Below are 235,887 nucleotides of genomic sequence, written 5' to 3'. Positions count from 1 at the left end.
TATATTACACAGTGAAAATAACATTTACTTGAAACTCCAGAATCGTCTAAACATCTTACATAAATTTTGGCTTTGATAAGATTTCCTCAAGATATGAGCAAAAATTAACCTGGCGTCTTCCTTGATTCCTGTTCTTTTTGACAAAAAAGCACTTGAACACGACAAACTCGTAATTACGACTTCAGAAGTGCAATTTCCCTTGAAACATGAAATGATCTGTGAATGAGTTGGTTTTTAGATGCAACTTTGTGCCTGTCTCCACTATTCCAGTAAACACCTATTGTGTTTACTGAAGATTTGACTAATGGTGCGAATAGAAGGTGAATATAAACAATGATAGCCAAACAACAGTTAAATAAATAAAAAAGAATATGCCTCTTATTGTTATATACTAGTATTATTTTTGAGGCAATGCAAAACATATTTAAAAATGTATGAGGCTTTGATGTGACTTGGCTTTAATAAATGATACTGCGTGCTTGTTGACAATATCAAGTGTAAGGTAAATGATTTTAAAAGCATCAAATTAAATATGTATTTACATTGGATTAAAAACTCAGACGAGAAGTCTGTCACATGCTGCTGCTTTAAAACTGTACAAAAACAATAACTTACTTTCTATTTATCCTTCATTTAAATGATATTTCCCTGGTTTGACCTCTAGATTAAAAACTATCCCTGACATTAAAGACTTTGAAATGTCCTACACAGCAGGTTAACAGCGTATGAACTTTCTGAGGCCTTCTGTAAGCAACTTTCCAAGGCTTTTTCAAGGCTTTATTGCCAGTTAAGGCCCAGATCCTGGTCCCCTGACCTTTTGCAATTTTTGGGAGGCCCTGTCAAGTGAATTAATTGCCCGGTGACACACATTGCAGCTGGATCAGTCCCACGCCAGCCTAGCCCAGCAAGCTCCATTAATTACATTAGTCCTCTCCGAACTGTAGGTCTGTCTGCCGCTTGCCCACGCTTCAACCTCCTTCTTCCAAACAGAATGTGTGACAGTTTTTCTTTTCTGCAATAGTGTGTGTGAATGAGAGAGATAAACTGTAGAAGAAAGAAAACTCTCAGTTAAGCCATTCCCATGTGTACGTGAAGGATTCACTCTTTTAACACACCATCAGTCCGAGCAGCTCAACATCAAGCTAATGCAGAAACCAAATGCAGCCTTGGGACCCAAATTAAGGTAACTAGAAATATTATCATCAAAACGCATCAGGAGTTTGGCTGCAATTAGCAGCGTGTTGGATGTGTGAGTTGTTTCCTGTCCTTCAGTTCTTCCTCTGCTGTTTAAAATCCCTTTGAAGAGGACCTTTCCCTGTTGACCCATTCACTAGACTAATGAGGGTAATTTTGTAGGCTTGACGTCCCCAAACCCACCCCTTCCATCATCCTCTACTCCTACACATGCCCACCTCCTACTGTTTGCTTGGCTAAGATCTGCCTGCAACAGCTTTCATGTTATCTGCACTTAGCTTGTATCTATTGTTTCTCTACCAAGTCTGATGTTTAAAACATTATACAATGCTGCGAAGTATTTGTAATTCTACGCTGCAAATACTTACAATGCACATACGATCAGGATGTTAAAATAAACAAAAAACTCACCTTTTAGTTCACTATTTTTAAACGTTGGTCTGTGTATATGCAGACGGACGTCTTTGCAGTTGCATCATGTCTAGCTTGTATTTTACTGACAAATAATTAGTTAACCAAACACAGGTACAACTCTACTATTGATTACGTTTTTGTTCGATTCAACTCCAGCCCTCAATGCAGCATGAGAAGGTAAGAACAGTCGAGAAGAGATGACGTTTTGGACAATCTCCAGACCTGAGATGAGCATACATTGCATCATGGATTAATGGCAGAATTTATGGCAATGCCATGAAAGCTCAGCCTTCAGGGACCCAGATGTATAAAGGGACAAAAAAAAAAAACAAAAAAAAAACGAACAGCTGAATCTGCCATGATTTGGCGCTCGTCACAGTCCTGCCTAAAAATAGAACCCAAATCTGAATTTCAAATGAATCTCAGTGTTTGAAGATCAGTTATGTCCACAGGATACATTCTCCTGTTAATTCTCTCACTCTCTCATCCACTTTCTCATTTAAATCAGGCAAGTGACAAATGATTGCAGTATTTTTTGTCCCTGATATGTAGTGCCTCTTTCAATTTAGAAAAATATGCAGCTCCAAATAACCTGCACGATAAACACTGAAGACAAACTTCTCTTGGGGAGGAGAAATACTACAAGTGGGTCATGCAAAAGTTTTAGCCTCAGTTGTCTGAAGCAAAATTTCCTCTTGAAAGTTATACATACAAAAATTATGTTTAAATATATGGTTTATTAATAATTATTCCATATTTTATTAAACATTATGAATGCACATCTTTGGTATTTAGTATTGTGAATACTGTTTGGCACATTACAAGTGACATGTTGGATAGGAACCTGTGTACAATTTCACTTATAGTGGCATTGAAGCTAATGGTTAGCGGTTACTGGGAGATCTCCAGCTTTAGAATGCCGGACTGTCAGGAAATGTCACAGGGGCCCAAGAAAGGATGATGCACAAAAGTGCTGACACCAACCGTTTAAATATTTAGAAGCAAAATGAATGTGATGTGCAGGATATTGGGATGATGATGGACAGGTTGCTTCACATTATCCTTGTGTTTATGGTAAACATAAAGGTTCCATTTAAAAGAGCACATGGTTCTGCTTTACCGTCAGGTAAATGTATATACTGTTTTTAAGAATATGCAAGTTACTGTTCCTGATGATAATAATAAGAAAGGTTTCATTAGCACCAAATCAACATATTAGAATGAGTTCTGATTTCTGATGACTCTGAAGAAAGGAGTAGCCTAATGACTGCTGAAAATTCAGCTTAAATAAATTACATTTCAAAATATAGAATCAAGACGGTGAAGGAGTTCAGCAAGAACTATAAAGTTTGTAGAAGTTTGAAGAAATGAGCAGATGAGCAGTAGGGGGAATTCAGACTGCAACTGACATTAAAATGTTCCTTGCAGACAAGCAGATAAAGCAGCCTTCTTTAACACTTTTGGGAACGCAGGAAAATCATCAGTCCAGAAGGAATGGAAGAACAGAATGAGAGAAGATATAGAAGAAATGAGGAGGAAGCCACTACACTCACTGAGGATTCCAGACCACATGAATTATGCATCCCTCCATGAGAAGGTGAAATAATCCTCAGTCTCACTTTTTAAAGGTCTTACTATGATAATCCCTTCTTTTACTTCAGAAAGCCTGTCTTGCTCTCTTTTTTTCCCCTGCTATCTCTTTTCTGCTACTACCTTTGCCCTGTAATCATCATTGAATTTGTGGGGTTAAAAACAAATCCCTGAAACTAGATTAGGAGTTTCTGGATGTACCTCGAATGAGTGTGGTTGGACAGTTTCACAGTTGCCAAACTTTCTTGCTTTGTTCTGTTTTTGTCATCAAAGCGCAAGTTAAGACCCCACAAAATCAAAATGAGTATTTTGTGGCCTTTGAACCCATCTACATATGCTAGTTTACAAAAAATCACTTTTAGCAGATACACATTTAACATTTAAAGTCTTTCTCTTCCTGGACAATTGATTCATCCTGCACTACGCAGATTTGTGTCAGAATATTGAATGAAAATGTCCGTCTTCCAAATATCACTTGCAACTGACTGGTGAGTAACAAATAATCAAGTCCCCTCAAATATTACCCATTCCTAAAGCAGTACATTCGTATATGTATTTATATGCAAGGAATAATAGATTAACATTTATAAATAAACTAATATGCATTTAAAAAAAGAAAACATTTTGTGATCATTATTTTAGCTGAATTTTAGTCAGCACAATCCCCGGACAAAGGCCTCAATGTAAGTACTGTAATGCTTATTGGCTATTTTTTACATCCCACCCAAACTTCCTGTTTCAATAGGGAAATGTAAATACAGGAAAGAAAACTAGAAAATTACACATCACACTAATTTCATTTCATGGGACATGGTTTGATGTACTTCTGGCAGGTTTGGGCATCATTTGACAGGCACCCCAGGCCTTCAAAGTACAAAGTTTATTTTCCACATGCTCATTTGTTATGACAGTGCAATGCTTGTTGCCAGTAGCTAAAATGCATGTGTTATTGGAATAGTTCACCCAAAAATGAAAATTCTGTCATCATTTACTCACCCACAAATTGTTCCAAACCTGTATGAATTTCGTTCTTTTGCTAAACACAGAGGAAGATATTTTGAAGAAAATGGGTAACCAAACATTTAATGGGCCCCATTGACTTCCACAGTAAGGAAAAAAGTACTATGGAAGTCAATGGGACCTATCAACTGTTTGGTTACCGTGCATTCTTCAAAATATCTTCTTTTGTGTTCAACAGAAGAAAGCAATTCATACAGGTTTGAAACAACTTGAGGGTGAGTAAATGATGACCATTTTCATTTTTGGGTGAACTATCCCTTTAATAGTACAAATACAAGACAAATGCAGATAAAGACTAAATGCACAATAATACAAAAAAGAGGAAAAGTTTAGTTTAAGTCAAAGTTCCCTTAAAAACATCAACAGTGTGTGCAGAAATATCCATAATCCATTGCACTAATATGTTTCCAGATATTAGCGAATGATGACATTTAAATATTGCATTTTGATAAATGAAACATAAAAAAAAACATTTGTGGTATTTATCAAAATCCAGAAACATGTAATATTGGGTGGCTTAGCTGAAAACCGGAGAATGTTGCAAAATTAACAGCGGAAAAGATTAGGAGTTGATACTTTTAACAGACGCATCTGACACATTTGCAAATCCTCATTCTTGCTTTCTATTGTTATCGTGAGCAGTAGAGCTGAGCTCAGTGCAGATTGCAGTCATACATCTCTCTGATGCTGCCCTTTTTGATCCAACAGGAAGTTATTACAAAGCTTCCCTAGCAAAGAATGACTGACACAATGACAGCTTAAACCAAAACAGAAAGGGCTTCGGATTCACTTCAAGGTTTGGAAAGTGCGAGGATGTTTTTGACTAACACATTTCCCTTCAGTCGGTCTGGGGTGCGTTTCCCAAAAGCATCGTTAGCCAACTATGGTCGCAAGTTCCGTCGTTATCAGCAGTTCAACGAGTTTCCCGAAACCATCGTTCTAACGAACATTCGCAAACAGCGTTGTGTGATTGGAACGACAGCTTTTGACCCGTGATTAGAAGCATAGTTTGACTTTGGACTTAATAAATCCTTGTCTTGAGCAAAATAAGCAAGCTGACATTCATTACAATCTGTATCTTTTATTTAGAATACATACAAATGTCATTACGTCTTTAGTTTGTCAAGAGATTTAAAGCACCGTTTTTGAAGAGCGCGCATGTGCGAACGTGCTCTACCACGTAAGAAGGAGACTATGATTGAATCTGGAAATAAAGCAAAATAACTGAGAAATAGTCCTCAGATGCCATGTTCTTAATTTATAGCAAAACATCTAGCATTAATTCGATCTCAAACAGATTCATTAAACCACCTGCGTGACATTAACCAGCGTGGTTGAACGACCAATTTGAGACAATACGGTTTCGGGAAACAGTCGTGACTGGCTAGTTGATTTCTTCAACGATGATGCATCGTACTAGTGAACCAGCGAGTTACGTCGTTGTATGGGAAATGCACCCCTGGCTGTGTGAAGACTTCCTAGCAAGCTATTTTGCATTTAAAAAGATGTCTAATAGCCGTCCAAACACAGCCATGACATCTAGGCTAAAACAAGGAAAAATTTGGGCTGTCAGTGAAAATTTAATAGACGTCTAACAATAGCCCAAGAACAGACGCACAGGCTACGCATAGAACAAAATGACATGAAACCAAATTCAGGGTTATTTTGGCTTGAAGTGGGTTACTCATAGCTGGACTAAATCGGGTGACGGGTCTATAGTTAACCTAGACGTGAAATTACGGCTATTGCTTGCTGGGTTCCCTCACTATTCACACTCTGTTTGCTAAAGAAAATAATGTAAATATGTGTTGACACTTGAAGCTCAACTAGAATTGGTGAGGGTGGCTTCACAAATCGTCATATTTGGATGATACTATATCTGGACAGAGAATATTTTTGCATGGATAAACCTTTTCACCAGTTAGAAACCACAAGGAAACTGCCTGACTAGCAAGCAACGGTGAGCAGTTTGGAAAAGATAAGAACAAATTTTCTTAGCCACAAATTGCAGCGGAAGACCTATTTTTTTGAAAAACTTTGCCGACCCCCAACAGAGGTGTGCATCAATATAAGAGTTTTCTTCGTCAATCTCACTTCCTTTTCCTCCTCAAGTTATTTGTTATGAACCAGCAGTCATTAACTGCAGCAATATCGAGCCAAGAACATCTCATGTTTCAAATATTTCAAATATGTGATGAATCATACAGGCTTACCTCCCCAGACAATCTTTGCTAACGCTTTCCATGTTTAAAAAGCTCGTCTTTGTTTGTTTTCATCTTTTTAGAAGTCATCTCTCAGATGCAAAATGTTTCTACTCCTTCTATTGTAACAGGATCTGGCAAACCTGAGAGAACTCCTTTTATTTTTTTTTGTGTTGGTGTGAATTATGAGGAGTCCCAGTGTACATCACTGCCTAATTAAGATGCTTTGAGGACACTGTCAGCACATACATGTACTTTGATCTCCGATACGTACAAATGACATGCCCACGTCTGGAACCAAACGGCATTCCGAACGCCAACCCTTGACTACTAGTGCCAACCTCATTAGAGAGATCTACCTCTCCTGCACCACACAAATTGTAAACTTCAAGGAATTAGAGGAGAATTAAGCCCACGAATCATCTCTAGAGGTTTAATCTAATCCTTCCTTTTTTTTCCACTGTTACTTGCCTGGAGTCAGACTGTCTTACACTTTTCCATTTCAAATAATCCAAAAGCTGGCAGCAAAACTCCAACTGACCCCTGTGTGCCTTTAAACGCACATTTCTAAACTCATGGACTGCTTTTAAATTTTGTTCTCTGTAATATTCCCTATTGTTCAGACTAATTATTTAATTTGACCATTAAGAGAACTAATTAGCCTCTTGGAAAAGTTTCTTATTTTGCTGCTTAACATTAATTAATTTCAAATCAAGCCAGAACTTTAACAGCTCTTTTGGTTTTAATTGGGGTTATACAGACACTCAAGGTGAAGTTAAAATACCCTTGTGATTTAGAAGGACATACTGAGGAACAGTCTTGAAAATTTCATCACAATGCATCGTTCTAACATTTAATGATTGCATTACTGTTATATGTGACTTATTTTCCTAGTTTTTGCCAATTGAAATTCAGCATGTGGCTGTTTTCACAAACGGCTCATCCAAGAGCAAGGCTGTTGAAGATTTCTGGGATTTTTCTTTTTCCTCAGGCGATCTGAATCACCAGACAGGTCTTGGAAGCATAAATTACACATGTGTATGTATAATTCTGTCACTAATTAATTGTGCCTAACTCTAGGCGAAAGCTTGCTTTTTGCTTCTAGCAGCTGCTATAGTCGGCATGACAAACTTGCTTAACTACAGCATTGGCTTGACAAAAAAAAAAAAAAGAAAAAAAAGAAAACCAGCTCAGTTTTAGAAATCCTATTTTTATGTCGTTGACAGTTTATGGAGGAATGTTTCTCAGCAAAGCTCCTCAAGAAAACTGCTGTCATTTACCCACTTGTCATCTTCACAAAAGACATGAATTAAGCTCTGCCTGATTTTGAGACATCAGATATTTCAGATCATCTCATTTTGCATGAATCAAACCAATTAGTGGACAGCTGCTCTTTCTCTCTCCTGTGCATATCTATCATTGTGTGTAGTGTTTAGGGAAGAGCAGATTCAAGAACTAGAGATAGCACACTCAATATTCTCTGGGACAAAGATGGGCCTTTCATCAGATGGAACATGTCCTGCAGGACTCCAACCTGTGGCTCAAGGGAAAAGAGGCTGCCATGCACTTGCTCTAACAAAGCTGTTGTCAGTACAGTGTGGCTGGCTGCCGCTTCCATTTTGATGATTTCATTCTTCGCCTCTTTGACACAGGTCATTCCCTCGGCTTTCATAGCTTTTGATTTCCAGATGAGCACAGCGGAGCACAGCAGAGAAATCGGCCTACATAGCATGACTATCTTTGCCACCAGTTTAGCTCTTTAAGAACAGGAGAAAGAAAATTTACATGTATTAGGACTCCCATTATGGACAAGAATGGAATACTAATGTAATATCAAGGTCTGGATCAGAATGGAAAAAAGAAAATGGAGTATAGGAAATTATTTGTGTTTCCGGATTGATGCCCCTCTTCTGTTTTCTAAAATATGAAATTGAGAATTTCTAAAAATAAATGTATTATACAAGCAGAGTGTTTTTCACAGACATTTGGAGCAGGCAGCCAGGGCAGCCAAAAGTATGAATTTCTTTCTTCTGTTGAACACAAAAGAAGATATTTTGAAGAATGTTGGTAACCAGACAATTGTTGGGCCCCATTGACTTCCATAGTAGGAAAAAAAAATACTATGGAAGTATAGTATCAAGTACATCAACTTGGGGTGCGTTTCCCAAAAGCATCGTTGGCCAACTATGTTCGCAAGTTCCATCGTTATCAGTAGTTCAACGAGTCCGTGTTTCCCGAAACCATCGTTCCAACGAACATTCGCAAACAGCATCGCAAAATTGTGTGGTTGGAATGACAGCTCTCCACATAGTTTGCATGACATGTGGACTTAATAAATCCTTATCTTGAGCCAAATAAGCAAGCTGACATTCAGTACAACCTGTGTCTTTAATTTAGAATACATACAAATGTAATTTACGACTTTTAGTTTGTCAAGAGATTTAAAGCACCGTTATTGAAGACTGCGCATGTGTGAACGTGCTCGACTATGTAAGAACGAGCCTATGATTGAATCTGGAAATAAAGCAAAATAACTCATTAAGTAGCGAGTTACGTCGTTGTTCTGGAAACACACCCCTGTCCGGTTACCGACATTCTTCACGATATCTTCTTTTGTGTTCAGCAGAAGAAAGGAATTCATACAGGTTTGAAACAACTTGAGGGTGAGTAAATTATGACATAATTAAATGTATGTGAACTATTCTTTTAAAGTGTATTTAAAGTGTGTAAAGTTTCTTTACAATATATCATTCTGAAATACTGCCATTTTGAATTTCATGTGTATTTTATCACTCACATGTGTGTGATAAAATTGACATGAAATTCAGAATGTCTTAGTATTTCAACATGATTTGAGAGCATCTGTGCCTAGAAATAGTGGAGAATAGTAAAAATTCCTTTTGTGTCATAATATTTTTTTCCCTAAATACTAAAACTTTTTTTATTTCAAGGTTTCAAATCAACATTATGAATCCCAGACACGGCCTCAGATTTTTGGACGCCACCATATGTAACAACGGTTCAGTTATATTTTTTCATTAAAATTATTTAGAGCGTCCATGCTTTTAAAGAGTCTATTAAAATCTGTAAAGCCTCAGTGCTGAAGATTTGTGTCAGGCTTTGTCACGGCAGTCTTATTGAGAAAGAGGACCCAGATGCAGAATGACTAAGGGATTGAATTTTATTGACAAGACAAGGCACAATAGGGATTGTTAGGAGTGAGGAAGATCCAAACAGTAGGACAGGGCAGTCAACAGGAGAGAGGGAAGACAGATGAGATCCGACCTGGGCAAAGCTAGGCAGGGGAACCGAGGAGATGGAGTAGCACCAGATAATGACAACACTGGAAATCAGGCAGTAGTTTGAGGAACCAGAGGCTGGAAACTTTAAGCTGCAACTGAAGCTGTATCTGTCTTACTGCCATGGTCTAGGGAGTAGCAGCCAGGGTGGATCAGGATGGAGGACAGGTATGAACACAACAATAGAGAAAAACAAAACAAAACAAAAAACAGGAATAAAGTGACTCAACACAGCACCTAGAGAAAAGAAATAAGCTAATTTAACTGCAGATAGAAAAAAAAGAAGTAAAATTTAGAACTGGCAGGGAACACTGTCTAAAAAGATCAGTAGACAAATCTCACACACTACATACACACACAAAGAATCAGCAAAGACATGAGGGAAAGGAGCACAATATAAAGGGATCAGAGCACATAAGGATCAGGTGAGCACAATTAGTGAAACAAGGACCAGACAAGGGCCGTTTCTCAATACCAAGTACGCAGACTTCGGACTTGCATCCTTGGTCGGACTTGCCAAGTTCGACTCAAGAGAACGAACTCCCGAGGATGGAAGGACTCAAGTCCGGTAATTCTGCAAACGTGGGGTTCCTCCTCTGCTATTGACGCTTGCTGGTTGGTGTGAGATGCATTCTGGGATACCTGGCTGTCTCAAGTCCGCACAAGTCACCTCTCGATGCATCCTCGATAAAAGGGCCGGATCAAGAACACATCCGGGAATTTGAACTGGACTTGGCTAGATGTGAACTTTGAATTGGAACAGTACTTGGGCAGCGACTGATGACGTTTCACGAGTCCACAAGAACACAAGTACAGACAAGAATGCATATTGAGAAACGGCCAAGGACTAAACAAGGGGGTGTGGTAAAGGGAAACAAGGAGGCGGTACAAGAGGAGCAAATGGCCAACACAAACAAAGACAAAGCCATGTGCTTATAGGCACAAGACAAACAAAGACACATTGAACAGAGACAAGACTGTCAGGGCAGAACCCTGAAAATGTGAGTGTTTCCAAGCTGTTTTGCCCTGATGTGTTACCTGTACAGACATGGCAGGTGAAGAAGTACAGTGACTTCCCCCCGAGCTCCTCTTCTATTGGCATCCCCAGAGGCTCTGAATTATTCACACATAGTCTCCAAGAGTGCAGTACCAAATCTCAACCATTTGAGCGGTTCATGTCTGCAACCACTGCAAACATTTCTCTGTCACTTTACCTTGAATGACAGTAGTATACCCGAACCTTCTCCACATGGAGGCTGCAGCATTCACTTTGTTCCCAGATATTCTCACTTTCTGTGGTTCGCCTTTTTGAAGTCAAGCTATGACAACCCCTGGGATCTCCACTATGTGCTGTATGTTTATGCTCTCAGCCATTCGTATGCCATTGTTGACAGTCTTTTGAACTATGAATTGCACAAACTTTCTTTCTCCTGTTTGTCTCACATTCAGAAGTCAAGCAGTGAGCTGGAAATTAACTGGAGCGCAATTTGAATACAGCCAAAAAATCACAGGGAAAAATTTGCCTCTACCTCTTGACAGATTGGAAAATGTCACATGATGCTGAGTAAATATTTACATCATCTTTATAATCAAATAAATAATGATGTTGTCTCTTCCCTGGAGTTTTTCTTTTGTGATTACACATTTCTTTATTTTGACTGCAAAAAAAATTTTCTGACTCAAATGTAAATCAGTCCATTTTTCACTCTCATGTCTTTAATGGACCATTTAATGATACTGTAAGATTTAATCTCTCTTGTATCATGGTCTTTGGTCAGATCATTTTCATGTTTTGTGTTGTTTAAATGCATAATTGCTAAATAAATCAGTAATATTGACAAAAGCAAGATAAATGTCATTTGCTGTGGGGGGGCTGGAACTAATTCAACCTGTATGACTTTCTTTATTTTCTGAAAAATGTTTGAACTGTTAGTGTCCATATAATGAAAGTCAATTGGGTCCAAAACAAACCTGTTTTATATATAGTAAATTATGTCCGAATTTAAGTGTGGTAATCCTGGTAGTTTCAGTTAATATATAATTCAGTTAATGATTTTCATAAGGAAGTAAAACACCAGAAAGGCATACAGAAATATTTTAACCTCAGTTTGAGCCGTGTATCACTTGTAATGATGTATAAATTCCTAATATGAGTTTAGGTAAAAGTAAAGGGGTGCATTTTATTCCCAGGATGGAGCATATAGCACAGGTACAGGGGAGATACGAGGCTATTTATTTAATGCTATGAAGCTGCAAGCCTTCCATTCCCCTCATGTTTTTACGTCGTCTTCTTTTTTTCTTTTTTCTTTTTTGTAACTACAGGGAAAGCACATCAAGTGTGTCAAGAAGGAAAACAGAAGGGGAGAGAAACAGCACCAGAGGAGATAGCTTCAGTGGCATGACAAGAAAGCATATTGATTTCTCTTTAGGGTCACTGAACTCGGTGGGACATTGCAGAGCAGGAGAAAGAGGGTAAGACAGAGAGAATGGGGAATGCAATACATTAGCAAAGGCAGCGGAGACGCTGTCTACTCAGAGTGATTTTACCCCCAGTCTCTCTCAATGCATGAGTTAACAGAGGGAAAAAAAGTGCTGGGCGTTATTTGATGTGTCTTGAAATGACAGGTTGCTTTTATGTGGCCTGTGACCTAATAAACAACAAAGAGGAAATGGATTTGCCGCCATTTCTAAGCTATATATGCAGAGTTATTCAGTTTCCTTGATTATTCTGTACGGCAGCTCCATGACTCCTACACAGCCTCAAGCTTTTGAATAAGAAAAGTGACTTTGAGTTTTTAAACGACGAGCCCGGCCCTCTGAGATTCTTTGTGGTCCTATTTCACAGGTCCCTCTCTGTTTCGCAGCGGATTGCCATGGTGACGATGCACAGGCTGTGCTTGGCCTTGGTTTGTATGGTGTGCCCTCATTTCCATCTGAAAGGTTTATTCGCTTTCACTATCTCGCCGCTGAATCCACTTCAGCCAGCGATACATATCTCGCACGGCTCTTTCTCTCGCTGCTTTCACCCTCTATTTTTATTTTATGCTCCCTTTGATGAACCATGGGGAGGTACTGATTCCAATTTTGGAGGTGTCTGACCCCTATTGAAAGGTCTACGGGGCCAGTCATTCAATTTGCCCTGTAGGAAATACAGGACTAAAAAGAGAGAGGGAGAGAGAGAGTGAGAGAGAGAGAGAGAGAGAGAGAGAGAGAGAGAGAGAGAGAGAGAGAGAGAGAGAGAGAGAGAGTCAATTAGCTTAAAAAGGAATACAACTAAAATCCAGCCTCTGTTTACCTCGGTCTTCTGTGTCACTGAGCATGTTTAAAAGCATGTTGACATTTGGTCAAGTAATTTTTTTCTATTGTCTGCTATTTTCAACTATTTTCATCCCTGACATGAAAGAGATCTGAAATAGTCATGTCTATGGCTCTTTAGAAGGAGGTGTTTTATGTTTTTATTTCTCTTGATCTTAAGCGTTGCAGTGGTCGTGTTCCTTCCATCCCGCCCTAATCATGTAGCGGTCTGTTAAGACCTCTTTGTGAATTGTGTACTTTTCTCATTCTTTGATCGTAGTTCATGTTCCCTTAATTGCAGTGAATGGCTTTCTCTAAACTCCAACATTTGCACTAATATCAACAAACTAGTGGTGACTGGTGCTTTTGAAGAGTGGTGAAGCACAGATGTCACTTATCAGTGGCATAATGTTTAATTCAAATCTATTTCTTTCCTTTTTTCATGTCTGCAGGGTTGCTCCTAATCGTTACTTCTCAGTATTATAGTATTACTAAACATTAATTGAAAATAATTGACAGAGCACAGAATTGTATTTTTGCAATATTTATATTAGCCAAAAATAAATGTTTTTGGAAGAAGTCTCTATGCTCACCATGGTCACATTTATTTGAGCAAAAATACAGTAAAACAGTAATATAGTAAAATATTATAACAATTTAAAGTATAACTGATTTCTGATATATTTAAAAATGTAATTCAGTGCTGCGATGGGTACTGAAACTCCATTTGCCATTATTCCAGTGTTCATGATCCTTCAGAAATCATTCTAATATTCTATTTCTATATACAGTATATATATATACATATATATTTAATGAAGTTCAAAAAAACAGCATTTGAAATAGAAATATTCTGTAACAAAGTTTAATCTGTCACTTATAATCAGTTCAATGCATCCTTGCTGAACAAAGGTATTAATTTATTTTAAAACAATTGGCTCTAAAGGCTAAATGTGGACAATTAGACATTAAGGTATTACCAACAGTAACATCACACATTTATGTGAAGCTGCTTTAAAAAGAATTGTATTGTGAAAAGCACTATTCAAATAAAATTGACTGACTTGACTATACTGAACCAAAACATTATGACCAGTCACAGGTGAAGTGAATATCGTACCCACATGTTAAGGTTTGGGTAGATTAGATGGTAAGCAAATAATCAGTTCTTGTAATCAGCATGTTGGTTGCAGGAGAAATTGGCAGGAATAAAGATCTGAGTGACTTTATTCATATTGTGTCATGTTGTTATGTCAGGGCAAATGGGTCAAAGTATCTCTGTGCGTTGCTCCCGGTCAGTAGTGGTGAGAAATTACCAACAGTGGTCAGAGGAGGTACAAACCACAAACTAATGAACGAAAGTTGTCTGGTCCAATGAGTCCCATTTTCTTTTACATCACGTGTACGGCCGAGTACGTGTGCACTGTTTACCTGGGGAAATGATGGTACTGTACCATCGGTGGAGGGAATGTGATGCTCTGGGCAATGTTCTGCTGGGAAATCCTGGATCTGGCCATTCATCTGGACATAAATTTGACAAGTGCCACCTACCTAAACATTGTTGCACACCAGGTACACCCCTTTGTTACAAAGATGTTCTCTGGTGGAAGTGGCATCTTTCAACAGGATAATGCACCCTGCCAGACTGCACACATTGTTCAGGAATGGTTTGAGGAACATGATGAAGAGTCCAAGCTGTTGCCCTGGCCTCCAAATTCCCCAGATCTCAATCCAACTGAGCATCTGTGGGATGTTCTGGACCAACAAGTTCTATCCACGGCATCTCCCCTCACAAACTACATGGGACACCTTCAGGGGTCTTGTAGAGTTCATGTCTCTTCGGGTCTTGGCAGCACTCGGAGGACCAACAGCATAGGTGGTCATTATGTTTTGGCTCATCTGTGTATATATGTCAGCATAAATACAAAGCAAAGGAATTTATATCCTGACCTAAATTGACAGTGTTTTGTTTGTTTATATTGTGAAAATGATGGTGATGTACTCTGTATGATGGTCATCTTCCTTTGTATTTTGTATGTTGGTCATCTTTCTATGTTATGTTTTATGACAATAGTGTCTTTTAAGCCTATTTGGGCTGGGCACATAAGTGCAAGACACTTTAATAAAAAAAAAAAAAAAACAAAAAAAAAAAACAACTTGTTTAGTGATTACTGAAAAAAAAAAATTCTTAAAAATATACTAGACCCTTTGATAAACCTCTCTAAACACCTGTGTAATTGGTCAGTTGTGTACTAACCTTTTATTGGCAATCAATCTGTTCTCTAAAGCTATAAAGATGTGCTGATCCAATAATATAAAAAAAAGATTAAGATTTAATCCAATAATCAGGCACCACAACTGTCAAAGGAGCATGTCTGATGGTGTTTATTTGTCCATCAGTATGTAATAATAATATATAAAACATTTTTTTATTTATGGTTCTTATTTAGTACTTGCTAGTTACTTAAATGCATTTACACCAAAAAGAGGATTTATGCTAACATTGTCGAAAACCTGAATGGGTGGATGAATAGATATAGTCTTAAAGCAGTCGTCAAACATCTAAACCAGGTCATCTGCTGTTCGCCCTTGGTCCAACTGTAGATCTGAGGACGTATGAACCACCTGGCTCCTGCTCAGGCATATACCATGAACTCTTTCCTTTTGAATGTCTGTTGTTCCTGAGGCAACAAGGGCCAGTATACTGACTTCTGTTGCACATTCTGTGTCTCTAATGACTTTCTCCTTCATTAGCCTGATTCATTCAGGATGGCAGTGCCCCCGCCCCCACCAACACCGATCCTGGAGGCTAGAAAGCACTGAGGCCGAGAACTAGCATGTCGGCGAGGATCTGAGAGGACATGTCGCCATGGCAACACTAGGGGAGCATTCCTTTTTCAAATGAGAGAATGAGTTATCTCCATTTCCCCTTCGTTTCCCTTCGGCTGTGCCTCTTCTTTCTCTCCCCCCTGTCTCTCACTCTCTGCAGACGTTAAGCACTTTGTGTTCTAGACACTGCTAATTGCATTTTGTCCCTTCACTGGAAGTTCTTGAAATAGATTTCTGCTCTTCGTAATTGCAGATTTCTTTATTGTGGCTGTAAAGAATGTTTAAGTCATCAATTCGAGTCATAAATCAACAAGTGTCCGGTTTCTACTCCCAAAGATTTAATGGCCCTTTTAATAATGCTGTAAGATTCACTCTCTCATATCATTGTCTTTGATCAGTTCAGTTTCATAGTACGTTTGCATCTAATATTCAACATCTCTGGGCCATGTACTCTGGCAAGTTGTCATGGTTTTGCTCTATGGTTTTAATTGAATACCTGATCATATTTCAAAGAAAACCCCTTCCAGGGTATTGCAGAGAAAATTGGATCTTTATCTTTGTTTTTGTGAAGTGAGAGGAATTCATTTATAAGGCCTGCAGTAGCCTCGTTGAGTTGACAGGGTCAAAACATTTGTCGTGACCTGAGCGGAGAAAAGGAGTGGGGATTGAAGACACAGGCTTCACAGTCCTATAGTGTCATTGTACTGAAACTTGTCATTTGGTCTCCCTGCAGTTGACTTACCTGGGGGTTTTCACTGACCGAAAGTGCTTTCTTGGACCTCTCTCACAAAAAGTCACTTTGCCGCTACAATTTGACACATAATGGATAATTTACTTCCAAACTGACAGTCGGTCCAGTGAGAATCTACACAGGATCATATCTTACAGCTATAGTGTCACTTTCGGCAGAGCATCCCATCACCTTTCCAGCCTCACAGGTTCTCTCGTATACAAAGGCGAACTCTCGAGCTTTGAGGAATTAGGACTAGTCATCATTCAATAGCTGTCAAAGAAGTTAGATTTGAGGGGAAAGTGATGAGACACCTTTGAAGAAAGCTACCTATCTAACTTTTTGACTGAAATAGTGAGGAGAGAGTAGAAAAGAAGGCAGGCGACAGGAGATGCTGGCAGACTGCACCACGGGAAGCCTGAATGGGGAAAGATCTAAGGCTCTCTCTTTTCAGGTAATATGATACCACTATACTTCATTCCCATTATCCCATAGGCTCAGAGCACTTTCACTCCAAAGGAAGTGGGGAGGGGGTGAAGGGATCTAAACATCCTCGGTGGACCATTACTGGAAGCTTTTACTCAACAACAGTATGTAAAAACGGTAACAATATGACTGAAATACGTTTCATCTTTGCGCCGTGTCACGTGGGAATGCCTGCTGCTGCTATAGACTCCCAAATGCATTTATTGGAGATGAAGGAGCTTTGTTCATCCTAAACCAGTCGTGATGTTTTCTAGTTTACAAGCTGGCCTACCTTGTATAGAGCAAGCGAGCAGTTCTCTAAGACGTGACTTTGGTTCCATTTACCAGTGCTGCTGGTATTGTTGTCCACAGTCAGGTAAACAGAGCGACAGCTTAATCCGTTTCTGATATGATTTCAGGCAGATGAAGGCTAACACTCTCAGTCAGCCAAAGATGAGACTATGTTTTTGGAAAAGCAACTAGATGTTTCTGCCAACCTTGTTTTACAACAGGGAAGAGATTCCTCATGAATTATTTGTTTTCTTGACAGAGATGACAAGCAGACAACACATGTAGCTGCATTTATAAGCTAGAAAGTATCCTTTTAGAAACATACTTCAAAGCTATTGCGCCTTTTATTTTTTTTATTATTATTACTCATTGATGATAACTTTTTTTTTTAAACTAATTTTTTTTTATCTTTTAGCTTGTGTATTAATCTAGCTTATACTTGGCATTGTGCATTGATGGCTCCTTTGACAAATTGCTTGTGATGTTCCTCCTTTGTAAGTCGCTTTGGATAAAAGCATCTACTAAATAAATGTAAATGTACTTTATAATTATTATTATTAGTGGTGTTTGCTAAGGCAGAATACATTAGGGGTTTGAACAAACATCTTACCCTGATTTATCACATTTGAGTGTGTAATTGCAATGTGCTATAATGGATATGAATGATACCTCAAAACATGCAGGCTGACAAAACATATACCCAGCAGACAAAAAAACATCGGAAAATTGCTTTGACTAGAAGGAGGGACCCAAGCCACATTTAGGTATTTTGATTTTGGCCAGTAAACAACCAACTAGAACACCCCTAGCAATCATTCACTATACCCAAGCATTATGGCGACAGATTTTGCGTGGACAAATGCCACTTATGTTTTCTTCTACAATTCGGTTATTTTCATGTTTTCTTGCCTTTACCATAAAAACTGACGTTCAGAACTCAAGCTGGAAAGGAAATACAAGAAAAGTAGCAAGGAAAATTTTTCCGTAAAAAGGACGAAAAAGATACAATGTCTCTGTAATGCCTCGTTTAAGCTCGGAAAGTCTCCAAACACAACCAACAATATTGCAATCAAACACTGTGGGCTACAAAAGCATCTGAGACAGGGTCCAGTGCTGTGTAATTCCTTGCTGGAAGAAAATAAAAAGAAATAGCCAACAAAACTGCTCATCGGGGAATGTTAGCAGACTGATAGATGAGTGTACCATTGCTTAATTGTGTTCCTGTTAGGAGAAGCCCAGATGTGCATTTGAGATGTAGTCAAAGGTTTGATGAGAGTGGCTAGGTGCCAGAGGAGTTGATTTCCAACACAGCAGAGAGAACCAATCCAATTAGGGTGAAATTAGAGAGAAGATATGTTGAGTTTCAATTCTCCCCTGTGTCTTTCTCCACAGTGAAAGTGCAAGAAAGAGCAGCCTCCTCAGTTGCTACACCCAGGATTTAACTAATCTAACTAATCTTTTCTCATTTAAAATCTAGATACAGCAGATACTTTTGCCTTTGTTTGGGAGAAGTTTACACAGAGGACAAAAAATAACCAAGACTTTTAACCTATCTGTGAACCCTGTCAATCATGTGGAAGTGCACTGAACCCTCACCTGGGGCAGCAACAGAGTGCTGTGTTTCTGACCTTGACGCTGTAAGTGGCAGTCAAATCTGTCAGCAGCTGTCACTGCAGGGGGCTTCATTCCCAAACTGTGAGGTAATAGAGAGGACAGAGATGCATCTGGTTGGCCAGCATAGGTTGGGGACAGAAGAGGACTTTTGGCTGAGAAGTTGGTGTTAAACCTTCAGGGTTCCATTCGAAATCGTTAAAGCTTGAATTTGGATTAAGCTGACTCTATATCTGTCCGACAGGGGGATGCCAGAGAAGAAAAACAACAGACCTCTATACCATTTGCCCATCTGTGCTTTAGTGACCTCCATGTGGTCAAGCTGGTGCTGCCAGCTAATGGGAAAATGGCCAGGATGTAGGATCCACACACCTGTTTGGTGTGCACTGCTGATTGTGCCAAATACAGGGAATTCAGCTCAGCGGCTACAAATTTAAAGGGACAGTGAACTCAAAAAAGGCATCATTTACTCATTGAGATGTTAAAAATCAGTTTGTTTTTTTCTTTCGTAGGGCACAAAAGATATTTAGCAGAGTATCCAGGCTGCTTGTTTCCATAAAACAAATGTGGCTGTCACAATTAAAAAATAAATAATACATGATACATGATGAGAAAATGTTCATATTTGGCTGAACTCTCACTTTAACTGTAATTAAAAAGTGTACAATGTTTAGCAGAGTGCTATACATTATATCCCTTTTTCCACAGCCTAAAAGAAGCACCTACAAATGACTGTAGCTTACAGATTACTGTTTTTTTATTTTATTTCCTCATTCAGGTTTCTTAAACAAGACTGTTGTTCTTCATTTCATGCCAAATATTAGCAAATGTGTTATTTACAATTCAGAAGAAATGACCCCGGGTTATTGTTCTGTATTTATAAACATCAAAATCAGCTGTCCTTTCCCTAATAGCATTGTTTTTTTGTGTATTAATTTTTAAGCACATATCGGGCATAAAATTGTGTTTTTCTTTATTATAATGACAAGGTCAATATATTACGTTATTAATGAGATCTGATTAGAAATTGTAATTGTGCCACTGTGACTAATTGCTGGTACATATAAAATTGTCTGATTGTTCACTGCAGCTTATTCACACTTTTAAAGGAAAAGTTCACACCAAAATGAGAATTCTGTCATCATTTACTTACCCTCATTCCAAACCTGTGTGACTTACTTTCTTCAGTGGAACACAAAAGAAAGATTTTGAAGAATTGCACTGGTGGTCGCTCTTTTAATCAACCCAGGCTCTTTGGAAAAACATGAGGACATTTCTGCAAAATGATATTATGTTGCTTCTTGCATGTTTCACAACAATTTCAAAGTGAAATGTCCAGTGTGTGGCATCCAAAACAGATTACCGTAATGTGAATCTGACAACATTTTATTCATTTTTTTTGTTGTATCGTGGCAGTTTGGAAATGAAATGTCAGGACAGGTTAAAGAATTAGTTCACCCAAAAATGTAAATTATCCCATAATTTACTCACCATCAAGCCCTCAGGTGTATATTACTTTATTCGCCAAACACAATCAGAGTTATATTAAAAAATATCCTGACTCTTCCAAGCTTTATAATGGGAGTGAATAGTAACTTTGAGATTTTGAAGCCCAGAAAAGAGCATCCATCCATCATAAAAGTAATCCATACGACTCCAGGGGGTTAAAAACGGCCTTCTGAAGCGATGCGTTTTGTTAGAAAAATATTCATAATTATAACTTTATAAACTGTAATGACTGGCTTCCTGCTTTACTGCCATTTCAGCTGAAAACTGCGACTTATATGTATACAGTTGCTATATTTTTAGAGTTTTGCAAAAATGTAGGTCTAGGCATGTTTTTCCATTGAGCTAATGTTGCTTTTATTGCAATTACAATGAATTAACACAAAACTGATTAAATAATGACAGAATTTTATTTTTTGGTAATGGAAGCTGAGCAGAACTTAAATGCACAGAGATGATACCATACAATGCATGTCTTTTGTATTATTTAACAAATTAGTATATATATTATCTGTGTTTCTGTCTCAAAGGACCTGCCTTCCAGGATTTCAGCTGCCATGAACAGTAAGTGTATACTTTCACTGCCATGAACAGTAAGTGTATTCACTTATGGTTTCTCACAGCTTCTAGTGTTTCTTGTGTATGATCACTTATAGGCTGTTATGCTTGTTGTAAGTGTAATTTTGGAAAGGAACAGACTAATGGATCAGGATTATACAGGTTCCATACTCACACTGCAGTATTGCTATAGTTTGTGTGGGTGTGTGGAGCTTCATTATACACATGCTGAATGTCAGTATTTTTACACAGAATGCCCACATGATTTCACAGAATATCCCCATTTCACACACACGCACTGTTCGTTTTTCATGTCATAGAAGAGAGAGCAAGGGTTTACAGTGCAAAGGGAAAGAAAATGAGTGAGAATCCGCTGCCATGGTGACTGGCCCAGCAGTATCTAATAGCAACGAGTTGCTAGGGAGCCGCTGCAGTTTCGTGAGGCTGAGAAGAATAGAGCATAATGCATGTGCTCATGTAAAATGACACAGGCGAGTAAGTAGAGGTATTGACATTTGACCACAGAGTCACTCACTCACAAACTGATGCATCATTTCCTTTCATTTGATTGGCATGTTCGATCGCAATGCATTTGAACATTGTGTTCATGTGGGGAAGGTTGGACAAACTTACAAATTGGGAGGTTTGTTAAGGACAGAAGCCTTGGTCAGTGCTGATGGTGAAGTGCAGCCCACACACACACACAAAATAGCCTATTGTTTGTGCACCAAATGCTAACACCTTTTTGCCAGCGATCGCATGTGTTATAAAGCTTGAATTTTCAATTCTCAAACGAGAGAAAGGGCAAAGAATCAGTTGCATTAGCTCATGTTATCATTACACATTTAATCTCATTTGGATAATTTGCAAGGTAAAATTAAACTACTGTTTGTAAGTGTAACAAGCAATGAGCTGTAATTAGATCCAAAGAGCAGAGAAACTAAAGAACCGTTTTGTACCTGGTGTCTGTCAACCAAGCTCACTTTGCTTTCTGTGACACCATAGTTGATTCATTTGACAGCTCATGAATGTGGGGAATGGGAATGCCTAATTAATGCGGACAAATTGATTAGTAACAGGTGAGAGAGAGGGTGTACGAGGCAATTCTTCTTACCTGAATGGAACAGACATGTTGTCTGCCTGTCTGCACAGTATGGCATGCTTCCTTTGACATGCCAAGTTGAAGGGAAGGTCATCTGCACACTGTGTAATGTACTGTATATTTAATTTTGTTTATTGCGTGTCTCTCTCATACTACGCTGCCAAGATGGTGACGGCCGGCTCCTCCCACTTTGTGCTTCAAAAATGCTCTTCAGAAACCTACAGGTGACGTTGTTTTATACAGTCTATGGTTTTAACTGCAAAAACACGTTCTGTGTGAGTGGTCACTTACACTGTGTCTTCACCGGACATGAGTGGCACAGCGCAGTGATTCGGTCTAAACTAAATGTGGTGGAACGAGTCGCCCGTACTAAACTAATGTCCCGTTCTATTTGTGATGTACTCCAGTCGGTTTCACTAGTTCTGACAACCAATTAATTTGTAACATTCACTAGGAGCGGTTTACACACAAGGGTTTTTTTTTTTTTTTTTTTTTTTCTAGTGCACACGTTTTCATAGTTTTTCTATGTAAACATGGTGTTTTTGACGATTGCTCGTGTCTTTTGCAGCGTGTCGCGTTATAAAAAACGAAATATGAATATATTATAAAAAATGCAGCGCTCAAGTTAGAAGAAGTTCAACTTTTAAAAATGTGTCCTTGCATCAAAAACACGTTCTGTGTGAATGGCCCCTCAAGCTGTCGCAACGAAATGCGACAACTGTTTCACTAGGCGACATCTAGCATCTCAGTTTCATCTCGGCAATTGCTGTGAAATTCTCTCACACTCTAGCCCAAGACTGGTTGCCCACTGAAGCTAAGCAGGATTGAGCCTGCTCAGGATCTGGATGGGAGACCTCCTGGGAAAACCAGGTTGCTGCTGGGAGATGTGTTAGTGGGTGCTCCGCACCCTGTGGTCTGTGTGAGTCCTAACGCCCCAGTATAGTGATGGGGACACTATACTGAAACAAGCACCATCTTTCGGATGAGACGTTAAACTGAGGTCCTGACTCTCTGTGGTCATTAAAAATCCCAGGATGTCCTTCGTAAAAAGAGTTGGGGTTTAACCCCGGCATCCTGGCCAAATTAGCCCATTGGCCTCTATCATTGCCTCCTAATCATCCCTATATATACTCATTGGCTTCATCACTCTGTCTCCTCTCCACCAATAAGCTGGTGTGTGGTGGGCGTTCAGGCGCAATATGGCTGCCGTCGAATCATCCAGGTGGATGATGCACATTGGTTGTGGTTGAGGAGATTCCCCCTTCCATATGTGAAGCGCTTTGAGAACCCAGAAATGCTCTATATAAATGTAACAAATTATTATTATATAATTATTGATCGCGCTCTGGTCTGCAGTGTCGTTTATTTTGGGTGTATTTTGCGATAGTGACCGTAACTGTTCTATAATCCCTTGTGCTACGTTAATTATTTAGTGGAAACTGTATTGTAGGTCACAATTTGTGGTCATATCATAACACTTTTGTCATACTTTGTCATACTGGTTGGTATACGGACTTGTTCGGTGAACGTGCATTTCACCAAGAAGAACATGTTTCTGTATCAACATCTTGGAACAACATTCCAATGAACCAGTCAGATTTGAGGGAAAAGTTTATGTTAAGTTTAGGCATACAACCCGGGTTAGGTGCTTCTACATCAGTGTTATTCACATATCATTTCCCCCTGATTTTAGGGATAAGTTATGTGGGTAGGGTTAGGTTCAGGGGTAAGAATAGGGTTGGGACAAAACTTTCAGACAGGGACGTTTTTCCAGGATCAACAAAATATGTTGATGACGGAACATGTCTTAATTGACAAAATCATGGTGTCAAAATCATGACCGTACATGTTCACTGAAAAATAAGTGTTGAGAAATGTTTTATTTACCATCATGTTTTGTATAGAGCTGTGTTATTTTCATGCCTTTAGACTTGCCATGAATTCTGGTTAGCGACATTGTAAATGGAAAGCTTACGTATAGCTATATCTTGTTGTTAGGACAGAAATCTTTTATGACAAGCCAAAGAAAGCCAGATAATTCATTTTTTAGGAAACTGTTTTAATAATTTGTGGGGCTATTTTTACATTATACTAGGACGGGATGTGCCTACGGGTGAGCTGACTAAGCTAAATTTTAACTTTAAATAACTAGCTCTTCTGTAACAAAAAATTACTTTTTCTATGAATCGTGCCCAATTTCTTCTTCAGTTGGCTGTTGTAAATTAGATTTTGCATATAATTTAATGGAGTTTCCTCTGGTTGATGAGTGAAAGTTGGCATAGCCAGACACAATACATCAAGGAAAGAGGTGCAACATATATATTCATGCATGGATGTCTCTGATGTTACATTATTCATCAGCACTCCGTGTCTGGCAGGCATGTTTCCGCATGTTGCAGAAGACATGCCTGCGATTGACGTGTTTGAGCAAATTGCACATATTAAAAATGTCTGTGTGCCAGAAATATACTTCCCATGTCTATCGAGCCTTCATTCAGTATCCATCATGCTTCTTCTCTGTAATTGTTGACATGCTCTTTGGGTGATTAACACCCAGGAATAAGTGCTGGTAAACGGCCATGTAATTAAGAGCAGGCATTATGGGCATATTGTGCTAATGACTGGACCGATGTTCTGGTCTACTTGCAACCAACTTTACCAATTTTTGTCCTTGTGGTTTGTTATCATTACAATATTCCCACCGCCTATATATTGTTTATTTCAGTCCATACCTTAACAAGAGGATCTGTTGCTTGCTGAATTTATTAGTGCCTGATCGTGATTTAAGCATCATATTAGTGATGTCTGTACAATTTGTTCTAAAACCCTGCCCTTGAGAACCTCATTTTCATTTGTAAGCATGAGTAGATGTTTAAGGTGTGGTCAGATTAGTGTGCAGAGTTCCTGCTTTATTACCATTGTGCCCCTGAACAAGCCACACAAGATGTTTACATGGTTGCTCCCACAGGTCTGTCCCTGTTATAACTCAGTCATCTCAGCACTTCTATTAAACTTGATTATGGTTTTGCTTTGAAAACACACTACCAGTCACCAGTAGACTACCAATTTTGAATAAAACAGAATCATGATCTTACAAACTAAAGGCTAATGCTTAAATTCATTGTAGGTTTGTAGACAAATATATATTATGCTTATAAATATATGTACAAAATTTAATTTTAATCAGATTATTTTATTACAGGATGCACTTTGTGAAACTTTGAAGAAGCTAAAATATATGCTGTATTTTTCAGTACATTATTCTCTATATAGTGTTATTTATTTTATTTTTTATGATTTTTACTATTCTAAAACATTGCATATAATAGTGCTGTCAAACTGATTAAACGCATCTAACATAAACGTTTTTGTTTACATATGTGTGTATATGTACTATATATATATTTATATAGATAGATAGATATATAGATAGATATACACACACACATATATTATGTAAACAAAAACTTTTATGTTAGATGCGATTAATCGAAGTTAATTTATTTAACAGCACTATTAATAATAAAAACGAAAAGGTTTGTCTGATCTTTTGACTGACATTTTTGCAAAATAGCTCAGAAATGTAACATAACATGCAGTAAAGTTTTCATACATGTGTTGATGAGATGCTTCTGAAGAATTTACCTTTCGCCTCAGATTTTAAAGGGAATTTTAATGGCGTTTAGAAATAACCTTTGAAAGATATAGTCCACCAATATTTGAATTGGTGGGGAGAGTAATGCTGCTAAAGTAAAAAAAAAAAGGTAGAGTAAAACATTTATTTGCCTAAATAATTAACTGTATCCATATCTAATCCTGTCAAAGAACTTGAAGCTTGAAGAAATAAGAAGACTGGCAGTGTTTTATAAAAGTAACAGAGAAACTCTTCAACAGAAGAGAAGAGAAACTTCTGTGCTGAAATTTGCTTTGACTTGAACTGAAACAAATTCTTATTTACCTTAGAAGATGAGCTTAGATCTAACCTCCTTTACCTTTTAGACAGGACAAGGACAGTTGGGTTCTTTTAAAGACATATATGCCCACAGGCTCCATGATCTGGGTTCAATTACAATTTCTATTTGGGTTATGATGGGAAGCCAACAGGGATTTAGTAGACAGACACAAAGCAGCTTTATTGGTGACGGCTTATGTAACATCAATTAATGAAATATAGCTGCACTAAAAGAGAAATTCACCTTAGAATACCTAAAAAAAAAAAAAAAAGACACCTACTGTGGTAATACTGCTTTATACTGCAGGATTAAGAACAGAGAATGATCATTGATTTGATTCTTATACAGACAAAATGGATTAAGAAATTAGTAAGGTCCATTCTATGATTTACTAAACTTAATAGCATAATGTTTACTACAAGTGCAGTTATATAAAGCACTCAAATACTATACAGTAGTTCTATCCTTCTACATACGGTAGATTAATAAAGACAGATGGTAACTCTTCTGACTTATAGTTGTCAAGTTTTGACCGTAAAAGTCATGACTCTTGCATTTTCTATACTGAGTGATGAAACACCATTGACCTTGTTTCCATGCATGTTTAAGGTGTGTGAATCTGAAAAGTGCAAATTTGGTTGATTGTGAGTGGATCAGACATGGGGTCACTGACCTTACAGGCTTGATTGATTGTTTCTCTTTGCATTGAGCTGGATATGGTTATACTGTGGAGTGGTGGACGACTGGTCAATCATGCCTTTCATTTTTTTCTTCTTAAAGTGAACTGACAGAGAATCAGAAGAGAAATGAAACTTTTTGAGGGAACAGTAGCAACACAAGTAGTAAAACCACTTCATATTGTTGAGTTTAAGAGGGGCATGAGGTTACCGCCTGAAGATAGGAAAGATTTCAAGGTACTGATGCACACAAGAGACATTGTCAGGGACAATGGCTATGATTGACGGATTGCTGAAAGAATACCAAGACGCTGAGATTACATTTTGAAAGTAGAGGTTGCTCTGACATTCCTGAACTTGGTGAGATGAGGTATCTGACATGTTCTGGTCTCTCCGACGGAGACGGCTGTTTGAGAGATGTCACAGATCTTTTGTTTTTGTAGATTCTTCTGGGAATGCGTGTGGCACAACTTGCTTTGGACAACAAATATTGTACTTAACCTGTATAAATTTATAAAACACGAAACATGACATATAAAAAATATGACAAAATGACCTGACATTTATGGAATACCTTTGTCCTGAGAACACAGTTTAGACTTTCTGTCAAAATCTGCCTTAATATACAGTAGTTCACCCTTCACAACAACAACAAAAAATGAATAAAAGCTTAGTTTAGTTTAAAAAAAAAAATCAAGTTTGTTCTGTCCTCTGTTCGATTATAAATTCATTTGTTTGTGAAAGCCAAGCCACCACTGAAGACAATTAAATTTGCTAACAAAAAGAATATCTGCCAAATGTCTATTACTTGCCAAAAAGAAGGGTTGTCTGTTTTGTTGTGTTGTATTTACGTGTTTTTGAGCAAAATTAGTTGTTCGTGTATTTTTACTGTGTCTGTTTTGTCAGAGTTTTTGGGTTATGATTGTGGCAAAGAGTGGAACTTGTGCTTAGGTTACTAAACATGCAGATTATGCTATATGTTGGTTGAATTATAGTGTACTTTTTGTTCCACCTTATGTACATCACTTTCAGCTCATGCAACCAGTGCAACATGTTCAGTCTTGAGTGGTCTGTTATCGATAATAGCCGCTGTCTCCTGACCGTGATGCTGCACATTACCTGAGGGACACAGACTGTAAAGCTCTTGTGAAACCCCTACAATTATGGCTTCAACTGGGTTTCATTGGTTAATGCTTTTTTTGATTGCAGAAGAATGAGGGCAAAGGGAGAGAGAGCCTCCCTATAGGTTTCTTTAATGAGGGCACGTACAGTGATTAGTTATTTTAAGGATTATATAGAAATTAAAATCTCTTACTTTTATATTTTGTATTGCAATTAATTGCACCTAATAGTAAAACTGATCATTTAATATTAATATATTTAATACAAGTTGTAATGAATACATTTGTGTTAAAGTGTGTTTTTTCTTAGACATTGGCCTGAATAATATTTGAATTATTTAACACAGTTAAATATATAATATAAATTAATTTAGTATAAATTATAAATAATAAATATATATTGATAGTTACATTTAACACACAATTTGTAATGTATATTGTGTACAATTTTATTATACAATAGCGTATATCAGCAAACATTTACACTGATTTCACTTAGTGACCTGAAAATAGTGTAGAATCTTAAATATTTTATATTCTTAAAAAAAACTTTCCGCTTGGACCTTTAAATCAAATGTGTTCATGTGCATATATATGCCTATCTTTTTGTCTGATTTAATGCTGTAAAGCCCACTTCAGCATGTTGAATCTAGATGCAAATTTGTCCTTATTTGCACATCAGCTGTCACCGGTGCCACATTTTCCATTCACGCTGGTACTCCATTATGCCAGAGTCAGTGTGTCACCTTTCTCCAGGCTGTGTGCAAACAGAGCCCTAGCTCTGTTAGGTGGCCTTCCCTCCTTCACGCTTTAGCGTGTTTAACCCAGCGCCTCCTGCGCAGGTAGTGTTCTCCTCGCTGCCTGTGCTGCAGTAGAGACGCCTCTGCCAGCACACTGCTCTCCTGGTGCCAGCGGCCCACAGTTGCCAGGATACGCCATCATAAACAGACTTTCACAGAATACAAATGTGCCTTCCAGAGGAATAACTATACATTGCGGGGGATGTGAAAGCCGAACTGACGAACATAGATGAGTGCAACCCGGAGAAGAAAGTGTTAAACCATCCCTCATAGTTTAATACTAATTCATCTAAGCCTTTAGTTTGACCTTCCTTCAGGAAAAAATCCTCTCTTTTATGGGCCTAGCACTAATAAGTTTAAACTCAAGTTTGAATCGGTTACTAGGTGCTCTCCAGTACTACAGTATGTACTTAGAGACATAGAAGAATGCATCTTAGCAATTTAAAACAGGCATATAAAAAATGATTAAAGTGGAAATGAAAGCTCCAGGCAACCGTACACATGATGATCCATGGGTGCCTGATGCTAATTTCTTTCTGCCTGCCAAATCTAAAGGGAACCTGCATGTTACCACTGTGCTGGTCTGCGTTTGGACTGCAGGTTGCAACTTTGGCAGCGTGGCTCCAAAGGCCATCCAGAGAAGCTAATGATCTTGTTTCCAGTTTTTGTAGCCATATCTCTGGAATAGTGAATTATCTCACACTGTTTTCTGATTAATTCACTCAATCCTACACCAGAGCGTCCCTCTTTCTCGATTACATAATGACAGTATTTAGTTTCACTAAATCAATGCACTTAGAACATAAATACATTTTTTAAGAGCATGCAACATCAAGCTTCAGGCAAGCATTCAAATATAGAGTTTTCCCCCCATCATCCCATCAGTATATGCAACAAAATATTTGGGTTAATGCTTTGTTTACTCAACAATGTGCAGTAAGTAAACACTATTTCAGCCCTGCGTAAGTAATAATGGATGCTAACAAATGTGTTAAAGGAGAACTCGGCAACTCTTGCGAACTCTAGTCACTTCTTCGCTGATTTTTCCTTTTGTTGTCGCATGTTTTCCCCACGAGCTCCCCCTACAGCTGTGGGGGGGCGTATATTTCACAACACGGTCGTAAAAAACTCACTTGCGGCGGCCTCCTCCCCCCCTCTACCGCTGCTCATGTGCGTTTGTTTTGATCGGAGCAAGCCAACTGTATCGTGTGGAGCTATGTCTACCGAGGTGGGTAATCTGGTAATACATCATACATGCGTGTGTGTTTATGTCGAATTGCCGTAAAGCAATTCGTGTTTCGCGCTCGTTCTCGTTCTCGCTTCTCACGAGACTTCCAATTTTTATCTTGCCGGGACGGTAGTCCCCAAGTTGCAAGGTTGGTTTTCCGCCTGGGAACGCTGGGGGGAGCGGGGAAAGTCACCAATATCACCAGAACAGGTTGTTTAACCATCCAAATGAATTCTAGACAGTTTTATTAAGTTAAAAAAGTTGCCAAGTTCTCCTTTAATGTGTGTTATCACAGAATAAATACAGTGCATACTAACTTGTAGTGCATTCTTGTGTACTGCATACTAGAATTTTTGTGCATACAAGATTGTTGTAAAAAGTGAAAAGTAGTAGTAGGAAGTAATATAACTAGTAAATAATTTATATATTGTTCAGCATATTATGCAATATAAGAATAAAGATGCAGCATACATTGTAAAAACATGTTTTTACATTGCTTTAACTCATCAAAATAAGTTAAACAATTTTAAACTTTTTTAGAAGTTCTGCCAGATTCAACTCATCTTTTTAAGTCAGTGTAATGTTAATTAAGTTGAAATGACTTAAACATCCAAGTTGATTGTACTTAAAATTTTAAAGCAGCAATCCTTTTTCTTTTTTTTTTAGTGTACCAGCTCAGCCTGAATATTCAAAAGTAGAATAAGCACTAGAAGTTATGCACTAAAGTTTAAAGTCAGCATAAAATGGGAGTTTCAATAGTATTTTCCTCCCTATTGTGATGTTTATCCGAGTGAAACTGCTTCTCGAACAAGAACAAATGTAGGCGGGATTTTGTCCATTATGGAATTGATGGGATGGTAGTTTGCGGTGAAATCAGGTATGAGAATGTGTTGTTTATTTTGTTTAAAGATTACGAGGGCACATTAATTAAAAAAAGATGATTTGTTTATAATAAAAACCATAATATTCCATAAATAGATTTCATGATTTCAATTTAATAGCAGTGGTTAAAATCCCTAACACTAAATATGAACAATGGGCATAATGCTTTTCCACAGTGCAAATGTCTAATTTTGTTATCCAGTGATAAAGTCCTTGCATAACACGTCTAACACATTTATTTTTTATTTAGCTAGCTGTGTACAGTGGAGGCACAGATTACCACTTTCTTTGACCGCTAATAGCTTTCAAATCACCACCATCTGTCACATCTGAACGTGTTTTATTATTAAACATGTAAAAGACATATGTGAACATATGGTCACACAAGCTACATATTGCATGTGCATATTAAATCAAGCACCAATACAGTAAAGTCGCAAATGAATAGAACCACAGCTTAAGACACTGTTTAATTCATCATGACTTCCTCTGGGAACAAAACAAACTGTATCACATAATAATACTGGCATACATGATTATAACTGTAATAATCATTGTAATTTTACTGGTGTTGTAAGGAAAGTATATTTTATGTTAGTACACCTGCATAGCTGTGTACAGTTCAGCACAGACAGTTTGCATTGCGGATGATTTATTGCTTTATGATCTCGTGCTGTAGTGCTACGTTAATAATTTTCATGCATCTTTTTCTCATGTTGAGATTTATATATATTGTATAAGCAAACACATTCTGGGTCAAGAAAAAGGCTTGTTATTCATGCCTCAGGCAAGAGAATAGATTTTGCATATCTTGTTCTGATTTACCACAGAGCCCACGCAAAGCGTTTAGAGTGTCCTTCTTATATTTCATAGAATTGTGGGTAATTTTCATTGCCATTATGTTAACCACAAACCAACGCTTACATTGTGATTTAATGCATGAGTTGTAATGTGACCATCATGTGAACCACTTCATTTATAATCTGAATATTTTCCTCTCAGAATACAGAAGTGAGAATTTACGAGTACAATGAGTTGATTAAGGCTATATTCCGGATGCATTGGGCAAAATTTATAAAGATGTATCTGCTGACTTCGGGAACCATGTTATGTATTCATATTTATAACCATTATAGATTAGAAGATATCAAAACAGCTGCACAGTGATAGTGTAAAAATTGCAATGTGATCTTATTAGTAATCATAGGTGTTTGTATGTGAAATAAGCACACATTAACTGTTATAGACGCTTAAGTACTTAACATTTGACAGCATTTAAAATGTAGACATGTAGACAACAATGAATAAAAACAATTACAGTTAGGATAATTTTATTGTACTTAATTAATCAGATTAAATTATAATACAAATATTTGAAAAATGCTTTATAAATGGTTTGATATTTATCATAATATAAGATGTATTCTTTTTAAAATTTCAATATTCATTATTAATTTATGTCTGCTTAATTACAGCACATTTTCATGGTTAAATTGAATTGTTATTGTTAGTCAAACAGGATTTCTTTATGTAAGTTTAAAATGTATTTGTTTCTTCTTTTTTTTTTTTCAAAAGTATTGTTGTTTGTTTCCTTCAACATGCATTGGAAATCTGTGAGCCTCTAAACCATCTTGTTAATTTACGATTCAATTTCCAATTGTGTCTGCTAAGATTACTGTGGTAGATGTCTCATTCTCAAATAACACATTCCCACTCTCAGGACAATTTACGTTTTTGATGGAATTCGCTATGGCTTTAGTTGGGTGATTTCAGACCTTGTTAAAAGTTCAATCACCAGCTCCTCAGCGCATAATGGATTAATAGATGACTGAACAACATCCAGGGTCACAGATGCTATCAGGATAGGAAATGTTTACACAGATCCATATATGTGGGTTTGTTCAATAAAATAATGTTAGGTTAGTAGAATGAACATGTTTATTTGGCAATGCTGAATCACAGTTTATTTTATAACATCTAGTTAAGTGTGTTGAGTACAGACAAAAGTGTCAAGATTAATATTACAAGTGCATCATTAATATAAAGGTACACCTTGATATTGAGCCTCTTATTGGATGATGATCAAATGTTAGGCCTATACTATATATTAGCAATTATTCAGTAATATTAAAGTAAATTTAATATTATACCGGACCGGTACATTTAAAATGTATGCTTATACCGGTAATCCTTGTTCACACATACACTGAACTCGAATACTTCCATACTAACTTATAAAGTATGTGAAAAACTACACCAACAGGATAGTATGTCCGAATACATGGAATACATACAGTCGGCGAAAAGTACATGACCTACATAACTCTGCCGAGATTCTGAAGTGCGCATTCGACACTTACTATCCCATGAGGCCACGGGAAAAGATTTGTGAATGGTGTTGAAGCGACGCAACTGACGCAGTAGGTCACATGACAGTGACAACATGGCGGATGTAGTACAGTACGTCCAAATTTCATTCATACTACAAACATTCATACTATATAGAATGTACTATTTTAATGGTTGTGAAGTAAGTTTCAAACCAAAAGTAGTACCTACTATATGGTCTGCTATTTCATATGCAGCGATAGCATCATACCGGTAAGTTACTGGTAATGTTACAACCTCTCATCCCGGAAAATTGCTTTTTGATTTATGGTATTTTTGAAAATGTCCTGTTCACACATGATCTTTTAACGGTAATTTACCAGTAAATACTGTGTGTGTGAAAGGGTCTATAGACTATGTTCACAGTGTCAGTCCAAATCTGATTATTTGTGTATCCAATTAGAATCTGATCTAAATGATTAACACTGTGTATCGCAACTGTTCAGATTCGATTTGTGTTTGCTCTTACGTTTTCTGGAATATCTGAGTTGGTTTCTATGGTTTCTCTGGCAATGATGTTGCATTGGTAGGCCTACGTCCAAAACAACTAGGATGGGTTTGCAATGTTGTCTTGCAAAAAGCGCTGTGCGCTAGGCTACTACGTCTAATGAAGGCTGCTTAATTAGGCGTGGTAGCCCAGTAGCACAGCGCTTGTCAGAGACATAGGAGGCTGGAATGCACGACTTTATTTCGTGCTGCCGTCTCCGCCGCACAGTGAAAGAATTGAAGATACCTCATCACTGGGCAATGGATATGTCTCCATTATATTATCATTTTCTGCGTGACCTGCACATCGACAACAACACAACCTTGTTTCAGCAACAACAATTTGTCAGTCACACTTGCTAAATATGATCAGATTTGAATCGGATATGCACAACATTTTTATTTGGACTGATAGTCTGAACAAGGCTATTGTTCGAAAATAAAGTCACAGGACTGAATCAATTTGACCTTCAGTAAGTATTTAAAAAAAGTTTTAGTTTCCAACATCGGCGTGAACTTTGGTCTGTGCGTGTGTGTGTGTGGTTGTATCTCCCTAAATGTTTTGTCCTCACAAGGATAGTTCCCCCTGGAAACCCAGCATTTGTGTGTGTGTGTGTGTGTGTGTGTGTGTGTGTGTGTGTGTGTGTGTGTGTCTCCTGTCTGAATCTCACTCCACACTACCCAGACATAATTACACAGTACCTACTGACAGTGAAATAAAGCTTTGCATCTCAGATCAAAGGCTCCCCTGGAGAGATGACTCTATATCGACAGATTAAATGGAAATGTATTCTACTTTTTGTTCTGCTATTCCTCTCTTTTTTTTTCTCTCTACTAAATTGCATTGGGGCGGCATTCCTATAAGAGCAACATGTATCAACTTCAAATGGTCCCTTTCTACCTCATCTCTTTAATGCAGACAGACATGAATCTGCTTGGTTTGGAAGGGGTGATGTGAGGGGGAGAGAGAAAAAGATTTAGGGTAGTTGAGACACTTGGCTCTTGCTGATGGGATCCAACCATCATCTATCTTTATAGTCTTGGTTAGACTCATACACTCGGAGTTTAGGATTTTGGAAAATGTTAAACAATGTAACGTTATGATGTAATTGTAATGTGTCTGTTTTTGGCTTTGTTTTCACTGCTCCTAATCATCGTTAGTTTCCTTGGTTGTTAATTAATTTTCACACCTGTTCTGTTCTCTGTTGATTACTCTCCTTGTGTTAAGCCCTTAGTCCTTTCAGTTCATTGTTCAGTGTCATCTATGTTTTATTTGATTGCCAGTTATTTCAGAGTTATCTCCTATGTGTTCTCTTGTGGATTCTGCTCATTAAAGAAGGTTTTAGTTACCTCTTGTATCTGTGTGACTCTCTGCAACCAAGTGTGACAGTAATACTAATAAGATACTAATAAGATTCTGCACCATTTTTTTGTTCACTAATCAAATACACAAATTATGACTGATTTTATAGACCATGTTATTTTAATATTATGTGAAGATATATATGCAGTTTAATTGTATGACATTGATGCAGTTTTTTTTTAAAAGTAGGCAAATAGTAAACTGTATATTTTCTGTATTTACAATATTGTTGGATGCATACACTTTTTTGGGATGCCCAGTAATTCTGCTGTGTAATTTAGTTGATATGATAAAGTGTCTGAAGCTACAGCTGCTCACAGCATTATGGAGTTTGCTACACTACAAAGCTCTTGATCATGGAGGTCACTGAAACAAGGGCATGAAAGTGAATTGAATCGATCCATATACCTGATCAAGCCTCCATTTTATAGATGGTATTCCACACAAACTGGCACAGTAATCTGTTTTTCAGGATAAAATGAAAAAAAAAAAACGGCACTACAAAATCTTGGGGTTGGGCTGGGTTGGGTTGAGTTGGGGGGTATTTTATTTATTTTAAAATATTTTAATAAATAACCGGTAGTTTTTAAATTCAATGATTAATTATCATATATTTATGAATTTACCTGAACTCAGTTTTAAATAAAGATTGGGCTAAATGTCATTACTATTATTCTTTTAGGTTTCCAGTTATTTAAAAAAATCATCTGTCATTTTGTTATAAGCACAATTCAACAGATGGGCTGTTAGGAAATTGAGAGAATAGAAAAAGAGTGTGAAAGTAGTAACTTTTTTTTGGAACCAGGAAATGACACCAACTGGATATGAACTATGGTTCCCCCAACTAATTATGGTTAAAGTTGTATTACTTTTTTTCATATAAAAACTGAGAAAAACGTTTTGATTTGATATATTCAGACACATAATTAAATCTACATAGTCATGTGGATCTCTCAAGTTCAGTCTGACAAATAAGACCCCATTTTTCTTTAGAGAAGAAACGCATTAAGAATTGTGCTTCTGCACATACTTGTGCTTCTGTTTTTAGGGAAGGTGACTGACCTAAAATATTCAGATAATTGATTGAATCAAGTATTTATTTTTCATAAACATGATAGTCACGGAGAGGTCAATTTGTATTCTCATGAAACCATCTGCAGTTTGTTAATTTAATTTAAACAGCTACTTCACATTTGCTGGAAAATGAAAGTGGTGCAGAAAACAGAAAGCTTGGATTACAACAAATAGATATGTTGACCCGTATCACATTATGAGATGGTTCCTATGAACAACATCAAACTACTATTTGGAATATCAAAAGAAAATTTATGCCATTTATTTAATAGTGTATATTTACTCTATTACTCTGTGGTAATTTTGGTCAATTTAGCCTTGATGATTAGACTTAATTTATATAGACATCATCAATCAGACCTTTCATCACTGACCTGCTTGTACCTGTGCCCAAAAACACTTACTCGTAATATCAAGCCAAGCCAGAACACTTCATTGAGCTCTGAAATTGGCCCCTAAGTACATATTAGCTTTTCAAAAACTGAATGAAGACAATACATGAGATAATGTGGGTGAAAAAAATCCTGTGAGCACATAAATCCTTTAAGTACTTATTGTCTTGGGCAAGTATTCTGAAAAAAAAAAAAAATGTCTGTAAATTGTTTAGCTTTTCACAGATGAGGCCAAAAGTAAAGGACACAAATTCCCTATACTGTCAGAAAAAACAGATTGTCACTAGAGTAGTATAAGTGACCATTTATTTTATCTTATCTGAGAAATATACCTCGTAAAACCTGACATATTATATAATAGTCTGAAAAATCAATTTAAAAAAAAAGGAAGTTTATCGAACCTTTAGACAAAATCTAAAATGTCTGCATATGTATATATTTTTTGTTGAGTATCATATTTGGTACACCAGGCTTTTATGGCTTTACAGTAGTATGATATGTATGGAGCTTACTTAGTTTTAATACTAAATACCTTAGTTTTATTCAGATTCAAAAATATGCAATCTGGTGCAGTTGCTGATATTTACATAACCAAAAAGTAAGATGAAATTCTGATTGCTTGTAATGTAAATCAATGATTTTTTTAACCGTATAGAAGACTTGCATAAAATGCATATAAATATCACTTGTCAATCTATATATCCTAATAAAATGTAATAAAATACAGTACACAAAGACATGTGTGTGTATACCACATTCTTTGAATTATCCTTTTTACTTGCTTTTTACTTGCTAAAAAGTATGAACTATCAATCAGACAACAGTAGCCATGTGGTACATTGTGTGCAACAGCTTTTTATTCAGCAGATGATAATTTAGTGACCTTAGAAACTTGCATATAAAGTATGATATCATAGGCTTTATAAAGTTAAGGTACTACTACTATCTGAGCTTTTGAGGTTAAATAAGGTATACAAAGATGTCCCTTTGAGAGAACTGCCCCAGTGACAAGCTGCTGTACATTTTTTGCAATTTTTCTTAGAGTGTAGATAAGTTATGGATGGGATAACTATCCACATATATTGAGTTGCTTCAAAATCAATTGATGTAAATGTCACCTTGACTGGGTACAAAGTACAAAGCCCCTAAAGGGACATGGTGAAGCAGCCTAGTCTCATTGTTAATACGTAGGTATTCATACGTAATTTTTAAAGATAGAAAACGTACTTTTTTGTACGTTTGGATAGATGCTGAAACGTATGGACGTATCTGCAACGTTTAAACGTAACATTATTACGTTTTTACAGCTAAAAAACGTAAACTATTTACGAATATTTCATATCATAAAGATATCTGTATAATTTCCCTTTTATAGATTATAAATTTAAGATTCCTTAACCCTACTCCCACACCTAAACATACCCGTTTTATAGACAATATTAAAAGGATAAAAAGTAATGGACAGATATGTGTAGGGAAATGGCCGTTTTATTAACAATATAGCATTAAAATATAGTTTGAGCCACTAATCCTACCCCTACCCCTAAACCTAACAATTTCTTAAAACTACGTAACGTTAGGCTAAAGTTACAATTATAAAGAAAAACAACAGACAGACACGTATAATCATAATCATTTATTTATTGAGAAAATGTCAAAACCAAAAGTCGTTCACATGACGATGTGTCGCAGTCCTCTCTGGCAGTATATAATAGTTTTGTATAGGTAACGTTACAGAGCAGAATTTAAATTATTAATCCATGAAAATGTTAATCCGGTTTCGGTTCGTTGTTCGCTCTGTGAAGGCGCGCGCGCTTCTCCATTTCAAATCTAGTACACCAACTTAAACACGGCATGTCGCAATCGGTGAGCGTAAAACATATCATTGCCGTAAAACATGTCGTAACGCTTCGGGCGCAATTTTTGAATTTGAATTCACCACGAGCGCGGGATTCACGCAAAGAGTACCAAGAGGCTAAACTCCGTTGCAGTTTTGACAACAGCCACTAGGTGGCGCTTCGGTAGCGCGGCCGCCATTTTGGACTGAACCAACGGCTTTACCGTTAGCACAACTACCGATTATGTCTGGAAATAATTGGAAACAAAGAAAACAGTGTTCTGCCATGAACTGCAACAACTACCAGTGTACCAATCAACTAGCATTTCATAGATTCCCCAAAGATCCAGAGAGGTAAAGTAGAAAAGGTTTTTATTAACTTTAAAGTGAGCTAACGTCAACGATAACAGGTGCTGTAACGTTAATGTAAGCTATCCCATAACCGCAGTAACAGTTTGCTAACGTTATTTGGTCGAAATTGTCAAGACTCGAAATGGGCTTTTTAAATCGCATACTTTCAAAGATATATGACCACCTAACCTGGCAAATGACCGCTTTATTAATTCATTGTTATCACTAAATTAACCCTTTAACTGTCACCTTTTTTTTCGTAGGCTATAAACATGAAAATCACTATCCAAACTTAAATGGTTGTAATTCAAGAATGCTTTGGAATATAGACATATTTGGTCTTGTTTTAAAGAAGACATTTGTCAGATTATTGTTGAAGTGAAATAAATTATGAAAGTGAAGCAGAAAAAAATTATATAAGTTTGAGTTTATTAAAATGTACAAATTTAAAAATCTAATTTATATTTTATATAAAATTACAAAATTACAAAATATATTTTACTCTATAACTGCAAGAAAATGAAAGCAAAAAAATCTGAACAAGTTGTGTTCCACATTTTAGGTTTATATGTTGATATCTCGCTCCCTCACCCTTTCTGCCGTGTGCTCTACACGGTTTGGAGCTGCGCGCTCTTGCTCGCTCGCTCTAGATTCCGGGAGATTTTAGCTAATTTGCGGGCATCAGGGAGCCGCTATCAATATGCGGGAGACTCCCGGAACTTCCGGGAGACATGGGATGTCTGCTATAGAGATATTAAAAACTAGAAACTACTATTTAGTTCCCTTAACCGCTTTTGAATTGGAACCGGTATCGTTCAATTCTATGACAGCTGTGTTGCGTTCAGTCCAAGATGGCGGAGCTGCAGCTCTGCGCATGGGTGCGTTTGTTGCAATGGAACGTTCTATTGAGTTTCGCCTGTTGGTACTTCTATACTCTTTGATTGACGTTTACGGTCTCTGCTGAGAAGTGGAGATGAAGATCACTGGATAAAGGGTTGAATTTGGATCTGTTTCTTGCAAACAACGTATGGATTCCAAAGATTTGGATTACATCAAGCTAATAAAATTGATGTATTTTGTGAATTTATGTTGTGTTTTAGTGTATTATGGGTCTATAGGAGAAAACGCCTTTTGTGTCTCACGGTAAATAAACCAAATATTACAAAATGGTTAAATGATTAAATAAGGTATTTGTAAGGTTTTAAAGTGTATTCTTGTTTAACACCATGTAGGCTATCCTCCAAAACGAGTTTGCAGCAGAAGGCACGAACAGAGCGAAATGTTATTATTTATGAGTAACGTTAAACTGTATTAATAAATGCGACTTAAAATTGAATTGATAAGACAATTGAATGCAAAAGAGTCAAAACATTAATCCCACGATTTTAATATGCATAAGTTAAATAGGAATAACGTTACGTACAAATGTGTATGTCGGTAAAGTTGTTTATACGTAAATAAATTACGTTTTTGTGCTGTCAATACGTAAATATTATACGTTTTAGTGCTGTAAATACGTCAGTATTATACGTTTCTGTGTGTATAAAACGTAAATAAATGTACGTATGGTAGAACTACGCTTCATGTAAAAATACACACGTTTTCTCATGAGATCACGTTGGGTGAAGGGAAAAAAATATTAGGAGGAAAAAATATATTTCAATGCTTTCGTGTTTCCTTTCGTGTTCTTCGTGAGTGAACGTTAAGTTTCTCGGGGGAACGCAAACATTTTTCGAACGGAAGCCAAGTTTATCGGGGGAACGCAAATGTTCTGCGAGCAAATGCAAAGTTTACTTTAGTATGTCCCCCTAAAGGGACATGGTGGTGAAAACAAATATGAGATGGGAGGAAAAATAATAAATCAATGCTTTTGCGTTCTCTCGCAAATGTTTTTCGTTCCCCCGAGAAACTATGTGTTCCCTCGCAAAAAGTTTTAAGTTCCGCCGAGAAACTTTGCGGTCCCTCGCAAAACCTTATGAGCTCTTTGCGAGCGAACGCAAAGTTTCCCAGCGGAACGCAAAAGTTTTTGCAAGAGAACACAAAGGTTCTTAGGGAAACGCAAAACATTTGCGAGAGAATGTAAAAGCATTGACGATTTTTTTTCCTTCACCATGTCCCTTTACGGGCTCCGTACCGTATGATACAGTACGAGACACATGAAAGTAGCGCATGTTCCAGTATTTTGCAATGGATGACGGAGAACATTAGGAAATATCAGACTGAATGCAGAGATTGACCAATCAAATTCAAGTATTCCAGATTGCCACAGAGTACATAATAACCAGGTAAAGTAATAACAAATTCCACAGAGGAGCATTTACAATATGATAAAATAAAAGCTGATGTTGGAGGAGGATTGGGCTAGTTCTGTCTTAAGGATTAAATGAATGTTTCACATTATTAGGGAGATGAGGCGGTGAAACCCTGAACTATATTTTCTCGGGAAGTAGCTGTATGCCACAAGCATAGAAATATGTTCGCGTAATGATAAAAACATTTGGGAATAATTTTGCCTGCTTCCAATTTCAAGCAAGATAATGTAGTACTCTTATTCCCTGTGAAGAGCGTTTAGGCTATTGGATTTACCAGCATGATCGGTACCACCAGCATCGGAGCTGACCTGTTCGTTTGCTTATCGTGTTAAAGCAAGGCCCACCCCCTCACATATCCTAATATGTGTAAACTTAGTTTGGCATAGCAGCTGCCTGGAGCTTTTGCCAATGCGAGTTTGTTGTTGCCGTTTCTACCGTTATGTGGATGTAGATGTAGGAGGCAGAGAAAATGGCAACAGGTTTCTGCTGGTTTCTTTTCAGACAGTTTCCATGGCAATTGCAGAGAATCTTTCTCAGGTGGAGGGGCTTGCGTGCCTGCTGCAATCCAGTAGCACGATGAGTTTTTCTAAATGGCCATAGGGGTGAGTATAAGGAAGGACAATTGCAATAAACAATGTTTTTCAGTCAATCTGTTTTTGCAGGTCTATTGCATAGTGACATTTTCTCAGGGAATTGAGGAAGAAATCATGTTGCTGTGTGCACAAGACACTTGTGCAAACAGGTGACAGTGAGAGAACACTGGAAGGTAAAAGTAATGCTTTAACTGGGTTATAATTGTTTTGTTCTCACTGGAAGAACATTCCTATCAAAGATTTCCAAACCTTACCTTGAACTGCTCATTAAATAAGAGATTATGTTGCTGAACCCCTTAACTCAGATACTTTTCCTGATTTATTACTAAAATACGATTTGTTAGGAATGTAGTTCGAAGATCAACGAGGATGTCTGATGAACATGTCCTACTCTGCAATATCGCAGTCACACTTGTTTATCCATAGTGCTTTGCTCTGATGTAACCATGAAATAAGGCATGTCACAAACTCATGTTGCAGCATAGCATTGGCTAGAGTGATTTAATCACTTTGTACTTTGAATGACAGCTCCCCCTGGGCATTTTATTTGGTACTGCAACCTGTGCAAGGTAAGTAAATGTCAATTGTATAACGTTTTTTTCTGTTCTTGTCTGATGTCTGAAGCTCTGTTCAGTGTCCATGGAATTCCATTTGTTACATCTCCAGAAATGACTTGGCGCTTGGGCTTTGCTGGAAACGGATATCTGAATATCTTTTTTTTAATGGGTCAATATATTTCATGTGGCCTACCATCTTAGGTATTTTAAAAATCTATTTTGTCTGTTCTTGTGTCATACAATAACAGCAAGAAAAAGAACATTCTGTCATCATTTACTCACCTTCATGTCGTACCAAACCTCAGTGACTTTTTTTTTTCTGTGGAACTTACAAGATTAGAAGACTATGCTAGTCTTTAATATCCAAGCAAGGCTGAAATTCATTGTAACTGGGGGGAACGGGGGCATTAGAAAGTGGGTACTAATTGTGCTCAGTCACATGATTATCAATGCTAAAAAAAAAAAAAACAGCTTAATATTTTTGTGGAAACCGTGATCCATTTTTTCAGAATTCTTTAAATAATAGAAAGTTCAAAAGCATTTAATTAAAAAAAAAAGAAGGGAAAAAGTAATGCATCCTTGCTGAATAAATGTATTAATTTCTTAAAAAAAAAAAAAAAAAAAAAAAAAAAAAAATTTTTAGTGACCCCAAACTTTTGACCGATAATGTAAATATAAGCAATATGTAATTATTTTGATGATTGTGGTATTATTTCAATTGTACTGACTTTTATTTACATGTATTATGTATCACATGCAATGTAAAGTGTGATTATAACGTTCACTTCGACTGGCCTTCATAAGAGACATATTTCCAGATACCAGTACCTGTCATTTGCTGGATAAATACGATTTTAGCTCATAAATCCGCCTAGATGCCACCATTCCCATGGGTCACATAATCGGAGTCTTGTGTTTTGGTATATGAATGTGGCATCAGTGTAAATTCCTTTCAGTGATGTTGGGTTTTTTCCGTTAGCATAAAATCAGGCAGATACACACAGGCAGATGAATTATTCAGTATGTCAAATAAATTCAATTTCCACCAACTTTGAAGTTAGGGGTATGTCTTTTTGCCCACTAAATAAAGCATTATTTGGGTTTTCTCTTTATTTTATTTTTTACATCAAAACATGTCAAAATGTTTCCTGTTTATTCCTAAGTAGAATGAGGAAATAGTGGATTTACCATAAGCTGTAACCAGGGTTATTATAGTTCAAACTAAAACTATTAAAACATTTATGTTAATTGAAATAAATTAAAATAAGTCACAAAAGCCACACAAAGAACGACGACTCAGAATCTAGAAAACAGAATCATTCTCAGCAACCTGTTTTTCCATAATGCAGTAAAGCAGGCAAACCGCTCATGATCAGCCAGAGTTTAGAGGTCAGCCCGTCCCAACAGAAGCACTGCACCCCTCGCCCTCGACCTCAGGCCTCCGCCAGCACACTAGCCTAGCAACTATCCATGGCTAGAGACACGTGCAACTGTCTCCCACTTGCCAGCATGGGAGTGAAAGCACAGATGCTCTTATGTGTGAGGGACAAACTAAATGAGTGCTGCTGTTTGGGCAAAAAGTACAAAGAGAGTCAGACTCTGAACACAGATGGCTATAACCAGCCCCATTGCTTTTACTCAACATCCGGGACCTGTAATCCATCTCCACTTCTTTCACTGTTGGTCTGTTGCTGGTAGTGTTTTAACTGGTTTTATAGCAGCATTCAACTGGGGTGCGTTTCCCAAAAGCATTGTTAGCCAACTATGGTCGCAAGTTTCTTTGAACTCTGTTGGCAACGACGGAACTTGCGACCATAGTTGGTTTTGGGAAACACGCCCCTGATCAGAAGCTGGTACAACCTGGTAGACAAAATGCAACCAACAATCAAACCAGCTTGTGGTCGTTTTTAGACTAGCTAGTCACTATATATTATATTTACATTGGATAATACAATATAATAAAAGAAGTATTATATTATGTTAAAATTTTATAGTAAGGTTTCATTCGTTAACGTTAGTTAAATACATTATTCAACATGAACCAGTTGTATTTTGATAAGGGGTTAGTTCAGAGTCAGAGGTCACTCTTCTGCCGCAATTTGACTTGTGTAAGGCTGTTACCGGAAGTCAGTAATTCTAGTTATAAATATGGATATTTTTCTTACAAAAATGCATCGCTTCGCTTCAGAAGGCCCCCTGGAGCCATATGGATTACTTTTATGAAGGATGAATGCAATTTTCTGCATGGGCTTAAAAAATCTCAGTTACTATTCACTCCCATTATGAAGCTTGGAAGAGCCAGGATATTATTTAATATTTAATATATATTTAATATTTAAATATAATGTGTTTGACTGAAAGAAGAAAGTCATATACACCTAGGATGGCTTCAGGGTGGGATCATTTTCATTTTTTTTGTGACATAAACCTTTATCATAATAAATAAATAAATACTGCAACAAATGTATTTCTCATTGTTAGTTAATGCATTAAATGTTAAACTAATGGGACATAATTGTAAAGTTTCACCTGTATTATATTATAAAAAAAAAAATGTAATGGAATCTGAATATTCAACATTATAGATATACTGTATGCAAAAGTTTGGGGTCAATAAGGTTTTTTTTTTTTTTTTTAAAGAAATGAATACCTAATTTGCAAGGATACATTAAACTGATCAAGAGTGACAGTAAATACATTTTTGATGTATTTTCAAAAAGATATATTTTAAATAAATACTGTTCTTTTGCACTTTCTATTAATCAAGGAATCATGAAAAAACGCTTTCCACAAAAATATTAAGCAGCACAACTCTTAATCATTTATAATAAGAAATGTTTCTTGAGCAGCAAATCAGCATATTAGAATGATTTCTGAAGGATCATGTGAAGACTGGAGTAATGATGCTGAAAATTCAGCTTTCCCATCACAGGAATAAAATACATTTAAAATATATATATATATATATAATCAGTAAATTATTTTAAATTAGCGTATTTACTGTATTCTGAATAAATGCAGTCTTGGTGAGCATAAAGAAGAGACTAATAAAAATCTTACTGATCTGACACCAAGCTTATGAATGTTAATGTTGAATGTTAAAGGTATATTTATGACACACAGACATCTTTTGAATTTTGAATAGTTTTAAAAAAAAAAAAAAAAATCTGGAAGAGCAGATGTTGACAATTACAAGTGCCAGGCTTCCGATCTATTTGTGATAGAAAGTAACAGTGTGTTTGGGTTGCAGCCAACATTCGGCTGGTTTCCAACCTGCACTCTCAGTTTTGCAAACATCTCTGCACAGCTGTAGATTTTAAATGTATTTATGTTTTGTTATTTTTATTAACCAACGATTACAATAAATGGCTTCCAAGTTAAAAGACAAGCTAAGCGAAACAAAAGACTTTGAAAGACTTTGTCTTTCTTCTGTAAGAAAATGAAAGGCTTTCATGCTACAAAACGGACACAAAAGCACCATAAAAGTGGGCTTGCGCACTTTTTTATTAACTTTATAATGTTATTATTTAGATGTAGCATCTGGGTTTTGAATAACATGGTAAAAGATGACAGAATTTGAATTTGCATACGTACCTACATTATATACTCACTCACTCATCTATTTGATCAATTAAAATGGCAAAAACAGTAATATTGTGACATAATATTGTGACATGTTTTATGTAATATATTTCTATGATGGCAAAGCTGAATTTTCAGCATCATTACTCTATTTTTCTTTGATCCTTTCAGAAATCATTCTAATTTGCTGATTTGTTGCTCAAAAAACACTTATTATTATTATCAGTATTGACAACAGTTGTGCTTCCTTATATTTTTTATGAAACCGTGATACATTTTTTCTTTAGAATCTTAATTAATAGAAATTCGAAAGGAACAGCATTTATTTGCCATGGATTTGTTGTACAACTGTCACTTTTGAATAATTTAATGCATCCTTGCTGAATAAAGGTATTAAAAAAATCGTACTACCCCCAAACATTGGAAAAGTAACATATACAGTGCTTTTCTTCCACAGCTACTGTCACTTTTCATTGTATGTTCACATGACAGTACTAAATGAAGTGGATTTTTCTTTCAGTGTTGATCCAGTGTCAGTCTAGCAACAGCGGTGAAGCACAACATGAGTCCTTTGAGATACGGGCTCACTCCTAAGCCTGCTAGGCTTTTGTGTACAGCAGTTCAACTCTTAATTGCAAGAAAAAATAAGCGCAGTCCTCCACTTACCAAAGAGGCGGATGTTGCCATAGAAACGGTAAAGTACTTCAAGGCTTTGGTGAGCGAGAGGCCTTGGGTTTGATTGGCCTGGAGGTCTGACCGCAGGGGAAAGAGACCAGACACAACTCGTGTATTACAGAAAACCCAAGGATAGATGAGAACCACAAGACCATGTAATAAATACTGCAGTGCTTGATATTGACCACATGCAGCTGTAGAGCTTCCAATACTGCATTTTATCATATAGCTAATAAATCACATAACTAACTTCAACATAGCCCATGTAATACTTGACCACGGCTATGCATATCTTTTAGCACATCAGTGGTGTTTTAGTAGGTGTTTCTCAAGAGGGGAAAAAACGAACATATAGAATTCAGAAAGCTACTTTATGAGGACTTTAATGTGTTTTTCCCTTCGACTGTGCCTTAGGCGATCCACAGCCAAGAGTCTATCGAAAATACCAATGAGCTATACAGGCCAAGAGTTTACTGCGGTATTTGTGTTCTTTATATTTTCAAAATTATGCACATAGTTGGAAAGTGTCAAAATGTCAGAACACTTCTAAAAAAAATAGGCATTTAGCTATAAATAAATTAATAAAAAACACACCAATGACCTTACACTTGGGCAGAAGTCCTAGACTGAAAACAAAATGAGTAGCAAACAAAAGGAACCAATGTGCCTTTCATACCGACACGACAAAACAAATTGTGTTATTATCTGAGCTTGTTATTTTTAAACTAATGAGCTTAGCCGAATATTCTTCCATTCTTCATGAGAAAAAAAACAACTAATATGGTCAGACCAGTGTGAAGCTATCTGTATCCCTACAGCAGTGTTTGTTGTTTGTTTAATAGAATCATTTAAATACATTTTTATCAGGCATTAAACAAGGGCATCTTTCCTCACATCGTTTTGTATGACCCTCACAATAATGAAACTGTTAGGATGGGTAATTGCACAAGCTTTTGAAAAATATATATAAAAAAATTGTATCTGTATAGCCTTTGTGTTTCTTTGTTCTCTCACGAAGGTCAAAATTGACTTGCCAGAAAGAAATACCACAAAGCTGAGTAAATAACACTGTAATGCTTGCAGAGTCATAAGATTTTCATTCAGGGAGTTTAAAAAGTTCAAGAAGCTGCAGGTGAACTGCGCTTCAGTGGCTTACTAATACAGTGTATTCATTACTCTGTAAACACAGTCTGTATGACTCTTCCGGCATCATTCACAGGCCGGGAGGAATGTGGGTTAGCAAGGCTAATCGTAATGTAGATTTCTATTGACTTGCCTATTGACGTTAGAGCTGCGTGAATGCAAATGTGTGCTGTGTGGATTGTTTGTAGTGTTAGCTCTTACAGTCAAAGCTTTTCATTTTAAAAGGTCTCAGTGTTGTGGTGGTGACAACAATTGACTTCTAATAAATTGAATTAGCAACTGTATAAACAAGTGGATGGAAAATAGGCTGCCTGTATGGCTTGTAAAAAAAAAAAAAGCTTTTTGAGATTGTTCTTTTTTTATAATTAACAGATAGTGGCATTAAAAAGCTGCTTTTGATAATAAAAAGGACAGTGGATCACTTCTGCCACCTAGAGTCTCAGATCTAGAGTCTCAGTCAAAGCAGTTATCAAAAGGGCAGCAACCCAGGCCATTTCACCAGTCTTTTTAATGTTAAAATACTTCCAAGTCAGCTACTGTTTTATAAAACAAAAATAGATTGCAAATTGACTAATTATATTCTGAAAAATCACAACCGTTTAATTTTTTCTTTTGGATTACATTGTATATGACAAGTCATCAGAGCTGTAATTTATTGAGTGACAAATTCATAATCCTCACGTGTTAATTCAACATTTAAAGGTAGCCTACGCTGTAACTCTTGGCCCTCTAGCGGTTAAAAAATGAGATTGCGTGCATTTTGCGGAAGAACATTATTTTGTTTGTGCTTCGACTCTGCGTGAATGAGCGGATGAATATTGTTATCCTACTGCTCATAAAACATTCACTACTAGGCTTAAGAGATATATAACCAGTTTAGATGGAAAGGATCTAAAGCTGACAAGCTAAAGATACTGTAGCTTTACGCATTAATAGCCAAGGTACTTCCTTGAAAATAAATTCCAGCACAGCGCTGCAACCATAATGAAATGACCCTTCACTAACACAATAGATAATGCTTTACAATGCACTCTGTTAAAGAGCTACACATGGCAATTTATTTGTTCAATAAAATACCTTACTCACCTGTCGAGTAATACAAATCTTCTCGTAGTTTCTGCGTTTTTTAAACGGTTGATTCCCTGGAGGTTCGAGATTTAGCGTGCTCTCACTTGCGACAAGAAAACTAATCTCTGATATGACGAGACAGGCACTGTGAGTGATGTATACGTAATTTCCCGCGAAAAAATGGTCTAAATATAAAACCGTAGGCTATAATAGGCTCACCATAGTGAGCTGATATTTAAATTTTGTTCATTTTGAACAAAAAAGTTTCATATTGTATCTTTAATTACAATTACTACACTAGCATGTCATTTTTCTTTTTTTCTGGTTTATATATATATATTTTTTTTTCAGTTGTAAACACTACCGTTCATGCCAAGAGAAATCCTCAGAAATAAACAAATTAGAATAAAAGACAGCATAATCTTTAATTTATAAGACTTTACAGACAATATTCACCTTTAAAAAAAAACAGTAAAAATGAATGACTATAAACTGCAGTAATGTTTATACATTTTATACTAAAAGTGAAAAAGGAGACCAAAGAAATGTATTAAAATGAAATAAAATATTGTTTGATTAGAAAACTAATAAATAAAGTAGCAAAATTCCTCATAAATATGCTAGCTAATAAACATTTAATTTAATGTAGAAGCAACAAACAAGATAAAATCTTGGGGCATGAACAGCTTTTTCGAAAAAAAGAATCATTGCTCATTAAATGAACACTGCATTACATGGTTAAAATGTGAGCCATACATGTCAAGAAACACTATTAGTCCAGCTGTGGAAAATGTACCATTGCAAGTGCTTTAAAGAGTTCAAGTGGAATTTCTCTGGAAAAAACAGGTCAAATCTTTTTAAAGACAGGAGGAGCTGTTCTCCACACTATGACACATAACTCATTTAATGGTTCATTTTTATAATGACACTGGATTGGACATAATCAATTGATACACAACCATTAAAAAATCCAGCCTTAAAATGATTTACCTTGACATTTCCATTTCAGCAAAAAACGGGAAAGACCTTCAACAGGTGCTCCTTATGATTTCATTGTCCCTGCAGAGAGATAAGAACACATTTTTTGAAGTGTCTGTTTCTTGCACTCGAGTCAATAAATGTCTTCCCGCAGTTCTGACAGATGTGAGGTCTCTCTCCAGTGTGGATCCTGACGTGTGTGTTCAGGTGGCTGGATTGTCTAAAGTTTTTCCCACAAAAGTTGCAGTGGTAGGGTTTCTCTCCAGAGTGAACTCTCAGATGAATTTTCAGCAGTCCTGGTGAGCTGAATCTTCTGCGACACACGACACACAAATACTCTCCTGTACCGTGTGGATTTCCGTGAATGTCGTGATGCGGCGGGTAACTTTCAGACAGCTCCTCTTCATGCTGAACGTCTTCCAAACAAATGTCAGCCAGGTTTGTCTTGGATTCTAAAGAAGAGGTAAAATTACAGTTTTACGTTTATCCTGTGCATCTAAAAGAAAAGAAAAACGGCATATCTGACCAATACTTCTTCAAAATGTCATTATTACATTGATTTTTCATTAGTATAGTTAAAATGTCCTTACGCATTTGTTGTTGTTGTTGTTCTTTATCAAGTGCCACTTCTTCAATGTGCCGGATCTTCTTTATTCTGTGCATTTCCTCATTTTCACTCTTATTCCTCTTGTTTCTTTCCCGCTGTGATTGCAATTTACTTGTGGGAAAAAGAAATACACATTACTTCGATTAAAGCAGCATTTATTGATGAGATTTATCGGGATTGGGTTATTCTCACAATAATGTAATGTCCAAATAATATAAATATTTATACTTTGCACATAGCTAAACCTCTGTACTTAAAATACAATTAATATTTCTAGTTATCAACAAAAAATGTAAGCATTTTTGTATTTTCCTAAAGTTGTTGTATGTTGACATCCACCATATTTTATTTATAATTTCTAGAGTATTTTCCCCTCACTTATCAAAGCAATGGCAAATACATTTTTGCGAATAAATTTAACTTCACTCACACAGCAAAAAGAGCAAGCAAACTGCATGGAACTGCTTAATTCACTTTTTTTATTTCAAAATTCAAAGAGCATAAAAATTCATGATTCAAAATACTTGGTCCATTTTCTGAAATCTAAAGTACATTAAGAAAAATGATTACATGACATGGAATGAATGTGTATTTGATAGCATTTTTGTCAGAAACTGCATGCACAGTTTACTTTTTTATGGAATATTTGCATTTTTGCAGATGCTTTAAAGCACATTAAACACAGATTTTATCATCAAGTGCATTTTCTGGGAATAGTACCAATGACTTTGGCATTGGCTAGTGACATGCTCACCAGTTTAGTTACAGGAATACAAGTATATTTTGCACATATTTCTAAAAAGCACTAATGTTGAGCAGAGGAGGTGGTCGGCACTGGCTCTGGGGTGATTTGATTAATGTCTTCTTTAATGTTGTCTAAAACCTCCTGAAATGCTTTCTTTTTCCTGTACGCAGCAGAACTGTTCCTCCACTTTTTCTGTTGCCTTCTCAATTCTAATGGGCTCAGATCTTTAGCGAATTTCACTTTCCCCTGAGATTTTCGTCTTTGATATCTACAAAAATGAGAAATATCAACGAGTCAGTGTCTAAAAAGCTCAATCTAAAGCTGATTTTCACATAAAGACCCCATTTCTAAATACACTGCAACATGTCACATGCAACCTGTAAAGCAGTGGTTCTCAAAATGTGGAGGCAAGATGATATTATAAGGGAGACAGCTCTATCTGACAATATATATATATATATATTACATAATTAAACACAGTGACATAAAGCTAAGAGAACATGCATTTATTTGAGATAGTAATCTATTTTGTAACATTTGAAATGTCTTTACTGTCATTTTTGATCAATTTAATGCCTCACTGCTGAATAAAAGATTAAAAGTATTAATTTCTTAAAAAATAAAAATCTCACTGACCCCTAACTTTTAAACTGTAGTGTATTTATTAAGAATACATGTTCAGTTGTTACTACACCAATGCATACTTGCATTGGTAATAAAGCATCTAACCTACAGTCACTCCTGAACAGTATAGTTCCTCATGTAAGCTGCAGTATACCTCTCTCTCTCCTTTTTCCTGTATGCATCACGAAGCTCAGGATTCCCGTACACTTTCTGCCTGTGCTTTAGGGTTCTAGCGCTTGCTGCAGCCTTCTTTCGCTCTTCATCTGCCAATCTAAACAACAAGAAAGATTTGACCTTAAAAAAGGAACTATCAGATGTATTTGCTTGTATGTATGTCATATATACATACAAGCAATGTATGTCACACCTGCAGACTATTTCAGCTAAGAGATCTCACCCTTTTCTGTTGGAGCTTTTCTGTCACATGCACAGGCTAAGAAAAGCAGAGGCTAAATCACTGTCTCTGACTTTGCCCTGAATGAGTGTGATTTTGTTTATCCATCCAGGTCTTGCCATAGATGGCGTGTAGGAAAACCTCTGAAAACCATGTGAAAAAAGTTTCCAGATCCAAATAGGACTTGTTTCAATGGTAATTTCCTAGGCCACAATGTCCAACTGAGCAATAAAAACAGACATGTTGGATATTGTCGGAGACCAAGCAGGGCCATTCACACCCACCTGCTACCTGAGAGATAAAAATACAGCTACAAAAACCTACCTGGAAATCTGCTGAACAACTGGCTAGTGGGATGCCAACCTCTGCGTTCACATGCGTATGACTGAAGGAGAATGGAGTTTGTAGTCTAGCGTGACTGTGCAACTTATTGCTTAAATGTACACTACAGGTCAAACTTTTGGGGTCGATACGACTTTTTTTGAGAAAAAAAAAATATTATTTAGGAAGGATGCATCAAACGTGTCAGTAAATATATTTATAATGTTACAAAAATATATGCATTTTAAAGGAGCTGTATGTAAGAAATGTATTTCAATTAATCATAAAATGGCCCTGATATGTCACTAGACATTAAGAAATCATGTTCATTTCAAATACTTATATCACTGACAACAGTAGTACGGCCAGGATATTGTCATTTAAAAAGTGAAGTTGCAGCCCTCAACTGATGTTGATGTTGTCATCTTGTGTTTTGGCCTGATGCTCCACCCTCCACCTATCTACCAATCACGAAGTCAGTAGTGTTTCGGCATCCGGGTTGCCAGCTCTGCTCTAGTTACCACAGTTGCAGCTCCTTGTAGCAGCCTACGTTCCTGCTGGATCCTGCAACATATCTGGCAACCTCGAGTCAGAGGGGAGGGGGAGGGGATACAGTGATTGCAGTACCAGTTTTGGCCACAATCTTACATACAGCTCCTTTAAATAAATGCTGATCTTTCTATTAGTCAAAGAATTCTGAAAATGAAAATGTTTTCCACAAAAATATTAAAGGGATAGTTTACTCAAAAATAAAAATGTTGTCATTACTTACTCACTCACCCTCAAGTTGTTCCAAACACAAAATAAGATATTCAGTTGACGTTAGCCATTGACTTCCATAGTATTTGGAAGTCAATGGCTACAGTCAACTGTCTGGTTGCCAACATTCCTTAAAATATATTATTTTGTGTTAAACAGAAGAAAAAAACTCATACAAGTTTGGAACAACTTTAGGGTGAGTAAATGATGACAGAATTTTCGTTTTTGGGTGAACTATCCCTTTAAGCAGCACAACTTTTTTCAACATTGATCATACGAAATGTTTCTAGATCACCAAATCAGCATATCAGAATGATTTCTGAAGGATGATGCTGAAAATTCAGCTTTGCCATCACAGGAATAAATTACATTTTAAACTATTAAAATATAACAATTATTTTAAAACTGTAATAATATTTCAGTTATTACTTTTTTCACTGTTTTCTTTTATTAAATAAATGCAGCCTTGGTGATCATAAGAGATTTCTTTAAAACCCCAAACTTTTGAATGGTAGTGTATTAATTCAATAATGTTTTGATAAAAGTATTGAAATCAATTATGCTTTAACATGAAGTTCTCTGACATAATCTAGCGTTCACATTACTAATTACAACTGTCTAATGCGTTTATGCGGTTTTGAGAAATATGTGCAAAAGTAAAGAAAGTCATCCGATTTAAATAAGCAACTAACCGTAGTTACAGTACAGCAATATTTATGTAACAGTAAATATGATTATGGTGTGGTTGACCAGGATATGTTCTGATGCGTATGTGAGAATCACCCAGAGCATAAATCAAAGCATCTGAAAATAAAATATATTTCATTTTTGGAGACACTGTGTTTAGTATAACACTGACTGTAGGCAGCCTGAAAGAAGAAAGTCATATTTAATAAATCTGTATAAACTTAGTTTAGAGCTCAGCTGACAAGAGAGTGTCACAGCATTATTAGTAAATTACATGTATGACAGGCAAAGGATTTGTGCACACTTCATATAACTAGAAAAAATCAAGTCAGCACAGATGAAACACTAAAGAATCAATTCAAGTACCTCTCTCTTATCTGAGCCAGCTCCATCCTATGCTGCGTCAACATCTCTTGATTTCTGAGGGGCAGCTGTAAAAACAACGACATCCATCAGCTCACATTTATAGCTAAGTGTCTTACAATTCAATAAAAATAGTAGTCCTCCACTTTTCAATAGAAGCTTGTTTAAGCCACGGATGTGAGTTTTTTTTTCCCTCGCAACTGCTAGTTATATCTCTTTTTTTCTCCAAATTTTGAGATATAAACAGTTAAAAAGAAATAAAAAGTTGCAATTTAACCGAGTTTATTTCACAATTCTGACTTTGTCGCAATTTCCAGTTTATATCTCACAATTCTTAGAAAAAGCGAGTTTATACCTTGCAATTCTGACTTTTTTCTCTGAATTTTAAGATATACTCGCAATTGCTCGCATATACTGATATACTCGCAACTTGCAATTCTGAAAAAAGTAACATTGAGAGATGTAAACTCAGAAATGCAATATATATATATTAGTTTTATTTATTTACTTATTTATTTTCTTAAATCAGTGGCGGAAACAATCTTCCATAGTTAGTTTTGCATATACACAGACTTACTTTAAATGCTTGTGTCTTATGTTTGGGGGAGCTAACTTTGATTTTGCTGACATCACTGGATGCATCACTGGCCCCTGAATCATCAAAGCTGTGTCTTGTGATGTGCTGTTGTGTCTGAAAGGTGGTACTTGTTTCAGTATTAGTCTCAGGTTCATTCTTAATTTGAGGTGCTTGATTAATAAATGGAAAAGTGTTCTCGCTGTCCATCATTTGGGTTTCAGTGTCTTTGCTGGGCATCTGATCATGGTAAATGTCCATACATGGCGATAAAGATGCTGATTCGTGGCACACAGGTATTTGCACTTCATTCTCCTCTTGCTGTGTATAAACTTCTAGCTTCATATGCATTTCTGTATCCTTCAAGTCATGTTCAGATCTCCATTCCTCTGAAAATGCCTGGGTGTATTTCTGAGCGTGAGTCTCAGAGGAGCAGGGCTGCAATTCTATAATGAATAAACAAAATAAACATACTTTAGTTCTTAAAGATCAAAAACGGGGAGATTATGTCAAGTGTACAATGTGCCAAGCGTACATTAGTAAAAATAATACATGAATAACAAAGAACAATGCATTATAAAAATGCCAAATTAGTGACAACCTAAACATCTCAATAAGCTAATGTTATTAATGTATACTATTTAAAGGATCATGGTTGACTTAAATGGCTATGGTAAAGGAATTAAACTATCGAGATTTCGTGTTCATAAAAACCATAACATAAAAGAAATAAGTATGAGAGTCAGATTTAAGGTGAATTGACTAACCAGAGTCCATCTGAACTCCTGCCTGCTGCAGTCTCCTCTTGAGCAGCTCAATCTCCTGTCTGGAGCGACACATCTCCTCATTATACTCTGAAAATATGTCTTCCACAGCCTTGAATATCTCCTGCGCAGCTAAAGTTAATCGCTCTGTCAGAAAAATGCTTAAAATCTGCAGTTTGGACATTGTGCGTTGATAAATGTCACTGAAGTCTCTATCAAGCTCTTATTTTCACATTCATAACAGATATTTCTCGTCTATTGTTTTGTTTGCGGTCATCCTGCTGAGCTCGATGATAATCAGCGCCACCTTTCGGTCTGGATGAACGCTGCGTCCGACATTGAACAAACTCGGTCCTGGTCACTGCTTAGGCCACTGTCCTGCAGAGTTTAACTCCTCCAAACCTAATCAAACACACTTGAACCAGCTAATCAATGTCTTCAGGATCACTAGAAGGCTACAGGCAGGTGGGTTTTATCTGCTAAACTCTACAGAGTACAGTGGGTCTCCAGGACTGAGTTTGCCCATCCCTGGCTTAGGCAGCTGACTTAGCAAATGACTTTGCAGGCAGTGTTTGCACATGAAGATAGCCTACCTCAGCGATTCCCAAACTGTGGTCCGCGGACCACTAGTGGTCCGTGAGGGTACTGCAGGTGGTCCGTGGAAAGGCAAAATTAAATATAAAATAATATTTTTTTTTACCTTCATTTTACCAGGAAATTCACATAAAAAAAAAAAGTAAAAAGAATATGTAGGCCTATATTGATGTAACATTTTAATTAAATTGTCAAGTTATTGTGTGATTACTAAAAAAGCCTAGTGGTGTTCGGCCGTGACATTCAAGTTCAGTGCCGTTAGAACCACAACATTGGTTCGGTGGATAGCAACAGGTTCTCTGAAGAGAAAAGGGCAGAGGCAAATCTCATTATCACATCACACGCATAACCTTTAATGGTGCGTTCACAACGGACGAAATTTCGCTTCAAACTTTTGTTTTGACGCGGGAATTGATACAAAGTGGTCAAGCGTATCACTAGACGCGGCAGGCGCGATTTTGACATGATCCCTTTTTGAATTTGACGCGCTCGCGTCCGGTAGGCATAGGCAGAAACGAAATGTTTATAAATGGAATGAATAAGGCCTGTTATTATTTTAATTTCCAGTTAGTTTCTTGATCTCGCGTTTCTGAAATGTTTTGCGGATGTGCTGTTAAGTGGACAAACTCAAGCCTAGGTACTTTTTGAGGACTTGTAAAACTCTGAAGATTAATAATCCCCTAAAATGGCCAAAGGTTTTGAAATGTTGACTATATTCCAGTGTTCTTATTACTGTATAGATTTCATACTCCATTGCTATGGAAATAAGCCTGTTGTTCAAATGAACCTGATTATGCCCTCGGGCGCTTGAGTAAATAAATAAATGAAATATGTGGCAGCCGTTGTGTGCAGTAAACTTTCTTTTAACAAGCCTGTTGTACTGATGTGATGACCAATGATAGTTTTAGAGCTAGTAAGCCTATTTAGAGGTGCAGATTAATTCAGGTAGGACTCTGTGTAGACATATTTTATTATGTGTATTATGAGGTGGTCCGCGAAAATTCTTGATTACAAATAGTGGTCCACACACACAAAAAGTTTGAAAACCCCTGGCCTACCTCACGAAACTGATTTCGGACAGACTTCTGAGGCAGCAAAACGGTTTCATTACCTACAACAAAATAGAGAGTTTTGGTGATAATTAAGCGAATTGTTACTATAGTAATAATTTCTTCCAAAAAAAGTCAGTCAAAAATGTACATTTACATACAAACTGACCACCAACCGCAACTTTTAGACGCCATCTTTCTTTTTCAAGCTCAACTATCACAGAATGGAAGCACAGGATTGTGGGATATCAAAGGCAGGAAAGGATACATCTATGCGGCCATGAGGATAATTTTATGTTTGCCATGGATACATGAATGTAACTCTTAGAAGAAAAGGCCCTGAACCTTAAAGGGTTCTGTCATACACTTCATAGTAGCCTACCTTAATGGGTTCCCATATTGAACCAATTTTCCCTGAAAATATGAGTTAGAATAGTTTGCAAGAGAGTGATTCTAAACTTAGATGAGTTTACCTGTTCAGTGTTATGACATTTAACGTCCCCAACAATGTCTGTAGTCCCATATAGCAACTTTTAAAAGCTTTTAAAAAAAATCACGAGATGGGTATAGTGGTGTATTTTGTGTTACAGAATAAAATCTTGAGTTTTTCATCACATACCTTATTTCAGGATTTTAACCAAAGTCTCATTAAAAAACAAAACAAAAAAAAACCATTGACTTCAGGATGAGTGGACTCGTTTCTGGGTTTTGGCCAACAAAAATATATACTTCATCCCTAATGGCTGCTGAAAATCCAACTTAGTCATCACAGGAATAAATTACTTTATAAAATATGTTTAACTAGAAAAAAATATTTTAACACTGTATTTTTAATTTAACAAATGCAGCCTTGGCTTTCCAAAAACTGTTTTGGTAGAAGTATTGATATGAATTATGCTTTAACATGCTTTAACATGAAGTTCACATTACAAATTAAAACTGTCTAACTATGTGGTTCTGAGAAATATGTGCAACAAAAAGAGTCATCAACTGAAATTAGCAACTAATGGTTTACAGTAGTTACAGTACAGCCTTATTTAAGTAATAGTTAACATGACTTCGGTGTGGTTGACCAGAATATGTTCTGATGTGTATGTGAGAATCACCCAAGATGAGAACTGATCAAAAAGTTTTATTTGAAAATAAAATATATTTAATTTTTTTTAGAGATTGATTTTAGTATAACACTGACTGTAGACAGCCTATAAAAGAAAGTCATATTTAATTTGTTTGTATTTACATATAAACTTAGTTTAGAGCTGACAAGGGAGTGTCACATTTGAGCATTATTAGCATCTTACATGTATGACAGGCAAAGGATTTGTGCACACTTCATTTAACTAGAATAAGTCAAATCAAATCAGCACAGATGAAACACTAAAGAATTAATTCAAGTAAGCACCTCTCTCAAAAAAATCAAACAAAGGGTAATAAAATGTAACATTAAACTCAACACGAACTATTGAGACAGTCACACTCCATATTACAATTATGCTTGATATCAACAAAAATGCATTCTTTTTTTATTGTCTGTTTTTAAACTCCTCTTCATCAACAGAGAATGGATGGTGTCCAATCAAGTTTACAGGTCCATGAAATATGTGGACTCTGGACTGTATCCACTAATTGAACATCAGGAGTCTTGAGTCAGGAAAACAAACTGCTGACTCCACGCTGCTCCTTCTTCATCCGGACTCCTTTGTCAGTTGGTGGTTCAAGAACTCTGCCCAAGCACCACTTGGGTGGACAGGTGGACATATTCCCTAAGAAATTCCATCTGCAAATCCTGAAATAACACAATAATAAATAATACTGCTTTACTAAGTGCCTTTTTTTTTTTTTTTTTTTACCTGGGCACCATTCCAATTAAATTCTTAAGTTCCCAGCCCATTGTCTTCCATACATTAAACAGTGCAATTAATAGTGATCCCGGGCTCTGCATTCATAAAGTATGCTTCATGGTATTGAAAATCATCATCCTTGTAAGGTGTGACTGTAAGGTTATACATTTGTGTATATTCCTTTTGTATAATATGACTTTCAATGTATCAAACTGTGGATCCTTCCTACACACCATTAGCATCTTGTAAGAGCTTTTTGTCAATAAAAACAAATCTAAAAAAAAAAAAAAAAAGTATGCTTCATGGTAAACCGTCTAATGCCAGGGACACACTTAACCACTAGCTGAAACATTCTAAGACTGAAATGAACATACTTATTGTTTCCAATGGCTGGAGCAGATTTTAAATTCCAACTGAACGCAACAGTCTCTGACTTGGCACGTTTGGGCATGATCAGTCGTATGTATCAAATTACATTCATAATTGGCCTTACAGTCATTAAAGGTAGGGTAGGTAGGAATTTTATAAAAAACTTTTTTCCAAATTTGTTTAAACTTTCTATATATATCAATACATAATTAAAATGTAAGTACTCTGAAAAAAAGAGTATAAAAATTGAGTGACTCTAGACCGTTTAATCTGCATTAAACACAGCTCATTATTTCCATTCGGGACGAAACAAAGGATTGGCTTAGGCGACTGTCACTCTCTCTCGCAACCATGGCAACCACCCTTTAGCTAAAGGATCTGCCCACTTGCGCGCAACCGGCCGTTTGATTTGAGGAATTCAAGAGGCACGGAACCTAGGAATAGGAGATGCAAAACTCGACGCAGGTCCTCATGTCCAAGAAGTGCTCCTTGCCCTGCACTTCGACCACCCCGTCCTCGGCCTCTACTTCCTCGGACCCTAGTTGCACGGCCGCTTGCACGACCTCCTCTGCTTCGCCCTCGACCCCGGACCTATCCTCAAGCTTACGATGCGGTACTTGTCTCTGGAGTGTAGTCCTCATCAGAGTCAACAATGCTTTCATCATGGAAACTCTTACATGCAGAACACCATATATGTTAAGAATCTTACACGAAATTCATCTTCATCACAGTGTAACTGATGGTAATGGAAAAACGTGTGCAACCTGCAACAATGCAACCTGTTTTTAGCTTTGCCTTATAGATATAACTAGCTCGTTAGCGAATCAAAAAAATATATATTTTAAACTTTACCAATATCGATATGCTAGCTTGATAGTGAGTACTAAAATACATCTTATTTGTTTATATTCATAATGATAAAGTTAGATTTTTTTATTACATGTGATTCTGACATGATGTCACTACATGCACTGCGCTCCTTCCTCTCCGCTCGTCTCAGGTAAATAATGCGTCCAGCTCAGCGGTCGGAGTCGGAGTCGCGCGTTCATGTGTTTTGGGGGCGTGGCTTTGGAAGGAGCCCAGAATGGAGGGGATGGAGTGAATGGAAATAATGAGCTGTCTTTAAAACAGTCGTGAGAGGTCTACAGACACTCGATTTTTATACTTTCTTTTTCAGAGTACTTACATTTTAATTATGTATTGATATATAAATAAAGTTTAAACAAATTTGGAAAAGAAGTTTTTTAGACAATTCCTACCTACCCTACCTTTAAGTGTGTCCCCGGCTTAAGATGCTAATGGTGACAACAGTACATCTATGGCCTCAACTTTTTCTACTCAACTATAAGTCAGCTTTATGAAACCTGGACTCTGGTACATGGATATAGGACTAATGATTGAATAATAAAGTAAAAAACAATAAAGGATTTTTTTTTTTTTTTACCCACCTGCACTTCAATAGGCCTTTCATTGTTTGTTTAATTACTTGTTTCTTGTCCCTTATCTTCTTGAAACAAATGCATTACCAAGTCATCAGTTGGAAGTTCTGAAAGGAGATTAATAGTGATATTGAGAGTAAAGTGACCCGTTTTTCAAAAGTCTGGCTTTAAGTTAAAATTGCTACTGCAGCTATGTCTAAGTCTTAAATCAGTATAGCATTTCAATACTTAGATATAGCAGCAATAGTGACTTCAACCTGGAGTCAGATCTTTTACAACTACAATGAAATAAATAGCTTCTAGCAGCAATTCCTGGGCCAAGCCCCTAATGGCCATTTTTGGCATGTTTGGACATTGGATTTTATTAGGAATCTTTTGAACATTGCACAGATCACATGGTTAAACACTTGCCACACACTGAATTTGATCAAACAATCATCAAAGCTATAGCCTGTTGCTTTAATCAGCATGCCACTCATACAACGGTTTGTTTAATTTTACAGAGACTTGAGTTTTTGAAGGCAAAACCGCAGCTATTGGCTCTAAATGACAGAACATTACACACAATTTTATGTTTAAGTTGGAGCTATAATCAAATGGAGCCCTTACCTGGGTTAGTAAGTTTCATCCAGAGATCTTCTATTTGTTCACCAGGATGTTGGTCATATTCACTTGTACTTGTAGCAGAATTAGCAGGTACGGTGTTCTCATCTTCAGTCACAGGCTGGTATAAATCAACTATTTCAGCATCTATGTTCAAGGTACGTCGTTGCCAGGGAAAGACATAATTTGAGTTGGAACACTGGCTTCCATCATCAACATTCATACAGCCATCACAAAAGCATGAATACACACGAGTATCCAGGACCCCAGTAGAAACACAACGTACAGAATGGAGAACACGAGTTCCAGCAAGGGCAGACTTCACTTGTGTTATAGGACGGTCACGCTGAATTTCACCTCGTTTAACCAGGTAAAATGTACGGAGTTGCCTATCACAGCCATCTTTAGTCAAATTTAGATTGCAAAAATGATACATCTCCTCTGCATTTTTGATAGTGATCCTATGTGACTGGACAGCACGTTGAACAGATGATTTTACAAACCCAGAGACACCATCACTGGGCCCCTTGCTGTGGTGGGAACCAAAGTAACATCTTTCAACAGACAAACCATGTGAAGCCTTGGAGTTGCTAATGTCAGCAAATGCCACCATTGACTTGTATTGTGCGCCACAACCATTTGTGAATTCAACTACATGCTCTAACTTCAGTCCTCGCTTTTCTTTTAGGTGCTTTATAGCCAGAGTTTCAAAGTGGTGAATGGCATTGGTATCATGGTTGAGGTCATCAGAGACAAAAACCAAGGCTTCCTGGATGGTGTATTCATGACCCTCTGTGGGACACTTGTAGTAACAAATAATCGGGTGAACGGTTATCTGCTGTGTGGACCAATGTGCCGGCTGTATTTCGTCTTGGGATATGCACGAGAAATTTTCGGCAAAATCCATGATGAACAAAGACCAAGTGTTGGGCAACTTTTCCCGGATAAGGGAAAACTGTTCGTGCTGCCAGTTGGCTATAAACAGATGTTTAGCCAAAAAGTCTGTTTCGCGCAATAACTCGTCAAACATTGTCTTGAATGTGCCACACTTAGTTGATTGAAACTTCTTGGTCTTTTGTTTACCATCGTGGTTGAAAGCCTTACTCTCCCAATTTTGCCAGGACACTTCTTGTTTGCCATACAAATCCACTATCATTTTTAACTTTTCCTTGAGTAGCGATACACCACAGTCGGAGCAGGTTCTGTTAATGCACTTTAGATCATGGTACTTGCTGTTGCCACTTTTAGGACATAGAGAAAAACTGATAAGTTCATATTTGTTTTTGATCTTGAGTTTTATACACTCGGCATTGTTAGTAGCAGTGAGAATTCTGTTGAGGCTCTGAAGCTTCAGTAAAACTCCAGTACAATATTCACAGAGACACTGGTTTCTGTCTGTCCGACGCTGAAGAAGAACACATGAGGGTCGAAGCCATGAGAAAACCGGAAAGGACACAACATTCTTTTCTGGATTTTCCAGCTTCCAAAGTTCATAGGCTTCCTGTAGAGAGATCTCCATGAGGAATCTTTGTTCTTGTTTCTTTACAGTCCTCATGTAAGGAAGTTCCCGTGCTACCTTGGGATTACGATAGAAAGCAGTTATATTGTTCACAACATCCATGCAAGTGGCATCAGACTTGCGTTTTTTATCTAAGCCTTCATTGGATGAGGAATTTGGTAAATTGGTGAGATATGCTGGACGGAGGTTAAAGCGCCTTGCTAAAATATGTTGCATTCTGTACTTTTTGGCAACCATCAAACTAGTGACAATCAGGCGCCTCTTCTCCAAGGATGCTGCATCCTTCTTCTTCTTTAGAGCTTCAATCGTGGATCGAAGTTTTTCTTGAGATGGCTCATCAAAATCTATTCGTCGACAAGCTGTTTTCAGACCTCTGGCTTTTAAAGCTGCTTGTTTACGAGGAGTACAGTGATGGATGAAGTCCATTACAATGTCCGCAAACTTTTCTGCATCAGCCGGAATTTTTTTGCACATCCGTGACACTGCCATTTGTTTTGCCGATTTAGTTCTAAAGCCTGTAGTTCCAGCTGTACTACTTGGAGAGCCAACATTTGTTTGTGGAGTGTCAGTTCGCTTTTTTGTCTTGTTTCTTTTTTCCCTCTTTCGGGACGCATCTCTTTCACGAATTAGTCTTTTCTTCAGTTCTCCCATCCTCTCCCTCTCCTCTCTTTTCTTTATCCTATCATACTCTCGTTTCTTCATCCTCTCATTTCTTGTTAAGACTTTTCTTTTCTTAGGTGGCGGAGGCTCTTCATCAGCTTTACACAGCTTTTCATCAGTTCTTCTACACTGTAACTTCTTTTTGGCTCTGAATCTTCTCTGTCGCTCACGATTATTTTCCTTATCAATTTCTATAGAAGCAGCAGCCCTCTTTCTTCTATACTCCTTTGCTCTTGCAGCTTCCAAAGCTTTGAACTCAGCAAATTTTACAGGATCTTTTTTCAAACGATCCCTCCAGGCCTGACTGTATCTCGCATTTTTGGCTTTCCACTTGTCATATTTTGACACTTCATCCTGACAGACAAACGGTTGACTTTTCTTACTTTCACGCCCAGAGTTACGGAGCTGGATTGTCAAAGACATTCTGAAATGAAAATATTTACACCATTTAGTTGATTTATTCAAATATGTACATCAGTGGAGGGAGTTTTAAAAAGGTAACATTTAGGGAATATACATAATATAATATAAGAGAATAATATATTTTACTCTATTCTATTCTATATATATATACACTCACCTAATGGATTATTAGGAACACCTGTTCAATTTCTCATTAATGCAATTATCTAATCAACCAATCACATGGCAGTTGCTTCAATGCATTTAGGGGTGTGGTCCTGGTCAAGACAATCTCCTGAACTCCAAACTGAATGTCAGAATGAGAAAGAAAGGTGATTTAAGCAATTTTGAGCGTGGCATGGTTGTTGGTGCCAGACGGGCCGGTCTGAGTATTTCACAATCTGCTCAGTTACTGAGATTTTCACGCACAACCATTTCTAGGGTTTACAAAGAATGGTGTGAAAAGGGAAAAACATCCAGTATGCGGCAGTCCTGTGGGCGAAAATGCCTTGTTGATGCTAGAGGTCAGAGGAGAATGGGCCGACTGATTCAAGCTGATAGAAGAGCAACTTTGACTGAAATAATCACTCGTTACAACCGAGGTATGCAGCAAAGCATTTGTGAAGCCACAACACGCACAACCTTGAGGCGGATGGGCTACAACAGCAGAAGACCCCACCGGGTACCACTCATCTCCACTACAAATAGGAAAAAGAGGCTACAATTTGCACGAGCTCACCAAAATTGGACAGTTGAAGACTGGAAAAATGTTGCCTGGTCTGATGAGTCTCGATTTCTGTTGAGACATTCAGATGGTAGAGTCAGAATTTGGCGTAAACAGAATGAGAACATGGATCCATCATGCCTTGTTACCAATGTGCAGGCTGGTGGTGGTGGTGTAATGGTGTGGGGGATGTTTTCTTGGCACACTTTAGGCCCCTTAGTGCCAATTGGGCATCGTTTAAATGCCACGGCCTACCTGAGCATTGTTTCTGACCATGTCCATCCCTTTATGACCACCATGTACCCATCCTCTGATGGCTACTTCCAGCAGGATAATGCACCATGTCACAAAGCTCGAATCATTTCAAATTGGTTTCTTGAACATGACAATGAGTTCACTGTACTAAAATGGCCCCCACAGTCACCAGATCTCAACCCAATAGAGCATCTTTGGGATGTGGTGGAACGGGAGCTTCATGCCCTGGATGTGTATCCCACAAATCTCCATCAACTGCAAGACGCTATCCTATCAATATGGGCCAACATTTCTAAAGAATGCTTTCAGCACCTTGTTGAATCAATGCCACGTAGAATTAAGGCAGTTCTGAAGGCGAAAGGGGGTCAAACACAGTATTAGTATGGTGTTCCTAATAATCCTTTAGGTGAGTGTATATCACAATATCGATGTCTGTCAAAAAAATAACGTACACAATACACAGTAGTATTTATGAGAAGCAGAGGTCCAGGTATATATATATATATATACACACAGCATATATCAGCATCTGAGTCAAATTGAATGACTACAGGGACTCATCTCAAGATTACTGAATTATGAAAAAAGGGTTGGTCAGAATCAGAATGAGTAGTTTGTGCATAATAAATGTCCATCAAAATATAACGTTTCAACTTCCTGTTTACGTCAGAAACCAACATGTTGAATGATGTTTACTAATCTTTTGAAGTTTTTAAATTGGATTGGCATTTATTATCTTTAGCATGCAGTGCTTAGTATTTCACTCAGTTCCCTGATCATTCGGATTAAATTTCAGTGAATAAAAAACAAATTGATACTCATGTGCGTTATGTATTAGGTACATTATCGTCTCTTACAGACAGCGTGTTGAAGCCGCTCAGGCTGGCATTTTCTCCCTCTTCTCAGAAAGCAAGGGTTTTCCAGAAAATGTGTCTGCTACCTGGACCTCTGCTTCTCATAAATACTACCGTGTACGTTGTGCACGTTATTTTTTTTATAAACATCAATGTTATTTAAATTTTACATTTTTGAATTTGAAAACAGATGGATCATAAGGTAATAATTTATTCTTTAGCCTTTAAATATTCAGTAAATTGACTGATGGCCATGAGTGTGTTATGTCGATGTTTTTAATTCTAATATTCCAACTGACAGCCAGCCTAAGTTTTTGACGGATGTGAAAACGTATGTGAGGGGTGAACTATGTTTGATTTTTGGGTAATTATAAAACATTATAAGATGTTAGAAATGTTTTTTGCATGGCTCATTATACTTATTTTACAGAATGAAGTTTATTTCGTGGCTTAAAAAAATAACATTACTCAGAGACTGACATATTTGGCTCATTTTTCAAGTTTAGTGTTTTTGATGCACAAAGATGTTTTTATTGTCTCTCAAAACAACAAAAAAACATGAAAATGCAGATCCTGTTGTAAATAATAGTTAAAAGACTAACTGTTGTACTATTTTTTTTTAGATTTGGACTCATGTGCAACAGTACAGTCACCGATTGAAATTAGCAACTAACAGTAGTTACAGTACAGCAACATTTAAGCAACAGTAAACATGAATGTGGTGTGGTGTGGTTGATCAGGATGTTTCATTTTTGGAGACACTGTTTTACTGTTGTTGTTTTTTTTTTGTAAAACAAAAGTAGAGCTGACAAGGGAGTGTCACATTTGAGCATTTTTAGCAAATTACATGTATGACAGGCAAAGGATTTGTGCACACTTCATATAACTAGAATAAATCAAGTCAGCACAGATGAAACACTAAAGAATCAATTCAAGTACCTCTCTCTTATCTGAGCCAGCTCCATCCTATGCTGCGTCAACATCTCTTGATTTCTGAGGGGCAGCTGCAAAAACAACGACATCCATCAGCTCACATTTATAGCTAAGTGTCTTACAATTCAATAAAAATAATAAGGCCTAGTCCTCCACTTTTCTATACAAGCTTGTTTAAGCCACAGATTTAAAAATAAATAAGGTAATAATTTAATTGCGAGTTTATATCTCATAATTCTGAGAAAAAAAAAATATATAAACCCACAAGAAAAAAGTTAGAATTCCAATAGTTTATATCTCGCAATTCTGGCTTTTTTCTCTGAAGTTTGAATTGCTAGATTTGGTAACATGCGAAAAAAGTCAGAATTGGGAGATAAAAAGTCACAATTACCTCTTTTATACATATTTTAAAACAGTGGCAGAAACAATCTTCCATAGTTTTGCATAAACACAGACTTACATTAAATGCTTGTGTCTTATGTTTGGGGGAGCTAACTTTGATTTTGCTGACATCACTGGATGCATCACTGGCCCCTGAATCATCAAAGCTGTGTCTTGTGATGTGCTGTTGTGTCTGAAAGGTGGTACTTGTTTCAGTATTAGTCTCAGGTTCATTCTTAATTTGAGGTGCTTGATTAATAAATGGAAAAGTGTTCTCGCTGTCCATCATTTGGGTTTCAGTGTCTTTGCTGGGCATCTGATCATGGTAAATGTCCATACATGGCGATAAAGATGCTGATTCGTGGCACACAGGTATTTGCACTTCATTCTCCTCTTGCTGTGTATAAACTTCTAGCTTCATATGCATTTCTGTATCCTTCAAGTCATGTTCAGATCTCCATTCCTCTGAAAATGCCTGGGTGTATTTCTGAGCGTGAGTCTCAGAGGAGCAGGGCTGCAATTCTATAATGAATAAACAAAATAAACATACTTTAGTTCTTAAAGATCATAAACGGGGAGATCATGTCATGTGTACAGTATGCCAGTACATTAGTACAAATAATACGTGAATAACAAAGAACAATTCATTATAAAAATGCCAAATTAGTGACACAATCTAAACATCTCTAAAAGCTAATGTCAGAAATATATACTATTTGGATCATGGTTGACTTAAATGGCTATGGTAAAGGAATTAAAGACTAACTGTCGAGATTTCGTGTTCATAAAACCATAACATAAAAGAAATAAGTATGAGAGTCAGATTTAAGGTGAATTGACTAACCAGAGTCCATCTGAACTCCTGCCTGCTGCAGTCTCCTCTTGAGCAGCTCAATCTCCTGTCTGGAGCGACACATCTCCTCATTATACTCTGAAAATATGTCTTCCACAGCCTTGAATATCTCCTGCGCAGCTAAAGTTAATCGCTCTGTCAGAACAATCCTTAAAATTTGCAGTTTGGACATTGTGTCTTCATAAAATACCACTGAACTCTCTATCAAGCTCTTATTTCCACATTCATATATTTCTCGTCTATTGTTTTGTATGCGTTAATCCTGCTGAGCTCGATGATAATCAGCGCCACCTGCCGGTCTGGATGAGCGTATATAAAAAACAGATTTTTCTTATCCTTACAAAAAATGTAATTTTATAATTACAAATTAATTAATTATTTGACAGTTGCTAAAGGCAAATTGCAACTGTTTAAGTTTAGCATTTTATTACAGCTTTGTAATGCAATATGATCAGCCTATAAAAGTTAAAATATCTGACTGGAATGTTAAATAATCCAGAGATTTTTTAAACAAGTTTAAACAACAGTGTTTTACCTCAAATGACTGTTCATTTGTGTAAAAAAAAAAAAAAAAAAAAAAAAAAAATTATATATATATATATATATATATATATATATATATATATATATATATATATATATATATATATATATATATATATATATATTATTACAAACTATACATCAAATCCTTAGATAACAGAGCACATTTCCCTAAGTTTGATTCAAGAGTTCAAGATTTGAGGAACTAATATATGCTGCATAATCTCTCCCCTCAACAAATTCAATTCAATTCAATTCACATCCTTTCACCTTCAAAATAACACTCACATCCTTCTTTCTCCCTAAAATAAGGATCACTTTCTGTTACCATGGAAACAGCAATGTAACTCTTAGAAGAAAAGGTTCTAACGTCCCCAACAACGTCTGTATTTAGCATCACCGCCTTTTTAAATTCAGCTTTATAAAATCTCGAGTGGGGTATACGGGTGTATTTTGTGTCGAAGAATAAAATCTTGAGTTAGTGTTCATCACAGACCTTTAGGCTTTTAACCAACATCCCATTCAAAAAACCCATTGACTTCAGGACGATGGGTTTTGGCCAAGAAAATTATGTCATCCTTTCAGCACTACGGTTCTATAATGCCATTTAACCTTTTTTCTAAGTGTGTTTAATAATGGTATTTGTTATGAAAAAAGGACCCAAAACACATTAAGAAACTATAATGCTGCAATAATAAAAAAAGATTTTATTCCCTCAAATAGCTTTCAAAAGTTTTTAGAAACAGCTTTGCAAAACATCAAAATCAAATATTGGAAACCAACCTCAAATACTCAGAAATATTGATACTGAACTTAAAAAAAGTATATCAATAAGTTATGATAACATGTTTTTACATTGCTTTAACTCGTCAAAATAAGTTAAGCAATTTTCAACTTTTTTATAGAGGTTATACAAGATTCAACTCATTTTTTATAGTCAGTGTAATGTAATGAAGAAAGTAAGTTGAAATGACTTAAACATCTAAGTTGACTGTACTTCAAAATTTAAGCAACTTATTTTTTCAGAGTAATATCAGAGGAGAATAATTACACATATGGCCAAACGCACATGGCCCTTGGAGTGTGTGTGCGGTTAAGAGCAGATTTACAGTGCTGTGAAGAATAAGTCATTGTTTGACAGGGCCAGCTGTCAGCTCCACTCTTCCTCACGACAGGCCTTGCCTGGCCACCTGCCTACTATTCTCCATCTATGGTCACAAACTCTCTCCTCAGACCACCTCAGATTAGTGCCAAAACACATTACTTTATTGCTAATTGCCATTTTGTATTGTTCAGTATAAAAAAGTAACCAGTTGCTCTTCTCAAGGAATCAAATATAATGCCCATTTGGAGCCGTTTAGATAAAACACCTTATATGTAGCAAATCAATCATTTATTTTACATGACTTACAGAATATTCTATCGTTCAAAGAGTTTGGGGTTAATACGAAATTAATACTTTTATTCAGCAAGGATGCAGTGCAACAAAAAATTCTATTTTTAATAAATCCTGTTTTTTGTAAAATCAAACAATGCTGAAGTGTCACGGTTATGTATCATAGTTTCCACAAAAATATTAAACCGCACAACCGTTTCAATATTGACAATAATAAAAATGTTTCTTGAGCAGCAAAGAAGCATATTCGTGATTTGTGAAGGATCATGTGACACTGAACACTGGAGTAATGATGCCCCCGAAAATTCAGCTTTGGCATTACAGTTTTAAATATATTTAGATAAAAAAAAGTTATTTTTAATTGTAATATTACATTTTTTACTGTATTTTTGATCAAATAAATGCAGCCTTGGTGACCATACACTGAAATAAACAATAAGTAAAATTTACTTAATTTTTCTTTGGCAAGTTTTTGCACGAATATTTTTAAAGTAAATTTCACAAATGGAATTAAGTAAACTTTACTTAACTAAAGTTAATTGAAAGTAACAAAGAAAATAAGTAATTTTAACTTGGCTAGTAAAAGGTTGAGTAATATTTATTTAGTTGAAGTTTCCTTTGCAATACATTTCACTTAATCAATATAATATTGAATTAAGCCACAATTTTAAAGTATATGCTTTACTTAAAAATACCTAAGTAACTAATACAATAGATATTGTATAAGACAGCATATCTACATATCAATGTGAACGCAGAGACCTCAATACTTGGTAGACAATACACAATGACGGTAACATTTGATGGATCGTTTTTGTGTTTGAATGTGTCATTTTGAGTGGAAAATGTACTCCAAATGTCACAAAATGGCACATTACTAATCCTAACAACAAAAGCAATGATGAAACAGTGTAAATACAGCTGGAAAACAGTGAAAAATCAACCTCATTAATTATTCAAGGCCCAGTGCATGATGGGAACACCAGTATCAGAAAAGTTGAGTAATTTTACTTAATTTTATAACGTTGATATTTACGTTTTCATTTCTACACGCTTGAATTGAGTACTAATATAGAATTTACTTAAAAATTTTTAACTCTTGCCTGAACTAACTTTTTCATGTAAATTACATTTCTGTAGTATTTACTTTACCACAAAATCATTTTTATCAGTGTGAGAGAAAAAAAGTCTTACCAACTTTTGAATAGTATACAAATTAAACCTGAAGAAATGGAAGAAATAACAATATGTATGCACTGGAAAATGCAAAAGTAAAAAGAAAAATAATATTTAATCTATATGAGGCATTTATTTATATAGCAAATTTCATAATGGATAAATAAATGAATATTTTAAAATCATAACACAATATACAAATTTACTAAAACTGCTAAGAATGTATCTTAAATGAATGTATCTTAAAAATGATCACTGGATAATTGTAAAGTTGTTTTTGATCATGTGTTGCATCAGCATTGCAAATCAGTCAGAACTCGGTTTTTAAAACACAGTGATCCAAACAAGATTGAAAAAAAACAATGACACATCAGATGCCACCGTGCTGGCATGAACATGCCACAGACATGTCAGCACAACTACAACATAACTGTCATTCCGTGTCATCCCAACGCCCCACAAAAACACTCTGCGACATGCCACTCTAACCGGCGACTCCTAAAACACAGTTCTGTCGTAAACAAGCCTTTATCCTTTCAAACACGGAGAGTAGGAAGGTTGTGTTATGTTTATGTAGGAAGCCGCCTTGACTGGAACCTGTCTTTGTTTATCAAGTCATTGAAGTCAGGGATATGCCTGGTATCTGTGCCACTTTCCTAGATTTGCATTCCAGTGACTGGGATGTTTACACTATTCCGTTTATGTCTCTTCAAGTAAGAGTAACCGTATCTGCATCATGGGCATTCTCACCCCGTCTTCAATGTTGTCTAACTATTTGGTCGCTCCAGAAACCGAAGCGCTAAATTTGTGCTCCTGATGACATGGGAGAAGGTCACCGGAGCCCAGAGTCAGATATAAACAGTGAGGAGAAGCTTGTAGGCCATATTTTTACTCGCAGATAAAGCCTGGGACGGGGCTCAACTTTCCTTAACGTCCCAACTGGAATCCAGACATGGAAGACAAACAAAATTAGGACCATTACCGACATAGTTTCCGCAGAGAACATTTGAACGCGGTCCCATCCCTGCCCCACCTTTTCGAATGGATGTCATATACAAGTAATGATCACAAATGTTTGAATTGAAAAGCATTGCGATTTCCATGCATTCATCTATGGAATGATCGCCGTTAACTGCTGAGAATGAAAAATATGCACGTCTTTGAAATCTATATTTCGAATTCCAAAGACTAATATTAGGTCCACAAACTGCAGAGAAAAGGTATTTAAAGGATGCTATTCTGAGAAGCATTCCTGGATGTTAGTGGCATTGAGGCATCAGTGTAGGTCTGTGGGTGACAACCAAATGGAATTCAACAGGAACACACACCCTGTTATGTGAAGAAGAAGAAAAAACTATCCAATCTTGATCTCGACTGACGCAATTCACAGGGAGGTCATAGGTGATCCTTTTTTAGCAGTTATAGGCCTACACGACATGAAAGTGCTTTTTTCCATGATGCCTCTTGAAGGGCAATGCAGCATATTATGAGGTTTAATGGGTTTGTCAGCTGTTCTATGATGCTCTTGTCGAGAGGTGTTTCCACCAGCTTCCCACATGGACACCCGCCATGATGGTGCACTTAGAAAGTGATGTATCGTTAACGGCTTGTCTGGTCTATTTAAATGACCCATGAGAGGCCGCAGTCGCACTGCCACAGTTTAAGAAGATGATTGATAGTTTTCCTTTTGAGGTTGACACTGTTGTGGAATACATGCTAATTGGGCACATATGAGTTATGGAAACAATCTATCCCTGAATGAGCTGAAAGCAAGGTTAAAGGGTAAGTTCACCCAAAAATTCAATTTCTCCCTCGTGTCGTTTTCTAAACCGTTAAGACATTCGTTCATCTTCGGAACGCAAATGAATATTTTTTGATGAAATCAGAGAGCTTTCTGAACCATCCATAGACTGCAATGCAACAACCACTTTCAAGGCCCAGAAAGGTAGTAAAGACATCATTAAAATAGTGACTACAGTGATTCAACCTTAATGTTATGAAGCGACGATAAAACGTTTTGTGCGGAATCCAAAAAGTGGAGAAGGTTTCCTGCTTGGCACTGCACTGTTACTTTTCTGGAGTTTCATTTAGAAATGAGAAAATATGTAGATCGCAAAAAGAATCACTTCTTCCATTCTGAGGCCTTGAGAATTGAGAGTCAAATTTGAAGGGGAGTTGACTCCATTAAAAGGCCAAAGAAAAAAGAGCCAACAGCTAGTATTGGAAATTTTGATTCATCTCAGCGTATCGTTTGATTCTGTTTACCAAAAACACGTTCAACATTTAGATATGCAAATCAAATAAAACGGCAACAATAAAAAGAACTAGCTGATCAACTTAAAACATATGGCAAATGCTTCCTTACAGAGACTTTTTCAGCTGACATGGACTTCAAAGTTCTCTATAAAGAGTGGATCTATATTCCATTTTTTATAGAAACTGTCAAAATATCTTTGACAATATCAATCATAATAGTATAGATTATATTGCAGTATTTACTGTAAGATCTCAATACCTTCCGTTTTTTAAAGAATCAGAATATGAGTCTGGAATTGACTCAAAGAGTTCTCTTTTTTAACAAGTGTGTTGTTTGGCGTTTGAAAAACATATTATAATCAAACAATGTGTTTTACTTTTACTTTGGGTCAGGTGGACCCAAAGTTGATGCTTTTTCAATAATATCTGTATACAGAGGTTTTGTTAGATCAGAGGACACATTTAAAAAAGTTGGGCAAAATTTCCACACCAAAAAAAAGGCTAATTTCAAAATGTCTTATTTTTACACATACATTCTTCTCAGGGACGCCAAACAGTACAACGGTCAATCACAACAGATTATGAAGGTTAAACTGGTCAGCCTCTCAGGTAGACTGAATCCACCAAATCGTTTTAATGTGGTATTCTTTTTTCCGCTCATACAGTGAGGCAGATTTGTTTGTGGTCTCTTGGAGAGAGGCATTTACTAACAGTGAGTAGCGTGCCATGGAGGGGTGAGGCAGTCATGGTGCTCCGAGAGCCAGGATCATTCCTGTGACTAAACATGACACCACTTGCACTAAGACATCGACAGCTGCACACGCACATGCTTTCCATTCTGTTTGTTGTAGAGGATTATAACCTGATAAAAGAGACCAGTGACTATCGTATTGTAAGGCCCTGTCCACTACTGTTTCTTTCTGACCGAGAGCCCTAAAGACACAGTAAAAACACAGGTACCGGTCAGTGTTATTTTAGTATTATTTCTATAGTGTTTATTCATATTTTGAATTAGCTTTTTTAAATATTTTTGTTATGTGCTATATTCATTTGATGTGCTTTTGTCACTTTTATATTTCTATTTAACTTTACTTTTATTTCCATTTAAGTTGAAGTAATTTTAGTACTTCAACGTATACTTATTTTATTTCAGTTTTTCACCAAGTCAACATTTTTTTAAAAATTTCAAATGATTTTTAAAGGTTTTTATCTAATATTTATATCTTACTTTGGCTTTATTTGAATTAAACATAGAATTAGTTTTAGCTAACAATAACTGGTACCATGTTTACTGAAAACTCAATTAAAGACTCAATTTAATCTAGCTGAACTGTAGTAACTGGTTGTCCATCATCAAAAATTAACGTGTAAGCTGTTTGATATTCTTGTTTTACACATAAACTTCATTTTTGCATGACCAAAACATGAAAAGTACAAGTTTCATAACAAATATAATCTTATATATATCTTATTTTAGATGGGGGGATGTAAGGATGTTTTTTTTTTTTTTTGGGGGGGGGGGGGGGGGGGGTAACACTCAAATCATTTTTTTGAAGTGTAAACAAACTGATAAAAAGGTTTACAGATTTACAAATGTTTTGACTATGTTTTGGGGCAGACAAAGTGTACTCTTAAAAATTCAATTTTTCAGAAAACATTTTTTTTCTTGTGAAGAACATTTTTATAATCTAAAGAACCTTTTTTCCACTATAAAGAACCTTTTGTGAATGGAAAGGTCCCATGGATGTTGAAGGTTCTTCTTAGAACCATAAATGCCAATAAAGAGTGTGACCCCAGAAGTATTTTGACACAATAATTTTCAATCATGTAAAAATGTTATTGCATAACAAAGTGTTGCAACATCAATATAGCATCTGCAAACGTGATTCTACACTTTTTTTTACACTTCACTTGTATGTCCTTCTGTATATCTAATGCAATATCTAATGTATATCTAATGCAATGCAATCATACATTTATAAGTGCGTCGTAAACACTTTCTGGGGTCGTATTTGATAAGGCATGCTTAGAAGTCCAACAGAGGTGCTTGAAAAGAGAGAGTCCCTGACAAACAGCCCTGATGAGACTTGAACCTGTTGCTAGGCCAGCTCAGCGCTGCATGCGGTCCAGAGGATCCAAGCATCTGTTCCAGTCGCTACTCCCTCTCCTAACAGCAATAACAGAGCTCATAATATCTTTCTAGGGTTTGAGAGCCAAATATGAGCGAAGAGTGAGCATTCCATGGCTAATGCAGCCACGTTCTGGGCATTTCTTCACAAGAAGCCAATTCCCCCTCTCTCCTCCTCCCTTTCTGCCAGCTGTCCTGCAATGTGCTGCTGCTTGTCAGTGAAGAGAAGTAGCGCACTGTTTTCAGTGACAGGGCAGCACACCATGTCGCCTTACACCTAAGACCCACTCAAACAGACTGATATCATCTGTCTGGTTGAGGATCTACTCAATCCCCCGTGATAAACCTTTGTTTCTAGCGTGCTTACCGGTAGTCAGGGACACTTGAACTTGAAACGGATCATAGTGACTTCAAGTAGTTGAAGTCATATTATGAAAAAGCTTGATTGCATGGTGATTGGTACCTTGTATAAGAGTTTTAAAACTTAGAAATGGTGAATAAAATGGCAATCAAGCAGCCAATTCACAAAGAGACACAAAAGCAGCACAAAAGGTTAAAAGGTTATTACTTTTCATTTCTTAAACAATCATGTAGGAAGACACACCATTGCCTTATTCCAGGATGACAAAGCCAAGATTCATCAGGCTCAAATTGCTAAAAAAATCAGGCTAAAAAAATGGTTGGGAGGGAGCATGAAGAATCATTTTCACACATGAATTGGCACCTCTGAGTCCAGACCTTTTGGTCAAGATCTTGTATTGACAATGCAAGAGTCAAGCACTCTGTAAAGTCTCCTCCAGCACATCCCAAAGACTTTCAATGAATTCAAGGTCTTGACTCAGAGGTAACAACTCGTGTGTGAAAATGTAATTCTTCATGCTCACTCTCAACCATTCTTTCACAATTTGAGCCTGATGAATCCTGACATTGTCATCCTGGAATATGGCCATGATGTGTCTTCATACATGGTTGTTTAAGAAATGAAAAGCTACACACTCCATTAACAGGGGTGCAAACACATGTATGGTCAAAAAAGAGAGAGGTAATCGAAGCCCTCGTCCCGCGGCAAATATCCAGATACTACATTGCCACCATCCCCAACCCACCCCTATAGGCACATAGAGTCAAATGAAAAGAATGAATAATTCTAGGATGATTAGGGTAATTGTGTAGGGTAGGCCTAGTGCATCTGCATAAAAACTAATAAACAAAATACAAAAAAAGGCTACAATAAAACACAAATACACGAGAAATAAAGCAGTGCTTTATGTTTTTCAGGTAAATTAACTGTATTAAGTATTAATACAGTTTATCTTTTGACAAAACGTGAGTTTTCTCTTTCTCTTTTGTTGTTTGATTAACTTTGGTGACACAAACAGCTACAGGTATATTGGGTGCTGTCCCTTTAAGACGAATGCACGTATCTAATACCGGTAATTAATTTTATTTTGACTGCGTTTACGGGGAAACTCGTTGAGACGGACACTGGCTTATTTTTTCGTGCACGTCTGTTCAAACACAAATAGATCAGAAATAAAAGGGAATTCGGTGTTCACGAACTTCACGTGCTGTCTGCGACTGTGTGGCTCTGTGCGCCGACAGACCATCTACATTTGGATGTTAAACATAATATATATAGCCTGATACAGCAAAGACAACGTCGGCAGTATTGACGGCAAAATAGGCAACAGAATATTTCGTTCTGTAGGCCTATTGACAGGGGCAATATTTGTAAATCGATAATTAGGCCTATTTTTTAAATTACAATTATATATGCATTTGTCAAAACCGAGAAACTTTCAAGCATCAAAATGTAATTTATTAATATGTATTTGCGCCTTCTATTTTGTCTGAAAACTTCCAACACTCTTGCGTGTCGCGTGAAAAATAGGCGTCGGTTGCGGTTCTATTTCTAGCACACGGTTTCGGCGCGGCTCGAGAAGTGTGTGTGTCACGCAGGCATTGTGCTCTAACACAAGCTCTAACCAGTTAACATGAGAGCCGACATAAAAACGGACACTCCACGCCACGCAGAGAGAAATGTGATGCAGCGGCAGATCCAGAGTGAGACAGAAACACTAGTGGTTCACGCTTGCGCACATACTGCTGGTTTGGCGCGCAGTGTTCTGATTCGCTTATTTCCTATTTACTTGTTGGTGGACGCAATCCAGAATTACTGTTGGTTAAATTCTAATCAGATATAATATATATAGATATAAATTATAATCAGACCCTCTCAAACCATCAGACCCCCCCCCCCCCCTAAAAAAAAACTCTTCGGATCTGCACGATTCACACAAGTCACCCAAACTGACGTGAAAAAAGCGGGAGGCGCCGAAAAGCGCGCTGTTTGCACCCCTGCATTAATTATGGATAATATTAAACATATAACATGCTAGAAACATAATAATCGCTGCAATAATGATCCAATCATGGACTCTTAAGCATTTGCCTATTTAAATCCAAAAAGTGACTTTTATTGTTTTGGGTGGGCAGTGTAGTTACAATACTGTTTATAAAGTGTTTAAAATTTTTGGTAAATACAGTTTACTTGCGTAGTTTTAAATATGGATATTTTTCTTACACGAACGCATTGTTCCGCTTCAGAAGGCCTTTATTAAGCTGCGTGGAACACTTTTATCATGGATGGGTGCACTTTGATGGACTTCAAAACATGAACGGCCATTCACTGCCATTATAAAGCTTGGAAGAGCCAGGACATTTTTTTTTATAAAACTCAGATTGTATTTGTCTGAAAGAAGAATGTCATGTACACCTAGGATGGCTTGAGGGTGAGTAAATCATGGGGTAATTTTCCTTTTTGGGTGAACAATCCCTTTAAGCTAGATTTTGACATTTTCTGCAAAATATGCAAGGTTCTTGCCCATGCTCTTTCACAATGCTAAGACACTGCATGTGGCTGCCAAATATTGTCCACAAGCTGGCAAAGTTTACTTTTAATGACAAAGAAATGTTAGTTTGTGAAATGTCATGTGGTGTGACTAACCAAAAATGTAATGACATTTATGAAGTGTTAGTTATGGTTATTGATCCAAAAATAAATTCTTAAAAGACATTAATTTTATTTATTTTTTTAAATAATGATTAAGATCATATTCAAGGTGTATATATAAAAAAATGATATTAATTAAATGATATTAATACTGGATGGTGCACACATATTTAAAGTCATCACATTGAAACTTTCTTGTTAATTAATTGATAATTGTGCTGTTTTTCAAAACCATATGATGCCAGTGTGAACACAAATAATAATTTTATAAGAAATATATATATATATATATATATATATATATATATATATTAAGATTTTTGTCATGGACACCCCTCTTTGTGATACACCTTTCGAACAAGACAACTGTGTTATAACATTGGTAACCTGACCTTTACTAAAAATGCTGAGAAAGTGCTTTCCTCTTCAGGAAGAGTTCCTGGGTGGTGTGTGTGTCTTGTGTGTGCTCATGGTAAACCCTGAGTTGTGGGGACAAAATTAAAACAAATTGGCACCCATGAGGAAACCAGCTTCTAAATCATACTAAATGTTTTTGGAAAATGTAAAAATGCTGAAAGTGTTCTGTGAGGGTTGTGTTTAGGGGTAGGTCTAGGGTTAGGGGACAACATATAAAGTTTGTACAGTGTAAAACTCATTATCTCCCCATAAAACATGAAAAGCCAAAGTGTGTGTGCGTTTGTGTGTGTGTGTGTGGTTGGTTGCATGGACCTGTCACCCTGCCATCCTCCATTTCTGCTGACAGTAGGCTGAGAGAAGGTCCGGGGTGAATGACTCCCCTGCAGCCAGGACAGCCACAGAGGCCCCATTGTGCTCCTCAACCATCAGTGATCATCCATCACATTTTAACCTGACAGCCAACTGCACAGCCTCCTAATCCTGCCAAGGATGGAGGCTTGGGTTACCATGACGAGAGCACCACGGGGCTTCCAGCTTCGGACCTGTGTTGGACAAGGGCAGAAAGTACCTTTAAGTTCTGAAACAGGTCTCCACTCCTACATTCACAATTTAAAGATCTGTAAGGACACGGTCAAGTATTTGGGGGATTCTTTCATCAGTGACATTGTAGAAGTGTTCAGCATACTGTCACTCAAGGAAAATATCATAGTGAAAAACCCCCTTCACCATGTAACTACATGAACCTCGAATAGCTGTGGTGTGTCAGTAACCATAAATAAGCCTGTGGATTCATTAGGGAACATAGCGGAAGCTCTTCCGAATTAGCATGTGAGCTATGAGCCCAGACAAGCACATCAGGGATTTCCAGCATCCGGAGAGCCTACCTCACTTTTTGGGGTCAGGGACAAGGAAGGTCTACCTTACCGAACCAATGCTAGACATTACAGGACAGGTAAATGTATAGACACACAGAAGATACCACAAAGATTTTAAGAAAAACATGCAGCAAAAAACAAAACAATTAATTTGTTAATAGGATTGCGAATATGATCAGTTTAAATATTAAATATATTAATGTATTTATTTATTATATTTTATTCTATATTAAAATAATATTTATTATTAACACCACCAAATTACAAGTTAATTGAACAAAGATTAAGAAGATAATTTTACATTTTTTTTATATTTATTATTTCTATATTATTTTTAGAATATTAAAATGCAGTATTTATTATTAACAGCAAACATAATAAAATTGAGAAGATTATACATTTATTTATTAATTTATTTTATTTATTTATTTGAATATTAAAATGCATTTATTATTATTATTATCAAAAATGATTGCTGATTGGACAAAGATTGAGAAAATGGTCAGCATGTAAACTGGAAATTCATCAGTTTTAGTTTATATATAAACAGATAATTTAGTTATATATACAGTTATATATATACAGTTATATAGCTATATATATATAACTAATGTAATATTGTTGTATGTTTTTTATTTGTATATATTATTCTAAATTATTTTACAATATTATTTATTATATTTTGATTATATTTACAGTTATATTAATTGCATTTATAGTCTCTGAAACAACAGAGAGTATAAAAGTAGAGGATTTTTTTTTTTAAAGTTTCCCAATAATCTTTTAGCCATTTAGCTTCTTTTTCCAAACAGACACCCTCAATAATGAATCGCTCCAGCCGAGCTATAGAAACAATGAACTGCTAATAATACATTCTTCTGCTTTAGAAGAGAAGGTGATATTGTCTGACAAGAATTTAGATCAGTTAATTAAGGAGCCATAGTGGATCTTTCATATCTGCTGCAGTCTGTTTGATTTCCACAGCACCCAGATCATGTTCCTGCACTTTCAACAGCGGCCTGACGCCGTTCTTGAAGCAAACCGGTCCCAAATCCCCAGAAGATTGGGGAATGAAAAGAGATGTAAAGTTTAGATGTGTGGCAACAGCTAAACGCAGGGTCAGGTTTCTCAGAGCCCTGGCTATATTTAACCTACTGATCTAACACCAGGCAGAGAGTTTAAATGCCACCACTGCAGTTGGTGTGGAGCAGTTGTCGTCCACAGATCTTCTTCAGCACGAGCTCAGCTCCGAGGGTTACACCCACACACGCTCGCAAGGACCGTAAAGGACCTATAACGCTTTCAGAGAAGACACAGCAGAGCCGGTGGACTCTAATTCCAGCGAGACATGGAGCTTTTCGAGACCAACCCCTACTTCTTCGCAGACCAGCGTTTTTACGAAGGCGGCGATAACTTCTTCCAATCCAGGCTGACCGGAGGCTTCGACCAAGCAGGATATCAGGATAGAAGCTCCATGATGGGCTTGTGTGGAGATGGAAGGATGCTGTCCAACGGAGTGGGACTGGAGGACAAACCGTCTCCATCATCTAGCCTCGGTTTGTCCATGTCTCCTCATCAGGAGCAGCAGCACTGTCCGGGTCAGTGTCTGCCTTGGGCCTGCAAGGTGTGCAAGCGCAAGTCGGTGACTATGGATCGACGGAAAGCCGCCACTTTGAGGGAGAAGAGGAGGTTGAAGAAAGTCAACGAGGCCTTTGAGGCTCTTAAAAGAAGCACGCTTATGAATCCCAACCAGAGGCTGCCTAAGGTGGAAATCCTGCGCAGCGCCATCCAGTACATCGAGAGACTGCAAGCGTTGGTCAGCTCCCTCAACCAGCAGGAACACGAGCAGGGAAACCTGCATTATAGAGCCGCAGCTCCTCAAGGGGTGAGTGAAGCTTGGGGGGACAGGGGCAGGTGTACGCTGGGATTTATCAATGACTTAGATGTTATCAAACAGGACTGTACTTCCAAAACCTGCACTTTCCTTTTTTTTCTCAAAGCAAAAGTTATTGAAAAGCACTTCACATTGATTAAGTGGGCACTCTTTTGACATTGCACAGTTTTGTGGGTATTTGATTACCTATTTCTATTACAATACCTATTTGATTTCTATTCGTTCATTAATTGTAAATATTTGAAGATGACGATAAAGCTGCCTGCAATGCAAAAAAGTTACATTTTTTATTTAAATTGTATTTTAAAATGAAGGCTAAATGCAGCCTTAAATGCAGCATGCATTGCAAAAAAGAAATATGAATTTTTTTATTTAAATAAAGATAAATGAATACAATTTTAAATTGGAGACTAAATGAAGCCTAGAATGCAGCATGCATTCCAAAAAAAAAAAAAAAAAAAAAAAACCACCACCGAGCAATTAAAATAAAAGCTAAAATTTAAATTTTGTTTAAATTTAATTACATTTTTTTAAATGAATTTTATGTCAATTAAATAGTATAGAAATCAAGTCAGTAGTTTGCATGTTTCAACTTTTAAAAGCACGAAAACGCCTATAAAAAATGTTTAATCAAATGTGTAAAAGACGATAATAGGTTGCCGAGAGCAGTGACGGTCGTGAGGGTGTTGGGGGGTCCAGTGGTCGGGTGGGGTAGCAGGCGATGTGACTGACAGTAGTGTGTGTGTGTTTGTGTGTAACAGGTGTCGTCCTCCAGCGAGCAGGGCTCTGGCAGCACCTGCTCTAGCAGTCCAGAGTGGAGCAGCGCATCGGAGCACTGCGTCCCCGTCTACAGCTCCACCCATGAGGGTAAGACCACCACACCTACTGTATGTGTACAATATGAAGGATCAAAATAATACATCAAGAAAACCTTATTTTTGAATTTTACATTAAAATGTGAGGTTTGAACGACTTGCCTGGCAAACATGTGACAGTGACATTTTCCTCAGATCTCCTGAATGACGACTCCCCAGAGCAGACCAACCTGAGGTCTCTGACCTCTATTGTGGACAGCATTACAGGAACAGAGGTGACTCCCGTGCCCTATTCAGTGGACATAAGCAAATAAATGAGGGGGGTGACCCTACAGTTACGTTCAGACCACCTTTCAACGACCATAACAGCACTATCTATGACACCCAAGGTCAATGAAGAACCTTTTAAAAAGCCTTGGGGGCTTAATTTCCAGACAAATCTTGAGGTACATATGATTATATTTCCAAATGTTTCTTATCTCTGTGGGAATAAGAACGAATTTCAGATCAGCCTAATTCCTGCTGAAACTTAAGACAGTCAGGCTGGGCAAATCATATTTTCATAATTTGTCCTTTTTTTTCTCCTCTTGATTCCTTTATTTTTTCACTCTGTTTGTGTGTGCTTTATGCTTACCAACAAAAAAGAAACATTTGTGGGTCCAATGTTTTACATCTGGTTTTGACCAATTTCTGCTTAATTTAAACTAGTTCCGAATGCCAGTTATGTAAATATGTTCCTATTTTCTACAGAGTGGTTTTGTTATTTTATTTTGTATTTTTTCCTGTGTGTTTGGAATAACTTATTTGGACTTTTATAATAAAGATTGTTGTGTATTTGTATATATTCATTTCTAATCGTCCTCTAAAAAAAAACTATTTCCTTCTTTCTTTTGCTGATTTGGTTATCAAATTTATAAAACAAAATTAAGTACTTTCCCAGCATTCCCATTCATCGCTAAAACATTAGTTTAGGCTTGTGTGCAAAAAACAAAACCAACCCAAAAATCCAAGAAATGATTTATAATACATAAGGTAAATATTTATTTTATATATTCATATATAATAATTTATTTGTGACAGATTTTTACATTTAAGGTGAAAAAAAGAAAAACTCAAACAGTATCTGACACGTACTAAACAAACAAACATCACATTAAAAGAAAAATTCTCACTTGTTCAACCACATGCTTTATGTGGAATCTGCATCTATTCTATACAGAATTATATACATAAATCATCTATTTACACACACATTAAACCTTACATGCACACAAAAGAGAAAGAGTTTGTGAGAGAGCGAGAGAGAGAGAGAGAGAGAGAGAGAGAGACCTGCACCTGTTTTACAGTTCACATTACTGTCAAGAGCTACAGAAACAAATTAGCGTAAAAATGACCATCACAGGAGAACACGCTGCAAAGCAAGAGGCTTCAGTTACTCCACCACTGTCGCATCAGGGAAACGTCTCGGCATTGTACTAACGCTTGGTCCTCGTCAAGGCATTTTTTTTTAGCAAGCCACTAAAGGATCAAATCGATATTCAGCGAGCGTGCTGAACATTAAAGAGGCATTATAAATGAAACAGAAACAACTAAAACTGGCTGTGAGAGGCTAGGCACAATTGGCAGACCGAGGCTTAAAAAAAGAGCAGCACACCACAGGATTTCAAGTTCAAGTGTTTGCGTGGTGATATATTCCTTTAGATCTGTGGTAATGACGATTGAGAGTGAGAAAGAGAGGCAATAGATGCTACAGTGATTGTCAAGTTTAGTGGCATGCATGCTCCACCGGACGCCCCGATGCCAACAGTGACCCACACAGCACAAACAAGATCATTCATTCATTTCAAAGGATATTAAGATTATGATGTTGTTTTTTTGCGTATAAAATGAAAAAACAGTCACTTATATTAATACTTTTTTTTTTAATAGAGAGCACTTCTTAAAGTAAGAACATGATTTGTCAGCATTGTGTAACACTTAAAATACACATACACACGTTTTCACACACAGTACAGTAGCTGCCACAATAGCACGATACATCCTGTGAATTATACAGAAAATATGGTCTTAAAAAAAAGAAGAAAAGCCCAACGCGCTCATAGCTTGTTTGGTAGGTATGTTGCTCAAGAATCATTTGCTCCCATAGTGTTTAAATTTCAAGTGGCGGCATCAAAAGAGATCATATGTTCATTTGCAGGTCCTACGTGCTGGAAATCTTTTTTTTTTCTTTTTTTTTTTTTTTTCCTCCTGATGCTAAGTGAACTGAAGTCAATTGCTTTCCCTGATGCTTGACAATATTTAGCATCATGGCTTCATACGATCTCGGTGTCCTGGAAGTGTGTGGACCGAAACTCTACGTGGATAAGCACTGCTGATGTGAACACAAACGCACGTTTCTTCAGTCAACACCGACTACAAGTGTAACACCCTTTCTAGCAGACGGAGCTGTCTAACCGACAGGAAACAGTCACAACTGAGACTTTAAAACTCATATAATAATGATATATTCATCTCGATATACAAGTCTGATATATATTTCCATAAAAAACATAATCGCATAATTTTCTGTTTTTCATATATACATAGACATTGATTAATAATTTGCATAACCAAAGGGAAGAAAGCCTTATACAGTAAAATGCCAATGGCACACCCAAAGGAGCAGACTAGCACTGACAGACTACAGGGCCAAGTACACCAGTTAAGTACGACCACCACAAAGACTATATAACCGGGATTACTGGGAAACGACTGATATGACGAGATTTCTCCTTTGCGGCTGCAATGCGTTCCACGCGCTGAAGAGTTCAAAATTCGTCTTTCTGTCCCCCTCTATTGCACGGTGTCCAAGAAAGCTCTGGTGTGGTTCAGGACAGGGGAGGGGCGGAGGTTAACCCTTCCCTCATCTTTTCAAGGTGTCCCCAGATTTTGGCATATTTCATTGTCGAAAGGCCGCAAGCATGTGTCCGTACAGGTAGTGGGAATGCACTGGCAGGGAAATGAGAGGATAGAAATCACAAGAAATCATCAAAATCATATTTACGAGGTCTTAAAAACAATTTGTTCCGGGTTCGGGCATGTCAGGGCATAAAAAAGCAGTCAGTATACCTACAAATGATCATATCAATGGCAAGTAAATAGAAGTTATTTTATGGAAGAATTCACGCAAAAATAATCAACTTTGCATTTAGCTTTTGTGTGTTCCATTGTAAGGGGTTATACACACAGAACGCATGCATTTATAAGTGTGAGATGGAGGGCATTGGAATAAAAAATGAAAAAAAAAAAAAAAGCGTTTTTAAAATTTGGCCTTTTAACTTGAGCGCCACATTTTCAGAATGCTGTGTCATATATGGAAGACACAACAAACAATACAAGACCTAAGTGCAACGTGTGACCGTTGCACTTAGGTCTTGTACTGTTTGTTGTGTCTTCTACTTTTGACTTAAGTTAACAACTTAACTTGAGAGACAGATTTTTATGTGCAATGCAGCAGATGCTACAAAAGATGCAAGTGCAACAGTCAAATTGTCAATGTGTGTATGTTTACATAGAAACACAATGGTTAAGTAGTGCAGTGGAATGCAAAAATGTGTTTTTTAGTGTCGGACTAAAAATGCAAGATGCCAGGCAATGGAATGAAAAAAAAGCAAGGTCTGCTCTTTTAAAAGTTGAAACTCTTTTAACTTGAGTGCTGCATTTTAGAACGGCTTGCTATGAGCGAGACAGTGCTAAAGATGTGAGACGAGAGCGCAACAGTCAAACACGTCTATCTAGAGCAGGTTAACATTGAAAAACAGTGGAAATGCAAAAAAGTGTTCTGTGTGAACGGCCCCTTACTCTAACTGCAACATCTGCTTTGAAATAGTTTTCCAACATTACGCTACAAGTTCTGACAATTGAGCTTAAAGGGATAGTTCACCCAAAAATGAAAATTCTGTCAGTAATTACTCCCCCTCATGTTGTTCCAACCCCGTAAGACATTCAATCTTAAGTTTATAAAGCGACGAGAATACTTTTTGTGCGCAAAAACAAACAAAAATAACGACTTTATTCCACTTTTCATTTCCTTCTCTCTGGGCCTCGGGTCTTTTCGCGTAGTGTTTAAGCGTAGCGCGTCTGTGTTGCACGTCACCACCTAGGCTCACTATTGGCCGACGCTGGTCATGTGTGATACGTGGTGACGTGCAACACAGACGCGCTACGCTTAAACACTACGCGAAAAGACCCGAGGCCCAGAGAGAAGGAAATGAAAAGTGGAATAAAGTCGTTATTTTTGTTTGTTTTTGCGCACAAAAAGTATTCTCGTCGCTTTATAAACTTAAGATTGAGCCACTGGAGTCACTTGGACTATATTAACGATGTCTTTAATACATTTTCTGGGCCAGCAAGTTTCGGTCCCTTAGAAGCCTATGGAGGAGTTAGACAAAGTTCAGATTTAATCAAAAATATCTTCATTTGTGTTCCAAAGATGAACGAATGTCTTACGGGGTTGGAACAACATGAGGGTGAGTAATTACTGTCAGAATTTTCATTTTTGGGTGAACTATCCCTTTAACTTGTATCAAACCCAGAACAACACTTTACCAATATTAGTGCAATAATAAAAAAATGTGACACATTTCAATACATCATAAATACTTGATTAAATCATGTAAAGACAGGAAATGTAATTAGTTCAGATGTTCATATAATCCATGAGACTGAATAAATATAAATGAAAGGACATTAAAAATTGAAGAAAAAAAATGACAGAGCGCAATAATCCATTGCAATCAGAACTTCATATATGGATGTCAGTGTGTTGCTATGTAGTTGCTAATGTGTTCTGATTGGTTGCTAGGTGGTTGCTAGGTGGATTATATGAACTTTCATTCAATTCCGTTTTATAGAAGTTTACGCTACTTTGAATTCAAGCACTTGAAAAGAAACTCAACTGACCATTCATGTACAAAAAGCAGAAGAAAAAAAGCCGAGCAACAAATCTGAGCATCATTACCTAACCAGATGCGACGCGATGCTGCGGCATGCGATAAAAGGTTTCTTTTCCATGTTAATCAGGGTTTTTATCCTATCCAGCTGCAACGGCGATACTCGCAATTCTATTTTAGAAACGGTTTCTATTTTTCTGAGACGTTGCAGCTAGAACAACAACATACAAAGTATGAGAATGATAATCTCAGCTACTCAGCTAAGAATTTAATATGAGTTTGTGAATATCATTTTGCATGACCTTTATAGCCACACTGAAAGTGACAAAGGATAATTCACCACAGATCTTGTTTTGTTTTTGTTTTTTTACAGGAAACAAGAACGTTCAAACTTTGAACTCAATGCAAACAAACAAGTGTATTCTATGACAAAGATAGTATCAGTCACTCAGTATGTGTTTTTTAACAATGTTAAAATGGTGTAATATTTATGAATTTGATAATGAACTTATTCATTTTGTCGTGAGTGCAGTTCAGTCTTCTGATTGGCTGTGATTTTTGACTGATTTCTCGTTGTCGTATCACATCTGGTGTGGACAGACTGCTTGACGCTGGAATCGTATCGCGTCTGGTTAGGAGATGGTGTTAAACATCTCTTACTGAGCCATCAGAGCTTATAGACGAGAGGCTGAAGTGAACAGCTTACCTGTTAGTGTAAGTGCAGTGATTAGTAAAAGCAAGTTAGCAGGAGTAAGTCCTGACAGCTGAGGGGTCTAGTCTCTGCGGGGCCGGGGGACCGGCTGCTGAACCACAGAGACACAGAGGGGAGAAAACATGCAATGACATAAACTGTGACCCCGACCTGTGCCATTCATATTAGTTACTTTTAACACATGCTTTCACAGTCAATATGCATTCATGTTTTGCAATTAGTGTCGTAAGATATACTGTAAAAGAGTTAGAGAAGGCACTAATTGTTAGTACAGTACTGCAACCATTAAAGAGCAACGTGCTAATGGCAATGCTGAACTCCTTTCCCCCTTGTAAAACACCCTGCCCCCCCTTTCTACCTTCTGGTTGCAGCTGTCTCTTGGGCACAGCAGCCATAGAAGCGGGAATGGTCATGGTGTTGAGGCGGAAGCTAGCGGGAAGAGTCTCTATGGACCCCGGCATCATACCAAGACCCTGGCCGTCCCTCGGCCTGAAGCGCTTGCGCCACGACGGAGACCTTCGGAATGACTTGTCATCACTCTGATGAGAAGGATGACATCACAACAACTGGGTTCAGATCTTGTTCAAAAGTGTGACTGCACACACATCCGTATTATTTCAAATATGGCAACAGAGAATGAATATGACAGCACAATGATATAAAAGCTTCAGCTAATTTTCACATTCTATGGTGAACAAATGTCAACATCAATGAGCAGAGCAATCCTGGGTCTCACTGCAGACATGCACTCCCAGATCACAAATGTAAAAGCTACTATATGACATTTTAAAATCACATTTCATACTATTTCGCATTTTTTAATAATAAAATATGCATTTATTTATAGAAAAAGTTGTTATACAATAAAATAAAAAAATCTAGTTTGTTTCATTTTGAAAAGCTGTTACACAGAAGAAGAAAAAAATATGTCTTTTATATATATTTAGAAATATATTTTCTGTTTCTGTTTGTTAATGTTTCACTTAAAAAAGCTGTTACACAGATAAAATAAATGTATTTTTATTTTATCTTTGTTTTATTTTGAAAAAGCTATTACACAGATAAAATTATATATATATAAATATATACTGTATATAGACAATTATTTAAACATTAAATAAAATGATTGATACCTGACATATAAATAGAAATATATACACCCCATCATTTCTATAAAATGACTAAATAAGATGCCTTATCATGTAATCAAAAATGATTATGATTTCTCCATCCTGACCAGCGCTGACTAAGCAACAGATAAATCATGACAGTGTCATTCTTAGCTCTACATTTTGCACCTGCAATCATTATTTCCCCATTCAAAAGAATACAGTTAAAACAAAAGAAAAACCATAATGAATTACCATGACAATCTTTTGTTACATGCTTTTGGCTTCATAAGAAAACAAACCCTAGTGGACTACAGTGCATTTCCAGCTCCACTGCAGAAGGGTCACTTCTGGTGACCTGGAAAATTCCATGAGTTTTGGCTGAAATCCAACCAGAATCCAAATCATCACCTACCTCTTCCAGGCGCCGGTCAGTTCCCAATGCTAAGAGGTTATTGAACTCCCTCTCCAGAATCTGCCTGGCCTGGAAGACACATCAGAGATACAGGATTTTGGAAAGACCCTCAGTATGCTGAACCACCATATCAAATAATTGAGTTTTATATGTTAGAACATTACAGAAGTCCTTTAACATCTGCGCGATCCTCACCTGGGTGTTCTGCATGGGGATCTGTAGAATGAGGGCCAAGCTGCAGAAGTCAAATGTCTCATCTAGGGCAATGAGAGCTCCATGCACGCCACATTCCAGCAGGTTATTAGAGTATTCCTTCAGACCGATGTTCTGAATCCACTGCATCACGTGATCATTGGTCCACACCAGGGTATCTGGAACAGACAGTGGTACATGCATTTGCTATTACTTTTTCTAGACACAAAATGCTTCATTGGTTTCACATTAAACAGACTCATATTACTTGCATTATAAAGCCATATTATAAAACATGTAAAACTGTTGAATTTACAACAACAACAAGTATATACAGTTATCGTGATATAAAACGATTTTGGTCAGACCACCTCTAACCCATGCAGCAAATCTTCGAAGGGGGCTGTGTTTACAACTCTACTGGAAATATCTGTGTTTAGGTAATAGTATATGTGGAGTGTGATCATTTTGCACAGCTGGCTTGATTGTTCAATCCTGTGCGTAATTGTGCTTAAGTGTGTGTGTGTGTGTCTTAAGCAGTTGGTGCGTGTGTCTTTAGCTATGAAGATGAAAGATTTAAAAAAGCTGTGACAGCTGTGTCAAGTTCATGTGTTATGCTGAAGTTCAGCCGGGCGCCGTCCCTTTAAATGGATTTGACACTAAAAAGCTCAGCTGTTGACCTCACACATTCCTGCCACCGAAATGCAAGTAACAGGTATGGCCACTAGACAGTGCTCTTCCCTTCATAAGTTAAAAGTAATGAATCCAGAGCGAGCAATGATAATTTACTCGTACCTTTGATGTCATGTTGGAAATCCTCTCTTCTTCGCTCCAACTCCTTCCTGTCATAGTTCAGCCTTTTTAAGCACATGATGCCATAGTGCAAACTAGCCCTGTAAGAATATAATGAACGTACCATTGTATGTAAAGTCTAGTTCACACTGCAGTTGTTAAAAATGAGCAATCACTGCTATAGTTTACCGGTGGAAGCTGTCCACCATCTTGAGATGTGTCCGCAGGTCTTTCTTAGTAAGGTGGTCCAGCATACGAGCGTCCACCAAGCACTCCATGAAGTAGCTGCGGTACTGAGGCAGTCCGAGACTTGGCAGCCACTCGTTCCCAATCCACTCATGGTTCATGTCACCATATGCTAACGTCTGAGAAAGAAAAGATAAATTATTCTACTGTGCCTCTGACAACTGGATCTTAAATGGGTTTAGTTAGTTTAAACAGTCATTTTAATTAGATTTTACATAGAGTAAAAAATATACTTTTATTAAATTAATATAAAATATACATTTATATATAGTAAGTAACTATATAATAAAATCGATTATATATAAAATATGTATTTATAATATATAGTACAGTATTTATAATATACAGCAGTATTTATATTTTATTTTATAGTTAATATTTTCATTTTATAAATATAAAACTATTTAGTTATAACATTAAATACATTTACAATTGTCCATAATATATATTAAATTGTAATGATAATTAAAGATTAATTATCTAAAAAATATGTATTTTTCCCACTAAAAATTTATATAATCTATCATTTCATCATTACCAAATATGAAAAATGTTACCTTCCACATACAGTATAACTGCATTCATTTCAAACCGTGACAAATTTTCAATAAATTCTTATTTTAATCACATTCCATTTGAAGATAATGCATTCTTTCTAAGACTTTGAAAATGAATGGTTAATGGAAAGGCAAGTGAAAACCACATATAAGAGTCAGTGGAAGGCTTTTGTTGGTCAAAGACAGCCATCTCTCTCACCTGAGCCCAGCTTCCTTCCTCATTCTCCTGTCAGTCAAATGTCAGAGTGACAGCGTGTTAGAGCACAGAGGAGACAGTGTTAGCAATACTCTCTGCTAGCTAAATAGCTCACTTAGCTCAGTTCAGTCGGGAAATGATGTGCACACCAAGCAACAGCATCAGTGCTTGTTACTAGGTAACAATTATTGCAAATGCAGTTAAATATGGATTCATTTAGCAAAGCAACAGGACATGAATCACACAGAAACATGCGAAAAGGTTTAATAAGCGCACTCTTTGGGTAGATTGCAGGGTAGAGGGGGATGGGGGTAGAGTCAGGGGCAGCAGGCTGGGGGTTGTGAGGGCTGCGGAAGCGTGGCATATGCATGGCACCGCGGGCACAAGGGAGTCACCCAGATGGACTAACCATTTTGGTGGAGGTTGCCATGTTTTCCATCTCCTCGTGAGTCACCCACACATTTCCGGAAGACTGCACGGAGAGAAAGAGGCACACACACACAGATAAATGATCACACATTGCATATTCCTCATAAACACCTTTATGAGTGAGTGTTTACAGCAAAGTAACTTTGGCAGCCATGTTACTACCGCCCCCGGGAAACTATTTCTATGTATGTAATATAGGCGAACAGGTGTTATTTTAAGCTGTTTAAATGGGGAAAGACCAACATATCCAAAAGTGTTTGTTAATTGCATTTTTTACACACAAATTGTTGTTCAATTATTTTTATATGGTATATTATATATTTGTATGTAGTTTTAAAGTTACATAGTTTTTTTATATAATTATTTTTATATAAATGATTAAAACAATAAGAAAATTTAAAAGAAATGCTAAAAATCATGATTAAAAATCACATTAAATAAAATATATTTTTTAATACAACCATTTAATAAAATATATTTAAAATATGTTTCAATCAATTGTTACATAAATTGTTGATAAAAATAATGATCAAAAATTACATTAAAATAAACATAATTTATCTTTAATTTAAAACTATGGAGGAAAATTTTGAGCAAAGTGAAAGTTGAGAAATAATTTGGGAATGGGATTGGGACATGATTAACGCTACATTGCAACCGGCAACTCCCATATAAGCACAGCATCTGTCTAAAGGTCACATATTACTAATAAGCCAATAATGTAATAAGTATGTTTATGTAATATTGTTACAAAGACAAAGGAAAGGATCTGACTAATTTTTGATTCATATTTGTTTTCAGTTTGAGACTGTATGTGAAAATGAGCAGTTTAGGAGCAGGCATCTTACTGTGCGTGAGGTGAGAGGAGCTGATGGACTCGTCAGTGACACCATTTCTTGGATGGCCAGTCTCAGCTTCAACCGATGCAGTGGGTTACTGATGCCGATCTCTCGCTGAATCTCCGTGTCCGACAGAGCCGACATGATGGCGCCGCTCTTCACATTGGCGCGACACGCTGCCACGTACCAAGCTGGCATGCCCACCCACAGCTGGAGGATGTCAGAGAGAAGATCGTCAAGATGCATCTTCGTTATCTCCGTTATCATCAGAGCGAGTAAGTAATTATCCTAATTATTGTCATCCGAATCCCCCCCCCGTGATTTGTGTGATTATAATCATGGAGATCATGAGTGCTGTGCTCATTACTGCACGGTGGGGGGGATGGTGGCTGATGTCTTTGTACCTCGAGCCAGGAGACCACAGTGGGGCCATCCCACTGAGCAAAAGGAAGCCCTTTCCTCCTGGCATCCTCCAGTAGCTCATGCCTAATAGAAGACAAAGAAAGGTCAGAGCTGAGAGGAAATACAACCCCAGAGACATCACATCAGCATAGAGTGTAGTAGTTAAAACATATGGGCTTTTCACCATCCAATGTTCTGTACAATCTCTTGAGAGAAGGTTGGCTGATATCAACCAATATATACATATTTTTGAAAGAAGTCTCTTATGCTCACCATGGCTGTCAAACCTGTATGAATTTCTTTCTTCTGCTGAACACAAAAGAAGATATTTTGAAGAATAAGTGTAACCAAACAGTTGCTGGGCCCCATTGACTTCCACAGTATGGAAAGAAGAATACTATGGAAGTCAATGGAGTCCATCAAGTGTTTGGTTTCTGACATTCTTCTAAATATCTTCTTTTGTGTTCAGTAGAAGAAATTAATTAATAGAGGTTTGGAACAATTTGAGGGTGAGTAAATGTTAACAAAAAGTTCATTTTTGGGTGAACCATCCCTTTAATTTCTCATACATGGCCTCTCTGCAAATCAATTGATGGAAATCCATCATGGCAACGGATAATTTTTTTCAGGATTCTTTGATGAATAGAACGTTTGAATTAGAAATCTTTTGTAAAATTACAAATTACTTTACTGTCACTTTTGATCACTTTAATGCACCCTTACTGACACCTACTGTAGCATTTTTTTAATGGATCTATATTTAATAATTTAAATAATTGTAATAACAATATATAAAATATATTTTTATACAAAATTGTTATGAGGATTTATTATTTTTTGGTGTATTATTGTATAATTATTTTATAAAAATAATAGTTATAAATTGTATTATTTATGAACTATTATAAAAAAGTAATAAACATAACAAATAAGGTTTAATGAAAGCATATGAGAAGTACATCTGTTTTCAATGTTTTATGAATTTTGAGGTCAATTTTGTGTTTAAGTTCAATTTCAACAACTACACAGGCTATTCTCTTGACATTATTTTTTTTATTAGACTGCAAAGGCTATTCAATTTCTTTTCCTCATCTTACACCCAAACAAGAAGTACATTTTGTTCTTAGCACAGTGCCAAAGAATGGACACACACACACACACACACACACACACACACACACACACACACACACACACACACACACACACACACACACACACACACACACACACACACACATCCACATGGCAGGTGTTAATTAGGAAACCTATCTTTTTCTGTCACACTAATGGTCAGGGGACAGAGATAAGATGTGGAGATGAGGACAGACTCGACAGAATGGTAAAGTACACTTAAATGAGGCCCTGGTATTATCCTACAATTAAATGTTATTTGTAACTTGTTTATCTGCAGGAAATGGCACTTTGCCATTAAATTGATTGGTCATTTGCTTTAATTGAGCCATGTAATTAGGTAATAAGGATTAGGTCAGATTATTGAATGTCTCAGGGTGATTTGGTGTGCGTCAGTGTGAAGGAGCTGTATGAGTGAGAATCACAGAGAAGGGACGACCTACTTTTTCTTCATCCTGCGGTCTCGCTCTGCCTGTGTGCCCAGTTTGCTCAACGTCATGGTATCTCCAATACCCATCTCAAATTCTGTGACACAACATATTAAAATAGTTAGTTAAGGAGTATATGATCTTCATTTATCTAAAATCTAATAAAAATGAGATTTCCTGTGTGTAATGTGTGTGTTTGTTTGTTTCATGGTACCTGGAATGACAGGTGGTGTCACCTGGCCGTCCCTGCTCAGAGGCTGATCAAAGCGCGCTTTCTCCTTCTTGCCAAAAAGACGGCCGATGGAGGACTTTATGCCCTTCTTTTTGTTGCCCCTAAGCAGAGAGAAAAAGAGAAAGTGAGAAAAAAAATGACATTTTGTGACTTTTAGCATCGTAATGGGTGTTCACACTGACAGAGATTTGTGGTGACAAAGCAACCGGAAGTCACAATTTCTGGTGGAATAAGCAACTATTAGCAATAGCAAATTAACTTCATTTTATGCAAATGAGAAGTAAAGCAATGAGGGAATTGCAAATGGGTTTAGTATGCACATAAACTGTAAAAATTCTCATTAAAAACATATGCGCTCAATTTACGGATAATTTTTTTCTCTGATAAACTATGAGGGAAACACATTCACTTAATAAATCTCTCAATGCGCAACAAAAAAAAAAACCTGTTGATGCGCAAAAAAAAAACAAAAAAATCTTATTCCTGAGCCAAAATCTGTCATCAAAATGATTTGGTATAATTACCTTCCAGAACTGGCTTCCGGCTCCCAACGCAAGATAACATGACAGCATTTATTGTGTTTTGCCTGCGCGGTCTGGGCCGCAAGTAATTTATTCTGTAGGAAAACAGCGCTACAGTGGTTTTCCCAATTGCAGCAACTTTCATTTTAATTACAGATGTTTTGCACCAATTTCTAAGAAAGTGACCATTTTGTTCTCTTGAACACATTGGATGAAAACAGTGTTTAATTCGCAAATTTGGATGGAAATTAGTGCGAATGCATCACAGTGTCATAAAATGAAAAACAACAACAACAACAAAAAAATGCAAGATTGGACGCAGTGGTTAAAAACATTCATCTGAATGTTTATGTGTATAAACAAACATTTAAAAAAAAAGTGCAGATAAAATGCTAAAAGCCCGCCCTGTGTGAACATCACCTTATATTCTATAACATGCACGATCATTTCTGTTTGTAACCTTTTTATCTGCCTGCCCTGCAGAGAAATGCTTTGTTATTCCTGCACTCTCATTTGGATCTATTGAAGCCAATTCAATCATAATGAAATCACTCCTCCCCTGACATCACCATAAATTTGTGTGAAGCATTACGTTCTGATAGAGTCTGGCTGCTCTGAGATGCCGTTTAACTCCCTAACAATGATGTGGAAGTAGAAAGGACAGAGGGAGACTGAAAAAGAGCACATCAGGTTTGGTTTCTTGCTTTGATTCAAATCAATGTGTATTAGTCTGAGAGTGCAGGTCTTATTTAAATTAAATTAGCCAGACTACAGAAGTGTGATTTTTATTTGACAATGCTCATGGTAGTTCATCATTAAAAACATCACACACAGCTAAAACCTCACAGAGCTCAAATAGAAGAAGATTCTCTAGAGAGAACATCTGGAGGAACATCATTAAAAACTCAGCATCACTGAAGGCTAAATATGGTGCTGCCCACCAGGAAATCTTTTTTGTTCTTTGTATAAGTGTAAGATTGGAAAGTATGTATAGACATCAGGGCTGATTTATCAATCTAACGTAGAAAAGAGCGCAGAAATCATCTTACGACAAGGTTCACGTGTGATTCATGAAACATGTATACTGCCAATCCCATCGTACAAATAATCGGACGTTGATAAATGTTTGAATATATATATATATATATATATATATATATATATATATATATATATATATATATATATATATATATATATATATATATATATTGAATGATGGAAAACAGCATCTTTGACGTTGTCTTTCATGGGAAAAACATAATACAAGTTTAGATCGACATTAGGGCGTGTAGATGATAATTACAATGTTCCTGTCATGATTCTGCCTTCGTGTACCAGTTCTTCTCTTGTCTTGAGGCAGGATCATGACAGACCCATGTTTTATGTGTAAGCACATGGCCATTTGTTTGGGCTGTGTGCTTGCGTTGTCACGTTACCCCGCCCACTTGTTACCCTCGTTTAGTCATCATTGCTTTACCCTTGTCACCTGTTTCCCTCATTAGTTTGCTCCCCATTTAATCCCCTCATGTTTTCTGTCCTGTGTCGGTACATTGTCTAACATTGCGTGTTATTCATTGTGAAACCTTGTGAGTATCCTGTCAAGAGTATTGTCTAGAGAAAGTTCTGTTTTTGCTGTTTGTTTATAGTCTAGTTAATTGTCAGAGTCATAGTCTAGTTTAGTCACTCGTAGTCCTGTCTTGTCTTGTCTTGTTTTGCCCCCTCGTGGGCTTTGTTTTTCCTGTTATTTGTACAATAAACTGTTGCTGTGACTACTGTCTGCAATTGGGTTCATCTCCACACACCCCCATAACAGTTCCATTTTAAAGCAAATGACCTGCACAAGGTATAACTTTATTAAAGAGCTGAAATTTAGACATGTAACTGTGTTTTAGACACAAGTTATGATTAAAGTTTTTTGGCTCAAAAATCTGTGTGTGTGCGGGAAGGGGGGTGCATGACACACCTGGATGTGTATAACAGGACAAATGTGGCTTGCATGTGACTTGAACAAAGGCAAACTGACAGTAATTAACTACTTTATAGATCCATAGTCTCAAGAGCAGTTGAGTGTGTGTGGGAGAGTCTGTGCCAGTAACAAACTCTCATCTGTCCTCAAGTATGCCTGCTGGGTCAATTATGTCTCATCTAGTTCAATCAGAGAGGAATCTATTAGCACCTGAGATGTGATCGTCTGTGGATTTGTGTGTGCGTTTACCCTCGGCCATCCTCAAGGCTTCCTGTTAGCTGAGCGAAGTTCATTTGGTCTAGTCTGAGACTTCGGGGGGAGGGAGGGGGCGACGTCTCACACTTGATGGTGGCTTTGTCCTCTCGGGCCTCCACAGGGGACTGGGACAAGCAAGCAAACACACACACACACACACACACACACACACACACACACACACACACACACACACACACACAAACAAACAAACAGACAACATGGTCACAATATACCCTAACATTGGCAAAAAGCTAATGACACCAAATCTTTCCCACTCCTCTGAACAGAAACTCATTTATATTGTACTTTGTCACCTGCAAATAAACACACAGAGTCATATTCATTTCCTTCACATTCTTTATCCACAGAAGCTACACACGCACTGAATTAGAACAAGCAAGCTGGTGTTCAGTCATTTAGAGATGAAGACACACTTACAGCCACTCTCCTGCGGTGTTTCCTTAAATCACTAGGCTGAAAGTGTTAGCAGGAAGAAAGAGACAGAGGAAAAATACAGGGAGACATATGATTAAGTGTTGTCAGTGTTAGAAAAGGGAGATTTAACAGGGTTAGCACAAAATAAAAGCGTTGCAATGTGAAGCAAGGATCACCAGGGTCATGATGCCCAACTCGTGGGCCGCTGAACCGGATGTCAGTTTTGGTGTGGACCGGCCACTGACGGGAGGCGATGAACTGGCCAGAGAAAGGGCTGTGACGGAGGTGGGGATGGAGGAGCGCGGGCGCAGGGTCACATTGAGGCCGTCCATACTGCCGCTGTTCACTCGACTCTCAATCTCATCAGCCCGGAGCTCTGCTGATTCCCTTTCCACCTGGATCATTCTAGAACAGAAGAAGAGAGAGATACAGAGAGAGCACTCAGCACATGGACAGCAAGAATTCAAACTTCCTACATAAAACACACACATCCCTAGATGGCACATATTCTCTGCAGAATACACTTCAAATCAAAGCCAAACTCAAGTGTGTCTGAAGAGAAGTAAGCACATCTGCCACAAGTTGTTGTTGCTCATTTTTTCATCCAGGAGAATTTTTGTCATCCTTATTTCTGTGCCACCAGCCCATAACCAAATGGAACTGCAAAAACAATTTAGACTATATTATTAATAAATAAATAAATAAATATTTATATTTTAAAATAATATTGTTTGTTTAGGGTTAGTTTAATAATTAATTTTGCATAATTTACTGCATTTACTATAGTAAGTACTTGTAAAGTACTTATAAAGTGATACAATATTCAATGTCGACAATCCATTTTTTGATATTTAAAGTTATAAATAAAGTTATACACATAAATTATGTAAATAATGCATTATCATCCAATTTCATGTCTTATGTTACATCTTAAAATGAATTATAAGTGCATGATGTGGAAAAATAAATGGCTGTATATTATAATATATTACAGCGGTGGCTAGAATTCATTGTTAAACCATAAAATGCACTACTAATAGCCTTATGGGGCATTATGTATTCAACTTTCAAATGCCATCCGGACTCCGCTTACTATTGATATCTATTAGTATTCATGCGGTGGAAGTGGAACTTGTTTGTTGAACCCTCATGAGTTTCACCCACAGCTCAGGTCATGAGTCATCACTATCTGCACATTTCAGGTGATAGCTCTGCTATTGTCTGGCATTTATATTCATCCACAACTCAGAATCAATTTGTGAGATGGGCAGATTCAGCTTATAGACTGTTCAGCTTATTGCCATATATGACAGATGTTCTACCGCCAGCGCTTTGTGCAGCTGAAAGGAATCCAGACAGCTCGGTATCAGGACAAGCTTCAGAGGACTGTTTGGATTTAGACTGAAGTTTTCGGCCTGCCTGACAGTTTCTGTTACCGTTCTAGTTATATCTGCGGTCTGCCAGAGCACAGAGAAGCAGAGGAGCTCCTTTACTCAAGTCATTCTTCAATCGCAAAAGGTCAGTGAGTTTGAGAAGAAAGTTGACTCGGGCTTTAACTGGCCACCAGTCTGAATACTGTGTTCAACAGAGCATGCATTTAAAGCACAAGCTTGTATCAATAAGACAAATGAACATGACATTTGAAGGCTCTAAGCTGATATACTCGAGGCAGATAACTAGGTCTCATGCAAGTCATCCAGTTTGTGAGATATGAAGTATTCATATACTAAAGCAAATATTGTAAAGTGCAGTCCTTAACTGTAAAAGAGTTTTTATGAAAAGCTGTTCAAACTGATGAGAAATACATCAGTGAGATGAGGTACAATATGTAAGATTTTTGTAATAAAATATTCAAAAACCACTTTCACAGTGATATATTTCATACAGTTTTGTACTTTCATTATCCCAAAAGTTCCTAAGGATTTGTAAATCCAGAAAAAATGGCTCGTCCCTTGTCATTGTCGCCTATCAATGATGCAATATCCGCCCTATCCTCGGTTTCTGTATATATATACAGTACAGGCCAAAAGTTTGGACACATTACTATTTTTAATGTTTTTGAAAGAAGTTTCTTCTGCTCATCAAGCCTGCATTTATTTGATCAAAAATACAGAAAAAAATGTAATATTGTGATATATTATTACAATTTAAAATAATTGGTTTTCAATTTATTATACTTTAAATGATCATTTATTTCGGTGATGCAAAGCTGAATTTTCAGGATCATTACTCCAGTCTTCAGTGTCACATGTGACATCCAGTCAATCACATGATCCTTTAGAAATCATTCTAATGTTCTGATTTATTATGAGTGTTGGAAACAGTTCTGCTGCCTAATATATTTGATGAATAAAAGGTTAAAAAGAACTGCATTTATTCAAAATAAAAAAAAATATTTTTTAATATAAATCTTCTTTATTATCATTTTTTATCAATTTAACACATCCTTGCTGAATAAAATTATTGATTTATTTAAAAAAAAAAATAAAGAAAAAAATGACTAACCCCAAATTACTGACCAGTAGTGTATATTGTTGTTATAAAATATTTCTATCTTGAAAATATTTGCTTCTTTCTTTTTTCTTTTTCTTTTTTTTTATTCATCAAAGTATCCTAAAAAAGTATCACAGGTTATGAAAAAATATTAAGCAGCAGAACTGTTTCCAACTTTGATAATGAATCATCATATTAGAATGATTTCTAAAGGATCATTTGATAGACTGGAGTAATGATCCTGAAAATTCAGCTTTGCATCACAGAAATAAACGATAATTTAAAGTATAATAATTTGAAATCCAATTATTTTAAATTGTAATAATATATCACAATATATATATTTTTTTCTGTATTTTTGATCAAATAAATGTAGGCTTGATGAGCAGAAGAAACTTCTTTCAAAAACATTAAAAATAGTAATGTGTCCAAACTTTTGGCCTGTACTGTATACACACACACACACACATATATATATATATATATATATATATATATATATATATATATATATATATATATATATATATATATATATGCCTCATTAGTGTCCGTTTCAATGGGCCGCTATACGTAAGACACCAATGAGGATCTATATATCTATGATATAGTATCTCGCACACCGCTGTTGTGTCGTTCAGTCATCATGGTTCACGATAATTGAATGCGAGTACAGAAACCCTCCATTTATTTCACGTTCCTTGCAGCTAATTAATTACGATTACATAAAATAGTGTGATCAAACATATAGGTAATACAAAAACTAATTTATTACTTTATCCGTGAACATGATTCAAAAAGTTACATCTCTGCATGGTGAAAATGACATCTCCCATCGTTCCACTCTCCTTCATAGCGTCATCAAGCTTCGCCTTTGTTATTGTTTTGAAAATGCGACTTCTGGTGGCGAAAAATTATATATTGTAGCTTTAAGCACCTTTAATTGATACTTTTCTAGCATGTAATTTCCTTTTAATGTTAGTCAAGGTTTCTTGAACTAAAAATAAATTAAATAGCCTGTTTTAGCTACTGTACCTTTATATGCAAATGCATTCTGTTGATTGGATAACGTTTTTACAAGTTAAATGAGTAACAACGCCCCCATCATAACAATGAACACTGAATAGGTTTTGATATATAAATGTGGGTGGTCACATGATAATGTGTTGATCGTTCTGACATCATAATTATGACACACTCCTTTTGATGACCCTTTTTTGCGGCTAACTTAACTGTTAGTCAGTTCAACAGTTAACAGTAAAACTGCTTTCTGAAAAAAGTGGTGCTAATTCATGCAAACCTCACTGCCACAATGCAAGGGTGTTGTGACTGGTTGTCAGGCTGTTGGTAAGGTGTAATGAATGATTCCAGGGCGTTGCTAGGTGGTTGATAAGGTGTTGTTCTGAGTGGTTCTAGGTGGCACTGCCCTGCCCACTGCCCATGCCCTGGCACTGCTCAGAACACCTTATGCAAGGTGGTTGCATACTGAACCCCAGTTGTCCATGTTATGTCTTCCTTTAATAGTCTATATTTCCAACCTGATTTCCTCATTGATGGCATCCAGCTGTTCTTGAAGCATGAGGGCAAGCGTCTGGGCGTCTGAGTGCCCGCTGGGGGACAGCATATCGGCTGAGCTGAATATAGTATCGCGGTCTTCATCATCCAAGTCAGACAGCTCAGTGTCGCTTCCCATCAGGTGAGTCCGGCTGGCCCGCAAGCTGGAAGGTTGAGAGCGATCCCAATCCTGCTCCACCATTGGCAGGATCTGTGAATAAAGACATGGATCAGTGCACAAACCGATATTTTGAGGATTTTTTCGAATCAGGCTTCCAGATTTTATTGTTTCAAGTAAGGTCTAATGTGCTATAAACATGTTTTGTTGTGGATTTGAGAACCCGGAACTTACAATGAACACATCCAACGGGGCAAAAGAAAAGAACAGAGAGAAAGAGAGAGATATGACTAAAACAATAAACACGTTCATGTCTATTAGATTAGAACAAGGATTGTCAGTCACTTGCACCAGTTATACAATTGCTCATACTTATTACACGCTAGTACAGAGAAGAGAACAGGAAGAGAAGTTTTGGTTAAGACAGTGACAGATGGAGATGTGAGATGTGTGACATTGACACCTTCATTGGTTCATCCCTGAGTGCCACCAGTCGACCTTTCTGAGCCCGTCGTATGACTCCTGTGGAGGAGTAATGATCCCCCTGACCTTCCACCACTGAGAACCGCAGGTCTGTGGCACTGCCAACATGAGACCTAAAACAGCAGATAGAGAGACAGAAAAAGAGGCTCAAATACTTTACTTGGCATGTTTATAGATATATCATTTTTAATGAGCAAATAAAAACAGGGCTCATATTTTAGTATAATTATTAAAAAAAAATACAATCATCATTTTAAATCTGGATGTCACCTAGGATGTGTTCCGTCTCCATATGCCCCGCTCCTGCGCTTCAGATGATCGAGTTCGGCCCGTAACTTCTCAATCTCCCCAATGAGCCTCTCCTACACAGCCAGAAAACACTTGATTAGTCTTGAATCTTGAATCAATGTAATTCTTTTAGAATTACAAGGAAAATTGCTTTTATGTACTCGAATTTAGACTAATATTTAAAAAAAAAACATTTAAATTAGATATTTTTCAAACTACCTTGTAAAAATACATTACTGTTCAAAAGTTCGGGATCAGTACGATTTTTTTTTTAAAGAAATTAATCATTTTATTCATCAAGGATGCATTCAATTTATCAAAAGTGACAGTAAAGATATTTATATTGTTACAAAAAAATCCCATTTTAAATTTCAAATAATCCTGCAAAATATTAACACAAAACATATTAAGCAGCACAACTGTTTTTAGCATTAATAATATTTATCAATATTTAATGCTGATTGAGCACCAAATCAGCATAATATACTGATTTCTGAAGGATCATGTGACACTGAAGACTCGAGTAATGATGCTGAAAATTCAGCTTTGTCATCACAGGAATAAATTACATTTTAAAGTGTATTCAAATAGAAAACTTATTACTGTCTTTACTGTACTTTTGATCAAATAAATCCAGCCTTGGTGAGCATAAGTCTTCTTCCAAAAACATTAAAAATCTTACCAACCCCAAACGTCTAAATGGTAGTGTATGTATATATTTTTACAAACAATATTTAAATAAATATTTGTACCTTTAAAAAAATATCACAACGCAGGACAATGAAGCCAAAAAGGTGTTTAAAAATATTGAAAAAACAAATGAAATAGTGACAGTTCACAGGATACAGACATATACACTTCTTTATATATTGATATAAATATCTTAATTTAAAGTCTTGATGTTAATAAGACACTTTATGCTACTCAGATATTTCTTGCAATTGCAACATCTCTGACTGTTGCTGTTGCTTTGCAGATCTGTGTGATATTAATGAGCAGTGGTACCTTATTGTGATGGAACTCCTCCAGTTGTTTTTGGGAATTCTCCAGATCATGGATGAGTGAATTCTTTATGGGAGAAACGACAGAAGAAACAAAGTTGAGAATAAGCTAAAAGCAGCAGGTTGTGCATGCAATAACCTGCACATTCTCTCTCTCTCTACATGTGGTGCTTCAGCCTGTCCCTTCACATTTGGCCATTCAGTCTGTTCTGTCCTCTCGGCTTACAGCTTAAAAGAGAAACGAACTGGGTTCTATTAATTCAAGCTAAATAGGGAACCTTTACATCTGTTTTTCACAAGCTATTCCTTGTGCCATTTCAGTATATGCCTAGAATGGACATATGGACATTCTACTACACTCATTTCTTTTTAAACAATTATTTTAAATCATTTCTTATTTTCAATCATTTCTAATGCATTTGGGTCCGTTTTTGACTAGGAAGAGGTACATAAATATTACACATTTCTAAAAAAATCCAGTTTTTAGTATGAAAAAGAAACTTTGGATATGTGTTAAGACTGTTAAAATATGCATAATTTATCTATATATTTTTTCAGATTAAAAAATAATAATAATAACCATAGAGATTTTACACATTTTCCGTTCGGGTCCATTTTGACCCGGAAGTGGCTTTACACATGAAATTATGCTGTTTAGTACATCTGTTAGTTAAATTTCTCTCGAATGACTTCTGTAAAAAACATTTAGCCTCTTTCCTACATCCGCACGCACATTTTTCCTTCCAACTGGTACTGCATTTTGTTTCTAAACATGACGCACACACTAAAATTAAAATAAAATGACAAATTAAATTAATGTCTGTTTGTAGATCAAAAGTTCAAAGTCCAAATAGTCTAAATTTGAAAATGGAAAGAGGGTTTGAAAAAGGAGAAGTCCACATTTCACTCTGTTGCCATCTGTCGATGAACCGTTGCAGCCTAAAAAGGAGAATTTTCTTGTTTTTTTCTGTAGTTCTCATAACATTTTAAATTTCAAATAATTTATAAAAATGGGGTGAACGTAGTAATAACATAAAAATATGGTAACATTAATGAGAAGTTACTGATCAGATACATTAAGGTTTTAGTTATGTATAATATTAAAAACATATTAAGTTATGACTGTTTTATAAGCTTATGTTCCATCTTGTCCAAAAAGACCCAGGACCCAGTTTTTTTAATGCACTGCAAGGGTTAAATAATAATTAAAATAATCAAGTACATGCACATTAAGTACATGTATATTATTTATTTATTTATTTTAAATTGCATTTATTTTTAAGTAAATTTATGAAGAAAAGAAAAAGAAACAATAAAAAACTATTTGCCAAAAGAAATGAAATTTTTTTTCTGAAGATTGCTCTTAATATCTTATGCAATTTTCCTTTCTTTTTTTGTTGTAGTCCTAAGGATGAAAATTGAATGCCTGTTTGTGGCTGTGTGCTGCTTGAATGCATTAAGCACCAGATGATAATAGTGTTTAAGGTTATAATAAGTGTGTGTGTACAGTATATGTGCAGGCAGACATGGTAAAATCCATACCTTGTCCTCCAGCGCAGCCATGCGCTCCTTCAGGTGCAGCTGAAGACGTTCATTGGACTCGGTGAGGAGACGGTCCACAGTGTCAGACAGACGTTTGTTATGCTCCTCATTCATCTTCTCCCTCTGTCGAGCCTGAGAAAGAGTGAGGGAGTGAATAGAGAAGAGAAAGAAAAAATGGAAGTATGAAACAGCATTATTTATTTTAACAGTAAAACTAGATGTTTAGAAGAAAATGTGACATTTTTTTCTGATGATATACCGTATGCACAGTATAACCAATAGAGGGCAGTATTACACCCTAAAGCTCTGTGAACATATTCTAGGAGTTTTACGTCAGATTTTTAAGTCTGGTTCATGATATTAAAACACAGCTGACTCTGACGGTTCACATTTTGATTCAGAAAGTAATACTAACTTCTCACATATTTCTAAAGGTGTGTATTCTGTGACCATCCATCTTGAAAATGAATAATGACAGTCCTTGTAGTTGAATGCAGGGGTGATGACTTTTAAACACAGTTGTGGTGGGATATGCTATACTCAGTTGCCTGGCAACAAAATCTTAATTTTCTTTTGGTGGCAAACAGCCTTTAAAATGTAATCAACACAGAGCTTCGTGACTGTCAGGGGAAGAATTCAAACTAAAGCTCAGTCTGAGGTGGATGTATCAAGGTTTAATTAAGGCAAGACTCTCTTTGACTGCTTTAAGTCATTACAACCATCAGCTCACATGCAAGAGAAAATTAACCATGCATGAATTATTCAAAATCCAAATATAGCAGCCAATTACAGCTCTGCTCTCACTGGGGGTGGGGAAATTCATCTGCAAGATGAGCTAAAAAATGGCCCATATTCACAGAGCAGCGGCATATGCGTGTGTGAGTGTGTTTGTACAGGAGTGCTAGCATATCGATCTTTGTATGCCTCAGTTTGTGTGTTAGAAACACAAGAACTGGCAAAGCAGCACAAGGCTAATCGGAGTCCCTACTGTGAGGTCAAACACACCGCCTGAAGGCCTGGTCAAGACCGATTGTGCAACAGGTCTTCACATCTTCTTAAACACACACACACGTTTGCTATCTAATTAGGACCATATACTTAAAAAATGTATATGTTATTATGATATATTATATTTCTGTAAAGCTGCTTTGAAACGATATTTATTGTGAAAATCGCTATACAAATAAATGTGAATTGAACTGAATACATTGAAAATTACTACAGACTAACCTTGACCCAAACTACAAGAAAGGTTTTTTTTTTTTTACATTTTGAATGCATTTAGCATAAAATAATGCAAACTGCTAGGGACTAATTTGTCACCAAACAATGGCTATTTAAACATTTCCACTGATTTCCACTTTGTTGACTTCTGACACTGAGCTAATAATGAAATAAATAAAAAAGAAATAAATATTCATAAATAAATCATATATTAAATCATAAGCCTCTAAGTACCATCTGAAATTTTTTTCTAGAATGATCATTTTTATGAAGCTCGTATATTTAAGGTCAGTAATTTCACTTAAATGGCAATGAAAATTACCTATTAATGGTCATTTAAGTGAAATTACTGAACTTAAATATACGAGCTTGATAAAAATTATCATTCTAGAAGAAAATTTCAGATGGCACTTAGAGGCTTTTGCATCTGAAATCATCATATATATATATTGTCTTCCCCCATCTATGTAAAGCGCTTTGAGGTCTCAGAAAAAGCGCTATATAAATGTAACGAATTATAATTATTATTATTATTGTATAAAATACTACAAACAATATGGCTTAACAAACATTTCCAATGACTTTTTTAATACTGAGCTAATATCCCTTATTCCAACCCTTGGTTAAATCCATAAACACAACTCATAATCTTTTTGCTATTTTACATTTTCATTTTTATATTTTGTTAATTTAGTAAATCTATTAAGCCTTTTCCTTAATAGGAACCATTTGAAATAGGTATTTCAAATTTTTGAGGAGACATTGTGGCCACACATTCACACAAAAAAACACTGGTGCCTCTTTATAGTGTTCATTCTTATGTGCACTTAAACAAATCAAAACCACACATAATGAACCAAAGCCACTCACACTTCCTCATTTTCTCCCTCCAATCATCCTTCAAGCAATCTCAACATTTCTCTATCAAACATTCACTCTCTCAATGACACACTCTACATCCCATTCCCTTTTGGTGTCCTGACCCCCAACCCAGTCCTCACCCTGCCCAGCTCTTGGTTCTTCTCCTCCAGCTGAGCCTCTAGTTGGCGCAAACGCTCTTCGATGTTCCCATGACGCTCCTCCGCCTGTAGGAAACACTGACATTAGTATAAAGAGAGCAGGGCAAAGACCTTCAAGAATCAGACACTTCACCTTCAAGAAGAAAGAGGTTTAGAAATTGCTTATATTTTATCGGTTGGAGAAATTTTTTGTCATATATTTGAATAAACCATATTTAAATTGTCATGAATTTACAGTTTTTTTCACTGCGTATTATTGTAAAGTTCAGCTTCCCTGACTAAGGTCTATAGACCAATGATGGCATGTGCTGTGTATAATAAATGGGATCTAAGGAAGGATGTTGGATATGTATCATTAGGAGCATGAGGTGTGTGACAGGATGCCACTGACTGAGAATAACAAAATGTTGCCATTTTTAATTAGCTGCATTAGCGAGACAATAAACAAAACCCCACTGCCTCTCTGCCACACTGACAAGACATTTGGCTGCCTTGGAAAAACACTGTCATCTACAATTCCAGCTGATGTTCGGAAGGAACATGACTGCGACCGAGTGAGGATTATCTAAACTGGCAAGAAAAGGAGACGGAAGCCTGTAAAAGAGAAATATCTGCTCTACCTGTGCATGTTTGATGGAGCGCTTTATCATGAACAGTACAGCTGTGTTTTTTGGAACTTATTGCAGAAATGAGGAATTGGAACGAGATAAAGAAATACTGCCAGACTCCAAAACTCATTGCCTGACTGCTAGGCCACAGGTCTGACCAAAACAAATGGTTTGAATCAGTGATCCTCAAATGGTTTTGCTTCAGGATCCAGATTTTACATTGGACATCAAGTGGAGATCCACCACAGTAAAGACAAAGCAAAATTGCTTAAAGAAAACCTTTGTATATCAGAACTGCACAGGCTCAAAAATATTAAAAATTTATAACATAACAGGAAGATATTCAAATAATGAGTTTTATAAATGCATAAACAATAGTAGATGTGTGATTGACCTGTTGAGTCAGTGTTGTTAACTATTAAACTATCAAAAACATTAACTGAAATAAAACTGAAATTGAAAATAAAATCTAAAAATGTAAAAAAATTTTTTTACAAATTTTAACTAAATTAAAATTAAAACTGCTGCTAACTGAAATAAAATAAGTTTAAAGGTGTGTTGTGTTCAGCAGGTTTGGTACGATTAAAACTCTGGTGCGATTGCTCTGTTATTTTGGTTCATTTGAATAAGTGTGAACGCTGCCATCTGAACCCCGATGTCCAGCTCGACTGAAATATGAACCAAAAACAGGACATGATGTCACAATATGCGGCCCTAAAAAGAACAAAATGCTCAAAAAAAAAAAAAAAATTCTCATCACAGGAGCTACGTTGCCCATTACAGTTCGATACAGGTTTCAGAAATGCTGACTTACAGTACTTGCAGCAGTTTGTGTGCAACAGAGGAATTCCTGCTTGCTGTTTTGACTCTTTTACACATTTTATAAGCTCTTCTTAACTGAAAAATACTATCATACAACGAGCGCATTTAGCCTAGCACAGAGCATTGTTCTGGATGTTCGAAAAGTTCCATCGCAAAATATATGTCATTAAAGCCAGTTATTTTTTTGTATCCTTAGGTACTTAAAAAATGACAGTGTGAACCAGGATTAAATGTAAATGTACTAAAATTACTAAAACTAATTCTGAAATAAACAAATTAAAACTAAATAGAAAAATAAAAAAAACTTGCCTGCTTAATATGTTAGCTGTTTAACTTATATGTATCTGCTTAATATGCAATCAGTTGCATTTGCAACCGTAATTTGGGTCTTGACGCATCACAGAACTTGTGTTTCTCTAATCACGTCTCAGCAGGCTAAAATGTCTTTTGAACAGCCTATGTTGTTTATCTCTTATCTAATCCTGCAGTGTAATCTAATCTTTTCATGTCAGTTTCCGCCCTTCTTTACCTTATCATTTTGTTTCATCACCATCTCAGAGGATGTTTTCCTGACAGAAAAGAATCTTATGAGCTGACTCTGTCATTGTTTCCTGTCGCTGTTGTCTGGAGGAGTGATTGAGTACTCGCCTTGGTGAGGGCGGCCACTCTCTGGGCCAGTTCAGCCTCCACTTCGGGCAAAGTCTCTGCCTTCCTCATAGTCTGCTGCAGACGCTGTTCTGCCAACTCCAGCAATTCCTGGAGGTGTCGTACCTTCTCCTCACTCTGATAAAAAAAAAGACACGCGCACACAAACCGCACGAAAATAAGACAAACAGAGTGTGTACACTCATTTAGACACCATAAACACACCCATTTTAGAGATAGTACACACCCAACATATGTATTCCCACAGACAAAGATAAAGTCCACACAAGGTTACAAGGTACTCACAACATACACACGAACGGAAAAACATACCATACATATGAAAAGGAAGCACACATACAATACGAAATAAATAAGTGCACATAAAAACAAACCACCAGTGTACGTATATACACAACACACACAAAATATAAAGACATGATAAAAGTATCCAAATCAAAATTTGGATTATACACCACCATTCAAAAGTAAGGGGAAAGATTTAAAAAGGTTTTTGAAAGAAGTCTTTTATGCTCACCAAGGCTGCATTTATTTGATCAAAAATACAGTAAAAACAGTAATATCGTTAAACATTGTTACATTATAAAATAATTGTTTTCTATTTTAATATATTTTAAAATGTAATTTATTCACGTGATGGCAAAGCTGAATTTTCAGCATCATTACTCCAGTCTTCAGTGTCACATTATTCTTCAGAAATCGTTCTAATATGCTGATTTGCTGCTCAAGAAACATTTCTAATTTTATCAATGTTGAAAACAGTTGTGTTGCTTAATATTACCATAATTCTTTGATAAATAGAAAGTTCCAAAGAACAGCATTTATTTAAAATAGAAACCTTCTGCAGCTTTATGGATGTATTTACTGTAGCTTTTGATCCATTTAATGCATCCTTGATTAATAAAAGTATTAAAATCTTACTGACCCCAAACTTTAGAATGGTATTGTACATTAATGTAATGTAATGCAGTATTAAACAGGGCTAGTTTTCAACATTTTATTGGGTCTGCCCACTCTCCCCTGGGCCCAACATTTAACGTCGCTGGATGTCCCCACTGACGATAGCCCTGCCTGGAGTGCAAAATCACAAACTTATGCTGTCTAAACAAGAGCAGATGTCTTGATTTATCTATCTCTTTTGAGATATTTATACCCACTGCATGCAAAACAAACACTCTGTCCAAACTGGCACCAACATCAATGCAGTTGGGAATCCTCTTTCTTTCTCCAGATGATGGATCTGGATATTAAAACAGTCAGGTGGTACCTGCTTCCTCCCAGCATGCCTCTTCTCAGCATGCTGTAGGATTCTGAAGGATTCTAACATGAGTCTGCTGCTTTAGGTCTAATTAAACCCCCTCTGACTAACACACACCCTTCATACGCACACGCACAGATGGAACATGACTCTCATAACATCTCAACTGAATTATGGGACATCAACCAGCATTGACTTGCGGCGTTCATTTGAAATTAACTTCAAATCAGCCCAGGTCTGATTCAAGGTTGACGTACCTGTCGGTAAAGCGAGTCCTTGGTGGCCAATTCGTTCTCTAGCTTGTCATTCAGGTCATGGATTGAGGTGGTTTCTCTCTGGGCGGCCAGATAACGCTTTTCTAATGTTGTGATTCGCTCCTCCATGTCCTCCTTCTGTGCCATCGCCTGTCGAACAGGCACATAGTAAGAGAAAACAAAAACCCTTGGGAAGTTTGAAAACCTTTAATAGACTACTACAACATTTGGGAAAGATTTTTTTAAAACCATGAAAAGGTGCTTAAAGTCAGCATGAAATAGACATGTATTTAGTCAGCTTGAACCACGCCCCCAAATCTGCTTCCATTCAATCAACTACCAACAGATAGAACCAAGTCCCCACCTTACATTTTTTCTTTTTTTCGACAATCTGTTTCGCTTGGATGTGTCACAATTTGTGTCGACAGTTCTGATACAGTGTGACTTTACTATAAATATTTACAATCATTATAAAAAGGTATAGTTCACCCAAAAATCTGTCATCATTTACTCACCCTTATTTCATTCCAAACCAATATGACTTTCTTTTTTGGTGGTAAACAGAATCTTCAAGCTACTCTTACGCTACCAGAATCTTGAAGCTACTCTTCTATACAATGAAAGTGAACGGTAATAATATCAAGCTCCAAATATGACAAAAACACCATCAAAGAATCATAAAAGTAGTCTATGTGCACTATATTCCATGTCATAGTTTTACGTGAAGAACAGAGGAAAATTTAAGCCATTATTTACTGAATAGCATCACTTCCGCTGTGGCTTTGAAATCTCATTCAGGTTCCTGTCACATTTGGTTACAAGACACAAGAACCTATATTATTTAGTTTGTTTGTTGCTGATGTCAAACCTGGAGCAACATGAAGTGAATATGCTTTAAATGTATGGAAAAGAACAACATGTTCCACCAAAAAAAGTGATACTGGTTTGCAAAGTAAATGTTTGTTTTTGGGGAGAGCTGTTTTTAAAAAACCCAACTTTAGACCTTGTCAAGGAATGAGTCACAATTGCATTTTTTGTAACCTTCTGTCTCTCAGTGAAAATAAAGCAGAGCTGAGTAAATGTCCTTGCTGCCTGACGCTGTATCTTCCCTGAGACAAGCTCTCGTCGGTCTGTCCCCATTCTGTCCCTTTCCTCTCCCCCCAATCATTCTAACCTCGCGTATGTCCCTCTGGTGTTTAGTGCTCAGCTCTTCGCTCTTCAGTAAGTCTTTGCGGGCGGTAGCCAGTTCCGTCTCAAGCTCGGACATGTGATTGGTCAGGCTGCTGATCCGGTCTCTGTTTTGGGCCAGCTCCTTATTGGCCTTATCCAGCAGTTCCTGCAGCTCCAGACACCTGCTGTTGTCGTCGTGCACATCGATGGAGCCATTGGGAAGCCTCTGTCACAAACACAAAGAAATGTTAGAGATACAATGGAGAGCTAGTTGAGAACTTGTTTAGCGGTCCCCTGATTTCCACTCAGGGTCCTAAATAAGCTTCTAAATAAGCTTCAGAGAGGCGAAATATGCTGAGTCAGAGTCTGAAGAACACGGTCAGCAAGTTAAGCAGCTTCATTGCAATTATGGCCTCAGGAGTTCAGAGGTTCTCTCGCATGCATCACATTGTGACCGTGCATTTCATCCATCTACTTTAAACAGCTGAGCAAATTAAACCCTCCAGATTTGTCATTTTGCAAGCCCTGAAACTCAGGGATCCGCAGAAGCACATTATTGGGAACAAAAATACGACCTGGGTGAGATGCATATCTTTGCCCCCTAAATGACCAGCTTTCTCAAAACAGAAACGTCCAATTCGGGGCTGACAGAATAATTCCAATGAGGCATATTTAATGAGGACACTTTTACATGGCTGTCAAAGGTGAGTGGAGTTTGCTTCACTGATATGCTTGGCTCTATATCACTAAAGGAAAGCTGAGACAGGGACTTTCAAGCCCTGCCTGAAGTGTTTTTGCACATATGTGTTTGTGGATGTCAGTAATGCTGATTGGCAGATGATTTTATGTGCTTCTTGGCCTTAAACTGAATTACATGCTGTTAATTAAATAATTCTTCAGAGAGAGCTCCAGATTCAGAAGGGCAGCAGGCAGTCCGGCAGCCAACTAATTTACAGTTTCTTGTCTGTTGCATCTCTATGACATTTAACCTTTATATTTACATTTGCAATAGCTCAATATACTAATTTAATACACTGCCACAAAAACCCCTTCTTTTTTCATTTAAATCATTTAATAGGCCTACTTTCTGAACAGAACAGGCACTTGAACTACAGGCACTTTCGTGTCTTACGTGTTTCAATGTATTACCTTTAGCTATAAAACAAAAGATTTTATTTTTGGCATCAACATATTTGTGCTCCTTTTTAAACAGCTTTATGTATTGATTTCATATGCATTGTTTTAACCTGGTCACAAACATAAAATATGAAAATGTCATCAAAATCTATTTTTTATAACTACGGTATAATGATCCAAACAAAAAGTGAATATATATAGTATTTGTACCATGACCAACAATTTTATCTATAATAAAGTTTTCTCAGAATAATAATAAGGAAAAAAAAGTATGTTTTTGAAATTATTATATTTATTTGGGACATAAATTGCTATGAAATTAGCCCTTTGTGAATACCGGAGTTTTATTTGGAAAAAACAACAACAATGAAAATGTCATTCTCACCACTGATATATCTATTAAAGAATGCTATTAAACACAATACATAATTAGAAATGTGGTGGAAATGACTGATTTATGATGTGGCTCAATGTGACAAAAAAAAACTATGGCTTTATTTGAAATTTTGTGGAAACCCTCTCCGTCACTCTACTGGGAGTCCGCTGAGAAACCCACGTCGGCCTCTAACAGTATTTGATGAACCATGAACCCCAGGGACTATCAGCCATATTCCTGCCCTCCAGGGAGGCTTCAGCCAGCTCTCCAGAGAGACACAGTCTGGACCACGTCTGCCGTGTCTGGGAATCCACTTCTGTCTGCTTTCATCCTCTCCATCCAGCTCTATATGATTCATTCTTTCTAATCGCAAATGCAGATTCAAATGTACAATTCACAGAAAGTCCGATTTTTTGCTAAAATTCAAGGAAGGTATGTTTGGTATGTTCATTATCTTCCCCTGAAGGTGTAATATTATAAAGCGCAACCTTTCAGGTGCGAACTACTCCCAGAGGACACCTGCCAGAACATGTTTTGCTTTGTTCTATTAAAATAAAATTATATAAATTATAACCATAACATCAGAGTGATTAGAGCACTTGTATTTTGGAAAAAAATATATAAAAAATGATGGCTTCCTCAGTCCACATTTTCTTAGTCTCTGACTACTTAAATACCTGACAGTGATGATCTAAAAAAAAAGCACAGAGGAGCCAGACCGTGACACCTGGAGGAGCTCCACTGATAAATGGCAAAAGTAGAGAACTTAAAGAGCTTCAGAGACTGGTGATGAGACAGTGAATCACACACTGTGAGGTATCAAACAGTCAGCATGGCAATATTCTTCCTCATTAGGAGTGGTAACATTTCAGTTACCTTTTCAGAGTCAGAAACCTTTCAGAAAAATGCTGACACAGAACATTGGCAATCAACAAAATTGGAGAAAATGATGTTAAACTAGCTCCTTAAAAAACCTATGGGCCAGATTCACTAACAGCTTGCACCAGCGCAAACCCTCTTTTGGTGTTAAAAAAACTACTGTCAGTATTTACTAAAGACACGCAGTGAAAAATTAGCGCTGAAAAGGTGTGGACGCAGTTATTGCATATGCATTTGTAGGATTTTCCCTGTCAGACAGCAAAACCTATTGGAGGAGAGTATTTTAAATGAATCATGCAAGGTGATTTACTAAGGTTTGTACTAGTCAATTTACTGGTATTTGCACCATTGTTTACCGCCAAAAATCAATTCAATCAATTCGCGATAGACAAAATAAAGTCCTGTCCTACTTTTTTTTTGTTCGAGAAGCTGTTTCACTTGGATATACTGTACGCAATAATGAAGAAAAGACTATCGCAATTTATGTTTCATGCCGACTTCAACTATAAAGTTCATCTATATGCTATTGCACTCCTAAAAGCAAACAAAAATAGTTTATATTTTAGTAAATATACACTTAAGAATGTATTAACTTCTTTAAATGTAATATTTTTATATCTTAAAAATGCCCTGCCATAATATCCTGTTTTAATAGGAAATGCATCAACATGGACAGAAATCTGTGTTTGTGAAGTCTGTCAGTGTAGGTTGCAATGAAACTAAAGTTGCATCAGCTCTTCCGTATTGTGATTTAAATGCGAGTGTAGGTGATTATCGAAAAATACATTTTCCGATGTGGACGTTGCACCTAAAAAGGGAGGCAGATTGAATGATTGAAGAAGTCCTGCATTTGTCACCAGAGAAAAGTCTGAAAAAATTACGAGGTCAATTATTTTTCTTACGAAACATACATGGGTGAATAATTCACAATAAGATCTATAACATGCATTTAGCAAATAGGGTGGATTTTCATTTCATGCCGACTTTAAAGACAGACCTTTATAATGAAACCACAAGCTAATATCTGCTCCCAAACTAATTTCACGTACTAATGGACAAATCGATACTGCTGCATTGAAAAAAATCTCTTACTACAGAAAATCAATCAATAGCATTTCAAATACATAAATAAAAGATAAGGTGATATTTAAACAATGAACCACGGGATCAAAGTTGAAGAGCAATTTACAATTCCCCTATTGACCAGACTCCAGTTGGCTGGCTGCTACAAGTGAGTCACACTCAGAGACAGGAGACACTTTAGCAGCCTTTGCTGAAGGGTTGAAGGGCAAAAGCACTTGGCGCATAATCAATGCAGTTTGTTTCTCAGTAGCGAAGAAAATGCCATCTGTGAGAGAGGTATTACTTATAGATATACTTTTGGACCAATGCCTCAGATATAAACAGTTACAAAGTTTAATTAATGATAAAACCTATGGGGTCATACCCTATCGTTCAAAAGTCTGGGGTTGGAAAGATGTTTTAATATTTTTGAAAGTCTCTAATGCTCACCAAGTCTACATTTATTTGATAAAGAATACAGTAAAAACAGTAAATTGTGAAATAGTTTTGCAATTTAAAATAACTGTTTTGATTAATATATTTTAAAAAGTAATTTATTCCTGTGATGGCAAAGCTGAATTTGTAGCATAATTTCTCTAGTCTTCAGTGTCACATGATCCTTTAGAAATCATTCTAATATACATATTTGGTGCTCAAGAAACATTTCTTATTATTATAAATATTGAAACAGTTGTGCTGACCCCAAACTTTTGAAAGTTAGTGTATTTTGGCATGACATTTGCATTGTTTTCTTAGGGATTCAAGGAGGTCAGAATTTACAGAATGAGGTAAAGCATGTTCACAGCAAGTTTCACTAATGTAGCTTCATTTTTTTTTAAATGTTTCCCCGTGATTTGATCCCCTTAAATAAAATCTAAATTCGAAATGATTATTAAAAGTTTGTAGAAACGTACTTTAGAATGCTTTAGCACAAGTGACTATTTTAAGCACTGACTAAATAAAAATATTTAAATTTATGCTAATCCAACTTTAAGCAAACACACACATACCTTCCAAGTAGGTTTCGAGCTGTCCATCCTGTCCACAGCATCCCCATCTGCTCGTCCGTCCTTTCTCTGTCTCAACATGATCACCTAAACAAAAACACAGCAAAAAAGTCACTCTTTCAAAGTGTTAAACAAATAACATTCATGTTAAATACATTAAATGTGGCACACCACATAATTACAGTTCACAAAGCACAGCACAGGCAATGATGCACTTTTTCCCAATTGCACATTATGAAGATGTACATTTTCAGTGATAGTGGGATTTAATAGTGTTCCTTTTAATAGCATTTGAGCGCTGTTCCTGTCTTCTTAAGGCAGGCTAGGAGTCTTGCGGGAGATAAGATTATACGAACTACCCATTTTGAGGAATTAACTTATCATTGTGCTTAAAAGCAGCATGTTATTAAGGTATTAATGAAATACTGGTAGGCCATTTGCATTTGAATCCTGCCATATCAGGACCAGTGAATGTGAAAATTGGAGGAAGACAATTAAAATATGTACACATTCATTTGCATGCCAGTATTTGGATGAAGGGATCTGATTTACATATTCGCAAAGCTCTCTTTATTACAGCTCGTTTGTATTAGAGTATTAGAGCAGGCTGGCGAGACAAAGTGAGCGATACCGCTTCGTTATAATACCTCAAAACCAACTACTTTCAACACAGTTACAAAATAGACTAAAGAAAAGGCAGAATTACAGACTCTCTTTCTCAAGCATTAGGACAATAAAATCAGGTTTGGGAGAGTGAAATGAAAGAAATTTTGTGTTCTTAGAGTTTTATGACACAGTGATCATTAATGGTGAGTAACTAAGTAATGGTAGCACTAGCAATATCTCGTGATGTTGTTCAGTGGTTTTCATAGTGTAGCTTTTTTCAAAGAGTAACATGACCAAATGCTTCATCGCTGTTTTAATATCTGAGCTGAGGGAAAAATCAAACATGCAGCAAAAGTGCAATAAAAGGTAAAACTATCTTGCAGTACAAACCAGCGTGTTTATGATTATGATTCTAAATAAAAATATCAGTTTGCAATATCAAGCAGCATAACAAACAGTTTTTGTACATATAAAATAAACCAAAGCAGAAGCCTTAAATGCTCAAATTAAAAATGCTCTTATGTAAAAATAAGGTGGGTAGCTTGACTGTAGTTTAACTACTTCAAATTATGATTAGCTTGTAGTTTGGGAATTTCAGAGTAGATACCCCAACACTAGTGATGACCACTTCCCTTGTTCCCTTTGCAGCATTAGGTCCTGTTTGTCAGCATAAAATCTTCCCGTTGGTCTAAATGCAGCATCATGACACCCAGAGGCCACTTCTCATGCCGCCTCTGCAGTGCGGGTTGCAGCCAAAGACTCCTCTTACTCAGCGGATGATGAAAAAATAGATTTTTTGTCAGTGTGTTCGCACATGCTGACCTGTACTAGACAGTTATGAATGATGTGAAGATGTATTCAATGGGGCAGTGTAAAAACTAGGATATTAAGGCAAAGGACATGTATTTAAACATGTAGGCCTATTTAAACAAAGGACATTTATTTGACATTTCTTATGTATTTTTCTAGGGATACCCCTAATAGTCAACTAAACTTTAGTCGGTTGGTTTCAGAAAAAAAACAAAAACTTGTGGCACACTCCGTGAGGGACAGATCGTTAACGATGGTTCTTTGTGGTAATTACAGTATGTATGTCAGGAAATCCAAATGTTCGCCTATCATCCATTGACCTCAAATATGGCTTATCATTTGAAACATGCAAGTAGCAACTTTACATGGCCGCTCACTCTAACGTTAACCTAGATATATATGAGCTATTATTAGGAACATTTCAAAGTGTTTATGTAGAGTGTGGAAGCTAAAGTATTTGCACGCTTACTGCATGACACGGAGGCGCCGGCGCGATCAGAAACAACTTAAAATACTCCATAAAATAACAAGAAAACTTTGTGTCTTTGTAAAATAAAGGCACAAAAACGCGCCATAATGAGCGTTTAATATATACTGTATATAAATCCACCCTACTTAAGCTCTTAAATTAAACAATAATGAGATAGTTCACGCAAAATGTTCCAAACCCACAAGCCTTTAGTTCATTGAACATAAATTAAGATATTACTAATATTCTCTCATCATTTTTGTCCATCTACTGAAAGTCTATGTAATCAACATTTTTGAAAGTGAACACTAGAAAGTGTTGTTGATGTTTGCATAGTTTGCACAAAGTCTCTAAAGCAGCTGCAGTGAATTGCTGAAGGCAGTTACTGCAAATAGCATCTAAAATATATTCTCAGTGTATATGAAGAGAAACTACTGCTGAAAAATAGATGATAGTTTAGTAGAAAAAAAAAGTAGTTACTGAAATATTAAAATGTAAGTTACAAATAAGAGTATAATTGGTTTGTAAAAAAGTATATTTTGTTTTATTCGCAAATTCACAAATCATCAATTAATGAACAACATGCATTAACAAAGATAAAAAAAAAAGTGTGATGTTCCAAAGAAACCAATTAGGCCCCATGAATTATGGTAAGCAAAAACCACATTCAATTATTCGTATATGCTACAAAAACAGAATTCATTGAAAATGAAGTGCAGAGAGTAATTGTGTTGTCAAAGCTTTTTCTTCTCAGTGTAAATTTATGCTATGCCAAGTGCATTCACCATGCTTGAACTCTCAGTGGCATATGAGTTATGGAAACAACAGCGTGCATTTCCTGCATGGGTTGACAGCAGGGGGCAGGTGCTCATTGGACAGAAGTTAATGAGATGAGATCAGCAAATCTATACAAGTGTTCATGCATATGGGTATACCTAAACACACACATGCACAAAACAACCGTACCTCCTGACTGGCGGCTGCCAGCTGTCCTTCTAATGTAGTTACCCTTTCAAGAGCCACCCGTAACCTTTCACGCACCTGTGCAAATGAAAAACAAAAGAGACAAATTTACACGAGCCAACAAAGCCCTGTCAGCATCTACTGTATTCCACTTGAACTACCACTAATATTACATGCTCATACAGACGTACTGTAATTGAAAAGCATTAAGGGGGACCTTTTATGCCCTTTTTCAAAGTCTTGATTTTGTTTTCGGGGTCTACTAGAATAGGTTTTTATGCTTGAATGTTCAAAAAAAAATTCCCCCACATATTTTACATTGTTGCTACACCTCTCTTCCCAGACTGTCAGTAACGCTCTATTTAGTTCCCGTCTCTAAGGCCTCGTTCAGACTGTCAGTCCAAATCCGATTTTTATGCAAATCCGATTGGAATCTGATCAAGAAAGTTGAAAATGTAATGTTATAAGACAATATGAATTTAAAAAGTCTCACTTTTTCGTCCAGGGCCTTATGATGCTCGAAGAGGGATTTCAAAGCCTTGAGCACCTCCACCTCACTGGACACCCCGGACGGCGGAGGAGCCTGCCTCTTCACCACAGTCATCCTCAGCGAACGCTCGTGACGAGACACCAGACACTCCAGGTGCTCCAAAAGAAGCTATACAACAACATAAAGATCCATCGCTAGCACATCCATCGACATGTCCTGTATCACATAACTTCAGCTGAGCTTGTTCTTTACATGGTTACACTTACAGGAAGACAATTTCTCTTCACACACTGCTACTCATTATCTTTGTATAGTAATATGTAACAGCACAATACATTATTAAAATCACACAAGAGTGAAAATAAAGTAAATTTTGGGTGCTTTGAATTGGAAAAGCATGTCGTAAGTGAATTTAGCTGGCACTGCGACATTAATGGTCTGAGTTCATCTGGGGTGCTTATACCATACAAGTCAAAAACCTTGCAAACTGCCCTGAAGCGAATCAAGTGTTGCCTAGAGGCTGACAGAGTCTACAAGCAAATGGGCATCTTTTCCATTGTTCGTGACAATATAGCAGCACATATCTGGCAATGGAGATATGCACACTTCCATTTGTCACCCGCATCATCTCAGCAGTATGAACATCCACTCCATTCACACAATCTAGCAGCATTGGTCTTGCTAGAAACATAAAGACCGCTGATTCTGCACGATGTACGGCAAGTCATTTAAGTGAAGCATTTACATAAACATGAAACATTTACAAACCCACTGATTACATTTCAGGACAACTAGTTGACAATTAAAAATGAGTGATTTTACCATTCAACAGTTTAAGCTCAGTATGTTTTTTTTAAGTCTCTTATGCTCACCAGGGCTGCATTTATTTGTCCAAAATAGGGTAAAAACAGATATACTCTGAAATAGTATAAGAATTTACAATATATCCATTTTAATATATTTTACAATGTAATTTGTTCCGGTGATGGCAAAGCTGAATTTTCAGCATCATTATTCCAGTCTTTAGTGTCACATGATTCAAAAGAAATCTTTTTAATATGCTGATTTGGTGCTCAAGAAACATTTCTTATTATTATCAGTTTAAAACTGTTATGCTGCATATTTATTGTGGAAATTCATAATACAGTTTTTTCAGGATTATTTGAAGTTTGAAGTTTTAAAAGAACTTTTCATATTTGAAATATAAATCTTTTGTAACATTTTTAATGTCTTTACTGCCACTTTTGATTATTTAATGTATCCTTGTTGAATAAAAGTAATAAATAAAATAAAATACTAGGACAAAACACAGGCCTGTACTATCCCGAATATATTGGGATGTCTGGTCACCTTAATGCGCACACGCACACACACACACACACACACACACACACACACACTTACCCTGGTATTATTCCTCTCTGCTTTAAGCTCTGATATCTCCTCCTCTTTTTCTAGAAGCTGCTCTCGACACAAATTCAGCTCCTTGGTCAGGGTAGCAAACTCCTGTCAGGAGAGAGAGAAAGGAGGGAAATTAATTATTTCATTCAATATAAATAATTCACACCAATATGCTACTGTTACACCAAACTAATAGACAACGCTGTGGTTTGACATTTCTTATTTTTTTCCATAACTATTCTTCCAGGGCTATACATATCTGCTCAGGAAATGATAATAACCAATTGTCACAAATAGTTCAAATAGTCAGATTTCATCCTGTATGTTATTTACTGATCTATTTTTACAGTCTCCTCATGAGGCTATGAGAATGAATGCTCATGAATGCTCATAGCCCATAGAGCTCCAGAGTTAGTGAAGCTTCAAGTCCTGTTCCCACAATTACTGGCCTTTTATTGACCAGGGCCACACATTTTGAACACAGGACCACACAGATGAACATCACTTATTTTTTGTGGTGTGAGTTCAGTTCAGACATTCAGTCAGCACAAATGCCAAAACACCAGTCACATTTTAAGGAACAAGAAAAGATCAGTTTGTTACTTTTAGAGATGTTTTCTAAGTTTTTATATATATTTTTTTTTATATATTTATTTTATTTTATTCATTTTTTATTAATTTCTTTGTTTATTTTATCCTCTTTAATTCCATTTATTAATATTAATCAAAGTTGGTGATGTACCAAAAATATCCGTCTAAAAATATGTTTTTTTTTAGGTGAACTTGCGGTTATTTTTGCAACAAATAAACAAATGTAATGTTCACTTGCAAGACGAACATTATAATTGTAAAGGGTTTAGTTTTTGCAACTATAGCTTTAAGACCTTTTCAATATACAGTATGTAAATGACCGTTGCTCTCTTCTTACAGGCATAACTGGATCTACTGTCAGTTTATCATGAGGGTTGTGAGTACTAAATTGCTATGAGTAAATGTGGGCTCATGGTTATGACATAACCATTTCTGCATAGTGCAGTCATATTTACCGTTGCCCTGCAAAATTCCGTGGACAAAATCCAGTCACTTCAATTGGAATCTGCGTGATTGAATATTGAATAAAAATTTCCCCACAGTTATTGGAATAGGTTCAAGATTTTCACACCAATTTGCTGTGAATGCACTTTCATCGTTGGCCTACGTAGTACATCAAATTATTTTATTTCAAAAGGGCAAGAGAAATATTGTGTTTCATGATTAGTTAATATAACAGAACGTCCATTAAACAAAAACAAAATCCTTGTATCTCAAGGATGAGATGGATCTATAACAGGACATCAGCCACATTATCCATTACATTCCACTAACATTTACACTGTGCATTTTTTCATGAAGGCAGCGACATTCTGATTTGGGCTCTGCCTCTCAGTCCCGTCGGCATCAGGGCTGCAGTCTTGCATGGCTCAATTGCTCTGTTCTGCGAAGTGCCCTGGCCGGGCCTCTGGCACTAGGCCCAGTTAACCCAGCTGTTACTCGTGGTCTTTTGGGAAACGTTCAGGGCACTGTTGAAGCATGTCAATACCCCCTCCTGTTTCGGCATGCACGCATTCATACGCTCTTTAATTCAAGCGCACAAAATACTAGGGGGCTGAAAGAAACGGTCACATGGATTTTCCACAGATGGTGAAATGGACAGGAGAAACTGTCATCCTTGCTGAGCGGCAACAGGGGTATATGAAATTCTTTTGCTGTGGCGGAGCAATAACAATCCTAGCGTGTGTGCGGAAGGGTTTGAATCTTATGTCTTAAAATAATATCAAATCAAAATAAATCACAAAATTGCACCACCCAGGATCATGTGATCAAAAAAGCTTTCTTAAAGGATAGTTCACCCAAAAATGAAAATTCTGACATTGTTTACATTTATATATATATACTGCTTTTCTGGGTACTCAAATCGCTTTACATATAAGGGGGGAATCTCCTCAATCACCACCAATGTGCAGCATCCACCTGGATGATGCGACGGCAGCCATATTGCGCCAGAACGCCCACCACACGCCAGCTTACTGGTGGAGAGGACCTACTGTATGTCTATGTCTTTCTTTCTTCTGTGGAACATGAAAGAAGATATTTTGAAGATTGTTTTTTGCACATTCACTAAAAGCCAATGGTGGTGTCAATTTGGACATTGACTTTCAATTTGTGGACAAAAACGGTTTAAACATTTATTAAAATACCTTTTATGGTGTTCCACATAATAAAGAAAGTAATGAACAACATGAGGGTGAGTAAATGAAGACAAGACTTTCATTTTTTGGATGAACTATCACTTTAATTGACCGTCACATGTTCCAAATGGAACATGTCTTAATGACTATGGAACAAGTCTTAATGACTCTTGATTCCTGCTAATGTTGAGTTGACCACACTGACAATCGCTGCATTCAAAAATGCATACTTCCATATAATATAGTAGGTGAAACACAGTATGTGAGCTGATTTCATTGTATTTATAAAACAGTAGACGAAAAGTACCGAGACGACCTACTTCTTCCGGCGAAATTCTGAAGTGCGCATTAAATGGACACTTGACTAGCCAATGAGGCCACAGGAGAGGATTTGTGAATGGACAAACTGCAAGTGAAGCGACGCAACTGCCGCCGTATGTCACGTGACAATGACAACATAGTGAATGTAGTACGTCCGAATTTCATTCATACTACACACATTCATACTATATACAACATACTATTTTAACGGTCGCAAAGTAAGTTTCAAACCAAATGTAGTACCTACAGTATAGTAAGCGATTTCAGAAGCAGCAAATGAGTTTAACACACAGTATTCAGGCTATTGGGTCAGCTATGATTGCCATGCTTAATGAATACTTTCAAGGCCACACATTGTGTTGGTGCGCTGTTTTTCTGCTTTTTGAATAATGCTGCCTGACTGAAATATAGGGGCAGAAAGGACTGGGAGGGGGAAGAGAAAAAGGAAAATGGGTCAGTGCGTTCATTTGATTTTTTTCACAGGAGTGAAGGAATAGGCAGGAAGCACGTTCAAATCCACAAACAGATGTTGGATCTTCCCGCCTCTTTCAATCACTGCAACAGCCTCTGAAAAAAAAATCGAGCATTTCTCTGATATAGCAGGGCATGAGTGAAAAAAAAAGAAACTAAAAAACACATTGTATAAAATAAAGCAATTCTATTTCAATAGGTCACGGCTCCTCGATAAATGCTTGAGAGTAAACAAAAAAGGAATTGAAACCAAGCATTTGGGGTTTGTCATCAGAGATCGCTGTTTCAGTGCTCAATTCAAAGGTAAATTGCATCTCCCAAACTATAGAAGTAACACAAGAGGATTTTCTGTGCTGAGGTTTTGCATTTGAAACCCTGGATTATTTTTGTATTGTGACTTGTGAGCGTGAAAAACTGAAATCCCCCCAGTTAGTAGTCGACTTACTTTCTCATCTAGAGCTTGTGGTTCTGCTTAAAAAGTGGTTGCTTTAAAACTTTTCAGCTCTTGAAGTCAACCCAACAACTATTAATGCAATAAATGAGTCTTTACAAAAATATTTCAAACTGCAATGTGCATTTTTTTTTTACAGATTTAGCATTTGACATAGGGTACTTTCAAATGTGGTAACAATACGTTAGATATGATATCTGGTTATAAACACTCGTATCTGATTCTCCAATTAATCCAGAAACTTTCACACTGTGTAAATGAGTGATATCTTTATATCAAAAAATGGTCAATATTAAAAATCTGCATTTTGTCTCAAAAAATGTTATCATTAGTTTTACCTGCAATGATTGAATTTAAAAGTATATATATATATATATATATATATATATATATATATATATATATATATATATATATATATATATATATATATATATATATATATATATTAATTTGCTAAGGATTGCATTTCCCCTAATTCTTAGAGCTTTCCCCTAAAAATAGGGGAAATGAGCATGCATAATGAAATACCCAATATTGGCTGATAACAGATATGGTACCAGTATACTATGCACTGTGCATACTGTATATATGCAGCCTAATTGGCATTCATACACTTTAAGCCCTACTGGTGTTAAACACTTGCAACAGCTCTGATATCCCAGTCATAAGCACAGAACTTCTAAAACTCTTCAGGTGAATACTATATGAAAATCTTTTTACCATTTTATCAGCAGAGGAAATTATAAGGCTGACATAATTACCATTTTCCTAGAAAGAAAGAAAGAAATGGCACCACAGGAAAGGAACACTGCTGTTACAGGTCATTTTATGGACCTTTATCGTGTAAAAACAGTACTTATAGTTGTGTGTTTTCATGAGGTGATAACATATGAGGTGTGAGTGCTTTTTTTAACCATCTTTTTGTCTCATGTGAACACTTTTAATGCCTATTAGCTCTTAAAGTACTAGATACAAACTTAACAACCTATATGTTTCTGTTATTTTTGATGGCTATAAACCACCATCCTTATATGGCAAAAATACTCTTTCAAATCAAGACAATGTTTTACATGGCATCTAAACTCACTAAGGGGTTTCTAAAATGCCAAATATTGCTGTACCGATAAAAGAGAGAAAAATCCACAACATGTCGGCCAGCATTGTGACCTTGTGAGACGGTTCTCGGCAGGTGAGCAGTGTTGAGCTCAGACAGCTCCAGGGATTTCTCTGTGTTTGGTTGGTAAAAGCCTTGGGATTAAGGAAAGGAAGGAATGTTGCCAAATACAGCAGCGTTTTTGAGCACAGGATTAAGTCATTCTGCAGCCCGCATTACTACAAGCACCAATAGACAACACTCACACACACATTATAGAGGCTATTCAATATGCTACAAATGGTTTCCATAGTATACAACAGATTTAACAGTATTGTTGATTTAATACTCAAGATACAGTATCTTTAATACTGTACTTCTTGAGTTACAGGCTTGCAAACTTGCTTGTTGCCATTTTTGAACTGCCACTGTTGGCATATAATGCAGCAAAGCTTGCTAAAGTCAACAGCTTTAAATAATGATGCTGCCATCTTTTCAAAGTCATTTCCCCCCCCCCTCTAATTTGGCTCCAAATCTCAGGTGAAAATTGTCATTTTGACCTCCCTCTACAAAATAGTGGATTAGTCTGTAAATATACATCTGTGACATTTTTGGCTTTCATCACTTTTTATGTTTGTATTTGTACAGAAAAAAATATTAACAAAATCAAAGATTTTAACCGGGGACCTCTGGTTGAGATGACACAGAATGACCCTAAAGGCTTGAAACACAAAATATAATAACGACATTAAAAACGAAGTACTTCAGTTTTTCATAAATGCTCCACAGACGCTCATTCAGAAATGCCACAAACAGCTTTAAACTTTTTCCCCACCTCTACCAGACAAGCTTACAGTAAGCCGATTTCTCTTAGTCTACCCAAATCCATAACAATGTTCAATGTCTTACACATGAAATGGGTTCTGAATAAAGAAACATGTTGAAAATCCAGTATTGAAGAAAGGCCACACAACTAAGAGCAAACATCTGTTCTGGTCTTTAGCCGCTCTCTGTTGTTGACTGAGACCGCTCAGTCAAGCCTTTCGGCTCAATGAATGCTTTTACACGTACAACAAAAAGATAATCACTAGCAAAAATCAGCTCATTATAAATAAAACAAATTTTTTACAGGGAAATGATTTAACCAAAAATGCATTTCATATATGTGCATATTTAATAACCAGACATAATGCTGATAAATAAACTAAATCAGGGTAATGGGCAACAAACAAAATGTCCATTGGGTTTTCGTACATCATTAGTGACCTTTCTCCAATTAAAGAATATGATGATGGTTTAACCCTAACCAGTGTTTGATGCAAATGTAAATGCGTGTAAATGAACTCAATAGAAAAAAAACCCCAAAATATATATAAAGAATATTAAATGTCAAACTGGACTTGCGATTTAAGACCATCCCAACCCACATCACATATTTATATTACACTAAATAAATGTTAGTAGGGTTGGGCGATATGGCCCATTAAAGGCCCAAAAAATTATCACAATAAAATTGATACCTTTAATTATCACGTTAAATGTCAAATCTTTATTTCTTTCAAGTTTAAAGGCAGATTTTTGCTCTTGAGTGAAAACCAGACAGTTAATTGTGGTTTTATTATCAGAACATGACAAACACTTGCCAAACAGGTAAACATTTCACAAATTAATATTAAATGTTACGTCTTAGAAATCTTAGAAACTGTATCATTGTGGCTCAATGTTTCTCCTGTTTTCCATATCAGTGTTGGTGATAATGTCAACGCTGTTTCATCTGACTTTTAACTAGTTTGCATCACGAGGCATTTGATTTGTTGTTTGTATAGGACAACACCAAACTGGAACACTATTTTTCACTGGACCTCACAGCGCTGCATGTTCAAGATGGTCAGCGAGTAAATGTATTCTTTCTAAGCTCACGCTGCGGTGTGTTTTGAGCCGAGTTGATAAATGTTCCGTGTGGCGCACGGAAACTTCTAGCAAGTAAGATGTGACAACTTAGAAATCAACATGATTTCTTTTCATTAAAAAAATAAATCTAACATCTAACAGTTTTCTAATTGAATAAGTGAATACGTCTGGAGATAGGATGGAAGAAATCTAGGAAAGAACGCTATTAGCTTTAATTAATCACCTCAAGCTATCTGTGAGATGGCTCTCTGGCACAATGTACAGACAGTCAGCTCATACTAGTAATCCATCTTCATTTTGCTTAGTGGGCATCTGCTTTCATTAGCTTCTTTACATGTTGGAAAGCATGTGAAATATGATCAATCTTACTGTAATAGCACAGAAACCACATGGTCTATCTTTTCAATGTAGACCTTGTTAGCAAAGTGTGCTTGAATAGGACGATACAGCCAAAAAAAGCTTTTATAGACAAGTGAACCACTGAAAATGAATCAATTCACTAAACTGATTCATTGAAATTAATAAAATTTATGAACTAAAACACCATTTTGCTAAAACACCAAAGGCACTATTGAAACAACACCATAAATGCAAGTTGCAATACAAGAAACAATTATGAATTTAATGAATCATCAATAACATTAAAGTCATTGGAAGATTAAATTTAGCTTACTTTTATTAAAATTGTGACTATATTGCGAATAAACATTGCTTTATACATCTATACACCATGACGGTCCATCAGTGGGCATGTCAGAGTACAAAAAGCAGATTGAATCTCTTGGCTTGGTGTTGATGGGTTATTAAGGACTGATATTGGTTTATTTCATACCACAGCTGCTCTTTTTTGGCTCATCTTTCCCTTGGCCCAATGCAAAGAGGGAATTGTTGGAAAGTATGCAGAACCTGGTGCTTAATTAGCTGCTAATGGATTGGTTCCTCTAAAACACGGCATCTCCTGTGGGATCAGGACAGATTAGGGCCATGCGCTCCAGGGCTGGAATCAGTTGGGCAGAGTGCAGAGACAGGCATGTGAGGTTTGGACAGCAGTGGCCTAAACGCTGACAGGATGCCTGTGGGCACTGGAACAGGCGTAGCAGAGGCGAGGGGCTAGACTTTTAAGTTGGCATTTAAAGAGTCCCAAAACATTCGGATTAATCAAGGCACTCCACAAATAATTCATTTTCACTCAGAAACCAACATCCTGCAGATTCACCACTCCCTTTATCAGTCATTTCACAAAGAGATTGTATTCTCAGACTTCATAAAAATCAAACTAAACTGTAAAAATTAACAGTTTCTATCAATTTGCTCACTCTCTGACATGACACATGGAAGTAAACTTATGCCGGCTCAGTTATGACAGCGCAAATATGAAATGTGAATAATGAGGACAGAACAGTGAGAGTAAAGGCAAAGCAGTTAATGCTGTTTTATCAATCAACTGCTAGCAGCACAGATGGGTTCACTGACAAACCCATGTGAAAATTATACCAATCACTCATCAATGCAGTAGTTAAATTAAAACATGCAAAATATGTATGGAAAATGTAAATTTCCTCCTTGATTGGTCAAATGTGGGCTAATGATAGCCTCCACAAAGACTTCATTCCAGGTCAGGGTCACAGAAAAGTTATAAATCACTGGCCACAGGGGTGTCACCATGGGTGACAATACGGAGTAAAATCAAACCCGATGCTGCAGAAAAACTACAAAATGTCACTGAAGGACAGAATAAATCAATAAGTCACTCAAGGTCATGTGTTACAGTGATTTTACCATGGGCACATTGGCGTGACATGAAGCAAAGATGTGATAAAATCCCTGCAATGCATTGTCTCGTGTGGCTTATTGCTTTTAAAAAGTGGCAGCAATAGCAATATAATAAAATACATAACTGTATATATTAATAATAAACATTAGATCACAATAAACAGTTCTTCCACAAATTAAATAGTTTATTAGTCAAAATGCAGTCTGTTTCCACTTAAATCACGATTTTATACTAACCGCATATATAATAATTTATAATAAATATGTGTAAGACACACCAATACTAATACAGATGCCCCCCCCCCATTCAAGATTACAGTATAATTGAAAGATATAATTTTTAACATGAAAATTTTAAAAATATCAAATTGTTTTTATTTATAATTAACAATTACAGAACTTTAAAAAAATGCTTTTTATTTAAGTGAATTTATAACAACATTCACATAAACTCATTATAATAAATGTCACATCTAACTGTGCCTTTCATATAGTGTGTTTGGTGATGTTTCTTTCTCTGTCAAAACTCTATCCCAACTCGAAAGTTTATTTTGCACATTCGTTTTCACAAAAAACAAGTAATGAAATTACTAGTTAAAAGATTTGGTCATTTGTTTTTATGCGAGGATCGATCCTCTCGATACAACGTCAGTATCGCATTCACAAGTATTCAAACTTATTTCTGCCCTTACACCCACGTGTCTTAATCCCTGAGACAAGCACGTTACTGACAGGATCAAAACAGGTAGTCAGATGGAACGCGCAAGCGCATCTACATGTGGGGAGTAACGCTAGTCAACTGGAATGGTAATAATTACTTTTTTTTACCTTTTGCAAATTGCAAAGAATAAAAGAGGGTTAAAGACAAGTTGCAAACGACTGCACTAGTACAACGGTTACTAATGTCTGAAGCATGTGTATGGACCATTACACCATAATATTCACTGTGTTTGTAGACCATTTAATTTATCATTTCAAATGGGCCTCCAGTCTCACATCTAAATGCAGATTTATGGATGAAGTATCGGATAACACAGAGAATCTAGAATCAGATTTTTCCATAACACCCCTGATCTTCTTCAATACATATTAAAGAGACTCAGTTGATCAGCATACAGGATGCATAAGTAAATACAGATTAGTGTTTCCAGCACCTCCACTTCCCTCTGAGGTGTGATATCAGTACCATGGTAACGATGGCTCGAACACATCCGTTGTCATCACCTCTGCCAATGCGGCAGAAAGCGATGCACCCCTGAACTTTGTGTGTGTTAGAAACCACAGACCACCCTTTGCCATTATACACTTCTCCCTAACATATACAACTGGGCTTGTTTACAGAGACAGTTTAAAAAAATCAATTATAACAGGGCTCTCATGAATACTTGATTCTGATTCTGCAGTAAATTTGTATAAATTACTGTTGTCCCAAGCAACTTTTTCCTACACATCAGCGCTATAGTGTGATGTGTCTCATATCACTCTGTACCATGTTAATATGAAGTAATTAGATGTTTTACCTGTATTTTGAATTATGCATTGCATTGTGTTGTTTTAAATGTCCGTAAACTTAACGGAAAAGTACGGGCAATTTTCTGCCAGGACATTATTAGTTTTTTTCTGCTATTGATTCTTTTTTTCTAACAGTGTAGCTGGTTAGTAAGGAACAATTGATGAAACATCACCTAAGCCTCCGTTGCTAATTCCAAAACGTCATTTTAGAGGTAGTAACAGAGGCTTGAGCCACTGATATGCAGACTATGCAGTTATGAAAGAGAGAGAGAGATATAGCGTATGTGAATTCTCTCAGCAGTATCCAGCAGCAGCGTCTCTACTAACAGCGAAATTGCTTCAAGTACAGAAACTTTTCTTCTTCCATTCTGAAAAATGTCCTGTAGCTTTTTAGTTGCGAAACTGTTTTATTGATAAAGTCACCAATGCTGACTTTTCCATAGATAATAAAGCTTAATTTTGTGTAAAATAGTTAAATAATGGAAGTTGTTTGTCATTTTTATCATATTACTTGTTATATATATTTGCTTGGGTTTTGGTTCTTTTGCTGTTGTTTACTGTAAAGACCTTTGAAATAACTGAAAACATTTGAAGTGATATGATTATGGAACTCTAATACAGACCTGCCTGGAACTACTTTAGCTGTGCATCTCCTGAAAAATAATTGCACACGTTCTTCAACCAATCAGAATCAAGCATTCGACAGCCCCATACTACAAATAAGGATAGTATACAGTTAGATGTTCATATGTAAATTGTGCAAGCTTATTTTGTCCATTAGTTCGAAAGATCTGAAAAACATCTACATTTACCTACCCATTGACCATCCCCTCAAGGAAATCAGGACAGAAGTGGTTGAAAGTGGACAAAAGAGACGGATTAAAACACCAGGTGTAAACGGGGATGTTTCTGCCTCGTCTACTTATGATCCGATCGATCAAAACACATCTTAATACCGGGTGTAAACAGGGCCTTAGAGATTATAAAATGTCAGAAGAGGCAGCCACCCGATAACTGAAAAAAGGTTTTGGCACAGGACCAAAAGTATGAATCAGTCGTACACAAATTTAATTAGGTGCAAAGGCAACAAAAGCTGAGTTGACAAAATGCCAGAATACACATTTACTGAAGTGTATCACAGACAGGGGACACGGCTCAGTGGGACCGGTTCTGATCCTACAGCCCAAAGCAAAGATTACTGACAGAAACCGAGAAGATAAGAACAGAAAAATCACACAGAAAAGAGACCAAATATACTGTAAAACAACTAAAGTTCTGACAAATTTCATTCATCAATACATGCATAACTAATCTTTTTTCCCATATACATTTATTTTAACAGCAGTATTTTAAAATTTCTATTTGGAAATATGCTTTGTAATCACACCAATTGACAAAAATTAGTACAATTACACAACCATTCAAAGGGTTGGGGTCAGTAAAAACAAAAATAATAATTAATAATTTTATTGAGCAAGGATGCATTAAATTGATCAAAGGTGACAGTAAAAATATTTACACTTTTAATTCCAAATAAATGCATTAAAAAGAATCATGAAAAAAATATATCACGATTAGCACACAAAAAATTAAGCAGCACAACTGTTATTTCAAGAAATGTTTCTTGAGCATCAAATCGGCATATTGGAATGATTTCTGAAAGATCATGTGACACTGAAGACTGGAGTAATGATACTGTAAATTTAGCTTTGCATAACAGGAATTAATTACATTTTTAAATATATTACAACAGAAAACAGTTATTTTAAATTATAATATAATAAAAAATTTTTTGATCAATAAATTCAGTCTTGGTGAGCATAAACAACTTCTTTCAGAAATATATATACACAGTATAACCCCCAATTTATCCCAGTGTGTCCAGAAATTCTGGTTTCAGTAAAGAATTTTTGCGTATCACTTGCGTAAGACTTAACCCTAAATGCCTAAATTTTTCGCAAATCATTATTACATATTCGGGTCTTTAGCGACCCGTATCTATATCTAACACAGATAAATCGCTTCCTGTCACAATAATATAAAACTCTCCTGATATTAGAGTAAGAATTACAGAAGATTAAAATCGCTGAGCCATTGTTTTCTGCCTGCAGTAACTATGAGTGAAACGTCACTTTGTCATTGTGTCTCAGACATTGCCACCTTGTGGAATAAAGGTGAGTTGCACTTATTCAGTCATCAAAGATTCAATTATTGTTGAGCAGGAAAATATACTATTCTATTACACACCTCAGGTTGTTAGTGACCCTATACAATTTTTACTAAAAGATAATGGGAAAACAAGCATTCTTTAATATTTTTTTCTTGTTATATTGTTTATAATTAATTGATTGAGGAATACTAAGAAGGTCGATGAGGAGGAGGGTAGTGAATGACGTCCCGTGTCATTAAAGACCCGAGGTATGGGTTTTAGGGTTAATCGCGTGTAAACAGGTTGAATGAATTTGGATGTAGCAAGTAAGCTAAACAGTGAGACAGATAAACAAATAGAGAGAGAAAAGCAGAGAGTTCACAAACAGACAGAGGGACACATCTCTCATCAGACCGAATCTGTCAGTCACACTCTAGTGGAGGCAGATGCTGTGAAGGTGCGGACAGATGTTGTTTTCATCGGTGAACTCCAGTAACGTCCAGCACAGTCATCAGGCTCACCGAGAACGAGAGGAAGCAGACTCGCATTCGGCAGGAACATAAATACGACACATTTCAAAGGACATATACAGCTAGCCAGCCTGACAGGATTTTGGGTAAGGATATAACAAGAGTTGAACTGAGCCTCAATACTGAAAGTGAATCTTTTAGGTGATGTGACATAACATGACCAAGGGAACCGTCACATCCACACCATCAGCTCTTCCAGAGTTTCGTTCTTTCATGCATCACAGACGGTCTGATTTTGACAAGCTCAAAAGTGCCTTTGGTGAGATAGAGAGAATATCCATCATCAGATTTACAAGAGAACACAAAAGACAGTGTCGGTCGGCACCTCCTGACAGAACCAAAGTTAGTCATCTACAACAACTTTCACATCAGCTCACCTCCTCTATCGCTCTTTCTCTTGTTCTCTGTGGTGCCTCAACCCAAAATAGCTTCACTCATGTATTCCTCATTATCAAACAACAAAATGTCTCAAGAAACCTGGCTTGGAGTCCCACCAAATATCTCTCTCACTCTCTCTGGGGATCCAGGCGACAGAAAAAGCTCAAAAGCTCAAGAAGTTCACTGCAGTCAGTGCTTGAGAATGCATCTTGGAACAGGACACTGTTTTTGTGAAGAGAAATATGTAGCATGGAGATTTACTCAAGCTATTATGAATATAGTTGCACATTATATACAAGCATTATACCACACAGGGCATCGCTAGACATAAATTACATTTGTGGCTTAGCCCATTAGAGCCATAGCATAATGAAAGCAAGTTATAAGCAAAACATTTACTTTTTTTTATTCTTAATTTAAAGTTAAAGATACAATTAAGGGTGCAAATTCCAATGTCTCTAACCCCCCTATTATTGGACAATTTCAGTTAATCTAAAATAATGCATAAAATAATTATGTGTGTTTTTTCTACAAATATACATGTCAGTGTAAGTCCAAGAACAGTGTATCGGCCAACAAGTTTAAGCTACCTTCAAGTTCAAAGTTTTTGCTTCATGTAAATGAAATTTTGCATCCATTGTTGTCATGACACTCATCAGTGTATATCTTGTTTTCAGCTGAGTAAGGCAAGTGATGCATTACCAGTGCAGTGTAAGGGAGGCTACAGAATGAAAAGACCAACTGCAAAATGTCTTGCAAACACTGCAATTAGTCTATGCATACAATCTACAGACACATACAGGCAGTTATCATTCAGCAGCACAGCACCAAAGACAACAGCTTGTCTTTAATTAGCGATAACACACGTGCGGGACACTGAAAGATGCCACTGTACTGGGCATAAATGTGGATCTGCCACTGTGATGGGGACAGCTTTGTGGACCACTGTGTACAGACACCCAAAAGGGCACTTTCCCAAGATAAGCACTGTGATAATTCCCAATAAATTCCTAAGATAAAGCACTGTGAACAAAAAAACAAATATCAAAAAATAAAAAACCTGTATATATATATATATATATATATATATATATATATATATAATCTATCTAATCTAATCTAATCTAATCTAATATAATATAATATAATATAATAAGATAAATAAAGAAATAAGAATAAAATAGAAATAGTTTTTATTAAAAAAAATTGTTAAATGTATAAAAAGAAATAATACATAAAATAATAATATAATAAATAATCATATATTTTAAATATTACTTAACATATGAAAAAAAAATATATTTGCAACATTTCCCAACTCAGTATTCATTTCTTTTTTTCTAGTAAAACATCTAAGCATCCTTAAAACAAAATTAAATAATTCAAAAGGAAAAGTGCATAACATATTAAGACAAGAACATAAATCTTGAGTTTGTCTCTTACAAGCATAAATCTAATCTTAAATAATTTAGTTAGGTTTATGCTTAAAACAACTATTTGCCAAATGGTTATAAAAAAACGAAAACTTGGAATACAAGTCTTATTAACTTCTCATAAAAATGTATATCATTTAACAATGATCTTTACTGGGAAACAATACAAACATAACACATACCTCGACACAAAACCCTTGAAATAAGCAACACACGTATATACTCTTCCATACACACACTAAAGTTTAAATACGCCACTGAGAGTGGCCTGCTTCCCTGCTTTGAGTTAATTAATGCACCGTCAAACCTGCAATGTAAGCAAGTCAAACAGCCACTTAGTCTGTGTTCCCTTCTGCGATTTACTTACAGAATGACTCTGCGCAAGAATTCCCACGTAGGCAAAGGCTCTAACAAGAAACACCTTGGACAGCTGACGCAGATGTACATGTTTAAACAGCCAGCCAATGGCAGGACGGGTCACAGCCCTTCACCTACCTGATACATGTATGTGCTAAAGTAGATCCCATTGTTTAGTTGGATCTTCGGAGAGGTGAGGTTCATCTCGCAAGAATCATATCAGAACCTGGTTTGGATCTGCGAGCCCCCCCGCAGCGAGGAGTGAAAGGGAGGGTGGAAGAAGAGAGAGAGAGACAGAGAGAGAGAACACAAGTCTCCCTCTGTCTCTAAATCCCTGATGGATGACAGTAAGCTAGAGAATAAATTAAAGTCTTCGATGCCGGCTCTGCTCAGCAGACAGCGGTGCAACACAACTCTCCGGACAGAGACCCACATGAAAACGAAAGAGAGAGACTGAGAGAGAGACATGGGGGGAGGTGGGGGGTGTAGGAGAGAGAGTGTAGCAAGAAAAAAGGATGCTACACAGTGCAAAACAGAAAAGGAAATGGGAGAGGCAACAGAATGAGGATGGGAGGGACACAAACAGATAGTTTGAATAGAGCGTTTACAGGCATCGCATGTGAGGTTACGTGAGCCCCTTTCACACAGAGCGTTGATCCCAGAAAATTGCCATAAAATTGCTGGAGTGCCTTCTGTGTGAACGCATACACGTCCCAAGATTGATCCCGGAATTGATTCCGGGATGGGGACCTGGTAACATTAGCGGGATCAGTCCTAGAACACGGCCTGTGTGAACAAAAAGCAGGACCAATGCCGTAGGGGGTGTGTCATAGTGATGGCGCTGAAGCTGACATCGTTTGCCAGTGGAACGGTACACGATACGCTAGTTTATGATTGAATCAGAAAAAAAATGCACGAGCGTAGTTTCTCAAGAGAGAAATCGCAGATCATAAGCAAACTTAAGACTTTACACGTCACATCCTGAAGTCACGTGTCTTTACGGGATCTTTATTGGATGTGTGAGAACGCATGCACAGATTTCAGAAAATCACTGGAAGTGTGAATGAACCAAAATCAAACGATCCCGGGACAAATCCCAGGACACATTATCAGTGTATTTTCCGGAATCTCTGTGTCTAAGGGGCTATGGAGACTTATGGTGGACATCAGCCCACCTGTCATGGACATCCAAACCTCATAATGGCTTCATCAAAACATTCACACGGAAGAGCTACTATACCCGGGCCGATTGTTTGCAGGTTGACAAACATCTTTGTCAGCTTTTTACATTTGTTAAATAAGAGCAGATGAGCCAAAGAAACAAGACATGTGACTAGCAATTGAGGCATTGGTGTTTAGCTGAGAGCTGTTCATCTTAACCTGACAGTGTTTTTAGGGCTTCATATAATAACCACAATATTCCGCTGGTCTAATCAGGGTTTTTCAAATGAAACATCACTTTTACTAAATGGTTTTTAAGATATAAATATTAACTTCAGATAATTTGATCTTTTGATTTTAATCAGCTCTCATAAGATCAGATATCCAGATAATAACCATAATAATCTTATTCTATTGACAGCCACAGTCTGTCTGTCTGTCTGTCTGTCTGTCTATTTATTTTTTCTTTATTTTTTTGCTGATGCCGATATCAGGGAGCAGGGTAGTCGACAGATATAGTCGATATGTGATATCACAATAATTTATTTAAAGATAGTAAATAATGTGGCAAGATAGTAAAATTCAACATGACATAAAAATTATAATTGAAAGAAACAAATCTGTAAAATAAAAAAGGTTTATACTTCAGATATAAACTTGATTCTGTAATCATATTATAGTATTTTCACAAATAAATTATCTGTGTGCACTGGAAATCATATTTTATATGACATCACAGCGTTATTTATTTATTTAAATATTTTTTCAAATATTTGACCTTGCTTTGGATGTAAGACAATGACCAAATAAAAGCCAAAGCAGCAAAAAAGGGCAGTTTTTACAGTATAAATGGAAACTGCTGTTTGTTTTGTTTTTATGTGATATTTAGGGGCAGGCAAATCTGAAATGGATATCACCACAATAATAGTCTGTGGAACGAAAGAGTGATAACACTCAAAATCTGACCTGGGTCACGTCCTGAAGCCATTCCCCCTCTCGCTCCCTCTGTTTTCCTGGCCAAATCTCCACTGTCCTACATAATAGGACATAAAGGGAAAAGAAAATGTGCACCCTAACATTCAGAAGGTGTTAAGCACATTAAGCGGTCCAAGAATTTACTATATGTATTCAAGGGTGTGATATATGGGTCTGAGACAAATCAAGCCCTAAGCCAAGTCAATTAACACTAAATCGCTTTCATAAAAACCTCATAGTGATGATATTAGGGGCAAGGTCTATAGCAAGAATTACACTTGCACTGAAATATAAGCCAATAGCAATGCAACTTGACGCAAAACAAAAACAGAGGCTGCTATAAAGGGAAAGGGATTAGCATCATATTCTTCTGTTTCTGGGTTAGACATACAGCCACTGTTCAGCTCACAACACACAGCTCAAAGGCTTTTTTGAGTAAAAGTGACTGGTTCTCCCAAAAGCCTTACCAAGAAAAGTTTTCAAGAAACCAAACCATGTCTCAAGGCACAGAGAAGATGTGAATGTATATTGAAGCAGAGCTCGCTCTGCAAAACACACATCCTTCATCTCTATTTGTGTGTGTGTGTGTTTGTCATTTCTACTTTTTCTTGTTTTTTGTTTTTTTTCTCATCGTCATCTCTCAAACCACAAGATTTCACCCAACAGACATAGAGCTACTGGGATTTCACAATTTGTGTGGTGGTTTGCATTTTAAAATGAATAGGGACAGTCTGGATGTTTAAGGGAAAACAGAAAATCCTTTTGTCGAGACTCGTGCTGAAAAGCTAAACTGATCTGGGAACAGTGTGTTTGGTTAGTGAGAGGAAGAAGAGTGACACCGTGGGAGACATGATTAGGCTAAGAGACGTGCTGTGGAAGACACTAGATAAGGAGGAAGAAGAACAGGAAGTGTAAAGGCAAGACAAAACACCCAATGGGACAACACAAGCACTGGGTATTACAGGCGGTTGACAGTAGCCCCGTTTACATGCACACTTTTTTGCTATTCTGATTGAGATCGTTCTGATTGACGGATTCCGGTTGACTGTTTACATGGGATGTTATCTAAACCGATCTGGTGTTTACATGTGCTGACGCTTTCAATCGAAGTCATTTTCTGACATGCGCACACAGCTTGTCTGACGGATCTGGAAGCTCATTATTTCCACGTTTTCAATCCTGTCAAGATGGTGCGTCACTTAATTGTCGCGTTTAGTTGTAGGCATCAGACGCGTTTCCACTGTCGGGCCAGTGCGAGCCATAAACGTGGCATTTTATTGTATTGTGTAGGCTATTGTTCTTTGTTAATTATTGTCTTGTTTTGTAGCCTATTTGCATCAGTTTTTCATTCTCATACTCATATCACAGTCATTATAGCATATAATTAAATATAGGCCATCATTATTGTAAAAAAAAAAAAAAAAAGAAGAAAAAAAGGAAGTTTTATCAGAAAACTGATCAGAAAGAAATCACTGGAAACAGCCTGATCGATCGCAAAACAAGAGCGACTGTTTGCTGGCATTTTTGTTGTTTAATTGAATATTTAAAACCCAAGAATAGATGTTTTACCACAGGTTTACAATAAAAATCGATACATTTATAATAATGAATTAATTTGTGTCAAAATTGCACATTAGTCACAGAAATAAAGTGGTTTACCGTTTATGACGTTTGTGAACGTTTACAAAAGAAAGAGGACACAAAACTTATTCGCGTCTGTTTCTGTTTATTTGGTAGCCTAGTAACAGGACGCATTTACATCACATTTAGAAAGAATGTTCATTTCTACAAATATACCACCAAAAATATGACCTGAGGAGCTTTAGCACTCTCTCCCAGAAGGATACAGTTATATTTTCAGTCAGAGAAAAAGAGGATAGTCCGAGACATAGGCTACTGAAAAATAAAATAAAAACAGGATTATGATTTGTCTGATTTCTTCAAGCGTACATATTTTCCATGTTTACTATGGTAATGGTTAGCGTGCATAGTTTTTTTGCATCGGGTATAAATATTCCTACCTTATACGGTGATCAGAATCCACATCGGATCACAAACAGAAGGCATTATGTTAGCTGACAGAATTATCTGGCGCAAAACCAGGCATGCGCAGAAAGACGTATGCTCAAAGTAATCGGATCAGCTCGTTTACATGGTGTAATCTTTCGTTTGATCGGTTCATGAAAAGGTTTATTCCACCCCCTTCAATCCGACTGAAATTTCAATCGGTTTGAGCATTTTTATTCCGATTGAGGTGTTGACATGGAGCATTTTTATTCTGATTGGACTTGCACCTGGTTATAATCGGAATACAATGCTACATGTAAACGGGGCTACTGACTGGAGAGTACTGGAGGACATAAATGCAGGACTAAAAGAAAGCACAAAGACTCGAATCATGGCGGTACAAGAACAAGCACTTAGAACCAGATCAATGGAAAAAAGCCAACGTAATTCCGGTGAAGACAGGGGTATCCCAGCACAACTGCAACAGATGCAGTAAAAGGTGAAGATCCAGATCAAGAAAAGAGCAATCCTTGTACCAGCTAAGATCAATCTCTGAATTATTAAGCTCTCAGACCACAAATAAAGAACCACCTCTGATCAACAGAAGCACATTTGCACCTAATGTATAAATGCCACACTTGAATATCAAAGCCACTGAATATAAACACAGGCTTTCCCACAATTGATTGTGTAAAAAATGTGAACAATTCTCTGAGAAACATAACCAGAAATATTACATTATGTCAAAAAGAGCAGAGATTTCCTTATGAAGTCAAATATTTCTAATCTAATTCTCCCAAAACCAAGTTATCTGAGCTATGCAAACTACATTATATGTAGGTAGGGGTGTGACGGTTAGTATATAATCGTGAGACCGACGGTTATAGTTGAACACCGTCATTAGATCTCTATAACCGCCAAAACTGTGTTATTAAAATATTTTTTACAAACATTTTTTATCATAGAGAATATTTAAATACTAATTAAAAACAATTGTTAACAGTCTGTGTCATTAATGGTCTACGTCATTTCAAACTGTATTTGATTCTTTGCCAAGTACCAACGCAAGTTTTGTTTTGTAAATCGTCAGACATGATTTTTACCACTTCATTAAGTTTTTCTTTGTAGAAAGCCTTTCTATAAAGTGAATTTCGTTTTGTACAAATTGTGTCTTAATTTTAATAAATGTTTCATCAACCAATTGCATGTATTTAATAAATAAAAAGCAGATATAGCAGACAATATAATAACCGTGACATTGAGGCGCCAACGCGCCACGTTCAATTGCATTTTATTGTTAAAAGCCTTTCTTTAAAACGAATTTCGCTTTGTACAAATTGTATCTTAATTTTAATAAATGTTTCATCAACCAATTGCATGTATTTAATAAATAAAAAGCAGATATAGCAGACAATATAATAACCGGCGCTGGTGTGCCGCGTTCACTTGCATTGCATTGTGAACTAGAGCGCATCTCATCGTAAATGAATGAAACTCAGCGTAGGCCTATGCCTCATACATTAGCATTAAATATCTTTGCTGCATCCTTTCTAGAACAGACAAGGGCTTTCTCGCGGCTCGCATCAGCAGAGCATTCCATCTTCCATAGACCGTCACCGCAAAACAATCACACGGGCGGGTGCGGCTTTGAAATTTGGATTAAAAAAACGGTGCGGATGATGAGTGCGGTTGCGGATGAAATAATACCCCATCCGCGTATCTTTATCGATAACATTGATTATTATTATTTTTTAATTTAGGCGATCAAGTGTCTGCTCCTTCATTCAAACTAAGTTGTCCTATACAGACGAACGTCGCATAAAATATTTACTTTTTTTTGTCTATTTTTTTTTAAATAAATAAATTGTTTTAACCGCTTTAAGTGAATTTAGGCCTGTACAGTATAAAAAATTAAAAGCACGATTAAATTATATATATTTGTTGTTAGTTTTTAAAGACTAACTTTAAGTGAGGACTAGCACTTAAACGGCAAAGATAAATGTAAAAATAAGGAAATTAGCATATCCAATTAAATATGCAATAATCAAAATACACATACTGTTAAAAACCATTTCATTCATGTCTCCTCAAATATTTTAGGAAAAAAACTGAGTGAGACTTATATAAAACATAAATAGCATGTCTGCTAATTTATCAACTAGAAAGTTAGGAGTGATGTTTTCAAAAAAAAAAAAAAATTAAAAAAATACATTTTTGAGTATTGGTAAAACTTCACAAATAGCGCTACACTATCATCGCTCAAGTGGTGTTATGAAAGAGCGACCTCTGAGAAATATATTTGCTCTTTATGACTTCATGTTTTCACACATGCTGAATGTTCTTGTTCCCTGTCTGGAAGTCTTTAATCTTCAACCGAGAACTAATTACCAATCTCATATCCACTTGTTCAGTCGGTTCAAACACACTGCACTTAAATGCAGTTGTCAAGGAAACAGTAACATATCTATGCCAAGTAAGAATCTGGTTCTGAGGAGAAGAGATTACAGGAGAGCAGCGCTACGGTCACTATTAAACACGACACAATGAACACACCAAGCTAAATGAGCAGCTCTATCCTTCACTTCTTATGGGGAGCTCTAGAAAGTCACTGAAGGAATAATTGAGCTTGAATAAGCCATCTTAACCACAGATTCTCAGCAGAGTTTTTTAAGCAGCAAGTTTTCTAATGAGAAATAACAATAGTGCGTTCGGGCTGGAGGCCAGACTGAAACTGGAGGGGTCTGGCACACACAGTAATGCATCAGTAAAACAGATTGCTGTCATTGGACACTCAAAGGCAATGGGTGAGATGAGAATATCATGATGACCTCACTTTGAAAAACAGTGAAGTGAAAGTTCCGACATGAAAAATTAAAATATCCCCTCAGGTCTCGCCTCCCCCTACAAGCCACTGTTGGAGGCCTGCTCCATCATTTGTAATGAGACTGAGCCCCCTTGTGACTAGGAGGTGTAAGTGCTGACCTGGAGCGGGGCCGCTTCTCTGACTGCATTTCCCATGATGCTCTAAAACAGATGTTCTTCAGTAAGAGCTTGATGAAGAGCAGCTGAATTTCAATTACACACTCTCCCTAAAAACATGAAAATTAGAGTTATGTGACGTTTAGTCCAATGTGTGACTGCAATTTGTGGCCTTTACAATTGTTTCCCATTTGTTTTCCAAATCTGTTTGATGTGAAGGACCCACTAATGATGATCCCCTGTCGAAGAACTTCTTTCATACATAGCCATCTTTATGTTTTAAGATGCACTTTTACTATGCGAGTTAGCATATTATTATAAAGACAACATTTATATTATTTAATATTATTTATATTATTTTAATTATTAATAGTGACCCGGGCCGTTTGACAACCCCTGTGCTTGTGCACTTCTAAAAATTGATGGGAAAAATAGCATTTGTAGCAAATAAGCACATTTAAAATTTCTTTAAGTCTTTCTTTTCCAGGGAATTTAATATTTAATAAAGCACTTCAAAAATGACTTTTTCAGTAGAAACACACAGGCACAGGAAAGCAGAGAGGGCTTGTCAAAATATTATATGGCATCTTTAACACAACTTCTAACCTAGATGATGAAGAGACAAAGCACTATGACAAGGACAGAATAGCTGACATTTTACAAATATTTTATGTATTTGCTTCAGTTGCATTAACATTGGTGATAATCCCATCACCCCTTTTCTGTCTCATCACCATAAGGTGAAGAAAGAGACACATTTCTGGAAGGAAGACAGGGTTTCCCCACAGGGCACAATGATGTCAGCAGCTCTACCAACAAGCTTTCGCTCATCTATTCCCACCCTGTCTCATCTCTTTTACCCCACACCATGCATCTTTCTTTCCTGCGGTTTTCTTAAAGCACCTCTTCAGATAATCTCCTTATGTTGGACTGGGTGACTGCATGACCGAGGAGCCATTTTACAGCTCAGCACGGTTCTCGAGGAACATACTACATGCACATGTACGTTAACGCCCAGTTGCCGGTGTCAGCACAAAAACAGAGACTCAGCCACATATATAGCTCACAAGCACACAATAACTGCGGCCACACCCTGAGGTGTCCCTGGTGAGGTCAATTCACCTCCAAAAAAATCACCACTGGGATTTCAGGGACGACTCAAGCTCTATATCTTCTCGTAATGTAAGATTTCTGTGCATAACATCTGTCAGAAAAGGTGCTGGTTAACCTGATGCTGAGTTACAGCTCCAATCCATCATTGCAAAATGGCATAAGCAAACCATTAATCACTCATACCATGTAGTGCTGAGAACAGAATGTGAGTGAGGGATTTTATTTTAGCATGAGAAGGTTATTGAGTGTCCATGATGCTATTTACAGCAAAAGAGAGACAATCCAAATGCTAATATGTTCTGAATTTTTTTTTTCCTCATTTACTTTGTATAATTCTTAAAATAAACTTATCTAAACTAAAATACATAGCTCACTATAATATTTTTCACACCATTTTTACTAAGACAAATAATAAGTGTAATATTATAAAGACAACATTTGAATATTATATATTTTATATATTTATGCACACACAGTATGTATGTATGTATGTGTATGTATGTATATGAATATATATATTTATAACTTTATAAAGAGTATAACTTTATTAAAAGAAACTGTATATATCAGCAATGCACATTTTTTTATGTATATTTGCCAACCACAAAAACACACATGCTCTCATGAACACATAAGCCTATACAAGTTTATTACACACACAATGAACTACCTAAGTCAAAACAGCTCAGACACATCTAAGCAAATGACATATTCCCTCCTTTACAGTTGCCACAAGCAATTATTACAAGAGTTGGTTCACCCATCTCTCTGCTATCATGTCTTTCCATTCTCTCTTTCTTTGACTGTCTTATAGTCTGCCTCCTTTTCCAAGCATACTATGTCATCTGTTAACAAAGCCTTTCATGTACATGGCCATGCCATTATAGCTCTCAAGGGTGTGTGAATGTGTGTTTTCCTTTCCTTCTCTGAATCTCTATGCATTTTAACTCGCTGCATGTCAGTGTCATGTGCCTGCAAGCTCCTTCCTCATTAGTCAGTCATGCACAAAGCCAAATAGTGAAATTGCCTCATTCAAAGCTTCAATCATGGAAAAGCCTACAACAAAGCTGAAGGAGCTATCAGTAGACAAGATAGCACAACAAGGAAAGCCATTCTATTCCAAGTGCTTATTCACATCAATGAAAATCTCTGAGCGCAGGAATGTATGCGAAATGCCCATTTTTGCTTTTTGAGGTCTGTTATGCAGATTTTTTTCCCCATTGACAGGATCACAAGCAATCTCTGCGCCCAGAGAATTCTGCGGAAAGCTACGAGTTTCCACATAATGTACAGTAGTGGCCAAAAGTGATGTCTGGAGGGGATATTTGCACAATATTGCTTTTAATGACAATTCAGGTTCTATTCAACAATCCAAATGTGAGGAGTATGTTATACTAGGAAGAAGAATACACTAAACTTGGTCAAGGTATCGCGCCGGCGCGATAGGCTCGTTTTTTTTCGTATGAGTGCAAAAAAAAAATAAAAAAAAAATATTAATTTTTATCTTATATGCTTGTGTTATACATCAATCGATCCTGTTTAGTGTGTATTTTTTTTGTGTATGCTCATAATAAAAACAAAGTGTTGTGCTTTTCGCCAAACAAAGAAAAATAAACATGATGCGAGTTCTGCCTACTCTCCGTCAGTGAAGTCAATTCTGAAACGCGTCCGAAAATGAACTGTAACTCAGCGAATACTCAGTCAAACAGGCATACAGTCACACAGGCATGAAGCTTGAATTATCTTCTTTCAAATGAAGTAATTTTTATAAAAAACAAATATTCACAGTTTATATAATATGTATGTAAAGAGAGAGATGTCAGTCGTTCTCATCTCAGCTAATTAAGTTTTAATGTGACTCCGCCTACGGAGACCGCGCTATTCAAACGCAAATGTGAGGCGATCCATACAAACCTGTGAAACGCCCACATCCGCTGGATAAGGCCGGTGAAACACTGTATGCGTGGCGTAAGCGTCTCAGCTGCGTGGCGTGTCCGTTTTTATTTCGGCTCCCATCCATGTTAACAGTTTAGAGTTTGCATACTGCCTGTGTGAGACGCGCGTCTCAGGCGCGGCAAGAGCCGCGTGGAAAACGCGTGCATTCTAGAAATAGAACCGACGCCTATTTTTCACGCGACACGCAAGCGTCTTGGAAGCGTTTCCATGCAAAATTGAATAGGAAAATCTGTTTATTTGTCATTTTGACACGAATACATATTAATAAATGTCCTTTTGATTTTTAAAAGTGTCTAGGTTTTGACATAAATGCAAATATAAATGTAATTTTACAAAATATGATCGATTTTCAAATACTGCTGTATTGAATGAAAAGCTTTTAGCAAACTCTATTGCTATACTGAGATGAGGAATATATACTGTATGTGTTTTGTCAAAAATAAAGTCATCAACTAACTAATGAATCCTTTACTTTGAAATACGTATGATAAAATGTATACTTTAGTTTTGAAAGACGTTGACTAGTTTTGAAAAGATTATAAAGTATGTATGTGCATGCATATATATATGTGTGTGTGTATATATGAAGAGTTCAGATGCAAAAGCCTCTAAATGCCATCTGAAATTTTCTCCTAGAATGATCATTTTTATGAAGCTTGTATATTTAAGTTAGCTATAGGTGACACGTCACCTGAATGAATGGCTCATTAAGTATGCAGGGACGTAGTCTCACCAGGTGTGAACTACTACATATGCATGATGCTGTTGGAGCGTTTACGCCCCATCCGCATATTGGCTTTCCAAACTAAAAGTGTTTCACAAAACTAAAATCAATGTATCGTTTTTTTGTGGATGATTAGGCAGGATGATTTTCATATCATTTTGAAGAAAAAACACTAGGCGATGAAATCCATTAGTCAAAAGTCTTATTGCCACATATTTAGTATGTGTTTTGTGGCCTTATTTCAGAAACTTTAGTTTTTAGTTTTTTCAATAACCACGCATAAACATTATTCTCTCAAAAATGCAGACATGTACATTCTTGTTGCTCACATATTATGGTAGCCCTGTTTGTGCTAAATAGTGTGTAATTTTTTTTTGCCATTAATATGTTTATAAGCAACTGAAAAAAGCACAAATGTCAGGGCATGTCAGAACATCTCAAGGACCCCAAAAACACCCCAGACCCCAGAGGGTTAAAATAAAGCAATAAGCCCCTTGAAGCCGTGAATTGATTTAGAACAGCAAAGGGGCGTTGTTAGAGACTGTCTTTATCGCAAAATCATTAGCAAAGACTTTTATATTGCAAGGGACTGACACAAGGTTGTAAACAAGGACATTATTTTTACACTCAACAACCAGCGTTGCCATGATGGGACATCCCCATAACCGTTGAAAGGATACTGCGAAAAAGATATAGCTTTCCTATTATGAATATGAGACTGACCTGAAGAATAAATGCTGTATCAGATGCAGGTAATCACACTCGCTCATTTGATCTCTCTTCCATTATGTGTTTTCAAATTAGTAATGGAGACTTGGGCTCAACCGTTAAATTGTCAACTTGAGTTTTGAATCTGCAGTGGAAGGATGTAATTCCACACACAAGTTTGGAGTTTTTTATGACACCCCGTTGTTGGTCCTTATTTATTTACACACTTGTCCCGTCAAGCTGTTGTAAAATCATAATAGGGCGATATGGCTCTATATCAGCACATCTGTGATTGCCTACAGCACTTAGCCTGCGACCTCGTCTCGTACCTACGGACGATTCAAAGCCATGCTGATATAGAGCCATATCACACTACTACTCGTGTGATTTTGCTCATACACACACACACACACACACACACACGTATGTAGCCTATATATGTATTAAACTTGTTTGTGGATATTGGATATTTAATGTACATTCTCATTTCCACAATTTTTACAATTTAAGATTGCCTTTGCAAACATTTAATACTCACTTTGTTCATTTAATAACACTGTTAAATTTAATCTTTAGAAAATCTCATATCTCTTACTACATTCAGTTGTATTTTTTAAAATGTCTTATTTTAGGAATTATGTTCTTAATTTATATTTATTTATAAAAAAAATACTATAGAATTTTAATATTGGACATTTACTGGCCATAACATTACAACATTCTTATCTGTGTCAGACAGAATCTCAATACCACATTTTACAATTCTGCATGATTTCTGTACATTGATAATTGTTTTCCACTGATACAGCTTTTTATGTGTCACTCTAAATAACATTTTATTACCCAGACGTTCAATTTCATTATTAAATCAGATTTTAATATCACTGAACGCCCTCTCCGATGTAATCTGTGAGTGCTATTAGTGAACAGCCTGTGTAATCTAATACGGGACATGATCTGATACCTGCATCACATTTATCAAGAGGAGGAGGGGAAAGAGATGAACCAGGAGGAAGGGTGAGAGAGAGGAAGTGGAAGCTCATTCCAGTGGGAGTGGTTAAGGCACATTTTGCAGAGTTTGTGAGTATGTAGTGAGCATGGGCGGACTGATGCCTTTATAAAGTCGTGTTTATGGAAGTGAATGCTGGGACATAAAGAAGAGGTCAAGGCCACAGCTACTCATATCCTCACATCTTCACCAAAATAACATGGATGTGTTTGATTGAATATCTCAGCTGTGGAGAGATGAAACCTTACACCTTAAGGTGGACTCTGGGATTTGAATGGGAGAGAAAGGAGAAGGTCATGTGGTCGGAAGCTAGGGTGGCGCCACAGCCTTAATCTTGACCTTTTTCCTGTATGCGCATCACACTCCTCCTCATTAATAAAATATAGATGCTAACAGACTCTGTCATCTCACTGTAAACATTCTTGTGTATTTAGTCAATTTAATTTAGTCACGTTTACATGATTTACTCTAAATAAAGCTCAGTATTGAATGGGGTGACCAGATGTTTAAGTTTCATGAGGAATGCATGCACCAGTGTTCTGACAATTCTCTATTTATATAGGCCTATATATATATATATATATTAGGGCTGTGAAAAGATTAATCGCGATTAATCGCATCCAAAATAAAAGTTTGTGTTTACATAATATATGTGTGTGTATGTGTATAGTTATTTTGTATATATAAATACACACACATGCATGTATATATTTAAGAAAAATGTGTTATTTATATATAAAATATCTACATTTATAATATATAATATAAATTATATATAAATATATACAGTATATAGATGCAAATATTTCTTTAATATATACATGTATGTGTGTGTATTTATATATACAAAATAATTATACACATACACACACATATATTATGTAAACACAAACTTTTATTTTGGATGCGATTAATCGCGATTAATCTTTTCACAGCCCTAATATATATATATATATATATATATATATATATATATATATATATATATATATATATATATATATATATATATATATACTGTATATATATATACATACTAGTTTCAGCTGTTAGGCTTGCTGACCTTTTTCTTTTAAATTAAATATACTCAAATGTCTTTCTAGCTATAGGCTTATAGCTTATGGCATAATGTCCCATCAGACAAAGGCAGACAAATACTGTGGGCCAAAAAGTGTTTGAGACAATTCTGGACACTAAAATATTGTCTAAATGCCATTGCATCAGATCCGCACAGCACTAAATATAATATAATATAATAAGACTTATTAAATGCTAAAAAGTTGGCATGCTACGAAAGTTGTGCTAATCTATTTTCTTGTAGATTTTAGTCCATCTGGAATTGATTGAATTGTTGGACTTATTTGATAAGTGGTCTCATGCGAGTGACAGGTTTTGGAGGGGAGGAATTATTGTATCATATTGCACAAAGTCATCAGAGAAGAGATATCATTGCAAGGGGACATTAATGTTTTTGATTAAAGATTATGAGGACACATGAATGAAAAAATGATATGCATGAATAAAACTTAAATTGAGTATTGAGTGAAATTCATCTCAGTGCTCAAAGAGTATTACTGAATCTGCATTTTCCTGGTATATTGCCTAGATCAGATCACACGAAGTTAGCTGGAAAGGTTCACTCTACTATAGTAGATATCTTAGCACTGTTATCCAGCTGTATAGATTCTCTTAGCACCGTTAAGCCGCCAATACTGTGCATCTCATTTCCTTCTTCTACATTCTCAGAGGCGGACTTGGCATGCCTTCCTGACATATTGACCTGGATGACTACTCATCACCTCCCGATTATCCTTGACAAGACTAAGCTCCTCTATCTCCTAGCCAAGACCTCCCCCTCTCACGCTTTTCCATCTTGGTTAAAAGTAATTCAGTCATCACCTTCATATAACCCCAGGAGACGTCCTAGATGACCGAGTGTCCTTTCTAAGACATTGCAGCACTATAGCACACTCCTGTTCACCCTCAAATCTGCTCTTTGTCCAGGCTCTGGTCCTGTCATGACTAGACAACACACCAACCTTCCTGTCACGTCACTCCAAAACCTCATGTACTATATGTTCTCTGGCAAAAATAAAAGTATAAAAATAATCCATATGACTATAGATAAGTATTCTAAAGCCATAGCTTTAAAAAGAGCAAAATTTAAGTCATTACTGGGTGAAAATCACTGTAGTTCTCAAATCACATTCACAATCACTTAATTTAAAGTGAGACAAAAAGACAAAGTAGAAAGAAAAAGCGAGAGAAAGAGCAAAAGTAAGAGACAAAGCGAAAGACACAAGAATGAGCAAAAAGAAATAGAAAAGAGCAAAAGAAAAAAGAAAAATGAGTGAAAGAAGAGCAAAATAATAAAAGAGCAAATGAAAGAGTACGAGAGAGAAAGGGAAAAGAGCGAAAGAAAGAAAAAGTGAAAAAGAGCAAACGAGTGAAACAATGAAAAATAGAAAGAAACAGAAAAGGAAAGAGCAAGAGAAAGAGAGATAGAGAGAGAAAAAGAAGACGAAAGAATGAAATAAAGAGCAAAAGAAAGAAACAGAGAAAGAAAGAGCAAAACAAAGAAACAGAAAGAGCGAGAAAGAATAGAAGAAAGCGAAAGAGGAAAAGACAATCACAGAGAAGGAAAGAGCAAAAGAATTACAGAGAATGATAGTGTGAGAGAAAGAAAGAAAGAAAGAAAGAAAGAAAGAAAGAAAGAAAGAAAGAAAGAAAGAAAGAAAGAAAGAAAGAAAGAAAGAAAAAAAGTGAAAAATAAAAAGGCGAAAATAGTGAGAGAAAGAGCAAAAGAAAGAGCAAAATAAGAGCAAAACAAAGAAAGTAAGAGTGGAAAAAGAGCAAAAGAGAAACAAAGAGGGAAAAGAGTGAGAAAGAGTGAAGGAAATGCAAAAGAAAAAGCAAAAGAGAACAGAACAAAGAGTGAGAGGGAGCAAAAGAAAGAAAGAAAGAAAGAAAGAAAGAAAGAAAGAAAGAAAGAAAGAAAGAAAGAAAGAAAGAAAGAAAGAAAGAAAGAAAGAAAGAAAGAAAGAAAGATAGAGACTGAAAGAAAGAAAGAAAGAAAGAAAGAAAGAAAGAAAGAAAGAAAGAAAGAAAGAAAGAAAGAAAGAAAGAAAGAAAGAAAGAAAGAAAGATAGATAGATAGATAGATAGATAGATAGATAGATGATGGATGGATTTGGATGATGATGGAGTGATTGTGTCATCTTTCTCATAGTCAGGCTTTTTTTTAAACACAAAACACTGTATCGTTTTTCAAAGAAATAGCTTCATTAAAACCCATATCACTTTTCTTACATCAATAAAAAGCAGTTATGTTGACGCCGCAGAATATTAATGGCCCTCTCTCTACTGTAACTGGGAGTAAAATCACTGACCACAACGGCCTGGCTGTTTCCTGTTTCACAGCGTCCGTCATACCTCTCTAATCTATTTGATTTAACAGCATTTACGCCGGACAGCCTTTAAACAACAGAATTAACCTGCGAGAAGCTTCAGTTCCCCAGCCGGAAGAGAGAAAAAAAAACACACATTTCATAAATAAATCAGACACGCTCCCTGAAAGAGAGAGAGCTACAGCGGTGCTGCTGAGATCCGCCACGGCCACCCAGAGACATCTGAGACTTATGACTTCAGAGCTGTATTTAAAGCTCTGTGTGTCTGTCCAATGACAGGGAGGAGGCTGGGGGAGGCACATGGAGTCTGGGTGAGAGAGAAGCCATGACGGAGAGAGAGAATATGAGCATGTGCATGTATTTCTGCATTCACGACCGCATGTGTGAACGTGAACTTGTGCAAAGTGATCCTATAAGCCCTTACACTGTTACAGGACGGCCAAGTGGAGGAGCTGGGTCTCAAAGAAGCGCTCCACTCGGGACAGGTGATGAGTTTTTTAGTGACCTTGAGAGCAGACCAGTCAAAACAACTCTAATTAAAGAAGGAGAAGTAAAAAAAAAAAAAATACATTCATTTGTGTAGCAACTCCCATATGTGGGGTACAGTTTAGTGTTATATATTATAGAACATATGTCCATAAAACAAATTAATGAAATAATTAAAAACAGTTTGTAATGCATTTTACTTTTGGATTTGAGAGTGAAACTTGGATTTATAAAGATTATATAAATTATATTAAGATTAAATAAATATTATGAACAGGGATGTACTGAAATTAAAATAATGGCTGAAAAAAATAAGTCTGATAACTGATAAATGGTCCATTAAAATTATATACTGTTTAATCTAGATTTAAAAAAAAATCATTTTGCTACAGATTCTACAAATGCTACAGATGAATCTAGGTCTGTGTATATATATATATATATATATATATATATATATATATATATATATATATATATATATATATATATATATATATATAAGAAAAGCTTTTTGTTATTTTAAAAAAGCTAAAATAAAAAATACAATATAAATATTAGACCTTATAGAAACTTTAGAAAAATAGAATAGAAATTATAGAATAATTAACAAAAATTTGAATTGTTGCCTTGGCAGCTAACTGACAAAATAAGTTGAAGTACTAAAATAAAAAATAAATAAAAAGAATAATAATTTAAAGCTAATTAGAAATAATAAAAAATACAAAAGAAATTAAAAGATTACTAAACCTCAAATTAAAATCAAAAAATCAAAATATTATTAATAATAGTATATAAATAATACAAATTTAGAAATCACGACATTATAAAGGACAGTATAAAAATAGATATTAATTTTGAGATTTGATAAAAATTACAATTAGTTTTATTTATTTATTAGTGTTTTTAAAGATTAACTGTAAGTGAGTGTTAGATGACATAATCTAGATGTAAAAATAGGGAAAAAGAGCATGTGCAAATAAATATCTGATATAAACCAATAAGACCAAGAATTTGCATTTAAAAATGAAATAGGGCCAGTTAGGTTTTAATTTCATGTTCACATTAACCCACCAAGGCAAATCGACAGAGAGCAATCAATTTAAATAATGTAATATGCAAATGCTATCCTTGTGCAATTTAAAAATGATGACAATGAACTGTTGAAATGTCTCTATCACAGAACAGATATGGACATTCCTTTGAATTTCATCTTTAAGACTGTATCATAAATGTGTGCTTTTTTCTATCCTCAAGGTCTTAACCGAGGCATCTGGATGGTATTTTTGGCCCAGGATTGGTTTAGCTCGCGATACTGACAGCACAGCCCATGAACAGCTCTAGCGCCTCTGCACTCACTCCATGAATAATGAAGAGACACGCTACTCAGCCAGACTGTGGATTAGCATTAGTATGATGTAATGCTTCTGGAGCGGTTTAGTATTTTTTTTATTTTTTATTTTTTTTTACTATGTAACACATTGTCTTCATCTCACAAGTCTGGAAGAACAATTTCCCTCTGTCGGCTCCAATCCTGAGCATTTTTACTTTGTAAATTCCCAACATAACACAAATGGAGCAACAAAATCTGTTTTTGGAATATCAACGAGTAGCAAACTTCAAACACCACCTCATGAGGTGCAAACAGATTTAATATCCACTGGCACAATGTCAAAACAACAACTTTCTCCTCTGTGTGCGAGCAAGACCACACCGAGCTAGAGGTGTAGTTGGAGCACGTGCCAACCTCGAGTCACCCCCTACTGGGCTGGCATGGCACTGTAGATGGCAGACAGTGTCGTCTCTTTGTGTCTGAAACTAGAGACACCACACCCCACCCATGCACGACTGACTATCAGTCACGACAGGACAGCTACAAAAACAGAATTGATCCAGTACCCATATAGGATGATGAAAAAACTAATCCCACTTAAAGAACAGGTGTGATATAACATACTTAGAAACGGCATACTAAAAATTGTAGTATGTCTAATTGACTGACAGACCCAAACAAGGTTGTCCTTTACTTGCTCTTTCCACTGTGTTTGTATGTAAATGTATGATTGCGCCCGTCGGCTAACATGGTTAAGATGACACATTTATAAACAGCGTATGTAATGCACTCTTGGCATTAGCTGTAAAAACGCTTTAAGGAAAATGTCTTACAGTATAAATAATCACTGTTTGAATAATTCATGAGTCCCTCTGAGTTTAAGTGTTCAATTTAGGAAGTGTGAATCAAACATTTCACGGATCTTTAACTATATTCTTCCATAGCATTCACAGTTTATGAGCAATTCACTGCGACCATGTCCCAAAAATGCACTCATAATTTGGCTGAGGATCAAGAGTCAGACAATGACACAAAGAGAATGATGTAATTGACTCTGCTCATTTAATGCAAAACTGCCTGAAAACTCGACATTTACAAATAAAGGACTGCATCTTCTATTAAAAATTGTATTTACTCACCTTCATAGTTTTAAACTTACACTGTGAAAAAAATATGCAAATTTCATGACAATTTACAGTAAAATACTGTTAAATGTACCATTTTTTGAAGTAAAAAAACAAAAAAAAGAAATGTTGGAATGACTGGATTTATCGATTGTTGGATTTGCCAGATTTTTGAATTGCCAGATTTTGTCTTATTTCTTTGTTCTTTTTTTTTTTTACAGTTTACAATTTCAGAAAAAAAATAAAAAATAAAAAAAAAATTGTATATGGGTACAGTAGCTTGGTACAATTATTTTATTGGAACAATAATTTTTTTTGACATGGAATACACAAAAGAGAAATTACGCAACAGCATAAAAGTAGTTCATATGACTCCAACACTATATTCACATTCTATAATACAAGTCATGTGTAAGTGTAAGAAAATAACTAAAAAAAAAATATTTGCTGACGATCTTCACTTCAGCCAAAGTTTGTACCCATGTCCAAATTCAAAAATTGTCAATACTGTTCATGAATAATGACTTAAATGTGAGTATATTCCTAACACTAAGTCATCATAAGGCTTCAGAAGACTTGAAATATAGTGCATTATTCATATGGACTACATTTATTTTACATTTGTAGCATTTTTGGTGATTTTAAGGAGCTTGTAACTGGTCACTATGAATGTTAATTTCATGACAATAGCACCATGGAAAACATCACACATTTGGACTACATGAGTAAATAACAACAGAATTTTCATTTTTGGTTGAACTATACCTATAACTCGCTGTACTTTTCTGACAAACAAGTTGTTGGTCAGTATTTGCACCTGCCTGGAGAATGAGACAAAGAAAGAAAACCATCAATCCTAAAATCTGGTGAGGTTGTTTCCTCGTGTGTGCATTTGTGAAAGGAAGTCGCTGACTGTTTACACCTCTTGGGGTAGATGGGAGATGTAAAGTTGACTTCAGCTGCCACAACGTCTCGCTGTTTCCAAGGAGACAGGATTTTCAGGGCCCCTGGACATGAGCCATTTTTAAAAAAAAAAAACAAGCAAAGAAAGAGACAAAATGTCCAGAGAGCAAAGAGGCAGGGCACGAGTTACCGAATGTGACTTCTGAATGGAAAACGGTCAGCATACCTAACCAATATACACAGTGTAAACACGAGCGAGCTATAGCGGTCATGTTTACATGCTGCATACACTTAAATAGACGAGCCCCTCTTTGTCACAAGCTTTAAAAAGCACATAAGGGTAGCGCTCAACTGTTCCATCAACACAATACAATGCTTTCCTCAAGAGAAAACATTAGACCATATATGCACCTTGCTATTTCAAAACCCAACAACTGCTTCCAATTTTACTGACTCTTTACTTGGCCTACATTTAAATCCCCAGCCAAAACCTCCTCCAAAAACACCCCTGGCAAGCTATGACGTCATCATAACCTCCTGCACTATTTCCCAGAAGCGGCACAAATGACACGACCCTGTCATCGAGTCCCAGTGAGCGCTGGCCCAGACAGCCACGGCCATTCCAGAACGGCCTGTGGAGCCACACATGACCCTTATTTTTAATTACAGCCCGTCCCAGTCTGGCACACCGATGCACACCCACTATCACTTAAACACAACAAGAGACCATTACACCGACAATGGAGATTACTGTTGTGTGGTAAAGAACATTAGTCACAGAGATCTGGGGAAGGAAGGAACGGAAGAGAAAGAGAACTGACTGTATTTAACCGTTTAATTGAGCAACACGGAGGATTTCGAGCCGCGTTTTTCAGGGGGCGAACCACTTTGACATTAAAACAAATAGGAGGGAAAATGAAAAACTACTTCAACTATATATTTAGGTTTCAATTGTGAATCATTTATCCTAATGTGCTATGATTGGTTTGCTGGCCCAATGTGTTGTGATTGGCATGGCTTGGCGTGTGTTCGGGAAATGTCCTGCCCCTCCAAAACTATGGTAAAACAAACAGTAACTGATCACAAAAACATGGTTAATTTTCCTAAGGGTTGGTGAACAGCCTTACAAAAGCGAGAGCTTACAAAAGCTACAGAAACACTATATCAACACTAATGTTGGCTAGCAGGCAAACGTAGCAACAAGATAAAACTTATAATTGGAACTGTTAATAGAAAATGCAACTACAAATAATAAGACATACTTAAAAGTTGTGATCCACAAACAACAGATCGTCCAGACAAAGTGGAAACTGCTTCATTTCAGGAGAAGCTTTAGTGCGTAGTGGGTCTGGAAGCTGTTCTCCGTAAAATGTGCAGCACACAGATAAACGTTGGGATTATAATGTTCAGGAACAGTATTTAAAATAAATTTTATGTTTGTCAGACTTAGGAAGGTCAAACAAATGAGTTATGGAAAAAACAGGGTCTCTTTGACATAGCAGCAGCTCAACCGGGCCTCGTCTGCTTTTTTGCGTATTCCGTTGACGGGGATTATTTAAATGAGTAATACTATGAATTCACAAAGCCCGGAAAAAAATGCGTTGTAGTAGTCCAAACGAGATGTTTTTTGTAGTTCTTGGAAAGTGAATTCTGTTAAATAAAATATCTCCCTTTGGATTGAACTGAGTTTTGTTACCTTGCAGATCTTTTTACACCAACTAAAGTTGAAAAGGTGAAAAAGCATAATAGGACCCCTTTAAGACAAAAATATGCTTCCGTTCGTCAAGCTCACGGACAGTCTGCGTGACAATTTTTGTGTGCAGTCTGCTTTTTGTGTCAGACAGCAGCATGTGGGAATGAATTGAGTGCTTGAAAAGAAAGGAAGACTGAATAGTGCGCTCACTCTGAGCACATTCACCCGTCATCATGGCCATTTTGGTGCATGTGCGGAGCGTAGCAGAACGTTTTCAATTCATTCCTATAGAAAGTTGAGCTTCACGCTCACGTGATGAATTGTGGGATTGACAGCGAACCGGAGAAAGTGTTGAGAGCGGCAAAAGTTTATATGTTAAATATTGCAGTCTGGATGCATTCATTGTGATTATGGTCAGTTGTGGCCTAATGGTTAGAGTCAGACTTCTTACACGGAGGTCATGGGTTCGATTCTCAATATCGGCAGGAAACGACTGAGGTGCCCTTGAGTAAGACACCTAACCCCCAATCGCTCCCCTGGCGCTGCAGTGAATGGCTGCCCACTGCTCCGGGTGTGTGTCCACGGTTTGCAGTGTGTGTGTGTGTGTGTGTGTGTGTGTGTGTGTGTGTGTGTGTGTTCATTACTCACTACTCCTCATGTGTGTGCACTAACTTGGATGGGTTAAATGCAGAGGACAAATTCCAAGTTTGGGTTACTATACTTGGACTTCACATTATACTGGCTGGGTTTACAAACATTTATAAAATTGCCAGCATCTCTTTACTTCGGGCATTCAGAAGCAACGCTTGCCTCTTTCCAACTGTAATCGTTTGTATTTGTGATGAACACATTTGCTACAGACACACCCTAAAGCTGAGGCATTTTAGCATTGTCAGCGGCACTAAGCTGAATTTTTCAGCTGTAGTGGACATTCACCATTAGAGTATCCTTTGAAAGGTTTAAGCGCTCAACTGTGCACAAGACGGAGCGGAAAATGCTGTGTATCTGGGTCTTGAATCATTTTACACAAGTCATTGAAGCGTTCATGCTACTTATTAAAGGTACGGAGATTTTCTGTTGTTCTGCAAATCTTCGAGGGGAGAATTCAGTCATTTTACAAAAGGAATCCACATGATTGATCTGGAATCCAAGAAAGAATTCTCCATACAAATGGGGTTCACATTGTGTTCAGTTGGTAATGTGAGTTTGCCATATTGACCATCTTGGTCAATCAGTGGTCAATTGGTCAAGCTGCTTGGTTTGAAAGTAACTTCTGTGTGAGCTGTGCTTCACACATCGCTACAGTATCTCAATAGACAATGAACCTTCTTGCAAGCAAAACTTCACTAATGGACCACACCTTAAACACAGACAGAGCCCACACTCAAATGCTCATTAAAGTAAACTAGAAGGATTTATTAACTTAAAAGATTTGTTTAACAAAAATATTGATAAAACATTACTAATCACTGCAGCTATCAACCACTGCGATTTCAGGAGTGACTCCTAACAAATACAGCATGATAATTTATTTAGAGCATTTCCTCCTGCATTCAAATGCTGCTGTCACTCTCCCAAAACTTATGTGGGCTTAAGAATAAATAACACAACATCCTTTTTCTAACCTAAAAATCAGCGATTTCCACAACTCAAGATTTAGCATCTCTCCTAGGAATCCTTATTTATGCCTAATGCATAATCATTAGCATTGACTTCCAAATAAGCATCAGTTAAAGTGATCTCAAACATGCCATGGTATGCAGAAACCTATCCCACCATACTTTCTCGCAGTTCTCTTTCTCAAAAGACGCTGTGCCATATTAATCTTAAAATGGCTACCATGGAAACAGTTTGGAATTGCGAGGATCAGACGTGATCTATTTTTAACAAAAGAGCAAAGGTGCTCATGCCAGGCAGTCAACGTGCCACGTTTATACATATTACATTTTAATATGGGCAAGAAGACATATGCTTACATTGGAACAGATCTATTTCAGTCTCAAGTGTAACGGTTATAGGACCACACACACATGAGCCACGTGAGTCTTATGAACGCCAATTAAGATTGGCAAACTGAGTGGAAAGGAATGGCACTGATCAGAAGAACGCTTCAATTCCTCTCAGCGCCTTGCCAATGTCTTTAGTTTACATGCCAGTGACCGCATCCAATCTTGAACAATTAAAGAGCATTGCCTTGTGTGTATGTGTGTGAGAAAGAGTGTGTGGAGCCTGTGTGTCCGCCCTAAAGATAAAGGACACCCTGATGCATGTGCACACAAAAAGGAAAACATTGATTAACCCTGAAAGACCTGGAGAAAGCCAGATGAAAACAATGTGGATGCAAAAGAGCCAAAGAAATACAAGAAAGAGAAAAGAAGTGCACCGACCATCACTCTTCAGTATGGTCAGGCATTTTGTTGATTTTGCTGAATAATCTGCACTGATAAGAGCTTTCAGAACTTTTTGGACATTGAAAACAAACACTGGAAGTTTCTAGAGCAGTGGTTCTGAACCAGGGGGCCTCAGTAAACATCCAAGGTTTCAAAGGCGGGTCATTGACAAATAAAGCTTTTAAATTATCCAATTGCGTGCAGTGAGATTTTCAAATGCATGCTTGGTGCCGCCCCTCGAGCTGGCCGATTTCCATTAGTCATGTGTATTTTATTCATATTCATTTAGAATTATCGCATTCTAGTAGCCAGATATTTAGTATCTTTACTTTTAAAGACAGAAAAATAATTATACATTTTTTCAAATAAATGCATTCAATAAAATAACTATTCACAATTTAGTTTTCAGCCATTTGTTCACTTTGACCTATTATTTGTTGGTTGAAATGAAGAAATTACATGGGTTGCACGACCTAATGAATATTGATTGCGCCGCCCGACAACATTGATAATGACAGGGAATATGCTGAATACTGGATTTCTATTTATTTAATAATTTATTTTGTACATTTCAATATAAAAAGAAAACACAAATACAAGTGTACGACGATGACTGTGTAACATTTTAATTGTTTAACTGTTTTTATATAATAATAATAATAATAATACAGTTTAATAATAATAAATGAATTTAAATAATCAAGTCATCCCATGGCCCCCTTAGAAATTTGCTAGTGTGCATTTAAAGGGGCATTCCACCCATTTGAACATTGTTTTTTATTTAAAGTGGGTCATATATGTAGTCGAAATGTAAAATAAATTTTGAATTTGGTGCCTTCGTGACCGAGGAAAGACAAAAAATAACTTCAGGACGCATTTGTATGAAAGACAACAACTCCCACAATGCACCACATTGCACAGCTCCGCAAGCCACTCCCACTAATCCAGAAAGCGCATATCTGCCTTTAAGAGAAATCACTCTTCCGTCTACAAGGCTAGCTACCACCAGAGCTTGAAATTCATTTCACATTCACACAAAATGTCTAGTTAGTTGGCGAACTTTGTATTTCTTTCGAAAAGGTGAATTATTGCATGGTACCTGGATGTTCAGTCAGAACATATGCGGTGCGAAACTAGGATAGTTCTCAACACAAACGTCCGTGTCCTCGTCTGATTCAGAGATTTCGTCCAGGAGAAATTGTCATCGTTGAAATTCTTTGCCGCAGACGGACTCTATCTCTGTGTTCGTAGTTGCATCTTACAGTCTATGAGTTGCATAGTGAGATCACCGGCGCCACCAGTCCGCCCTAACTCGAGCCAGTCCGGGCTCCTCGTCCGCGGCAGGCAGGTCTTCTGCCTCGGCTGCTCTTCGCCATAATGCGGCTTGTAAAGGTAGCCACAAACACCTGATTCAAGCATCAGACTTCCGAAATCCTCTTCTTCTATATCATATTGAGCACTCTCCTCCGCTATTGTCATTACTTTACATCTGTCTCCACAGCGCCTGTTAGCTTAGCTTCAAACAAGATGGAGGATATTGCTTTCAGTTTCAGAGAGTAAAGTCCCACCCACTGATCTGTAATAGGTCTGTAGCGTGAGCGGGTCCCGCCCCCTGGGAAAGATGAGGAACTAGTGCTTGTAGTCTCAACAGAAATCCCCCCCTCTTACACTTCCTCCTACAATGATGCAAAATGACGATTTTTGCGTCATTGTAGGAGGAAGTGTAAAAGGTAAATAACGGATTTCTCCCGTCTCAGGGGAAAATGAGAGAGTGTTGCACGACCATTCAATAGTATGACTGGGTTTCTAACAATGCAAAGCTTAATGCAAATGGGTGGAGTGTCCCTTTAAATTGGAATATAATGCCATTTAATATTTTCCTTATATACTGATTTTAATAACTATCATATTATTTATTTAAAAAATCATCTTTTTATCCCACCTTAGATAGTGCCCTGAAGACACACGGGCCCAAAAGAAAAGGTCTTTATATCTCATATTATAGATGTGTGCTGCCTATGTATGCTAACTATTAATTAAGTAGCATACTAGTAGTGATTAATGAAATTATAGGGAATGTTTGAAGTGTTCTTTCCCACGGAGATCACAGTGTAACCACAAGCAGGAGCGGTCATGTTTGTGCCTCTATTAAAAGCAAAACATCTGAAGAGGTAGTTAAAAAGAGTGTAGGGAGCTTGAGATATACAGAACAGAGGCCCGCCGTTTCGGGTGACTGGGACACGGTGGAAAACAACATTGACATTCATGGCTGTGGGACAGGGAATCTGTCACACATGGGGATTACTAAATATTCAAGGACTAATATTTGTTATTTACAAAATGTATGCCTTTTCCACCCTAATCTCCTTTCCGGCTGTATTGTCCTCCCTCTCTTGTATCGATGACTGTAGCCAAGTGTTAAGGTCTACATTGACCCATCTAAGCTGGACATTGAATGAATGGGTTTGTATTGATCTTCTGGGCATGCCTGGAGGTCCAAAATAGCATACTGAAGGATAAGACCCAAAATAAACATCTCATAAAAGTTACATATAAATATGGCTGAGTGTTTGGCTCATGTTGCCTAGGGTTGATGCTGAGTTGATATCGCATTTTAATTTGCTCCTGTTCATTGAGATTTTTAGATGGGCGCAGAGGCTTTTTAGGTCTGGTAGTATCTGTGATCTCTGACCCAGTTTGTTCACTGGCTTCCATGGCTGCAATATGCTGTGTTTTCCGCCAACTGGCAACCTGTGGTGGCGAAATACTATTGGGTAAAGTGGCAACGTGCGGTATCGCACAGACCAAAACAAAGACAGACATTCCGATACGGAACGCACATTGTTTTTCAGAGAAACTAGTATGTGAACTCAGCATGTTTTCTAAATATCTGCAAACATATTATGGTATTTGTATGCTTTAGTACAATCAAAAACTTACTTACAGCACATTTAATGTATTAAACTGACAGCCTGATTTTTAAAAAATTAGATGCATTTACTTGTATGTGCTGGATCAAATCTCTTAGTGGCTCTTTATGTCTTCATGTCAAATTTTGACCAGCAGATTACCGTCCCCTCATAAAAATCGTGTACTTTTGCAGCAAATTGAATTCCCAGGACACATGATTTGGCCTGACTCACTGTTTACTGAGACTGTCTCTCTTAGCAAAGCCCTGTGCTGGGGACATTCAGGGAGTCCTGCTAGCACAGCAAAGGGCGCTACACATCCCAATTAGCCCTAATCAAATGAATCACATGGCTTATTTCACAGTTTAGTGGAACAGGTTAACAGTCTCATTAGCTAAGTTGATTTCTTTCTTTTTTCTGTTCTTGTTGGCATGCTCGGTTTCTTGAGGCTTGCGAAGCCACATGAGTTTAATCCCAGCTGCCAGGACTTTTACGTGCTTTTCCCTAATCACTGAAGTGATCTCGACGTGCGGGTTAGCGGTAGCATGAGAGCCGTCAGGCAAGTGTTATTTAAATAAACTCCTGATGTACTTACAAACTTTCCAATAGCTCGTTTTATGAGTACAGACCCTATTTGTACTACTGTAGAAGTTTGGTACAATTCTGGGCATTATTAGTGGGGTAATTTACGAGATACAGCCTAGGATCCATTAGCGCCTGCACTAAGGCATTCGGCTGATATCTCTAAATAAGCTCTAACATTAATAATGTTCAACCAAGGGAAAAAGGCTTCTGGAGGGGTGTTTGGCTTGAGGTCATGGTGCAAAGGACCGTAGGTTGATTTTCCTCTGAACCATCCCTTTAGGAATAGTTCACAAAAATGAAAAATATCTGTCATCATTTACTCAAAGGACACACATCCTTTTCCAGGTAGAATGTTAAAATCTCCAGTTGGTTTAAACTTCTTAATTAGCCTATTACTTAATTCTCCAGATAGTGAAAATTAGTATTCCAACAATTAAACTATTATCTTATAGCCATTTCAAGATTTGTGCAGCTCAACAACCTTTTGTCACACATCAATTATGTGTTCTCAGATCTTTCCGATAGTGATGGATAACTATAGGAATTTGGCCTGTGTGTGTCACTCCATATTTAGAGCCCAGTGAAACAGGAAATCATGACTTATCACTTAATTATTACTGATCACTAAGGTGAACTTAAAAACATACAATATGAATGGGAATAGGGGTCGACCGATTAATCGGTCGGACGTTTAATCGGCCGATTTTTTGCATTTTTTAACATAATCGGCATCGGCCAATATTCAAGTATATCAAGCCGATTATTAGGCGGGCGCATCTGTGGGCAGCCTAGTGTTGTTATTGTTGTGGAACACGTGTTCGACGCACGCTGCGCTTAGAGTCATTTTCCAGCAGAGTGAGCAGACCTCATCCAGTGCCTAAGGAAGGAGCTGAGTTCCTTGGAGAAAACTCCTTTATATTTAATTAAAAACTTTTGATATGTTACTGCCAACTTCGAGAAAAAATATGAATAGGCGACATGACGTTCGGCTACTTTGGATATTGATAGCGTAGTTGAGGTTGCATTAGCACAGCAGAAGGGTTATCATGTCACAATAATAAGTAAGCAAGAATTTTGCAATTACAGACAGAGAATCTGAGACTTTTATTTGTTCTGTTTGTGTGTCTTATATTTGAGAGGGTTGTCACTCAATGCAGTGAAATAAGTAATAAAAAAGAGACCAAAGCACTATAGGCTAGTGAAGGACTGGCTTTGCTTTGCTAGCGTCGTTGTTGCTAGGGTTGGGTAGCTACAGACAGACCCGTTGCTAATACGGCACGGGTGCCTTAACGACCGTTATCTACCGGACCGAATATCAATGCGGATTTCTGTGCTTCATTTCGGTGCTACTGTTATGCCTGTGCTTCTCTTGGATGCTCTGAAAACAGACATTAGAATAACAGAAACATCGCTTTGCTGCACGTGACACTAGTCAGCAGCTAACTTTAGCATACCGTTAGCTAGTAGCTGGATTAAACACAGTTAAAATGCTGGCCAAACAGTGTAATGTGTGACTGTATTTCACTGTAGACTAGGGGTGGAACGGTACAGTAATTCGTATTGAACCGAAACGGTACGGGCGTCACGGTTCGGTATATAAATTTACATGGAGAATACATGGTATAAAAATAAATAAAACTTGCGTGCAAATTAATTAATGTAATGCGGACCTACTGTTAGATACGCGGGTTCTTTAGGGACACCTAACCTGTAGCTCCGCCTTAGCTCTGAAGCAGGCTGCGATGTAAAGATTGCAATGCTGGAATATGTTGTGTGTGTGAGAGAGAGAGAGAGAGCGAGAGAGAGAGAGAGAGAGAGAGAGAAAAAAAAGAGAGAGAGAGAGAGAAAAAGAGAGAGAGAGAGAGAGAGAGAGAGAGAGAGAGAGAGAGAGAGAGAGAGAGAGAGAGAGAGAGAGAGAGAGAGAGAAAGAGAGAGAGGCAGGCGCGGGCGCGATCAAGAAGTCGCGTGTGTTTAAAGTCGCAAAGTGTTTACTTATATTTGTGTGCGTGTGTGTGTGTGTGTGTGTGTGAGGCGCGGATGCGATCGAACAGTGGAAACATAAAAACATACTTCGTCATTTTGTTTATACAAGACATCATTCAAACTGAAAAGTGTTTAAGTTACTGTTAGTTAAAATTTTAAGGAAAACAAATATATTAATCTGAAATGTAGCAAATTAATTTTCAATTCATCAGGTACAATTACCAAACATATCTCAAGGTCTTTTGTACAAGTGCAGATTGGTCAAGTATTCAATAAATGTTTTTGTTGAGAAATCTTGTCTATCTTAAGTAATTATTTGTGTTACATTTTATCTTTCAAATAGATGTTAAAAACAAGCACATAATCGGCCAAAATAAATCGGCAGCATTTATCGGCCATCGGCCGACCCGGATTTCAAAAGATTAGCATCGGCATCGGCCTGAAAAAACCAAGCAGCAACCTCCCCGTCTCTCTCTTGAAACCAACACGGAAGTGAGTTAAACTGCAATTCATTGACTGGCCGCTTGAGGCTGGCTGCACAAGTCAGTCAAATCTGTATCTCCCCCATGTTAAAATTACCAACTTTACAGCAGAAAAAAACATGTTTACAGCCTGGTTCTCTCTGTGGCTTTGGTCTATACAGCTAATTTTGCCCTTCATAACAACTGTGAGGGGGGTGAATTTTTTTATAACTCATCCGTTTAGTTGATTAATATTTAAAGTTCTGCATAATTAAGGGTGTGTCCACTTTTGAGTGACAGGTGGATTCCCGCTGATGTCAATGCTAGCCGTTTGTCTGCTGTTACTAGCCGTCACTTCACCTCAGCAAATTTTAGCTGCTGAACTTGCCATTTCTGCAGTGTTTGTGCTTTTTTCTGGATTATTTCATACAATTTAATACACCCATTACTTCGCCCACGGCTTAGGATTCCGTCGTTGTCGTCGAGTATCGTTCGAGAGAACAACCAGTGCTGTATTTCAGTTGTTTTCCTCTGTGAACATGCACTAATGGATGTCTCACAATTTCGTTGTTTTTTTGGAGTTTTCAGATTTAAAAACGTCAATAAAGGCTCGTTCGTTCTGCTCTCACGGAACAGATTGATTATAGTATGCTTATGTAACGTTACCGTCAGATGAAATCCTGCAGGTGTCGGCGCTTTCTCCGTCCATGCAATAAATGCACATCCTTGAATGAGCGCGGATTTCTACCGCATTTACTTGAACTTCATAGGTAATATATCTATGGTTTACCCCATTTGAGAGGCGGCCAAAATCAGAATTTAAAATGGACTGAATAAGCTCTCTACGAACTTGACGAGCGATGCCGCGCTGACGGACCAACTGTTAAGCACATAAATCACTGTCACACACACTCTCTCAGAGTAATAGTTACTGTATAATACATTTTCAACTAGCAAAATAGTACAGAATCACGATACACAGTCTCACTTGTAGCCATGTCTTTTAATAATATTTCGAAGGGCAAAAACAGGAACTTTTAATTGGCTTTACATCATCAACTGTCACTTTAGCGCGAGGCCCTGTGCAGTCGCAGACTTGGTACTTTCCATAGGGTACTTTCAGTAGCATATAGCATTACCTCCCAAGCCTGAGCTAACTCGATCACGTTGAGCGGTGAGCGTGGTTTCAGATAGCCAGGCTCCTCCAGCTCCACACACTCTTTGCCCATTTTCTGTTATCCGAGATTGACGCAAGGTGACGCGAGGCCAAGATGGCGACGGCCGACTCCACCCACTTTAGGCTTCAAAAATGCTCTTCAGAAACCTACAGGTGACGTTATGGACACTACCTCCAAATTTTTTTACAGTCTATGGAAAAAACCCATATCGGTCAACCTCGAAATGGGAATATACTTCAGTTAGACTTGTACTTATTAGAATACGTAGGGGTACCAATAATTTTGGCACACATATTTTGGAGACAAAATTTACATTTTATTGGTCATCTGACAAATCCTATTATCGAAACTCAAGCTCATAAAACAGTTTAAACAGAAAGCGATTTCAGCCTATTCAAATTGCCTGTATAGGGGCTGTACTGTTTCTATGAATGGAAATGGCTGCCCAAGACTACCAAGGCCACTGGCTGGACTGACTTGCTTTGTCTTTAACCACTTAGTGAGTGATACCAGAGAAAGGAGGAGGAAATGACGGAGCATTCAAAGAAAAATGAATAGGAAAGTCACAATGCTCAATATGGATGTCGAAATTTAGCCAAATGCTTTCTGATAGTGGCATCAATGTTTTTTTCTCTCTCGTTTTCTTTTAACACTAGAACAAACCTGCACATTAGCTGGACCAGTCTGGAGGATTCAAGCAGCTGTACTTGTATGTCTACTGCCCACATGAAAAATAGCTGCCAAGAGGTGGCGACTTGGCTTACAGGGACTGTGTTGGACTTTGGCAGTTCTTTTTGCAGTGAACTGCTTTGGCATGAACAGAAGCATCCATCATTGTGCATGTGAAACAGAGAAAGTAACTGTTACAGTGAAAAACTAAGTATTAAATTTTGCCAAGTGTTTTTTTTTTTTTCCTGAGGACAGTTGGAGGTTGAAGCTTTGGTGGGTCAGCAGCGTGTTACTGGCTCTGGCTGCAAGTGAAGCACTTTCTTGCCAGTAAGTGCAAAAGCAGCACTGGGCGCTCCAGGAAAACGTTCCATGATACGGTAGTATAAACTTATTTTGAGGCTAAAGTTCCTTTGATTCAGATACAATAAAAAAGAAAGTTATGTAAACTGCTTTCGAAGTTTTTCAGAAGTGGTAACATCTCCTCTACGTCTTCTCTCCCAATGGGAATCATTAACCTAGTTAGGACTTTATTAAAAGTCTTGACTGCCTAATTTAATTTCTTTAGCCTGACTTTACAGAATTCAATTATTCAACAATTATCATCGAGCATCTTAGGCCCCAATCTATGCTTTCCATGTTCCCATGTAATGGTCCACACAAGTGCTACGCTACATAAACCGACCAGTTCCTCTAACAGACTGCTCATATTTTCTTCATGTCATACTGTCCCTTTTGGGCATGCTAAAATTGAGCTGTCTGGCTCAGTGGATGACCTATTTAGCATGACAGAGGCGAATTTACTTGAACCTCCTTGAGATATTTTCCTCTCCATTGATTTTTGGGTGCAGCATGGCACCTTCTTGGCAACGTGCATGTCTTGACGTCTCGGGGGTGTTCTCAAGGATATGCCAGAGCTACGCGTATTAGTCGAGGATTTGGAAATGCTTTAAAATACTAGAATATCATTAAGTGAATGTGTTTACTACTGCATGCATGAGCAAAACAATGTCCATGACAACCGAAAAAATGAGCTCATCCTAAATGTAATTAAATTGGATTATTTTCCCCGTGAAAGTCATGAAGGAAATAAGACAGCGTCTAATTGATTATTCAGCTGTGGCTGCCAATTGTTGTGTCTTCCACGACATGCCACAGTAAACCAGCTCTGTAAATGGACAGGCTGGTGGGAGATAATACCAACTCACAAACGCACACAAACACAAGCCTGTCCTGGAGAGGGACTGTTAACGTGTAAGAAAATAACACAGAAGCTATCTAGAGAGGAAAGCATTACTGTTACATTATATACTGTGCCACTCAAGTGGTATTCAAGTTGTCTTCTAAACAAGGAGAAATGAGAAAGAGTTTAACGTAATAGTTATATTTCTGGATGGATGGATGGATGGATGGATAAACTGACGATTTTGTTACATTTAATATTTCCATTTTTAGGTTTAACATTCTGTATACATTTTCTTTGATATAAAACTGGTCTAACCTTTCATGTAAGAAATGACATGAAAAAAAAAGTGTCTCTCGTTTAGCTGTATATGAAGGGCCTTTTCCAAACATAAGGTCATGTATGTGCACAGTTTGCTAAATTTAGGGGCGCTTACCCACTTACACATCTTTCCCCACTATCCCCTACTGTCCTTGACCCATTCTCCACTTATCCAGTTTTAAAATAGACGCCACTATGAGTCACGCTCGACCCCCTAAAAGGATCTTAAGCGACTTCAAACGGTCCATCTTGTGCATGAAATCTTCCTTGTCACCTTCTCTCAGTCCTGTGACAAATAGCAACGCTTTCATTGGCTCCTCAATGTAATGAGGCTATCGCATCCATGTTTGGCTTAGCCGCGAGGGCGGGTGTGAGGGCTGATGATGTTACAGTAACTGGACTCTAAATTGACTGCCTCAATGACTACATTGAGTGATTATTCACAGTCCTGTCAAACACTGGAAGGGAAGGGAAGGGAAGGGAAGGGAAGGGAAGGGAAGGGAAGGGAAGGGAAGGGAAGGGAAGGGAAGGGAAGGGAAGGGAAGGGAAGGGAAGGGAAGGGAAGGGAAGGGAAGGGAAGGGAAGGGAAGGGAAGGGAAGGGAAGGGAAGGGAAGGGAAGGGAAGGGAAGGGAAGGGAAGAAAAATCATCTCCATGAAATGCTCATAAGCCAAATATCCTCTGATTTCCACATCCATCTCTCAGAATCTTTCATGCTAAATCAAATATGCATTAATTATACATCTTATCCTTAAATACACCAAATGCAGCCTCCTCACCATGCGCTAATGCTACCGCTATGACTTTTTAAAGAGCGCTGGGCCTCAGAAGGGTTCGGCACTCCAGTGATGTTGTGGGAGCATTGCAAAAGGTTCAGAAATGGGCTGTTTTCTGAAAAACTGACAGTCAAGCCCTCGAGGGGAAATGCTTTCTTGTTCCTGGCTTGAGTGACGGACAGCTGAAGTTAATGTCCTGCACACAGATCAACATGCCTGACATATTATGTGTTTCTGTAATACAGAGTTGGACATTTATACTGACAGATCATTCACTGCAAGCTTACCAGGCAGAGTGGCCAACAATGATGCAGCATATTTTCTTTTTTAGAAGAAAAACTGTTTTACTATAGCGATCTAGGTACCACTTCTAACACTTTATATCAGCACTGAGTGCTGAAAGATGAAAGCTTTATCAATGGATCCTCGTGTCAGGACTGGTAGTATTCAGAGCTGGAGTTTTACTGAAGCATTAGTCACCATAGTTCTTGCATTCATTCATGCTTGGAAGAATCTGTATGAAGAAATACATGCAAAAATTACATGTTTTGCTAAATCTAAATTGGCATATTAGGGTTCTTAAAAAGGTACGCAAAGTGCTCATTTTTTAAAAACCCACAAATGATTACTCTTCATTCAAGGGAGACAGTTTCCATGTTGCAGCTAATATTCACCCCGTGTGATGGCAAGAAGGGACAAATTGGCATCTCGGTGAGCTAATCGTGCTGAGAGCCTTTGGTGGCAGATGGTTTGGCAAACCTACAGAGGCTAAGACACGGCATCATGCTGCGTGAAAGCACTCACAGCAATATTTCATTAGTGTTCAAGAGTCTTATCTTTACGTGAACGCACAAAGGAGTGAACTCTGGCCAGGGTTGTGTACAGCACAGCCGGGACATCACAAGACACTAGCCGTGGTTGTGGCAGTAAACTACAACAAAGGTGGCAGAACAGCAAAGAAAAAAAGAACCACCTTAATCTTAACAATTAAACTTTGGCAACTAACTCGCCCAGCACTGTTTGTGCTATGGAGATGAATGACCCCTAAAATTCAGGATGTCTAAAGTATTAGTACTTTGATACTTAGTTGACAATACAAAAAAAAAAAAAAAAAAAGCACTGTTTATATATTTTGCATCTTTCTTCAGTTGTTTTTTTATAATTCTTAATTACTTTACTTATTTTTAATGGCATTTTAGTTTTTGTAGTAGTATCAAAATTGCTATGAAGAAACAAGAAACTTTGTGGTTTGTTGAGGAGAGGTGTGCTGTCATGATAAGACTAACAATACAAATTTATTTTCAATGGTTTGGGGTTGGTAAGATTTTTGAAATGCTTTTGAAAGATTTCTCTTATGCTTACCAAGACTGCGCTTGTTTGATCAAAAATAGAAACCATAATAATATGAAGTATTATAACAATTTTAAATAAAAACATTTTCTATTTTAATATATTTTAAAACATAATGTATTCCTATGACGGCAATGCTGAATTTTCAGCAGCATTACTCCAGTCTTCAGCGTCACATGATCTTTCAGAAATCATTCTAAAATGCTGATTTGATAGTGATAAGAAATGCAATGTTAAAAACAGTTGTGCTGCTTAATATGTAAGTGGAAAATCGTGATATATATGTATATATTTTTTAGAATAGACAGTTTATTTCAAACAGAAATTGCATTTATTTCACTAAGAAATTCTTTACCATTATAAAATACTTAACATAATAAATGTCACTGACTCTTTTTGTCAATGTAGTGCATTCTTGCTGAATAAAAGTATTCATTTACTTGAAAAAATATCTTACAGACCCCAAACTGTATATATGCGTTTTTATTATAAATTAAAATGGTAATGGTACGGACTAATTTTTAACAATCTTTCTGTCTTTTTTCAGCCAAGAACACCACACATTCGACTATGTTTAAAAATTGCCATCTCACTGAGCAAACACCTCCTGCTTCCACAAAAGAGTGTTCAGACTGTTTCAAACAGGGCCAATTCTTCACAAATGAAAAGGCTTATTTTCCTAATGTGTATTCCAGGAACTGTCATTCAAAATGTGCATTTCTTGAATCAATAAGACCTCAAAGATTTGACATCTCATTCAGGCATTAATGAAAATAAATATAAAAACATGTCTCCTCATGCGTTTCATGGGTTATCTGCCCCCTTGCTTGAAACAGGAGACACAAGGATCCACAACGATCTTTGATTTTGCCTAGTATTTGATCACTTTCAAAATGTCAAAATAGGCAGATAGATACTGTGTCCGTTTATTTTCTAACTATACAAAAGCTAGCACAAAATGAGTCACACACACAAAAAAAGTCACAGCATCTCGAAAAATAAAAATAGACCAGAAGTTCTCTGCTCGCTTATGCAGTCTCCTTTAAATATACATAAACACTTTCATGTTTAGCCTGTGACACAAGTCTACATTTTAGCATGACCTAAAAAAAGCTGTCAACCCCATGCACTTTTTCCCAAAATCTGTAATTCTCACCTTGTCTCCAACATTTCACAATTTTTTCCCCCTTCTGTACACAGTAACTGCCCTCAGACTAATCCCATAAGATACTCAAAAACTCTCTCGCTTGCTCTGTGACTCTCTTCCTCTCACTTTGCAATACTCTTTCACTGTTTGTCAAGTCACCAAAGCTCTCTTCTTAATCCCCTGCCACAGCATCTGAGTGGCATTACGCTTATATCACGCCTGGAGGAAAACACACCAAAGATAACGGACCAATTCCAATTCCACACATATTTCTTGAGGTTTCGTACATGACAAACTTTGGCATGACAATCATAAACCCAGACCACCATGACAGACTTTTCCTGAATTTTTTTTTTTTATATGGTTGGTTCTTCACTCTACAACCCAAGATCTCATAATCCCCTACAAGAGACCCTCAGATTTTGCCTTCAGCTTCAGTCTTGAAGGAAAAGGTCCTTGAGAAATTGCAAATCAATTTCCCCTCTATTATATCAAGGGTTCTTGTCTTCTTTCATAGCTGTTAACAAAAAGCTACAGATAATAAAAAATTACTTTTATACTCCAACGTGAGAAAGAAAAGACATCTTGGATTACAGCCTCTTCCTTCCAATCTTTCCTTTGGGGACCCTGCGTGAAACAGTCATTACTGTATTTGGTCCACATTTAATATCTTTACATGGAGTTAGACTTGATAAAAGCAGCCTGACACGAGTTATTCTGTTAAGGAACAAGCATGATTCCTCTAATTTAACTGCATTTGTAAAGCCATCTGGGTAAAAGACCTTGATGGGAAAGTGTTGTCAGAGATCATGTGAGAATATAGTCCTTTTCTCCGGCACTTCTGTACAGTCAGTTGTGTGCTACAAGCTCGAGTGCGCAAATGACTTCAGACATAAGCCGGCCACACGCTTCGGGGTGCTTCATTTTAATTTAATTACATGCACACGAACACACACACAAAAAAATAAAAAAATGCAGCAGAACAAAAATGATGTGAAGGGGCGGATCCAAATTTATTTTCCTTTCAATCAGCTGCAATAGAGACCATGAACCAGCAGATGACCAAAAAAATATCCGGTGCTAAATGCCTGAGATACTCTAAAGTCAGGGTGGTCCCCTTTAAAAAGAAAATCACAACCAAACCATCTGAAATAAACAAGAATACGTTAAACAAAATTATTTATACATGTTTGACAGTTGACTGAAATATCAATAAATGTACATAATAAAAAATTCAAGAATGTTGTTTTGTCCAAAACTAAGAAACAGAGTGAAATGTGTGCATGTGTGAGGTTAACTCAACAAATGGCCCGCAGCTGCTGAGGGAGGGTCCGGCAGCTCAGAGGTGTCATGCTGGAGATTACAGCAGCTGCCAAAAGCCATGTGATGCTGTTTTTACACCTGTGCTGGCACAGTACCAGTCTGCAATGGTGTGAGTTTACGAAAACAAAGCCAGTACTGTTTCTTTTCGCATATGATAAACAAATGCAAACTGTATTTGTTGATTTGATGAAACATAATTATCAGTGTAATATCAGTGTATGGATTATACCAGCATTAAGAAACAGCAATGGCATTTTCTGCATTTACATTTTAATCATTTAGCAGACGCTTTTATCCAAAGCGACTTACAAATGAGGAAATGCATCATGCTATTTCTACAATATTGGCCCAGCTGCCTAAAATTAAACTGTCTGCAGGGTCGCACTGTTCTCTGAAAGTAGAGTGTAAATTTTCAGAGACTCTGCAAAACTGACACATCCTCCAGTGAGGCAGTATCGAGAAAATAGCATTTATTGATCAGGCTCATCTATCACTGAGAGCTGGGGAATGCTGAGTCGCTCAATGACGGGAGACGAAGAGCAGTTGTGTTGTCAGTGAAGCACAGCAAACTTCATTTCAGGGGTTGATAGGACGGGAGCTGTTCTGGGGTCTGTTATTTTAGAAAAATAGCATTAATGATTGTAAGGATTAAGATACTGCATGACACATCCATAAAAATCTGAATGAAAACTAAGGCTAAGCAATATCGAAAATCTATGATATATTTGCTGAGATCCTGCTGACAATATTTTTTTATTTGGTCATTCATTTTCCTAAAGACTATGTCATTACTTTTTATAAAGTATCTTTTTTAACAACTTACTGACCCCCAACTTTTAAACAGTAGTGTGTATTACAATTTCTTTTTCAGCTGCAAGAATTTTTGTTTACAAATATTTCCCCTTGTATTTTCATTTGGGGAAAAAAGGAGAAAAAATGCATTATTTTTAATTACTGTATTTTTCTTCTTGATTAAACATTTTGAATCTGCTTGGCTATACTGGATATTTGGTTGAAATGTTGGATCCTCTGATTGAAAGCAGTCATCCTTTGAAGCCATTAAACATCATATTTAATCAAAAACCCTGACTGGCAACCATTTAAAAAGAAATAGATATTAATCTAGCTTAAAACGGGAAAAGACATCAAAAGGCAGTTTTCATCAGATACACAAGCACAAAGAAGCAGAAACGTCTCAACTCTCCCAGACAGGACTTCTCAGTATTCTCATGTCTCACACACTGCTACAGAATCCACCCCGCCACAGATCACACACAGTGCTATAGGGTGATCAAATGGATCCCTTTTGCTATTTAGTAGAGCTTACTATTCAAAGTCTTCTTGGAACAACTGCTTGGTGGACAAATTAAACAATCCCACACTTGACCTCCATTCTACATGAGTGAGCAGATGACTCAGGATTTAACTGCTCAACTCAAGAACCATCTACACATGCCAGTTCGTCTAAACATCACTCAGATAAACAGGGTACAGAGCTCCTCCCCACAGCAGACAGAGACAGCCTGGTGTTTCTCCCCACTCAGTGCATGGCGTTCGGCCAGTTCCCCAGCCCTCATACCCACTCCAGTTCTCCCTGATCTGAATGGACAAACACGTTTGATTGACGGCACTGCTGACAAGCCAACATCCCTGATAGACTATAATTTCAAGAGTGAGGAGGAGGATGCTAACTCTGCACTGAGGTAAACCCCATGAGTGCAGGACACATATATCTGTCAGCTGTCTTTGCCAGTTGTCTTAAAGATGACTCTGCAGAATCAAGTCTGTATACTGTTCATGTATCATCATCACCATCCTCAATACTGTCTTCATGCTCTGCATTAACAATACACTCATAATCAATAACACAGTGCCAATGAATTTCCAGGACCTAACTAAAGGATTTAAAGCACATCTTTGTGTTTGAAAACCTACTCGTACTAGCTGCTCAACAGCAATTACAGACCACCAACCAAAACAGAAGTGATCAACCATGGCAAGGTATAATTAGCTTTATACACTATGGACAGAGAGAAAGGTGGTGTGCACTAAACGACTATCAATGAAACAGTTTACTGCACCTACAGCGGCCTATGAAATTACAATACAATGCAAATGTGCAAATGTGAGTTATTCACTGAATCATAAAGATATTAAATTGACAGAACTGATATTTTATCATTAAATGAAACACCAGCAATTATTTTACACTAAGATAGTTTACAGTAAGATTGTTTAATATCTTTGAAAGTAATTTATTATGCTAACCAAGGCTGCCTTGGTGCAAAAATACAGTTAAAACAGTAATATTTTGAAATATTATTACAATTTAAAGCAGCATTCGTAACTTTTTGGGGTTAAAAATTAAGTAAGTACATAACCAGCCAGTGTTCAAAACTATCTGGTTGCCTTGGCTCGATTCAAAACGGTAAGCTTGTAATAATGTTTTTTATTCCAGTGGTACTGGTAGATTTCCACGGGAAATTCGAGCATGTCTTTGCGTCATTACGTCACATCTGTACACATAAAGAAGGAGTCTCGGCTAGTAGGCTATATTCCGTGTGAGGATGTTGGAAGTGGTGATTTATAGCCTTTTCTCACAGCACTTGATATAATTAAACTTTTCAATTTGATGGCGTATCCAGAAAGGTTCAAACGACAATAACCAGTGACAACTGGAGATTCACCCATTGTAAAATGCAAAAGACTTCATTTGGACTTCGGAGTGGCTACAGAAAAAAAGAGACTGCAACCGTGCTCATGCGAAAACAAGGATAAATATCGGAAGGGCATTAAATGTAGTCACGCAATGCTGATGTTGTTAACATTAACAATTTGAGAACAAAGTATAATTTGCACGGTTTGACGTGATATAAGCGATCGTTGAATTTAATCAGCGCAATTTACTGCAATGCTTTTTTCCCTTAGCTGGTCAGAACAAAAATGGATGTTACTTACTTGTTCAGACGACATTTTCCAGTGAAAATTCTTATGTTGGTCATAATTCCAAAAAGTGGAATCTGTGATTCCGAATGACAGTATCCACACCGGCGCGGTGACTGACAGCCGCACATTCTCCTCAAAACATTGGATTCATCCGCGCTGTGCCGTGCCGAGGCACAACCCACGTAAAATTAATAATTCTGCGAATAACTGCAATAGCAGATTTCGAACAGAGATGGCGACAAAGAGGAAAAATTACAGACTGCAGCTTTAAAAGAACTATCTCTCTTAAAATGTAATTTATTTCTGTGATGTCAAATGCTAAATGCTGAAATGCTGAATTTTAAGTGTCACATGATCATTCATTCATAATATGCTGATTTGATACTTGAAAACAGTTGTGCTGCTTAATATTTTTGTGGAAACCGTGATACTTTTTTTTTTAAAGAACATAATTTATTAAATAAAAAAAACACATTGTAATATTATAAATGTCTTTACTGTCACATTTGATCATAGTAATGCATCCATGCTGAATAAAAGTAATTTATTTCAAAAGAAAATAAAATAAAACTTATTGACCCCAACTTCTGTAAGCAAGTCTGATGACTTGCTACTGAGTGCCTCAATATGCAACTAACCTCTCACAGTTTTCATCCACAAAAGCATTCATTGCATGCTTCATCTCAGTACCTTATAAATAAGACCTTTACTCCCAGAGACAGCCAATAAAATTAGAGCTGGCCAGGTCAAGAAAGTGCTAACAGTCTGAGGTCTGAGGTTACAAGCCATTTGAGGATAATACTACAGTATACAGCCAATAAGTTAAATCAGAGTGTTTAAATGTAAACGTTGGCTGTTAACTAGATTAATTGGCCTCGTAGCAACCGTCTCACATACCCCAGAGCATCACATGAAAGGAGGCCTTTTCCTTTGAACAGTCCTAGACATGCAAGCCGCAAGACAGGAAGTCCAATTTTCCTCTAGAGACAGAATGGTGATGCATCTCTCAACTACATACGCTGGTCCTGGTCTCTGTTTCCAGGGTTCAGTCACCTCCTTTTAAAACTAGTTTGCAAGTAACAGTCTTAAAATCTTCCCACATGAAGAGATTTCTTGATCCACCTATTAGCAGTCTGGATGAGCAGGGTGACGTAAACTGAGAAGTAAGCTGCTTTTGCATCACTTGTGTGAAAGACAAAATTAGAGGGAGGGAGACGGGGAAAGGAAGGGGACAGGATACTCAGATGAATCGATAAATATCACTTGTGTCCTTGGCGAATGACCAAAAAGAGCAATGTGATATAGAGGAAGATACACTAGAATATGCCCTCTTCATCTCTGCTCCTCTGAAGCCTAGCCTACCCCCACCCTCAAACACCTCACTAGGGAAAAAAGTAAATGCTTTTGATATGCATAATTGTAGGTAGGATTTGTCTTTAAACTATAACCTTGTTGCCATTATTTGACTGGGATGCATGCACAATCACAACCGCTGACATTTCTGGGACACAGATATTCAAGTAAATGATGCACCTTTGTGGAAACAAGTGTTTATGCCACCAGCAGTTCCACAATGCATCCCCTATTGTGTGGGTCCAAGAAGCTACTTAACAGAACACACACAAAATGAATAATAGATCAGTTTTAGCTATTTTGACAAAACAATTCATCTGGGAACATTTCTTCTGAGGACAATTATTGGTTCATATAACTACAAATTTGCAAATAAATTCCACCATAATACCATATTAATGGTCACTTAAGTCATAAACAATGAGGAAACTTTTAAAGCTTCAGTTCTCATTGCCATATCCATTTAACTACATTGAAAGATCTTACAAAATCAAATCATCATTGTCTGTTAGATTTGAAGTTACTATGTTAGTGTACACCTAAAAGTTAAAGGTAGGGTAGGCAATTTTGGAAAGGCTAGCAATAGCAAACTCGCTTTGAAAGCATGAGTTCCCACTCTCCCTTCAGAGCGTCTCCAAAGCCACGTCTCCCTCAAAACACATGAACGAAAAAAGCCGAGTCTGCAAAGTGGCAAGAGACGAGAGAAGGCGTTAAATTACCTCATGTCTCAAAGCACATAACAATACAAAGATAATGAACATAAACAACTTACAGATTCATTTCGGCGTTGATAGTGTTGACATAGAATCGCATAAATACCAGTCTGGGTTGCCATCTCGTAATTATGGTTTGACATGCCATGAACACAGCATAAGCTTGTTGTTTTGGTTCAGGAGGAACAGTAAAAGGTGGCTGCAGTTTTTTTGTGGCGCTTGGTGACTGTCTGTCCACAACTCTGCATATTATGGAAAGCACTGATGACATGTGATGTCTGCGCAAGCAGGGTGCGTGGAGGTATGGAAAAACATATGTTGACAGGCAGGTAGGACATCCTATTATTGCATTCGGACCAAATGCAGTGATTGGACAAACATTTTTTGGTCCTGAGACTTCCTCAGAAGATACATTTAATATTTATTATTGATTGCTATCAGGATGTGAACAGAGTTCCAACCATAACAAAAAGTGTAAAAAAAATTGCCTATACCTTACCATTAACAATTATTGTTAAGCAGACACAGACATTTAAAATGTTTAGTCTCTTCTAGGAAAACAGATAATACTGGTTACTCACTGGTAACTAAAAACAGGCCTACTGTGAGTTATGAGGTTTATATCGATAGTACATGCTTTTGTTGAAGCCATCATCCTGCATTATATCAACTTTTTTTTTTTTTCAATAATCATGCTCAAGAATGGAATTTCTGGTAAAAAAAAAAAAAAAAAAAAAAAAAAAATACATTGCCCATAATTCTGCAAAGAAATGATCAAATCACACCAAAAGAACTCTTTAAGGCCCATCCACTCCCATTAAGCATTGTGATATAGACATAATATGCAATCAGTACTACGCCTATTATGCTTCAAATCAAAGTTTGTAATGTTGTGATTCACCTCATAGTTGGTCCATGGCTCATAAGTCTAATGTCGCGTTCCAGGCAACCTGTAACCCGTGTTTTTCCAACTCGTAACTGGGAGTACATCGATCTAGTACGAGTTCACGGGTGGGAAGTCACGGGTTTGACTGCCGTTCCAGTGCACTTTCACGGGTATAAGGTTGGAAAAACACGGGTTACAGGTTGCCTGGAACGCTACAAAGTCGTGAGTCGTGGTTTGAAGTCGTGATTTACGTGCTCAAAAACCTGCCTGGAACGCAGCATTAAACAGGGACATCCCTCTGGGAAAAAAAATAATGTCTTAAAAATCCCTATGGAAAAATACTTCCAGAACCAAGACCGTTGAAAAAGTAGGCGGGCCAGGCTAAACAAAATGGGAGGAGCCCTTTGGCATGTCCTGCCCCTACTTCCTGTTTCCACAGGAAATATGTCAACACTAGTCAAGAAATATCATGGGGTCTTTAAACATATCAATGAGCTGGGGAAAAAAAACTATTTTGAATTCACTGGGCTAGTAACCATAGTTTCTTTCAAGCTGCTACAGTTATTGTCAATTTGGGAACATAAAAATAGACGTTCAAATTAGCTTCTTCACTGTTCAAAGACCTCACATTTAATTTATTGCGTTTTTTACAGTAAAAAAAAAAAAAGCCATTTTAGCCATCACGCAACTTCCTGTGTACCTGTGCCAGGTGTGTGTGTTTACCTGCGGTAAGGCGGAGTTGAGCTGTCTCTGAAGCACGTCTCTCTCGTGAAGAACATCCTGGAGTTTGGTCTGCGACTGGATGAGGGTCTCCTGTGTCTCCCGTAAAGACTCCAGCAGCTTATCTCTCTCATCTAACATATTCACCATCAGCTGTTCAAAATTAGCCTCGGCATCCGTGCCGTTCTGAGAGCCTCTCTGGGAACTCACCGAGTCTCCTTCATTTATGGTCGGCATCACTTCGCACATCATATTGCTCGGTGTACTATGAAGTCTAAGTCAAATTAGAAATTGCTTTGATTTTTTTTGTGTGATTTTTTTTTTTTAAATTCAGGATTGAGGTGCACTATTAATATTTAGTGCCATTTAAATGCACATTAATATCCATGTATTTTAAAATGCATCCTCTAATTTTACTAATTGCATCCCTGTCTGGATTCTTCACACACCTTGACCTCTCTGGTCCATGACTGTCGGCCTTTTCCGCTCTGACATTATCCACCTAGTTTGACTTGGAACTCAATGCATTTCGATGCACGCTCATCACACAGCGCTCGCCACATGCATATTCCGATTTCAGCTGCTTGAACCTCGGCGCCCTTCGCTTTAACATCCACCAGTTGCCATTAACCTTTCAGAAAACGTTGAAATTCGCGACTGCCGCATCCTTCAGATCCCTCTGCCACCATCATCATCATCATCATCTCCCTTCACGGCGAGCCGAGCGAAGCGCTCCTCCCTCTACGAGCTCATTCCCGCTTGCAACAAAGCTATTCCGCTATCTCCACAAACATTCGCGCATGTTTTAAAATATGAATGCACCGACGCTTTGGTGGATGTAAAGGTTAAACGTCTCCCACGTCGTCGGCGAAAATCATATCCACTCGGCGTGGCTCTGTAAAGCTCGTGCAAACAGCGTAAAATCGGAGTTCCTCACATCAGCACCACGCGACTACATGACTGTCAAGCACGAGACGCCAGTGTGAGAAATGTTGTCACGCGCAGCGCCCTCTGGCGGTAGGCAGGTGCATAGAAATGACAGACCTATCACGAAGTGTTAAAATATATATATAAAAAAAACTAAAAGGGATTTTTTTTTCATGCATCTTTTGTAGCAAATCACATATTTATAATATTGTTCTTATTAAATGTTATATTCAATTTTGTTGCATTTGTGTGCATTGTTTAATTAACATTACTGGCATCAAGTTTAACTAAAAGTAAAGTAAAGAAAAGAAAAAAAACATTAAAACATGGTTTAGATTAAATAAAGTACAAATAAAAGAAGAGAAAATTTGTTCAAAAAAAGAAAGTGTTTTTTTTTAACTGGTTGTCCTTTTTATCTAAAAGGATTCCGTTTAAACTTCCTCCTAAAATGACTTTTCTCAAGGTTCAGTGGTCTTTTTAATGTTTAGTGACTCCAATATATTTATTTGTATAAATATTAGTACTTCAAGAACTTTCAACAAGAAAAAAAAAAAAACCGCTGAGATGACGTCATGGTTTTAAACGTACATATTTTTCTCTGAAGCTTATGAATATACACCGTCTGATTGGACGATTCATCTCACATATGATTTCTGCGTCCAATTAGCGTCCAGTCTTCTGAGTCGTTCGCCCTCTGAGATCTCGCGAGAATGCACGCGACCTTGAGTGTCAGTTCCATAATGGCTGAAGATCCTGGAGGAGCTTTCTTTAATTTCACCCTCATTTTTATCGGGTTTTCGTTACCTCTGCTGGAAAGATGGCAGGGCACACAGCCTCGATAAACGGCCACAGACCCCCGCTCTCGTCATGCCCAAGAAAGGGAACCGAAAACGGCTGAAATTTAAAGCCGAGGATGTTTGCTCGGAGTCAGGTAATAATAGAGCGAGACGGGCTGATGTTATGATCATGTGTGTTGCGGTCCACTTTAATGTCAACTTAATTTTTTGTATTCCTTCATCTTTTTCTCACAGTAACTGTGGCTGACTATGCCAACGCTGATCCAGCCATCGTGAAGTCAGGAAGAGTTAAAAAGGCTGTTGTTAATGCAATTGAAAAAGAAGGTAAATTCAGAAATACTAAAGTCACCATAACATAATTGCAATCATGGCGGGACAGACTGTCACTCATTTGAGATCATATCAATAGAGTGCATTAGTGTCCACCCACATTTTCAGTGGTGTTGGTTCCGGAAGTATTTTTTTTCCCCCATTATTGTTTCTCATAGGACTTTAAAAAATGTCTTTGTTTAAGCGTTTTAAACCAAGAATCACAACTTTATTTAGGCTTTAGTGAGGGAAAGAACTACAATCCCATTAACCATTGCAAAAAGCATAATTGAATTAAAAACTTCTCAATGAAACATGTTGATTAAATATGAAACAATGTATTTTAAGTTTATTGCAAAATATTCATATAATATGTCCTCAAATATTCAAGTATTTTAAAGTGCAGAGAGGCCGACTCGATTAAATCGATCTAATTGGTGGAATTTTCTGTACAGAATCATGGGTAATGTAGTTTTTCACCACAAATTCTGATGTTAAACACAAAAGTTGAAATAATGCAGGCTGAAAAAAAAAGAAAAAAAAAAGGATATACCTACGTCCACAAAATGTGGACTAAACGCTTAATTCATATGGATTAGTTTTATGATCTTATTATGAACTTTATGAAGCGTCAAAGTGGTAGTTGCGTAGCTGTCAACAGAGGGACAGAAAGCTCTCATGTTTCATCAAAAAGATCTTCATTTGTGTTCCAAAGACGAACAAAGGTCTTACTGGTTTGGAACAACATGAGGGTAAGTAAATTATGACAGAATTTTTTGGGTTAACTATCCCTTTTATACACATGCTTGTAATTTACAATTACAGCCTAATTATCTGATTCAGGTGTGTTTGATTAAAACAAAACTAAACTCTACTTCAGGATGTTAAATCTCCAAAAGACTGAACACCCCTAGGTCAGATTATTTAGAAGATGCTGTTATCCAGTATGTTGAGATTATCAGTATAAATATGACATTTGAGACACTAAGAAAAAAAAGAAAGAAAAAAACGTGATCTTTATTCTTTTTCAGTGAAATTACTCCGTGGACTCGAGGCATCACAGGGTCCTGTGCAGGAAGTGCTCTCGTCTGCAGTCGGTGTGAGTAACACAGTTCATGAGAGCAGTGACGAACTGGACTCAGAGGAAGGGGATGAAATCAAAGGGTCCAGCAAAAAGAAAAACAAAAGACGCAAAGGTAACCACTAGTGAGTTTTCTAATGCAGAGTTTCCCAAACTGGGGTTTAAGGTAACTGAAGTGGGTTTGTGAGTTAATAAACACTCACATTTTTTTCTCATTATTATTATGGTTAGTTCACCCAACAATTAAAATTCTTTCATTACTCTCTCATGTTCCAGACTTCGAATCAAGCAAGCATGCTTTAACTTTTGTTTACCATATTTGAGTGCTCTATGTATGTTAACTGATCAATTGTTAATACAGTATATGAATAAAAGCCTAAATTAAATCTGCTCATGATATGAAGCGATTGATTACACCGCTTGATTCATTTGATGCTTCAAGAGAAGACTGTAAAAGAAATCCAGAGTTTTGACTGAAAAGACCTTCAAAAGAGGGATAGAAATATTTGAGGTTTCATTAACCTCTGTCGATCATCATGGCCTCCTAATCATCCCCATATATACTGATTGTCTCCTCTCCACCAATTAGCTGGTGTGTGGTGGGCGTTCTGGTGCAGTATGGCTGCCGTTGCATCATCCAGGTGGATGCTGCACATTGGTGGTGGTTGAGGAGATTCCCCCCTTATATTTAAAGCAATTTGAGTGGCAAGAAAAGCGTTATATAAATGTTACGACTTATTATTATTATTAAAAATTAGGGCTGTCAAACGATTAATCGCATCCAAAATATAATATGTGTTTACATAATATATGTGTGTGTATGGAGTATAATTATTTTCTATATATAAATACACACACATGCATATATATTTAAGAAAAATGTGTTATTTATATATAAAATATTTATATATAATATAAATTATATATAATATAAATATATATACACAGTATATACATGCAAATATTTCTTAAATATATACATGCATGTGTGTGTATTTATATATAGAAAATAATTATACACCATACACACACATATATTATGTAAAAACAAACTTTTATTTTGGATGCGATTAATCGCGATTAATCGTTTGACAGCCCTATTAAAAATATCTTAATTTGTGTTCTGAAGATGAATGAAAGTCTAATGGGTTTGGAACAACACAAGGTTGAGTAATTGACAGAATTAAAAATGTTTTGGTGAACTTATCCTTTAATTTTAAATATTAAATTAAAAGTTTAAATATTAACTTAAGGGCTACTTCTTTCATTTGTAAAATGGGTAAAAGGGGTTTGGCTGACCAAAAACGTTTGGGAATCCCTGTTCTAATGTATTCTAATATTATTAATTTTCTTGTTTGTTGAGATGAGTAAACCCTGTCATTATGAATGTCAGAACACAGTGAAAACATAGATGGAGAGGAGTATCCCATTGATATTTGGCTTGTGCTTGCTGCATACATCCGTCCAGAAGACGTCTGCAGATTCTCTTTGATCTGCAAGAATGCGTGGACTGCCACATGCACTGCTGCATTTTGGAAACGACTCTACAAAAGGTGGGCTGCCAAAAAAGATTATTTAACATATTTAGTAAAATTGCAACAGTCGGGTTAATCTTTAAATTATTAATTTTATATTTCTCCTTAGTTTTTAATTGTATTGTTATTCACACAATGCTTCATGGGATTGTCCTTTTGTCCCTCATTAAAGCTGTTAAGTGCGCAAGTACCTTTGTCTTTTTGTCCCATTTTTCAAGTTTGTAATGTTGATTCACCTTGTAGCTGGTTGATTTTTTTTTTTTTTATGTCATAACTCAAGACTTTTTCATAATCCCTATGAGAAAAAGGAATGGGAAAGATTCTTTCGGAACCAAGCTTGCTGAAAATGTATACGGGCACTGTTGTGCACTATTAGACATTTATTTTCCCCATCCAGGGCATTTATGCAGGACTAAATTCCCTCTTGATGTTTTTTACCTTTCCCCAGGCACTATAATCTTGATGCAGACCTCCCCGATCGTCTTCAGCCTGATTTTATCGCAAGGATGCATTGTCTTCGTGCCCGTGTGATTCGCTCGCTTTTTCACTTATATGAGCCCTTTAGCTCGCGGGTGTCCAAAAGCCCTCCTCTTCCTGAATCTACACCTACTACACTCCTCAATTCCAAGGTGTGTAGATGTACTTTCTCTTTTAAATGCTTCATTTTAATTTCATTGAATTCACCCATTTAATGTGAGGATTTTTCTGTTGATGCCTTTCTTGTTCCTATAGTGTTTATTGTTTTGGATCCACAAAGTTTCTGGAAGTAGGCCAGAGCCGATGTGGGAATTCAACTTCAAGTTTGTGAAACTGGTATGCCCACAACATTGTTGTAAAAGCAGAATATGAGAAGATTGCATTGTTTTAATTTCATTGTATTTTAACTTTCAGCCAACCAAGAGCAAAAATGGATGTAGTGTGGGACTTCAGCTGCCCAAGCAGTATAAAGATGTTCACACTAATCCAGACTCAGACTGTTATCTACTGCGGGTCACTACCCTCAATTTCATTTTTACTTCTGTTGTGATGGGCATGACATTAACTTTGGTGAGTTATGGGATAATCTATTTAACCTGTTATGATTATGTATATATAACATTGTTTAATTACAGGAGTAGGTTATACTATATATCTGTAATCCTTTTGCTTAATCTAATCATCAGATCATTAAAGGGTTAGTTCACCCAAAAATGAAAATGGTCATTTACTCACCCTCAAATTGTTCCAAACCTGTATGAATTTCTTTCTTCTGCTAAATGCAAGCAAGAAGATATTTGGAAGAATATGTGTAACCAAACAGTTTATGGGCCCCATTGACTTCCGTAGTATCAAAAAAGAAAACAAAAATGCAATGGAAGTTAATGGGGCCCATTAACTGTGAACTATCCCTTTAATGTTCTATATATTGTGAATGTTTGTAGTGAGTGAAATTCGGCATCTTCCGGCATCAGTTGTCGCTTTAAATCCATTCACAACTCTTCTCCCATAGTAAAGTGTCCCTCAAATGTGCACTTCAGAATAGGGCTGCACGATTAATCGAAATTAAACCGCACGTGATTTGGCAAAGGCTGCAATTTATTTTATGCGCAGTTTGTCAGTGCAGCACTGCTCTGTGATCAGTAGTAAATGCTGCCTCATCTGAAAGCCAGAGGGCGCTCTCACGCAGACACTCCAAATATGCCCCAACGCACAGGAAATCCCTATGGACATCATGGTATCGCTGTAGCTGAATAAACAGAAGATTGAAACGTTTGATTTTTTTGGACAAGGTTCATAAATGCTTCTCATGTTTGGAAAGATGTTTGGCGTGTGTTGCTTTTTCAAATTCACGTTATAAGTAACTCAAACTCGCAGTGCTTTCAGATGGAGCAGCATTTACTACTGATCGCCGTTTAACAAGCTGCGCATAACAAATAATCGCAGCCTTTGCGATTTCATAATCGCAATAAGCCAAATCGGTTTAAGTGCGATTTCATGTTAATTGCGATTAATCGTTCAGCTCTACTTCAGAGTATTGCCGGAAGTAGTAGGTCATCCGGGATCTTTGCACCTACTGTTTAATGAGTACTGTGAATTTGGACATACAATTCTTTTCACACACTTAATAGTAGGACAATAGGTATATTCAGACTCTAGGATTTTTATTTTTTTTATATATACTTGTGCGTCTCCGAGAACTCCATTTCTGCACGAGTTTGTTGTGTTCGGGTTCGGAACGACTGAAAATCTGTTTGTTTGATCCTCTGTCTATTATTGAATGATGCCCAGTTTTTCTGTAGCCAAAGTCTGCAAATGTACGATTTCCTAAAAGTTGTGTGTAGTAAATTCTAGCCTTAAGTAATCTGCTCCATTATTTAAGCTGGATGCCACTTGATATTTGTAGTGTTGAATCTATAGCCTCAGAGGAACTTCAGCATTATGCCTAGTGGTGAAGTTTCCACATTCATTTTTGCTGAAGTTTTTACTTGCACTTTCACAAGTCGTCATGCTGATGTCATAAATGACAATGAATCTTTCGCTCCTTGTCTTTCAGTTCAACATTAATGTGAGCACAGACATGAGGCACCACCGAGTGCGCCTGGAGTTCCAGGATTCACCAGTCATTCGAGGAAGGAAACTCAGGGGTGAACAGGGAGTGCAGGTAGTGCTGGACCCTGTCCACAGCGTGCGTCTCCTGGACTGGTGGCACCCTCAGTACCCCACATCTTCATATAATTAGACTGATGAACTCCACCAACCTTCTGGATTATAGAAATATTGCAGAAGACAATTCGGGCCTGTTTCAACCAATCATAAAGTCCTGAGTTGGCTTGGCAGTCACTATTTGTTTTTCTGTTGATTTTTAGGCTTTGCACTTAGTGTGCTGCTCTTATGGACACTTCAGTTTGATCAGAAGTCCTAACTCAAGGTCTCAGGACATTGTAGGAGGAAATTGCCTTAATAGTTCGGGTAGCTGCCATATTTAATTTGACATAAATGAAAACAAAGTGGGATGTCATCCTGTTAATTTTCAACCTTTTTTTTTTTTAGTCCACTAAAGAAAATTCTTGAATGATCGAGTTCCAAGTGCACAAATGTACTTTCTGAACAGACTACTTGCCTCCCTCAGTTTTTGTGTATGGCACAAAAAAAAAATCAAATTAAATATGACATCTACATCAGAAGTACATGGTGTGCTGTGCTTTCCTTTGAAAGTGATTTAGTAATTCAGCATCAAGTCATCGTAACAGTTGCATAGTTGGATTTGCATGACTCTAATCTTGAATCATATGTGGGGGTTTTTTTAAATAGTTGGTTGTTTTTGTCCGTCTTCTGTAGCATTCCCAAGATTCACTGGAACTGTAGAGTTTTTTTTTTTTTTTTTTTTTTTTTTTTTTTTTTTTTTGATCATCACACTGTCTCTCTGCAAATTTGTGATTCGGTAAACTGGATGAACATTCAAATCCATCAAAAATAAAATCGTAGCGTTAAGAAAAATCTCTTAAGGCTGCGCTGGAGAGGTGTAGCTTAACCCATTTTGAATAACTTTTAGATTGGTGTTCTAATTGACTGCATTGGCGAGGGAGTTCCTAAGTGTTGTAGATATTAAAGTGTCTTGGTTAAAAGAATGATATTGTTTGTGATAAAGAAGTTATTAAATTTATAGATTAAATCTGTTAATTTATTTCCTTATTATAATCAAATCATAGAAGTTTGTGAAGTAAGTTCAGTTTCTTGTAAGCCTTGGAGCATTTTGTTTTAGACTGGAAAGTTGCATCAGAGGACACTGATGTTTTGCGCTATTAAATAAAATGAGCTGTAATCTGTTTTGTGGTTCTGTCCTGCATGGGAAAATATACTGACACCCGGTGGGCCAAGCTGAAACAACAGTGGCGTTTGTCTGATTATGTTGCTCGTTTTTGATTGTAATACCACTGAATTACACACTGTATGATTATATACTTGCTGGAGTTAAGAACAGCTGTGCATAAAACAAATGCTTGACAACTGAATGCTGCAAATGACCAATCATAATGAAGATTATATCTTTGTAATGAGTGAGAGATAACATACAGTCAGCTGCTCTGCCTCTGCTTTTATTTTTCATTCTGGCTAAATTTATTTGCACTAGTAACTGGCTGACTGTGCATTATCCCTTAATTTATAGACAATATAAGATTCTAAATAATAGCAAAACAACATTTGATCTTAATCTAGTTCCATTTAGAATAATTATTTTAAAGTCTTCCTGTAGTCAATTTTATCCCTTAAAACTCAACTTTGATCACTAAAATTACATACTTAAACATCTTGTGTTTAACACATCTTGTCTTTATGTAAACAACTTTTTCTTGTGAAAAATATTTCTTTATGCCTTAAAATATCTTGAATGTAACTACACCCTTGCTTCGTTTAGTATACACGGAACCATGAATATGCAAATGAGCTCCGCCTCCACTCACTCACAACAGTTTAGACATCCACTCAGTCAACTTTACTGTAGTAAATGCTGCACAATGGCAAGTGGAAATATTATTTTAATTCAGCCATATATGTTTGAACCAGAAACAGACTGGGAAGAGTGAATTATGCAGGCTCGTCTAAAACGTCAATGTGTCAGAATGGTAATGCTTTTGTGTATGCTTTTATGTATCGCTCTTTAGGACAGGTGATTAATTTTTTTTTTTTTCTTTTGCTATTAAACAGCTAATAATGTGTTGCTTATGTTACACAAACCTGTTCTCGTTTGCCATCTCAGAGTCAGACAGCTTCCTTCTAAAAATCAGTATCCTTAGAAACGCTTTGAAACAATTAGAATGTCAATGGAGAAAGGCATATAGTTCATTTAAGAAATATTTGCATACATATACTGTATATATATTTATATAGTTTATATTATATATAAATATATTTTTTTATATATATAAATAACACATTTTTCTTAAATATATACATGCATGTGTGTGTATTTATATATACAAATTTAATTATACACAGTACAGACACATATATTATTAAAAACAAACTTTTATTTTGGATGCGATTAATCTTTTGACAGCTCTAATATATATATATATATATATATATACACACTGTATATATGTATGTATGTGTGTGTGTGTGGGTGTGTGTGTGTAAACAGAAAAATATGTATCAGGATAACCTGGCTTCTCTTGAAACACCCTGCTTCAGAGCATAGTTAAAGATGCTAAAGCCTGAATAAAACGTTGATGTGATTGGGTAGTAGTTTGTGATTGACCGGCGATTTCAAACTGCAATTTTTGAGACTGTATTTTTTTCACTGCAGTTTCAAGGAGAAAATACTCTGCAATGGTGTTAACTTATGAATTTGCACATGGTTTGTCTTAAAGCATATTAAAAACACCACATAGACATAAACAACATTAAAAACTTGATTTTCACCACAGAGGTATTTAAATGTAATGTTATGCCATGAAATTGAAAAAAAAAAAATTATCTGCTCATAAAAGTGCATAGAAAGTGAATATAATTGCTTGTATAAAGTTTAGTTTGGTACTGCGGAACAGTATTTTCAAAGGTTTACATAATAAATACACACACACGCACAGTTATGTTTACAGTCATCCTTTAACATTGTCCGAATTGAACGACATTTCCCACAATGCACGGTGCGCGCTGTGATTGGTGGATGCGGCTGTCACAAGTGCCTACAGGTGACTGGTGTACAGCGCTGTCACATCACAGCGCAGTGAGAAAACAAATCGCACATCACACAGGGGAGTGAGTGAGTTCTGCAGAAATTATCGAGAAGTTGTAAACGGTGCTCTTTCGCAGTTTCGCTTCCATACGAATTTAGAGGGAACTGATACCAGGTTGACTTGAAGTCTGCACAACTGCCGCTCCTTTCCAAAAAACTACGTCCCAACTTTGTACTTTCTGACCTTCAGCGGGTAAGTGATACAGCCCATTGCGCTCCACTCTTGTGTCTAAATAAGTCTGCCTCTGCTTGAGTTGCATTCATTTCCAGCTTATTCCACAGCGACAGTGTTTACATACATATTTTACATGTTAACAATAGGCAGAAACGCAGTTGGTGCGTATGCTTTTCGTTTTTTGAAAGTCATTGACTCTTGCTGGAGCGAAAAGTGACTCAAAACTGTATATTCATAAACTTAGTAATGCTTGAAATGACTAGCTATGCCTTAAATTGAAGTTGTCTACGCTCCGTGACGTCTTTATTTTTGTTATTGAATATATATTTATGTTCGATGCTGTTCACTAGGTAAGTGTAAGTGTTTATATATTGACATAACGCGTGGTTATTGCAAGTTGTATGTGCTTATATTATTGGCAAAGAGCCATACAGGCTACTGCTGATATCTGCATACACTCTAAATATGTATAAACAGCGTCTTATGTAATGCGAACAGCGCAGCGTGCGCAAACACCCACATATGCGTCCCCTATAAAAGTTTAAGCTATTTATTTACACATAATGTACAAATATAGCGCGCAAGTTATTTATAGGGAGCTTAAGCAAGGCATCTGAATATACTTCCTAGTCTAACTGAGACCATGACAACTTCAGTATGGCTACACAGATCTATATTAGAGAACACATTAACCATATGCGCATGCTAGTTTTCTGATTGAGCTCCATCTAGTGTCATTAAGAGTTTCTTACGAAAACGAGCATATTCTGAATAAACGTACTCCCAATAAAATACTTTGCAATGCTTTATATATGAATATTAATATTGTAGTGATTTATATATTTCAATATTAATCGGAATATTGTTGTGCATGTGAATGCAGTCATTGATGGACTTACTTTCAGTATGGTGACATAATCACTGTGTAGTGAACAGTCATTCTGTCACTAATCCCAACCACAATGTCATTATAATCTGTTTGAGAGTTGTAGTAGCTAGGTGTTTTTATGATAGCGTTGGTTTGGTTAAAGTATCAGATAACCAACACTATAAAAAAACAGTACATGACCACAGTATAATCCAGTATTCAGATTTAGTCAAGCGAAAAAGTGAACAATGTATGAAGGTTTTTGCCTCAGTGAAACTGATAGTATCAAATGAATCCCTTGTTTGTTTATCATTGTCTTTCCCTTCTGCCATCCTACACAAAGCTTCACTAAGGAAAATTAAAAGCATTTAAATAATGTTGACTGCATATTTAATTTTTTCTCAAATAAAAAGTGAGGCTGTGAGACATATATAGTTTTTCTTTTAGTCATTCAGCTGATGCAATATTGAAAATGTATCTTTTAAAAAAAAAAAATTTGTCACAAAAAATAGTGTTGTGAGAATTAAACATGACAGGATGGTTGTGTTTAACTTTAGTTAGGTTCGGTAAGTTAGTTTTCTCTTTGATTTTGTTGACTTTCACACAAGTGAAAAATTTCAGCCTCTGGCTCTTGCGTTTCTCATTAAATTGAATGGGCCTGTCTGTTCCCTCCGCTGCTTCTTGTAGTTCAGCTGAATCATCCATAGGAGAGATTTTCTGACATGCCAGAAAATCAAGTTCACCCGCAGGTCATATCAGAGAGCAGCAGAAATCTGGAGGCTTTATCTATCCTCTCTGATGGTAAGAGATAAACACACAGTCTTGTCGCAGGTGTGGCACCGCAGCTTTGTCCATCACACGCGCCGACACGTTTGACCGGTGCATGTCATCCGAACAAAGTCAGAGCATTAGGCGGCAGTTATGTGTTTATTTTGATGCAACTGAGTGACTTGAATCAGATATACACTGAGAGGAAGACAGTATGGCTGATGAAAGGTAACTCCAGAACACTCACCTCTCCCACACACCTGTGGACACACAAACACCCAGCAGCGAGGACAACGGTAAACACATGTGTTACTGTGCATTTGAGTATTTGGGTTGGCTTGCTGTTTCTTTGTTTCCATTACGCTGCCTTTGAGTCAAGCATTTTAGTTGAACATAAACTACACTTGTGTTAATTCTAGACATGACCCCGTCGTCTTGACTTAAAATGAGCGGCTGGAACTTTAGTGGAACAATACGTTGGTGTACACAAATGAACAGTGTATTAAATTCCTTCCCTTTTTCATGTATAGGCTGTGACATAAGTCAAAAGGAAAATTAAATGAAATGACTGTTGTAGTATCATCATTTGATTTAACTGTAATTCAGTTTTGTTTGCTTGAACAACTAGCGCCCTATGTTCAGGCCAGCACTTCAAAAACGAAAAGGTCAAGATGTGCCTTTTTTTAGCCAACTCTTGCACCAAATCATGCGCCAAAAGCCTGCTTTGTAGATGTAACCCTTTCCTGTAAATGTGAAACCAAATTTTGTTCCTCTCTGCTTGTTTTCACAATGCTACTCTGAGGCGATACTTGAAGCTGATGGAGCGTGGAGAGAGAAAGAGCAGTGGGCCATTTAATGCAACAGCTGTTCTCAACAATGACGGAGGCATTACTGACTGAGAAAGTAGAATGTACGATGGACAATACAGCTCTCTGTTCTGTTTCTAAAGTCCGGTGCACAGATTTTGGCCATGGTTTTGCTGTCTGAGAACATTTTCAGGAATTTTAAAAGAAATCTTTGGTTATGTAAAATCTGCAATCGTGACATGGCCACGATTTCCTGTCTTTTGCGATGAATCTTAGCCTGAAATTCTGCTTGGAATCAAAATGGACCCTATTTGCTAGCTCACATTACTAAGTGCAAGTTAATCCACAGACAAAATTGTTTGTCTTTGTAATCTTTAGTCAAAATGTGAACATTTGCTCCCCCTCTGGAATGGACCCTTTTCACAGAGTGTGATAATGCGTTTAAACATTCATCATTATCGTAATCCTACATTGTTTTTTATATTTTCATTTTTAGAAATATGTATGTTCATTGTCATTTATAACACTATACTTTGTAGTATATTACCTTTGCATTAAAATTACAAGAAACTAGTTAACGCTGTTGTGAGGGTGTTTCTAATACAGTGGCTATGGGAGTGATGGTAAAATTGGCGTCTTTCTCTATTTTGCCCTCTTTTTGAAAGTTGTGAAAACACTATTGTGGAGTTTTTCTTTAGATATTTGAGCAAATGGGAACACTAAAAATATATTTTATGTAGTCTCTTATTCACCGCTATAGAAGTTTACCCAACTATGACGACTTCCGCTTCCATGAATTTCATTGGATTCAAGTTTTTGAGAACTTTTACACATGAATTTGCAGCACCGACCAATAGCAAGCCTCTCGGTTCGTCATGGGCAGAGATTTGTAACTTAGCAAAACTGAAGATTCAAAATGGATGAGAGACACATTCTGGTGGTGTGCCAGTTTTTAATAACATGACACTGCAAAATTATAAAATGATCCATAAAAAAAAGAGTCTGTTTGCAAAGCAGTTATTTAGTAGTGGTCTTAAATGGCTATAGGTCACCCGAAAATGAACATTGTCATCTTTTACTCACCCTCATGACATTCCAAACCTGGGGTGCGTTTCACCAATGATGTTCGTAACTTGTTTATTATCACCATAGTGCGATGCATCATTTTACAAACCAACTAGTCACGACTGTTTCCTGAAACTGAAGTAATGTTTCTGAAACTGTTTCTACATCTGTGGTTTGAACCACATTAATTCAACAATATAGGACTGTCCTTATGCCGTCACACTCAGGTGGAGGAGTAATAACTTCTGCTAAATAATCTATTCGAGATCTCCGAGATGCTGCTGTTACATGGAACATAAACAGTGAAGTACTCATTCATTATGTGCCGTGTCATTTTGCTTTATTTGATGTTTGGTTCATCACTGTTTCCCTCATTTGTTATACTCCGGAGTTCCCTTGCGCATTTTACACACTCTATAAAACGGTGTTGATTGCTGACACTAAAATATAGTTATAGCTTAAAATGTATATATATTTAAATCGAATGAAGTATATAGAATATACTGAGTGCTAGCTTGCTTATTGTGCCAGTGCCATGTCATTTCACAAGAAACTATGCTTCTAACCATAGGTTGAGAGCTTTAGTTCCAACCACATACGTTTGCGTTGCTGTTTGGGAATGTTCGTTGGAACTATGGTTTTGGGAAAATGCTGAACTATGTTAGTAACATTGGAACTTGCAGCTAAAAATGCTTTCGGGAAACGCACCCCTGGATGGCTTTTTTTTTTTTTTTTTTCTGTCAAACACAAAAAAATGATATCGAAAAATGTCTTAATGTTACTTTTGTCTATAAAATAAAAAGTCAATTGGGTCCACTGTTGTTTTGGACCCCATTGACTTTCATTGTATGGACAAAAACAGTTTGTTTCTGGACAAAGACAGAAAAAAAGTCATACAGGTTTGGAATTTTTAAGCAAACTATCCATTTTAAACATCTATCCTAAACTTTAATGTTATAATTGTAATGCTAAACCAACTATTGGACACAATCCTTAAAAGCACCTGATTTGATCTATTATGTAATTTGCAACAATTAATGTGCACATTTCATAATAGTTCTATTCTAGTGGTGTAGCAGCCTAATTCATGACTTCAGGAAGCTGTTGCCGTGCAATCCAACCTGAAACCCGACCAGGCAGTCCTGTTCTTATGTATACAGAAGCGCAATATCCTGTTTAAAGGGATAGTTCACCCAAAAATGAAAATTCTGTCAGTAATTACTCACCGTCATGTTGTTCCAACCCTGTAAGACTTTCGTTCATCTTCGGAACACAAATTAAGATATTTTTGATTAAATCTGAGAGCTGTCTCACTCCTCCATAGGCTTCTCTGTAATTGAAACTTGCCGGCCCAGAAAGTTAGTAAAGATAGTGTTTAAAATAGTCCAAGTTACTACCGTGGCTCAACCATAAGTTTATCAAGCGACGAAAATACTTTTTGTGCGTAAAAAAACCCCTAAAACGACTTTATTCAAATATTCATTTTCTTCTGTGTGGGCCTCTGAGTGAGTTCACGTAGTGTAACAGCGCAGCGCTTCTGGGTTGTACGTCAGAACGTAGGCTCACTATTGGCCGACGCTGGTCATGTGTGTGATGCTTTAATAATCAATATTTAATTTAACTTATTTAGTTAACTTAACTTAACTTATTTTAATATATTGAGACAGTTTCTGTAATTTTGTATTTTTATTTATTTATTTTGAAAATGATCAGCTTTTTCATTACAGTAGTTCCAGAAATATCTTGGGGGGGGGGCTTTGACAATGGGGGAACCACTGTTCTAGACTCATGTGGCAGGGCCTGTTTACTTACCATCTGATGCATATTGCGTACAAACATGGGAAGTGTTGGGTAATCTCCAGTTCCAATCTGATTATGTAATTAAAACTAACTGTGTTTGAGCCTTTGACCAAAATAAGCAATAATGATGACCAGACATTGTGCTATTTAGTCTAATTGGCATCATCTGTGTACAGTTGTCCTGCAGTTACCATATTGTGTAATAACAAATGAAATAACGTTCGTTTGTTCTCATTCCCATATTGTCTCACAGCGTGCACAATGTTTATTTCAGCATCACCCTGGCCTGTAAATCTCACACAGCTAAACATGGACATGGTTGCTTTCTTTACCCTGTGACTAAGGTCCCAAAGCATCCCGTCTCTCTTTCTCAACCTTTCTCTCTCCACACACATGCCAGATAGGCCAAAGCCGGGCATAGTTGCCATACTGTCACGTAAATGCTGCTAGTTTTGAGTGGGGGAGGTGGATCCTGCGATGTAATGCAGAATAAGCAACACTGACAATCGCAAACAGTGTTCTACCGCTACCAACGCTCCTAATCTCTCAACATATCTCCCAAAGAGCCCGATGGCTGATCTCCAAGCATTCTTGTTTAAGCCCTCACCAACAATTTAACCCTCTGGTATTCCTCACTTAGAGGTCACACTTGACGCCTGAAACAGACCGAAGTAATAATTTATAATATATAATTTTTTATATATATATATATATGTGTGTGTGTGTGTGTGTGTGTGTGTGTGTGTGTGTGTGTATAATAAGTATATATATATATATATATATATATATATATATATTATTATATAATATTGGAAAATTTCAAATTGTCTTTTTTTTTTTTTTTTGGTCTAAATTTTTTATTCAGTCAGGCTTAAATAACACCTATGTTATTACAAAAACACTCCACAAGCAGACCGTGAATATGTAACTTTGGGATCCCCCATGTCATTGCAAAATTCACAAGTTTTAAGTTTCCTCCTGATCAGAAAAACTGAGGAAAAATAATAGAAATGCCAGACCAGCTGGTTTAGACATAGTTAGGGTCTAGAAATATCCTCCTTTCCATAGGCTATTGTCAGGAACACAACAGTTCCTTGGTCATAAACATGGCCTCCTACACAGGAGCTGGATCATTGCAACAGGCCCGCAGCTGTTCAGACCAATGAAATGCAGATTTGTTTCTAACACTCCTTCCATGGCCCAAATACTACTGTAAATAAATACATTGTTGTCTGTATTTAGTTTATTAAACTGCCTCAGTGTGTGCGCACAAGGCTGGTCTTGTCTCGCATGCTGAATGTCAACAAGCCATTTAAACCGCTTTTGCTACAGTTTGCATCTGCGTAACTCTTTCTGTCTGTTTATCATTTAAAAAGCCCCCTAGCGAGGTCTTTTTAGAGGAAAGGTCACCGGTGGTTTTAGTACTCTGTAGAGGTTACAGCCCCTGAATGGAAATGCATGGTGTCCAGCCTTTTATTACCCATCATGCACCTTCCAAACAAAACAGAGCTTTGAATTGATCACAGAAGCCCACAGAGAAAGGAAGATACAGTGAAGCTTAAAGGTGATGGGGGTATATTTTTTTAATGTTAAGAATCAAATGTAGAATAATTAAATGCATTTGAAAATAAACTGCTTGTTTCAGTTAATCATAATCAAAGGTTTGTGACATTGCTGAGCAGGACAGGACTTAAGGCCCGATATACTCACGGCGAAGTTCTTTTCCGTTCTTTTCTTAAGGGTAAAATCAAGTTCACGAACGAAACGAACATCCAACGCCGCCCACTCTGCTGAGAGCGAAGTTTAGATGAATATGTAAATATGTGCTGCACACTTTCCTCTCAATAACGAAATAAACACACAAAAAAATTTAGAAAACAGCAAGCATTTTAATAAAGCATAAGAAAAGCATCTGATCATAGCAACGTGGATATGTTTGCACCAGCTCTGCAATTCGGCACTCTTGTGATGTCATATAACGCTTATTTATATAACACTTTATACAATAGATTGCTTAAATTCAAGCCGGTTTACCGTATTAAACATGAAAAACAGTGTGTGTCTCGTTTCATAAGTACAACTTCATTTTCTGCTATAAAGCAGCTTTCCAGTGTGTTCATGTTTTCACTCGCAGACGTCTGACCTCGACTGACTGAACAGGAGAAATAAATCGGAAAAGATTTCCACGTGAAAGAAGGCGGAGCCTCGACGCACACCTACCTATTATGTATAATCGCCAAGGACCAATCGTAGTACGAAGGTGTTTGTAGCGAACTTTTCCGGAAAGTTTGCTTTGGCAAGCTGTTTCAAACTCCCAAAACTCCACACAAACTTCCTTTCGGTCTGATTTTTTTCGAAATTACATCACATCAGTTCGTTCTTCGATTTTTTTGAGTATATCGGGGGCTGTGGGCCCTTGGGCTTTAGTCACAGTTCAGGCCTTCTACAAATGACCTCCACTAGAACAACATCATTATAGAGTAGCACAAGTAAACTAGGCCTATGCTTTGTAGTTCCTAGAACAATTAATATGCAACATGCCTAGCCCAGTCAAAGTTTAGAGGTAATGTTAAATAGCCATTACAATACAATATAATACAGGAGGTGCTCTCTCAGTAGCGAGAAGATATCAAAACTACTACTAGAAGTATTTTTATTGTTTTTTTTTGTCATATCTTTGGTCAAATTCTTAAATGTAATCAATAAATTCAATATAAAAAAGAATAAAAAGACAAAATAGGGCTATTACCAATCAAATGAGATCAGTAAACAAAAGCCAGAGGTGGCACAGAGGTGCATTTACACTGCAATTACAATGATATTAATGATATTATGAGATTGAAGTTTGTGGAAATGATTGAAATAAAAAGAATTAAATGATTCTTTTCTACTTGAATCTAAAACCTCCAGTAGGTGGCAGCAAATCACTGAGTGAGTTAAATCATTTATTCAACCGATTCGTTCAAAACGCTGATTCATTCAGGAATGGAGCAAATGACTGTGACTAAATTCAGATTCTGAACAGCAGACTAGCATACTTTTAATAAATAGTAAGAATAGTATGTGATTCCGAATTCAGTATGTTTATGAATGGGTCATTGAATCATTTACTCTACTGATTCGTTCAAAAATGCTGATTCATTCAGCGAAATAGCTTGTTTTTCAGAGACGCAGCTGATCTGCTGTGGCTTTGTTTACAACTATTTTCATTATACAATGTGAGTATAATGTGACGGGTAGCAATATAGTGAGATGGGAGAGAGTGCTCAAAGCTTCTCAGATTGCATAATTTAGCATAAAATTAGTACTAATTATCATTCTCTCTAAAGAAATGTGATGTGAAAAAATCTATATTTCTATATTTTCTAGGCTAAATGTGCACTCTTTTGGACTAAAAGCCATAATGGAGCTATTTAAAGTAGTCATGTGATAACAAATAAACAGGAGCAGACGCAATTGAAAATGCATGTATTTTTGTGTGAAAATGGTTTAAAATTGACTTATGTTGGGTTAGCCCAGTCTGGCCCTGTTGCTGAGCTGTGATAGGCACTTTCACATTAGTTTGCCATCAAAACAGAATCTGTAAACTTCCATAAATGCTGTCTCATTGTTATTTTGGTAACTTTGGTTTATTGCTAGTCTTCTTTGCATGTAATTCATTGTGCACCCTAAGATGCTTGTTTAACCTTTATAGAAAGTAATGCACACATACAATTACAAAACATTTCTGGCAGACTGGAATAATGTGTCATTAATATGGTATATACTGTAATTGTGTTTCTCTAGTGTTGGATGAGTGCTATGGGTCATGGGAAGCAGCGAAAATACAAATAAAAACACTTGCCATTTTATTTTCATTTTTTTTCCCAAATGTTGGGCAGATAAATAAACAATGTAGTATTTTACCAGTTTTGAAATGTATTCCTGTGATGGCAAAGCTGCCATTACTCCAGTCTTCAGTGTCGCATGATCCTTCAGAAATCATTCTAATACTGCTTTGATGCACAATACATTTTTCAGTTGTGCTGCTTAATGGTTTTGTGGAAACATGATAAATTTTTTCAAGATTATTTGATGGATAGAAAGTTCAAAAGCTCAGCAATTATTTGGATAAGAAATATTTTGAAATGTTATAAATGATTTAGCACAGTCTCTTTTGATAAATGGTATGTATCCTCGCTGAATAAAAGTGTAAAAAATGTATGCAGCTTTTAGTAAATTTAGCAGATTTAAATTTTTTATTATAACAATTTTGTTCTATAGAGAACCAATGGTATACTGGCAATTAAGCTATCTATAAGAAAATATGACACCTTATATGTCGATAAGTTTGGTCCTCCAATGTCATTCTAAATGTCACAGAACCCCATAATGCAGAAATCTATTTTTTATATGTGCACATGATCTAAAGCAGAGGTGGGAATTATTCAGGCATAATGCAATAGTCATTTCTTGTAACTGACATCTCGCTTCCTCTAAACTCACCCTTCCATCATTCTTTGTTTTGTCTGATTGTGATTCATAAATTTGGTGGTAATGGTTGATAACATAGGTCGATGTTAACTACACATGCTGAGTTAGTAAACTGATGGCCCAAAATCGTGGTGTCATTCCTTGAATTGCACATCTGGCCTTTACCAAAGGTACTTACTGGAACTTTTCAGTTAATATAAACCGCTTAGATAATATTTTTGGCTATTTTTATGACCACTAGGGGGAGACACAGTTTCACAGCTGTTATTTTACTCTGAAAGCACCATTGAACATTTCTTAATGTCTTTGGCTTGATCTTGCATGTTAGGAAAGCTCTCGCTGTATCATGTTTTCTGCTTTCTAGTAATTCACCTTCCATTACATTTGACTTTTCACACCCTAAAAGACAAGAATCGAAGCATTTGCATTTTAGCATTTAGCAGAATCATTTATCCAAAGCGTCATTCAAGGTTCACATTTTTGCCAGAATATTTACTCACCCCCATGTCATTGCAAACGTGTATGACACTTTCTTCTGCTCAATACAAAATGGAGCATGTTGGGGTCGAAACAACACTGAACCCCATTCATTTTCATAGTATTGAGAAAAACACTTTTTTCTAAATATCTTCTTTTGTGTTCCAAAAAATAAAATAAGTAATAGGTTTGGAACAACATGAGGGTGAGAAAATGATGACAGAATTTAATATTACCTCCTTGTGTGTCCCACAAGAAAATGGGTTCTGACTGACATGAGGAAGCAAATGATCTTTATGAAGTGTGACTCAATTTGACTGACTGAATTTAGACATGTGAATGGGGATTTCTGCATTTTAGACAGTTTTAATTACAAAAAAGGTAACTTTGATCATTAAATCGAACGGTTATTGTATGATGCTTCTATCTTAAAAAGCAACATATTGTACATTACCAAAAGTTTGGGGCAGTATTTAAAAAATAAATAAATAATTAACACTTTTATTCAACAAAAGATGCATTAAATTGGTCAAAAGTGGCAGTAGTCTGTTTCAAATAAATGCTGTTCTATTTAATAAGAATCCTGAACAAAAGTGAATCATGGTTTCTACAAAAATATTAATGTATTTCATCAAATGAATGCAGCCTTAGTGAGCAAAAGAGACTTTCAAAAACATTTAAAAGAATGATGACTTGTGAACAGTAGTGTATGTGAAGCCTTAACCATCATCATCATAAGACTTGAAGACCATATCAGAGTATCATCATGTACTAATGGTAGAGCATAATGCTAGCAACACCCTGGTTATGGTTTAAATAAAAACACAAGAATGCAAGTCGCTTTGGATTAAAACCTCTGCCGAATTAATTAGTAGACATTCGTGTGACATTCAAGTGTATCTGCATGCTTCAACTTGCGGTGAAGATAAGATCTTGAGGGACAACATCGTGCAGCAGTTATCACATTTTAAGTCACTTCCCTAATAGCTCACAGTAGTCCAGATATAGTCATGTGAAGCGTGTTGACACGCATGTCCACATGAGTGTTTTGCTGACCCAGCCTAACCAGTGATTCACCACACTCCCCCAGACTCATTACATTCAGAGGAGACTGAAGAGGACTCGAGGAAAGGGATGAGGGACAATAAAGTGCCCTTGTTCCTCTCTCACAGAAGCTCACAGGGTCTGGGTCATTTATGGGAACTGGAGGAGGTAATAGACAGAAGAAGAGAAGTTGTGGACACTGTACTGTAAGGCTTCATGACTAAGGATTTCCCTGTGACTGTTGATCGCTCTCCCTCTCTCTTTCTCTGTGGCAATTGGTCACGAGTGGCGGCGCTGTCAGCCAGCACAGTCTAGCCTCTAGTATAAGAGCCACGCTTCAACATGAAGGCTAAGCATTCGGTTAGGACGCCACTTGGGTTTGGACTTACATGAGGATTGTGTATTTGTGGTGAATAGGACGAGATAATCATTGACCGGCCTTCTTCATTTGCACTGCCCGTCTACAACTGCAAATAAGGTATAAAGAGTGAATCATTACCGAGATTTGTGTAATTTGACATCAACGACCCATAGCGGGCTTGAATATTAATGGGCACACATATTTAGTGAAAGTCATCTCAATGGTTGGGAAATGTGTTTTATTGGAAGTCTCACACTTAACAGAGATATACTTGTGGAGCAGTTTATAGGTCGTTTTGACTCGTACTTTTATTATGATGGTCGTAGTATTGTGGGATAAATCCATACGTAGGAGACCCATAAGCAGGTCTTGATGGAGTCACTGGACATTTCTGTGCTGATTTTGTGGTATAAATCTGCAGATTAGGTTTAAATATAGTATATAGTGTGTTTAACAGAGCTCAGAGTTTACCTCCATTGTTGCACTTTGGAGAACGATAGTTGTTTGTGCAGTTACACAATAGGGCTATAACATTAAAAACCACTGCGTAAAATTATAAAGCATAATATATTTAGCCAAAACATTAGATAGACAAACAAAGGATTTTTTTCAGATGGTCTGGTGCCACCTTCAATTTTGATCTCGCCTCACTCATTTTAAAACAGGATTTTTTTTTTCTACATGGACAATTCAGAATAAAGTTAAGCATTTTAAATTTAGCATTATACGCTAAGAGCTACATTTTACCTTTAGTTTATTTTATTTGATTTTTACAAAGACAATTCACAATAAATATTAGCATTTGAATATTAGCAGTATTATTTAAGAGCTACTTTTTATCTGCAGTCCTTATTTTATTTTATTTTATTTTTACAGGGACAATTCACAATAAATATTTGCATTATTATTTAAGTGCTACTTTTCAACTGCAGTCCCTTTTTTTTTTTTGTATTATTTTTTTTTTTTACATGAACTGTTCACAATAAATATTAGCATCTGAATATTAGCAGTATTATTTAAGAGCTACTTTTCAACTGTAGTCCCTATTTTATTTAATTATTTTTATAGTTCACAATAAATATTTAAATATTAGCAGTATAAAAGCATTTCAAGAGCTTTATGGCCAACAAAAAAACATTTCCTGTACTCGAGGCATCTGCTCTAAGATCATTGGTTTGCACTGAATAGAATAACTTTACAGAGTTGTTGGGTCTATAAGAATGAATGCACTGTACAAGTTTAATTCTCACAGTTTGGAAAGAAGTTTAATTAGATGTTTCATGGTTTGACCCAGATATCAACTGCATATATATATATATCTGCGATACACCTGTTGCCTTGTTACTTTGACCGCTAGTAACAGCACAGCCGCAGCTATCTGCAGTATTCTCACCACTCCGATTCATCCACAACCGGACACCTCTTCATGTTACTCACTGGACAAAGCATGGCCACTAATACACATCTCTGTGTTTCTCTTCCAGTTTTTCAGCCCACTCATAGGCAGGCACCCAGTCATGTAGAGAGCAGCGCGTGGAGGACACCCAGATCACTTTCAGCACTTTCTACACAAAGAGGTAATTGTGAGATATTTCTCACAGAGAGAAATGAATAAAGGCACAGAAAGCCGTGGAGAATACAGCGTTCAGCGTGTGTCCAAGTGCAACTGGGCTTGTCTGTTAGGAAAATCCATTGGGTCGTTTGTTGTATTTTCTCGTAAGTGCCGACAAAGTTGGAAGTTGCATTAGGTCGTATTGGGTGATGATTTCCGTTGAACGAGTGAGTAATCATTGACATGGGTTGAGTAAATATAGTGCCCCCTCAGAATAAAATGACCCAAATGAAAGGGCTTTATATAAAAAACATTGTTTTTAAATCTTACTTGGTCTAACAGAAACTTTTTATGGTCCTTCCCAAGTCCATGAATATCTTTGCACGTGGCTCTGACTGCACACCACAGCGTTTGCAATATTAGATGATTTATTTTTAAAAACAGACTCCTCAATAGCAGCATTGTCTGATAATAATAAACAATTATATTTTCCACTGCTTCAGAGTCAAGAGGTCACATAGTAATTGACATGGCAAAGACGGTAGAAACGAGGTTTAGAAACATGTTGTTTGTGTATGTTTTGAACATTTTGAAAGAAGTCACCCACAGGTCATTGCAGTTGTTAGATAAGTTAGAATCTAATCAAGTTAGTCTACACACTAGCACATATTTGAGCTTGACAATGCTCTAGATTTTATCAAGAATCTTGACACACTTGTACAACAGTGACATTTCAGGAATGTAGGAGTGTCATCCTCAGTTTTGTATTTCCACTATTATTTTTTCTAGATTGTAAATATAACTACTGGTGGTATTGAGAGGAAGTATATATAGGCCTACATTTTTTAGATAAATGAATACTTTTATTCAGTAAGGATGCATTAAGTTGCTAAAAAGTCACAAAGGCTATTTCAAATTAATTATTTTAAACGTTCTAGTCATCAAGGAATCCTAAAAAAAAATTCACAGATTCCACAAAAATATTAAGCAGCACAACTGTTTTCAACATTGATATTAAGACATTTTTCTTGAGCAGCAAATCAGCATAAATCAGATCCATTTCTGAAGGATCATGTGACACTGAAGACTGGAGTAATGATGCTGAAAATTCAGCTTTGTCATCAGAGAAATAAATTACATTTTAAAATATGTTTAAATAGAAAACAGTTATTTTAAATAGTAATAATATTTCTGTATTTTTTATTAAAAAAAATGCAGCCAAACAAAATATACTTATATTTTAATTATATATATATATAATTTTTTTTTTTTTTTTTTTTTTTTTATAATATACATTATATTTTAAAACTGTCTGGAAAAACCAGCTGTGTTGTAGAAAGTAAACATACTGTGTGTAATGTATTGTGACAGTTGTGTCAGGATTAAGCTGTCTTGCCTCTTGGACTAAATCCAGCAATCCATTTAATCCAACATATGACCACTTAACTCTTTCCCCACCCGCATTTTTTTGAAAAGTTGACAGTGACAGCATTTTTGATTATTTTCACAAAATTTCATGGAACCCAGAATATTTTGTTGAATGAACATCTGATCATACAATATATATATATATATATATATATATATATATATATATATATATATATATATATATATATATATATATATATATATATATATAAGAGAACAGTGCCTCTGCTATAAAACATTTTTTATCCTATTTCATTTTTTTCTAGCTTCATGCCTTCTTTTTGTTTTATCAACACTTGAATGTGATCATGAAAAAAAAAAAAAAAAATTTTGAACAAAAAGCTGAGAAAATTTTGTTTTTGTCAAACACTGCTTCTGTTCGGATCAGTTACAAAACAATGATCAAAATATAGACGGAGTAGATTGAGTCCATCAACACTCCCAAAGCTTCAAAGTCCTATACCTCTTCCTGGGTTCGACTTTCATTCAGTAACATTTCTATGCTGTTTAATGTTTGATGACCACCATGTTAGCTTACATGTGCATAAGCAATGCTTCTATCGCTTCTTCTTTGCATGTTTTTGGATCCGGAGATTATGTACATTTTCAGAAGATGTGTCATAGTACCCCTACCGTATAACAGTGATAACAGCAAAAATCTGTCAATGGCGGGAAAGCTTAAAGGTGAACTAAGTAACTTTTTTACCTTAACCGAACAGCTTCGGAGTCATTGGAATAGTTATATGACTTTTTTCGGGTTGAATGGTGGTCGTCTCGCACCCCCCAAGTGCCTGTGAGCCGAAAAACCACCCATGCAACTTTGGGCCAGCGGGTCGGCGGGCCTCAGCGTCAGGAAGTATCGCGTGATATCAGGTCTCGCGATGTAACGAATTGCTTTACGGCACTGCACACATACACTATCTAAACATTTATATGCTAGCCTTCTGTGTATCATACATACCTCAGTGGACATGGCTCCGTGCGTTCGCCGGGTTCTTTGAAAACAAATGCACATGACGAGCGGGAGAAGATGGGAGGGGGGAGAGTCGTCAACGAGTTTTGACGACAGTGTTGTCAAATATCTATTCCGAAGCTGTAGGGGGAGCTCTATAGAGAAATCCGCGAGCAAAAAGCGAAGAAATCGGCAAAGCTGAATAGTTCTGCTTTAATAATAAATGACAAAAAAACTCCATCAATGGCAGGGAAAGAGTTAAAAGTATGGGAGGTCATGGAAGTGTCTTGTTCACGTGAAAGCAGGGAAACCTGAAAGTGTTTGTTCTCTTTTGATTTAGTAAATTGGCATTTTCTCCATTCTCATTGTCAATCAACAGTGAAATGAAACAGTGTAGATCAGTTTTGGAATGAGGACAGCAGAATCAGTGACTTTAAAAGCAGAAGTCTTGGTGATGTTTATTTACTTGATTGCATGAGTTTGCGAGTGAGGTAATCGCTGTGTTGTTGGGAGCCCAAAAGGCATGACCACACTGCACATGACACAAGCATCATTTGGGGATTTTTCTGTTTTTTATTTTCTTGAAATCATGAGACCCTAGATGATATTCAGTTTATCAATCGAAGTGCTCCATATTGTTTTAAAAAGCTCTGCCATCTTTGTGATTATTGTACGGAATTTATAAAAATTATGCACAATATATCAATACTATATTTAAGTTGTTGTTTATGTTTTTTACATTTATGCATTTAGGAGACACTTTTATCCAAAGCGACTTACAGAGAGAAAACAAAGCATTCATCAGAGAGCCAACTATCATTGTAGTACACAATGCTAGGTTTATTAGACAACTAGATTAGGAAACCAACAAGAGAAGAAATGCAGAATTGTTTTAAATTATAATATATTTTTAGCATATCGGTAACAATTAGGCTAACTTAAAAGTTCAACATTAAAAACATTACTTTAATAGCACTGTTAAATGCAATCTTTAGCAAATCTCAAAATGAATGTCCATTTTGTTTATACTTTACACTATAATGTTGTGATGCCTACATTTGCTTGTAGATTATTTATTTTGACAATAGCATTGAATTTTAATATCTGCCATTTGTCGTTATCTGCTCCAGTTGAATTCCTTGTAATGTTTGTGAGCTGGTTTGTACCAAATCAAAACTCAAAGTAATTGAGCTCTTGATTATCTTGAGGAAAAAGAGGAAGGAAAAGGGTGCTGTGAAGACACTGTCAAAAGGTTCAACTTCCTACTTGAGTGATGTCCTTCCCTTACCCATCCCACCTAGCATTATCCCGGCGAGTGTTAATCTCATGTGCGAGTGTGAATCCTTAGAACATACCGGATAACTTGGCCAGAGCATGGAAGGTTCACTGTGTGCTGCAGAGTCATTTTACACTGCAGCAGTCTATTACCCTGAGGGAACAGGGTGTCTCAGCAAACAGGAACAGAAAGTGTGGGTGTTATTTTTGGTTCCGCTTGCCTCGCTGCTTTGCTAGAGAGGGCGGATGGTAAATCAAGTGTAGGCTGAAACTGAAGAGCCAACATAATCTGGTCCTTTACCAGACCCCTGCCCACCATTCCTGTGCAGGTTACTGCAGTGTCCAAAACCCCACGACTACGAGGTATATTCATATTTGCATATAAGCAGCAGTTTCTCACCAAATCTCAGATTTGTGAATGAGTTCATGTCTGATATTGCAGACGCTAGCTCTGAACACAAACTGATCACTTTTAGCTACTCTGGCTAATGCTCATTGCATTCTAGGAAATAATGATGACCTAAAAGCAAGCTATTCCATTCCCTGGAAATGTCTGTCATGCTATGATGAAATAGTAGGTATATGTTTCAAATCAACTTTTAAATGGCCGTTAATATATAAGGATGTTTTTGTATCCATTTTGTGTTGTTACATTATCTGGTAGCAGGGGCTAGTTGGCAGTGTATTAGTATTCTTGCATTAGTATTCACACACAGGTGTTCTGAGGGCATTTTCAGATTTGCATGTTTCTTAGAATTGTTATGTTTAGGACATTTGTTTGAGTATTGGCCTGGTGGTTAGTGCATGTGCTCTGACATATGGTGTTTGTGTAGGCAATTTGAGTTTGAGTCTGACTCATGTCATTTCCTGATTTTATTCTTTATCAGTCTTTGCCAATTAAGGAAGACATGCATTATCTTTTCCATCATGCAAATAAATGTTTGTTTGCAACCAATTCTGGAATATATAATAGATATATAATATTTAGCAGTATTGAGCTTTGCTGTGTTAAAGGCGGCACACAGGCATAGTGACATATTGTACCTGCATGCAGGTTTGTTTGTGTGTATGTGCATAAGCTTTGTGGCTTTTTCTATTTTTTTCTTCATCATTTGATGTAGAGATGCCATGAATTCACTGGCTACTGTGACAATGGAGCACTTTGATAGCTGGCTCTGTTTGGATGCATCTCCATCGGGGCAGTGTATGCCTGGCATTCGCTGATGGGCGGTGTGGGAGAGCGACGTCACAAAAGGAGGTGGTTTACGCATAGAGCAGCGTCAGTATATGCCGGATATATACGTCACTAATGTTCAGGGCTGAGCCTGAAATGTTTTGTTGATACAAGATATGAGAACGCCCAACTCTGTTTCTCAGAAGTCCACTGAAGAGTCAATCAAGCCATCAGGTTGTTTCTTCATTGAAAAAACTGGGAAATGTTTACCAGTTATTTGATCAGTTATAAATTGCCACCTAGTCATGTGCCAAAGCTATTGCTCATACTTACAACTTAAGTATTTTTCAATGTTAAAATAATCATATTCCCATTTAAGAGGTAGATATGACTATATGGAAGCTATTGATAGTTTGATTCCCTTGAAAAGTAGTTATTGGCTGCTGATAATAGAGATTTTCTAATCTTTTCAGTTATGGTAAATTAATATATAAACACTGTTAAATGTTATATTTAGCAAAGTATAAAAGGAATATCCATTTTTCATACTGTGCATTAGTGTTGTGTTCACTTGAAGAATTTAAAACAATTGTTTCTATTTTTTTTTTTTTTATTTAGTCAAAGTAATATATAATTTTAATATAGATCATAACATGAAAATAATTAAAGGGTTACCAGTACTGGACAGAATTTTAATATAAGTGCATCCTTTTTGAAAAGTATAAATACTGTGGCTGTGTGGCACTATCAAAACATTGCTCTGTTTGCTTGAATCCCGATCAGCCCGACACAACAACACTGACTCAACCAATGGTGTAACTTGGGGTGGGACCAGCTGTAAGGCTAATGGCAGATTGCTTAGATTTTTTTTTTAAATAGTGTTGCAATGTATGAAGTACATCTCTGACAGAAGTCACGTTCAAACCAAGCAGCTTTCTTTTGGTTAACAAAGAGAATTCACATTATCAATTGAACCCAAAGCAAATTGTGGAAATCACTCTAAATGGAAGTGAATCGATGCAGCTGATGTCGTATGGCACGTGAGAATGACAAACATGGCAGATGTAGTACGTCTAACTTTCATACTATATAGAACATACTTTTTTTAATCTGTCCTGAAGTAAGTTTCAAACCAAGTGTAGTACCTACTATAGTACGCGATTTCAAACGCAGCGCTAGAAACTTCCAGACAGGTGTATTGAGGCAACAGGCAAGTTGGAGCTAAACTCTTCGGACACTGGCCCTCCAGGAGCAAGTTTGGAAACTCCTGCTCTAGAAACTTCCCAGAACATCCTTCCAACCATTAAAGCAACATAATAACACCTGCCCATGAGTATCATAACAGTCATTTTTTCAAATGGTCTGGTGCCACCTTCAAATTTGATCTCGCCTCACTCATTTTAAAATCAAATACCAGCAGGTAATGAACCACCCCGGTGGTCCGGTTCTCCTGTATCAGTCCAGCTGTTTGCGAGACAGCCCGTCCCAAAACTCTGCTCTCCTGGAACTGAGTCAACCTCTGGCAACTGCCCTGGTGACAGAGCCTGAAAGTGTCCACTGACCAGCATGAACCACAAAGCTTGTAGTGTGTTTGCCCCCCTCCACCGCTGAAATGTACACTGTGGGCTAAATACTGCTTCAGTACTATCTCAATAGGAGCTGCTTTGCTTATTGTACCTCTAGTACAATAAGCTTTTCTCCATAGGCGGCCCATTCCCTCTGGGTTGTCCTTTCCACCCCGTGGCTATGTACAGTATAGTTTGTGATGTGAAGCAACTGAGGACGCGCCTGGCAGACTTCAGATGGCTTTATCTAGCATAGTGTGCATACTTGGTACCCCATCTTTCTCAATCAGTACACTTAAATTCCACTTCCTGTTTGCAAAGTCATGCTTGTTTGCATATTGGTCTTCTGTGGCACCCCAGAAAGAGGAACTCGTTTAAATAGGGACTCCCCAGGACCACAGAAGAAACAGGGTGTGGGCCTTTCTTTATAGTGGGGTAATGGACATGTTATTAAAAAGGCAACTCACATGAACTTTAAAAGAAAAGAAAAACACCACCTGACCCTCACATGACTTCCCCATCACACTCATCGTTACTTCTGAATTGTATTTATTTAGAGCCTTCGGTCTCCTTGTAGTACCATAGGAAGGCTTTTTATATTCTTACGGGCAATTTGAAGACACCTAAATTACATTATGGATGTATCATATGGTGGTTAAATGGGAAATGTGGGTATAATAGCTTCCTAAAATTCTTAAAATATGTTTTTGTACACAATGATTTTTTTTTTTTCTATTTTGGGAAATGCCAAGTTACATGATTTATCTTTTAAGTTCGTATTTAGGTTCTACACTTTATTCTGTTATTAATTTAAACTTGAGGCTTTAGATTGTGATTGTACCTTATAAATATGTCAAGCCTACAGTCTATACATTTTATATATATGCGTGTGTGCGTGTGTGTGCATGTATGTGTGCTGGAGAATCCATCTTAACCATGTAGCTGTGTTTGAAGATGGTAGCTTGTTTCAAAAAAGATAAATATTTATAATATTATTTATAAATTCATTTATTAATAATAATATCGCTGATCACCCTGTCAGGGTTTATTTTGTGATAACAAAAGGTCGGGGTCAGCATTCCTTTTTTTTTTTTTTTTTGCAATGTTTAATTGATCACAAATACAGATACAGAGTGCAAGACGTATTTTAAAATATGTGATTCAAAGCTGAATCTTTACACTGCTCCAGTCTTCAGTGTCATAATCCTTCAGAATTCATTGTAATATGATGATTTGCTGCTCAAATTTAGTTTTTATTGTTATAAATGTTGAAAACAGTTGTGCTGCATAATATTTTTGTGGAAACCATGATTTTGTTTTCAGGATTCTTTGACAAATAGAAAGTTCAAAAGAACAGCATTTATTCTAAATAAATAAATAAATAAATAAATATATATATATATATATATATATATATATATATATATATATATATATATATATATATATATATATATATATATATATATATATATATATATATATATATATATATATATATATATATATATATATATATACAGTACCAGTCAAAAGTTTGGAAACACTACTATTTTTAATGCTTTTGAATGAAGTCTCTTATGCTCATCAAGCCTGCAGTTAAAAAAAAAAAAAAACAGTAATATTATGAAATATTATTACAATTTAAAATAATGGTTCTCTTTTTTAATATACTTTAAAATGTAATTTATTTTTGTGATGCAAAGCTGAATTTTCATCAGCAAGTACTCCAGTCTTTGGTGTCTTATGATCCTTCAGAAATCATTCTAATATGATGATTTGATACTCAGTTATTACCAATGATGGAAACAGTTGTGCTGTTTAATATATTTTTTTGGAATACTTTTTTCAGGATTCATTGATGAGTAAAACGTTAACAGCATTTATTCATAAAAACAGCATTTATTCAAAATAAAAACATTTCTAACAATATAAATCGTTACCATCACCTTTTATCAATTTAACGCATCCTTGTTGAATTAAAGTACTAATTTCTTTAAAATAAAATAGTTATTGTTCCCAAACTTTTGAACGGTAGTGTATATTGTTAAAAAAGATTTCTATTCTAAATAAATACAGTTCTTTTTAACTTTTTATTCATCAAATAATCCTGAAAAAAGTATCTCAGGTTATAAAAAAATATTAAGCAGCACAACTGTTTCCAACATTGATCATAAATCAACATATTAGAATGATTTCTGAAGGATCATAAGACACCAAAGACTGGAGTACTTGCTGATGAAAATTCAGCTTTGCATCAAAAAAAATAAATTACATTTTAAAGTATATTAAAAAAGAGAACCATTATTTTAAATTGTAATAATATTTCATAATATTACTGTTTTTTTGTTGTTTTTTTAACTGCAGGCTTGATGAGCATAAGAGACTTCTTTCAAAAACATTAAAAATAGTAGTGTTTCCAAACTTTTGACTGGTACTGTATATATATATATATATATATATATATATATATATATATATATATATATATATATATATATATATATATATATATATATATATATATATATATATATATATATATATATATATATATATATATATATATATAAAAATAAATAATAATAATTATTATTATTATTATTATTATTATTATTATTATTATTATTATTATTATTATTATTATTATTATTATTATTATTTATTTTTTAACATTACTAAATGTTGTTACTGATACTGTTTTTAAAACAGTATAAATATAAAGTATAATTCTTTGGATCCATTTACTTCATATTCACTTCCTGTAACTATTTCCTTTGCAGACTCCCCACCACTCTTCGGGCTGGACTGCGCGGCGACAGCAGCCCGCCCCCCGCGTCCCCCAGCCATGTCGTCACGCATCGGACTGCGCCTGCAGCTCATGCGGGACCAAATGCAGCAGGAGGAGCAGCGGGAGCGGCAGCAACAACAGGCAGCACCCATGCATTACATGCAGCCTCGCATTCCTGGCCAAACTGCACCCTCATCAGCCATCAGCGCACCAACTCACTTCCAGGCGCCCATGCAGGTGCCTGTTGAAGTGCTAAAAGTAGGTACATCCACCATCCTGTGTGTGCTCATCCGAATTTGGGTGTGATGAAGCGAATTAACAAAAAGGAAAAAAAGCACTTTGTCAAAGAGCCAACAATAATCATAAAGATTTCGCATACTGTGATGATGCATTTCCACAGTTATTAATACACAATTGATGCATTTCCACAGTTATTAATACACAATTAATATAAAGTCTAGCAAAGTTTTTTTATATATATATATATATTTTTTTTTTATGTACATTTAAAGACTACTTTGGGAAAGATTTACTAAACGGCAAATTAACACGGACCCGCAATCTAATAAAAACGCAGATGGGAGAGGAAATTTCTGCGAGTGATCTACTGAGAATGAGCAAATTCAATTGCTGCAAAAATAATGCCGGAAATACCACTAAATTGACTACTGCAAAGTGCAAACCAAAATAAATAATCTCCGGCCATATGGTGGTTAAATGGGAAATGTGGGTATAATAGCTTCCTAAAATTCTTAAAATATTTTTTTGTACACAATGTTTTGCTGTCTGACAGGTGCAATAATACAATAATCTCATATGCAATAAGGTCAGCCGCAAAAAAAAGTGTCTATTTCTCACTGCGTATCTTTAATAAATCCTAATAGCAGTTTTAAATGCTAAAAGAGGGTTTGCACGGGCACAAGCTATTAGTAAATCTGCCCTTTTGTGTTTTAGTACCTTGGCATTCATTTTCAGATGTTATTTATTGATATTGGATCAATTGGTAATCCAAAAAATATTTTTGTTGTAGTTTCTGTTCACCACTATAGAAGTTTACCCAACTATGAACACTTCTGCTTCTGAGAACCCCAGAAATGTGAAAAATGTCTGTTAGTTGAAAACCTTTTTTGGTTTTCATGAAAAGCCTGATAGGTGTTTGTGGGAAATACTTTGCTAAAATAAGAAATGCCCTCTCCCTTAAATCTTGCCAAATTCCATCTAATCATTGTGCCACCTATGTGTTCTGTAGTATGAAAGAGCTCCCCCATGAGACCCTAATCTTGCCTTCCATTGGGTAGTCTAGCTGTGCTCCGGCCACCCTAGTGGTCCCAACTGGATGAATGAGTTCTAAGGAGTGCACGAAGACCAAATTAGGCAAGATTAAGTACTCTGGTAATCTCCTCTTGTATTGCGGTGAAAGAGTAGTGGGCAAAGTCCAGAAGTCAGTGGGTCGTGCAGGACTGACCACGGCTTTGGTGTGCCGGATTACATTTCAACCAAGATCAAAAACAAAGTGAGGAATATTTGTAGAAGAATGCGGTGGAACGGCAGCCAGGTAAGAGGAAAGAGACAGAAAAGAAGGGAGACTCTGACATGACTTATACAGAGATAACACACAGGAAGACATTCTTTCAGGTGACATGTTTCTGTCTGATTCCATCTGTTATCCTGGATTGTTATCAGTTAGTTTAAAGAAAGCGACTCTGTGCTCAGTTGTACATACATGGAATTTTGAGTTTAGGTGTGTGCGACGTTATGAAACTTTGTACTTCACCTACAATAAGTTTTTATCCGGATGTTTTTTTTTATTTGGGGGGGGGGGGGGGATCTGTAAAGCTTTAGAAAGTTGAGGTTGTGGAATTTATTGTAGAGTTATTTAATAATTTATTGTAGTTACTTCTTGTGCTTCTTTGAATAGACAGTAACAGGTTACTTGCTCAACAACTTTGTGTGTGGTAGGCGACTAAAAACATTAAGGTTTTAAGACAATAATATCTGATAAATTACTTAGGAACCGTTAACAATAGAGAGAGAGACTCAAAATCAGTTTGACTGTTTATATATGTTAATGTTTACTTTAAGGTCATTTAATTGTGTTTAAAAGCATAAATAAAACTACTTTTACTACCGTTCTAAAGTTTTTAAAAGAAGTCTCTTATGCTCACCAAGTCTGCATTTGTTTGATCAAAAGTACAGTAAAAACTGTAATATTTGGGAAAGATTATTTTATATTCTTATATATTTAAACATGTAATTTATTCCTGTGATGGCAGAGCTGTATTTTCAGCATCATTACTCCAGTCTTCAGTGTCACATGATCCTTCAGTAATCTTTCTAATATGCTGATTTGCTGCTCAAGAAACATTGAAAACATTTAAGTTGTGCTGCCTAATATATTTTGTGGAAACCATGATACATTTTATTCAGGAATTGACAGTTAAAATAAACAGCATTTATTTGAAATAGAAATCTTTTGTGATGTTATGAATGTCTTTGCTGTCCCTTTTGATCAGAAATCTTTTGTGATGTTATGAATGTCTTTGCTGTCACTTTTGATCAATGCATCCTTGCTGAAAAAACGTACTGACCCCAAACATTTCAACTGTAGTGCATCATTTAAATTCAGTTTAAATTAAATAAATGAAATGACATCTGACAATTGGCATGTTGGTTATCATAAATCAAACATTAAAATAATCTGTATCTAGATCATAAAGTAATATCAGTCGACTCGTTCTTTAGTTATAATGTTTAACTGAGCCAAACGGAACCTGTTTGCATAGTCAAACCTCTGTTTTGCTTAGACCAAAGTAGTATTACTTTCTTGAGTGTAAGTGGCAATAACTTGTGGCACTAGCATGTTGTTGCTAATTTCCCATGCGGCCAACCATGTGTTACCTCAGGATTAAGCAACAGTAGCTCATGTTTCACACAGAGCGTATTATTTAGCTGGACATTTACCACCACCATTCCTAGACTGAATAAAAATATGTAATGAAGAGCTCCATGCTTGATACACTTCTAACCACAACTAACTAACCTTCTGTAATTTCACCTCTGAGAGCTCAGAGCAACTGGCTCTACCCAAAATTCCCTTACATAGCCTTCACGGAGAGGTTTAACACCAGGGAATTGCCCTCCCAGACACTGTCCCCGGTTTACAGCTTGTGTGTGTAAATTGGAGTCCTGTATCCTTCACTTACACTGCCTATAAAAGTTTTACTTGCTCCATCATGTTCTTTAATCTTTCAGTTAAATAATGCAAGTGATTGGACTGAAATTGAATAATTTGCAAGCTGAAGAGTAAAGGCTTTCATCCACTAATCCTGAGGCTTGTTTTCATTCAGGAATGTGGTTGATGTATTGTGGCTAATATTTTCCATCAGTATACAGGCATTGGAACTCAATTTTGTTGGTATGAATGCTCGCTCAAATATGAGCACAGTCATGCAAAAGTTCACAGGCAATATGTTGCTTTGCTTACACTTAAATCCTTTTGCTTTTCATCACTGCACATCTATCACACATTTTATCAAATGTCAGTTTTGTGTACTAAATCACTCAGTTAAAGACAGTCTAGCTTTGAAGTGAAAGAATGAGGCCAGTCCAGTCAGACGTCACCCCCGCTCTGAACCTCCACCAGCAGGTGCCTGCGTGATTCATTGAACCTCTCTAGAGGCTCTTTCTGGCCCCTGTGTGCTCCGTACATGCCTAGATTTAAACCCCACAGTTGCATAACCATCTATGACTGTGGCTCTAAAACATAGCTGGCTGAGACTGAAGGCTTTGGCTTGTTTTTTTTTTTCTAATGTGTAATGGTGACAGTAAAAACACTGTACTTTCCACTGGAATAGTAAGTCATGAGACATGATATTGACAGATGATGCACGCATTTTTTAAATACTTTTGTGTTTTTGTGTACTTTTGCAAGGTATTGCATTCTTACAGTTCTTACATTTCTGTCAAAATATATTTCCACTATATTTCCGTACATTTGGGGAATGTTTTTGAAAGAAGTCTCTCTAAGGTTTAATTTTTTTAATCAATATTACTGTTTTCTATTCAAATATATTTTAAAATTTCAGCAGCCATTATCACAGTGTATCATGATGTTCATTGAAATAGAAATGTTGTTACATATATAAATGCCTTTACTGTCACTTTTGATCAATGTAATACATCCTTGATGAATAAAATAATTAATTTCTTAAAAAAAAAAAGGTTTTTACTTATCCCAAACTTTTGAACATAAGTGTACTATTATTTACTATTAGTGTACTATTACTATTAGTACTTTTCTGTTATATTATAAAAGCAATACAGGTTTGGAACGACATGAGAGTGAAAACATGATGACAGAATTTTATTATATCATATATCATATCATATTATATTATATTTTACAGGTGCAGACCCATCTTGAGAACCCCACAGACTACCACATTCGACAGTCTCAACGGCAGCAAGTCAAGGAGTACCTGTCCACCACATATGCCACCAAGCAGGTAGTACATGCTGTCACAAGCTTGGTACAGCCCTCTCCACCCACCATGCCCCAGGGTCAGACAGGAAACGTCCCACCAAACATGCCCTCTTCTTGCATGCGCACTGAGCAGCTCATGAACTCCGCTGGGAACAGCGCACCCAACAGTCCCATGGCCATGCTCAACATCGGCTCCAGCCATGAGAATGAGGTAGTTTCTTAGTTTTCATACAGTTGTGGGTTGGAAACATGTTTGAAATAAATACTTTTCCCATAACATATCTTCACATTCATCAATTATTAATTTTGATGTCTCAACACATTTTATTTACAGTTTGTATATCTGTCACAGTTTTATATTTAGCACCATAGTTCCTCTTTCAGTTCACAGAAACCTAAAGTTCAGTAAATGACAATATCTTGCTCGTCTTTCATACGCTTTATGATTTTCTCCATTTCTCACCCTTGGTTGGTGTTTTTTTGCCCAGGTGCACATAAAGGTCAGAGTGTTAACTAACTTAACTCCATTGTCATTGGAGTTTAAGTGGCCAATTATGGCTGTTGAGGTATAATTACAGATTAAAGAGTGACAGGGAACCCAGGGCAGGATGGCCCTTTGGAACGAAGCAGACTTTGGTCCTTCCTTCCTTCCTCCGCTCCCAATGCCACCAAATCCTATGGGATACTAAGTGAATGTTTGCTTGTGGCACACTAACAACCTTTATGAGTTAAGCTACAGAGGGATTATGTCTGTACGGCTCTTTAGAGGAATACATCTTTCATCAGTAATTTTCAGTGATATTATAATTAGATATTTACTCAGCACAGTTATTTTGGAGAATTTATAGCAAAAATCTTCAGTAATCAAGTGTACATAATTTGTAGAATGCAAATGCACAAGGTGTCTAAATTCTCCTTATGTGTTTTTGACAAGATGGATGAGGTTATTGATGACATCATCAGCCTGCAGTCCAGTTATGATGACATCCAGGCTTATATTGACCCCGTGGTCCAGATGCCAAACACAGTAAGTAAAGACTTCACTCAGTTCAGGCCTTTTAGTCGTTGATATTGCCGCCTGTGACTAATACAGATCACTGAATCCCAGAAGGTAAGTGGAAAATTGAGTGAATAATTCCTGTTTGTGATGCACAGTCTGCGTCGTCTTGTCTATGAATAGGTCTATTTTTGAAACCCCCGCAACCTCGTACTTTGACAATGGAGGAATTATGCTGGATCCATTTGTTGTGCTGCTTTTTATCAGGGTTATAGGGATGAAAAGCATCTTTGTCTGATTTCCAAAAGTCACGTCTAATTATAGCAAAGCATCATCTCAGTAAAATGAAGCAACTGTTTTTCTCTCATGCAACCTCAAAATGCCTTATTTTCTGTTTAGACTTATCAAGAACTTTGCCTGCTGAATTTTTTGTGCTGGATTTATTGGATTACTGATATTGGGACCTTGCCAGCTTACTTCGACATGTCTCGGGGGAAATGTTTTAAGTATTTAAAATGTTTAATTGACTTAAAATCGTGGCCTGATTTACTCAAGGGAAGACATTGCGTTAGAAATCAGGAAAGTGGGAGCACTGTGCTTTGTATTTAAAGTAACTGCCCAACATTAACAATTAAGCCGCTCTCAGTTAGAGTTCAACTTGTTTACAAGGCATTTCGTGAAGGTGGGGGGGGGGGGGGTTTGGGAGAGAGAGGGCTGGGGAGGGGAGGCTGAAAGTCCAGATAGGGGAAAGTTCAGTGTTTAGTGGTTAGGAGAAAGTAGAAGAGAGAAGGTCCCTGGGCGGCTCAAGTTAGTCTCTTCGGAGAGGTCTAGGGTGAACGACAAGTGTGTGCAGCAATGAAAGATTCAGAGGCCAATATGAAAGACACAAATAAAACTTATGCTATTGTGGAGGTTATCGATGGAGAGAAGATTCAGCTGGTAAGGCCGACTTTTTCCCATCACTCTCCTTTCTGCAGGCCGAAGAGGGGGGTGGGGTTGTTTAGTCTTGCTGCTATTTGTTTCTGTGCGTCTGATTACTAGAAACTAGAGGGACTAGAAAGAAAAAAGCAAATGCCATGGACACTTTAAGGACACCGGTAACCTTGTCACACACATTTAGCTGTACACTTATAGCAAGTTGTGCTCATATATCTGTAAATGGCTTGTTGTTTATGGCTGTTGTTTAGGTGGACCTGCAGGGGAGCAACTGAGTACAACTGTTTCAACTGTTAAAGAGATAGTTCACCCATTAATTAAAATTTCTGTCATTTCCTCATGGTGTTCCAAACATAGACACACAGTGGAAGCCAGTGGGGTTCATTGTTGTTTTGGACCCCACTGATTTTCATTATATAGACAAAAACTTCAAAATATGTGTTCCACAGAATAAGAAAAAAAACAATACAGGTTTGGAATATAACAGAATTATATTATATTATATTCTTTTTAACAGAATTTTATTTTTACAATATTGAGTGAATGCGTCTGATTGAATCTCCTATTGATCAGTGTTCTTAAGGATCTATCTTCCATTGTAATGATTGATCTTTGATTCCAGACTCTCTGACTTAGTCTCCTGCATACAGGAATCATCACGCATAAGGAAGTGCTACTGTTGGTTTTTGTTCTGTTTACCAGCAACATATTTACCTGAATGAGTCATACACCTTGCCATTTTTCCCAACCATTCTTTCCATATGCAAAGGTTTTCCTTGATAAATTATGTTATTATGCTCATCCACAGAACAATTAAATCCCTAATCCTGGTGGATTTGTAATATGGCCATTGAAAAAGCAAATGGTGCAAATAGTCTCAGATTTGATGAGGTACATCGACCATTTTGCTCAATATTTAGTGTGCAAACTATATTTTTCTGTGGGGCATTAGGGTTTTTAAAGGTCGGAAAATACTTGGGGGTGAAGAGGTGGGGTTTCAACTCCTAATGAGGCCGCAAAGGCCGCCTCTGACCCTGTTGACCATGTCCCTCTTTGATCACGGTTTCTTTGATCAGTGATTAAAAACCTCTAAGGATGGAATTCCCTAAACCGATAGGGCATCAAACACTTTGCATTGTGCATACACATACTTTGAATCATCGCCATTGTTTGTCAGGAAGCAGCATTTATAAGTTCACACCCTCTTTTATACACTTTCCTCTTGGTTTCTCTTATCGCATCCGAAATGCTAAATGAGCCGTTTCTGTTTTCTCAGTATGTCACTGAGGCGTGCTTCGCCGAGAAATTGGAAAATCGTAAGGATTTATGAAATGGTGGTTGCACGTTTATCCAGAAGTAATGGCTTTGCATAACGGGCACCACTCTCTGATTTTTTTTTTTACTGTTGATTTGTGTTTGTTTGCCTTCGTGCTTCACAGTAGCTTCTGTGATAAGGTATCTGAGCTGATTTATCTGTCACGGCTCATTAGGAGCTCATAGCCGGCTCGCTTACAATTATACTCTGACACTAAGATGGAATAAAAGATACAACTGGTATAAAACTATAAAGACCCAGATAAGAAAGAACATAGTCAATCATTTCTCTCACCTAGAAGCAATTGCCGAGTGTGATATTTTTTTGTTTTATCTCCATTATCTCAAGTGTTTATGGCTTTGCTCTAGAGATAAGCTGAGTGTTTATTGGGTTTCTAGTGATTGTGATGATTTACCAGGGTTACGCTGAATATAGCTTCATAAAAATGCCATTTGCAAGACAAACTAGTTGTATCTTCTCCAGTAAGTAAAGCATAGATTGCAGTAAGGACATGCAGTAGTCTTCAAATGAAGGGGAATATGTTTGTCAACTGTACCCATGGTTTAGTTTAACTGATACTAAATGGTTTGAAAGATTTTTGTCATAGCTTTAAATACAGCTGTTGTCGTCTTACTCACCAAGACTCACATATAACTCTTTTTGCACTGTAGCTCCCGCTGTCCAGCAGCCATTTGGATGTGTACACGGGGCCAGGTATGTCCGGATCAGCTATCGCCATGACCAGCAACTCCTGTCCTGCAAATCTGGCCATAAAGAGAGAGCTGTCAGGTACATTCTCGAGAAATGTACAAAACAAAGCACTGCTGCACACACAGACATTACTGTTAGGAACCACATACAATTCCAGCTATGGCATCAAAAGTTCCTGCAACAATCTAAAGTTTAGACACAGTATTAGCACTACTTTCCAGATTTTAGACTATCTTACATTAGTGGTCAAAAATAATCCATGTGAAATAAAACAAATTGTTTATCAAAATTTATCAAATTAAATAAAATAAAATAAAAAAGTTTGTCAACTAACTTCTCAACCAATTTCATGTCACCTTATTGTTTTTCCCTATTAAAAACCATAAAAAATATATGTAAATATATAAAACATTTGTTTTGCTAAGAAATCCAAATGTAGGATTGATTTAATTTATCTAAATTTATATGACAAAAACATACATTTTGTCAAGAGTGTCTAAACATTTAACTGGTAGTATATAGTAGGTTATACCCTTAAAAAGAGTGTATGTAAGTGATCTGAATTATGGGAAGCAAACATGACATCATTTTGACATCAAATTGATGAGAATGTTAGATCATACTCAAAAAAATGTGTTGTTTTTTATTTTTTATATCATGAATGTTGTGTCTTGAGTAATGTGTTGCTGTACTAACCAAAAAAAAAAAAAAAATGGAAATTGAGCAGAGCCTAAAAGACTCTGCTTAACATCTGTAAGACACGAGAGAAACTTTGCTGGTTAAAATGAAGCACATTTCACTATTCCAAGGCAATGTCACTTATCACCACTATTGAAAAGCCTCATAAATCCAGTTCTGACAGCATTTGCGTGTGTAGCAAAACATGTTAGTTGACAGCATTGCCTTTTGTTTTTGGCAAGATGCTGAAGTTCGGGCAATGGCTAAAGAGAGGCAGAAGAAAGACAACCACAACCTGAGTGAGTATGCGCTTTTCCCCCCTCATTTCTTTCAGTTTACAACCCCTCACAGTTTAAAGTACACTATCTCCGCTAGTGCCCTGCCATTGACACCCCCTGTCACCACCACCTCTGGGCAAATTTAGCTGACAGCGCACTATACTTTGGTCTATCGTTAACTCAGACAGATCCTGCTGCCGTGGCATTAAAATGTAATTGCCTGTGGCATTTCACAAGTATTGGAGTTGTACAATAAGAAGCTTGGCCTGTTCCCAAGTACTTTGGTATAAGAGGGTATATATTGCTAGTGCATTATAAACAATTTACACACCAGAACCGATCTCATTTCCCCTCATTAGATTGAGTCAGAAAACAAATAAAAAATGATGGTCAAGGTCAGACATCATGCTATAGAAATGAAAGTCTGTATGAGAAAGAGTGGGGTGGATTCCTCTTTTTCTCCTAATACTACTAATTTTTAGTACTACCATACTAACAAAAATGTTTTTTTTTTCCTTTTAGTTGAAAGGAGGAGAAGGTTTAACATCAATGATCGAATTAAGGAGCTGGGCACCATGATTCCCAAAACCAATGACCTGTAAGTTTGTGTTGTTTATTTGAGCATTTCATTTCATACTGACTAGATGTGAATTTTGTTGACTTGGAGATGAACCGTACTATTCTTTCATTGAGAAGCACTTGACCTCCTGGAACCTCTTGTGTTCAGGGATGTGCGCTGGAATAAAGGCACTATTCTGAGGGCCTCTGTGGAGTATATTAAACGCATGCAGAAAGACATCCATAGAACCAGAGAGGTGGAGAACAACTTCAGGAGGATGGAGATGGCAAACAAACAGCTGTGGATTCGTATTCAGGTGAACATTCATTCAGGACTTATGTGACAGATAATATAGTCATTACAAAAATAAAACCTAAAGCATCTGCTAAGAATAATAGTCTGTGACGATATTGAAAACAATTGGCCTAGCAACAAGATGAACACTGAAAACCATATTAAACCATATCAGTTCCTTGTTCGTCCACCTTTTTTTTTAACTAAAATAAAATAACGTAAACTTATTTTTCTCATTTCTCATTTTTTATTTAGTTTAACTTGATGTACTAAAATAACTAAAACTGACATAAAAAATTATATAGACATTAAAAAAATATCAAATTTACTGAAAACGTTAACAAAAATTGAATGGAAAATATAAAAATAAATTCAAACTATTAATAAAAACTTTAATAGTATCTCAATGATCACTGATATAGAACAATACAAATAAATTAAAAAAACAATCTAATATCGACACATAACTAATATGATATGAATATGTGTTTCCCCACTCATCATACAAAATTTTTGAGAGATGTTAAACTGACCATCTTATTGTGATCTTCTTGTGCTTATTCTCCAGGAGCTTGAAAGGCAGGCCCGAATGCACGGCCTCCCCAGCACCTCTCCATCGGGCCTGAACAACACTGAGGTTCTAAACCCCTTCGTCAAGCAGGAGAGCAGCCCTGAAGAGAACCACCTTTCGCATCAGCCCCATCTCCCTCCTCACTACCCCCAGCATCAGCAGCAGCAGCCCCTGTCCCACCCTCAACTCCACCAGCACCAGCACCTCCACCCCCAGCCCCCACTGCAGTACCCAGCAGTGGGCAGCTCCCAGCACTTTGACTATGCCCAGTCGCTGGACTTGTGCAACGGCGGCATCCCGGGATATCAGGATGGCATGGGGGATCTCGGCTCGTTGGGCGGAGGTGTCGCGCCGATGGGAAAGAAGAGCGAGCTAGGCTTCTTGCTGATGGAAGAGGCCCTGTCGCCGCTGGGAGGAGACCCGCTGCTGTCCGCCATGTCCCCCGATGCTTCTGTTGACAGCAGCCGCCGTAGCAGCTTCAGCATTGAGGACTCGGACATACTGTGACCTGGACAGCCTTGGGTGCCACTGCACCACATTCATATGATGCCACACACACACACACACAGATATTGCATTTAGTCTGGCACACTGTTAACGGGGAAAGGTGCATTTTTGATGCGTCCTGCCTCCATGAAATTCAAGTTTAGCTCATTTTTAATTTTTAGTCTGACATTTTTTGCTCCACAAATGTCATGCACGTTGATCCATTCAACTAAACAAAGAGAACTGATATGCTTGAATTCTGTCACCCAGAATTGTCCTATATTGAAACTTTTTTGTGACATGTGAAGGCCAAGTATGGTAACCCATACTCGGAAATTGTCCTCTGCATTTAACCCATTCAAGTTAGTGCACAGCACACACATTAGGAGTAGTGAGTAGTGAACACACACACACTGCAAACCGTGAACACACACTCCCGGAGCAGCGGGCAGCCATTTTGCTGTGGCGTCCGGGGAGCGATTGGGGGTTAGGCGCCTTGCTCACCTCAGTCATTTCCTGTCGGTATTGAGAATCGAACCGGTAACCTTCGGGTTACCAGTCTGACTGTACAAAAATATGTACTCAGATACATACAGATTGTCTTGAAGGCTATGAAATAGTGCTGTTTTGAGTCTGAACTTTTACACTCCCTGCAATATAGCAGTATATATTTTGAATAGTCCAAACAAATTTAAATCTGCCTTTTAGATACACTTATTCACCCTAGAATTGTCACAGTCCAAACCACACACTCACATTCTCTATCTGTAGAATTATATATTTTTCGCTTTGACATATGTCAGCCTTTCCCACAAGTGAGACTGTCACACTTAATGTCCTCTAAATCCAGACAGAAATGATTATTGGAGCATTTTATTTTTTTATACCGCCACATCTGAGCTCTTAAACACAGTGCCTGTTCTATCAAAGCAATATGCAAAGGCAGCTTATCCTCAGACAGTTTATCAAAACGCAGGAAGGACAGGGTTCCCACAGCCATGGAAAACCTGGAAATATCAAGGAATTGTGTTTTCTTCATTTAGATTAATACATTAATACAATCTTAGTTGTATTAATCTTAGTCCTAAGAGGTGAATCATTCTTTTTAATGAGTTATACAGATTCACAAAACAGTCTGAATGATTCATTAGTAAATCAGTCTGAATTTAAATTAATTTGTAAAAGTGACACTGAAACTTGAAAGGCCCTGGAAAATTCATTGGTTAGAGTGTATGGGAACTCTAGGAGGGCCCTGTAATGTCCATGCAGAGAAATGCAAGAAGAAAAAGGACAGGTCATACTCAGGTGTGACTCTCCACCAATATGGAGAGACTTGGAAATAAAGGTATCAAAGAAACCTGCTCTATTACCTTTTAGCATTAGTTTTAAACAAAAGCCTTTTTATTTCTATAGACAACCATATATAGATATATATATATATATAGCTGCTTTAAGCAATGTTGAGGTTTCTGTTTGCAGGCCAGACCAGGTGCTAGTGTGACAGTACGTTCAGTGAACAGTGCAGCAGAATGCAACATAAATTAACTAGTTAGTCCTGTTGCCACACACTCCTAGTAAGGTGCCTTAAAGCCAAGGCCGGATTCTTCAAGCACACACTGAAATGCCCTCTTGTATTGGCACGCTGTAAAATAAAGCCGACAGCTGTGAGCGCCCATTTGTCCAACTGAAGTTCATACAGCCCAAGGTGCCTTTCAGGGAACCTGGATCAACATGAAATTTGATCCAGCTTTTGAGCTGTACACTGAAGGATGTTTAATATATAGAAAATATACATGTATTATTATAGGTTTTCTTTTCTTTCTTTTTTTTCTTTTTCCCCAAAGCACTGGAAAAAATACTATTTTAATTTTATTGATATTATAAAGATTTTATGAAGCGAGTTTTATTTCAAATGTTTTATGCCACTAAGCCATTTAAATGTACTTTATCTGACCTTTTTTATTTTTTTTCTATCACTGCCGAGCCATTAAAATATAAAAAAATATATATTTCTGCCATTCTATTATACAAGTGGCAAGTGCAGAGCCATATTATATTTTTCTTTTCTCTTTTTTTTTTTTTTTGTGTGTGTACAGAATCGTTAAAACACATTAGACTTTTAAGAGATTTAAAGAACAATGTGTAATGTTGTTTTTATATTGATTTTATTCCTTTTTTAAGAAAAAGACAGTTGAGGAAAAGTGATACTGTTGAGTAGTGATTCATTGTTTTCATTCAATTTTAATTAAAACATTGAGAATGTGAATTTTATGTATTGTACAGTTAAACTAAGGTGGCTGTGTTGAACATGAGCTTTAATAGAACCTATGCGCTGTCCTCAGAAACAGCACGATGCTCCTCCAGTGTCTTATTGCCTAACCACCTCTCCCTGTTTTACTGCTTTATTGTTTTAAAGGTACAGTTGTGCTGAAACAGCACCATTCAAACCTCATGAATTAGTATTGAAAATACTAGAGACACTTTTTGTGATAGTGTATTTTATCCATTATTATTGCAGGTGAATGACTAACTGGATCAAACACCGAATTCAGCTGAGTTAAAACCAGCCAACAGCTCGTATTAAGAGTTCGTTACTCTATGCAAATCTTTGACTTGGTTAGTTAGAATAGGAGTAGCGTTGCAAAATAAGCAAGGGCATTTTGGATGGCATAGCAGGAAGGGGCTTCTAATTTTGCTTGTGTGACATTTTGTTTTGTTTTGTTTTTGCCATGCACCAAGAATGAGAAGGTTTGAGAAGATAAATCACTTGAAGTAAAGAGTGTGCTTTGGTAAAATATCTTGATGATTAAAAAGAAGAAAAAAAAAAAACACTTTGGCATTTCATTATACAGCATGCTGAAAGACAATACAAACAGAATGTGTCTCAAGTTTTTACCAAAACCCTCTGAAGGCATTGAGAATGTTTCAGTACTGTGGATGTGTCATGTTTATGGGATTTGCTCTTTCATAAATCTCTGGAAGTAAATGACACCTCACATTAAATGTATTTAAGTTGATGGTATATATTTACTGTCTTGTGTGTTTTGTGCACTTAATAATGGGTTGCGTATTGATTGAAATCTCATCTTCTCTTGAGTAGGTACTTATTTTGAATAAGTGATTACTTTAATTACTATGAATGTGTGTAGTATCCGGGACGTACTACATCCGCCATATTGTCATTATCATGTGACCTACCAGCCTTTATTTATTTTTTATTAACAGAACGGAATATACAAAAGTATACAGAAATGTACAGAAAAATGGCAGTGTGCAGATTCAGAACATCCATTCATAATTCAAACCGCTGTAGAAACGAAAAAAAGCTTGCTTTCTTCCTTTCTTTTTTTCTTTTCTTTTTTGTTGAAAATATTCTCATAACAAGTGCTGTAGTCTTTGATCTCCTGGAGAAAGTGGATGAAATTTGGCTTGGATTTCCAAGCCAATTTCCTCTTGTGTATATGGAACTTCCCCAAAATAATAAAAAGTTGTACAAGAAAAATACAATTATTATTATTTTCATTGGAATAATATGCCGACATATATATATATAAATTATTTAACTTGAATATAATATCCGTTTTCCTTCTAATAACATTATGAATATGTGACCTACCAGCGTAAGTTGTCGCATCACTGCCATTCACGAATCCTCTCCCGTGGCCTCATGGGATAGTAAAGTGTCCATCATAAGCACACTTCAGAATCTCGCCGGAAGTAGTTGGTCATCCGGGTACTTTTCGCCTACTCTTTTATAAGTAGTGTGAATTCGTACACACTTCTTTTGTTTTTCGCCTATAGGTCTATATGAAGTATGAGATTTCGGATGTAGCCATGGGTTTTAATGGTCTTCAGGATATGACCGTTTCTCGAAAGTGCCATGAGAGGGCGCTCTACACCAGCATACTGAATTAAAACAGTCATCTTTAACTATGTGAGGAATTAAATACTTTTAGTCAGTTAAATGCTGACTGAATTTGGAGCAATATATATTGTAAACTGCGTATTAAATATAATTAATTATGATAAATATTTCAATCAGTATGCATTGTCACATGATCTCATTACACTAAATGTTAAATTAATATAGTGATTTAGTCATTTGAAACGCGGTAGCCTAATTTTATTTATTTATATTTCAAATTTCAACTACTGGCTATTTATTAGCCTACGACGATTTATTAGCAACTATTTAGAGTGTAGATTTAGTTTTTAGTTTTTCCATTTTAATATTATTTTATTTGATTTTTTTTTGTGACTTTATGTGCTTTTTATTAGTTTTATTTAGTTTTCTTAATAAAATAGCCTATAGCTCCAATATTATTTTTATTACAGCTTTATTTCTATTACTGAAAATTATTTTTTACAAACAATTTTGGTAGTATTTAATAAATGTAATATGCAATATATAATAAAGAGCACAAATGAATAATAATAAGTTATAAATGCATTAGATAAGTCTTTTGGAGTGTGAACTGTGTGTTTCTATTATTTTATTTACATTTTTTAGTGACTTTGTGTGCTTTTTATTAGTTTTCTTAATATTAAAATAGCCTATAGCTCCAATTTTTTTTTTATTACAGCTTTATTTCTATTACCGAAAATTATTTTTAATCATTTTAGTTAACAGTAACACTACTACTAGGTAATTCAGGTATTCCATTCATTCATTCATACAGAAAATAGACTGTGCTGAGTATGCATTCTATAGACTGCAGAAACTGTAGTGAAGTAAAATGATAGTAGCCTACACTATTCTGAATGTTTTCAGCTTTCAGTACTAGTACACACTTTTAAAAGAAAATCAAAAAGCATCCATAGTAATTAAATAAAAGATCTCTGCCGAGAGGAAATGCAACAATGAAGGAAGAAATAAAAATAAACCCTGAGAAACATTTGTGAGGTTTTATACAAAAGTAGGCCTATCCTAATCGCCGTAAAAAAAAAAAAAAAAGTTTTTTCATCAGAGATGAGCTGACCTCTTTGTTTTGTGTCTTACACCAATAATATTAGCATACCTTGCATTATATCGGATTTCTTATATCAATGACATGAACAGCATGCATCTTGATGTGTTTAGCACAATACTTATTTGATTTGGCACAAATTACAAATTTTTCAAGGGTATAAATAGATTAAATGTGAACATGGACTCATTACTTAACTCAAGCATCAATCTTGACTAATCTGCCATAACCACTTAATTTCCCCATACACTCGTGAATCAAGAGATTATCTTCCGTGGGAACTGGGAAGTATGACTAAAGCAGTCGCAAAAAAACACACACACATACACACACAAAAAAAACACGCTGTATCCTCTAGGGGGCACCAGAGAACTGTGAAACTCCCTCAGTGCAACCTCATTTACTTCCTGTAACAATTACAGAAACAGCACTGCAATGCAATTAACCTATTTTTAAATACAATTTTATTAGGGCGGTTTATCCCAGATAAAGAGAGGCTTAAAATAGGACGAGGTGAGGAATAATTAGCTTGCAGTCATCTTGCCACCTCACGCATATGAAACGTTCTGTCCGAGAACTGTGTTGCTTCATTAAAACGAGTGAACTGTAAACAGAGACTGAGAACAACTGTAGAATTAATCTGCTCTTTATGATTGGCGTCAATTAAACTGACCTTTTGATATAGGCTACAAAATATATTTTATTTAATTACTATATGGATGCTTTTAGATTTTTTTTTTGTTAAAAGTGTGTATTACTGAAAGCCGAAAACATTCAGAATAGTGTAGGCTACTATCATTTTACTTCACTACAGTTTCTGCAGTCTATAGAATGCATACTCAGCACAGTCTATTTTCTGTATGAATGAATGGAATACCTGAATTACCTAGTAGTATTGTTACTGTTAACTAAAATGATTAAAAATAATTTTCGGTAATAGAAATAAAGCTGTAATAAAAAAAAATATTGGAGCTATAGGCTATTTTAATATTAAGAAAACTAATAAAAAACACACAAAGTCACTAAATTTTTTTTATAAAATAATAGAAACACACAGTTCACACTCCAAAAGACTTATCTAATGCATTTATAACTTATTATTATTCATTTGTGCTCTTTATTATATATTGCATATTACATTTATTAAATAGGCCTACTACCAAAATTGTTTGTAAAAAAAAAAAAAAAAGCATTCGTCCAAAAGATGTTTTAATTGCACTGCAGGTGGAGGAAATTTTCTAAATGTTAAAGACCAGCTGTTTAAAACATGAAATAGTCAGAAAAACTTCTTTTTTTTTAATTGAACACACCCAAATTTTCATTTTAAAATATTACTAACAGTATAAAAGTTATTCTTATTTCAAAAAATCCCCAAATCATTAAAGATTTCACTGCAAAAATGCATTTAACTCGTCCTGAAGGTGGACATTTTTCCAATTAAACTAAAAAGCCTTTTACTTGCAACAAAAGTGTGACCTATCAATCATTGCGCAGAAGGCATGCAGATTGTGTGCAACAGGTTTTAATTATTTAGAGGGCCTTAGAAATGAATGTATCAAATATGATAATGTTGGCTTTATAGGCTTAAGCAATGTGAATTTGATGATGAGAATAAAAACTTGAGGCATACCCTATAGCAAGCTTGCGATTTGACCAGATTCCCATGGAGTATGGTCTACAATGCAAAACTACAAAAAGAAAAAGTCAAAGAGCAGCACTTTCGAAATAAGACTGGACCTGGTAAAAGGCCCATTGAATGTGAAGCTTGCATGTAGTTTTCTACTCACTAAATGGATATCCAACAGTGAAAGTGTGGTCTATTTTTCATCTGTCAGAGTAAAAGGTGCTGGAGATTGTATCCTTAATACCGTATTTGCTTCTGCCGTGCACATGGATGCATGTCACACACTCGTTCGCCAAGCTACCATCTGCATCAAATTGGGCACTGGCATAAAGAAAGTGCCGTGCAAGTGTGGACTGTTGGTGGTCTTCCTTCTCTCAAGTCCTGCCCCATGATTATTCACCTTCCTTCAGACTCTGAGAGCTGAAGATGCATATCTGAGTTAAACAGCCCTTCTTGTGCTTAAATCAAGACAAATCGGCTTATTCAGATCCAGACGTCCATGTGTCTTTAAGCTTCCTCAGGCCCCAGCCCTGGCGAAGCGCCATTCACTGCCTGTTCTTTATGATGCTAATGGACTTCCATATCTAATAAATCCCTGTAGATTTGAAGTGTGGAGATGTTATGGCCCGCTTGTTGGAATCCTTCCTCCCACCCCCCCTCAATACACATACACCTTTATTCCTTAATTCACCCTCCGGCTTATTTTCCTCCCCCTGCTCGTCGTCATCAAAACACATGCAAAAATGCCTGACCAGCGCATACTTCCTCGTGGTTTCCTGACGAAAAACCTTGTAAGTTTGAGGAAGAGAAAAATCAAATGTGGAAACATAAATTAAGGTACAGGAGGGCTAGTGTTACGCCACAAGGTTTTAGCACTGCTGAAGCATGTCTGCCCTGGAGGTGGCCTGGGCGGGCACTACATTTCCTGCCCGCTCTGGTGCTTTGCAGAAAAGCCTCTTTGGTGCGCTGGAAGAGCTTTCGGATGGCATGCAGAAGGGGGGTGGAGGAGAATAACGGCATATAAACTAGAAAAAAGGGAAGATGATCAAATATAGGTTATTTTATTGCCTCAACAAACAGTGTACCTGAAACCGGCACTACTTCCATGTCTCTCGTATCACTCCGCTGACTCCTCTTGTTTCATACAAATGCAGCTAGCGCCATCTTCCGTCTCAGCTATAGAGTTTAGTGAAAATTATATCAGAGGAGTTCAATATTGTTGCAAAGACGGATTTATTTTTGTAGATTGTAATGGACAATTTTTGCATTAAAATAATGTTTAGGTACAATTATAAAAGGCCTTTTATCTGAAAAAGTATGAACTATCAATCAGAGGGTAGCCTACTGTATGTAGGCTAATAGATTGTGTGCATGGAGTGTGGTCTACAATGGGGGAAAAAAAGAAAAGAAAAAGTCAAAGAGCAGCACTTTTGAAAGGAGACTGAACTGGGGGGAAAAAGGCCCATTATGTGGAGCTTGCGTGCTTTTTTCTTCTCACTAAAATAAGGTCTGGATATCCAACAGTGAAAGTGTGGTCTATTTTTCATCTGTCAGAGTAAAAGGTGTTGGAGATTGTATCTTTAAAATTGTGGTATTTGCTCTTGCTGTGCACATGGCAAGATTCTATCCATCCATCCATCCATCTAAATCTTTCCAAACTGCCCCAGGTAACCACGGTTGTTTTGCTCCCTTAAAACCCGGAAAGATGACTTCTTTATCTGACACTTTCCGCCATCAGATGACATCTCCTTACATGCGTCTGTGCTTTTTCCATCATGTTCTGGTCCTCCAAGGGCTTCTCCTGAACCCTGCCTATCAGGGCAGTGTATCATCAGGGTTTAAACCCAGAGAGCAGAGGGCAAATATCGGCTGATTGAGGTAATTTAGCCCCGTGTATCTCTCTTTCTATCCTCTATCCTTTTTAATAGGCATGTGTCAAGATCAGTAAGGAGGAGGGGGCTGGAGGCTGTAAAACCTGACAGATTGGGATCAATTTATCACATTTTGTTCACAAGACAGTAAAAAAAACTTTTATGAACACAAAGTGACATTGTGAAGTTCGTAAAGGTTTATGCATACTGGATGGCTTTAAAACTTCTAATATTGCTTATTGATCCAACACTTATCCATTACCACACTATTCATCAGGGGCTTTTTTATGATCTTGTCTTGAGAAATTGACAGCTCATTTTCTCTGCCAATGCACAAAGCACTGAACGTGTGGATTCGGTGCAAAATTGAAGGTTATGTATTCTTTATGGTGAGATGATCAATTGTAACCTCCGCCTGTCTGCAGTGGCCTATTTTAATGAGGGGAATGAGACCAAACTCTGTGTCCTGAGAGAAGAGCCTCAAAAAGAGAATAATAAAGTTGGACAATCGACACATGGAGGATTGTGTCAGAGAAGTAAATGGGGGCTCTTTTTTCCTCCCAGAAAGGTCAATTATGTTCGGTGACAGCTTCCTCTCAGGTAGTTACCCTGTCATCTTCCTCTCTTCCTTCGCTGCAGACTCCACTACATATTTAATACTTTTTTTCCTGACTTATTTCAATCCGCCATCAGACGGAGGCCCAAATTGGCAGGGGTGAGAAAAGAAGGTGAATAATTCTCTTCTGCATTAACATGGTTGGGAGACTGATTGCCCTTTCGCGTCTAGAGAACGTGAGTCGAGGCCAAAGGAGCAGAGGTGAGAGAAGGTAGGAAAATGACATTGTTCAGCCTTGAGAATGCCATCACTCTTTAATCCGGCACAGATCGCAATTCTCCCTCGCGACGCCGCCTGCGACCTGCCGATGTCTCACAAGGTTCTTTCTTCTTTTCATATAGGCTTAATTAAGTAAGCTGGGCTTGAAAATCAGGAAATAAGAGGTCAATTTACAACTTATAGAATGGAGAGATCAAATCAACTCTCTGGTAATTAACAAGGGAATGAGTGAGAATAAAAGATGGGATTCTGCTGCCAAGGGTCTCTTTTAGTACTAGTGCTGTAAAGGATTAGTTAGAAGGTCATCTATAACCACGGAATGACCTTGAAGATTAGACCCCCACGCAGAATCCACTCTGTCCCAGTGTAACCAATCTAGGCTGCCCCAAGGATGGATCTGAGCTTCCTTTGAGGCCCACGGCGGCTCCGGCTGGGGTTCTTCTGCTCTGTGAGCTCCCGCGCTGATCAACCTCTGTGTCATTCGAACGTTTACAGAAGGAGTGCTGAAAGGTTTTAAAGTGCATACATAATGAAAGGACTTTTCCTGCTTAAAATCGTTTCATGCTTCAAGTTTTTGAAAATCACTGAACACTTCAGTTAAACAGACAAACTCCTGATCTCAACCCAACTAAGTGCCATCATTTGAAACCTGCACAAGCATCATGTACCAAACATGATCTAAATCTGTCTGAAAGAATGGGCCAAATATCAAACCTGAATCTGAAGGTTTTGAAGGATCCTTGGAAGGCAGCCTTTGTTTTGTGTCCTTCATTCAGCTCATTTTGAAGGATGCTTTAAGTGTATCCTTTGCTTCCTTCAATCACCCACAATCCTTTGCACACATTCCAATTCACACAAAAAGAACCGGTGGAAATGTTTTCAGAAATAAAGGCATCTTTAGTTTTGGTGTAAATGAATCACTTAACACTTAAACCACAGGGGGGACCACAGCAGTTATCATTCACTGTATTGTATTAATAGACAGCCAGTTAATATTAAGACTTTAATACAAAGTATTTTTCTAAAATTAAGTTTTAATAGTATTTTCATGCCGTGACCGTGGGGGTGGGAACGTGTACTTACTAAACCATCTCATTCTAGCATTTAATGCTGAGGACTCTATAGCCTCCAAAGGATTAGACTTGGAAGGACGCAGCCTCACTAGGATGCAGCCTTTTGAGAAGCACATAAGTAGCCGGAGCAACTTTTCTCTAGTTACGGACATGACAAGACATTCAGGGGCGAGTGAAAACCATTCCGCTATAGGTCTTAAATATAAACTCTTATAATACACTTACTATAGTGAATCAGAGTAAGACAAAAACACATTTTGGAAGAAGGATTGATGATGTATTCACTCATTATTTAAATT

The 235,887-nt window shown here is 36.9% G+C and overlaps 6 protein-coding genes across 25 annotated transcripts; 3 read left to right on the top strand and 3 right to left on the bottom strand.

The window, feature by feature from the left end:
* Nucleotides 1-48,988: 48,988 nt before the first annotated feature.
* On the bottom strand, nucleotides 48,989-55,701 carry LOC307150208 (uncharacterized protein). Of its 3 annotated transcripts, XM_079857117.1 has the most exons (6): nucleotides 55,406-55,667; nucleotides 54,642-55,084; nucleotides 54,068-54,132; nucleotides 51,695-51,811; nucleotides 50,155-50,282; nucleotides 48,989-50,016 (listed from the first exon to the last, which is right to left on the bottom strand). In XM_079857117.1, exons 1-6 carry the CDS (start codon nucleotides 55,584-55,586, stop codon nucleotides 49,637-49,639), a joined length of 1,314 nt encoding a protein of 437 aa, XP_079713243.1. In that variant the 5' UTR covers nucleotides 55,587-55,667; the 3' UTR covers nucleotides 48,989-49,636. The 3 variants fall into 3 exon arrangements, with proteins under 3 accessions (XP_079713243.1, XP_079713244.1, XP_079713245.1); XM_079857118.1 differs by lacking the exon at nucleotides 51,695-51,811 and having other exon boundaries at nucleotides 55,406-55,701; XM_079857119.1 differs by lacking the exon at nucleotides 48,989-50,016 and having other exon boundaries at nucleotides 50,201-51,184.
* Nucleotides 55,702-58,161: 2,460 nt separating this feature from the next.
* LOC307150205 (uncharacterized protein) lies at nucleotides 58,162-68,151 on the bottom strand. 2 transcript variants are annotated; one of them, XM_079857109.1, is made up of 6 exons: nucleotides 67,870-68,151; nucleotides 67,105-67,547; nucleotides 66,651-66,715; nucleotides 61,304-63,900; nucleotides 60,704-60,801; nucleotides 58,162-58,831 (listed from the first exon to the last, which is right to left on the bottom strand). In XM_079857109.1, the coding sequence occupies exons 1-5, from the start codon at nucleotides 68,048-68,050 to the stop codon at nucleotides 60,734-60,736; spliced, it is 3,354 nt and encodes a 1,117-aa protein (XP_079713235.1). In that variant the 5' UTR covers nucleotides 68,051-68,151; the 3' UTR covers nucleotides 58,162-58,831; nucleotides 60,704-60,733. The 2 variants fall into 2 exon arrangements, with proteins under 2 accessions (XP_079713235.1, XP_079713236.1); XM_079857110.1 differs by lacking the exon at nucleotides 60,704-60,801 and having other exon boundaries at nucleotides 58,676-58,822.
* A 12,589-nt stretch (nucleotides 68,152-80,740) lies between these two features.
* Nucleotides 80,741-83,225, top strand: myog (myogenin). The gene is made up of 3 exons (XM_079857120.1): nucleotides 80,741-81,567; nucleotides 82,338-82,443; nucleotides 82,587-83,225. The coding sequence occupies exons 1-3, from the start codon at nucleotides 81,031-81,033 to the stop codon at nucleotides 82,703-82,705; spliced, it is 762 nt and encodes a 253-aa protein (XP_079713246.1). The 5' UTR covers nucleotides 80,741-81,030; the 3' UTR covers nucleotides 82,706-83,225.
* A 1,043-nt stretch (nucleotides 83,226-84,268) lies between these two features.
* ppfia4 (PTPRF interacting protein alpha 4) lies at nucleotides 84,269-181,944 on the bottom strand. 15 transcript variants are annotated; one of them, XM_079857092.1, is made up of 30 exons: nucleotides 180,969-181,944; nucleotides 121,892-121,993; nucleotides 120,491-120,655; nucleotides 120,001-120,075; nucleotides 117,153-117,236; nucleotides 112,693-112,914; nucleotides 111,522-111,668; nucleotides 109,989-110,123; nucleotides 107,893-107,976; nucleotides 105,668-105,799; nucleotides 104,130-104,192; nucleotides 103,107-103,198; nucleotides 102,817-102,949; nucleotides 102,220-102,446; nucleotides 98,365-98,593; nucleotides 98,192-98,227; nucleotides 97,745-97,875; nucleotides 94,988-95,106; nucleotides 94,789-94,870; nucleotides 93,214-93,295; nucleotides 92,819-93,019; nucleotides 91,951-92,013; nucleotides 91,545-91,571; nucleotides 90,732-90,907; nucleotides 90,546-90,643; nucleotides 89,754-89,929; nucleotides 89,559-89,627; nucleotides 88,393-88,573; nucleotides 88,029-88,122; nucleotides 84,269-85,379 (listed from the first exon to the last, which is right to left on the bottom strand). In XM_079857092.1, exons 1-29 carry the CDS (start codon nucleotides 181,215-181,217, stop codon nucleotides 88,064-88,066), a joined length of 3,639 nt encoding a protein of 1,212 aa, XP_079713218.1. In that variant the 5' UTR covers nucleotides 181,218-181,944; the 3' UTR covers nucleotides 84,269-85,379; nucleotides 88,029-88,063. The 15 variants fall into 15 exon arrangements, with proteins under 15 accessions (XP_079713218.1, XP_079713223.1, XP_079713221.1 ...); XM_079857097.1 differs by having other exon boundaries at nucleotides 102,220-102,425; XM_079857095.1 differs by having other exon boundaries at nucleotides 111,522-111,656.
* Nucleotides 181,945-182,604: 660 nt separating this feature from the next.
* tmem183a (transmembrane protein 183A) lies at nucleotides 182,605-189,421 on the top strand. The gene is made up of 8 exons (XM_079857084.1): nucleotides 182,605-182,823; nucleotides 182,924-183,013; nucleotides 184,030-184,194; nucleotides 185,473-185,632; nucleotides 186,063-186,243; nucleotides 186,347-186,427; nucleotides 186,506-186,661; nucleotides 188,148-189,421. Exons 1-8 carry the CDS (start codon nucleotides 182,760-182,762, stop codon nucleotides 188,331-188,333), a joined length of 1,083 nt encoding a protein of 360 aa, XP_079713210.1. The 5' UTR covers nucleotides 182,605-182,759; the 3' UTR covers nucleotides 188,334-189,421.
* Nucleotides 189,422-191,302: 1,881 nt separating this feature from the next.
* On the top strand, nucleotides 191,303-228,020 carry tfeb (transcription factor EB). 3 transcript variants are annotated; one of them, XM_079857421.1, is made up of 10 exons: nucleotides 191,303-191,526; nucleotides 204,655-204,747; nucleotides 213,903-214,168; nucleotides 218,317-218,604; nucleotides 219,328-219,420; nucleotides 222,313-222,430; nucleotides 223,282-223,329; nucleotides 223,831-223,906; nucleotides 224,036-224,183; nucleotides 224,730-228,020. In XM_079857421.1, the coding sequence occupies exons 3-10, from the start codon at nucleotides 213,968-213,970 to the stop codon at nucleotides 225,237-225,239; spliced, it is 1,482 nt and encodes a 493-aa protein (XP_079713547.1). In that variant the 5' UTR covers nucleotides 191,303-191,526; nucleotides 204,655-204,747; nucleotides 213,903-213,967; the 3' UTR covers nucleotides 225,240-228,020. The 3 variants fall into 3 exon arrangements, with proteins under 3 accessions (XP_079713547.1, XP_079713545.1, XP_079713546.1); XM_079857419.1 differs by having other exon boundaries at nucleotides 223,273-223,329; XM_079857420.1 differs by lacking the exon at nucleotides 204,655-204,747 and having other exon boundaries at nucleotides 191,317-191,526; nucleotides 223,273-223,329.
* The last annotated feature ends 7,867 nt before the right edge of the window (nucleotides 228,021-235,887 follow it).

The sequence above is a fragment of the Squalius cephalus genome (assembly GCF_949319135.1).
Source record: "Squalius cephalus genome assembly, chromosome: 22".
Lineage (NCBI taxonomy): Eukaryota > Metazoa > Chordata > Actinopteri > Cypriniformes > Leuciscidae > Squalius > Squalius cephalus.
The sequence above is the reverse complement of the archived record's forward strand: the minus strand, read 5'-3'. Positions and strand labels throughout refer to the sequence as shown.

Bases quoted from the DNA above. Each gene is read 5' to 3' on its own strand.
- myog (XM_079857120.1), top strand. From the start codon at position 81,031: ATGGAGCTTTTCGAGACCAACCCCTACTTCTTCGCAGACCAGCGTTTT. The intron at 81,568-82,337 runs GTGAGTGAAGCT...TGTGTGTAACAG, and splicing joins GAGCCGCAGCTCCTCAAGGG to GTGTCGTCCTCCAGCGAGCA. The intron at 82,444-82,586 runs GTAAGACCACCA...CATTTTCCTCAG, and splicing joins CTACAGCTCCACCCATGAGG to ATCTCCTGAATGACGACTCC.
- ppfia4 (XM_079857085.1), bottom strand. From the start codon at position 181,217: ATGATGTGCGAAGTGATGCCGACCATAAATGAAGGAGACTCGGTGAGT. The intron at 121,994-180,968 runs GTAAACACACAC...CTCTCCTGACAG, and splicing joins TCAACTCCGCCTTACCGCAG to GAGTTTGCTACCCTGACCAA. The intron at 120,656-121,891 runs GTAAGTGTGTGT...GTTGTTGTATAG, and splicing joins CAGAGAGGAATAATACCAGG to CTTCTTTTGGAGCACCTGGA.
- LOC307150205 (XM_079857109.1), bottom strand. From the start codon at position 68,050: ATGTCCAAACTGCAAATTTTAAGGATTGTTCTGACAGAGCGATTAACT. The intron at 67,548-67,869 runs GTTAGTCAATTC...TATTCATTATAG, and splicing joins AGGAGTTCAGATGGACTCTG to AATTGCAGCCCTGCTCCTCT. The intron at 66,716-67,104 runs GTAAGTCTGTGT...TTGTTTTTGCAG, and splicing joins ATAAGACACAAGCATTTAAT to CTGCCCCTCAGAAATCAAGA.
- tmem183a (XM_079857084.1), top strand. From the start codon at position 182,760: ATGCCCAAGAAAGGGAACCGAAAACGGCTGAAATTTAAAGCCGAGGAT. The intron at 182,824-182,923 runs GTAATAATAGAG...TTTTTCTCACAG, and splicing joins GGATGTTTGCTCGGAGTCAG to TAACTGTGGCTGACTATGCC. The intron at 183,014-184,029 runs GTAAATTCAGAA...ATTCTTTTTCAG, and splicing joins TAATGCAATTGAAAAAGAAG to TGAAATTACTCCGTGGACTC.
- LOC307150208 (XM_079857117.1), bottom strand. From the start codon at position 55,586: ATGTCCAAACTGCAGATTTTAAGCATTTTTCTGACAGAGCGATTAACT. The intron at 51,812-54,067 runs GTACTTGAATTG...CTTGTTGTTTAG, and splicing joins CTGGCTCAGATAAGAGAGAG to ATTGGCAGATGAAGAGCGAA. The intron at 50,283-51,694 runs GTATACTGCAGC...TTTTCCCACAAG, and splicing joins AGGAAAAAGGAGAGAGAGAG to TAAATTGCAATCACAGCGGG.
- tfeb (XM_079857419.1), top strand. From the start codon at position 213,968: ATGTCGTCACGCATCGGACTGCGCCTGCAGCTCATGCGGGACCAAATG. The intron at 223,330-223,830 runs GTGAGTATGCGC...TTTTCCTTTTAG, and splicing joins GAAAGACAACCACAACCTGA to TTGAAAGGAGGAGAAGGTTT. The intron at 223,907-224,035 runs GTAAGTTTGTGT...TCTTGTGTTCAG, and splicing joins ATTCCCAAAACCAATGACCT to GGATGTGCGCTGGAATAAAG.